General features: G+C 41.1%; 3 protein-coding genes, 1 long non-coding RNA gene, 3 other non-coding genes and 1 pseudogene across 7 annotated transcripts; 5 read left to right on the top strand and 3 right to left on the bottom strand.

The window, feature by feature from the left end:
- Positions 1-4,326: 4,326 nt before the first annotated feature.
- LOC117500379 lies at positions 4,327-5,579 on the top strand. Its single transcript, XM_034153299.1, has 2 exons — positions 4,327-4,801; positions 5,027-5,579. Exons 1-2 carry the CDS (start codon positions 4,361-4,363, stop codon positions 5,405-5,407), a joined length of 822 nt encoding a protein of 273 aa, XP_034009190.1. The 5' UTR covers positions 4,327-4,360; the 3' UTR covers positions 5,408-5,579.
- Positions 5,580-56,310: 50,731 nt separating this feature from the next.
- Positions 56,311-59,577, bottom strand: LOC117500336. The gene is made up of 2 exons (XR_004557778.1): positions 59,135-59,577; positions 56,311-56,933 (listed from the first exon to the last, which is right to left on the bottom strand). It is a non-coding gene; the product is annotated as an uncharacterized LOC117500336 (long non-coding RNA).
- Positions 59,578-102,612: 43,035 nt separating this feature from the next.
- itgb2 (integrin, beta 2) lies at positions 102,613-128,360 on the bottom strand. The gene is made up of 16 exons (XM_034152977.1): positions 128,189-128,360; positions 122,529-122,580; positions 122,124-122,221; positions 117,319-117,526; positions 116,938-117,108; positions 116,444-116,685; positions 114,951-115,109; positions 114,594-114,689; positions 114,396-114,485; positions 114,147-114,284; positions 112,132-112,322; positions 111,145-111,377; positions 110,540-110,759; positions 109,854-110,065; positions 109,068-109,234; positions 102,613-102,900 (listed from the first exon to the last, which is right to left on the bottom strand). The coding sequence occupies exons 2-16, from the start codon at positions 122,575-122,577 to the stop codon at positions 102,835-102,837; spliced, it is 2,340 nt and encodes a 779-aa protein (XP_034008868.1). The 5' UTR covers positions 122,578-122,580; positions 128,189-128,360; the 3' UTR covers positions 102,613-102,834.
- A 23,762-nt stretch (positions 128,361-152,122) lies between these two features.
- Positions 152,123-256,853, bottom strand: LOC117500119 (annotated as a pseudogene).
- LOC117500308 (tripartite motif-containing protein 16-like) lies at positions 162,826-164,630 on the top strand. The gene has a single exon (XM_034153131.1). It carries the CDS (start codon positions 162,864-162,866, stop codon positions 164,532-164,534), a length of 1,671 nt encoding a protein of 556 aa, XP_034009022.1. The 5' UTR covers positions 162,826-162,863; the 3' UTR covers positions 164,535-164,630.
- trnal-uaa lies at positions 203,015-203,097 on the top strand. The gene has a single exon. It is a non-coding gene; the product is annotated as a tRNA-Leu (tRNA).
- Positions 204,346-204,428, top strand: trnal-uaa. Its single transcript has one exon. It is a non-coding gene; the product is annotated as a tRNA-Leu (tRNA).
- On the top strand, positions 206,829-206,911 carry trnal-uaa. Its single transcript has one exon. It is a non-coding gene; the product is annotated as a tRNA-Leu (tRNA).
- Positions 256,854-288,358: the final 31,505 nt, after the last annotated feature.

Genomic DNA, 288,358 nt, shown 5'->3' with positions numbered 1-288,358 from the left:
ATCTTGCTTCGCCCTTAACCCAATAGCGATAGCCTTAGAGGGCGAAGCCATATACGAAATAGAACTGAAGTTACCTACTGTAACTCCAGCTTCTATGAGTATTGGCGTAGCCCTCTAAGTTCTGGGCCCCACTGGCTCCACGAATAGCTGAAGAAAAGGTTTTTGTGTGGGAGCAGGTTGTCGGGTCCCCTTCCTATTTATACCGGAAGGGAGCCCGAGGGTGGTGCCCACCTTGCGGGCGGGCGTGGACTACAAGTGTTTTCAGTGCTGTGCGGGTGCGCAGGGGGATTACCCAATAGCGATAGCCTTAGAGGGCTACGCCAATACTCATAGAAGCTGGAGTTACAGTAGGTAACTTCAGTTGTGTTGTGTTTCCCTCCTCCTGCTCTTTTCTCTTCTCCCCCTTTTTCTCACTGCAGGTAATCAGCTGATCACTTGATGCTGATTGGATCCCCTCACCCTCAGCCGGCCTATCAGCAGCCAGGGCCTGTCATTAAATGAAGCAATCCAGGAAGCCTTCGCTCTCCTGCTGAGTAGTTTTCAGAGCGGATTTCGTAAAGGGCAGTCCACAATAGATGCGTTAGTAAGAGTGAGTAATGATGTGGAAAAAACACTGAAAAGGAAAGAGATAATGGCAATAGTGTACTTTGACATTGAAAAGACGTATGACTCTATGTGGAGGGATGGATTACGGATCAAATTGAGTAGAATGGGTATTGGAGGGAGAATGTACAATTGGGTAAGGGACTTTTTAACAGACAGGACATTTAGAGTAAAGGTTGGAGCAGATATTTCCAATTATTTTTAAATAGAAAATGGTATTCCCCAAGGGAGTGCAGTCAGTCCAATATTATTTAACATCATGATTAATGACATATTTACATGCTCAGACACATGCATCCAATCGGCTCTATACGCAGATGATGGGTCTATTTGGATGAGGGGAAGACATGTCCCATACGTAATGGAGAATATAGGTAGAGCGATTAAAAAAGTGGAGAGGTGGTCAAATAACTGGGGATTCAAAATGTCAGAAAGCAAGTCATGCAAGTTCAAATACCTAGGACTGTGGTTTGATAGCAAATATACATTGAAAAGGCATATTAAACAAGAGGAAACAAAATGCAAAAAAGTATTAAATCTACTACAAGCTTTAGCTGGATGCAACTGGGGCGCAGACAAACAAGCATTAAAAGACATATACAGATCAATTATGAGGTCCACAATAGACTATGGTTGTATAGTGTATGGAGCAGCAGCAAAAACATAACTTTTAAAAATTGATAGAATATAAAGCATTGCGGTTGTGTATTGGAGCAATAAAATCACCCCCTATTAATGCAGTTCTGATAGAAGCAGGAGAGACACCTCTGGAGACCAGAAGAGAGAAACTTGTCATACTGGGTCAGGCTACAAGGAAGTGGAGAGGAAAATATCACAAACAGAATATTACAGGATTGCTGGGAATATACAAAGTTCCAGGGGCGTGGGTTTGGCTGGACAAGTAAGGAGAGAACGAGGGCATATGGAGTGGAGACCATAAAGTTTGCCAAAGCAAGCCCATTTAGCAGTGTTCCCCCATGGCTTTTCCCAGAAGCTAATATAGATGTGAGTATCGTAGAAAGGAAAAAAAGAGTGGCAAATAAATGAAGTGGGAATTAAAACGAGTATGTATCTGAACAAAAAGTATTACAATTACCTCAAAATGTACACAGATGGATCTAAGAAGCAAGAATGCGTGGGGATAGGCATGTATATCAGTTTATACAGCAGAAATACTCGCAGCAATTATTGGGCTACAATGGGTTGAAGAGGTCGGACCTGACAGGGTGGTGATATGCACAGACTCACTATCTGCTTTGGAAAGTATACAGTCGACAATAACAGTTAGAGAAGATTTAATCATTGAACTTAACCACTGCTTCAGAGGAGGGGAATAGATGTGCAGTTATGCTGGGTGCCTGCACATGAGGGGGTTAAAGGGAATGAGCATGCTGATAAGTTAGCAAAAGAGGCGTTACAAAAGGAAATAGCAATACCAGTTTCACTTGGAAAAGGAGAAGGAAAAGCAATAATTGAGAAGAAGGGTATGGAAATATGACAGAAAAGGTGGGAGGAAGATCAGAAAGTGAGGAGATACCACAAGTTACAAAAATCAGTCATAATAAAGATCTATACAGTAAGGAACAGACGGGAGGAGATCATCACCACTAGACTCAGATTGGACCACAGGATTAAACGGCACAATGTTTTTAATGGGGAAAAGTGAAGTTGAAGAATGCAGGGGGTGTGGTGTGAAATAACATGTGGAACACATCATATTACATTGCAACATGTACAAAACAGAGAGGGACAAACTAAGAGACAGGGTCAGAGAGGCAGGAAGGGAGTGGAGCCTGATGGGGATACTGGGAACAGAAGGTGAGGGGGTGAGAGCTACCAGGAAGGCCATTCTTAAGTATTTGAGTGAAACAGGATTGATTGGAAGAATTTAAAACAACGTAAATACAGTGGTATAATTCCACAAGTGGTGATAGGATGATATGGTGATACACACTCTTGTACAGTAGGTGGCGGTATGCACCTTAAAGTTGTTTGCGATCCGCCAAAAACCGAGAGAAGAAGAAGAAGAAGAACCTGGATCGAGGTGGCGTCTCGTCGCTACGGTTCTCTCTCTCTGTGTTCCTGAGAAAATATGTGTGAGCTCCAGCACTACTGATCCATCATCTGTGTGTTTGGATAAACCTCTGAATGGACTGTGTGCTCTTTTTTCTGGAGCGTTTACCTCGGACTATAGGAGCTAGCTTAGCATGCTAGCTGGAAACACGTTAGCAACACTAGTCAGATTGAGCGTTTGATGGAGAGAGAAACGGTGTGTTTAACGGAGTTTGCAGGAAAAGGTGATCTAGTAAACATGAGTAAAGTCCAAATGCTGCTGTCGTTGAAGAAGCAGCGACTCACTGCTGCTGCTGAAGAGATATTTGCTCTGTTTGAAAAAACGATAGCAAAGTACGAGGAGGAGCTGTCTCTTTCCAAAGAGGAGATCAAGAGACTCCAGAAACTACTGGACGCTGTTTTACAGCCTCAGCTTCGGATACACAGAGCAGGTCTGTTCCCTTTACCCTTAATCAACACTTTACACTCTTCAGTAGCACTTTATTACCACATTAATGTTAGACCCTTTATCAGCACTTGCTGCAGGTAGTAGATCCTGAAGTAAAAGCACAAACACCACACTGTGAAAATACTCCTTTACAAGTTAAAGTACTGCATTCATATCTTATCTAAGTAAAAGTATGTAAGTATTATTAGACACATGTACTTCATTATAATAATTAAAATGTATTACGGAAGAGCAAACCTACCAAAATAAATATATTTATAAAAATACATACATTGAATAATATGCCATTTAATTTACTGATTTAAATATTACCCATACATGTAGGCACTAGTTGGTTAAATGTGACATACATTGATACTTTAGTTTTAATGTGCTTCTTTATTCACCTTTTCTTTTTAGATGTGTAAAAACCAAATAAAAACAAACCCTTTGGATTAATTCAAATTGCGCGAGAATAATTCATAAAGAAATCAATGAATAAATATGTTCAATAATAAATCAAACACATCTAAAATGTTACTTGATAAAGAATAGGGGAACTAGTACAAAGTTCATTAAGTAATTAAATTAATTTAAAATCTCATCAATCAATTATTGCCAACATGTATTTATAATATATTCTATATATATATATATATATATATATTAGCCATGCTGGTTAAGGGTGCCTTGAATTCTGAATAAATCACCAACAGTGACACCACCAAATTTTCCGGATCGACTGGCCTTCATTTCTTAAAGTGATGATGGACGGTCGTTTCTCTTTACTGGGTTGAGTCGTTCTTGCTATAATATGGATTACAACAGCAGTCAAATAGGGCTTTCCACTGTGCACTAACTCTACCTCTGCACAACACAACTGATGGTCTCAAACACATTAAGAAGGCAAGTCATTCCACACATTGACTCTTGAAAAGGCACACGTGTTAATTGAAAACCATTCCAGGTGTCTACCTCATGAAGCTGACTGAGGCCCCGCTCACACGAGGCCGTTTGCGTTTTATGCACAGTATTCGTATTCAAAAAAGTCTTCCGTTCACATGCATTTGTTTCATTTAACGTGTCTGTTCAAACGAGGCCGCTGGAAACTCTGTAGTACATATGCTGGGACTGTAAGTGGCGCTGTACTTCCACACGAGACCGCTCGAAAGCTGTAGTACATATGGCGGGACTGTAAGTGGCGCTGTAACTTCCGCCACAAAATACACCAAAAGCAGCGAGTAAGATCCCCCCCGGATGTGTGTGAGGCACAAACAAAACAAACAAACGAAGATGGCTGTTATTCGCGCAAGAAAGGAGCTATTTTCGTGGTCCGACGACAATGTGGAACTTCTTTTAAGTGTAACACTTGAGTATAAGACGACAAAAATACAGGATAATGTAGACTGGGAGTCCTGCAAGCCTAAATATACGGAGATAGCCGACTTATTTCAGGCGCAATATCCGAGGACCCCGACTGAAAAAGATTTCCCTCACGAGAAGAACACAATTTCACAGGGCCAGCTTACAGCGAAACTAAAACAGGTACAAGGGGACTTGTTCGACATGGAAGAGTCGTCGCCCGGACCAAGTTCATCCCCGAGTTTGGAGCATTCCACGGATTTGCCAGAGTCGAGTAGATCCAACGGAACTCTGCCAACTGCTGCGGTTGTGAGTCATCGCAGGGATCTGCTCCAGGTATGTTCATGATTTCAATCTTAAAGGGCTTGCTATATACTATGATGCAGTACCTTCCACTGAAAAACTGAACCGGTTTAAGCTTGGTAAAATTAGAAAGTATTTAGAGCTGTTTTATTTGTAAAATGTATTGAGAGCTATTTCACAACATGCCTTTTGTGTTCTGTTATCTGGTGGCTATGGTCCTATTGTGTATTAATTCAAACTTTCTCTGGTTTATTATAGGCACGGCTGGACGGCCACAGAAGTGACCGCATGAAGAGGAAGCTTCCAGCTGAACATGCGGTGCAGGAAGAGCTGCGATTAAAAAGCCGGATGTTGGACTTAATGGAGGAAGCAACCAGCCGCAGCGCAGCCAGCATGGATCGTATGAACAACACCATGGACAACATTAATGTGACTGTACAGAATGGCCTTTCCCTGATGAGCCAGTTCATGCAAGTTCATACTAACAACAGTGGATATGGACACTTCCAGGTGCCCTCATACCCACCCCGAAGGCCACACACGGCCACACCAAGATTAAACCCCTCTGTACCACACACCCCACAGCAACAATCTCCTCCATATTCATTCAGGCGGTCACTGGATGAGGAGGAGCAGTAAAGCAGTGAGCTTCTTTTTTTTTCACAGCACTTTTTGGTCAAAGGAAGTCTGTAAACATTTTTATTTTTAACTCCACCAGACTTTGTACAAATGGAGAATCACTTTTTTTTTAAGCCTTTTTTTTTTAGCTAGCAAAGGTATTTTTTTCCCTTTTACTGTGTACACATTTATAAATAATGTTATTAATAAAAAACCTTATTAAAATAAAAGAACAGTCTTGTCTTTCATGTAAGGGTCAATGTACTCCGCAAGCACTCTCCTCACTCTCTTTCCTTCTCCCTCATTACAGTCAGTGAGATATCTATATCAGTGTGTGGGAGGCTGTAAGTCCTTTTCACCTTGTAAACCTAATTTTGACTAAATACACCACATTTATGAAAAGTAACCCCCCCCTAGTGTCAAATATCTGAACTGTGATATGTCACATTGGGCCTTAATGGTAAAGCCCAAACTATTGTTAGGCATATATTATAGTCTCAGATATATAAAAAACATGTCTATGAAGTGTTTTGCTCAAAATACCAAAAAAATTACCCATTATAGCCTCATTCCCTTCTATTTCATCTCTGGAATCAATATGATCAGTATTATGCATTTCACAAAGAAAGTTTGCATTATGATTTTTATGAATTGTATAAATTCAACTTTGATTCAACATTTGCTTATATTACTTTTACTGAAAATCCTCATATTGGTTAAAATACTATTTAGAGAAGGGAAGGTAACACAATCTTAACAGGTTAATATAATAGTTTTTTACTACAGTGTATGTACTATGTTTCGCTAGTGGCCAATACAGTCTGAAAATACCATATCAAAATGTACGGTTCTTTTACTATATGTGTAAATAAATACGGTACAAAATATATATGGACAACCTGACTCGGTAGAATGGGCCATATAACTTCATTCATGAGGATGATGACATTTGTTGCACATTAAGTTCAAAGAAAGTCTGGAAGTGGTTGCAGCCAATTTTATTTTTAGTTTCACACTTTTGACATTGGAGAATCACATAGTTATTTGCTTAGTTTCACACATGTGACATGCATTAAAAAGTACTAAAAACAGTTAGGATATAATACAAAAAATCCTGTAACAGTCCTCAGATTTAGCAGCCAGGTACATATACCTAGCCAGGTATATGAATATTGTACAGCAGCCTGTCGCTGAAGGAGCTGCACAGTGAGGACAGGGAATGTAACAAAGAATGTTTATCACATCTTAATAAACACCTTTAAAAAAAATGTACAGTCTATGTACATACATGGTATGGCCTCCTCTTCGTCCACAATCTGTTTTTTCAGAGCAGGGATCTTTCCAGTTTTTAAGTACATGTTTAGCTTGGAATTAGCAAAGACCCGTGCATCATGCACACTCCCAGGCCACTTTACCACGACATCCATGAATCGGTACCTGTAATCACAGACAGCCTGTACATTAAAGGAATATTTTCCTTTCCTGTTGATGTAACTAGTGGAGTCGTTAGATGGCTGCTTGATTTCGATGTGGGTTCCGTCCACTGCTCCTAAACATTGTGGCATGCCATGTGTACAATGGAACCCCTCAACCAGATCCGCGGTCTCGGGCTCAGTAAAAGGCAGCTTGATGTATTTTGGACCCAGGTGGATGGTGATCGCTCTGCATGTCTCCCTAATAATGAGGGACAAAGACGGGCGGGAAACTCCGAAGGCGTTAGCAGTCTTCCGTAGCCTTCCCTCGTCGCTCAGGTAATAAAGAACCGCAGCGACCCTTTTCAGTGGATCAATTGGCGCCCTCATGTTTGTAGTTTTCTTCTCGATATATGGGCGCAGTTCTTCAGTCAGGGCAACGACAGAGGCTTTGGACATGCGGAAGTTCTCCCTCCATTCATCGTCCACGACAACGCCATTGACAAAATTGTCCCACCAACTGCTAGTTCTGCCCGATCTTACCCAAAACTTTCTCCTGGTCGCCCTTCTGGTTGTTCTCCGCGGTGGATTTAGCCACATGTCGTGTATGTGGTTCTTCATGTCCACTAGTTGCTTGTGGTTGTCGTAGAAGCACCGTAGTTGTAGCACTAACATATTAATCATGGTCAGTAGCGTCTGGAGCACAACAGCAACCCTGTGATCCGCCATTCTTGTTGTTGTTGTTGTAGAAACAAATCAGCAATGAGGCGGGGGAGAGGTGGGAAGAGGTGCGAAGAGGCGGGGCTGTCGTTATTTTTTCAGGCAATATTCGTATAGAGGCGATTAAACGGACTCGGTTGACCTCCCAGAGCGTTTCGTTTGCAAATCTATCCACCTTGGGACCCGTTATCGTTTGTGTGGTCAGTTTCTATCGGCCTCGTCTAAATAATAGGGCTATACGCACGCGAAACTATGCAGATACAAGCCGTTTTCTCCTCGTGTAAACGGCGCCTGAGAGAAGCCAAGAGTGTGCAAAGCTGTCATCAAGGCAAAAGGGGGCTACTTTGAAGAATCTAAAATAAAAATCATATTCTTGATTTGTTCACACTTTTTGTTTAACTAGATAATTCCATATGTGTTCTTTCATAGTTTTGATGTCTTCAGTATTAATCTACAAAGTAGAAACAAATTAAAATAAACAAAAAACATTGAATGAGAAGGTGTCCAAACTTTTGACTGGTACTGTATATAAAACACACACATTTTAATATTTAGCAGGTTGCCTCATCCATAATCATTTTTACAAGCGCAACTTTGAACATGTACAGCAGTAAAATGCAACATACGAAATAATCAAACATCATAAATTGAACACTGACAGGGAACATTTTACTGCACCATCATTACTTTTATATGTAGCTGCCACATTTTTGCCGCTCTTGGACTACGGGGATGTTGTGTACATGAACGCCTCAGCTCACTCCCTTCATCTGCTGGACGCTGTCTACCATGGGGCTCTGAGGTTCATAACCAACTGTAAACCCCTCACACACCATTGCACGCTGTACTCTTTAGTCAACTGGACATCATTATCAATGCGCAGATCACTGCACTGGTACAAACTCATCTATACCGCTATGCTTGGACTGCTGCCCCTCTACATATCCACTTACATATCACACAAACAGTACAGCTATAGCCTACGATCTCAAAATTACATCACTCTGTCCGTCCCCTCAGTACGCACGGTGCTTGGGAAAAAAGCCATATCATACTCTGCCCCCTCGACCTGGAACACACTTCAGCAGGAACTTAAGCTGACCAGTTTGATACCCATCACGGATTTTAAACTAATTTTAAAAAAGCTAGAGAAATCATCTGTGGGTGTTTGCACCTGCTATATCTGACTACTGTATATGGATTTCAATGAGTACTTTTTTTACGATGTTGTATTTTAGTGTTGCCTCTGTGTTTAGTGTCCTGTCTGTCTGTAACTTTGTGTGGTAGTGTTACCACTGACAGGTCTCTCTTGAAAATGAGACCTTGTGTCTCAATGAGATTTTACACCTGTATAAATAAAAAAAAATAAAATATAAGGAGGTGCCGTCAAATGTTCTGTTAATACTTGCATACTTTTACTTAAATAAGGTTTGAATGCAGGATTTTAATTTGTAACAGAGTATTTTAATTCTATACTGTAGGCGTCGTGTATCTGTGAACGATCCCAAATACAATTCCTTGTTTACATTGCAGCTAGTGCTACGCCAGAAGAAAAAACTAATTAGGGCTGCAAAATGTCCCCCATTTTAATGGTGATTAGATTTTTAAATGCTAACACTTAACAGTTTGTTCTGACTGTGTGTTTCCCGTTTCCTGCAGATGTCCAGCTGCTGGTGGTGGTTAAAGAAGAGCTTCTCCCTGACCAGCAGGAGTGGAGCACCAGTCTGGACCAGGAGGACCCAGTGCCCCCCCCACACATTAAGCAGGAACAGGAGGAACTCAGGATCAGTCAGGAGGGAGAGCAGCTTCAGGAGCTGGAGGAGGCTGATATCACCATGTCCACTTTCACTCCTGACCCTGTGAAGAGTGAAGATGATGAAGAGAAACCTCAGTCCTCACAGCCTCATCAAAGACAAACTGAACACATGGAAACAGAAGCTGATGGAGATGACTGTCGAGGACCAGAACCAGCCAGGAACTCAGATCCAGAGAGCAGTTTACAACCAAAGACTGAGGACGACACTGGAGACTCTTCTGAACCTGACACTGGAGACTCTTCTGAACCTGACACTGAAGACAGTGCTGATTGGAAAGAGACCAGAGAACCTGCATCAGGCTCAAACTCACTGAAAAATAGACATGAATCTGTCAGTGATCCACGACATAGTGCTGAAAATAAACCATTCAGCTGCTCAGTCTGTATGAAAGCTTTTTCACAGAGGGGACATTTAAAGGGACACATGAGAGTCCACACAGGAGAGAAACCATTCAGCTGCTCAGTCTGTAAAAAACCTTTTTCACGGAGTGATAGTTTAAAGGTACACATGAAAGTCCACACAGGAGAGAAACCATTCAGCTGCTCAGTCTGTAAAAAACCTTTTTCACGGAGTGATAATTTAAAGGTACACATGAGAGTCCACACAGGAGAGGAAAAATAGAGCTGCAATGTTTGTGACAAAGATTTAAATGGCGTAATCGTTTCAAAAGACACAAGTGTGTTGGTTGTCAGCCGCTTCTGTAACTGTAAGGGAATACATTTGTCTATTTTGTATCCGGATTACCTAATGCCGTTACATGTAATACGTTACTCCCTAAGCCTGATTTCACCCACCTGCAATCGATTCGCGAATAATCACAAATGTTCATTTCTTTGACCCCTTGACTCGACTATTTCTTGTTTAATAATGGTTACATCTCCTCAGGACCAAGTTCCCGTGTCCTGCCCTTCACCTGCTGATCACCCACTGCTCATTTAAGGTGGACTCACCTTTACAAGGGACCAGCTAGTCTTAGTGTCTTAATGCAAACGTTTTGTAAAGTGATGCTAGACCAAAAACGTGCTGTTGGGTTGTGTGCTCTCTGCAGGACGGTGTCTGTACTCAAAGATTGTTTATGAAATGAGAGCTTCACTCTGTTTTTGTTGTCTAAACAACGCCAACAGAGTGATACGTCTTCTTTCCAGCAGATGGCATAAATGTTACATCATCCAGTTCAACTGTCATCCACATATTAATGATTCAAAACAGCAATGTGTGAGATATGGCTAGTAATTGACTATTTCAACAGAATGTGAAGCGGTTACAGTCTTGAGGCCATGTCCAATATGTTTATGTTTTGTTTGATTAAATCTACTGAAATGAGCATTCAATTACTAAATGATTCTTAATTACTGTCTTTACATCATGGGTTTGTATTGCAAAATTAGAACGCATAAAACCCAACTTTATTTCTTCCAAGTTGCGGGTGTTCATTGTTTAGAAGTCCGCTGTGTTTCATCCAAGCTTCCACTTCGTGCTCCGATAATGCTGAAAGTATCTGTTGTATGCTTTACCTGCTCCAGTAACACAAGTGTAATTCACTGGAAAGAGACAAGAGATAGTGGATGGATCCAGAGGAGAACCAGAAGATAGTCCGTATAGAGCCTTCAGGTTCTGAAAATTATCAGGGATAGAGCTAGAAAGAAACTCTAAAACCTGAATAGAGCTAGAAGATAGCCAGTATAAAGCCAAGAAATATATAATAATATTCAAGCTCTTCTCTTAAGATATTCGAACTTCCTATCTCAACATGTATCCTTTTATTCCAATTTAAAAAACTCACATTTTTGCTGCCAATTATTGAGATTGTTTCACAGCTTTATCTTAAATATTTAGACTTTTTTTCTTTACATATAGATTACATAGGATGAACAGCACGATCCACTCTGCTGGATTCTGCCCAAATCTGCTCAAAATGCATGCAAACATCGCTTTATCTATACTCCGTTGTATTGTTCTGGATTCATAGTGAAGTGTATTAAATGTTCTGCACTCTTATTGTTATGTATTTAATATAAAGTGAAATACCCATAAAGTCAGAAAAGAAAAGAGCCTCACTTAAGGAATAAGGTTCTGAACCAGTGAGAGTTCTTCATTTGCACATAAACATGGTCAAATATTTAAAGTTGTGACCAGATGGTGTCGCCCTAATCCGTGTATCTACGGTCCATTTGTTTTTCTTTATTACACAAGTAAGCGGAAGAGCTTTTGAGAGGCCTTTTTGTTTTTATTTTTTTACCTTACTAAATGGTCTAATGGTCATTGGAGCGAGGGGCGGGGCGAAACTCGCGGAAGTGATTTCAAAACAAAAGCAATTGGTTGCTTGGAACGGTGATATTATAAACAAGGGGAAACAAGGTGAATTTAGCGATCACAACGAAAACGGCCAAGACACATATTGAGCCCAGAAAATGAATGTTATTAAGGGCTGTAAATATAATAGGCCTATCTTTAAAATGGACAACATTGTTAGGAGATTTAAACTATGCAGCGATTCTGCACTGCGGTCACCTCAGCCGTCTCTCGAGTTTGTTTTTTCATATCAGCTGCTCTTCATTTTTTTCCCTGCTATATTCAATGAGTGATACACAGTGTTTCTGCCAGGGTAGCGTCTTGCCGTAATTTGACGGCCTTATTCAGCTCGGAACGGCCTGAACTCGAGCCAAGGGCGTCCAAAAACAAAATAGTTGTTATTGCTTGAAATGACGAAAAGGAAAAAGGACAAGGACATCCCTCTGTTGAAGGGGGAAAGGAGCCTATTGGGATTTTTTCGGAGTATTGAACCCACGGTGCCTGCCACAGAACAACACGGAACGTGCGCAATTTGGACGCGATGAGCGGTGGAGCACGCGCGTGAACTGTGAGCGCCAGAGCCTCGCAGTGGCGAAACTGAGGGTGTTTCTCAATCGCGAGTAAAGCTGCTTCAGAGCCACTATTTCAAGCATACTACGTCATCGAGTGCCGCCGAAGTACTGTTCCAATCTCCAGCATACTTGGAAATCTACCGAGCCCGGCGTACTCCGTTTGGAGAAATATCGAGGCTGCACATGAGTAGACTCCGCGGTCTTAAAATCCCCACAATGCTTTGCGCACGGACCAATTTCCCCAAATCTGTGGCGGAAGATGTAAGGCGGGGCCTATCATATGACGCACACCTGCACACTTGCTAGCCTGTTCCTGTACGAGCTGCGGCTCGCCTCGAAAGTAGACGAGAATAGCCGATCGCAGCCGGGGGAGGTCTCAAAAAGCTCGTCTGAAGTCGGACAGCTCGGAGTCGGCTTCTTCCTCTTCTTCTTCTTCTCTCGGTTTTTTGGCGGATTGCAAACAACTTTAAGGTGCATACCGCCACCTCCGGAGTCGGCTTGACTCGGTTTGCATTTATAAAGAATGCACAAATGTGTTTAATCGTTAATGTCAGATATGTACTAAGTAAATACATTTGTTCCTGCTCAAGATTAGATTCAACTTTATTGTTATTGCACAGATTACAGGTACTGAGACAACGAAATGCAGTTTAGCTTCTAACCAGGAGTGCATAAAGCAGTAAAGTGAAAAGTAATGTACACAATCTACAGAATAAAATATAGAATGAATTGAATGATGAAAAAACAGTGAGGGGTATGAATACACTAGATATACACAGTAGCCTAGCCTAGTATGAACAGTGTGTTGTATGAATATGCTAAGATATATAAAGTATGACAACGGTAAGCAGTGCAAGTATAGTATAAAATATATAGATATTAATTTAATGATGATAAACATTGTAGAACAATGATGAAAAATGTGAATGGAAGTGGAGACGTAAAACTGACACAGAACAACAACACACTTTTGCCGAGCCAATGGAGAGTTTCATCCCCAGCACGGGGTAAAAACCACCAATGAGCGCTCAGCTCGAGATATCAGCGAGTCGTTTCCCATCAAGCATTTCGCTTCCGCAGCCCGTGGAGAGAAACTGCGCCGCCTCGCCGCGCCTCGCTCTCAAGTCTGCGGGCGTCTTAGTCCCGCGAGATTTCAACGTCTCATGTAGGTGAGCCTCCTAAGCAAGTCGGACAAAATGACTAACCATCATACTATAAGGGACGGTTCAATTCAAAATTAAAGTCACGTGACACGTGTGACACAACGTGTCAACGTGTGACACAACGTGTGACGTCACACCCCCTCATGTTGCCATTAGTTCTTCGTGAGATTGATCCTGTTGGACTCAGTACTAGTGAAACTACCCCCACAAGTACTATGAAGTACTTACTGTGTACTTTTCCAGTAATCCTCTGTCAATGTCCCCTCCTGAGTACAAGAATGCATGTTTTTCTTTTAATAAGCGTTAAAAACCTTTTTTCCTGAGACTGATATTGTTGGACAGAGTATTTTAAGAGGATGCTAGACATGATATCAGCACTACTTCCAGTCAGTACTCCAGCAGCAGCATTTTTACACCTTGGAAAGTCTTTAGAGTCTGGCCTGGATAGCTGGTCCCAACTATCCTTCAGCAAAGTGACACACTCTGTCACATGGTTGCCCTCTTATGATGCTGCTGTCTGTTAATATAATTATTCCTCTGCCGCTAGTTCGTTCGTTAGTCAAAATGACCCCCAAGGATCAAAGGTGTAAAGTAAACTTGAGGATAACAGCAACACAAAAGTAAAGTCTTTGTTCTTTAATGTGAAAGTGAAGCGTCTCTGGCTGTCCGTCACTTTGGATTTGAGTCATTGTGGTACTTGTACTTTACTCGAGTATTTCCATTATATGCTACTTTAGCATAACGTTAGCATAAAGCTAGCATTAAAATAGAGCTAACTAGCAGCTATACCATGAGTGGTAAGAACCAGAGAAGACAACATAAAACGAATATTATTGAAAATGATAATAACCGTTCCAACATCAGTAGCTATCTTTACCTTAGTCCAGTGGTTCTCAAACTTTTTCTGTCAGGCCCCCCCTTTGGAGAAAAAAAAAAGTCGGGCCCCCCCAACACAAAAAGGCTCAGTGGCGGCGCCAGAGATTTTTTTTGGGGGTGCTGTGGGGTAGCTTGACGTTTCATAGAGGGTGCTCAAACATTTAGGGTTTCCCATTAATGTACCGGTCGCTACAGTCAAATTTTCTACTGCAACAATCCCCACGCATATATACAATGTACCCGCGACTGTTACAATGAAGGCTCGATAATCAGCTCATATAGCTTATAGGTGTAAGCAGGGGTAAAGTGCTATTTTTATAAGTGGGGAGTGGACCTAACATAGGGGGGTCCGGGGGCAAGTTCCCCCGGGAAGATTTTTTTTTAAATATTGAAGTTAAATGCATCAATCTGGTGCACTTTGAGAGCAAAATGAAGAGATCTTTGGATACCTCGCTCAACACCCATATGAAACAGAACTGTAAACAGATTTATTTTCTTTATGGATATTTTACAAATCACCCTTTTAAACGTTATTCTTTTTTTACTGTCATGTAATATTTCATACCTGTTTTTCATTTATTCTCTTATTTTTTTAGAACTATAATGATCATATAAACGTGTGCCTCGGAAATAATTGTTTACATTAATGGTGACCAAAACGTTTGAGACCCACTGAGATAACCAACCCGGTATCACGGCAAGACGTGAACATGTGACGATCTACCATGCTGGGAGACGTGAATATGTCACGGTTTCGTCCCTTCAAACGTGACAGTTACACGGTATTGTTAACATGGCCCAACCATGGAGAAATACCCGGAAGTGCCAAGCAAATGGTCTACCGCGCTTATTGGTCGGTTTTTATTGTCATAATGAGATGTTTTTAATTTATTTTTTAATCGTCACACTTGATTTCGCCGATTTTCTTGTTGCCCTAGCTGGTCGACACCTCTTTTAGCAGAAACAAAGGCTACATTAATGTATTAAATCGATGTTAATCCATGTGTGTGGATCATAGACTGGTGTGGATGTGGAATTAACGGACGTGACGAGGTGCGATTGCGTTGCCAGGCAACGCAATTTACAAACTCTTCAACTACAACCCTAATTATATTTAAAAACATTTTAGAAGGCCTCACGAAATACTTTAATGTAAATTCAAATGTAAATGTGAAGGGATGTGTGTAATGTGGTGATTGACATTATTCACCCACGGATCTATGGGTTGGGGGTATTGTTCCGCACGGACATTTTAGTTAACCGGATTTACTGTTGATGTGAAATCCGAAAACATTTTTTAAAAATAAAATAATACTTTATTCCAAGTTTGCTTGCTTTTCTCTTTGGAGGTCATCACATAACGGCATTGTAATACACGGTTCGGCTGCATTAAATATTACATATCTGCCGTAGTTCTGTATTTATAGAGCCCTGATGAGAAGACTTCTGGACAAACAGGAAGCACTGCCGCCAAAACTGAAAACGTGACGTGGATCATAAATATATCAGCAATTAAACAACATCTTACATTTCTTTTCACACAATACGTCTCCTTGCAGTATCAATACTAATTCGGCTGACTTTTATATTTGATCCAATTGGTAGATAGGCTGTATTTACACCATAACGGTGCACAGCTGATAGAAAGGCACATCTAGTGGTTAAAGCACGTTATTGAATTTTATTATTTTATTATTTTTCACAAAAATGAAACCATCAATAGCAAAAACAGAATTAACTGTCATTAGTAAACCACTCAAATAAAAAGATCATAAGTGGTTTTGTTTTACATATATTTTAAGGATAATAATAATAGCAATGTAACACTGTCTATGACACTTACTGTATAACACTGATTTGAAAAACATACAGAAAAAACGAATTCACTGCCCTTAAAGTATTTAAATATACATTTCAGGTGTGCTGTTTTGTTTAGATCATTAACATCTGGAGCTCTTTTAATGTCTTTTTTGATTATTGTTACACCAGGTCTTGTCAAAACCTTTATTCCATATTCAATATCCATTACTAAACAAAACAGCAATTCTACTCCACTACAATTCAGAGGTTAACCTGGTATTTTTAATCCACTACATTTATTTTAGTTACTTTGCAGATTCTGATTAATGATGTGAAATATAAACAACCCTTAAATCAGGCTTTAGTTACACCTGAGTAAAATTCAGGGAAAGGTGATTGTCAAGTGCCAACAATCAGGAGAGATATTTGATAGTTGCTGCTTGAGAAGACTAAACATTTATCTGCAGATCCCTATAAAGTATATTCATTACTCGTTATTCTCTACTAATAGTTAATGAAAGACTGTATATAATGGCTATTTTGCATATCCCTTTCAAGATTTCAAGATTTTCTAAGGTTCATTGACATATCATATACACAACTAATTCAATAACGTGCTTTAACCACTAGGCGGTGCACACAAGGTACACACAGCCATAATAACTTTGTATTATTAGTGTAGGACACTTGTGTATGTATAACATCTGAAGATGTGTAGTTTTATTCATGTTTTCACATAATTGTACAGGATATTGCTATATTATTTCACATGTTTTAGTTCTAATATCTGATTTGTAAAACATCACAGACAGAAAGGTATATCCGTCATTTAACAGTAAGCTATTGCAATTCTGAATCCATAGATGTGTCTCCCATCACCCAAATCCCCTGACTATTCTCTCAACTCAGTATTTACATTCTTATATTCAAAGAAAATCAGTAATATCTTTAAAAACGACAAGTCCTTTTATATCAGCTGTGCACCGTTATGGTGTAAATATAACCTATCTACCAATTGGATCAAATATAAAAGTCAGCCGAATTAGTATTGATACTGCAAGGAGACATATTGTGTGAAAAGAAATGTAAGATGTTGTTTAATTGCTGATATATTTATGATCCACGTCACGTTTTCAGTTTTGGCGGCAGTGCTTCCTGTTTGTCAGACTTGTTATACAGTCTATGATCCACACACATGGATTAACATCGATTTAATACATTAATGTAGCCTTTGTTTCTGCTAAAAGAGGTGTCGACCAGCTAGGGCAACAAGAAAATCGGCGAAATCGAGTGTGACGATTAAAAAATAAATTAAAAACATCTAATTTTGACAATAAAAACCGACCAATAGGCCTGGTAGACCATTTGCTTGGCACTTCCGGGTATTTCTCCACTGGGTGGGCCATGTTAACAATACCGTGTAACTGTCACGTTTCAAGGGACGAAACCGTGACATATTCACGTCTCCCAGCATGGTAGATCGTCACATGTTCACGTCTTGCCGTGATACCGGGTTGGATAGAGGTGTTATGATTCTATCTTGTTATGCACAATGTTGATTATTCTCTCTGAACTAGCTAGATACATGGGTCTGGGGTAGAGTTCTTCAGAATTGTTTGCGGCATCTCAACCGTGTGGTCAACTCGTGGCCAGTGATATGTCTTGTGAATTCTCTGGCCGAAGCTCCACATAAACCGTCAGTGTTTGCCATCAAAGCTTAGAAGTTTCCCCCACAAATGTATTTTTAGTAGTAGGCTAACTAATACAAAGTCAAACAGTATCAATTTCATTAAGAACTAATGGTAAAATTGTATTTTTATCACTCATCAAAGACAGCAGAAAACATGCGTTGTGTACTATGGAGGGGACTCTGACAGAGGATTACTCACAAAGTACACCGTAAAAGTACTTCATTTCATTTCTGGTAGCAGTCAAACTAGTACCGAGTCCAACAGTGTCAGTTGTATTAAGAACTTGTGGTAAAACACATTTCTATCACTCATTGAATATAGCAGGGAAAAAAATGAAGAGCAGCTGATTTGAAAAAACAAACTCGAGAGACGGCTGAGGTGACCGCAGTGCAGAATCGCTGTATAGTTTAAATCTCCTAACAATGTTGTCAATTTTAGGCCTATTATATTTACAGCCCGTAATAACATTCATTTTCTGGGCTCAATATGTGTCTTGGCCGTTTTCGTTGTGATCGCTAAATTCACCTCGTTTCCCCTTGTTTATAATATTATCACCGTTCCAAGCAAACAAGGGCTTTTGTTTTGAAATCACTTCCGCGAGTTTCGTCCCGCCCCTCGCTCCAATGACCATTAGACCATTTAGTCCACTTCTTCTTCTTCTGCTTTGGGTTTACTGGCAGCCCACAAACCACTTCACGGCGAGTACAGTAGGTGGCGGTATGCACCTTAAAGTTGTTTGCAATCCGCTACAAAAACAAGAGAAGAAGAAGAAGAAAAACTTCCCGCGTATACTGCGACGCCCACTCACTCGCTGTACATTAGGCGTCTGTTGTTTACCTTCCGACCTCAGACATGATGGAGATGGAGTCGACTGAAGTTGTGCTGTTTGTGCTCATGTTATACAGCTTTGTAACTGAGTTAATGCAGCCTGAGCAACTTGCGTACAATAACAAAACAAGCCGAGCACGAGTGGTGGTGGAGAACGCTTTTGGCAGACTGAAGGGCAGGTGGCGGTGCTTGATGAAAAGAAACGACTGCAAGATGGACAAGATCAAAATCCAGGTGGCAGCATGTTGCATATTACATAACCTTTGTGAAAGTAATGATGATGAGTACAGGGACGAATGGACTGCCTTACCGGCGACCCAGCTTGATGGGCCAGCGCCAGCCATTGCCGAGGCTGGGGGGCAAGACACACGCACAGCCCTTATGAGGCATCTGAACAGAGTGTAAATTGTACATTGTAAACATTTTGACAATAAAGCTGATCTTTTGTACAGTGCTTTTGTTTCTCTCTTTTATTTTCCAGTCAAGACAGGCAACATTACAATAGTGTACAGTGTGGCAATATAATAACAATAGTTATAGCCAGGTGTGTTGTATGCACAGTAAATAGGCTCAGCAGCAAACCCACCTTTATTATTTATTATATATATATCTTCCTGAGACCCACTGCATCCGTCTGCCATAAACACTATGGAAACCTACATGTTAGTTTTGGCCCATAGTGGACTCCATTTTGTGTTGTGTAAAATGGGGGGGGGGAATTAAAAGTTTGCAAATCCCCATGTCCTCCTCAGAGGATAATCATAAAAACAATTAAATTATCATATTTGTGCCCCTGCCATTCCCCCACAAGGTTGCAACATTGATGATAAATAAATGACAAATAAAGCTTCGCCAGTTTATAACCGATGAAACATGATGGTATCAGAATAATCACTTACATGTGATGTATAGGTCACTAAAGATAAAGTGTCAGGAGAAATAAGCAAGATACAGGATCTGTTTAATCGCCATGTAGGTTCTCTTTATTGCACTCTCAAGACATAACAGTAAATAGAAGTTCACATTTTTTATGTAAATAAAATAGAAGTTGTACATGTAAGTTAAGATTATCAATATAAAATAAAGTGTCAGTTGTATCAAGACTATATAATAACAGTAATAACAATAATATAAAATAAACTGTCCCAGGTGTAAGGATAGGCTCAGCAGCATACACACCTTAGTGCAAAATTGTGTGTCAGTATTAATAAAAACAATACAAAATGAACTGTCCCAGGTGTAGGGATAGGCTCAGCAGCAGACATTGTTAACAGTGGCAACTATAGGCAGGAAGACCTGTTGGCTTTCACTAGCTGGGAAAGCACTTCCAGAAACCCATTCTGAAAAGTGGTTTGTCGCTCCTCCTGCACCGACACTTCATCCTGGTGCTCCTGGCGCTCCATCTGCCGCTTCAACACTTCAGCCTGGCGCTCCATCATCGTGAGCATCTTGTCCTCCGTTTCCTGGGCCTTGGTGAACAGCACCATCTGATCCCCGTGCATCGACTCTTTCACCACGGCACGCCGGTCCTCCAACGCCTCGACGGTGTCAAAGAAATTCACATCCCGTGCCCGTTTTCCTAAGAGGGAAAATAAGCAAGATACAAGATCTGTTTAGTCGCCATGTAGTTTTACAACATACTAGGAATGTGTTTACTAGTCAACATTGGACAGGGTGCAGGCCGGGACAAGACAGTGTACACAATGCAGGTGTATAGTAGAAGATAATATAGAATCAAATAGCATAAAATATATATATATATATACACACACACACTGAGTGTGTGTGTGTGTGTGTAGCTGCCGCTCAAAGTGCCCTTATTTATTGTTTTGTATTTTTGTGCTTCATGTATGCTTGAACTTTGTTTAATGTTGTTGAGGCAAGTTTTCTTACCGGAAGTCATGTGACCTCTAGCCCGGATGTTTACAATGTTTGTGAGAGAGTAAAAACGGCGCGAAAATTCGTAAACGTCGGTCTAGGCCAGGGGTGGGCAATTATTTTTTACAAGGGGCCACTTCAGAAACTCGAGCTGTGTTGGGGGGCCGAATCAAAAATAAGTTGAACTTAATTCTGCTCAATATACCAATACTGAAAAGGTGTTTTACAGTATGTTAAAGATAAGAAATGAATCAGCTTTATACAAAAAGAAATTAGTGCTTTTGATTTTTGTTTTTCAGTTAATTTTACTTGTTCAGTGAGAAAAATCCAGTCTGTCTTGGGCTTGAACAAGTGCACGGAAATCTGGTTCAATGTCTGAGGTGGATATGCGAAGGACAGCTGAGAGGTGATCATCAGTGATAGAGGATCTGTATCTGGATTTGTTGAACTTCATCACTAAGAATGTCTGTTCACATATGTAGGTAGATCCAAAGAGGACCATCATCTTCTGAGCACGTCTCCTGATGTGTGGAAAGTTCTCCTCTTTCAGGGAAGAGTAAAACTCAGGCAGTGAGACTGACCTAAAGTGCTCTGACAGAAGTGTGTCAGACTGCAGGTTAATGAGTTCAAGCTGAACATCACTGGGTGCATCATCCACATGGCATGTAAATGGGGAAAAGATCATGTTCATTTCATTCTCAACTGTTTTGAAGTCTTTAAATCGCCTTGAAAACTCACCATGCAGTGCTTCTAACATGGATGAGTACCTCTGGAGGTGATCAGCTGATGGTGTGGCTTCCTTCAGTGTTGGCAAGTGCGTGAGAATGTTGTCCTCCATCTGGCTTGAGAGAAGCTGCAGCTTTCTCATGAAAGCCTTCACTGCACTGTACATGTCATGCACAAAAAGGCCCTTGCCTTGCAGTTTGACATTTAGTTCACTCATTAGTGCAGTCACATCTACAGCAAAACCAAGGTCTGCCATCCAGTCTGCATCTGAAAGCTGTGGGATGTCGTTTCCTTTCTTCACACAGAAGTCTTGAATCTCTTCTCTCAGGTCCCATACTCTTTTCAGCACTTTGCCCAGGCTGAGCCACCTGACAGCTGCATGGTAGGTTATGTCACGATGTTCAGTCTCACTTTCCTCCAAAAGTGCAACAAACTGTCTGTGATTCAATGCTCTTGCCCTGATGAAGTTAACTATTTTAGTTACAACATCAACAACATGGTTAATTTTTAACACTGACTTACACAACACTTCCTGATGTATAATACAATGCAAAAATACCTATTTCTGCTCAGGGTTAATTTCTGTCACTTTATCCTGCATTCTCTTCAATAGTCCAACATTTTTCCCTGTCAGATTTGGACAACCATCCGTTGTCACGCCTGCCAGCTTGTCCCATTTCAGTCCCAACTTTTCCACACATGCATTTACCTCCGTGAACAAATCACTCCCTGTTGTTGTACCTTTCATTGACTGCATGGCTGCCAGCTCCTCCGTGATTTTGAAGTCTGTAGTTATCCCACGTAGGAAGATGAGTAGCTGGGCAGTGTCACGTACATCGCAGCTCTCATCCAAAGCCAAGGAAAAAAAGTCAAAGTTGACCGCTCTGTTCTGCAGCTGAAGCTCCAGATTTCCCGCGATGTCCTCAATTCTCCTCGTAACAGTGCGTCGGGAGAGCGGCACTTTCTCAAATGCCTCCTTTTTCTCCGGGCATATTAGTGTCCAACAAACACTCCTTAATGAACTCTCCGTCCGAAAACGGTTTACTTTTAAGACATAACTCGTCTTGACAGCTGCATCTCTGGATGTGGAATGTTTTGTGAAAATGTGTTGTTGGCTTTGCAGCTTAGCTAGCAAAGCATCCGACCCCTTTGCCCACTCTTCCTCAGACAGGTTCTTGTATTTATCTGCGTGTTTGGTAGCATAGTGGCGACTCAAATTGTACTCCTTGAACACAGCGACCTGCGCACCACAAACTAAACACACAGCTTTACCTTTCACTTCTGTAAATAAATACTTAGCGGTCCATGTCTTGTTGAAAACGCGGCATTCAGTATCGATCTTTCTTTTTTTGCCCTTAGCGGACATTTCGAGGACTAGCCGGCCAGCATCACTCGTAGCTGTTACGGCATGCGCGTTTACGTAAATAAATTAAAAAAACAGCAGCTTCCTTTTCAAAATAAAAGCAACACAGTTAGAAAAGTATTTACGCCATGCAAGCAATACAGCTGTGTTGCCAACGGGCCGGATGTGGCCCGCGGGCCGTAAAATGCCCACCCCTGCTCTAGGCGAATACGTTTTCACGCTGTTTCATAATTGTACCAAGAAGGAAATAAACGTGATTGTGAACATCAGTTCGATGCGTAACGTTCTTTCAAGACCAAGTTACAGTGTGTGTACCTTTGCGTTTGGTTGCTGGTAAGGGGGACGAGCAAGCGCTGTGATCTGGAAGGGAAAGCTCGCTTGTTTCCAATCCTGAGAGTTGTCCAGCCTCGCCTGAAACACACGATTAGTGCCATGAGTTAGTGAAGCAAATTACAGAAACACTGCACAGTTATTCACAAGTCAAAACGTTTTCATAGCGGCCGAGAATATCTAGCTAGCTAGATGTTCTTAGCCAGCTCGGGGCGGTTCAGCCTAGCATGGCTAGCTCGATCTACTGAGCAAATAAAAGTACATCTGAGACCATTCTTGTGCAGATTAAAACCCCAGTGCATGTAGTTGATTTCACCTTCGTCGTGGTCGTCATCGTTGGCCACTGAATCCGCCGTTTGAGCGGCCTCCCACACCATCGTGCCCGAATCGAAGGTCGATGCTGTCCCGGAGAAAAGGTCTGTGGCCTAGCAGAGCATCCAAGCGCTTGTACCATTCACTGGTCTTCCGGTCGTTACCACTCGTTATAATAGTCTTTAATTTGTTTGTAGTCCTGCCTGAGTTTCTTTATTTTTAGCCGGTATGCCGTGGCGCTGTGCACGATTCCCAGGTCGAGTAACTTTTTCGAACAACACTCGAACATTTTGGAGTTGGGTACTGGCTTCAGTAGCATTCCCTGGGTCGCGTCCTCGGCGTAGATTTCCAGAAGCGCCGACACCTCCTCATCACTCCACCGCTTCGATTATTTATTGATGCTTGCCATAACTGCTTTCAAAACAAACTACGAGCAAATAAAATGGCGGCTCAACAAAACATTTCAGTTTTACGGGGCGCGGTTTGCAATACGCCCAGCCAATCAGAACTGGGGCACTTTTTTCCCCAAGGAAAGTACGATCTCTCAGCAGGCACTAAAAATGGGGGTAAAAGTTCCCGAGATTAAGTACTCTTTTTGGTGTGAACGCGACATAAGGGGTACTAACAGAACTAAACGCGAAAAGTACGGTGAAAAGTACTCCGGTGTGAACGCGGCTAATGAAGAACTCTCACTGGTTCAGAACCTTATTCCTTAAGTGAGTCTCTTTTCTTTTCTGACTTTATGGGTATTTCCCTTTATATTAAATACATAACAATAATAGTGCAGAACATCTAATACACTTCACTATGAATCCAGAACAATACAACTGCAGGAGTATGGATGAAGCGAGATGTTTGCATGCATTTTGAGCAGACTTGGGCAGAATCCAGCAGAGTGGATCGTGCTGTTCATCCTATGTAATCTATATGTAAAGAAAAAAGTCTAAATATTTAAGATAAAGCTGTGAAACAATCTCAATAATTGGCAGCAAAAATGTAAGTTTTTTTTAATTGGCATAAAAGGATACATGTTGAGATAGGAAGTTCGAATATCTTAAGAGAAGAGCTTGAATATTAAAAAATACAAACTCTTTTGGCTCCTTCCTGTCTTTCTACTGGGTCTTTCTTGGCTTTGTACTGGCTATCTTCTAGCTCTATTCAGGTTTTAGAGTTTTTTTCTAGCTCTATCCCTGATAATTTTCAGAACCTGAAGGCTCTATACGGACTATCTTCTGGTTCTCCTCTGGATCCATCCACTATCTCTTGTCTCTGTCCAGTGAATTACACTTGTGTTACTGGAGCAGGTAAAGCATACAACAGATACTTTCAGCATTATTGGAGCACAAAGTGGAAGCTTGGATGAAACACAGCGGACTTCTAAACAATGAACACCCGCAACTTGGAAGAAATAAAGTTGGGTTTTATGCGTTCTGATATTGCAATGCAAACCCATGATGTAATGACAGTAATTAAGAATAATTTAGTAATTGAATGCTCATTTCAGTAGATTTAATCAAACAAAACATAAACATATTGGACATGGCCTCAAGACTGTAACCGCTTCACATTCTGTTGAAATAGTCAATTACTTGCCATATCTTACACATTGCTGTTTTGAATCATTAATATGTGGATGACAGTTGAACTGGATGATGTAACATTTATGCCATCTGCTGGAAAGAAGATATATTGCTCTGTTGGCATTGTTTAGACAACAAAAACAGAGTGAAGCTCTCATTTCATAAACAATCTTTGAGTACAGACACCGTCCTGCAGAGAGCACACAACCCAACAGCACGTTTTTGGTCCAGCATCACTTTACAAAACATTTGCATTAAGACACTAAGACTAGCTGGTCCCTTGTAAAGGTGAGTCCACCTTAAATGAGCAGTAGGTGATCAGCAGGTGAAAGGCAGGACACAGGAACTTGGTCCTGAGGAGATGTAACGATTATTAAACAAGAAATAGTCGAGTCAAGGGGTCAAAGAAATGAACATTTGTGATTATTCGCGAATTGGTTGCAGGTGGGTGAAATCTGGCTTAGGGAGTAACGTATTACATGTAACGGCATTACGTCATCAGGATACAAAATAGACAAATGTATTCCCTTACAGTTACAGAAGCAGCTGACGACCAACACACTTGTGTCTTTTGAAACGATTATGCCATTTAAATCTTTTGTCACAAACATTGCAGCTCTATTTTTCCTCTCCTGTGTGGACTCTCATGTGTACCTTTAAATGATCACTCCGTGAAAATGTTTTTTTACAGACTGAGCAGCTAAAGGGTTTCTCTACTGTGTGGACTATCATGTGTTCCTTTAAATGTCCACTCTGTGAAAAAGCTTTCATACAGACTGTACAGGTGAATGGTTTCTCTCCTGTGTGGATTCTCATGTGTGCCTTTAAATGTCCACTCTGTGAAAAAGCTTTCATACAGACTGTACAGGTGAATGGTTTCTCTACTGTGTGGACTCTCATGTGTCGTTTTACATTTCTTTTCATTGCAAAATATTTCTCACAGACTGAGCAGCTGAATGGTTTCTCTCCTGTGTGGACTATCATGTGATCCTTTAAATGTCCACTCTGTGCAAAAGATTTGGTACAAACTGAGCAGCTAAAGGGTTTCTCTCCTGTGTGGATTCTCATGTGTGCCTTTAAATGTCCACTCCGTGAAAAAGCTTTCTCACAGACTGAGCAGCTGAATGGTTTATTTTCAGCACTATGTCGTGGATCACTGACAGATTCATGTCTATTTTTCAGTGAATTTGAGCCTGATGCAGGTTCTCTGGTCTCTTTCCAATCAGCACTGTCTTCAGTGTCAGGTTCAGAAAAGTCTTCAGTGTGGTCCTCAGTCTTTGGTTGTAAACTGCTCTCTGGAACCGAGTTCCTGGCTGGTTCTGGTCCTCGACAGTCATCTCCATCAGCTTCTGTTTCCATGTGTTCAGTTTGTCTTTGATGAGGCTGCGAGGACTGAGGTTTCTCTTCATCATCTTCACTCTTCACAGGGTCAGGAGTGAAAGTGGACATGGTGATATCAGCCTCCTCCAGCTCCTGAAGCTGCTCTCCCTCCTGACTGATCCTGAGTTCCTCCTGTTCCTGCTTAATGTGTGGGGGGGGCACTGGGTCCTCCTGGTCCAGACTGGTGCTCCACTCCTGCTGGTCAGGGAGAAGCTCTTCTTTAACCACCACCAGCAGCTGGACATCTGCAGGAAACAGCAAACACACAGTCAGAACAAACTGTTAAGTGTTAGCATTTAAAAATCTAATCACCATTAAAATGGGAGACATTTTGCAGCCCTAATTAATGCCTTTGTTTTTATATTTTCACATTATCTTTCTTAGTCCCACCTATTGTGTATTTTTGTTGGCTCAATTCACCTTATGTAGCCCAGCCCCTTTCCACTTCCAGTTAAAAAGGGTTTTTTCTTCTGGCGTAGCACTAGCTGCAATGTAAACAAGGAATTGTATTTGGGATCGTTCACAGATACACTACCCCTACAGTATAGAATTAAAATACTCTGTTACAAATTAAAATCCTGCATTCAAACCTTATTTAAGTAAAAGTATGCAAGTATTAACAGAACATTTTACGGCACCTCCTTATGTAAAAGTAATGATGGTGCAGTAAAATGTTCCCTGTCAGTGTTCAATTTATGATGTTTCTTGATTATTTTGTATGTTGCATTTTACTGCTGTACATGTTCAAAGTTGCGCTTGTATAAATGATTATAGATGAGGGAACCTACTAAATATTAAAATGTGTGTTTTTTTATATACAGTACCAGTCAAAGGTTTGGACACCTTCTCATTCAATGTGTTTTGTCTATTTTAATTTGTTTCTACTTTGTAGATTAATACTGAAGACATCAAAACTATGAAAGAACACATATGGAATTATCTAGTTAACAAAAAAGTGTTAAAAAAATCAAGAATATGATTCTTATTTTAGATTCTCCAAAGTAGCCCCCTTCTGCCTTGATGACAGCTTTGCTCACTCTTGGCTTCTCTCAGTCAGCTTCATGAGGTCGTCACCTGGAATGGTTTTCAATTAACAAGTGTGCCTTGTCAAGAGTCAATGTGTGGAATTACTTGCCTTCTTAATGTGTTTGAGACCATCAGTTGTGTTGTGCAGAGGTAGAGTTAGTGCACAGTGGAAAGCCCTATTTGACTGCTGTTGTAATCCATATTAAACGACTAAACCCAGTAAAGAGAAACGACCGTCCATCATCACTTTAAGAAATGAAGGCCAGTCGATCCGGAAAATGTCAAGAACTTTGAATGTATCCTCAAGTGCAGTCAAAAAAACCATCGAATGCTATGATGAGACTGGCTCTCATGAGGACCCCCCCGGGAAAGGAAGAGCAACAGTTACCTCTGCTGCAGAGGATAAATACATCGAAGTTACCAGCCTCAGAAACCGCAAATTAAAGCACCTCAGATTAGAGCCCACATAGATGATCACAGAGCTCAAGGAGCAGACAATCTTAAAGGTCCCATGACATGGCCATTTCTACTGATCATAATTCCATTGTTGAGGTCTACTAGAATAGATTTACATTGTTCAATGTTCCAAAATCACATTGGTTTTCTCATACAGCATCTCTGTATAGTATGTGTATTCACTTTCTGTCCTACACGCCTTGTTGGAGCTCCTGCCACCCCCCCCCTCCCTGTGAGCCCACTGTGCTCTGATTGGTCAGCTCGCCCACTCTGTTTTGATTAGTCCACCACCGTTACAGCTGAACATCAGTGTTTATGTTTTACAATGGCATTTGTTAGCAACCAGAAAATGACACCAGTAATAACAAACAGATGAGAATGCTGCGTGGGGTCTGGATGCCGTGTTGGCGGGAAGTTGCGGGGCTCGCTGCTCCTCCCTTTGAGGCTCGAGGAGCAGACCGTGTGAGCTGGATTACTGGTGTCGTTTCCTGGTTGCTACGTGGGGTCTGCGAGACACCGCAGAGCTCAGCCTAGGGCTGTGCAATTAATCGTATTTTAATCGCAATTACGATTTTGGCCTGCCACAATTACGAAAACAACATAATCGAAAAAAACAATTATTTTGCTTTGCTAGGTTGTGACAGTGCACTGCAACATATTTGATCTAATTTATTTTGGTCTCATTTATTTGTATTTATCATATTTATATATGTTTAGTAGCTTGTGGAAGTGCGCTCCAAAATATTTGTTGATCTTGTTTATTGGGATTTATTGTTTTGATATTATTTATTTAAATGTATCATTTATTTTTGTATTGGTTTTTCAGTTGAATTATACGTTCAGGGTAATCAACAGTTAAAAAGATACTGTTCAAATTATTATTTGTATTTGTTTTAAAGTTCAATAAATGGATTTTTTCAAAAAGTCAATGAATAATCGTATTTAATAATCGTGATATCAATTATTGACACAAATAATCGTGATTATGATTTTTGCCATAATCGCACAGCCCTAGCTCAGCCTGAGTGTGTTTGTGTACGGAGCTCCGCGCAGCACCACGGCTGAGAAAAGATAAGGTTGAGTGTGTGTGTGTGTGCGGAGCTCCGCGGATTGGTCCATTTGGACTTCGTTACGACAGTATGCCCCAGAAGGAAAATATGGAAAAAGAAAAATCTCCAACGAGGCGTTCTGGGGCAGCATAGATGTTACGTGCTCCCCTCCTTGTTGTCTTTTCTGTCTCCCTGCTGCACCTGGTCTGCCCATGGCTCCGCCTCTGCCCAGGTGTTCCTAATTCCACTCAGCCGTATTATAAGGAGAAACTGGAGGAGAAGGAGGTCTCGCCTATCCTAACGCCGGGAGACACTCGCCTTTAATGATCTCTCTGCTACTTTTGAGCTGTAGACCATATCTGCTGATGTTTTTATGTTTAGCCTGGAGGACCTGGTAGACCAGTTTTCGCGGCTTTATTTTGATTCCCATAGGGTATTTATTTGATTTCTGGTTAGGGGAGGGAAACTCGGGGGCCTAGGGCCCGTGGTGTGGCTGGCTCGGGTTCCCTCCTTCTGTTTGTTTCTTTTGGCCAGTCCTCCGGGCCTCTTTTCATTTGCCGGATTGCTTGTGTGAGTAAACGGCTGTACTTCAATAAATGATCGATATCAAGTACTGGTTTTTGCGTGTATTTTTTTATTTTGCGGGTCTCCCCACGAGCCACTACCACGGAGTAGAGGGCGGGTCGTAACACCGGGTTACGTATTGTAACCCTTGTTATATTAACACAGGCGGAGCCCTCTATTGGACTCTATGGGTACTACCTTATCATGCAAGCATTCACCTACTGAGATTTCTATAGACATAGCCGGCCCCGGGGCGGGCCTACCTGAATGCGTGCGCATCTCACTTCCGTATAAAAGGAGGCCCCGCCTCCTGACCATCATCCTACACCACTCTTCAGCGAGCGGTATAGGACAGACAGTGCCCCAGGGTAGAGGGCTTTGCCTGTGTTAATATAACAAAGGTCATAATACGTAACCCGGCGTTATATCACTCACAGGCTCCCGATGTATGCACACACTGTCGTCCAACACACCGTTCCACCTCACCGTCCCTGACCGGCTTTAGCAGCCGCTGCGCCTCACTCACCTCTCCCTCGGTTGTAACCGTGGAGAAGTCCGGGCTGCGGCCGATAGAGCACACCCTGACGCGCTTGCCACGCAAAAAAGTGTGCTCAAAAATAGTGCTGAGTGCTCCCCTGCGTCCACCTATAGGCAGACGGGGAAAGTCCGCAGCCCTGTATGGGTTCACTATGCACTCTCTCTCCTGAGTTTCTAAAGAGCACGGGGAGAACGCAAGTGCCCCCTATGTCCCCACACTCAGACACTGACCCCGTGCAGAGTGTGTATGGACTATAGTATGGAGGGTTCTCTCCCTCCTGCCCCCAGGCAGGCGAGGGGAGCCCTTCAGCCCTGTAAGGGCCCAGAGCACATTACATCACCCCGCGACCCTCCAGGGGTCCGGAGAAATGTAAGCGCATTTACGCCCGGGGAGGGGGTCAGATGCCCACTGACCCCCCCCTCCTCACCAGTCCTGTGTTGCCCCAGCAAGCACAGACGCTGAGAAAGAGCCAGACAAATCCAAGAGATACAACTTTATGAAGGGACCTGGCGTTGACCAAGACGCCGCCGTGCGTATATCCTCCACACTCACCCCGTTGAATAAAGCTGTTGATGCAGCCACAGCTCGTGTGGAGTGCGCACGGACCCCCGTGGGACAGGCTCTCCCTGCCTGCTCGCAGGCGTGTGCAATGCCTCCACAAAACCAGCCTGCCAGGCATTTCTTGGACAGAGCTTTTCCAGTCTCCCCGCCCCCGAAGCACACAAACAGCTGTTCAGTGCGTCTCAGGGTAGCTGTGAGCTCTACATAACATGCTAACGCGCGCACCGGGCAGAGGAGGTGTAATTTAGCTTCCCTGGCCCCACCATGGGGTGGAAGACTAAAACCCCTCAACTGAATAGCCCTCGACCTGAACGCACTCCTTAGGCTCTTGGGCACAAAGGAGGGGTTCGGTCTGAGTGTCGCCCCGCTTCGGTCACCCTGAATCAGCTCGGGTGCACCGACAGAGCGGTTAACTCGGACACTCTTTTGGCTGACGTTAAGGCAAGTAGCAATGCTGTCCTCCACGACAATGCTATCAGGGAGGAGAGCTCCAGAGGCTCAAACGGTTCTGTGACCAGAGCCTCGAGCACCAGCGGCAGGTCCCACTGCGGGGCAGAGGCGCGCACTACTGGGCGCAGCCTCCTGACCCCCTGTAAAAACCGCAACATCAGTGGATGAGAAAAAGGCTGACCTGCCGTCAAATCCCTCATGGCAGGACGAGATGGCTGCTGCATACACTTTCACTGTGGAATGAGCAAGCCCTCTGTCCACCGGTAACTGTAAGAAGGATCAAATAGAACCCAACTCACAAGATAGGGGCTCTATTCTCCGCTCCTCACACCATCGCTGGAATCCCAGCCACTTCGGCCTGTAACAGGCTGTGGTGGATCCTGCTCTAGCTGCTTGGATAGACTGAATAACGCTGTCAGACAATCCACCCTGTCTCAGCCTGTCCCTCTCAGGAGCCAAGCCTGAAGAGGACGGCCCAGAGTGGGTAACGCCCCGATTGCACCTGCCTCCTGAGACATCGCCCCCCAGAACTGGGGTACTGCCCAGGGCTGGCCCACCTTGATCTGTGTCATCTCTGAGTACCACGGAGCCCCAACGCGATCTGTTGCTACTAGGATGACTACCAGACGTTCTCGCCTCACTCTCCCCAGGCGAGGGAGAATGAGACGCAGCGGTGGAAAGGCGTATAGCAGCTTCCTTGGCCATGGCTTGTGTGCAAACGCGTCCACCCCCAAGGGCGGGTCGCCGCTCAGGGCCATGGAGAACCACAGGGCACAGTGGTTGTTGCGCCGGCTGGCGAACAGATCCACTTCCGCTCTCCCGAACTGGGCCCAGATCTGCTTCACCACCTCCCGGTGAAGCGTCCATTCGCCTGGCAGGGGGCCGCCCCTCGACATCAGGTCGGCCCCCCTGTTCTCCAGTCCCGGGATATGGAGGGCTCTCAGAGATAACACCACCTCTGAAGCCCATAACCACAGCCTCTCCTCTGTGGCCAACAAGGCGGCGGTGCGGACTCCGCCCTGCCTGTTGATATAAGCAGGGGTGCACACAACTTTCTCAGTGAGGTACTCAGATGAGTACCTGGAGTCAGTGTTTGGTACTCCAACTTATGGCTCCCCTCAAAGTTCCCATGAAGCCCTCTGTATCGCGAATGTCAACGGGGGGGGGGGTAGTGGAGTACAGAGCTTCATGACCACAGAGCGTGTGAACGTTGTGATCAGCGGTTTTAGCGCAGTGCTGCTGTACAGACCGACGTTAACAGCAGCCCTGTCTGTGCACACCGGTGATCTAACCGCCTTCTGGAAAAGCTTCACAAGTACGTCGGTACGCAAATGCGCTTTGTGACACAAGTGACGGTACACATTTCAGATTGTTGCCGCACATGCGTACCAGTTATGTGCACCCCTGGATATAAGCCACTGTGGTGTTGTTGTCGCTCCTGACCATTACATGTCTCCCTTGAATTAGGGGCATGAAATGCTGAAGGACTAACACTACCGCCCGTAGCTCTAGGAGGTTGCTGTGTCGTGTCTCTGTTAGAGACCAGCGCCCACCTATAGCCCTCTTCAGGCAGGTCCCTCCCCATCCTGTTCTGGATGCGTCCGTGAACACTGTGATGTAGGAGGTTACCCGTCCCAGTGGAGACCCCAGAACCGGAGGTTGCCCTCCACTGAGGGGGGGATGGTCACCAGCCACCGTTTGTGCCTCTTGGGATCCAAACGCAGGCTGGAGAACCACCTCTGCAGGCGGCGCATATGCAGTAACCCCAGCGGGACCACAACGTGAGCAGCCGCCATGAGACCCAAAGTCTGCATGAAAGTTAAAGCTGTCACTGTCGCCCCCTGTCGCAGCCTGTGAACCGCCCGGAGAAGGGACGCACTTCTGCTCTCTGACAGGGTGGCGCGTAGCGCGCCTGCATCGAGCACCACTCCCAAATACAACGCCTGTTGGTGAGGTATGGGGGTGCTCTTTTTTTCAATTGATCGCAAAGCCTAATTTGGTTAGGTGTGTGATCAATTGTGCTGTGCAAAGCATTGCCTGTTCCCTGGACCCGGCCATGACTATGAGGTCGTCTAGGTAAAAGAAAACTCATGCCGTGGGCGCGCAGCGGTTGAAGCGCAGTGGCCACACATTCTGAACGTGCGTAGGGAGTAGACGAACGGTAATCTGTTGTACTCGTAGGCTATCCCCTGGAAGGCAAAACGCAGATACTTTCTGTGCTCCGGAGCAATTTCCACATGAAAGTATGCATCTTACAGGTCGATGGTGGTCAACCAATCGCCCGGTTTGCACTAGCCCCATTAACTGTTTTATAGTTAACATGCGGAATTTTCTGCAGGCAATGTAGCGATTCAGGCTGCGGAGATGTAGAATAGATCTGAATTCCCCTGTCTTCTAGAAACCAGGAAGTACATGGAATAAAGACCCTACTCTCTGTGCTGAGGGTGCAAAAACAGGCTGTGTCTGAGAGGAAACTCATCTCCTCCTGGGATGACAGATTTACCTCTCGCATGCCTTTGAATGGAGGTGGGATGCTGCAAAACTGGAGTAAATAGCCCCGTTTCAGCGTCCTGTCCATCCACTTTGTTAGTACACAGCTGAGTTTCCATTCCCCATAACATTGTGTTAATGGACAAACCCTCAGCTGTGGGCCCGCAGCTATGAAGTTGTGATACTCTCTGGTGACCCGTTCCGCCGCAAAACTCCACGTGAAGGGAACATTTTCCCATAGAGGGTTGACACAGAAAGGGCCGATTATTTACTGAGGTCCCTGAACACTGCCGCGCGCTCTTGTGCGAGCGCGCGCGCCACCATAATGCTGTTTTCACCACTACGGTAAACAGCATTAATCGGAGTCTTTATAGGCGTAGTGTGATCTCTGACAGCAATACGCTGGCCATAATGCCCCTGTAACCGCATAGCGCTTTCCTTTAGATAGCACTCCCTGCGGTTCATCCCTCTCATCTGCGCATGCCCACTAGTCACCTCCTTTACAGGAGCTACAGCTGGGGCAGCGAATGGGGAATTTGTACGGTTAACATTGTGTGTAAGTGTAGCATTTGTGGAAACAAAAGACACCTAGATTTGGATACAGATCAACCTCATTTTATTTGGAAAACGTAGTGATCTGTGCATTGTACAGGGAGGAGGCGGGATTCGCCCTCTCGTCCCGGGCGGAGAGATTTTCTCCCCCCGCTAGACAGCTCCGTGAAGACGGAGCACCCCACCCGACCGCTCTCTGCTGCTGCGGAGCCTGCCGGGGCTGGGCAGCCCGTCCCCGTGAGTGCCGACACACCGGTTCCACGGGGTGGGCCGAAGAGGTGGAGGGCGCCGCGGGCACGGGATCTCCGTGCCGTCACCTCTCCCTTCATCTCACCGTCGCGCTGCGCTCTCTCGTCTGCAGGAAAGCCTGTGGAGGAGAGCGCGCTGCGGTGACTCTTCTCTCTACTGAGGTCTTTGAACGCACCACGGCGGGGCCGCGCGCGCCGTCACAATGCCCTCTCTTTGAAACGGTCATTATGGGGAAAAGTGGAATTGTGGAGAGAGATGACTCTGGGATAAATGCAATCGTTTTTACTGAATGCATTTTCCCACACACACACACCACTCCAGAACTAGAGTTTACAAATGTAAACCACCGTTCTCCTGCGGAGGTCCCTGAACGCACCGCGGCCACTCTTACGAGGGCCGCGCGCCCACGTATTAACTAGGGATGCCAGCGATTATTCGATTTTTCGAATATTCGTTACAGTCTCCATAATCGAAAATTTGTTTTAAAATTCGATTTTATTTATATATTTTTTTATTATTATTTATGTATATGGGGGCGGGGAATAATCGATTAATATTCGCCAGGGCTGTCCGATTTTCGAATTTGATCATGGTCAGTTTCTGGCATCCCTAGTATTAACGCTGTATTTCCCATTCAACGGCGAAATGCATTAATCGGAGCTATTATACCAGGCAAGGTGTGTTTTCTGACAACAGCACGCCGGCAATAGCGTCTCTTGAACCCGCACAGTGCTTTGACAGCACTCGGTTTATCCCACTCACGTGCACACACCCACCTGCTGGCTCCCTTTACTGGGGTTTACAGCAGGGGCGGGGAGTGTAGGACAGTGTTTCTTCCTCTGGGGATGGGCAAGAAGCAGCCACGCTGCGATTACTCCTTATCCCGTGAGCAAGGAGATCGATCCAAAAAGCCCTTCCGTAAACACGGGGGCTCCCAGGAGATCAACGCGGTCCTCTTTGGAAAGTGCCATGCGGCGTGATATCCCAGGGACATCACACGGCAGGCAGCGGCGGCAGCCTGTGATGAAGTAGGGTCGACCCTATATCATGTGAAGCCACCGAGCAGCGGTCCCCAAGGGAACCGGGACTGGGGCAAGGCCCGTGGACCAAGCTACTTATTCGGCCTTTCGGCCCGATAATCGCTCTGACCTTGTGAGGCGGGGGCATCTCTAGCAATGAGCGAGTAGCCCACACACCCGCCGCCATGATCATCATCCAGGGAGAGTACAGCCCTGGGCGGTGGACTTCCATGGACGCCAGACCCGGAAGGAATGGCGAACGTGAATTGCACCGCCTCGGCCATATCCTGGTCCCCCAAACACGCGAAGCAGAGGTGGTGGGGATCGACGCCCGCTATTTAAGCCAGGGCACGATTAAAAAAAAATACTCGTTTTCTTTCTTCCTTTCTTTCAAATAATACGTCTCGGACTCAGTGCTAGGCTATCACCTCCGCTCGCTGAAGAGTAAAGGATGATGGTCAGGAGGCGGGGCCTTCTTTTATACGGAAGTGAGATGCGCACGCATTCAGATAGGCCCGCCCCGTGGCCGGCTACGTCTATAGAAATCTCAGTAGGTGAATGCTTGCATGATAAGGTAGTACCCATCGAGTCCAGTAGAGGGCGGAGCCTGCGAGTGATATAACAATAGACACGTCTTTTCTGTGTTAGAGTTTTACTCGCTGTGTACTTTGAGGGTTTGTGACTCTGCAGACCGTTTGCAGAAAAAGCTACATAACACACAAGGGGACGGGTAATAAGAGAAAAGCATGACATGGGACCTTTAACATGCACTGTTCAGAGGAGAAAGCGTGAATTAGGCCTTCATGGTCCAATTGCTGCAAAGATCCACTACTGAGGATGAACAACAAGAAGAAGAGAATTGTTTGGGCCAAGAATCACAAGGATTGGATATTAGACCAGTGGAAATCTGTACTTTGGTCTGATCGGTCCAAATTAGAGATTTGTGGTTCCAACCTCTGTGTCTTTGTGAGACGCAGAGAAGGTGAGCGGATGGTTTCTGCATGAGTGGTTCCCACTGTGAAGCATGGTGGAGGAGGTGAGGTGGGGGGGGGGGGCTTTGCTGGTGTCACTGTTGGTGATTTATTCAGAATTCAAGGCACCCTTAACCTGTTAAGCTCTGAGCCTGTTTTTCAGGTCTCAGGCTCGAAAATGCCATTCCCAGAACAAATGACCATATCTTCCCTTCTAAAAGGGTTAAATTAATAATCTTTTTTCTCAAAGTAATGATAAACCTGTCAGTTGGATGTAGAAAAGTCAGAATCAATATAGATGTTTTTTATTTTAAAAAGAAAATTCAGATTTTACATAGTAAAAAACTGTAAATTATAGTGTCCGTCCAAAAATTCTTTTTTACTTATAGTGAAAACTACCCTTGGATGATGGGTTAGTAGACTAAAAGCTTTAGGAATCCAAAGTAGAACATATAATAAGTACCCTGTATCAAGATTGATGCAAAACAAGTGACATTTGACCTTTTTAGAGAGGTTTAGCCAAAACCACTCCACCTCTGAGGTGATTTGGGTGAAAATAGTTTTTTTTTTCATATCTCTGGCCCCCCTTGGTCGATTTTGATGGATGACACCTCTTTCTGACCGTTAGAGCCAATAGAATCGAAGGGGGAGGCCCCCACACACACTCGTTGTGAAAACAAACGGTGGGGGCTTTCCGCATGCAGGTTTGCACCAGAGTGAAGCGATCTCTCGCTCTGACATTTGGAAACGAAAAAGCTGTTTTATTGCTTATGGATTATCAGAAATCATTTCAAAGAGGACACAGACACATTGGATTAACCTATGGATTAACTGCAGCATCGTTTTTTTATCGTTTTAATGCCATTGAAGACCAGTTTTGACCAAGGTAAGCCATGTTAGCGTTTGTAGCTACCTAGCGCCACATGTTTTGATGTACGTTTTCATTTAAAGCGTCGCAAATGTTTATCACTGAGTGTTGAGGTTTTTTACACAGATTCTGTGTCTCCAGGAGATGCTAATCGAGGGGTTGGCTGTGCATCTAGGATAAGTAATAAGGGAGTTATGAGTGAGTTTAGGTGCAGTGATAGGTTACATTTTTTCGCTCGTGGCTAATTCAGAGGCTGAGTGTTAGCATTGTGGGGTTTTTTTGGAAAAAAAAATAAAAAAGATCAGTTAGCTGAGTTTCTTCCCGTTACATGGATATAAAACATTCATAGTTTATTAAATATTAAGATTCCTTAGACGTTGTTTCCTGCAAATGACGCGTTTATCCGCCAGGTACCGGGGGGGCGGTGCGTAACAGGTTAACCAGCATGACTACCACAGCATTCTGCAGTAGCCAGCAGAATGCAATATGATAAATCATATTCTGGATTTTTTAACACTTTTTTGTTTACTAGATAATTCCATATGTGTTCTTTTATAGTTTTGATGTCTTCAGTATACATCTACAAAGTAGAACCAATTTAAATTAAAAAAAATCTACGAATGAGAAGATGTGTCCAAACTTTTGGCTGTGTCTAATACTAGTGTATATGTCTCTCTCTATATATATATATATATATATATATATATATATATATATATATATATATAGGGGGGTGTGTGTGTGCGTGTGTGGCGACTCGCACGAGCGAAGCACACCTTACGTGTTGTTGTTGTTAGCATCCGGTGCTAGCTAGCTGCGCTAACGGATATAAGGAGCTGTTTCAATGACATTTCGCCGACAACTGCGCCGAGCACTTTACTTTATGCAGGTAGGCAGACAGTGGGACATTGTACGAAAAGTCAGCACACTCAGCACGGATACTACGCGCAACATGATTGCAGCTCCCGTTCGAGCATATATGCCTTGAGCTGCACATAGCGCCAACGATCCACACACACACACACACACACACACACACACACACACACACACACACACACACACACACACACACACACACACACACACACACACACACACACACACACACACACACACCACACACACCCACACACACACACACACACACACACACACACACACACACACACACACACACACACACACCACACACACACACACACACACACACACACACACACACACCCACACACACACACACACAACACACACACACACACACACACACACACACACACACACACACACACACACACACACACACACACACACACCACACACACACACACACACACACACACACACACACACACACACACACACACACACATTATTGTATGAGAGGTTCCAGGTTGAATTGAGGCGAATATTTGTAATGTTCAGAGGTTGTTGTGTTTAATATTCATGAGAATATTTGTCATTGTTCAAATGATAATAAACAAACATATAAAGCATATTTGTCCACTCATATGTTGATATGAGTATTAAAAACTTGAAAAATATCCCTCTAAGGTACATTTAGAACAGATAAAAAATGTGCGATTAATTTGCGATTAATCGCGATTAACTATGGACAATCATGCGATTAATCGCGATTAAATATTTTAATCGACTGACAGCCCTAATATATATATATATATATATATATATATATACAGAATATATTATAAATACAGAATATATTATAAATACATGTTGGCAATAATTGATTGATGAGATTTTACATTAATTTATATTAAAGGTAGGGTAGGTAAGTTTGAGAAACCGGCTCGAGATCGCTAGAATTTGAAAATACACAACCGGAGAAAATCTGCCACTTCCTTATAGAGCCCCTCCTCCAACACACACGAACGCGCACATGACCAATGAGGGCACGAGATAAGTTTGTGCACAGATGGACGGCTGACAGGCAGGTAGGCCATCCAAAATGATTGGTCGTGCTTTTTACAGTACTACGGTCGGCTTCCACAGATTACATTTTTTAATGGATTTTTTGTCAAAGCACTTAAGATATTCATTGCTATCGGGATGTTAAGAGCATTCCATGGAATATAACAAAAAGTGTATCTCGAGCCGGTTTCTCAAACTGAACTACCCTACCTTTAATGTTTTAATTACTTAATGACCTTTGTACTAGTTCCCCTATTCTTTATCAAGTAACATTTTAGATGTGTTTAATTTATTATTGAATATGTATTCATTGATTTCTTTATGAATTATTCTCGGGCAATTTGAATTAATCCAAAGTATTTGTTTTATTTGCTTTTACACATTTAAAAAAAAAAAGGTGAATAAAGAAGCACATTAAAACTAAAGTATCAATGTATGTCACATTTAACCAACTAGTATGGGTAATATTTAAATCAGTAAATTAAATGGCATATTATTCAATGTATGTATTTTTATAAATATATTTATTTTGGTAGGTTTGCTCTTCCGTAATACATTTTAATTATTATAATAAAGTACATGTGTCTAATAATACTTACATACTTTTACTTAAATAAGATACGAATGCAGTATTTTCAGTGTGGTGTTTGTACTTTTACTTCAGGATCTACTACCTGCAGCAAGAGCTGATAAAGGGTCTAAAAGTGTTATTAATGTGATAATAAAGTGCTACTGAAGAGTGTAAAGTGTTAATTAAGGGTAAAGGGAACATACCTGCTCTGTGTATCTGAAGCTGAGGCTGTAAAACAGCGTCCAGTAGTTTCTGGAGTCTCTTGATCTCCTCTTTGGAAAGAGACAGCTCCTCCTCGTACTCTGCTCTCGTTTTTTCAAACAGAGCACATATATCTTCAGCAGCAGCAGTGAGTCGCTGCTTCTTCAACGACAGCAGCATTTGGACTTTACTCATGTTTACGAGATCACCTTTTCCTGCAAACTCCGTTAAACACACCGTTTCTCTCTCAATCAAACGCTCAATCTGACAATTGTTGCTAACGTGTTTCCAGCTAGCATGCTAAGCTAGCTCCTATAGTCCGAGCTAAACGCTCCAGAAAAAAATAGCACACAGTCCATTCAGAGGTTTATCCAAACACACAGATGATGGATCAGTAGTGCTGGAGCTCACACACACTTTCTCAGGAACACAGAGAGATAGAACCGTAGCGACGAGACGCCACCTCGATTATGGCAGGTTATTACAGGTTATTCTTCTTCTTCTTCTTCTTCTCTCGGTTTTTGGCGGATCGCAAACAACTTTAAGGTGCATACCGCCACCTACTGTACAAGACTGTGTATCACCATATCATCCTATCACCACTTGTGGAATTATACCACTGTATTTACGTTGTTTTAAATTCTTCCAATCAATCCTGTTTCACTCAAATACTTAAGAATGGCCTTCCTGGTAGCTCTTACCCCCTCACCTTCTGTTCCCAGTATCCCCATCAGGCTCCACTCCTTTCCTGCCTTTGACCCTGTCTCTTAGTTTTTCCCTCTCTGTTTTGTACATGTTGCAGTGTAATATGATGTGTTCCACACTTTCTATCACTCCGCACCCCCTGCATTCTTCAACTTCGCTTTTTTCCATTTAAAAACATTGTGCCGTTTAATCCTGTATGATCCAGTCTGAGTCTAGTGGTGATGATCTCCTCCCGTCTGTTCCTTTCTGTATAGATCTTTATTATGACTGATTTTTGTAACTTGTGGTATCTCCTCCATTTCTGATCTTCCTCCCACCTTTTCTGTCATATTTCCATACCCTTCTTCTTAATTATTGCTTTTCCTTCTCCTTTTCCAAGTGAAACTGGTATTGCTATTTCCTTTTGTAACGCCTCTTTTGCTAACTTATCAGCATGCTCATTCCCTTTAACCCCCTCATGTGCAGGCACCCAGCATAACTGCACATCTATTCCCCTCCTCTGAAGTCTCAGTAAGCAGTGGTTAAGTTCAATGATTACATCTTCTCTAACTGTTATTGTCGACTGTATACTTTCCAAAGCAGATAGTGAGTCTGTGCATATCCCCACCCTGTCAGGTCTGACCTCTTCAACCCATTGTAGCCCAATAATTGCTGCGAGTATTTCTGCTGTATAAACTGGTTATTTGACACTCGTTTTGCGATTGATATTTTGAATTCTGGGATATACACGCCTATCTCCACGCATTCTTGCTTCTTAGATCCATCTGTGTACATTTTGAGGTAATTGTAATACTTTTCGTTCAGATACATACTCGTTTTAATTTCCACTTCATTTATTTGCCACTCTTTTTTTCCTTTCTATGATACTCACATCTATATTAGCTTCTGGGAAAAGCCATGGGGGAACACTGCTAAATGGGCTTGCTTTGGCAAACGTTATGGTCTCCACTCCATATGCCCTCGTTCTCTCCTTACTTGTCCAGCCAAACCCACGCCCCTGGAACTTTGTCTATTCCCAGCAATCCTGTAGTATTCTGTTTGTGATATTTCCCTCTCCACTTCCTTGTAGCCTGACCCAGTATGACAGAGCAAGTTTCTCTCTTCTGATCTCCAGAGGTGTCTCTCCTGCTTCTATCAGAACTGCATTAATAGGGGATGACTTTATCACTCCAATACACAACCACAATGCTTTATATTGTAGTTTATCCATTTTTAAAAGCGATGTTTTTGCTGCTGCTCCACACACTATACAACCATAGTCTATTCTGGACCTCATAATTGATCTGTAAATGTCTATTGATGCTTGTTTGTCTGCGCCCCAGTTGCATCCAGCTGCAGCTCGCAATAAATGTAATACTTTTTTGCATTTTGTTTCCACTTGTTTAATATGCATTTTCAATGTATATTTGCTATCAAACCACAGTCCTAGGTATTTGAACTCATTCACCTTTGTCATTGGACGATCATATAGTGTTAGCTGTTGGCCATCAATCTTGCGTTTATTTGTAAATATCATGTAGCATGACTTGCTTTCTGACATTTTGAATCCCCAGTTATATGACCACCTCTCCACTTTTTTTAATCGCTCTACTTATATTTTCAATTTCTTCCCCTCATCGAAATAGCCCCATCATCTGCGTATAGAGCCGATTGGATGCATGTGTCTAAGCATGTAAATATGTCATTAACCATGATGTTAAACAATAGTGGACTGACTGCACTCCCTTGGGGAATACCGTTTTCTATTTCAAAATAATTGGAAATATCTGCTCCAACCTTTACTCTAAATGTCCTGTCTGTTAAAAAGGCCCTTACCCAATTGTACATTCTCCCTCCAATACCCATTCTACTCAATTTGATCCGTAATCCATCTCTCCACATAGAGTCATACGTCTTTTCAATGTCAAAGTACACTATTGCCCTTATCTCTTTCATTTTCAGTGTTTTTTCCACATCATTACTCACTCTTACTAACGCATCTATTGTGGACCGCCCTTTACGAAATCCGCTCTGAAAACTACTCAGCAGGAGAGCGTAGGCTTCCTGGATTGCCTCATTTAATGACAGGCCCTGGCTGCTGATAGGCCGGCTGAGGGTGAGGGGATCCAATCAGCCGTCAGTCTGAGCTGCACAGGCAGGAAGTGATCAGCTGATTACCTGCAGTGAGAAAAAGGGGGAGAAGAGAAAAGAGCAGGAGGAGGGAAACACAACACAACCAGCAAAGCCCGTCTGGCACGTACCAGAGTTCATCAGCTGTTAAAGGTGGAGCAACTTCTACCTGGTATCTCAACCTATAATTATATATCATTGTTTAGTCATATTCTCTTTTAGCTAATAATCTGAATTTGTAACTAGTACCTACTTTTGTCAAATCATTGTAGTGCAGTAAAAAGTACAATACTGGTTTCCAAATTGTAGTGGAGTTGAAGTATAAAGTAGCATATAATGGAAATACTCAAGTAAAGTACAAGTACCACAATATTGCACAATACTTGAGTAAATGTACTTCACTACATTACACCACTGCATGGTAGTAAAGAGCAGTAATGAAATCATTCATGAGTAGAGTTAATGATTATACTGGGCCAGAATCAGACTAACAGCGGAGCCACAATGACAACTCACAACTTTTGTCTTCCTGTTATCCTCAAGTTTACTTTACACCTTTGATCCTTGGGGGTCAAGAAAATGATCACATTCAAAATTCTTACAAAGATGTGTTTCTGGTGCTTTATGTTTCTTTGTTGACTACCTAAATAACTATTTAAATAAAACATTACCCCCACCCCCCCCCATAATACATCCAGAATCCCTATTATGTGACTATCCAAAGATATATAAATCACCATCAAATTTACATCCACTGAGAGATGTCCGCTAGACAAGCAGAGATGCGTGCGATGACCTGGGTCTCTGAGCGGGGAAAGGACAGAATTAATTGGGTGTCGTCAGCCGTTCATGGTATGAAAAACCATGCGGGCTAATGACAGATCTGAGCAAGTTTGTGTACAGGGAGAAGAGAACAGAGCCCTGAGGGACCCCTGTAGTTAATTGACAAGGGTCGGACTTGGACCCTCTCCAAGTTACCCTGTAGGTATGGTTTTTGAGGTATGAGGTGAGGAGGGAAAGTGCAGAGCCTGAAACTCCAAGTTCTTGGAGAGTGCGAAGGAGGATCTGATGATTCACCATGTCGAATGCAGCAGACAGGTCCAAAAGGATGATGACAGAGGAGAGGGAGGATGCTTTAGCAGTGTGCAGTTCCTCAGAGACAGCGAGGAGGGCAGTTTCTGTTGAGTGACCTGCCTTGAAACCAGACTGGTGCGGATCCAGAAGGTTGTTCTGATGGAGATAACAGGAGAGTTGTTTAAAGACAGCGTGTTCAAGTGTTTTAGAAAGGAACGGGAGGAGAGAGACAGGCCTGTAGTTTATAACATCGGACGGGTTGAGAGTAGGTTTCTTTAGGAGAGGGTTTACTCTTGCCTCCTTGAGAGTGTTTGGAAAGTGACCAGAAGTTAGAGAAGTGTTGATGAAATGGGTGAGAAACGGTAGAATATCAGGAGCGATAGTCTGAAGGAGGTTTGAGGGGATAGGGTCCAGAGGACAAGTGGTAGGACGGGAAGAGGTAATGAGGGTAAGAACCTCACTTGGAGAGAGAGGGGAAAAAGAGGTTAGAGTGTGGGTGAAGGGTCAACACACTCTCACTCCATAAACGTCCAGCAGCGACGCTTGGTCAGGGTCCCGAGGCGTGCAGTTGGGACGCTCCTAGGCTCCTTCAGCTTCATAAATGTATTCCCATCTGCGGCGGGATTTGACGCTCATGGAAGCACGGCATTCGTTTGTGTCGGCGGCTGTTAAAGGCAATGTGAGCGTCCATTCCCATTGGATAGCGGAGAATTGTACACCCGGAAGTAAGTATTCCGCTTACTGTCAATTGATTTGACAGTGATATCTCCACTACTCATCAACTCAAAAACACCAGATTATCCTTGTTAATTAAACGACATTGATAGGTTTTAGTGTACAATGCTTTTGTCACGTTTTCCCCTTCAATTCTGAGAAACAAGTAGTTTTCTATGAGTTGCACATCCTCCTATTAATATCTAATAATACAATTATAAAATGCAATAACGTGCTTTAACCAGTAGGTGTCCCTTTCTATCAGCTGTGCACCGTTATGGCGTAAATACAGCCTATCTACCAATTGGATCAAATATAAAAGTCAGCCGAATTAGTGTTGATACTGCAAGGAGACGTATTGTGTGAAAAGAAATGTAAGATGTTGTTTAATTGCTTATATATTTAAGATCCACGTCAAGTTTTCAGTTTTGGCGGCAGTTGTTCCTGTTTGTCTAGAAGTCTTCTCATCAGGGCTCTATAAATAGACAACTACGGCAAATATGTAATATTTAAAGTGGACCTATCATGCTATATTTAAATGATATATTGTAGGGCCATACCTATATAAGGTATATTTATACGTTTCTGTTTTCAAAATACCAAACAGATCATGCATTTTAGCCATGCCTCATTTCGCTCTATGTGCTGTTTGCTGTCTACGGGGCTGATCTCTGTGAGCTGCAGCTGACGCCCCCCCTGCAGGAGAGGGAAGCCGTTTTATTTATATATACAGTCTATGGTTTTATTATATTATTATTATAGGCCTATAGAGTCGTTATTCATTTGTTTTAAAGCTCAATAAATAACAAAGAAGACCTTTGACCGGCACTTTTCTAATTTTGTCCGGAAGATTTCAACTTTAACGGACATCTTGACCGGCGAAAGAAACTGAAACTGAAACTCTGCCGCACGGTCCCCTCGTTCCTTGGAAGAGGCGGAGAGGTGGGTGTTTGTCATCTGCTGGTGGACTAACCGGAGAGAATTACAGTGCTTGCCTCGACGGGGAGGGATTGCATTGAATTAAAGCAGCAGGAGCAAACGCTTGCCTCGGGGAGGGAGAAAAAAAGCCACAGCGGAGAATAAACAGAAGGGTAACCATGGTAACTATGGGCGGGAAGTCTTCTTCGCTGCTTTTGTGGCAGACTACAGCGCCACTTACAGGCCTGGCATATGTACTACAGCGTCTCCAGCGCTTTCGAGCGGCAATGGCCGACCGTGGCCCAACCCCACATTCTCCTGATAGGTGGAGAGTTGGCCCAATAGCCGTAGCGCCACTTCTGTGACGACATAGAAGTGTTCAAATCTGGATCAGTCTGTATCAGATCCGTTGCAGCCCCTTTTTTAGAGATTTGGGTATGGAGGAAAATAGAGAGGGTTGTGTTTTCTGGCACTTGGTGAGTTCCCTGGAACACCGGGGACACATATTCATGTATAAAAGACGTACAAAAGTGCATTTTGCATGATAGGTCCCCTGTAATGCAGCCAAAACGTGTATTACAATGCCGTTATGTGATGACTTTCAAAGAGAAAAGCAAGCACACTCGGAATAATGTATATTTTAATTTTTAAAACCCACAGTTAATATACACACATTCCTTCACATTTAAATTAAAATGTACATTAAAGTATTTTGTGAGGCCTTCTAACATGTTTTTAAATAGAACTACGGTTGTAGTTGAAGAGTTTGTAAATTAACATGAACCGAAGCTGTTGCCTGTTGCAATATACAGTCTATGGTTGCTACAGAGGATTGTGGGTAATGTAATGTCTTCGGCCATCCAAAACTCATAGAAAACTACTTGTTTCTCAGAATTGAAGGGGAAAACGTGACAAAAGCATTGTACACTAAAACCTATCAATGTCGTTTAATTAACAAGGATAATCTGGTGTTGATGAGTAGTGGAGATATCACTGTCAAATCAATCGACAGTAAGGGGAATACTTACTTCCGGGTGTACAATTCTCCGTTATCCAATGGGAATGGACGCTCACATTGCCTTTAACAGCCGCCTCTCTGACCATTCCTGTGTTTTCTTTGAGAGCTCTATTTCTGTTCACAAAAATGTTAAAAAAAAAGAGGTAACCACAAAGCGATATTTAACTGAAAATACTAGGGAAATGTTTACTCAGAATGTTTCTTCCACACTTGCCCCTGCTAACATCTCAGTAAATGAGCTAGTAGATCATTTTAATTCAAAAATAAAAAATGTTATAGATGCCATTGCTCCAACAAAGGTAAAGGAAGTGTCTGGCAAAAAGATATCTCCATGGAGAAAGGCCATGACCGTGAAAACAGAAAAAAGAGAATGTCGAAAAGCTGAACGCAGGTGGCGAAAAACAAATCTCCAGGTTCACTTTGAAATCTATAAAGAGAGACTTGGCCTTTATAATTTGGAATTGAAAAACGCACGACATTCTTTCTTCTCTGACATCATTACCAAAAACAAAAACAACGCACGTGCCTTGTTTGCTACTGTCGACAGACTAACTAACCCCCCAGTGTCAGTAGCCTCTGAAAAAAAAAGTTGTTTTTCAACAGTTGAGTAACTTCTTGCATTTAAATAACTGTTTCGATGTGTTCCAGTCAGGCTTTCGTCCAAACCACAGCACTGAGACTGCTCTTGTACATCCGAGTTGACAAATATGACATGTGGGGTACCTCAAGGCTCCATCTTGGGGCCTCTTCTCTTTAACATCTACATGCTACCACTGGCTCAGATATTGAAGAACAACAAAATAAGTTACCATAGCTATGCGGATGACACACATATTTACGTAACAATTTCACCAGGAGACTATGCTCCAATTCAAACGTAAGTGCATTGAGCAAATCAATGACTGGATGTGTCAGAACTTTCTCCAATTAAACAAAGATAAAACTGAGGTAATGGTTTTTGGAGCCAAGGCAGAACGTATAAAAGTTAGCGCTGAGCTTCAGTCTGCAATGTTCAAAACAACAGATAAAGCCAGAAATCTAGGTGTAGTCATGGACTCTGACTTGAGTTTCAACAGTCACATTAAAACAGTTACTAAATCTGCCTACTATCAACTAAAGAACATATCTAGGATTAAAAGACTAATGTCACAGCAGGATTTGTCCATGCTTTTATCTTCAGTAGACTCGACTACTGCAATAGTGTCTTCACAGGTCTCACTAAAAAATATATTAGAAAGCTTCAGCTGATTCAGAACGCTGCTGCTCGAGTCCTCACTAACACTAAGAAAGTGGATCACATCACTCCTGTTCTGAAGTCTTTACACTGGCTTCCTGTGTGTCAAATAATTGATTTCAAAATACTGCTGCTGGTTTATAAAGCTTTGAATGGTTTAGGCCCAAAATACATGTCTGACCTACTGCTAAATTATGAACCATCCAGATCTCTCAGGTCTTCAGGGACTGGTCAGCTTTCTGTCCCCAGAGTCAGAACTAAACATGGAGAAGCAGCGTTCAGTTATTATGCTCCAAATATCTGGAACAAACTCCCAGAAACCTGCAGGTCCGCTGCAACTCTTACTACTTTTAAATCCAGGCTGAAGACTTTTCTTTTTGTCACCGCTTTTAATTGAACTATTCACATCTTAAACTGCACTGTAACTTTTATCCATGTATTTTTTCTTTTAATATTTATTTTATTATCTTTTGTTTTTAATGACTGATTTTAAATGCCATTTTCTTAATGTCTTTCATTTTTTTGTAAAGCACTTTGAATTGCCTTGTGTTGAAAGGTGCTATATAAATAAACTTGCCTTGCCTTGCCGACACAAACGAATGCCGTGCTTCCATGAGCGTCAAATCCCACCGCAGATGGGAATACATTGCAATCAGTTGAAAGCTATTTGCGTCTGTTTATGAAGCTGAAGGAGCCTAGGAGCGTCCCAACTGCACGCCTCGGGACCCTGACCAAGCGTCGCTCCTGGACGTTTATGGAGTGAGAGTGTGTTGGAAGGGTGGGTCTGGTGACCCAGCGGTGAGTAAAGGTGAGTCAGAAAAATAAGAGCGAATATCATCAACCTTTTTTTCAAAGTAGTTAACAAAGTCGCTTGACAGAAGGGAGGAGGGGGAAGGGGCTTTGGGGGGTTCTAAGAGGGTGGAAAAGATGGAAAATAGTTTTTTGGGATTGGAATAGGAAGATTGGATCTTATCTTGAAAGAAAGTGCTTTTTGCCTGAAAGATCGAAGCAGAGAAAGAGGAGAGGAGAGCCTGATAGGTTAGGAGGTCATCATGGTGTTTGGATTTCCACCGTTTCCGCTCAGCTGACCTAAGGATGGTTCTGTTAGCACGCAGTGCGTCATTTAGCCAGGGAGCAGGAGGGGACTGACGAGGCTGCCGAGATGTAAGAGGACAGAGAGAGTCCAGAGAGGATGAAAGAGTCGAGAGGAAGGGCAGTAGCATTTGGAGGCAGGAGTTGGAACGAGTCAGAGGAAGGGAGGGCTGAGAGCACCGATGAGGCAAAGGTAGAGGGGGAGAGGGAACGAATGTTACGGCGGACAGGAGCAGAATGAGAAGAGATTAGTTTGTTATGTTTGGAAAGGGGTAGAGAGAATGAAATGAAGAAGTGATCGGATGTGTGAAGAGGAGATTATCTATATCCTCCAAGAAGTCCCCCAAGGCGCCTGGTGGACGGTAGAGATCAACAATGGTTAATTGTATAGGATGGGTTATTGTGACGGCATGGAATTCAAAGGTGGAAGGAGTGAAGTTAGGTAGTTTGAAGAGGGAAAAGCTCCATTTGGGAGAGAGCAGGAGACCAGTGCCACCTCCTCTGCCAGTGGGTCTGGGTGTATGGGAGAAGGAATATGCTGTGGAGAGAGCTGCTGGGGTGGATGTGTTGGATGGTGTAATCCAGGTCTCAGTGAGAGCAAGGAAATCCAGAGACTGCAGGGAAGCGTAGCCAGAGATGAAGTCAGCATTAGGAACAGCTGACTGGCAGTTCCACAGGCCACCTGAAACTAGATGTTGGATCTCAGTGGAGCATGTGGGATAGACGAGAGCTGGCCAGTTATATCGAGTAGGAGATACACGGGGCCAGTGATAATTGCGAGAAGACAAATGAACAGTAATGGAGAAAATACACATGATTATAGCATGAGGGGCTAAAAAAAAAAATAAAATAAAACACCAGCGATACTTAGCTCAATCAAAGTAGGATTTGCCTCCCTCGTGACTCCAATGTCTTCGTCTGTCTGACGCTCCAGAAAAGTGCTACCTAAAATGGACACCTGATTGCTGAGTTCTCACAGCTGTGGGGCCACGCCCCTTTAATTAGTTAACTCTCAGCAGCTGGTGGCCCTCAAAAGGAAATCGAGACTGGCTCACTCCTGATTTGTTATTGTATCTTTTCAGTGGCACAATAGTTTTACAATTACATTAAACCCTAAGTTATGAGTTTAACTCTTAATACAGTTACACCTACTCAATAAAGCTCTTAGTATTCTACAAATGTTTAAATCAAAGTTAACCCTAGCGGTTTCTGTCAAATTAGTTGTCCCAAGTTTCTGCCTGACAGATATTGTAGCGGTTTTGAGATTTAAAATCACAATTTCAATCAGATCAACTACAGAGCATTTATACAGAGTACACACACTGAAACAGAGAAGTCTAAAAACAGAATGTTACTCACACAATTCTAGAAGTCATCAGTTGTTATCCTGTCAAAATCAAGTTGCACACCAATCTTACTGATTGACATTTTAAAGAAACATCTTTTCGCTGTTGTTAAAGGATCTATATTATTTCTTAGTTTTGGCATTTAATAAAAACAATGTATATTATCAAGGAGAGTAACGGACAGCAGCAGCTCAGTCTGTAGGGACTCGGCTTGGGAACCAGAGGGTGGCCGGTTAGAGTCCAGAACAAATTAGGGAGTGTGGACTGGTACTTGGAGATGTCCCAGCTCACCTCCTGGGCCCTGCTGTGGTGCCCTTGAGCAAGGCAGCTGCCAACCGCTCCTAGTGCTAGGAGGGGTTAAATGCAGAGATCAAAGGTCACTGTGTACATGTACATGTGTGACAAATAAAGTCAAAGTCAACTTTAATGTCAATCTTTCAGTTTGTGTGTACAGATATAGATCGAAATGACGAATACAAAAATACAATTATACAATATACAGATATGTATACAAATATGTATAAAATAAGTATATCCTATATACACAATCAACAGACACATTTACACATATGCACACATTTAGATAAAAAACACAACAATCAATATATATAAAATAACAGTCACTTCAATATCAATATCTTTGGGAATTAGTGCAAGATTGTCCATAGCGGTTAAAGAAAGTGTCTGGTGACAAATAAAGAGGGTTACATTCCTCCATTTCTTCTAACATATGTTGTGTTTGGGGTCAATAAGGAAACATTGCCCTTCCAGTGTCAGCAGTCCAAAGGCTTGCTGTTGCCTCTCCTTTTGATTCCTACGCTCAAAATGAGCAACAAAGTGTGGGCTTGCAAGTGGGTCCAACTCCTTCTAACTGTGCCACTATGCCCCCCCTCTAAATCCATCATCTCAAGTATATCCTTCTCATTGATGGTATTATGAAGAGCTCCAATGCTGACTTCATGTCTGACAGCGTATCTTGTGAGGCCTTGAACCATTTTCATGACATTAGACGCACTAAAGCTACTCTGTTGTTCAAGAGAGAGCGGAACCATGATAACTTTACATGTTTTGGAAAGTGTCTGCTTGTGTTTGAGAGACAACAGGAGCATCTGCACTGGGGTCTCATTGTCATCAGAGGAGGAAGCCTCATAATCAGAGTCCTCCTCAACATTATCCTCTGTCTCAGACACTGTCTCTTCTTCGTCACTTTCAATGTCAAAGAGCTGAGAGAAAAACCTTTTCTTCAAAGGTAATTTTCGATTGAGAGAGAGACATAAGAGAAACCAAACAGAGCACCAACAGAAATGGTTCAGAAGGCTGCTATGCAAGCTTTAGTATGTTTGCCCCTCCCCTACGTTGTGTAAACGAAATGTCCTCACAGGAACCAAATGTCCCATGTTGCTGGAAATATCAGAGTTCTCGCAATTTCCCACATTCACCACAACCTCTGCTTTTTGAAATGTGGGACTGCATTTGACAATTTCTCGAGCTTTCTGCGTTCATGATAACTTCAGTTTGACTGTGGTCTTTTTAACTCTTTAATGAATAAGAAAAACCCCTGCAATTGTATGTTTTCCAGACCTGAGGTGGTAAACATCTCTTGAAAGTGAATTTACAATGCAGTAAAAACTGAAAATCCATGGATTTTCCTCATGACTTCTTTCAGTCTGGTAACACAGTATCTGGGATGCATTTTCTTCAAACTGTTAACTCTGTATGTAAGGACTCCACGGTGCAGACACATGGAGAGAAATCAAGTGTAGTGATTGTCTCTGGTGCTCCAATGTATAGTAAATGCTCTTCAGCCCCACCCTTGGACCAAACTCCCAGCAGCTTCACATCTGATAATCACCACCGGACAGGTCAGGAATTCTATTCTATTCTATTTTATATGTATTTACTTGCACTATTTTATCAGTTTTATTGTGTTGCGCTGTTGGAGGAGCTTGGGACCTAAGATTTTCATTGACATAACTACACTGTAGCTATGTACAAATGACAATAAAAGCCTTGAATCTTGAATCAGCTCTCGAAGATCAACGTGAGAAAGGCCAGACAACACCAACCCCCGGGGGCTCAAGGTGTGTGACGGACAGATAGCAGGAGCTTCTCAGCACCTCTTCAGTCTCTCTTTGAAGCTTATGAAGGTGCCTGAGATCTGGAAGAGCTCCTGCATTGTCCCGGTGCCCAAAAAGAGATTGAAGTGACCGTTATTTTGTATATATTGATTGTTGTGCTTTTATTTATGTATTAATGTGTGCATACAAACATGTGTATTTGATTGTGTATATTTAAGCAATAGCTCACAACAGGCCGTGGTATATGGTCATTATATCAGAGCTGAGGGCATTGTTCAACCCCCTTAGCTCTGGTTTCAATGTCATCCCGGTTTTACGGTCTAAAAAGTGTTGCAGCAGTTTTCATCACTCTCTGAAGAACAAGAAGAAACTGTATTTTACTTTTATTACAAAAAGGAGTGAGAAGAAGTATAATTTATTTAATCTCACCCCTTTATCCCTAAATTATTTATTTATAATCTATAAATAATGATCATTATTATTAATTATTATTGTTATTATTATTATTAATCTGCTTTACTTGTTGATTGACATATATACATATACACACACATATATACCCATATACATACACACACATACACATGTATATATATACACATACACATACATACACACACATACACATATGTACATATATACACATACATATACATAGATACAGTCAAACACCTTCCCCATCCCTGTACCTCGAGATAATAATTTCTCTGTATTTCCTCTTGAACTGGTTAATGCCTGGACATCGCTTTAGCTCCACATTCACACTGTTCCATAGTCTCACTCCACAGGCTGAGATACAAAATGTTCTTCTGGTTGTACGGACCCTATGAATTTCGAATTTAAATGGTCTCCTTGAACTATATCCCCCCACTCGTTGAGTGAATACTTTTTGGATGTTTCCTGGTAAAACGTTATTGTTTGCCTTAAACATGATTTGTGCCGTTTGTAATTCTACCAGGTCTGTACATTTTAACTATTTTGACTGCAGGAATAATGTGTTAGTGTGATCAAGATATTTGGCATTGTGAATTATTCGTATGGCTTTCTTTTGTAGAATAGATACTGAATGTATTTAACCTTTGTAGTTATTGCCCCAGATTTCAAGCACAGTAAGTCAGATATGGTAAGACTAGTGAACAGTAGAGAATACGAAGTGATTTCTGATCTAGAACTTGTTTTACTTTGTTTAGTAAGGAAATGCTTCTTGACAGCTTTGATTGTATATGTTTTATGCGTAATTTCCAACTTATTGTGTTATCTATTATTACCCCAAGAAATTTAATTTCATGGACCCTTTCAATTTCAACCCCATCTATTTTTATTTGCATTTGTGTTTTTGTTCTATGTTTTACTCAAGTTTAAAGATAGTTTATTTTTGTCAAACCATGTTTTTAATTTGTGCATTTCATTTTCTATGTTCTCCACTAGCTGTTCTAAATTCTCCCCAGAACAGAATATATTTGTATCGTCAGCAAACAAAACTAGCCTCAGTACATTGGATACTCTACAGATGTCATTGATGTACAGTATACACCATTTAGGACCCAACACTGATCCCTGAGGGACACCACAAGCAATGTCCAAACATGAAGAACAGTCATTTCCCAACTTCACTGTCTATTGCTTAAATAGCTTTTAATCCAGTCTAAAACTATACCCCTGATACCATACCTTTCTAATTTATGTAGTAGGACGTCATGGTTGATTGTGTCAAAAGCTTTTTTTATATCTATACAAATCCCTACTGTATATTTGTTGTGTTCAAGGGCATCTGTGATATCTGGGTTACGTACTGTAACCCAGTTTCTATGAGTATAGGTGCAGCCCTCTAACGGCCCGTCCACACGGCGGCGTTCGTTGAAGCTTTAACGCTTCTGCCCATTCACTTTGAATGAGGTGACCTCACGTTTCGCCGAACTGCATTGTGGGAGCGAAGCGTAGCTTCAGAAGCGTAGCTTCAGAAGCGTTGCTCGCTGCAAAAGTTGAGCAATGTTCAACTTTTGAAGCTTCGGCGGAAGCGTCAGCCAATCGAATCATATGCCAGTACAAGCTCTAGCCAATCAAGCCGCGTGCTTGTGTGTCCGGGGCGGGAGATTCATGTGATTGGTTGTTGGTCGAGTTTCAGCCCCCCCCGCCGGCAAGCTTCAACGCCTCACTACTAACTGTATTTCTCAACCCCGTTAATGAAATGAAAACAAACAAATGTACACAAATAAATGCATATAACACTCAATAATAATACATATCACCTTAATGTGGAAACACATCGCAGGGGTGCCACACATATACAAATATACCTGTTGATTGTGTATATATATGTATATAGGTTTCAAGGCTTTTATTGTCATTTGTACATAGCTACACTGTAGATATGTACATGTATAGACATCTAAGTTTTTTTTTTTGTGGAGGGCGGTGGATGAAGGCGGGCTGAGGACGAGCCCAGGTGAGGGGCTACGGGGGACCAAAGAGGTAAGTGTGAGTTCCCCTCAGTCTCTCCCCCAGGGGAGGGGGGGACTGAGTGCCAGGACGGGGATCAGGAAGCGGGCTGATGCTGAGCAGCGACGTGGGACCACACAGGTAGGTCTGTCTCTCCCTGTGTTTCTGGAGGTGAAGCTGGAGGACCAGCAGATGATGAGGCCCGCAGCAGAGAGAGGACCCCCCCTCTCCACCGGCCCTCAGGAGGAGGGGCTTCTCCCAGAGAGCCAGGTTCCTCCCGAGGTCTCTTCCTGTAAAAGGGAGTTTTTCCTCGCCGCCGTCGCCTCTGAATCTTTACCAGGCCCAGTCAGAACTCATCTCCAACTCCTCGGTCTGATTTGGCAGCGGATCAGACAGTTCATATATATACATATATTTTTAAACTTAGATTTTATTTTCAGACAGTTCATATTTTTAACATCTTATTTGGAGATGAGTCGGTCTTTGTTAACTTGGCTTGCTCTCTGAAGGACTGTAAATAATAATAATGTATATTGACTTGAAACTAATAATGTCAATATTAATGATCATAACAGTAAATATATAAATATGTAATAAATAATAAATTCTATATAAGATTTACATTTTATTTGTTTTCAGTTTCATTTTAAGTTGTAAAGGGGACCTATCATGCAAAATGCACTTTTTGATGTCTTTTATACATAAATACTCACAAAGTGTCAGACAAAGTGTCAGACAATACAACCCTCTCTCTTTTCCTCCGTGCGCAAATCTCTTAAAACGGGGGTACAACGGAGCTGTTCCAGATTTGCTGCCGATATGACGTAATATTGGAAATGTGGACTGGCTTTACACCCACGGCCCTATCAGAAACGTCGCTATCAGAAACAATGCCCGACTGTTTTGGACGCAATATGGTCTTTGTTTACATTAGCAAGCATCGCTAATACTCAGAGCTAACCTGTACTGGAGAGAGTACATGTGTAAAGAAGCAGGAAATAAAAAAAGGAACTCACCTTGTGGTATAACCGGCAAGAGAAAAAGCATTTGAGCTCCATACTGTTTCAGAAATAATCCTTGATGTGGTTTTGAACATGATATTTCAACACGGCTGAGTATCTGCTGGTAGAATCTCCCGCATGAGCAGGCATAAGCTCCGCCCCCTCTTTTTGTTTTTAAAGCTTCATACCAAGAATCAGCACTTTAGTAACAGGGTTGAAATAGAGGGGTATGAGGCATGGCTAGAATGGGTGATCTGCCTTTTTACCTTTCTCTCATCATTCCTTTCCTTTTTCTTGTTCTTCCGCCTTTTTGAAAGAGAACAAGTGTCTACAGTGTTTTGACACAAATTCTCACTCCAAGCTGTACTCAAAGGTTGGCAGCCCTGCCTAAATGGATGAATATATATTTGGATTTTGAATTTATTAGTATTTTCTGCAAAGTCATCTGGATTTTAAATCATGTTTTCCGGCTTTACAAAACGATATCTTTGTGTATACTATAAACATAAAAATGGTGTCAGGCACCCTCATATAACGTCAGGTTGCTTCAAAGAATATTAGCTACTTCCTTCAGAGTTTCAATACTTCAGGAGCCATCAGAGAAAATAAAAAATAGGTCAAAACCATACAGTCTATAAGCTTAACAAATATTTATTTTCAGCATCTGATGGAAAAAAACAACATGCACTTTTTCTTTTGCTTATAATAAAAACATTAACTTTGGCACACTGTTAGAGCATGCCCTAAGGAAGATTTTTGGTTATAGGGCCATCGCATATTTGAACAATGGTTATTATTTTTACCAGTAGCTTAGCATCTAGACCACCTAGGCTAGGATCTTGATTCTGGTGGCTAATCCTACGTGTTCAAGGATGAGGAATGCAGTGGTACTATTTACAACATGCTAGAATGTAGCTAACTACATGTATCTGGTATTGAGGGAACAAAATGCGCAGTAAAATAATTAACATATTTATTTTTGTGAAGTAATACATGTTACATAATATATATGTAATATTACAGGTTTTCAACTAAATGCAGAGTTAGTTCTGAAAAAACAGTCCACCACAGTGGCAAAGGGCAGTGCACTGAATTGCTTCCTTGACACATTTGCACTGTCCACTGCACCCCTTTTTGCATCCACAGTGGAGGAGTTCACAACAGGCCTGGGTCGCTTCTGGTAATGTGGTCCAGTAAACTTCCCAAAATATTGAAATAATAATAATAATAATCCTTAGATCTCACATTTCAAGTATAGGAAAAATAAAAAGTGTGAGTCTTTACACAAATCTTGGCAACATTTATTTTTTTAACAAAAAGGAAAGTCGGGACAAAATTGAGTCCATCATACAGCCTTCCTATTTTCGCTGAATTTGTCTTTTGTATGCTGTGATACGGTTGTGAACATAAAACTTTAAGGTCTGCCAATCCCGATGTTTAAGAGCTATTGGTTCTGCCTTTAAACATTTCTCGCAGTCGCTCTTCCCTGGCACAAGACAAGAAGTAATAAATCGACTCATGTGTTTATCAACTGCCTGGGTCTCTGTCTTTGTCCAGGGCACTCTTTTCTGAGCAGCTTTACCTGTAAGTGAGCAGAAAAAACATTTGTCAATTAAACAAAAAGGCAATGTGTAAGCTATAATTCCTCTGTGCATTCACTTAATTGGGTAGTTGCAGTCACTGATTGGATAGGTGCCCCTTATGACCAATCACAGACTATGGCCTGTATTTTCACAAGATGAGCAAACTATATTATTCAACAAATATAACCTAACAAATATAATCCAGGTTACAAGCAACACACCTGCTGCAGCCAAAGGCAGGAAGGGACGCTGGCCAAAATGGCAGACTATGTGAAGACCTAAATTGCCATGCTCATCACTATTTAATTACCAAGGCATGAGTATAGAAGACAACAGTTACTATTGGGTATTCCCTTTATATTAACAAATGTCATTATTTCAGCTGAAACCACCTGCAGAGTTAAACAGTCGGCAGCAACAAAAGGCAAACTGCTGTATACAGTCTGCAGGACTGTAAACGTACAACTACACTTCGTCGCACCTGCAACATATGAATCATACTTTGTAGTACAGGCCTCTGGAGTCTCCAAAAGTTTGTGGAGCTGGTATAATGAGTACATTATTAATGCTAATAAAAAAAATAAAAAATTGATTTGAGTTAATAACATTGCCATGTGCTGTTTTTTGTGCACCTGTTATAATGGGTGTGATTGAAACTACTGCACTCATAAAAGTGTGTCCACTAACTTCAAGCCACACATATCTATATGCCACCATCTATAGCAGGGGTGCCCACACTTTTTCAGCTTGAGAGCTACTTTTAAAATGACCAAGTCAAAATGAGCTACCTACATTACCTACACATCCCCGGGTCGCCGAGGGTGCTGGCGTTGTTTGTTCGCCGCTCCTCCGCCCCAAATCTTGTTCTTTAGTCCAGATCAGAACCCCTCCTGTCTGGCTCTCTACTTTTTAAACGTCAGTCATCAGCAAAAATAGCAGCATCTCTCTATCGAATCGACACAGATCTTTGTGTTGTCATCTCCTACCTGCTGGCTCTTTCCTGCTCACCGGACCCTAGCCCGCTAGCTAGCTAGCATTATCGGACCTAGCAGGCTGCTACCTAGATGCCCCTCGGCTCCCCGAAGTCTGCCGAGCTAACATTTCTGTCTCCACCCCAACTCCACCATAACTCCACCCTAACTCCGCGGCTCACACACCGCTGCGATCAGCCGGCTTCCCCGCTGACATCGTCTCTCCCTACCGCCTACAGCCAGTGGCTATCAAGCTAGCTAACAAGCTAGTAGGCTGGTCACCCGACTCCCACTCTGCACCAGGCTGTCAGCCCCTCCTACGATTCTCCTTCGATTCTCCTGTGAAGGTGTACACAGGTCTCAGATGGACTTGGTATCACATTAAGAACGATATTCAGTGATAAATTGGGCAACAATAGCTGGTTTTAATGATTTATTGGAGCGGATCACAGTTTACCACAGCTGAGGAGTTCTCCACGCTGCTTTCAAACTGTGAGTAAACAACGTACGCTTCACTTGGAGGCTATCTGAAGGTGTACACAGGTCTCAGATGGACTTGGTATCACATTAAGAACGATAATCAGTAATAACTCTGGCAACAATAGCTGGTTTAAATGATTTATTGGAGCTCGCAATGTTTTGAACAGACATCCCCAGTCAACTCGTTTCTTTTTTTGTAGTCCTCGCTGTTCGCGTCCGGATATCGCCATTGTAACCACAACCTCACACACTGGTACTGAATGTGCATCAAAGTCTTCCTACCGAGCCAAATATACCAAAACATTTATGTAAACGACAGAAGAAGCGATCGAAATGTGTATTTCAGTCGAAGGCCACGCCCCTCACATCTGTGCCCCAGTTGATCGGGGAACCAGTTAATCCGGAACACCGGTCCCTAGCCCGCTAGCTAGCTAGCATTATCGGACCTAGCAGGCTGCTACCTAGATGCCCCTCGGCTCCCCGAAGTCTGCCGAGCTAACATTTCTGTCTCCACCCTAACTCCGCGGCTCGTGTGGGTCTTCACATCCCGCTGCGATCAGCCGGCTTCCCCGCTGACATCGTCTCTCCCTACCGCCTACAGCCGGTGGCTATCAAGCTAGCTAACAAGCTAGTAGGCTGGTCACCCGACTCCCACTCTGCACCAGGCTGTCAGCCCCTCCTACGATTCTCCTTCGGAAACCACTGGAATTATTCTCCTGATATGCTGTGGATTATCCTTCTGATTTTACCTGGACTCACACCGCTCCTTCTTCCACGGTCATCCGGCTCCTGGCCTCTGCTGCCCGGGTCCCCAGCATTAGCTAGCTCCGTGCTAGCGCCACTTCACCTGATCATGCCGCCGCTCTACTCCCGGTCAGATCTCCACTCCTTTAATAACCGCCTGCCTCCGGACTGCATGGACATCCTCGCAGATAATTAAATACTCCGCAAACGCCGTCCTCCACACAGAGGCTCTGGCCGTACGTTTTTATTTCAATCCACGTCTCCACACTCCATCCCGTCCATTCGGTCCTGTCACACGCCCACACCACGCCATCACAACAAACAGCACGTGAATCTGACCAATCTCCTTCCACACCCCGGTCCACACAACCCCTCCCAATGCAACGTCACCTCAGAGCAGCCCTGCTCAACACACGCTCCATCCACAATAAATGCCACATTCTGAATGAATTCATTAAAGACAATAACCTGGACTTTCTGTATCTAACCGAAACGTGGCAAAAACCCCTGGACTATTTTTCTTTAAATCAAATCACCCCAGCAGGATTCACATCCATTGACAAACCTCGCCCACAAGGGCGGGGTGGTGGTATAGCTGCTATTATCAGAAAGGAAATAAAAACTACCATAATCCCCATCCCTGATGTTTCTTCATTTGAACACCTGATCTTCAAACTCTCTGGTCCCACTCCCCTGGTCACAGCCATCATCTACCGTCCCCCGAAGCCAAACCCCTCCTTTCTCTCCGACCTCTCTGACATTCTCACTCAGCTTTCTGCCATATCCCCATCTGTTCTCCTCTTAGGTGATTTTAACATTCATGTTGACGACCCGACCTGCAAATATGCCTCTGAATTTAAGGAAACCCTTCACTGCTGCAACTTCTCTCAACACATCAACTTCCCAACACACAGCCGTGGTCACATCCTGGACTTGGTCTGCTCCACTGGTCTCACCATCCATCATCTGTCCAGCCTCAATCTCCACATCTCTGATCACCTGGCTATCATCATGGACATCAACATCCCCATCCCCGCCCAAAAGCAAAAACGCACAATAACCTACAGAAATCTCAAATCCATCTCACCTTCAGCAATCACTTCCTCCATTACCTGCAAGATGTCTGTTCCCCCCCCTCCCTGCCATCTCCCAACTCATCGCCACCATCATTAACTCCTCCCTCAGATCTGGATCAGTTCCCCCCTCTCTCAAACTGGCTGCTGTCACACCCATTCTCAAAAGACCTGGACTCACACCTGACATCATGTCCAACTTCCGGCCCATCTCAAATCTCCCCTTTCTGTCAAAAATACTTGAACGTGTCATTGCCTCACAACTTAAATCCCACCTCAGCTCCAATGACCTCTTTGAGCCATTTCAATCCGGTCTCCGATCAAAACACAGCACCGAAACAGCTCTTCTGAAAATCACAAACGACCTCCTCCTCTCCTCTGGCTCCGGCAACCTGAACACCCTCATCCTCCTCAACCTCACCCCAGCATTCGACACCATCAACCACACCATCCTGCTGTCTCTCCTCGAATCATCACTCAACATCACCGACACTGCACTCTCCTGGCTGAAATCCTACCTCACCGACAGACATCAGTTTATCAACATCAACAACTGCACCTCCTCCACTGCTCCTCTGTCCCAAGGCGTCCCCCAGGGTTCGGTGCTTGGCCCCCTCCTCTTCATCCTCTACATGCTCCCCCTTGGCAAAAATAATTAGTCGCCACAACCTTCAATTTCACTGCTACGCCGATGACATCCAACTTTATATCTCAACAAAAACCATCACCCCCACAACTCACTCCACTCTCACCAACTGTCTCTCAGAAATAAAAGCATGGATGCAAACAATCTATCTCCAACTGAACAGTGCCAAATCAGACGTCATCGTCATCGGCCCCCCATCCCGTACCAAAGCCATCCAGAATTTCAACTTCACCATTGACAGCCACACTCTATCTCCCCGCCTCACATCCGCAACCTCGGAGTCATCTTCGACAGTCAGCTCAAATTCAATCACCACATCAATCACATCACCAGGACTGCCTTTTTCCACCTCAAAAACATTGCCCGTCTCCGCCCATCACTCTCCTCCTCTGCTGCTGAAACCCTGATTCATGCATTCATCACATCACGACTCGTCTACTGCAATAGCATCCTCTACGGAAGGGGTACTCAAATACAAATCTTAAAGGTCCAAAAAATGTTTTTCAATAAGACAAAGGTCCGTTTTTTTACGGTCATTCAAACTTTTAAACAACTGCAACAAGATTCTTAACACGAGGTTGTAAAAACAAAAATAATCTATGCAGCAGTTTTCATTGTGTCTGTGCTTGATCCCTCAGAGTCGCAGCGTAAGAGCTGCACAGTTATGAATAAAGGCAGCTGCACCCTCTTTCATTCAGCATTCCCATTATTGCTTTATAAATGTCTTGCCCCCTTGTGTGTCCACTGAGGTTCGTCAGGCCCAACACATCTTCAACAAACTCCCCCTTTGCCTCATCATAAAAACTCACAAACACCAGCAACTGAGCATTGTCAGTGGTGTCAGTGGACTCATCCACAGCTAAGGAAATGCACTGTGCATTTTTTATTCCATCACAAAGCTGATTAATCAAATCACCAGCCAGTATTTATGTTCTTCTGGTTGCTGTGGAATATGAGAGGGGAATTTGCTTGATTTGACCTGTTATTTCCTCTTTTTGTTTGCCTTCAAACATGGTCTCCATCACTTCAGTCATGCATTATTTTATACTTCAGTTATTATCCAGTGGAATGTCCTTACCTACTGGCCTAGTTAAATCAAAGTGGTTACTTTTTTTGGCTGGGCAGTGTAGTTTTACACACCGTCTTATTTGACTTTCTCAGGACTTAAAACTGTTTTTTGGGGGCAGACCCCCACAAAGAAAAAAATATATTTACACATGTAAGGTCATCATCTTAACAGTTGTGTATACTCATCCGTGAGCAGAGCATCAAGTTGACATGTCTATTACAGCTGAATGTGGCGATTACCATTTTGTTCAGCAAAACGCCTCACAAAATTAGTAAGATCCAAAGCTTTAGTGCGTTTTGATTAAATGCTGAGTACAGCCAAACTTGACAGTCTCTTCTCTGTCATTGTAGACCGCAAATACCTCATTCCTTCAGTACTTGGGTCCGAATGCTTCTCGTTTTGCGCCGTCCCGTTCAAATGAAATCGCCGCCAATCATAATAATAATAATAATAATAAATTCTATTTCTATAGCGCTTTTCTAAGACCCAAAGACGCTTTACATTTGGGGAAGGGTAGACGGACAAGGACAGGCAACAAAACAACAACAAAACAAAAACAAAACAGAGAAAAAAAAACAAAAAAACAGAAAGCAGTCAGGAGGAAGTGGGGGGTGAGGGGGGGGCTTATGGGTATACAGATTTGAAGAGATGGGTTTTGAGGCGGGACTGGAACAGGGTGAGGGACTCGGACTCACGGAGGTCTTGGGGGAGGGAGTTCCAGAGCTTCGGGGCTGCCACAGAGAAGGCTCTGTCCCCAAAGCTCCGGAGTTTGGCCTTGGGGTTGGAAAGCAAACCGGCTGAGGTGGATCTGAGGGACCGGGGTGGTTGGTAGAGGATGAGGAGGTCAGTGAGGTAGGGGGGGGGCCAGGTGGTGGAGGGCTTTGTAGGTGAGTACCAGGAGTTTGTGTTGGATGCGGTGTGAAACGGGGAGCCAGTGGAGTTCTTTGAGGACCGGGTTGATATGATGCCATGATTTGGTGTGGGTGAGGAGTCTGGCGGCTGCGTTCTGGACACGCTGAAGTCTATTGAGGGATGTAGTGCTGATGCCGTAGAGGAGTGCGTTGCAATAGTCCAGGCGGGAGAAGATGAAGGCGTGAATGAGTCGCTCAGCTGCAGGGCGGGTGAGAGAGGGACGGAGTTTGGCAATATTGCGGAGGTGGAAAAATGAGGTTTTTACAACTTGGCGGATGTGGGGCTCGAGGGAGAGGGTGGGGTCAAATATCACGCCAAGGTTGCGTGCCTGGGTGGAGGGGGAAACAGGGGTGCCATCGATGGTGAGTGTCAGGTTGGGGGTTTTGCTGAGGGTGGATTTGGAGCCGATGAGGAGGAGTTCAGTTTTATTGCTGTTGAGTTTGAGTAAGTTGTGTGCCATCCAGGATTTTATAGCAGTCAGACAGGATTCGATGTGGGTGAGGGGGGGGTTGTGGGGGGATTTGGTGCTGAGGTAAATCTGTGTGTCATCAGCGTAGCAGTGAAAGTCCAGGTTGTAGTAGTGTAGAATCTGACCAAGGGGGAGGATGTAGATGATGAAGAGGAGGGGGCCGAGTACTGAACCTTGGGGAACACCTTGGGTGACTGAAGCTGTGGCAGAGGAGTGGTTGTTGAGGGAGATGAAGTGGGATCTGTCGGAGAGGTAGGACTGGAGCCACCTGAGTGCAGTACCTTCGATACCGATGTCCTGGAGTCGGGTGAGCAGGATGTTGTGGCTCACGGTGTCGAAGGCTGCACTCAGGTCGAGGAGGATGAGGATGTTAAGTGAACCGGTGTCAGCAGAGGTGAGGAGGTCATTGAGGACTTTGGTGAGTGCCGTTTCTGTGCTGTGGTGGGGACGAAAACCAGACTGAAGGGGTTCAAAAAGGTGATTTGTTTGGAGATGGCGGTGGAGTTGTTTGGAGATGATACGTTCTATTGTTTTTGAGAGAAAGGGGAGGTTGGAGATGGGGTGGTAATTACTGAGGGAGGAGGGATCCAGACCGGGTTTCTTGAGGATGGGAGTGACAGCAGCAGTTTTGAAGGCAGAGGGAACGGTTCCTTGGGACAGGGAGGAGTTGAAAAGGTTGACAAGGTAAGGGCAGAGGACGGGGAGGCAGGACTTCAGTAGAGGGGTGGGTAAGGGGTCAAGCGAGCAGGTTGTGGGTTTGGAGGAGCTGATCAGTTTGAGTATTTCAGGGGGGGTAACCAGAGTGAACTGGGAGAGGCGGCCGTGGGGAGGGGGGGCTCGGGAGGTCCAGGGAGATGGAGGGAGAAATTGTGGCGGTGGGTGTTGGGGGAGATGTTTGTGTGTGAGAAGCAGTGGATAGGGAGAGATTAATGGCAGTGATTTTGTCAGAGAAAAACTGGAGGAATGAACTGCATAAGGTGGAAGTGGATGAAGAGAGGGTGTCAGCACGGGGTTTGAGGAGCTTGTTGACGGTGGAGAAGAGGGTCCTGGGGTTACGGGAGGGGTCGGTAAAGATGGTGGAGAAGTAGGCAGATTTTGCGGCAGTGAGGGCGTCTCTGTAGGTAGTGAGATGGAGTTTGTATGATTCATGGTGAACTGTGAGGGATGATTTCATGGATAGGCGTTCAAGCTGGCGGCCGGTTTGCTTCAATTTCATATTTCCACGCTCGCGCCAGGGCCAGGGGAGGGGTTACAAGACGTGCGTCTTGTGCTGTATTCACTTGCACTCGGACATTACTGAGACTTTCTCTCATAAATGTCCGATGAGCCACAACTTTTCTTTCAAAACAAAGCTGCCAACTGGGGTGGCAGCTGGGGTGGCAATGCCTATTTGTAGGGTGGCAGTTGCCGCCCCATGCCACCCCGGTAGGGGAAACTAGGCTACTAGCTACAGTACAGATGCAACTAGATGAGCTGTTAACTCCCGCTCTGACTTTTTTTTAAAAAAAACACACACGCATTTTTCCCACCCGCATTCCGCGAAGACCCGCCCTACTGTGCCTCTGATTCGCAGACTGTTGGTGGGGGAAAAAAACGCTGACGGGATGCTGAATGTGATTGGACCAATGCGTTGACAGACACACAGTGGAACAGTCGTACATGCAGAGTGCTGTTTGCAGTGGACATAGCGGAGAATTTTGACTCGTTGCGTTGTGGCGATGTCTCACAGATAACACAGATAATACAGATAATACAGATAATACATATGAAAAGTATAATTTGCTCAGAGTCCAGAGACAGTTGTGGTTGGAGTCCGGACTTTGAGGATGCCTGCTCTACGGCATACCATCCAACCTCCTAAATAAACTCCAACATATCCAGAACTCTGCTGCCCGCCTCCTCACCCACACCCGCTCCCGAGACCACATCACTCCCGTCCTCCAGAACCTCCACTGGCTCCCTGTCCGTCAAAGAATCGACTTCAAAGTCCTCCTGATTACTTACAAAGCCCTCAACAATCAGACCCCTCCCCTACCTCACAGACCTGCTGCACCACCACACCCCTTTCCGCTGCCTCCGCTCATCAGAAGCCAACCTCCTATCCATCCCCACCCACACCAATCACCGGACCTGGGGGGACAGAGCCTTTTCCGTCGCTGCCCCCTCCCTCTGGAACTCACTCCCACAACCCATCAGAGACTGCACTGACCTCACCACCTTCAAAAAACTCACAAAAACTCACCTCTTCAATCTGGCTTTGAATGTGTGATTGTTTTTTTTGTATTATTTGACTTTAACTTTAACTATATATATTTATTTGTTGTTCTTTTCTTTTCACTATATCTGTAAAGCATCTTTGAGCACCTGTAAAAGCGCTAACAAAATAAATCTATTATTATTATTTCATTAAAAATGCTAAACATATATTTATTTATATATACTGAGTATACCTTATGTTGGTGTACCTTGCATAACTGCATGAACCCGTATGGCACAATACAAATCAGTACATTTTTGGTCTTTACGTCAATTTTATACCCTTTCTTTAGTAGAATTGTATAAATTGGAAGGCTAACTAGCTAATCAGCTCGCCGGTGATTTGCAGCTGGCGCGGTGAACTGCGTGTTCGAAAAGATGAGATCTCAGACTGGCTTACCTGTACGTCAATCAAGTGGTAAGGATGGATGATAGGCTAACTATTTTTTCTTTGCCATGCGATCTACCCACACTACCTTTGCGATCGACGTATTGGGCACCCCTGATCTATAGCATATCAATATCTTCCACTTAAGCTGTTGTCCAGAGCATCAGCAGTTTAAAGAGTGCAAAAGGGAAGATTGATATATTTTGACCAATTTTTGCCAAATGTAAAATAATATAATTAAAAAGAACATTGTAAAATGTACCTTTTGAAGTATGTCTTACAGCATGGACTTCAGGCGATTCCTGTCCCTCTGCTTTTGGCAATCTGGGTCCCTTCAGGTTCTGTGGGATTGTATTCCCCTCAGTAGGTGTAAGAGTCTCCTCTGCTGTTGGCAATCTGGGTCCCTTCAGGTTCTGTGGGATTGTATTCCCCTTAGTAGGTAGAATAGTCTCCTCTGTTGGGTTTATAAAAAATAAAAGCACTTGATTAACTTTACTGTAGAAATACTGACTATAACCAATAATATTGGAGAGGAAATTGATCACACTTGGAAAAGAAAGAACACTTTTTCCCACTTCCATGACTGGTCCTATTGCTGTGACCCTGACCAAAGGTATGTCATAGTGATACTGCAATTGTAGCAAACTAAAGTGCTTATGCAAGACCAAGAGTAAAAGACAGAAAAACAAATCCAAAATAAAACGACTGCTAAACTATTTTTGTGAATACTTTATAAACCGACATTAAATTACTAACAACAAACCATCAACGGCAGAAGCACAGTTTCCTTCCTCTATTTTCCCGTTCCCTTCTTCTTCTTCTTCTTCATCATCATCATCACTACCAAGAACTCTTTCTGTTGGAGATATACAGAGTACAGGTTAAACATGGTGAAGCAATTAGAATAATTGAGAAAAAAAACATACTGAACAAATAACATACCATCTGGCCCTATTGTGATTTCATCCAAGTTCTTTCCATGAAACTCTGCTAATCTCCCTTGCTCAAGTGCCATTAGAATTTTGCTGATCTTGGCAAGTTGAAGCGTCTTCTCCGGTAATCGATAGAATTCACGAGGAATTCTAATATCGTGACCAAGAAAGTTGGCCAGCTGGTCCATTTCTGTGTCTGTCATGTTCAGCACGGGGGAAAGGGTTGCAGCATGCTTTCTGAGTCTGGTCGATGTCAGTGACTTTGGACACTTAGCACCACATGTTTTTGCAAAGCCACGTACGCAGTCTGAACCACGGAAATGTGTCATAGCTGTAGGTCTTGCAAACATATATGCATTGTCTTTTAGAACCCCACAATCCTCTCTATACTTCACTAGGAGTTCTAATGCGCACAGCATTTTCGGAGTCAGAAGAATTGGAACTGGTCTGCCTCGCTTTCCCCTGATGACAATCCTTGAGAAATGTCTGCACAGTTTTTTTTCCACTTCAGAGAGTGCCCAGTCCACATCCTCGTGGGGATCAGAAGTGTCCCTTGACAGAAATGCAGTCAGCGGCATGCTTGCTACTTCTCCTTCCCTGCGTCGATTGAAGAGGATAATCTGTGTTAAACACACCTTTGCCAGTTCCGTCCAGGACTTTGTAGAAGGTGTTCCAGATAGTTTACTGCTGCACTCATCTTGCATCGCACTGAGAAACTGATGCATTTTTTGAACATCCTCAGTGAATGGCATAAGAGTGGGAACATTCCATTTTGATTCAGCAATGTTCCTTAGAGCCGTTGAAGAAATCATCTCGTTCCATTTCTCACTGTGAAGTTGTTGAAATTCTGTGGCCTTTCTCACAAGTTCATGATTGTTAGTTATTAACCCTTGAGCTTTCAACAGTTTGCTGACCTTGACCAGCGCATGACCAAGTTTGTTTGCAAGGGATGGAATCTGAAATGTTCCAGTTCCACAATCATAGCCACAAGTGACTTTAACAGCTCTGACCATCTCCAAGTACTTCTTAGGATTAATGAAATCCTCCAGTTTGTTTAGACTGGTGATGTTTCTGCCATTGTGAATTAACCGTCCCAATTCTCTCATCTTCTCCCTTACATTGTGTTGGTTTTTGGTGGAATTCCCACCTTTGTTCAACAAGTCCTGCCCAAGATCAGTGATGACATGGTCACTTTTAATGATATTTGTGATGGGATCAGCATTCATTGAACAAATCACTCCCCACAATTGTTTTGAAATCTGTGCAGGCACAGGCCCTGTGTATGTACACATTGACTGGACGCGATTCTTTCCAGGTTTCTGGGCAACCGATTTGGGTTTGCGTTTGCATGTGCGTATGTGTCGCCACAAGACCTTTCTGTTGAAAAGGCCTAGGCAATATTTGCAAGGAATAAACTCATTCCCCTTTGCCTGTTGAGTCGGTCTTTTAAACGGTACTAGTTCCCCATTCCCAGACTCCATGACGGCAGCATTGTGAGCATAGTTGCCTCTGTTGCGGATGTAATCCAATTGATGTCTTCTCTCCTTTGACCTCTTTGGAAAGCTAAGGGCTTTAGCTACATCTGCTTTGTCTCCATGGGCTTTTTCTAGATGCCTTGCCATTTTCGCACAAGGCCTACTACAATAAAGGCAATAGTGTCTCTTGTTGTAGACTCTAATACCATCTTTTTTTTGGGAAGCACCAACAACAATGCTCTCATGCGTGTCCTGACTTGAACATTGTTCTTTTTCTTCACTGTCTCCAAATGTCATCTGGTCGGGCACTGTGGAATCGCAGGCTGGGACATTCAATGAATCAGCCGGAGACTGCCGTTTCCTTCCTGTTTGATAGCGAGTATCACCATCACTTTCTGTCATGGGATCTGAAATCTGTGCAGGCACAGGCCCTGTGTATGTACACATTGACTGGACGCGATTCTCTCCAGGTTTCTGGGCAACCGATTTGGGTTTGCGTTTGCATGTGCGTATGTGTCGCCACAAGACCTTTCTGTTGAAAAGGCCTAGGCAATATTCGCAAGGAATAAACTCATTCCCCTTTGCCTGTTGAGTCGGTCTTTTAAACGGTACTAGTTCCCCATTCCCAGACTCCATGACGGCAGCATTGTGAGCATAGTTGCCTCTGTTGCGGATGTAATCCAATTGATGTCTTCTCTCCTTTGACCTCTTTGGAAAGCTAAGGGCTTTAACTACATCTGCTTTGTCTTCATGGACTTTTTCTAGATGCCTTGCCATTTTCGCATAAGGCCTACTACAATAAAGGCAATACTGTCTCTTGTTGTAGACTCTAATACCATATTTTTTTTGGGAAGCAGCAACAACAATGCTGTCATGCGTGTCCTGACTCGAACATTGTTCTTTTTCTCCACTGTCTCCAAATGTCATCTGGTGACAAGACTGCCGTTTCCTTCCTGTTTGATAGCGAATATCACCATCACTTTCTGTCATGGCATCTGTGCAGGGTTCTTCTGCTCCTGGTGGTCCCGAGTCTGGTGGTGTACTATCACTATTAATTGAAAGAAATATATTTTCCAGGGATTTTGTGAGGCTGGAATCACTGTCAAACTCATCCCCACTCCCAGAGATATCACTGCTGGAATCGTACAGTTCATCGGGTTCCTCTAGATGTGTGTCCTTTATCTAAAAATGAACACAGAAACAGATGTTGTTTAAACAGCATTCAAATTGTACTTCTGGAAAACTGTTCCAATCTGTAGATAATGAAAACATATTTTAAGGCATTATACCGTTTGCAATTAACAGTTTATAGTTAAAACACTTTTTTTTTTAAGAGTACGAAACTGAATCTTACTCCCAGAATAAGGCTGTTGTGCTGTCGGGGAGGCGTGTGGCGCAGTGAGTTAGTGCGCTGATCTTCGAACCAGGGGATAGCAAGTTCGAGTCCCACTGCAGTCAGCATGTCGTTGTGTTCCTGGGCAAGACACTTCACCCCAAATTGCTCCTGTGGGGATTGTCCACAGTATTGAGTATGTAAGTCGCTTTGGATAAAAGCGTCTAACAAGTAACATGTAATCTGAAATTATTATGTGAGGTTGGTAATGCTTTATTTGCGATGGAACTCTAAAACCTCTTAAAACGAAACTTTAACATAATCACCAAAATACCAGTAAGAAATAACTGCATTGTTTATGTTTTAATCTTTTGAAAGCTTCAAATTCTGTAAATAATTATTAATGGTACCAAACATTTGTTTTATATTGGTCAGCATTATCATCTTTTGTGATATTCAATATTTACGAGTTATCTTCCCTTATTTTATTTTAATTTTCTAACAATATCATTTTGTTACATTACATCAACATTAAAAACAATCTTAGTTAGTTTAAAGCCCAAAGTTTGAATACAACCAGCTTTGTTGTCTCTAGTTTGTAATACACTTAACACAGTTTCTACTCAAGATTTGATGTAAGGTGGGGACGTCGTAGGTATCTCAGAAAAGTGTGATTTTTAATCAAAAGGAAAGTCAGTTTAAAGCCCAAAGTTTGTCCTAAATATTATATTAACATTGGCCTTATAGAGGAAATTGAGAAAACCGCTCGGCAGTGCTTATTCACAATAGGTTTTCATCATAATATACTTTCATCATTCATTTATCTGCTTGAAGAAAAAGAGGAGTAACAGCTAATGATTCAGAAAGATGCTAAGTATTAAGCTAAATGTACCTCTCTGTTGATGTTGGGTTTGTTAGAGGGCCCAGCATTCCTTGTGTCAACGTTCTCCATTTCAATGGGACCATCAGGGTTGGAGTCTCTTGTCACAGGCGCCTGAAAATATATCACCATAAAAACATTTTAAAATAGAGAATAAAACCATACAATTTCATGTAATCACTACATATTATAAAATAAGACTAATGCATTTTCTAAAAGGAAACATCTAAATCTAAATGCATGTCAAAAAACACCAGACCTCAGAGAGAAAGGCCCCCCACCCATTAAATACTGTACACTAATGCTACCTTAACCTCGTCTTTCTCACACATTGAAAACAACAAGCTTAGTGGGGAAATTGCACTGCGGTCAAGCCAACCTCCACTTCGGAAAACACAGTCAAGCCAGCCCCCACATTGTATTGCGGTGCGCGAATATCCTATGCATTACGGTAGAGGCCTGGAAAAACTGCCTTCAACATAAAAGCGCTTACTCGGTCAATAACAACCTAAAAAACATACCAAACATATTCATAAAAAAGGAAGGTTTGATATTGGCCTATAATTATTCATTACGGTTGCATCTAGGTTATGCTTTTTTAGGAGCGGTTTAATTACTGCAGTTTTCAGCGCCTGTGGAAATACAGCCGAGTGGAGAGACTTGTTTACTATGTGTAGTATATCTGAGGCCATGCAATGAAAAACAGTTTTGAAAAATCCTGTCGGAATAATATCGAGGCTACAGGAGGAGGATTTCAGATGTTGAATAATGTCTTCCAGGTCTTTAGCATTTATCAGATGGAATTGTGTCATGATGTCTGGATTGACTTTAGGTGGACACAGGGACAGAACATTTGCTGCACCTGATGCAGAGGCACTGACTGCTTGTCTAATGTTCTGAATTGTGTCAGTGAAGAAGGAGGCAAATTCATTGCAGGCCCTGGTGGATAGAAATTCCGAGGCTACTGACACTGGGGGGTTTGTAAGTCTGTCAACGCTAGCAAACAAGGCACGTGAGTTGTTTTTGGCAATGATGTCAGAGAAGAAAGACTGTCGTGCATTTTTCAATTCCAAATTATAAAAGCCAAGTCTCTCTTTATAGATTTCAAAATGAACCTGGAGATTTGTTTTTCGCCACCTGCGTTCAGCTTTTCGACACTATCTTTTTTCTGTTTTCACGGTCATGGCCTTTCTCCATGGAGATATTTTCTTGCCAGTCACTTCCTTTACCTTAGTTGGAGCAATGGCATCTATAACATTTTTTATTTTTGAATTAAAATGATCTACTAGCTCATTTACTGAGATGTTAGCAGGGGCAAGTGTGGAAGAAACATTCTGAGTAAACATTTCCCTAGTATTTTCAGTTAAATATCGCTTTGTGGTTACCTCTTTTTGAACATTTTTGTGAACAGAAATAGAGCTCTCAAAGAAAACACAGGAATGATCAGAGAGTGCAACATCAGTCACCACAACCTTAGAGATATTCAGACCCTTTGAGATAATTAAGTCCAGAGTGTGCCCCTTATTGTGCGTGGGCTCCGTCACATGCTGAGTCAGTCCATAGTTATCAAGAACACAAAACAGTTCATTAGCCCCTCTGTCCTGGGGGTTGTCAACATGGATGTTAAAATCACCAACAATGACTAGAAGGTCAAAGTCAATACCAAGCGGCAAACTCTGGGGAAGAGCCGGGACGCCCTACGTCCATTTATATATACAGTCTATGGTCAATACACACTATAGACAGCAGTTCAGTAAAGTCATCAAAAAAGCTTGCACAGTATTTGGGTGCTCTATAGATATTTAGGAACAGAGCTCGAGAGGAGCATTTCAGCTGAAGGGCCACATATTCAAAAGAAGCAAAGATGAGATTATTACAGCAGAAAACACAGAAACACAGAAAACTAACGGCTGTCACAATGAAGTCAAATAATGAACATGATGTTCATTATTTGACTTCATGTTCAGAACATGTGATAATATTATATCAGAGTTTCACACGAACAATGTTTATTCAAACAAAACAAGAACGTCACAAATGTACTTTATCACTTCTCATACCTAACGTGTCTTAGTTTTTAGAAAATCACCTGAAGTAAATACAAAAAAAAGTATCAAAAAAGCAACTCAAATATTTCCATTGAACCAAAATTTGGAATACAAACTATTCAGTGAAGGTTACACACATGAAGCAAATACGATGTTGGGCAACAAACATTCTGAACTCGATGCTCACTAAAATTGCAACTGCAGACATAACAGATAATTGAATAGCAAGTATAATATATACAGACGATATGTGACCCGCTCTATCGAAATCAGTCGGAAGTCGCAACGGCTCATTTAAAAATAAACGTGTATTTGTGTAAAAAGATTTTTTCCGGGGTTCGGGTTTTTTGTTTGATTTTAAATAAACAAAGTCTTGGCTTTCAGAATATGAACATTTTATTTCCAAAATCAAACGATAAATACATGTTTGAAGCTTGAAAAGGGAAGATGACAGCTCTCACTCGCCACTGCTGTTCCCCTCCCTCCCGCTGACATTATGAATGTAAGCCGTATAATAATCATAGATAACACGGCAGGGTCCGTTAGTTGGTTTTCATCTGATTTCAAATAAACAAAGTCTTGGCTTTGAGAATATTAAACTTGTTTCGGCAAATTCAGATGATAAATACAACTTTGAAGCTTGTAACGGCATAATTACAAGCGGAGAACGGAGTGACTTAACGTCACAGCAGGCATAACAACAGCCGGTGTTTCTTGTGAGTGTTTTCCCCGGGAAACAAACACAATACACACAAACACACACACGTATACACACAAACACTCGCGAGCTTCCCCCAGACCAGTAATCCAAACGAAAATATTTTCCCTCCGTACTACTTTGATCATTTGCTAATAATCAATCCGATCGATGGATTCCAGAGAAGAGGAAACTTTGAAGGCCTTTTTCTCAAAATGATGACTCGTGACAGTCATTATATAATGTGACATATTTTGCTTAATATTTGGAGTACAAAAACAATCCTGATATCATTAGAAAGCTAGGAATCTCCTCTTTCCAACAGTGTATACAACTCTAAATGTGTCTTCGGGTCAATGCGACTGATTTCAATAGAGCAAGTCACATATTAAGAAATGTATGTAAAAGATCAAAACTTTTTTTTTAATAAAATGTCTCAACATATGTAGGACTTTTTAGATGTTTCATACAGGAACATTTAAATACATTTCATTTTGAAGGAGTTAACTACATCCCTTCTCTTTTGTAAACTTGCAGAGGGCTGTGGGAGATTTAAAGATGGACTTTATGAAACTACTACCACATTTTTTTATTCAAATTGATAAATGTAGATTTCTAATATTAAATCTAAATGGAAAAATGGAAATTCGCTATTTGAACTAAACTCAAAGAGTGTCAGGATATGAAAAGTAAAACAGTTTGCAACACTGATGAGTTAACTTTATTTATTCTATTGAAAATCAATAACAGCTGGAAAAAAACCTTGATTCATGATTAAGAATTATGAGTCAAAGCATCTCTATGTTGAAAAATGTAATGAAAAAATTCAAAACAAGATACATGTGCACAGCTTCAGATATTAAAGCAGACGGCAAAAATCACGCAGTCATGAGAAAACAATATAAATGAGAACAATTAAATAGAGAATTTAAAATAATTCCCACAAAGGACAAAAACATAGATACTCGTAGAAGAATTAAGTGTCTGCCACATTCATCGGAAGAACAAAAACTAGGCTACTTCATTACACTTAGGGATGCTCCGATCGATCGGTCACCGATCGAGATCGGCCGATACTCACTCTCTACCGATCGATCGGCGCTCTCTAAACATGCCGATCGCGAGTGCCGATCGCATGACGTAAAACACATACACTTTTCTCTGTGCGCGGCAAAACAAGCTGACAAAATGGCTTCACCAGTCTGGCAATATTTCAAGGTGTCCGAAACAGACATTAAAATAGCCGTATGCAAGGAGTGTGAAGCAGAAATCCCCCGTGGTGGAACGCAAAAACGACAATTTAATACCACAAATTTATTTCGACATTTGAGAGTTCATCACCTCAAAGTATACAGCGAGTATGAAAGGCAAGCCAGCGCGTCAGTAAAAACTCCGTCATCCACTCAGTTGACAGTTAGTGAGACATTTAAACGGCAGGAACCCTATAGCAGGGACAGCAAGAAGTCAAAAGAAATAACAGCAAAGGTAATGGAATTCATTGGACTTGATCAGCAGCCTCTTTCTGTAGTGGAGGATAACGGGTTCCGACGACTTATTACCACCTTGGATCCACGCTATATCCTTCCAGGGCGTAAATATTTCACAGACGTATGCCTGCCGCAGTTATACCAAACAGTGTATACACACATAGACAGCATTTTAAAGGACAATGTCACATCAATTAGTTTTACCAGTGACATCTGGAGCTCGAGTGCATGTCCCATGTCCATGTTAAGTTTAACTGCGCACTTCATTGATCAGGACTTCAAACAACACAACGTTGTTCTTCAGTGTCAAGAATTCCCCGGGTCACACACAGCGGAGGCTCTGGCTGCTGCATTCCGTGAGATGTTCCGATCCTGGGGAATCCCGACAGAAAAGGTCCACGTTATTCTAAGGGATAACGCAAAGAACATGGTAAAGGCCATGAAGGATGCGGGTGTACCCAGCCTACCCTGTATGGCGCATACACTCCAGCTCGTTGTGAACGAGGGAGTATTGTCACAGCGAAGCATTTCTGACATAACAGCTGCAGGGAGACGGATCGTCGGTCATTTTAAACATTCTCCATTAGCATACTCACGACTCCAAAGTATTCAGCAACAACTTGGCCAACCTACAAAACGACTACAACAAGATGTAGCCACAAGGTGGAATAGTACTTTGTATATGCTGCAGAGTTTACTTGAACAGAAACGGGCACTATCTGCTTATGCAGCCGACTATGACCTGCCTTCAACGCTCGCCGGCCATCAGTGGAAATTGATTGAAAATATGTCTTCCCTCCTCGCACCATTCGAAGAGCTAACGCAACAGATCAGCTCATCAACTGCATCTGCTGCAGATGTTATACCATCCATTAGAGCTCTTACGCGTCTCCTTGAGACAACAGCTGAGACGGACCATGGCGTGAAAACATCAAAAGCCACCTTGTTGGAAGCAATCCAGAGGCGATTCGGTGACATTTGGTCTCAGCCCCTGTATGCAATTGCCACACTTCTGGATCCGAGGTGAGAAAACGAATAGACCTGGCCTACTTCGTAAATATTTATGTTATGCAGGCCAAATTACATAAAAAACAAGTAGCCTATGCTATTGGTAAAAGGAATGCTATAAGTTCAATTTTCTTAGAATTAATAAAAAAACACTTAAGAGTTGTGCAATGTATATATAGGCTATAAACCCGCAAATAACCTAACCTACGGAAGTACATCAAATAAATAATAATGTTGTTTGCTTTTGTTTTCTGTTTCGTTTTTTGGTTAAAAAGGTACAAAGACCGATATTTCCCAGACGCACTCAAGCCACAGCTACGTGTTCTGCTTTTGGGTATCCTTGCCACCCGTTCAGGCTCCAGCCCAGAACGGCTTGAGAAAAATTCGGAGGCGAGCGGCTCTGAGCCCCCAGAGAAAGTACCCCGAGCTGGCTCTTTGCAGGCCATGTATGAGGAATTACTGGATGAAGATGTGGAACATGGTGCTGGCAGCAACGACAGCAGTCAATACGCATCGCAGATGAATCTCTACTTGTCAGAGCCACTTCTCCCACGAAGCGGACAGCCGCTTGCTTTTTGGCAAGACAATAAAAGCCGCTTCCCCGCACTCGCAGAAGCTGCACGAGCCTACCTCTGCGCGCCGTGCACAAGTGTAGATAGCGAGCGACTTTTCAGCACAGCTGCGAATGTTGTTGATGAAAAGAGGAACAGGCTGACTTCCAAAAATGCGGAGATGCTTATATTCATCAACAAGAACTTGCCGTTGATGCGCATGCAAGCCTAAAGAATAGCCATGGCAGGTTGTAAAAACATGTAGGCCTACATGTTGAGGAGGAATGTTTTATAGTATTTGATTTGGCTATTGCCTTTCTTTGTTTCCATTTAAATATTGTCTACATTTGAAGTAGGCTTATTTTTAGAAAGGCCCTGTATTTTGTTCCGTCTATTGACATGTATTTGTATTGCCTTATATAAGCTATAATGGTTTCTTATGATTTGAAAAATTGCTTTTATTCCATAGGAAGGCTAAAATATTTGCTATACTGCACTTTAGCCGAGCATAGGCTATTATATTGATTTTAGTTTCTTCAAAATCTACATGCCCTAAGAGAATGGAATATGTTGGATGTGTTGCCTTTCGATAAATAAACAGTTGTCAATTTATGCTTTCTCAGGTCTTAATTATATTTCTGCAATGCTGTGTTAAGAATAGTTACTTTTGTTGCTCTAAATAGTAAATAAATATATAATGTACACAACAGAGTTTCCGTTAGAAAGCTCTCCCGGATCTCCGCCCGCGGTGACTGACAGGTGACACACACTTCAAGTTATATTTCTGCAATGCTGTGTTAAGAATAGTTACTTTTATTGCTCTAAATAGTAAATAAATATATAATGTACACAACAGAGTTTCCGTTAGAAAGCTCTCCCGGATCTCCGCCCGCGGTGACTGACAGGTGACACACACTTCAAGTTAGATCCTAACACACTTAGCTATTTTATCTACCTCTGGAACAAGCTAAACTAGTTATAAATATATGTATTCTTCACTGTCGGGTCACTCATTAATATTACTGAATCAGCGAGCTGCATGAGATACTGACAGGCTGTCAGGAGAGAGAGAGAGGGGGAGAGAGGAAACGAGAGCGCTTCCGCTAATTTCTCCGGTGTTATTATATTTATATATACAGTCTATGGTTATTATCCAAAGTTAATGTAAACTTGAATAATGTACTTCATTTGAATGTAATAATTATGTTGGTTGTTGTTTGTGGAAGCGCCAGTGAATGAGCCCCATTAACTGAGTTTTAAGCATTACTTTAAATGGAAGATCCCCTAGGCCCCGCCCCCTCGATCGGATCGGCAATCGGTATCGGCCGATACTGATTCCGGCGATCGGCGATCGGCCCCAAAATTGGCGATCGGAGCATCCCTAATTACACTGATAGGAAAAAGTGGTGCAAAATGCAATACATATAGTAGTAGACAATATATTGAAAACTTCTGATCAAAAGTGTAAGACCATAGCCTTAAAAAGTCAAAATCTGCGCAAAGATGTGGCTTTCATGTCAGGCATTCAAACTGTCATGACATCCTGATGGAAAAAGGCTTTCTGTCTTTGAACGTGGCACGATTGTGGATAATAAAAGTCAAGTGGTAGACCCCAAAAACATTTCAGCTGAGCCGAATGATCCTATGGGCTTTCCGTAAAGACACAGGCCAAAACTCGACCCAAATTAAGGCCATTACAGATGCTGACTGCAGCCCAATAACCAAAATAGTTTTCTATCTGTGTTTTTAATTTTCGCACCACGACACCAAGTCAACATTCCTTGTCCACGTCAACCTACATTGTAATAAACCTGTTTCTGATTCTGATAAGACGGCATCTGGGAGAGAAGGGCTTGAAGAACAAAAAAATTATTTGAATGCTATGTCTCCTAACGCGCCAAAAACTTGCCCGTCTGGACTTTGCAATGGAGCATACAAAATGGGACATTGAACGGTGGAAGGTTTTGTAACCTGGATTGTCCTGATGGCTTCCAACTTTAGGAGAATCCATTATGATCTGGGGTCTTTCTTCTTTCAATGGTGGTGACTGGGTCTTTCAACAGAAAAACAACCCACTGATTAAGGACTTCTTCCAGAAGAATAACGTCACTCTTCTGTACCATCCTGATCTAAATCCGATTGAGAACGTTTGGGGATGGAAGGCAAGGGAAGTTTACAAAAACGGACGTCAGTTCCAGAGCGTGGATGCCCTTCGTGAAGCACCATATGGAGCAACGTTGCCAAAAGCCGCATGGAAACACTCGCATCAAGCTTGCCTAAATTAATTTTTGAAGTTATCACTGGTGGGGTAACTCATTACTGGGTTCATTTTTCACACTTTAATTTCTGTTTTTTTGGCTATTGTCTTACATTATATATGCGCTGGTGATCAGCCTGTTTGAGTTTAAATTCAGGTTTCAATAAATTGCCTACTTTCTCTTTTGGTCTCTTGCTACTGTTTCTTGTTTTTTCATTTTGAAGCTCTACTTACAACCTGGTTATGATCCACCAGTACGAAATGGGAATTCTGGTAATGTCTTTTTTTTATTCAGGAGTGTATAACAATACAGCTATCAGGATATTAGGAGAAGTAACAGCTGGCTTGGCTCTCAAAAGACGATGGACTGTGAGTTTACTTGATGTAGTGAACGTTTTCCCACATTCTTCACAACAGTATGGTTTCTCTCCCATGTGAATACGATGATGGACTTTGAGTTTACTTGATGTAGTGAACATTTTCCCACACTGTTCACACCAGTATGGTTTCTCTCCCGTGTGAATATGATGATGGATTGTGAGTTTACTTGAAGTTGTGAACGTTTTCCCACACTCTTCACAGCTGTGTGGATTCGCTGGTGGGTTTGAAGGTGACCTTTCTCAGAAAAGTGTTTGCCACACTGTTTACAGCTGTAGGGTTTCTCTCCAGTATGAATGCGCTGATGAGATGAAAGGTTGCTTTTCTGAGCAAAGGTTTTCCCACATTGGTCACAGCTGTATGGTTTCTCTCCAGTGTGAATACGATAATGTGACTGAAGTCCACCTGGAGTATTGAAAGTGTTGCCACATTGGTCACAGCTGTACGGTTTCTCTCCAGTGTGAATACGATGATGGACTTTGAGTTTACTTGATGTAGTGAAAGTTTTCCCACACTCTTCACAGCTGTGTCGTTTCTCTCCAGTGTTAATGCATTGATGAATCTTTAAAGTATTCGATGTTGAGAAGGATTTGTTACACTGGTCACAGATGTGAGGTTCAGTTTGCTTTCTTCTTCTCCGTTCCTAAAATATACAGCGAGAGACAAAGAGTTAGTGAGAGGCCGTCGTGCAGAGATCTACAAAAATGAAACAAGCCCATTTGATTTTATATGACCAAATCATACTTAATCAAATTTGATTACGTTTTCTTTCAACTTTTCAGATTTCTGTATTTCTTTCTCAATTTAATTGAAATCAGATTTTTCTCCGAATTTTTTTATCAGATTTGTTACATTTTTCAGAAGTGATTTTTCGTAATATGGACTTTTTTCATAATTACGACATCTTTTTTCAGAATTGTGACTTTTTTTTAATAATATTGTATATTTTTTCATTATACATTTATTTTCATAATAATAATAATAATAAATGGAATTTATAAAGCGCCTTTCACGGGACCCAAGGTCGCTGATATAAAATCTGAATATTTAATTTTTTCTCAGAATTGTATGCATAGTATTTCCATTTTATGCTACTTCTACTCCACTACAGTTCAGAGGTAAATGGTGTACTTTTACTCCACTACTGTATTTAATACCTTTAGTTGCTTTACAGATCTGGATTAATGATGTGATAATCAACTCTTAAAATCAGACTTTAGTTCCACCTGGAGTAAATTCACAAACTACCCTGCAGTATACAAAGTAATTCAAACTAGCTGCACCTTTACCAGCTTTGATAACACTTTAATGATCAATAATTATAAAACATATCATATATATTATTCTGAAATTGTATTTCTCTTTCATAATACATTTATTTTCACAATTCTTACTTTTTCTCAGAATTCTGACTTTTTCTGAATTTGATTATTCTAAACATTTGTAATCTTTTTTATATTTACATTATTTAGAATTACAAATGTTTTCAATATTGAGATTTGTCCAAACTCTTATAAGAATCTAAATGTTTCTGAATTATAATTTTGACTTTAAAAACAAAAAGTCGGCTTCCGGTTTGGCGAATGGCGGAGTAAGCTGCTAGTCGGAAGAGCTCGGTCACAATTTAACATTTACTTGTAATTTGCCCCGTCTTATTTCCCATCTAAACTTGCAAGGCCTGCGGGTGTGTGTCAGTATGTAGTGTCTCTACTTTAAAGGGTCCTCTCATGCTGATGTTCAGGTGTATATCAGTGTGTAGTGTCTCTGCTTTAAGGAGTCCTCTCCTGCTGGTGTTCGGGTTTATATCAGTGTGTAGTGTCTCTTCTTTTAAAAATATTACAGGAGCTGGCAAACAAAAACAGTATTAAGTGCCTGAGCCATTGTTACTGTGGAATGTCCTTGGGGTTTTCGTATTGTGATGACGGGAGGAGAGGCTACCGGCATCTGGAAGAGTGACTTTGACTTGGTGTCGACTGTACACGGTTTGTCATGGGGAAGAAGACCAAGAAAAGCGACAACAATGAGAGCGACGGCGGAGGCGAGGAGGACTGTGGGTTAGCATCGCAAGCTAGCAACAACTCCGCACATGGCGAGGTCGGCAACGCGACGCTGTATCTCTCTGACATACAGAAGCTACTCACCGGCATGGAAGAGCGTATCACCGGAAGCTTGACAGCACAAATAACATCCAAACACGCAGCTATAATCAGGCACAATGAGACAATCCAGGCCATTGAAAATGAACGACTTCCAAGGAAGAATAACTACAGTGGAGTTTACACTGGCTGATATACTGCAGGAGAACAAACAACTGAAGCTGAAAGTTGACGACCTTGAAAACAGATCCAGGAGGTGTAATATTCGTATAACAGGTATACCTGAGCGAGCTGAGGGTGCCCATCCAGCCACTTTTTCTGGCTGAAATATTCGGCCCAACGCGTTTCCTCGCCCCTTGACCGTGGATAGAGCGCACCGGCTGGCCGTCCAGAGGAGACAAGACGGCGCACCGCGTCCCTTCATAGCCAGCATTCACCACTTCCAGATGAAACAAAGAGTAATGCAGCTTGCACGGGAGAAGGGTCCCCTGATGTACAGAGGCGCAGAGATTCACATATATGCGGATTACAGTGCAGAAGTAGCCAGGAAGAGAGCCGCATTTACCCCCCCATCAAGTAATAATAGGACATGCACAAACAACGGCCAAAAAGGGCGCAGAATTATAAAGTACCAACAAAAGGAGGACTCTAAAAAGAAGTCTAATTGCATACAGGGGAATAAACACTATTACACTAAATAAGAAACAAAACAAAACCTCACTTTAAAAGTGGTACAACTAACAAAAAGAGTCTGTACAAAAACACAGCTAAACTAAAGGCAACAGTCACAAAATCCTAAGCTACTCTAAACACTAACTAAGCTACTCTACACTCTAACTAAGCTACTCTACACTCTAACTAAGCTACTCTAGACACTACTAATCACACGAGTTTAACCACAGTTAACAGAATTCTCTAAGGAGCAAGTAGCGAGAGGCGTCTGTCCACATGTCAGAGCCTCCAGAGTGATAATTGTCCCCAGGCTTTGTAGTCATCTCCAGCAGGTGTGCGACGGCTTTGCGCTGCGATTGGAGTGCGTCGGGCCCGGCGTGCTCCAATCACAATCTTCAGGGGGTGGACCAGGAGATGGCAGCCAAAGACGTCAGGGCAACCGCACAGCTCATTTGCATATAACACAGGTTAACACAGTTAAGACGACCAGGAAGGTGGCAGCCGTAACAAGTGTGGCTGTCAATGGTGAAGTTGAAATTCTGGATGGCTTTGGTACAGGATGGGGGGCCGATGATGATGTCTGATTTGGCACTGTTCAGTTGGAGATAGTTTGTTTGCATCCATGCTTTTATTTCTGGGAGACAGTTGGTGAGAGTGGAGTGAGTTGTGGGGGTGATGGTTTTTGTTGAGATATAAAGTTGGATGTCATCGGCGTAGCAGTGAAATTGAAGGTTGTGGCGACTAATTATTTTGCCAAGGGGGAGCATGTAGAGGATGAAGAGGAGGGGGCCAAGCACCGAACCCTGGGGGACACCTTGGGACAGAGGAGCAGTGGAGGAGGTGCAGTTGTTGATGTTGATAAACTGATGTCTGACGGTGAGGTAGGATTTCAGCCAGGAGATCGCAGTGTCGGTGATGTTGAGTGATGATTCGAGGAGGGACAGCAGGATGGTGTGGTTGATGGTGTCGAATGCTGCGGTGAGGTTGAGGAGGATGAGGATGTTCAGGTTGCCGGAGTCAGAGGAGAGGAGGAGGTCGTTTGTGATTTTCAGAAGAGCTGTTTCGGTGCTGTGTTTTGATCGGAAACCGGATTGAAATGGCTCAAAGAGGTCATTGGAGGCGGGATTTAAGTTGTGAGGCAATGACACGTTCAAGTATTTTTGACAGAAAGGGGAGATTTGAGATGGGCCGGAAGTTAGACATGATGTCAGGTGTGAGTCCAGGTCTTTTGAGAATGGGTGTGACAGCAGCCAGTTTGAGAGAGGGGGGAACTGATCCAGATCTGAGGGAGGAGTTAATGATGGTGGCGATGAGTTGGGAGATGGCAGGGAGGCTCTCTTTAACAAATTTGGAGGGCATTGGGTCAAGTGTGCAGGTGGAGTTAATTCCAGTCATGAAGTCGGACAGTTGCATGGGGGTCACAGGGGAGAAGTGGGACAGGGGCTGTGAGGTGAAGGGGGGGGAGCCAGGAGGGGAGGTGGGGGGTGCTGATGAGGGTGTCAGATTGCTGTAAATGTTGCTGATTTTGGTTTGGAAAAACGAGAGGAAGGAGTTGCACTGTTCGGTGGTGAAGGATGAGGTGGCGTTGTCACAGGGTTTGAGAAGTTTGCTGATGGTGGAGAACAGACGCTTGGGGTTGCTGGAGCCAGACTGAATGAGTTGTGAGTAGTAATTAGACCGGGCTGCTTTGAGTGCGTTACTGTACTGCTGGAGATAGTCTTTGTATATTTGTAAATTTAGCAGATATCAGACGTCAGGTAGCAGCAACTCTACCTACCCCAGCTACTGGTCCGCTCCACCGTATCCAACCAGGCGACTTCGTGCTGGTCAAGGACTTCCGAAGGAAGAGCTGGAGATCCAGCCGTTGGCAGGGTCCCTACCAGGTGCTCCTCGTCACCCAGACAGCGGTCAAGGTTGCCGAGAGAGCCACGTGGGTCCACGCCAGCCACTGCAAAGCTGTCATCACCGCCCCGGTCCAGTAGAAGCGACAAGTGAAGTGCCAAGTCACCACCCTACGTTGTAGACCCTAAGGAGACAACACCACCACCACCTCGGACCAAGAACATAAACTTTGTGCCTGATCACTGGCGAGTGATTGAAGATGGAGCATATCATATATATTATTCTGATATTGTATTTCTCTTTCATAATACATTTATTTTCATAATTCTTACTTTTTCTCAGAATTCTGACTTTTTCTGAATTTGATTATTCTAAACATTTGTAATCTTTTTTATATTTACATGATTTAGAATTACAAATGTTTTCAATATTGAGATTTGTCCAAACTCTTATAAGAATCTAAATGTTTCTGAATTATAATTTTGACTTTAAAAACAAAAAGTCGGCTTCCGGTTTGGCGAATGGCGGAGTAAGCTGCTAGTCGGAAGAGCTCGGTCACAATTTAACATTTACTTGTAATTTGCCCCGTCTTATTTCCCATCTAAACTTGCAAGGCCTGCGGGTGTGTGTCAGTATGTAGTGTCTCTACTTTAAAGGGTCCTCTCCTGCTGGTGTTCGGGTTTATATCAGTGTGTAGTGTCTCTTCTTTTAAAAATATTACAGGAGCTGGCAAACAAAAACAGTATTAAGTGCCTGAGCCATTGTTACTGTGGAATGTCCTTGGGGTGTTCGTATTGTGATGACGGGAGGAGAGGCTACCGGCATCTGGAAGAGTGACTTTGACTTGGTGTCGACTGTACACGGTTTGTCATGGGGAAGAAGACCAAGAAAAGCGACAACAATGAGAGCGACAGCGGAGGCGAGGAGGACTGTGGGTTAGCATCGCAAGCTAGCAACAACTCCGCACATGGCGAGGTCGGCAACCCGACGCTGTCTCTCTCTGACATACAGAAGCTACTCACCGGCATGGAAGAGCGTATCACCGATATACTGCAGGAGAACAAACAACTGAAGCTGAAAGTTGACGACCTTGAAAACAGATCCAGGAGGTGTAATATTCATATAACAGGTATACCTGAGCGAACTGAGGGTGCCCATCCAACTACTTTCATTGAATCCTTTCTGGCTGAAATATTCGGCCCAACGCGTTTCCTCGCCCCTTGACCGTGGATAGAGCGCACCGGCTGGCCGTCCAGAGGAGACAAGACGGCGCAGCCTAACAGACGTACAGGTAGAAAAACGAACAATACCGCAGAGTCTGTCCTCCATAAAAACAGCCACTTTCCATGATATGTTTGTGATGTGTTTACTTAAACCAGCGATGGGGCGTATTCATTGATGTGTTATATCAGTCTATCCTGTCATTTGTTTTATTTTCATGATTGATCAAAGTATGATCAAAAGGGGGGAATGTAGTGGCAATTTCTTATATTACTTGATAGGGTAAAACCAAATATACAACGCTTATATGATGAAAAGTGTACTCAGTAACCCAGTTTTCATTGCTCGACTTGTTGTTCACCCAGATGCTTCCTGCCAAGGTCAAATTTGAACAGTACAGTGTATTGTTCCTCAAAAGAGCATTGCAAGATAACAGTCAGAAGAAAGTGTTATCTCTCTTTGTCTGCACAGCAACAGTTACAGGAAGACCGCCAAAGTCCTCTATAAAACACACACACACACATTTTCCTCTGTTTGTTTGTAGCCTTTATTTAACCAGGTGAAAATCCCATTGAGATCAACGATCTCTTTTTCAAGGGAGACCTGCAGCACATTGGTTACACATAAAAACAACAGAAAACAAAAAGGACATCATACAACATAATTACAGGGATATAAATTAGCAACCTATTCACAATGACAGATATCTAATAACATTTCATCCAGGCGAGCTTTAAAATGATGCAAGGGAACCAAAATGCTCAGTTTCAAGCTAGAGGAGCAGCGCACATAAAAGCTTTAGTACCTAAAACAGTCCTAGCACTTGGCACATGTAATCAAAACACATCCTGGGATCTCAGGCAATAGCTACTTGCCACTCTCTGTGAAATCAGAGAGCAGATATAAGTTGGTAGTTTACCCAACATGGCTTTATAGATGAACATGTACCAATGACTGAGCCTCCGTACAGTTAGTGAAGGCAGACCTGCCTTGGCATACAGGGTACAGTGATGAGTAAGTGCTTTACAGTTAGTAACAAATCTCAGAGCACTGTGATAGGCGGCATCTAACTTTTCCAGGCAATGGGCAGGTGCATTCATGTAGATCAAATCACCATAGTCCAGCACAGGTAAAAAGGTCACAGTGACTAGCCTTTTCCTGGCTTCAAATGAGAAACAGGACTTGTTTCTAAAAAAGAAACCTAGTCTAACCCTCAGCTTTTTAAGCAGATTAATGGCCTGAAGTTTAAAAGTAAGAAAATCATCAAGCCAGATACCTAGGTATTTATAACAGGTAACCACTTCGAGTACTTGTCCTTGCATAGTAACAATATCCAAAGCAATCTCTGGAGTCTTTTTAGCTTTTGAAAAAAGCATTACCTTGGTTCTCTCAACATTTAAAAGAAGCTTAAGCTCAGCGAGCTGAGTCTGAATAATGTGAAAAACAGCCTGTAATTTAACAACCGCCTCCTTAATGGAGGGACCTGCACAATACATCACAGTATCATCTGCATAAAAATGTAAAGTAGCTTCATCCACATTTTCACCTAAACTATTGATGTAGATGGAGAATAAAAGTGGACCTAAAACAGAACCTTGAGGAACACCATTAGCAATGTTCAACCACTCAGAAGTGAGCCCATCAAAGTGAACACATTGGGACCTTTCAGAGAGGTAGTTCACAAACCACCCCACTGCATAGCTGGATATGCCAATACTGAGTAGCCTCTGCTTTAAGATGCAATGATCGACGGTATCAAACGCTTTGGAAAGGTCAATAAATAGAGCTGCACAACTCTGCTTATTATCTAAAATACTCGTAATGTCATTCACCACTTTCATTGTGGCAGTGATGGTGCTATGTTTCTTTCTGAAGCCTGACTGATATTTAGACAGGATATCATTTTTACATAAAAACTCCTTTACTTGTTCACTCACTAGGCGTTCGAGCACCTTCGCCAGAACTGACAATTTAGAGATGGGCCTATAGTTATTTAAAACAGTTGCCTCCCCTCCTTTTAGCAAAGGCAAGACATAAGCTGACTTCCATACTTTTGGAATTGCATTTGTGCTGAGGGAGAGGTTAAAAAGAGAAGTAAGAGGTGGAGCAATAAAATCTGCAGCTATCTTTAAAAAGAAAGGTTCTACGTTGTCCGGGCCAGCCGGTTTCTTAGGATCTAACTTAGATAATGCTTCATGAACAACATTAACAGTAAAAGGAGTAAAACTGAAAGTAGTTTTTTGTTTTTGAATATCCATTTGTGAAAAGAAAATCCAATGACCAAAACATACACTGACCGATCTTCTTCCTGCTGTCAGTCAAAATGAATATTAATATGTGGCGTTTCTTTGACTATTTATAGGAAAATATGGGCATTACGTGAAGCCCGCAAAAGCTGCACCGCATTTCGAGTTGATTGTGTTTTATAAATCCGAAAATGTCTGTGCGTATTTATTTGCGTTGTCCTACGTACAGATGTAGCACTCCAGATAGGACTCCAATGGGTGTGTCCCAACCAAAAACCCAGCGGATCCCAGTGACTGGGGGCGTTGCCAAATTTCCCCATTTGTTCAATTACAGGATTTAACCATGAGATGGCGCTTCATTCACAAATACACAAAGACAACTTGGTGTTGTAGAACATAGTCTGTTTGCAATGTTTGCAGCTCTGCAGTTGTGTTTGCTGAATACTGTAGCATTTAATCACTTATTTGTTATGGTTTTCACAGGCTGCTATAACGAAAAAACATCAATATTTTTAGATCAAACAAAGTATATCTAATCTTATTATCTTGATTGTAATTCAATAATATATAGTCTTTATATATTATATAATCATAATAATGTAAATGTATACACTTCTTTATTTTTTATGCTCATACTTTTACAATAGTTTGCTTTATGCAGTATATTTTTTGTAATATTGTTGTAAATCACATTGAAGTAAATCAACTTATACATTAAGATAAGATAAGATAAGATGGACCTTTATTAATCCCCGTGGGGAAATTCAGTAGTTCAAACAGCAACAGGGTGAGAGTGAAAAACAGGACAGCACAGATTCACACAGATTAATAAAAATCAAAAATAAGATCAGCGATAAAAATAAAAATAATAATGAGAAACTATGAAATAAGAAATGAATAAAATTAAAATGTAATTATCATATCATATATTATAATGTATTGTATTATTATGGAATATCATACCCCATTATGCAGATGCCACATTGAATGGATGAACACATTTATGCATCAATAATTACAACAGAGTATTTCTAATAAGTTGTAAAAATACTTATATGTATTTAATACTAATAACATAATGATTAATTTTACTTTCAGATGATAATACTTTTCAGGGTTAGGGTTAGGTCCGGTCTGACAGCGCTTGGCTCTCTGCTGCAGAGAGGAAGAGAAGGTCACTGCTCTAAACAAAGTCAAAAATCGTACATCCAAACGGAATAAATATAATTAATTATTATTAATACATTAAGTCTTGTTCATTGTTTTTCACTTTTATTAAATGTTTGATATTTCTGGCACAGACCCTTTCATACCAGCAATGCGCGATAGAAACAACAGGAAGTACGACAGCTTAAATATGCGAACACAAACCTACAGACTGGGGGTTGGGAGATCACAGGAGGGGGGGGGGGGGGGGGGGGGGGGGGGGAGCTGTGGAATGTGACCATCCCCCTCGGGAGACTTCCTCCACACATTCCGATGGCCAATTAGTTTTAAACAAAGAGTTCGCAACATACAGTAGGCAACATAGGGGGGTGGGGGCTGGTGAACGGTATGGTCATTGTTTGTAAACACTGTGAAATGTTTACTTTATTTGATCATTTCAGTTAAAAACTAACGTTCATATTTCTCTTTTTGAGAAGAGAAATATAAATATGTTAGTGGCTGACCCAGCCCCATGGTCTGTCACAGTAGTGCGGGAAAGGTTTCAAATTGCCTAAGTCACAACAACATGTTCGTAAATTGGCCTAAGTAATCTAATCCTCTTATTTTACACAATTGACAGACAGTGTTATTTGTACGTCAATAGTCATATATTGTCATAACCTTTTTGTGTGAAATAATTAATATTATTATTATTTCCGCCCACTGTTTGGCGAGCTGCATGAGAAACTGACGGGCTGTCAGGAGAGAGAGAGGGAGAGAGGAAAAGAGAGGATCCGTTTCTCCCGTGTTATTATCCAAAGTTAATGTAAACTTTTGAATTAGTAGTTTGTTTGAATGTAATAATTATGTTGTTTGTAATTTGTGGAATCATTTATTGAAAAATGAATCTGAATTTCTGCTGGGTAACAGTATGTTTCCTGACAGTTGTTGACTTCTCAGCTTGTCACTCAGAGGGGGGTGGGGGCTGGTGAACGGTATGGTCAATGTTTTGTAAACACTGTGAAATGTTGACTTTATTTGATCATTTCAGTCAAAACTAACGTTCATATTTCTCTTTTTGATTATTATAGTAATGAACATTAAAAACTAGGGATGTCCCGATCACCTTTTTTGCTCCCGATCCGATTCCGATCATTTGATTTTGACAATCTGCCGATACCGATTTTTCCCGATCCGATCTTTATGCAATGCATTAAGAGAAAAAAAAGGAGAAAAGCATTCAAGTTGTCCCTTAAACCCCACGTTCTCCACCACAGATAACGGCTGGTCATCCAACGCGATGAATTCAGCTATCTTGGCTGTTATTCTTTTGGCCTTTTCACTGTTCTGGGGCAGTTTCTCTTTCCTTTTAAAAGTCTCTGAAAGTGTTGGTTGTTTCAGTGCCGTTACCTGAATGGCCGCTGTGTACTCGTTGTGTTGTTGTTGGTGTTTGTTTCTCAGGTGGCGTATTAGAATGGTCGTGTTGCACCAGCTGAACGTAGCCTCTCGTTAGCTTACTGCTACTATTAGACACTGCGCCCTGCCCACTCTGTTGCCAGATTTGAGAGAAATAAGCAACCAGAGGCCTGTACTACGAAGCTGGATTTTCGCTTAGCCGGCTAAATTCAGGGAAATCTCGGGCTTTCCGGTCCTACGACGCTGGTTCTCTTTTTAGCAGGCTAGATTTCCATGGTAACTTATGCTGAGCGGCAAACCTGCTCCGGAGCAGGTTAGGTGGCAGGCTAAGAGATCAACTCAGTGAAAGCACTGCCTGCTGACCAATCAGAGCTCCGTGTGCGGAGTTTAAAGCGATCAATTCATATTACAGGATAGAGGAAATACAGAAAAACTGCCGTTGCAGGAAAGACTGCCGGCCAAAATCAACTGACTGTGTGAACGTGAAAATTAATAGAATATCCCCTCCCATCTTCAGAGCAATCTGACTATTATAATATTAGCGTTAAGAAAGCTTACTTAAATATCTGCCACGACATAAGTAACCGGATCAGAGTAACATTAAGTACAGTCCGCGGCACTGTGAGTGCAGACGTAGATGTGTCCCATTATCATTCATATCATATCACATCATAATGTGTATCATATATTTCCTTATCCAAGTCAGCTGAGCCGTATCTGGCCGTGCAACACTCACAGTGTCACATACTGTATGCAGAAGTATTATTTTAAGCAACACATTAAGTTGACGAAACACTCGAGTCAAATTCTCCTAATTAAAGTCAGATCCACTCGTGTCTTGGACGGGGCAGTGATTTCATAAACCTGTTAATGTACGCATTCAAACACTTTTTCTTTTACCAGCTGTATTCACCTTGCAGGTGCAGCTATGTGGCTTTTATCCTGGATAAAGTGTTTAAGTCATGGATGTTTAAAGTTTAACTTCTTCATATTTGACTAATATTAAAGTTCACTTTTCATTCAGGAAGTATGACGCTGCGCTGTCAGTACGCTTCTCCGTGTTTGAGATTGGTCGAATGCTCCAAATACCACCCCTTTCATGTGAACGCGCACCTAACTAGATAGGACACGGCTGGCTTGAGCGATCCACTTGATAACCAGCGTCGTAGTACAGTTTAGCGCCAGCGCGTATGTTTTGGCTTAGGCCAACCGGCTAACTCCAACATATCCAGGTTAGGTTGAACCAGCTTCGTAGTACAGGCCTCAGGTCTATGAAAACAAGCCCAAAAGAAGCAACACATACATGATGTTGTGTAATTTTAAACCAAAACTAAGGCCTCAGGATGACTTTAAGACGTGAACATGGTCATATTTGTTTTGTAACATTAAATAAAATAAGAAAAATATTTTATAAAAAAAAAAAAAGATTCCGATCCCCGATTTTTTTCTCCCGATTCCGATCTTTTGAAAATCACGTGATCGGCTCCGATCCCCGATCACGTGATCGGATCGGGACATCTCTATTAAAAACAAAGCACGTTGGCTGATTTTGGACCCCCTCACTATTTTTGTGATTTTTTTTGCAGTTCAGGCTTCGGGAATATATTGCGATATGAAGCAGATACAATAAATCAAAATCCACTACCATTCTGAAATCCCCAGGATGTGTCCTAATCAAACCAAAAGAGAAAATGCAGATATTACACTCATAAAAGAAATGGTAGACATATCAGTACTCTATGGCGCAGTTCCACTACAGCGCGGAGCTCGCTTTAAGCGTGCCGTGTCGTGCCGTACCCGTTTTTGGTTGCGCTTCCACTAGGCCTAGTGACGGCCCGGCCCGGCCCGGGGCCACTTTTTCACCTCTTTTCTGGCCCGACAAAATTGTGGTTCTATCTGGGCCAACAAACAGGGCTGAGTCGGGCTGAGTATGCTAAACTAGAGAGAGGAGCGCTGGCAAGAGGGCTAGAACTACAACAAGATGGACATATTTGACCGTGATTTAATTGTAATACACGTTTCAAAATGATGCCGAAGTAACAACATACTGATACCGGTTAGTAAAAACCATGAATTAATGCTTTGTCAAGTCTGCAGACAGACGGCAGGCGAAAAACCTTTTAAAAATCGTGTTTTTCTAGATGGAGATTGGCTAAGCTAACGCAGTATATGCTCCGACCGTCCACACTCACAACAACGGCCTATACAGACATAAATAAAGCAGCGACTGCATTCATCATGACACAGGCAGTCTGTGGTGTGTACAGCAGTCTGTGGTGTGTACTTGTTTAACTTTTGTCGAGTTTCTGAACATATATATAAGGAGCTGTGAGCTCTGAGTGCTAACAGCTAACGGCTGTGTTGTGTTTTCTGGAGTTCTCTGAAGATGACGTCACGGCTCCGCCTACACTGCGTTACTATAGTAACTACCCCAGTTCCTAAACTGTAATGGAAGCGCAGCATGAAGTGAGTCGGCCCAACGCGGCCAAGCCGTACCGAGCCGTACCGAGCGTGGCCGAGGCCGACCGTGTAGTGGAACTGCGGCATTAGTGCCTAGTTGTCTCAGACATTACATTACATTACATGTTACTTGTTAGACGCTTTTACCCAAAGCGACTTACATACTCAATACTGTGGACAATCCCCACAGGAGCAATTTGGGGTGAAGTGTCTTGCCCAGGTACACAACGACATGCTGACTGCAGTGGGGTTTGAACCTGTGACCACCTGATCTGAAAACCAACACACAACCCACTGCACCACACGCCTCCGTCCTCCAGACAATCTGCATTTCCTAATGTGGGACAGTTCTGTGCAAAATGTGGGACACTGAAAAGTCTATGTTAAAAAGCCTCAGTCACCTTAATTCATGTAATGAAAACATCTCAGGTCAGTAACACTCAAAGCTAAATGTGCAATACCATGTTCAGCTATGTTACTATTTATAATGTTATTGTTGTTTTTCTTTAAATTGAAGTTAAATGCATCAATCTGGTACACTTTGAGGGCAAAATTAAGAGATTTATGGATACAGCTCTCAACACTCATATGAAACAGAACTGTTTTTACAATGTGTGTTGGAAGGATTTATTAAATTACTATGAATATTTTATTTAAACTTGTTTAAAACATATCTAAATAAATATGTGTGTCCCGGGCCAAGGAGCGGATTGAGCAGGAAAAAAGAAGAGATGGAATGATGGAGCAACTGCACTGTCATATGTGTGGGCTGGACCTGTATAGTTTAATTTACAGGAAAGGAGTGAGCAGACAGTAGAGTTGTACTAAAGAGATGCGTTACCATGGAAACCAAACAATGGTGTAGCTGTATTGAAGTCCGAGTGGAAACAGTAATATTTGGAGCGTTATGTTAGAATGAAACAGCCAGGTCGTGACTCACAAAAAAAAAGTGTTACTTCACTAAATGTAAGCTTGTCACTCAGAGTAACCTACAGTTAACTTAACTGCTGGAGGAGAAAGATCAGGGGGGGGGGGGGGGGGGGGGGAAGAGAGCTGTGGCTGATGGGCCATTAGGTGTGTAAACACACAGCTGATCACCTGAGAGCTGCCGTTTCATTCATTTTTTCAAAAAAAAAGGTCTGATTTTAACAACTCAATGTGTGATTGTTATAGCAGTAATATTAAACACTAATAATACAGTAAACTATTAACACTGTACATATTATTGTTTGCCCGTGGGGAGATGACGAGGCTCCATTAAAATATAAACCTATTTTTAGTGAATTACTGAGTTTAGGCACGTTAATAACGTTTTAATTAAGTTGACTACAGTATATTCATATTTGCCAGTGCTTTCATGTCAATTCGGCAAACATAAACATTATTTGATCGTGGTGAAGATGATGATTAAATTAGGATTATCGGTAGTGAGAGCCGTGCTGCATTTTCCTCCGGTCGGATGTGATATAAAAACAAACCGATTATTTTTGTAGTTGTAAACTCACGTGGATTAAACTACATGTATTAGTCCATTCATGTCAATTCAGCGAACATATGATACATTAAATGATCATGAGGATGATGATTAAAAATCGTTTGTATGAGCCGGTCGGCATTTCCTGACAAAAAAACATAGTGATGGTTTTGTACTTACGCCAACGTGGATTAAACAACATTATTTTGTTAAATAAAAACATGGTGATGTTTTGTAAATGATTACATGTCTCTTATTTAGCACAGAATATGATCCTACCCGTGACATATGGATCTTAACAAATATCCGCTATATCAGATACCTCTACTGTACTCAGCTGTTTATTTATTTTTATTTCACAAGAGTTCCACTGTGGCAGCTTTTTAATCACTGCACCCATGGTGGATCCATTGCAGCTGGTTTCATTATAATTACATTTATTTATCAAGGGGGCATATCAAGTCCTGCGGGGGGTTTTCCTTTTCAGCAGGGGCCCGCCCCGTGCAGATCACGGACCCGCACGGGTAGGCGTCTGAAATTAAGTGATACATCTGTAAACAACCGTCCCACGTGAATCCTACGCAAGGCTTTATAAATGAGGCCCCTGAACATCAGCAGGAGAGGACTCTTTAAAGTAGAGACACACTACATACTGATATACACCTGAACATCAGCAGGAGAGGACTCTTTAAATTATTTAAAGTAGAGACACTACATACTGATATACACCTGAACCCATATCTAAATGTAAGAGAATAAACCCGACAATGCTCAAGTTTGTTTTTCTCATTAAATAAAAGTACAGGTTTAAAATCCTTATATAAAATAAATGTACCCCAGTGTAAGGGATAACAGTGTTAGAAATATATTGTGATGAAGTGAACACTGACCTGAGTTCTGGGGGTCTCTTTGTAATCCTCCATGTTGCTCTCAGTGCTCCTTCTCCTGCTGTGTCTCTGAAATAAGTATTAACACTACGGTCAACACAAAACCAATCTACAGCTAAGAAGTAGCTTAACAGCAGAGGTGGGAAGTACATTTACTCAAGTACTGTACTTAAGTACAACTATAGAGGTACTTGTGCTTTACTTGAGTACATTGTATGCTACTTTTACTCCACTTCAAATCAGAGGTAAATGGTGTACTTTTACTCCACTACATGTATTTAATACCTTTAGTTACTTTACATATTTTGATTAATGATGTGAAATATAATCAAGTCTTAAATCAGACTTTAGTTCCACCTGGAGTAAATTCATAAGCTACCCTGCTATGAATTTCAATGAATGCCAGCCTTTGTATACTGCAGGGCCTGCAGTATACACAGTAATTCAAACTCGCTGCACCTTTACCAGCTTTGATAACACTTTAATGATCAATTATAAAACATATCATATATATTATTCTGAAATGGACCAATCTGCACAATCACTACTTTTACTTTTGCTACGTTAACTATATGTTAATGATTATTTTGTTTATTATTACTTTTGGTACTTTGACTATATTTTGATGCTACTTTTACTCAAGTACAAGATCTGGGTAAAGTAGTCAGTATTATTATCAGTAGCAGAAGTACTCGGTATTATAGTAAAAGTAATCAGTATTATCAGTACTAAAAGTACTCAGCATTATCAGTAGTAAAAGTACACAGTATTATAGTAAAAGTACTCAGTATTACCCGGTGTTTCTGCTCCTCGTTGTTCTACGGTTTGTTGATGTACACCGACTAGCATTAGCCACCTAGCATGAAGCAACTAACAGCAGACAAGGACCCGGGTGAAGAGGTGGAATTGACAAAGCTCCTCTCGTTTCTTCTTCTCCTGAGAGAAACGGGTTATATTCTAATATATGATAGATATATATTAATGAAAGCTGATAGAGACTCCGACTGCAGGATGTTTTACCAGAACTGGAGACTGCCTGAGATCATGGTAGAGAGCAGAAGTAACCGGATGTGGGCCCACAGAGCATGCGCAGTAGAGTTTTCTCTTAAGCCCCGCCTCCCATCTCCCGCTCTCTGGATGCATCTCACTTCGGTTAAATGCAATCCTTGCGTCCCTCATTTGCGTCGTCTCCCTGCGTCTGACCCATAGACTGTATATAAAAAGGAGAAATCACAACAGACTTCTCTGACCCCCCTCTCTCTCTCTCTCTCCCTCCCTCCCTCCTCTCCCTCCTCTCCCTCGTCCTTCAGTCGGGTTTGGGGAGATCTCTCTTGGAGCAGGAGAGGAGAGGTTGGCCGTCTCTCTCTTCCAGCAGCTTTTCTGCAGACTCCCGTCGCCTCATCATGGATTTTGGGATTTAAAGAGTTGCTGGGATTATCGCTCAGCTCGCCCTGCTCCTCTGCAGCTCGTCCGGGACAAACGGAGCAGGTGAGCAGGCTGTGCGCTTTCTACTTTCCCTGGGGGAGAGGGAGCGAGTCCGGGCAGCGCGGACTCGGAGGGGAGGCTCTCAGCTGGGGCTTCATGTCTCTGTCATACCGCCTGGAGAAGTACAAGACTCATTGATATTTTGGCTGACGCAGATCATGGTTATCCAATGACATTGTTTAATAGTGTGCCTGTCTGACCATCATAATTTGGCTTCTTGTAGATTTAAAAAGCGCTGTTTTCTTAATTGTTTGATGTGATTGTTGAAAACAGAATCTGTATTCACTGCCAACCACATTGTACATTTTACATTTATATAATCTGTTCAATATTTAATATTCTATCTTTCATATATTTTGTTAATGTATATTTTTTTCTTGTTTATTTCTTTGAATTTGTATTGTACAATGCCATGTCTTTGTATACTGCTGCAAGCAAACATTTCCCAAATTGGGATCAATAAAGTACTTCTTTAGTTTGACATTTTGTTGAAAACATTTTTGGCAATGAGTCAGATTATAGCTTTCTCATGTTGCCAGCATTTACTCAGCATAAGAAAAAGAAAGAAAATAATCCGACTATCATTGTTCAAATTTCAGTTTTTTTAGGATTATTTTGTATTTTATTTGTTATATCTCTCACAGGCTCCGCCCTCTACTGGACTTTATCGATGTGCCCTGAGTAGAGGGCTCCGCCTGTGTTAAAGGTGGGGTAGGTAAGTTTGAGAAACCGGCTCGAGATACACTTAAGCAATAGCTCACGACAGGCCGTGGTATATGGCCATTATATCACAGTTAAGGGGCGTGGTTCGGCCCGACGCGAAGCGGAGGGTCGACAACCCCCTTAACTGTGATATAATGAGCATATATCACGGCCTGAAGTGAGCTATTGCTTTTATAAAACGGTTACCAAGTGTGGCAATATGAATGAAAAATACACACTCTAATTTAAATAGTTGTTATTATTAAATAATGATGTTCAAAATAAAATAGTCCGCCCGTTGCCTTCTGCACAAAACATAGTGCGAGGTGGTTGCTATGCAACAACACTAACAGCTAGCGAACATATTAGACAGAGAGCGTTGATCCATTATTTGGCTATTTATTTACATTAATTTGTATGTTGCCGTTTATTGTGCACCCACTGAAAACCTGTCCAGCATCAGTTGCATGGCTTACGTGGTTACTTGTATAGGCTGAGGTTGTTCTAGGCTGTTGCTTGGCGTGGCGAGAATATTGCTCCACTTTCTCCGGTCCCCGAGATTCGGCTTCCAGTAGCTCTGGAGAGAGCTTTCGCACCTGTGGCCACTAACGGTCATAATTCCTCTGCTTTGTTTCAAGACCCGCATCGGAAAGCTTTTGAATGGTGGTACTTTTCCAGTTGGTCTACCTGCTCTTCACGTAGCTCTGCATGTCGTCGTTTAGGTGCTTTTTGTTCTGGAGATATAGGCACTGCTCAATCCACTCCTCCATAGTAAGACCCCCCCGGAGGTCGAAGTTAATCTTAAATGTTTCCATCTTATGCTCTGTAAGTTTGTTTCGCAACGGAAGAAATGTAAATATATTTATAAAACGGACAAGTCAAATCAAGCAATCTGATTGGTCGATAGCGTTTTTGCGGACCTTTTTGATTACAGATTTGAAAACATCGTTGCTTGCTTTAAAAGTAGCACAATTCATTATGTCAAACCTTGGAAAGTATCTAAATATCCCTGCCCTAATGCCAAAGGAGCTGCACACTGAATATGTTTTTGCCGTTTGATGTCTATGTCTGGACCGCTGCGTAAAAACGAGGGTTTCTGCCCCGTTACTTCTCCGCTGCTTTCTTGTTCCAGTTTGAAAAGCAAACTGCAGGCAGTTTGCTTTTCAGCCCAACTGTATACAGTTTTTCTCAGACGCGGAGGGATACTGACTTGTTGTGAAAAGTAACTTACAATTCTACCCGTGGTATACGCTCAGTATATCACGGCTAAGAACCAATCAGATTGCTTGATTTGGCTTGTCCGTTTTATAATTTTTGTTATATTCCATGGAATGCTCAAAACATCCCGATAGCAAACGAATATAACTGGATGGCCTACCTGCCTGTCAGCCTTCCATCTGTGCACAAACTTATCTCGTGCCCTCATTGGTCATGTGCGCGTTCGTGTGTGTTGGAGGAGGGGCTCTGTAAGGAAGTGGCAGATTTTTTCCGGTTTTTTCAAATTCTAGCGCACTCGAGCTGGTTTCTCCAAAATTACCTCCCCCACCTTTAATATAACAAGGGTTACAATACGTAAGCCGGCGTTTTTCCATTTATTTAGATAAGATAAGATATTACTTTAATGATCCCAATTTGAGACATTTTTTAATCTTAGTAATCTTGACCAGGAGTTTTCATTGCCTTATCTCAGAGAACTTCTGGAACGCTGCGTTTTTCGACAAGGAGACGTCGGCCCAATCCCAAACCACGCTCTACACCCTACCCCTACATACTCCCCCTCCGTGACGGAGTGAACTCCGTGAAGTGACACTCACAGCTCAACGAGGCTCCCTCCTGTCAGATGGAGGGAGTAAATACAGCGGCAAGCTTTGGGACAAACTCCCCTCTCTCTGGCAGAAACAGGAAATGCCGTAACTGTATCAACGGTTTCAAATCAGCATCTCTTTGACAAAACATTTAAATTAATAACTAAAATAAAACTCCAAACATCTTAAATTGTGTTACTTTTTTGTAAAGCTCTTTTAGATTTAAACCAGATTTTTATAAGGTTCTTAGTTTTTGCAACAGTCTGTAAATATACACAACTTTATAATAAAATGCACACATTTACCTTTTTCTAGACTAAACACAGGTATGATCCTAAGTTAAAAACATATGAGGTTATCATGAGGTTGTTAACATCGCAATTTATCAGTGGATGTTTGCTGGAACTATTTGTAAATAGCTTGTTTCCTGACAGACACACACAGCGTTGACTCCGGTCAGGTAGTGACCGGTCTCCAGTCAGCACCGCTGCAGACTCGCTGTTTGAGGGCTTGATAACCCACTCCCCCTCCACTCCGCCTCCACACCTCTCCACACTCGTTGGTTTGGAACAGCACTTAATGTGGCGGACCCTCCGCGCGAACGGAGGGGTAGTGTGTAGGGGTAGGATGTAGGGCGTGGTTTGGGATTGGGCCGTCGTACCTCCCCTCCCGACCTTCCACGGAGAGCTGAGCATGCATATCTCCTTCCTGTTTAAAACCACCGCCTCCTCCGGTGTGTTCCTGGAGAACCTGGGCATCAAATGGCGCATTTCCACTACAGCGCGGAGCGCGGTTTAAGCGTGCCATGCCCGGCCCGTTTTTGGTTAAGTTTCCACTCGGCGTAGTTCCGGCTAGCGGGTACTTTTTCAGTTTTCTGGCTCTCCAAAATCGGTTCTTTCCAGGCCAACAACCGGGCTGAGTATGCTAAACTAGTGAGAGAATCGCTGGCAACTACAACAGAATGAACATATTTTACCGTGATTTAATTGTAATACACGTTTCAAAATGATGCAGGAGTAACAACAGACTGATACCGGTTAGTAAAAACCATGAATTAATGCTTTGACAAGTCAGCAGACAGACGGCAGGCGAAAAACCTTTTATAATGCGTGTTTTCTGAATGGAGATTGGCTAAGCTAACAATGTAAATGCTCCGACCGTCCACACTCACAACAACGGCCTATACAGACATAAATAAACCAGCGACTGTATTCGCCATGACACAGGCAGTCTGTGGTTTGTACTTGTTTAACTTTGGTCTAGTTTCTGTACAGATATGAGGAGCTGTGAGCTCTGAGGGCTAACAGCTAACGGCTGATGTTGGTTTTGTGTTTCGCATTGAAGATGACGTCACGGCTCCGCCTACACTGCGTTACTATAGTTACTACCCCAGTTCCTAAACTGCAATGGAAACGCAGCATAAAGTGAGCCTGGCCTACCAAGGCCTAACCATACCGTACGAGGCCCTGCAGTGGAAATGCGCCAAAAGACTTCATCCGGATCGAACTGAGCTGTGAGTAAGAGCTGGAGAATCAAGAAGGAATCCAAATCAATCACATTTAAAGGGCGAGTGTGAGTCTTTAAAGTCCTTTATGTATGGTGGGATTTATAGTATGGCAGCAAGACTTAAAGAAGCCCTATTAAGCTTTTTGGGGTTCCCTTTCCTGTAGTGTGTAAGAAACATCTACACCAACCTGACGAAACATGTGCAGGGTTTACTGAAAGAGCTGCATTAGCAAAAAGGTAATGTTTTCTTAATCCTAAAAATAAATAAAATATATGAAAATGCAAATATTTTATTTCCGAAAAATAAGTTATAGTTATTTTTATAATAAAAAAATAGAAAGACTTTTGTCCTCTTAACTCTTTTATTAACAAGAAAAACCCAAGCATTACATTTTTTCCGGACATGTAAATATGGCACTGATCTCATATGTTGAAAATAGAAACACAATTTATTACAAACTTAACCTGTTAGCTTTTCTTTTTTATGAGTTTTCTTTTAATGTGTGTTGTTTCATTATTCAAACTTTCATTTATGCATTCAACACATTGAGACTTAGTCAAAAATAAAAGACTTTCAGAGAAAAATATCTAAAATGAAAGAAGCTCTGGTGCTTTCTCTCTAAAGACTCATGCTTTACAAGAGAAACAACAACATACAAATACATCAATAACGATATTCAACAAATATTTAGAGAAAAGTTTACATTTCCATGCAGAGAAATATGAGTTGAGGTTAACAGAAATCCTCCTGAGCAGAGACAGCCTCCATGGCTAAACAGACACAGGAAGGAGCGCCGCCTAAAGAAACTCCAACATCTACAGAACAACTCATGAGAAGATGTTAAAGCACATCCCATAATGTTTGATTGACAGCTGATCTCTGTGCAGTGAAGACATGAACAATCAGCTCTCAGCAACAATGATGGACACACAATGAGTTTAAGAAGTAGAAGAGTTCCTCAAATGACTTCAGCCTATTTCAGTTTACACAACTCAGCTGTGGCTCCTAAACCATAACAAAGCAAAACTCCAGCATGTAGCGGCTGAGTGAATGTGGTCTGGACTCTGTGGAGGAGAGTCATGGTTTCAGAGATGCTGTAGAAGGACAGAATACCTGCTCTGTGATCCAGGTACACTCCTACTCTGGAGGACCGAGGACCTGAGACGGGAGTGTTGATTCTGCTGTAACGAAATGTATAACTGTTTTGGTCGCAATCTACCGCCCAAGACTTGTCATCGAATCCAAATAAACTTTCACCCCCTGCTTTGATGGTATTCTTGTATGCGACTGCTACAAATACTCTTCCCTCTCTCCGCTCCACCTCCCAGTAACAACGTCCTGTCAGACTCTCTCTACTCAGGACCTGAGGATATACAGTGAATCTGTCTGGGTGACTAGAATGAGACTGATGCATGAATGTTGCTTTTCTGCCCCCCTCAGATAATAACAGCTGTGGGAGAGAAACTCCCTCTGGAGGGAACACAGGGATTACATTTATTTAAAATCCATTAGAACAGTGGTTTTCAAAGTGTGAGGCGCGCCTCCCCTGGGGGGCGCCACAGAGCTTCAGGGGAGGCGCAGCGTGAGAGAAAAAAAAGAACGAGAAAAAGATGAGTAAAGTGACACTTGCACACTTTTGGCTGTCCGTGGAGACTGAGTTCCCCCACCTCGCCAAAAAGGCTGTAAAAGTGCTCATTCCCTTCACCTCCACCTACCTGTGTGGGTGCGGGTTTTCCGCATTGACTTTGATCAAAAGCAAGTGCCGGTCAAGGCTGCAGCCAGAGGATGATCTGCGTTTATTCCTGTGTGCATCAAAGACGCAGACTCATTGTTCCCACTAAAGTAGGGGTGAGTGTAATAAGGAGGCAAAGTTGACGTTCAGTGTGTTGCCGGGAGCATATAAGGATTTATCCACGATGTTGAAAATGTTAAAAAATGTTAAAAAAATATGTGTTGAAAACACAGTGTGCGAAAATATACGGGTCGTGCTGCAGCTAGAGTTGCCTGTCCTCTGTAAGAAGGTGTTGGCGACTGACATGCAAGGAAGAATGGCTGTCCACAGGCTGTTCCAACTTTAACAACTTTATTAACTTCCAGGGTAGTGAATTGAACATGCAATTGTAATTGGGTGTGTGGTATATTTTCATGCACGCACACGCATGTTCCACAACACACAAACTGAACAACACTCAATTGTCCGATCGCTACCAGTGTCCTTGCGATCTTGTTATAACAACAAGTGCACGTTACTGATGCAATATGGTTGTTGAGACCATTCAGGCTTATTCTAGAGGGGTGCAAGGAATAGTCCAAGTAGGCTAGTGGGGGAGTTTTATACAATATGTTTAAAACATAAAGATAAAAGGTTTAAAAAAGTTATTGTTTAATGTTTTAAGGAGGTGACGCTACTCAGCCAATCAAATCGGTGCAGTCAGTGAGTCAGCACGATAGATTCAAACACACACACAGAGACGAGACAAGAGGAGAGAAGCAGTCGGAGTAATTTCAAATGGCGGAAGGTCGACAGCGAAAACAGAGCATTTAATGACATTTTCTCTTACTGGATCTCTTTGAAATGCAATTGAATACCCCTGCATTATAGCAACAACAACAATAATAATAATAATAGCAATAATAATTGGGAGGGGGGGCGCGGCTGTTCTTATGTTCTCTGAGGGGAGGCTCACCTTCCCACACTTTGAAAACCCCTGCATTAGAACACACTACAGGAAAGGGAAAAACCCAAAAAGCAGAATAGGGCCTCTTTAAGAACGACAGCGTGTCAACATTAACACAAGTTGATAAATATTTGCGAAGGGCATTACAAATGACCTTGCCCTAAACACACATGGCTGTGTGTTGTGTGAGCGCTGCACCTCTGTGTGTCTCACTCTCCGGTGAAGGTGGGGTTGCTCACCGTGGTGGTGGCCGTCTGGAACAGAGGGTTGTCAGCCTGGCAACACACAAATCAAAATGCTTAGTTTCTTTCATCTATGTTGTTTTTTTAAGTTATTATGTTTTCAGGTATTCTGTGTGTCTCTTATTCACTTCTCAAAAATTCATACGCTAATGAAGATAATTTCACACAAATGATACAATCATTTTTAATACAATAAAATATGAAATAAAGGGATATTTTCTTTAACACTAAAGTTTAAGTTTTAAAATCATATGAAACAAGCAAATACAAATTCCACACAGTCCCATTAGGCGCTTTCACACCGCAGTACTTTTCCCACAAAGGTTCACCAGAACTTAGTTCATGACAACTCTTTAGTTCTCATGAACTAAGTACAGATCGCGTTCACACCGGAATAAGTCCCTGGGGGAGGATTAGGCAAATAAAACCGCTGACGTCACTTCTTCTTCTTCTGCTTTGGGTTTACTGGCAGGCCGCAAACAACTTCACGGCGTATACTGCCACCCGAAGTCCCCGGCCGGAAGTCCCCGGAGTTGGCGACTGGCTTCAGTAGAAGCTGCTGGGACTCCCAGCAGCTTCTACTGTAAATCGCCAGAACGCCGACACCTCCTCATCTCCACCGCTCCCATGTTTTCTTTTGTGTTGCCATGAGTCTCTCTGCGTTTGTGCGCTGGGCTAATGCTAATGCTAATAATGCTAATGCAAGGATAATAAAATGGCGGCTTCACAAAACGTTTTGGGAGTTTTACGGGGCGTGGTTTGCAATCCGCCCAGCCAATCAGACATAGGAACCTTTTTCTCCCACGAAAGTACCTGCTCTCTAGCAGGACGGAAAAGGGGGTAAAAAGGTTCTCATGAACTAATTCAGTGTTTTAGTCAAGTCACCATTTCACGAGTCCAAGTCACTCTCGAGTCACCACTCTTCGAGTCCGAGTCCAAGTCTGAGTCACCAAGGGAGAGTCGTAGTCGAGTCCGAGTCCAAGTCCGAGTCACCCAAGGAATGTCCGAGTCGAGTCAGAGTCCGAGTCATCATTACCTGTGTTCGAGTCCGAGTCCAAGTCCGAGTCACCCAAGGAGTGTCCGAGTCGAGTCCGAGTCCGAGTCATCATTACCTGTGTTCGAGTCCAAGTCCGAGTCACCCAAGGAGTGTCCGAGTCGAGTCTGAGTCCGAGTCATCATTACCTGTGTTCGAGTCCGAGTCCAAGTCCGAGTCACCTAAGAAGAGTCCAAGTCAAGTCCGAGAAGAATTTCATCGACATAACTACTCTGTAGCTATGGTTGTATGACTAATAAAGAACCTTGACCTTGAGTCACAAGTCTTCATGTATTAATCTTCGTGGATATATGTGTTGAAATTAGGGCTGTCAGTCGATTAAAATATTTAATCGCGATTAATCGCATGATTGTCCATAGTTAATCGCGATTAATCGCAAATTAATCGCACATTTTTTATCTGTTCTAAATGTACCTTAGAGGGATATCTTTCAAGTTTTTAATACTCTTATCAACATATGAGTGGACAAATATGCTTTATATGTTTGTTTATTATCATTTGAACAATGACAAATATACTCATGAATATTAAACACAACAACCTCTGAACATTACAAATATTCGCCTCAATTCAACCTGGAACCTCTCTCATGCAATAATACAGTGTGTGTGTGTGTGTGTGTGTGTGTGTGTGTGTGTGTGTGTGTGTGTGTGTGTGTGTGTGTGTGTGTGTGTGTGTGTGTGTGTGTGTGTGTGTGTGTGTGTGTGTGTGTGTGTGTGTGTGTGTGTGGAGAGCGAGAGAGAGACACTGTGATGGATCGTTGGAGCTATGTGCAGCTCAAGGCATATATGTTCGAACGGGAGCTGCCTGGACGCTGCAATCATGCAAACGTGTGCTGACTTTTCGTACAATGTCCCACTGTCTGGCTACCTGCATAAAGTCAAGTGCTCGGCGCAGTTGTCGGCGAAATGTCATTGAAACAGCTCCTTATATCCGTTAGCGCAGCTAGCTAGCACCAGATGCTAACAACAACAACACGTAAGGTGTGCCTCGCTCGCGCGAGTCGCGCCACACATACACACTCCCTCCCGGTCCTCCCGATGGCCAGTCCGGGCCTGCCAGTGAGCGTGGAAGTGTGGTCTGCCACAAGCGGGCGGCAGGAGCGGGGCTGTCAGCATCAGCTTGTAGATGGTATTTTACACTCGATGCGCTCTGAAACTACGGCGGCCGAGGACAAAAAATACACATGCGTTAATCGCGTTAAAATAATTAGTGGCGTTAATTTTTTTTTGCGTTAACGCGTTATTAACGCGTTAACTTGACAGCCCTAGTTGAAATATAGCTATAGCTCCTCTACATTGCTTTTATCCTGTCATGTTATACTAATCTGTCTATTGAACTACTGTGAAGCAAGTTTGGCTACAATTCTTATAATAGGTGCTATACAAATATAAAGCTTATTACTAATATTAATATTAATATTATTATTATTATTTTTATTATTGTAAATTACCTTTAATATGTCTAACTATATTTAAAATTAGTTACCTTTTAGAGAAGTGATTATATTTGTATGCCAATATTTTCCTATGGTAAAGTTTTCGTTTTGCACTTTTATTTTGATAGTAATAAGATCGGGACTCTTATTTTGAAGGAACTTTTACCGGTTACATTTGTTTACCGATAAAGATTAAGCCCCAGAAAGCACATGGCTACTTAGCATGCAAAATGACGTCATTCTGCATGTTAAGTAGCCATGTGCTTTCGTGTTATGGCTGAATCTTTATTTATTGATTAGATCACATTACTCTGATGATAGTGTTCAAGACAGCCTATATGTCTGAACTCGATGTTTAGAGTAATGTGTTACGGAGCCTTCTCTTCACTATTGTTTCCACATAACGAGCATTTTGCGCTGCTCTTTTCCAATGTGGAAGCAGAATGTGTGAAAGCATACAGCACGATGCGGGGTGTGTCTCTAGACATCTTTAGACTGGAATAGCGGGCCCAGTACGTGAACTCGCCTCACAGGTGCACATGCCAGGATAGAGGACATCAGACTCCAGAGAAAACTTGCTCGAGTCCGAGTCCAAGTCGGAGCGTCAATGTACAAGTCGAGTCCGAGTCATCGTGGGGGAAAAAATTCACGAGTCCGAGTCCAAGTCAGCGTACGCGAGAATTCACGAGTCCGAGTCCAAGTCATCATGCGCGAGAATTCACGAGTCCAAGTCCGAGTCGCGTCAATCAGTGCGCGAGTCCGAGTCCCGAAAGATGGCACAATACTCCATCTCTGAACTAATTTTAGTTCCGGCTCTTTTTGGTGTGAACGCGACATTTCGGAACTATATCGGAACTAAAGTGGGAAAAGTACTGCGGTGTGAACGCGCCTAATGATGCTTTTAAACAGCGCACACCACCATACAGAAGGAATACAAATTCCCAAATAACATCTGGTAAATAATAATTGGTGTGCTTTCTAATGTTTTCAGTCTGCTGTTGAGTTTCATTGCATGGCATTAACAAGTTTTGAGTCAGCTCTTAGATTGATATTTCATAAGCATTGAGTGGTAAAATAAATATTTATGTAAACTCATCAATATCCATGCCTTACCTTTTTTTCTGCAACAGCTGTGGGTCAATAGATTTATGATAGCGGCTAATTCTTATTGTTGCCATACGATGAGTGGCCCCTGGCTTTATACAATTAAGAGCAACATGAGCATCGACCCGATGCAGTCCACCATTGTTGTAGTTGTGAGTGGCATTGCCGAGAAAATCATCAACGTAAACGGTGATGTGATGACTTGGGCTCTGTACTAGTTCTAAACAAGCACCAGCACCAGGAGCGGACTGGCCATCGGGACGTTATAAATGACACCCTGCCCACTGTAATTATTCTGTGCGCTGTGTCCTGCTTAGCGGCATGGGACATTTATTGGGAGCAGAATGTATTTTATATTATTCATTTATTAAATATATATTATAGATATATTATATATTATATATAGAATTTTGAATTCAAATCAAGCAATCCAGCATAAGAATAAAGTGTTTTTTGAACACTGAAGGCCCAAGATCAAAAACTAAATTAAAATAATGATAAATTAAAACTTAATATAATAAATGTTTTGGACATTGACCGTTTTGTTTCTTGGTAACAGCCTCTCTCATGCCCCTTTCACACCAACGCAGCTCCCGTTAGCTCCGTGCTTGCGCTCTTCTGCTTCGGAACCGTTTTCTTCTTTTCAGCCCCCGTTTTCTTCACACCGCCCAGAGCCCGACTGGTGCTGCCGCTGCTGCGTCGTGACGTCACCGTTTACGTCCCTGATTTTCTCCTCAACGGCGCTCACTACAACAACAATGGGGGACTGCGTCGGGTCGATGATCGCATACGAAGCCAGATTATTAAATGACTACTTCTCCAACCTTGTACTTTTTTTGTACTGTATTGATTCCATCCGATAGCTCAAAGTAAGGTAGAAATAAACAGAATCACACGAAGCCTGGTTAGTGTTGCCTGACTTTATAAAGTGTGTCACAAGTGTGTGTGGTTGCGTTCTAGTCACTTTGCTCAGCGTTACTGCTTGTTAAAACTTTTATTTGTTGTACTCGCCGTAAACTGTTAGCTCAGGTTGATCTCGCCCCTCTCCGACGTAAGCGTGACGTATGCGGTTCTTGCTTCTAGACCAGGCATGGGCAAACTAAGGGCCGCGGGCCATATACGGCCCGTTGGGCTTTTTAATCCGGCCCGCCGAATATTGGTACAAAATTGTCCAAATTATAGTACCGCATTCATTTTGCCTTTTTCCTGCAATACCCGACATTTCAGTTGATCCCACTAGATGGCGCACTCTAGACACAATTGACCTTTGCTGGAGTCTGGCCCCACTCGGCAACCCGGCAAGATCTAAGAACCAAATACGTCACGCTTACATTGGAGGGGGTCGAGATTAACCTGAGCAATAACAGTTCATGGCGAGTACAGCGAATACAAGTTGTAACAAGCAGTAGCGCTGAGCAAAGTGACTAGAACGCAACCACACACTTATAAAAAACACTTATATAAAGTCAGGCAACACTAACCAGGCTGAGTGTGATTCTGTTTATTTTACCTTACTTTAATGACCATCCGCTCACTGTTATTGAACATTGTGAAGAGGCAGACGTTTTCCTGTTGTTTTGTATTATTGCAGCTATCGGATGGAATCAATACATGGGCTACATGTGGCCATCACAAGTAAAATCATAACGAAAACTACGCCGGTAAAATATGCGTCTAGAAAACGGCTTATGCCACAATATGATAGCAATAAGTAGTCAAGATAGTCTGATTAGCTGCTTGTGTGACAGTCTGACAGTGAATACTTTACAGCGGCTTATTTTTTCAAGCTTGGTAAGAACCGGTTTTCGGGGGGAAAGAGCCGGCTCCGCTGCGGCGTGAACAGCAACAACCGGTGCTTATCAGGCTCTAGCTCCGAACCGGCCCTGGAACCTCGTTGGTGTGAAAGGGGCAATACTCTCACTGAATGTATTTGTATTCATAATCAAAGTTAATGGGAGAAACAATAGATCATGAACATTTAATTGTTTTCATGGATGATGAAAGTTGTATGTGTTCAGATTTATTATCTCATATTTTAACTAGATGATACATCTTTTTTTTTTTTTTAAATGAACAGTAGGAGTGATGCACTTGAGTGTAATCTGTCATATCTGTTCACTTCCCTGAGGGCTAATGATTTTGAAGGATGATCAGGTGGTCGCTCCCCGAGGATTGAGGAATTGTCAAATAAGAGATTTGGGATGCAGCAATAGTCAATGTTCAACTACTGGCAACAGGAAGTCCATCAAAAGATCACAGAAAAACGACATTGTGTGTATGTATATATATATATATATATATATATATATATATATATATATATATATATATATATATATATATATATATATATATATATATATGTATACAATGTTAGCCATAAAGTTGGAATAATTTAGTTTTCAGACACTTTCCTCTTTTTATTCCTATTTAGTTTTCACTTTGATATGTTTGAAAGAGATTGATCAATAATGTTTTGAGAAGATATACACTATCCATCAAGAATAAATCAAATTGTCCAAATCATTAAATAAGAAGCGGTAAAAAATATTTTATTCCAACTTTTTTGGGCAACAATGTATATAAATATATAAATTGTCTCACCTCTGCCCACTTGGATTTCTTCTTTTCATTTTCAAATTTTCTGAATTCTTTTATGTCCTTCATGTAGATGAGTAGCTTGATGAGCATCAGCAGCAGGATGCCAATGAGAGCAACAGATGCAATGGAGCCCCCGATGATAGCTATGACACTGGGGGGCTCCGGACAGTCTGGAGGAACAGGGAGAAATTAGGCTACAGAAAGATTTCCTGATATCGGAAAGGACAGCCTATATCAAAAATTATGAATTGAAGAATAGAGTATGTCTGCTGACATTTTTTAGTGTTTATTTTGGCCGGCTTGTTGGTCAGTCGGCATACCACTTTGGACTATTTGAACTATTTTGTGTTGACATGAATGGTCCCCGGAGAGTGAATCCTAAAAATGATGGTAATCATCTGACTAACTTATATAAAAACTAGTTGCAATGCGATATCTTTAATGATCCTCTGACTTTCCATATTGATTCATATTCATGAACAAATACCTGCAAAACGTCCCATCAGCCTCAGCTGTTTTTGTGTTTAGTGCTTAATAGAAAAATATTAGCATGTAAGAACATCATAAACATTATAGTACACCTGCTGAACAGCATAATCATTTTGAGCATGTTAAAATGCTGTGTCTAGCATTTAGTTAAAAGCACCGCTGTGTCTACAGCCCCACAAACCTGCTAACAGCTTTAGTCTTGTTAAATGTTTCCAAATAGCATACCGACACCAACAATAGTACTTAAATGTAAGAGTTTGATAGCTCTGAAGAATGTTCCACATATTATGAGCTGCTCACCTCTCTGTTTGAGAATTTCAGCCTTGTAGTGATCCTCTCCGACCAACTGATCCAGATTGAACCTGATCCAGCATCCCTCCGTGTCCTTCTGCTGGCACTTCTTGCTTTGTACGGTGAACTGATCAACCATCTCGTGATAAATGCTTTTGCAAGCCGCACTGCAGTTTTTTTTAAAGGGACCGGACTCAAAGCCAAGGCATTCAATGCAGTTCCTGAAAACAAGATTATTTTTAAATTCATAAAATGTTTCCAATTGTTTAAACATGCCATCATTTAAAACATTACTATGAATTTACAAATAATGCATTGACACAAGTATTGTATAAGCATAGGATAATTTTGAGAAATATTACCTATGTTTGCTAAACTTACATTGATTGGATAAGATATAAAATGTTGAAACACAACAGTAAAACAAATGTTCAGATTATCTTTCTGGGTAGATACTGATGATATCAGCGAAGAACTACAAAAAAGTCACATCACAAACATTTATTGTAATAATTACCCGACAAAACGTTAAGCTAATCAATGTTCTTCATGCTGCACCATCTTCCCCCACACACAGTTTAAATCACCCGGGGCATTTTCGCAGCTTTGACATATTATTGGAGTGATTTATTTTTTAAATGTGATAGGTCGACAGTCATTTGAAGTAAAGGTTCAGTAGAAGTTTAAATCCTTACAGTTTGGTCTGGCAGGGGTCTGGGCAGCCGAGGCATTTGTGGCATCGTGGATGCTGGTATCCCTCCTTACACTCGCAGCGGTTACACTTGCAGGTCCCTCTGCCGTAGCACACAGTGTTGTTGAGGGTCCGACAGCCCTCCTCACTCACCATACACTGACAGGCTGAGCCTTCAAAGCCTGTATAGCATTCACATGTGCCACAATTGCATTTACCGTTTCCTACAAGTAGAGAAATGGAGAAAAGAGTTAAAGTACATTTGCAGTATGTAAAATAATAATGACCTGTGTCACTCAGAGCCTAGGTACACAACATTGTGAGTGACAGGGAGATCCCATTGGGCAGAATGTGGGAGGTGTTGGTAGTTCTATAACTATATCTTGTAAAAACATTTCATGAATGTTATGTCTTTAAGTTAAAACAAATATTGGGGTTTTCCTGGTACTTTGCTTTATGCTTTACAAATGATTTATGAGAAAGTAAATGCAATTTACCCATATGTTAGGTCTTAGAGATACAAAGTGTTTTGATGAAAGTACCTATAGGCTATCTGGTAAAACACACAATGAAAAAAGTTATGTTTTTGGAAAATGACTAAAACTCTACCTCCACATAGTTTATTCTGGAACTTCTCACAGTGTTCATCGTCACACTCGCAGAAGTCACCATGGTAACTACTTCCACCCTCTGTGGTGTGGCACTGGCACCTGCCACATACACAATCTCCTCTGCCCTCACACTCTGTGCCGTTGTTCCTCTGACAGGACGCTCGCAGCGTGATCTCGTCTTTTTCCCCAATAGAGCACTCGCAGAACTGACCGATGGAGCCTTCACTGCAGCTGATTGAGGACAAGTTGGAGAGAGCAACACAACCTTAATTACAGGAACTATTGCTACGTTTTGGTATTAGCGGTATGCTATTTGGAAACATTTACCAGGCTCAAGTTTGTGGGGCTGTAGACACAGCTGTGCTTCGAGGTAAATGCTAGAACCAGTATGTTAACATGCTCAAAAATCACAATGATCTTCAGCAGGTGTAATGTTTATGATGTTCACACATGCCAACATTTGCTAATTAGCACTGAACACAAAGACAGCTGAGGTGAATGGGAAGTTTTGCAGGTAACTGGTCATGTAGTTTACAATTTTGAAATAAACACAATCCCTTGAAATGCCACACTGAACGGTTCCTTTAAGTTTCGGTGATTATGAAGGGACACTAATGCATTGTTGGGGACTGCAGTTCAGTGGGTCTTCCCATTGACTCTCACAGTTTGTAGATAGGGTCCCTGCCAATATGTAGTTAATGCCTAGTAGTCTTAAAGTGAAATACATGTCCTCCATCCTCTGCTGTCACTGTGACATCAAATGTAATCTGGAGGGATAAGGTAGGGTTGAAGAGGTGTAGTACAGGCTATTTTATGACATTTACTGAAGTTTGTGGGCATATTTAACATAAACCTCTTCAGTTTTCGATCTGGATAGTACAATTCTTTGATGGATAAATGGTTAATTTCTCAGTACATTCTTTTTAAATTCCAAGTTCCTGTAGCGCATTATGATCATATATACGGTGGGAGTTGTAAAGCTTACCTGCAAATACCACAGCTAACTCTTCCTGTGCCGTTGCAGTGTGGGTGATTGCTGTCCTGTGGGTCTTCACATTTACACTCACAGTTTGAAGATAGGGTCACTGTCAATGTGTCTTTAATTCCCAGTGGTCTTATGGTGAAAGACTTGTCTTCAATACATGTGTCTGCTGTCACTGTGACATTAAAATAAATCTGGAGAGGGAAGGCAGGGTTAAAGAGTCAGAGCTGTAAAGGCAAGGCAAGGCAAGGCAAGGCACGTTTATTTATATAGCACCTTTCAACACAAGGCAATTCAAAGTGCTTTAAAAATATGAAAATATGTATTGTGACACTTTAAATATATAAAAAACACACACTGGTTTTAATGGTAAACTTGTGAAAGCCACATTCTTGATCCCCCCTTGTACTTATATTCATTTCAATGGAACTCTTCCTTCCAGCTTCTTTACTTTTTACAGTAATTTGTCTTATGTCTTAAGTGCCTTTGTACATGCCTCTTTACCAAAGTCTTGTTGGCTGTTGGCTTCAGATGAAAAGTGCCTTTTTACCACTAAAAAACCCAGATATATTTGCAGCACGGACGTATTTCTTTCCTCCTGGAAATTCAGGACTGGCGGTGAAGATATTTCAGGTGAACTGTGCTGCAACAAGTTTCTCAACCCGCTATGCTCACTTCCCCCATAGAGACTGCACTGACAATATGGTTTCATAATTATAGTGACACCTACTGGCAACAAGAAGTCAGCCCTATATGATAGACATCATCCAATTTACATTAAATTACATTGTATGTTCCTCACATGATGTATAGGGCAACATAATGGTTGTTAGGCGTGTGTTATAGCACCACATAATAGAGAGGGGAAATGGTGTAGGATTCATTCATTTTGTAAATTCTTCATTCAATATGTCATGACGAAGACGCTGAAGTAAGAAGAGTGACAGTCAGCGGCGTAGCTGCCTTATAATGTGAGGCCGATACACGCATTCATGTAGTCTCGTCCTGATTGGCGGGCTACGTTTATCAAATGTTAATTCAGTGGGAGAACGCTTGCGTGTTATTATCTCTTGTGTGATTTAGAACTGCCATCCAGCACCCCAGCCACTTGTGTTGCCCCCAGGTTTTCTCTCCTATACATCCTCCCCCTAAAAAACCTCCGCCAAGATGGCATCCGTTTCCACTGCAATGTTGATGATATTTAACCTCACTCCTCCTCCAAGACCGTCACACCTACCACCCTGTCAATTCTAAACGCCTTTAGGTCCTACCCTGCCGATTTTTTCACCATATTGTAATGTTGGGTTTTATTACATTCTGCATTTTGTATTAGTGCGGCAGCAGTTATTACAAAAACGTCTGTCTGCGACCGCATTTTTCTGGGTCCTGCATGTCTGTACAACCACTACTGTCATGTTGGGCATACCGTTTTACAACATCTTATCATGTTTGGAAGTATTACTGTTCAACTTAAAGTTTGAATATGTTAGTGTTGAACTTCAACTGGAAGGAGAGCTTATATGGATGATGTGAGGTATTTAGTATTTAGAAGTGAAGTATTTACCAATCAAATAGTATATGTTTGGTAAACTGTTTATGCTTACTTATTAAAACAGTGACTTGTATTGTCTGTGTTTTTTCATAGTAGTACTCGAGCACATTTTTTAATTTTAAGAAATTATTTTGAATTGTTCAAATTCACTTTCTACTGATAAACTCACATCACCAGTTGAGATCTTTTTATTCCAGTTTAGTTTTTCTTATTAATTTCATTGCATTGTGTTTTTTTTCATTTGTGTATGTGTTTGTTTGGATGTTGGTATGAAATGTTTTTTAAATGTAAATGTGTCATGAGTAATGAGATAAAAGGAGCTATGATACATTTAAATGTGTTTATTAGTTATATCATTATTATTACCCTACTAAATCCAGTGCCACAAGGACCTCAAATGAATATAACAGGAATTTTAAATGAACATCAAATTGAAAAGTTAAAAAATACTACAGAAAGAACTGACCTCCTCTCCCACTGGTACATTATCACAAATCCCTTCGCTCTCCCCTGCTGGTCCTGCACCCTTGCAGTTAGGGGTGTAGACAACGCTCACATGCTCAGGCAGATTGTCATGGGTCACAGTCACTTTGGATGACAACCTCTGCCATGGAGTGCACATTCAAGAGGGTTGGATAAAACAAAAACGTGTGAGGAAAATAACTGACAGATGCACACCCAACAAAAAGGAGAATGTGATAAACGGACAACTTACTTTGTAGGCCTCCTTGATCAATTGAACCACATTTTTGGAATCTGAGGACAGAACTCCCACCTCTGATTTTGGAATCAATTTAGTGAGTTGCTGGGATAAAAAACAAGGTTAAATTAAAAACAATTAGCATAAGAATGAAATGTGTGAACTATGAATAAATGAAATGAGGCACAAAAACAAAAGGTACATTTATTTTACCTTGTACACATCCTCCACATTTTCTGTCACTGCAAATATTGGCTGAATATTGTTTTTTTCCAACTGCATGGCTAGTTGTCCAACAGATGGGTAGTCCTGCACACAACCATCCAAGAAATCAGTGACATTTTGTTAACCTTATGTTACACACCTTAAATAACTATTTAAGGTGCTAAACTCACTACACAAGTTTTTCAACAATGTATTACTATCTTGGTAACCATGCCACTGCAACAAATTAATTCAGAAATCAGAATCAGAAATCCTTTATCAGTCCCACATCGGGGACATTTACATTGTTACAGCAAAAGTGGCATGGCAGGTAAAAAAAAGGCATTTGCTTATGTGATTCCATACCATTTCATTGCTTTTGGTGTACAAGCTGTTTTCTATGTGGCACTGTTCATCATTGGGTTCCAGTATGCCAGCTAATTTTCCATCTCCGGCCATGTGGAATCCGGCATCAGTGGTCAGCACAATCAGCCGAGTGCTGCTGTTCCTCCAACCTATTCTTTCCTAAACAACGATAAATGTGTAAGGGACAATTTAAGTAAGAACACTTTAAAGGCCCATTTAATTGAAATTTGAATTTTTCACTTTAAAGTGGACCTATCATGCTATATTTGAATAATATAGTGTAGGACCATACCTATATAAGGCATATTTATACTTTTTTTTTTTCAAAATACCAAACAGATCATGCATTTTAGCCATGCCTCATTTCGCTCAATTTGAAAAATGTTAGCTCTGTTTTTGCAAGGGTTGATTCTGTGAGCAACAGCACCATCTACAGGCCTGGCATATGTACTACAGCGTCTCCAGCGCTTTCGAACGGCAATGCCGTGGTTGTCTCCTCCTGATTGGTGGAGTTGGCCCAATAGCCGTAGCGCCACCGTCCTGACGTCAGGACAGTGTTCAAATCTGGATCAGTTTTGATCAGATCCGTTGCAGCCCCTTTTTTTAGAGATTTGGGTATGGAGGAAAATAGAGAGGGTTGTGTTTTCTGACACTTGGTGAGTTCCCTGGAACACCGGGGACACATATTCATGTATAAAAGACGTACAAAAGTGCATTTTGCATGATAGGTCCCCTTTAAGAAAACCCTGTGATCTCCCATATCAGCCTCCTACAAAGTACCTTTAAACCCAAGTAAGATGCATTGTGAAAAACATATGGGAGTAACTACAATGAGGATGTTGTAATGCTTCTGGTCCTAGGTTTAGGATGCCAGAACACTTGGTTAAGGCTAGGGAAAGATTGTGTATTTAGTTTGGATAGAAAACGTTTTTTTGACATTGTGATTGTGTTAAAGACAAAATGAAATGATGGGGATGGTAAGCTTTTGTTGAGCTGCATTTTATATCTTGATATATGAACCATCTAGATGATGGGATAAATGTACAAATTATGTGATCTACTCTTCCTACCTCAAAGGGCATTATGTACTGCTCTGATAGGCTCCTCCTTTGTACATAAACAGAATACTTTCTCCTGTCAACTCTCTTTTATGTCTATACTTGCTTCCTCAGATCACAGGCCCTTTGATGTTAGAAAAAATAGCATCAAGCCTAATTTTACATGTCAGGACACATGAAGTATATTTTGAAGTTTTGACAACGTCATTAGGTACTGTATACTTCAGAATTCAGTTGCAATTCATAGTGGGTACGGCTATTTCACTGCTTGAAAGCATAGACCCTGAAACATTCTAAATTTGATATTTTACTTCTACTTGAAACGGCCGAAGAGTTTTTTCTTGTTTACTGTTAATCCTTTTCTAATAATGAACCCGTTCTTGCTCTCCTTGTCTAACTCACAGTTCATAGTTACTTCTTTGGTAGATTCCTTACCCCACACACGGCTGCCTGCATCATGGCGTCCAGACTACCTTCTGGAGAGTCCAAGTTCCCAGAAATGAACTCCTCTGTTACTTTTGTTTTGAACTGTTCTTCTTCTGACGTCATACTAAGCACATGTCTGTAGCCAAAGGCAGCCTGGCACTGTTGGTCATTCTCATCACACGGCTTCAGCAGTTTCTCCTTGTTGGTGTTAGTGTAAGGAAGAACTGTCTTATCAACAAATGCACCAAACCCTGTAGTTAAAGAAAGGGCAATTGGTTTGTAATCTTTTTTTCCTTTTCATTAACTGAAATAAAAGGCAAAGCCAGGGGTGATTTACTTGTTTCTCAAGATGTTTGAATGGTGAAATGCAGTGATATTTGTGCAGACCTAACACGTTATACACAGTGGCAGTTCTAGACCAATTTTACGGGGGTGTTACCAAATAATAGACAATTGTATTTTTTATGATTTAAATTGTCAGATTAACATTTGAATCTTATTACCTATTTGAGCAGAATTTGTGATACTCTTCAGAGCTGCAAAAAGATCTTTTCCCAGTCCTTTGACATTTGCCAAGTCATCTTTCATGGAGTAGGACAGGTCCATCAGGTAGTAGAGATCAACAGGATAACCCTGAACTCTTTTGAAAGAAACCCTGAATGTCTTAGGGAGCCCTGTAAAAACAAAAAATAAACACACAAACAGAAAAGAAAGAAAACTGCTCAAGCATATTTGACGTTTAGTGCCCGTAGTTTTTACAATTCGTCAAATCAAATGTGATGATAGTAGCTATTTAAGAACTTTTTTTTGACCAGCCAACACAGGCAACACATCACTGTAGTTCCTTCCGTTCACAAATGTCCGCATCAACTGATTCCACTCACCAGGTCGCAGTCTCAAACTAATCTTCTGTGGACTCAGCTGAACAGGCTCTTTCAGCTGTTTGTCAAATGACACAGACAGAGGATCTGCCTTCACAATGTCTATAGTGTTCTCCGGGGCGATGATTTCTTCCCTCTTGCAGCCTCTCTTCATCAACTGAGCTTTGGTGTCACAGCGCACTGCTTCCTGCTCACCTGCTTTTGTAAAATTCTGTACGAAGAGGATGAAAAACACACGAAAGATATATTATGTTCACTCATCTGTGTCTGCCTATTATGTTGTTTCTATTACTTCTTGCATATGGTTTTAGCAAACTATAGTCTACTCAGGCTTGGGGAGTGACATAATACATAGAACCGCAGTAAGTCTTTTGAAGGTTACTTTTAAGATCACTATAATTGAGAGTTGAGCAAATTTGTAATGATCTCAAATGCCACAACACTACGGATACTAGTTTTTTGGGGTACCTCTTTAGTTTTGGAAAAAGAGGTTAGGGTTCAAAGTTTTCTTTATTTACAATCAGCAAAGTAGGTCTACCTAAACATTACATTGGAAAAGGAGGGAACTTTTCTGTAATAGTTTAAATATTTCATCTTATTTGTTGCAGGCGCTATATCTAAGCACAATTAACATGACCAATGGGATAAAGGTGTCTGGTTGGAATGTAAGGGGGGTTGAAAACTATGTGAAAATGAAACATATTCAAAATTATTCTATACAACATAATATTGATATAGCCTTTCTGCAGGAGACACATCTGACAGACACAGAGCATGTTAAACTAACACAAGGAAATTATAGCCAGATATTCTTTCATCATAGACAACCCAAACAAGCCAAGTGGCAATATGTCTTCATAGGAACGTCCCATCCCAGCAGCGACGTGCAGTCAGTCTCCACTGATTTGTTTTGTAAATGTGATTTATGTATGATTCCAATCGCTTTTTATAGTCAAAATCAGCAAATTTGCCGAGCTCCGCTACGGGAGCGATGAGAAGTGAGGCAGGGACGAGCTCTGCCTCACGTAACCCTACAGAAACTGACTGGAGCACGGGCACTAATTTAGCGCGAGCACTTATTTTGTGCCCGCGCTCCAGCCAGTTACTGTGGGGTAAGGTGAGGCACAGATTAGATCTGCCTCACCTCAGATGCGTCACCCCACAAAAACTGGCTGGAGCGCGGGCACTAATCGCGTGCCTGTTACCATCTCACTGTAGGTCACAATTGTAATGTTTGTAGATCCCTTTATTACATGTGTCCTTGCCATCCATAGTCTCTAAATTACTTATTTCACGTATATGATATTTAGGCTCGCTAGTCGCATCATACAACGGCAATGAGAAAGCACCGGAGGAGACAGCCATAATCTCTGCAGCACTGAAGGGGGCGCACGTGAGCCCACAGGTTCTTGTTGCTACTTGTTATTCTACGCAGGGACGGTAGACGCAAACAACAAACTAGACTTTTGAAACTAGAGGAAGATAAGGAGGACTTTTACAAAAAAGTAATAGAGATTGTTGTCCAGAAGGATAGCATGGACTTAATCTTCAAGTCAAGGTAAGACCACAACTGTAAGGAAAATGGGATCTTACTAAGAAAGAGCAATCCAATATTTAGATTTTGGGTAACCTTTTGTTGAACGGTCTGTTTAAAATTTATCGAAAAATCAGACTAAAAAAGCTTTTGAAAATAACAGAATATTTCGATTAAAGGTGGGGTAGGTAAGTTTGAGAAACCGGCTCGAGATACACTTTTTGTTATATTCCATGGAATGCTCTTAACATCCCGATAGCAATGAATATCTTAAGTGCTTTGATAACAAATCCATAAAAAAATGTCATCTGTGGAAGCCGTAGTACTGTAAAAAGCCGGCCCGGCTAAAATAACTGGATGGCCTACCTGCCTGTCAGCTTTCCATCTGTGCACAAACTTATCTCGTGCCCTCATTGGTCATGTGCGCGTTTGTGTGTGTTGGAGAAGGGGCTCTGTAAGGAAGTGGCAGATTTTTTCCGGCTGTGTATTTTCAAATTCTAGCGCACTCGAGCTGGTTTCTCCAAAATTACCTACCCCACCTTTAAGGTCAAAATATAATATTTGTAAATCTGACTCTGAAAGAGTCAGTGCCTCACCAGCCATGAACCTCACCGCACGTCACTGCATCCTAGGTAAACTCTGTCACCAACAACACTTTTGGAAGATTTGTGACAGTATAAGAGCTTTTACAATCTGATCCCATGACACTGGTTAATGTATACGGTACAAATACCCAATATTTAGAATCCCCAATTCTTTGAGAAATTATTCTTAAATCTATCGGACCCTCACATGGGAGGAGATTTCAATCAAGTTCCAGACCTGATCCTCGATCGCTCTTCTCAGAAGACCAGCTCTTTAACACAAAGTGCTACACTTCTAAATGAGGAAATGCTGAGAATGGGGCCCATTGATATTTAGTGTACGCTTAATAAGAACACTAGAGAATACTCATTTACTCTCTGTACTCTCTGTACTCTCTGTCCACAATAGTTATACCAGTACAGATTCACTGTTGATACCCTCCCCCAAGGTACATCAGGAGGTTACCTCAAGTGAGTATTTGGCAAGGACCTTATCGGATCATGCTGCCTTGCTAACTTGCGTAACAATTCAGAATTTAGTGATTAAAATTGGCAATGAAATCGACAGAATCTTTTAATATAAATCAAAATACAGCTAATCCTAACACTATATGGGACGCCATAAAAACCTTGTCACAGAGGCCAAATCTTATTTTACACCTTTGGTAAATGTAAATAGTACGTGAATAATTTCCAAACTCTGGAATAAAATATTAAAGAACAAGAAAAACATCACGTATAGTCAAATAACAGTGCTATTTTCAAACAACTTAAGTCAATACAGCTGGAATATAAATTACTTAATAAGCATTAAACAAAAAAGGCAATACAAATAATGAAACACAGATATTACGAACAAGGAGATCAGCCAGGGAAACGATTAGCCTGGCAGATTAAAGAGGAGGAAGCAGGGGTTATGACTGTTACGGCCCGTCCACACAGCAGCGTTAACAAATCTTGGAACGCTTCTGCCCATTCACTTTGAATGGGGTGACGTCACTTTGCCTGACTTTTCGCCAAACTGCATTGTGGGCAGCAGAGCGGAGATTTTCAGGATTTTCAGGATTCAAAGTTGAGCAATGTTCAACTTTTGAAGCTGAGGTGGAAGCGTCAGCCAATCAAATCCCGTGTATGCAAATCTGACAGTTCAAGCGCTAGCCAATCAAACCGTGTGTAAGCTGGGAGAGACATACCGCAGGCCATTTCTTCATATTCCAAAAAATGGAGGAGAAATTAGCGGTAGGGAATCACCCGGTGCTTTATGACCAGTCCCTATTTACCTACCGGGATATAAACCGGAGGAGCCAGGCATGGAGGGAGGTGGCAGAGATGGTGGTAGGTTTTCGCCTGTTTGGGGAGTTTATATCCAGTTTACTTCGGGCTTTTTTGCTTCTTATGTCGCGGGCGGGAGATTCATGTGATTGGTTGTTGGTGCCTTGCTCGCAAAAAATCCCCAAGCTTCAGATACGCCTACCTCCAAGATTTTTTTAACGCTGCTGTGTGGACGAGCCGTTACACTTTAAACAGATTTTATGATCTGGCCCTGAATTCGATTATGTCTTGACCAGGGGCGGCGCCAGGGGGTAGCTTGGAGTTGCTATAGCAACTCCAACAATTGGCCTAGCAACGGCTTAGCAACCCCATTGTTTTGTTATGAAAATGTATCTATATATATTTATACACATTCTCGCGAGATCTACCAGGGGTCATTGTAAGTTAAAGCGCAAACTGTTACTTGGCTAATGTTGTTATAATTCTCAGTATGTGAACACAGATCGAAAATGGAAAGATTTCTCACAAGTCAGCGTAAACGGCCGCGATCTCCAACGGAGCCCTGTGTGTGTGTGTGTGTGTGTGTGTGTGTGTGTGTGTGTGTGTGTGTGTGTGTGTGTGTGTGTGTGTGTGTGAGTGTGTGTGTGTGTGTTTGTGTGTGTGTGTGTCTGTCTGTTTGCGGTGTGGTGATGAGGTTAAATGCCACAGCATGCCAGTTGAAACAGTGAACGATCGCTATTGTGTACGCTTAGGGTGTAATGGTATTATACACAAATATTGTAGGAGCACAGAATCAGTGTTCAAATTCTGCTTTTACAAACTTATTTTGGTTGTGCTTACCTTGCAAAGTAATGTTAGAAGTGTCAAAGGAATGTTTTAATGTAATTATTAATGATAATATTGTAGCGTGTCCAAGTTAATAGTTATTTCAGTTATCAGATGTGCACAGTTGAGTACATTTGTAAAGTTATTTAGGCAATGTTGTTGGTGGGAGTTAGGGAAACCGCCCCTTCCAGGTGTGTGTGTGCGTTTTCCGGTGTGTGTGTGTGTGTAGGGACTGGGAGTACGAGACGGTAGGAGTTGTGTTCGAGTGTGGGGAAAAGTCATAATGAGTGTTATACTATTGATTGGCTCTAGGCGTGGCTGTGGCCGTCAATACCATAAAATAAAGAGAACGTTTTCGACATTGAAGGCTCGTGATCTGTGATCTTGAATAGCGGTGAACGCTACAATATGAACAGGCTCGTGCTTGGCCCACTGGTATTGTTTGTTTATTTATTTTGAAAATTAACTAGCAACGCCGTGCTGTCATATAGCAACTGATGTTGACCATCAGTCAGTGCCCCACCTAAATCAGGAAAATCTAGACATACCTCCTGAGTAGAAAGTTTATAGGTTACATAAATTGTGTTTCTCACCAGCTGTTTGCACCACACACACTCTGGCGCAGATCTCATACAGTCACCACATGAGTTGACCATCGACTTTGAGCAACCTTTCTCCTGTTGACACAATCCTGCAGAGAAAAACACAAACTCTGTGCAACATCAACTCAAGATATTGAACCATGAATTCTTAATTCTAAACATTATTATCATTATTATTTATCAAGATTGTGTGTTTTGTTTTTGGACAATTACATTTATAGCCTCTTACTATGCAATGACAGTGGATAAAATGCTCTGATGAACTGCAGGGCTTGCTCGCACACATGTCTAATTTGGCATTGCAGTCATTTCACTCATTAATATAACAAATATGTTTTAGTTGAGCTTTAAAGATTTTCAATTAAATTAGGTAATGTTAACGTTTTCAAAACTTACCATTTTTACCCATCAGCATGAGCAGAAGAAGCAGCAAATAATTCTCCATTTCCTGTAAACCAATACACATGTTCAATGTAAACCTTAACTGACATTCATTATTCTATTAACTTTACATTGGCATTACTTGTACGAGCCACAGATTGGATCTCATTAATGAATAATTAATGTGTTCCACAATTGGTTTTCGCATTGATTAAGAGTAAAATTCCTTAAAATGAACAAACATCGAACTGATGAAAATACAATCTTAAAAAAAAGGTAACCCATTGGAACAAATAATAAACTGTGACATTTTCCGAGAATGAGGTGTAAATATCAAAAGCTTGGCCTTATAATTAAATGCTTGCATTTCATGCATGCATGCAGAGAAGTAAAGTAAAAGGTTTTCAGGAAAGGGGGCTGTTCTGCCATTGAGTTTGATTTAAATAGTGTGAAATGTTTGTAGTGTATCCCACTCTTAACTCAATCTTCTTTCTGTGTTTCACATGCACCTTACTTTTTCTGTCCGCCCTTTTGTCAATTCCCCAAATATGATCATATAACATCTTAGTTTTATATAACAAACAATAAATCTACTTTTCATTGAAATGTTATTTATCAGGTCAATTACTAACTCTGAATGTGGTAAAGATATGTTCCTTAATGTTTATGTGTATTTTAAGAGAAATGTAGTCATTAGCCGCGTTCTAAGTGCCGGCACTAAGTACGGCAAAGTAGGCCTACTTGGTGTGAACGCGGCTATTAGGTTATTTTTCTTTGCTTTATTTCAAGGTTATCAACCTACACTAAACTATTACTACCACCAATGTAAAATGACCATCTTCATTCAATACAAAATAAGGTTTCCAAAGGCTGTTTCAAGTTTGAAAAGAAAGGCTGGTTGCCAAAGGGTTACATTTGAGCAGTGCAACAATCCCAGGGAATTTGAGACTTGAACTTGGGGGAGCTGGAGTTTTGGGGAGTGTTGTGTGCAATAACATTCCATTTTGTATGGGGAGGAAGCATGAGGGTGTGGCGTCTTGATTTCAGTTTGGCAAATGTGTCAATCACTTTGCCATCATCAAGGCCATGTGTCTAATTGAACCATCACTACATATACGCCTTCCATGTCACTCTTGATTTTCCTCCAACAGTATATGAAGTTATTGAGCTATATTTAATTGTTTTAATGTGATACGCTATAAATAAATGTGTTGTTATTATTGTTGTTATTAATAATAATATTAATTTCCTATTGTGCACACACACATACACACAAACTAATCTGTGTAGTGTCTTCAAATGTCCACTAGATGTCAATAATACACAATGAACAAGGAACATAACATGGTAGGTTACTTTATGGCACACTAATGTGTAACTCTCAAATAATGAGTCGATTTTTTATTTGATAATAATTCAATGGAAGCATGAAATAGCCTGTTGCTAGCTTGGCATGGCTGCTTGCTATATAAAGTGAACTATGGTAGCCTGAGTCAAAATATGTTACATTTTTCAATCAATCACCAAGAGGATGCATATGCTTCAAGTCAAGTGGAGTTTATGTATATAGTAGGCTACATTTCAAAATACAAGCATAGACTCAATGTTAGGTTTAAGAAGGCGACGTGTTTTGTTTTGGTTGGATCCACCGTGTTTCTGACAGTTCCTGGTCATTATTGGTGTTAATCGAGAGATAACAATCTGAAGTACTGGAATATAATGTAAACATAGTGGATTAAAATATTTACGAGTTATTTTATAAGGATATGCAGACATAAAGTCAGCCCAATTGTGAACACACGCACACCCCAGTTTTTCGTGCCAGACACGCAGCTGCTTACTAGCACCTGGCTGTTCCACATTCATATCACAGTGACTGCAGGCTAGCTGGACTAGCCAACATTAACATTAACGTTAGCTAGATAAAGAGCCCTCATCTTCACCAACCTGAGCTTGAAGATGAGGCAGTGGCAACGGGAGATAACTCCTCCACCTCATCTTGCCTGGCCTGCGCCTCGTTGTCTTCATGATCCCTTATATTTGTTTTTAAGTTTCTTATATCCATCATAGCTAGCAAGCTACCACCATGCCAAAGTTACGCAATTTCTCTCTCTAAACAATGAGTTGCTTATCAGAATAATATAAGCATAGGCTAGGTCATTTTAGGCATTTGATCAAACATGAAAATGTGTTTGCCGGTACAGATAGTGCTCGCAGTAGAAATACTACCATTCAAGCATACAGTATGTCCGGTGTATCACACATTATAAAGAGGGGAATAACAGCGGCTCTCTGTGACAGCGGGTTTGTCCATGCTCCAGCGTCTTAAATAGTAACTACTAGTATTTGTATACTTGTAATTGATCATAATTAACAACATTTTATTTTAGTGATTAATACAATTATATTTTCTGATGGATTGACACCACTAAAGATGAAAAATCACCAAAATCATGAGTTTTAAAGGTACACCCTTGCTATGCCAGATTTGCACTTTGAGAGCAAAATGAAGAGATCTATGGATACCTTTCTCAACACCCATATGAAGCAGAACTGTAAACAGATGTACTTTTTCTTTATGGATATTTTACTAATCACTCCCCTTTTAAACTCTATTCTTGTTTTACTGCCATATAGTATTTCATAACTGTTTTTCCTTTATTCTCTTATTTTCTTTATAACTATAATGATCATATGAAGGTGTGCCGCGGAAATAATCTTTTGAATAATTTGTGACCAAACCGTTTGAGACCCACTGAGATAACTTAGGCCCCGCTCACACGGGACCGTTTGCGTTTATGCACAGTATGCGTATTCAAAAAAGTCTTCCGTTCACATGCATTTGTTTCATTTAACGTGTCTGTTCAAACGAGGCCGCTGGAAACGCTGTAGTACATATGCTGGGACTGTAAGTGGCGCTGTAACTTCCGCCAAAATACACCAAAAGCCGCGAAGAAGAGCAACCGATCAGCCCCGCTGCAATGTTGCCATGGCTACCCTTCTGTTTAAGCCCCGAAACTGAAACTGAAACTGAAAGAAACTGAAAGAAACCGAATCTGTGGATATTGCATCCGACAGAAGCACGTCTCCGTGGAGAGGACGGCTCAGAAAGAGAGAGATATTCTCTACAAACACCGGGTGAGATCCTCCTTTGTCAATATAATGGATCAATGCATGAAATCTGACTCTGTTTATTTTGTTTAAGGAGTATATTGGGCGTTAACAATTCTGGTTTGCCTTTTATAATATTATTTCATTCAAGAACCCCTTGTGCGTTTAATTAACACAGCTATTTTTGATAGTTGCTCCAGCAGTGAGCAGGAGAGGTGGGGAGAGGCGGGGCTATCGCTATTTTTTCAGGAAATATTCGTATCGAGGTGATTACACGGACTCGGTTGACCCCCCAGAGCGTTTCGTTTGCAAATCTATCCACCTTGGGACCCGTTATTGTTTGTGGGGTCAGTTTCTATCGGCCTCGTGTAAATAATAGGGCTATACGCACGCGAAACTATGCAGATACAAGCAGTTTTCTCCTCGTGTAAACGGCGCCTTAGACTAAAGTTAAGTATCTAAACACTCAGAGAGTCCTTTAGCTCACCTGAGTCTCTCAGTCTGACGGTACGTCTACACAGCAGCGTTAAAAAAATCTTGGAGGTGGGCGTATCTGAAGCTTGAGGATTTTTTGCGAGCAAGGCACGAACAACCAATCACATGAATCTCCCGCCCGCGAGATACGAAGCAAAAAAGCCCGAAGTAAACTGGATATAAACTCCCCAAACAGGCGAAAACCTACCACTGTCTCTGCCACCTCCCTCCATGCCTGGCTCCTCCGGTTTATATCCCGGTAGGTCTGGTCATAAAGCACCGGGTGATTCGCTACCGCTAATTTCTCCTCCATTTTTTGGAATATGAGGAAATGACCTGCGGTATGTCTCTCCCAGCATACACGCCGTTTGATTGGCTAGAGCTTGAACTGTCAGATTTGCGTACACGGGATTTGATTGGCTGACGCTTCCACCTCAGCCTCAAAAGTTGAACATTGTTCAACTTTGAATCCTGAAAATCCTGAAAATCTCTGCTCGCCTGCCCACAATGCAGTTCGGCGAAAAGTGAGGGAAAGTGACGTCACCCCATTCAAAGTGAATGGGCAGAAGCGTTTCAAGATTTTTTTAACGCTGCTGTGTAGACGTACCGTGAGAGGAGAGGACTCTCCTCCAGCTTGTTGTGGAACAAACAGCTCCTTATGTCCGTTAGTGCAGCTAGCTAACCAGATGCTAACAACACGGTCCCTGCTGGCACCGGTCCCTCCCTCCCCCTCTCTCCCTCTCTCTCTCTCTATCACACTAAATGCGCTATTGCCACACACACACAGAGCCGAGCTTGAATGACACAAGCACACGTTTATTTCCATGCAACTCTCTGATTGGTCTGGTGTCATGCCTCTGTTGCATTCACTGAACACGGGAAATTACAGTGCTGCCGTCCTCTCTTGTGTCATGATGAGGTTCACGTAAAGCACGGTTAATGTATTATATTATTGAGGGAGAATTGTCCGGGGCTACAGAAAAAACAAAGCCCCAGATGCCCAGGCCAGGCGACGCCACTGCCCTCGAGTATTAATTGTCTAACCTGCCAATTTCCCAACAACAGACTGCAGAAATCAGTCATCTTTGTTGACACATTAAATGTAAAAGGGAACAATAAAATGTTCCATAATGGCTTTCCATAATTATTCATGCAAAAACACAAACTAGTTTAATCAAACTAGGGAATTTGCTGCAACAGTTTGTTATGATTTGAAACCTTTTAGCATTGTTTGCATATTGACAATTTAACAACACAACTTTTTCTTTTATGTTTGTTAACCAATTATTAAGTTACTCACTACTTCAACCAAAGAACAGTTGATGTTAAAATATCTTACAGTCCTCGATCAACATGCAATCATTGGACTACATACAGAAATTACTGTCATCTTGTTGAAATGTGAATAATGTATCCTCATAAAGGTTGTATGATATCTTACAAAAAGTAATTCCTCATTGAATTACCACATATGCATACAGTCTTTTTAAAATAAGCACCCTTATTTAGAGCCCTGGTTTTAAAGTTTTAGACTGACATGGTGTCGTGTTCAAAAAGGCTTGTCTCTTTCTCAACACTGTTGACACCATAAAAGGTAATAGAGAACATTAAAGTGTCATCAGTTCACTTCCTCTTTCACCGAGGCTGAAAATGGTCTCAGGACAAAGCAGAATTTGACTTGTATGTTGGAGAAATTAGTAAAAAAAGACCTTACTTATAACTTATCACTCAACTTTATATTACAATTAAGCAGTTTTGGATTCAGAAATCAAATAAGAACTACAATACTACCAATACTTGGTCAGTTATTTCTGTCAGTTCTTAAGTTAGTCAACTTCCTCTTAAAAAACAGGAAGTTTGTTTATGTTGATAATATAAATGTACAAAACAGCGGTGTTGTTACATAGATTTTCTTCTTCATATTTTAGTGTGACAATGTTACAAAATAGATTTGACTCGATGTTTGATGATGTAAAATATAATTAACATCAGATTTGGCTTGAAACACAATATCATCAGGTTGTCATATAAGAATGTGAAAAAAGGGTAATGAGAGTCAAAAAATAATTTTGTTATAAAAGCAAACTCACCAGTAACAGCAGTTAAAGCAGAATTTGACTTGTGTGGTTGATAAACCAGCCTACACCCTCGCACTCCGTGACGGAGGGAACTGTGTCTCAGTAACACTCGAAGCTGTATGAGGCGTCTTTTAAAAGATGTACTGTTTAAATACAGCAGCTAACCCACCCACAAGACAGGAAGTGTGAAGCAACCAGAGAGTATGTTTTAGAGAACAGGAAGGGTGGTGTAAGTGTTCACACATCAAGATATTAACATACATTACACAGCAAGCTTAAAAACTCCACTTACATTAAAGTTGTGCTAAAACACGTATTTTTAAAGCAGGGCTTATTTTCTCAAAACACAATTCACAAAACCACACACAAAGTGCAAAACACCTCATTTACCCTGCAGAAGGGAGCACTGCACTCAAAACTACACTAACACTTACCAAAACCAAACTTTTGCATCTAATGGCACACTTCATTTAAAGTACCAGACTCTTTCTCCAACCAATTACACACTGTGGGGCTCAATCTAAAGCACACTCGTCTTTTATGGCGTATAAAGATTGTTGAAGTCTACAAAAATATGTAGAAACACAAATATACTGCTGTTATACTTTTGTTTTTCTCCAAAACAAATTCAAACATTCATGCAGAACTCATAGTTACAGGTATGTCATCAACAAGGATGCCTTTGTCAAATACAGTAAATTGAAAACTTTGAGGAAAAATAAATACAACTAAATGTTTTTACAAAAAAGCACAGGAAAGGAAAATACTCTGTATTTTACCACCTAGCTGGGTCTGACCACAGCCCCTCATCCACCTGCAGAAGAAGCATCACCTGTAGGCCTCACGGTCATACAGCTCCAACCATTATACTGCAAATAACACCTGGAAAAACAACACCACCGCTCTAGCGAGGAAAGCCCAGCAGCGCCTGTACTTCATCCGGAAGCTCAAGCGAAGCTCAAGCGAGCCGGAGCATCACCCCCCATCATGCTGTCCTTCTACCGAGGCGCCACCGAGAGCATCCTCAGCAGCTGTATCACGCTGTGGTTCGGAAGCTGCACCGCCGCCGACCGCAAGAGCCTGCAGCGCATAGTGAACTCTGCCCAGAGGATCATCGGTGCCTCACTCCCATCACTAGAGGACATATACAACACCCGCCTCACCCGCAAAGCACTCAGCATTGTGGGTGACTCCACCCACCCCTCCAACAGCCTCTTCAGCCTCCTGCCTTCAGGAAGAAGGTTCCTCAGCCTCAGCTCGCGCACCTCCAGGCTGGGCAAGAGCTTCCTCCACCAGGCGGTCAGGATGCTGAACTCTCTCCCCTCCCTCCCTCCCTCTCTCCCCCTCTCTGACATCTCTCCCCTGAACTCTCCACCCTGCCTCCGACCTTTCTCCCCTGCCCCAAATGGTCCTGGACTCTAACCCCCTAACTCACTTTTCTGCCCATCTCCGCTGCTACTGCACTGAAACTGTACTTTGAACACTTAAATTATATTATTAACATTTTAAACTGTATACCCCGGTTATCTAGGCCCTGTGTTTTGTTTAATGTATACCATGTTTATCTAGGCCCTTTTTGTTTTTTGTTTGATGTATATATGTCACACTGTAGGACTGCGGGAAACGATATTTCGATATTTCTGGATGGACAACATGTAGAATTCTTGACAATAAAGCTGACTTTGACTTTGACTTTGAACTCTTCAACTGACTTCATTTCATCCTCCCTCTCTCCCTCATCCCTCTCTCTCATCCTCCCTCTCTCTTATCCTCCCTCTCTCTCATCCTCCCTCTACCTCTCCCTCTTGCTGCTGTCCATATGTCCATTGTTGTTGTTACAGTTTTTTTCAATAGCTAACACACACATTTCACATAAAGCATAATTATTTAAACTCACAGTCAAAAAGCAAAACCTCAACTCAAATCTCCAAAACTCTAAACACATGTTCAGCTCTGAACCCACTATGCAATTCAACTTGGCACTTTTTGTAGGACACAGTAAGACACAGAAATCTGACATATTCACTTGTTTGCCACTTTCAAAAAACTGCCATTAAAAATGCTACAAACATGAACCAATCAACAAATAATACACATGCCTAATGACCATAAACACCAAACTGCTTTATTGTTGACTCATCAATAAGGATGTAAACACCAGAAAAAGGCTTCATGTAAGACATTTATAAAAACAACAATGAAAAACTTTGAGGAAACTGAAGTCAGTATAACAGTTGAAGCTGTTTGACCATCAGGCCTAAAGGGTGCATGTGTCGCCAGTGAGCCCTCCATGTAATGGCCCACTGGCTGGCACCCAGTTCTTTTAATCCCCCAATTAACCCACACACACGGGGAGCAGGCAGATATCAGGTAACACAATAATCTTTATTATAAGTTAAGTTCATGAACAGTAACACATAAGGGACCATGTCAGCCAAACTTCTCACAAGAAACTTCTCAAGTAATGCAGTGCCTTTAGACCACCCTGTCATTCAGGCTGTTACTGCTCTACCCCAGCCCCTGCTGGCCGGAGGGACTACCAATGGTGAACATAACAGCAAAGGTCACATGACCAGGGGTGCACATAACTTTTTTGCCCTGGTTCTCAAAGGAGCACCTGGAGATGTTGCTTGGTGCGCATCCTTAAAATGAAATAAACAGACCTTTTGAGGGGTACTTGACTTTATGAACTGCTATCTTACCAGTTCTTATGCAACTCGCAAATATCTCTCTCTCTCTCTCTTCTCTCTTTTCTATCTCTCTCTTCTCTCTTCTCGCTTCTCTCTTCTCTCTCATCTCTCAATGTTGTAGAGATGGGCGAGTCCTGATTCATCCGGATCATTAACCCGGATCCTAGAAATGTGCTGGTCGTGACGAGTCTCCCCTCTCCATTAACCCGAGTCCTTTGGGTCCCACACTTGGTGTGACGTACAAATTAAAACTATAAATTGTGTCACTCGCTACTCTCTTTTAGGGGTGTAACGGTTCACATAATTCACGGTTCGGTATGTACCTCGGTTTGGGGGTCACGGTTCGGTACGGGTTCGGTACAACAAGAAAAAGCGGAAAAAAAGTCCCAAATGCATAATTCCAGGTTTGTTGTTATTTATTTTTGAACAGTACAAGTTTCCGTATAAAAATAAGGAACTCTAACATTTTGAATAATTAACTGTATAACACAGTGAAAAACAAACCACAAACAGTACCACACACACTCAGATAGCCATATTATCTATAATGGCTGATCTCAAACAAGAAGGTTTCATCAAGCTGTAAAACTAAAAAGAATGTCTTGAAAATATTACAAAATAAATAATAAGAAAGTGTTTCAAGAGCGAACAAAATACTGCAAAGTGAACTGAAGGCTCTCAATAAACAGCACATTGACGAGAAACAGTCCGAAATCAACGAGATTGCGAAATTTGATGATGAGAAACAGTCTGAAATCAACGAGATTGCGAACTTTGATGATAAGACAGAGTCAGAAACCGAAGAGATTCTTGAGTTTGTTGAGGAGGTGGAGGAAGAAATCAAAGAGGACATTCAGGAGTTTGCTGAGGAGGAGGAGGAAGATATTTACGAGCAGACCTCCATCTCCAGCAACAGAGAAAACTACAGCGTCACTTCCTTTGCTGATGTAAGAATTCAATTCAGTGGCACACATGTCTACACTTACACTCATGAAGACTGTAAAAAAGCTAATACTCAACGCTTTAGTTTCTTTACTAAAGTTTTTCAAAAAAATCAATCAAAATAGTAAATCATCTTTAATGCAATTGATCACAGCATACTTGTTCACACCCATTGATGCAGAGTTAACTCCACTTCTGTTTTCTTAATAAAAAACACTGCACATAGACGACACAATAATAATTGTTTTATGTTTCACAGACAGAGGACTCTGAAAGATCTGAGAGATATGACAAATCATCTGGCCTTCAGGAAGCCCTGGATGAGGAGAGAAAAGCCAAAGCAGAGGAGCAAACAAAAAGCAGCTCACTGCAGATGAACAACGAGGCTGCTGTCTCTCAGCAGAAGAAGGAAGCAGAAGAACTGGCCCGTCTGACTCAGGGGAACCAACACCTCACCTATGAGAACAAAAGACTGCAAAGTGAACTGGAGGCTGCTGTCAATAAACAGCACATTGAAGAGAAGAAGCTTCAGGGCGACAGAAGAGCTTCCAGCAGACTGGAGGAGAACCTTAAGAAGGAGGAGGCTTGTTTCTCCAGAGCCTCAAAGAAGATCCAGAGCCAAGAGAAAGAGCTGTCTGAGAAGACCCTGGCTTCTGAGGGACTGCAGAGGGACTACGAGGCTGCTGTCTCTCAGCAGAAGAAGGAAGCAGAAGAACTGGCCCGTCTGACTCAGGGAAACCAACACCTCGCCTATGAGAACAAAATACTGCAAAGTGAACTGAAGGCTCTCAATAAACAGCACATTGACGAGAAACAGTCCGAAATCAACGAGATTGCGAACTTTGATGATAAGACAGAGTCAGAAACCGAAGAGATTCTTGAGTTTGTTGAGGAGGTGGAGGAAGAAATCAAAGAGGACATTCAGGAGTTTGCTGAGGAGGAGGAAGATATTAACGAGCAGACCTCCATCTCCAGCAACAGAGAAAACTACAGCGACACTTCCTTTGCTGAGGTAAGAATTCAATTCAGTGGCACACATGTCTACAATTACACTCATGAAGACTGTAAAAAAGCTAATACTCAACGCTTTACAGTAGTTTCTTTACTAAAGTTTATCCAAAAAATAAATCAAAATAGTAAATCATCTTTAATGCAATTGATCACAGCATACTTGTTCACACCCATTGATGCAGAGTTAACTCAACTTCTGTTTTCTTAATAAAAAACACTGCACATAGACAACACAATAATAATTGTTTTATGTTTCACAGACAGAGGACAACATTAAAGAATTGCCTGACCTAGACCTAGACCCAGAGTCAGAAATGGAAGAGATTTTGGACTTTAACCTGTTCCACTCTGAGCCTGTTTTTCAGGTCTCAGGCTCGAAAATGACATTCCCAGAACAAATGACCATATCTTCCCTTCTAAAAGGGTTAAATTAATAATCTTTGTTCTCAAAGTAATGATAAACCTGTGAGTTGGATGTAGAAGTGTCAGAATCAATATAAATGTTTTTTATTTTAAAGAAAATTCAGATTTTACATAGTAAAAAACTGTAAATTATAGTGTCCGTCCAAAAATTATTTTTTACAGATAGTGAAAACTACCCTTGGATGATGGGTTAGTAGACTAAAAGCTTTAGGAATCCAAAGTACAACATATAATAAGTACCCTGTATCAAGATTGATGCAAAACAAGTGAAATTTGACCTTTTTAGAGAGATTTAGCCAAATCTGGGCCATCTGGGGTCATTTGGGTGGATTTGACCTATCTCTGGCCCCCCTTGCTCGATTTGGTTGGTTGACATACCCTTGTGACCGTTAGAGCCAATAGAATCGAAGGGGGAGGCTCCCACCCAGACAGGTTGTAAAGAAAAAATGTGGTTGCTTCGCGTGTGGAAAACGAAACCAAAGTAGAGGAATGTCTCCTTCTGGAGTTTGGAAACTAAAACGCAGTTGTATTGCTTATGGATTATCAGAAATAATTTCAAAGAAGGCACAGACACATAGGATGAACCTATGGACTAACTGCAGCATCGTTTTTTTATCGTTTTAATGCCATTGAAGACCACTTTTGACCAAGGTAAGCCATATTTACTGTTTAGCTTCTTAGCTCCACATGTGATGATGTACGCTTTCCTTTAGAGCGTCGCGAATGTTTATCACTGAGTGTTGAGGAGGGCACCGTTAGATTCAGTGTCTCCAGGACACCAAAAAAGAGTGTTTGGTTGTGCATCTAGGATAAGTAATAAGGGAGTTCTGAGTGAGTTTATGTGCCTTTGTAGGTTACGTTTTTTCGTCGAGGCTAATTCAGAGGCTGAGTGCTAGCATTGTGGGTTTTTTTTGAAAAAAAAAATTAAAAAGATCAGTTAGCTGAGTTTCTTCCCGTTACATGGATATAACACATTCATAGTTTTATTCAATATTAAGATTCCTTAGACGTTGTTTCCTGCAAATGACGCGTTTATCCGCCCGGTACCGGGGGGAAGGTGTGAAACAGGTTTTAATGATGAGAAACAGTTGGAAGTTGAGGAGGATCAAGAGTTTGTGTACTCGGTGGATGAAGACTTCGAAAATTCATTGGACCTTCATGATGAGGAAGAGTCCGAAATTAAAGAAATGTCTGACCTAGATGAGACAGACTCAGAAATGGAAGAGATTTCAGACTTTGAATCAGACGAAGATATTTTGAACTTTGATGATGAGAAACAGTCTGAAATCAATGAGATTGCGAACTTTGATGATGAGAAACAGTCTGAAATCAACGAGATTGCGAACTTTGATGATGAGAAACAGTCTGAAATCAACGAGATTGCGAACTTTGATGATGAGAAACAGTCTGAAATCAACGAGATTGCGAACTTTGATGAGACAGAGTCAGAAATGGAAGAGATTTTGGACTTTAATGATGAGAAACAGTTGGAAGTTGAGGAGGATCAAGAGTTTGTGTACTCGGTGGATGAAGACTTCGAAGATTCATTGGACCTTCATGATGAGGAAGAGTCTGAAATTAAAGAAATGTCTGACCTAGATGAGACAGAGTCAGAAATGGAAGAGATTTCGGATTTTGCATCAGAGACAGAGTCTGAAAACGAAGAGATTCTGGACTTGATTGATGAGAAACAGTCCGAAATCAATGAGATTGCGAACTTTGATGATGAGAAACAGTCCGAAATCAATGAGATTGCGAACTTTGATGATGAGAAACAGTCTGAAATCAACGAGATTGCGAACTTTGATGATGAGAAACAGTCTGAAATCAACGAGATTGCGAACTTTGATGATAAGACAGAGTCTGAAAACGAAGAGATTTTGGACTTCAATGATGAGAAACAGTCCGAAATCAACGAGATTGCGAACTTCGATGAGACAGAGTCTGAAAACGAAGAGATTTTGGACTTGAATGATGAGAAACAGTCCGAAATCAATGAGATTGCGAACTTTGATGAGACAGAATCTGAAAACGAAGAGATTTTGGACTTTAATGATGAGAAACAGTTGGAAGTTGAGGAGGATCAAGAGTTTGTATACTCGGTGGATGAAGACTTCGAAGATTCATTGGACCTTCATGATGAGGAAGAGTCTGAAATTAAAGAAATGTCTGACCTAGATGAGACAGACTCAGAAATGGAAGAGATTTTGGAATTTGCAGCAGAGAGAGTCTGAAAACGAAGAGATTTTGGACTTTAGTGATGAGAAACAGTCCGAAATCAACGAGATTGCGAAATTTGATGATGAGAAACAGTCCGAAATCAACGAGATTGCGAAATTTGATGATGAGAAACAGTCTGAAATCAACGAGATTGCGAACTTTGATGATAAGACAGAGTCAGAAATGGAAGAGATTTTGGAATTTGCAGCAGAGACAGAGTCAGAAATGGAAGAGATTTTGGACTTTAGTGATGAGAAACAGTCTGAAATCAACGAGATTGCGAACTTTGATGATGAGAAACAGTCCGAAATCAACAAGATTGCGAACTTTGATGATAAGACAGAGTCAGAAATGGAAGAGATTTTGGACTTTAGTGATGAGAAACAGTCCGAAATCAACGAGATTGCAAAATTTGATGATGAGAAACAGTCCGAAATCAACGAGATTGCGAACTTTGATGATGAGAAACAGTCCGAAATCAACAAGATTGCGAACTTTGATGATGAGAAACAGTCCGAAATCAACGAGATTGCGAACTTTGATGATGAGAAACAGTCCGAAATCAACGAGATTGCGAACTTTGATGATAAGACAGAGTCAGAAATGGAAGAGATTTTGGACTTTAGTGATGAGAAACAGTCTGAAATCAACGAGATTGCGAACTTTGATGATGAGAAACAGTCCGAAATCAACGAGATTGCGAAATTTGATGATAAGACAGAGTCAGAAATGGAAGAGATTTTGGAATTTGCAGCAGAGACAGAGTCTGAAAACGAAGAGATTTTGGACTTTAGTGATGAGAAACAGTCTTAAATCAACGAGATTGCGAACTTTGATGTTGAGAAACAGTCCGAAATCAACGAGATTGCGAACTTTGATGATGAGAAACAGTCCGAAATCAACGAGATTGCGAACTTTGATGATGAGAAACAGTCCGAAATCAACGAGATTGCGAACTTTGATGATAAGACAGAGTCAGAAATGGAAGAGATTTTGGACTTTAGTGATGAGAAACAGTCCGAAATCAACGAGATTGCGAAATTTGATGATAAGACAGAGTCAGAAATGGAAGAGATTTTGGAATTTGCAGCAGAGACAGAGTCTGAAAACGAAGAGATTTTGGACTTTAGTGATGAGAAACAGTCTGAAATAAACGAGATTGCGAACTTTGATGTTGAGAAACAGTCTGAAATCAACGAGATTGCGAACTTTGATGATAAGACAGAGTCAGAAACCGAAGAGATTCTTGAGTATGTTGAGGAGGTGGAGGAAGAAATCAAAGAGGAGATTCAGGAGTTTGCTGAGGAGGTGGAGGAAGATATTAAGGAGCAGACCTCCATCTCCAGCAACAGAGAAAACTACAGCTACACTTCCTTTGCTGAGGTAAGAATTCAATTCAGTGGCACACATGTCTACAATTACACTCATGAAAACTGTAAAAAAGCTAATACTCCACTTCTGTTTTCTTAATAAAAAACACTGCACATAGACAACACAATAATACTTTTTTTATGTTTCACAGACAGAGGACTCTGAAAGATCTGAGACATCTGACAAATCATCTGAGAGACCTGATAAATCATCTTCGAGATCTGACAAATCATCTGCAAGATCTGAGAGATATGACAAATCATCTGGCCTTCAGGAAGCCCTGGATGAAGAGAAAAAATACGCTATTGCAAATGCTCTGAAGTATGAGCAAGATGAAAATAATTCCCTTTGTGATAGAATAAAGCTCATAAACGCAGCTCTGAAACAGTCACAAAAAGAGCCGCAGCGTGGCGAAAAAAAGCTAAAAAACAGAATCACTATAATGACTTCTGAGCTTGAAGAAGACAAGAAGGTGATTGAGAAGCTCCAGATAGATCATCATGCATCCTCCAGCCAGCACCAAAGAGACATCTCAGAGCTGATTGTGTTGAATACTGCCTCAGTTACAGCAATAAAGGACCGCCTCACTGAGTTGCAGGAGGAAAGTCAGAAAAAAGACAAAGACATTGAATCCCTGCACTCAAATGTCCTGAATCTCCAAAGCGACATTGTAGCCAAGGTCAGCATTGTTACCTCACTACAGGAGAGAGTGAATAAGTGTGCCTCAGACCTCACAGAGGAGCAAACAAAAAGCAGCTCACTGCAGATGAACAACGAGGCTGCTGTCTCTCAGCGGAAGAAGGATGCAGAAGAACTGGCCCGTCTGACTCAGGGGAACCAACACCTCGCCTATGAGAACAAAAGACTGCAAAGTGAACTGGAGGCTCTCAATAAACAGCACATTGAAGAGAAGAAGCTTCAGGGCGACAGAGAAGCTTCCAGCAGACTGGAGGAGGCCCTTAAGAAGGAGGAGGCTCGTTTCTCCAGAGCCTCACAGAAGATCCAGAGCCAAGAGAAAGAGCTGTCTGAGAAGACCCTGGCTTTGGAAAAGAGCCTGACAGTTGAGAAACTCCTAAAGTCGTCTCTAAAAAGTGAGAAGAAGCGATTTGAGAGGATGGTTGGAAAGCAGGCGTCAGCTGGACCTATTTCAATCCTCACTCAACAACTGAGAGAAGCATCTGCGTACGACATGCAAACATTAAGGAGGGAAAATGCTGACATCAGGGCTAGATTCCTTGTCCTGGAGAGAGAATATGACAGAGAAAGATTTGAACTCCGCTCTCTCTCTGCGGGCCTTGAAGAGATGCTGTTAAGGAAAAATGATAGCATTTCTGACAATCAGTTTACCATCACTAATCTACAGTGCATTGTAAATGAGTTCAAAGCAAAGGAGTCAAAGATCAAGATGAGACAGGCCGATCTCGAAGAAGCCCTTAAACAGGAAAAGACAAGAAACTCTGAGCTGCACCATACTGTTGATCAGATCTCCTCCAGTTTGGAAAAAGAAAGGACCAGGTGTGAGAAGCACTGCGTCGAGCTTCAAGAAGCTTTGAAGAAGCAGATCACAACTCTGGAGGAAAACAACAAATTGACCTTGTCTCTGCAGAAGGCTCAGGAAACCTTCCCCAGGCTTCAGGAAAAACAACGTGCAGAGACAAACTACAACTTTGGAAACATCAGTGACACCAAGTTCAGGCTCAGGGAGCAGAAATATTCCCTGGATGAGAGCAATAAGGCGCTTCACCACCTGCAGCAGGAGTACACCAATCTGGGGAGGAGGCACTGCGACATCAACGCTGAGTATCGTGAGCTGCTCAAGATTCACACTGCCCTCCAAGTCAGACATGAGAGGCTCAGCAATGCTCAAGGAAACCCACGTCTAGACTTCAGTCCATATCTCTTCCAGTCAAATTGTACAGCACACTAGAACATTATCCTCCAAGGAAGTTTTGAGTGTGCGACTGGCACCGACGCAAATATGTTTTTTTGTTATAATTTTGACTATGTATTTTTTTTTAAATGTATTATCTTTTTTTATTTTCACACAACATCTGTTGCACGTCACGACACCAGGAGGTTGTGGGGCAGCAATGGGGCGGAGTAATCGATTTATGGTTGAAAACAGTTTTCTTGGTTGATATTGTTGGTCGTTGATTATGGTTGAATAGTATTGAGCTTTATGCTGTGTATGTGATTTATTATATGTAATTTATTATTTATATCTGGACCCTGAGTCTGTAATAACGTTTTTTTTTATTGATTGATTGTATGTTTTATTTTCACGTTTGTCAATTTTCTTTAATCAATAAATGTTGAGTCATCAACCATTTAAATTTCAAGAATTTGTGATGGATGTTTTTCTGAAAGTGGCATAGTGCAACAACATTTGCTGCCCAGTGTTCAAATTAATATAATTGTGCACCAGACTAAGAAGACATTTTAATAAAAATATCGGTTGAATTCAGCCTTCAGTGAGCAAATCTCTACATCTACATTTCAGAGGAAAATATTTTACTTTTTACTCCACTACATTTACTTAAGGACTCATAGTTACAAGTTACTTTGCACATATAAAAGACCTGATATGCTGATATGGTATATTGCAGTACTGCACCAGTAATCTACACAGTATTTGTAGTATCTACATTTGGTCCACGTTGTCAAACTACAATGCTTGAATGCTCTTACTGTACATTTATAAAAACAGGATAACATAATTGGGTAACACTTTATATTAAGGTACACAAATTAACCATCAACTAGTTGTTAATTAACATGCATATTAGCAGTATATTGGCTCTTTATTAGTCATTATAAAACACTTATTAATGCCTTATTCTGCATGACCATATTCTACAAGTAATACGCCATTAGTTGAGAGTTTTTCCTCAATAACCCTCTAATTAGTGCTTATTTATTGCAAGTAAGGAAGTTGTTGTACATGAGTTTTGGTCTTAATATGCACTGCTCAATATGGGCCTAATAAGGCAGTAGTACCACAAGAATAGTAATTCTCCCATAATAACACTTAACACATATGATCTATTCTTATGTAACAAGCAGTGGCGTTTTTATATGTACAAAAGTGGTGGGGCACAAAAAACTTAGATGTCTATATATAAGCTTCTGCAGTGACGTGCAGTGAGGTTCATGGCTGGTGAGGCACTGGCACTGACTCTTCAGGTTTACAAATATTATATTTTGACCTAAACCAAAATATAATATTATTTTCAAAAGCTTTTTTTGTCTGATGCTTCGATTCATTTTAAACAGACAGTTCAACAAAAGGATACCCAAAAAATGTAATTTTATCATTTAAATATTGAATTGTTCTCTCTTAGTAAGATCCCATTTTCAATAAAATGGCGGTCTTACCTTGACTTGAAGATGAAGTCCATTTGCCTATCCTTCTGGACAAACATTTCTATTACTTTTTTGTAAAAGTCCTCCTTATCTTCTTGTAGTTTCAAAAGTCTAAAAAATTATAAAAGTAGGGTAGACATGTGGATGTTATCCGGCTAATCAAAAAGTGCATTTATCTAACAGGTACGTTTCCCACAGATCTTATTTCGAGCTATTTTCTAAAATCCTCTGGAGAAATCTCATTGCTTTTTTGTGCTTACTTCCTGGTTTTAGGACGCGCCACTGCAGCTCTCTCGTCTCCTCTTCACACAGCACACTTTTCGCGGCACACGTACTTACAGCCAATCAGCTCTGAATGATTTGAGATGACGTATGGTGGGGATGGTAGCTCCGTGCCCCTCTGGTCATTATTTTTTTGCCACACACATTACATAGAAAAATACTCTGAGCATGCGCAGTGTAGTTTTTACAGTCACCGTTCACTTCACAGCGAGAGGAAGGGGCATAATCAGGTTTTGTCCCACATGGCTCTAAACAGCTCAATAGGCACACACTGTGACTGTAGACCAGTGGCGGCGCCAGGGTATGGCTGGGGTAGGCTACAGCCATACCAAGAAATGGCTTAGCCCCACCTTAGCCCCACCATGAAAAATGATGTTAAAGTAAGCTAAATAAAGTCCGTCATCTCGCGCGGAGTAAATTGCACAGACAGCAGTTAGTAAGATTGATTTCAGTAGCCACTTGTCTGGAAATACCGAAGACTAGAAACGGTTTTGAAAACTTTTGTCACGTAGTGATCTTCTTCCCAATGTCTTCTGGCCAATCAGAATCACGATAACGGCGTGCAGGAAGTCCCGACGGAGAATACTTTAGCGGTAGTACATCTCTATATACATCGATACAACATTACGTGAAATAAGACCCCACGGTTTGATGATTGATAGGTGTGTGGGCTGTCTTTCATTTTTGACACACAGAACAATGGGGGCTATCCACCCTTATCCACAATGTAATTCACACAGCCTCTTCCCCTTTCTCTCTGAGGAGCAGCAGGTTCAGCTTTCAGAACAAAGTAACAAAAAACAAAAATGGCATTCATTTTTTTAAATATGTAGTAACAGATTTATTTATTTTTCTTCTCAAGAGAGTACCAGAATGTGTATTTTATGTTAGTATTTCAAAAAATCTCCTGGGGGAGAATCCCCCCAGACCCCCCTGTAGGGGTTGGGTTTTCAGCATGTCAACTCTTTCACCTGTGGGGAAATTGCAGGATTGGCTCCAGGTCGCCCTTTTTATTTACTACAAGACAAATGTGCCTTTTTATTTCATACAGTTCAATTTGGATTGAGACAGGGAAATAATCTAAACCTCACGCGTGGCGTTTCACTGTCAAGGGGGGCGATATAGCGTGTATGTAATTACATTGCAAATACTGACTTGAGCCCCACCACTGTATGGGTTAGCCCTACCATAGAATACCCAACACAAATACTCTGGAGCCGCCACTGCTGTAGACACACTAATTAGAAGAACACAGACTAAAACAGCAATGTACAGACGAATCAGATGATTAAACATGATCTTAAAATATATTTTATATATTTTTTTATTTATTTTTTTGCATTTTTGTAATCATTATTTGTAATACTTTCTGCTGACACTAGGTGGGGCTGTGCCCCACCTGCCCCTAATGACCAGTCGCCACTGGTAACAAGACATGAAACTGTAAGTGTTAATTGTGTCTAAATAACAAAACATTTGGTATTTGGAATATGTTTTGGGGTATTGACAGTTCAGCTACCAATAGCAAGGTGATATTGACCTGTATGTTTCATATATGCACATTTATATTGTTGTCAAATTTGTACTGAAGGTTAGACAGGAAACCGGGTACAGGAAATAGGAGAAAGTGAACTGAATAGCATGGCAGTAGACTGCTACTAATTTTCCCTATGCAACCTGAAGAGTAAAAGGGTCAAGTCCGTCAGAAAGCAATGACTGTAAGTGTAAGTGTAAGCCTTACACTGTATGTTTAGTAGCATATATTGTGTTTATGTGATGTCATTTGGAGATGTTTAAACACAATGAGAAAATGCTTTAACATTCGCGCTAGCATTTGCGTTAGCATTCGCGCTAGCGTTAGCATACATGCTAGCGTTAGCCATACTAGCCTGTATACATGCTTATTGCACAGCTAGCATTAGCTTTATTTACCTTGTTTACACTTAGCGGTCCCATGTGTTAATCTGTGTATGTTACACTTGCATGTATGAGATCATTAAGTGTCTTGTAACTTCTTCTTTTTTATAGTTTCACTCCGTTGTAATGTAAGTGGACTGCAAATAAGTCAATAAAGGAGCATGGCTGCTCATTCCCTGGCTCTCAAAAGACTTTGGCTGGCTGTTTAATCTATGTTCACACACTGAGACAGTACAACACAGAGAGAACAGTACTACACCTATTGTGTAAGTACATACAAGCAGGTCACACAGTATGATCACAAATACATACAATCTGTTAAAAATCTGTTTTTATTTAAAAGTACAGGCTGCATATGTGTTCTCAGCCTTGGAGAAACTTGACATGTTTTGGTATGTGTCTGAACCTCTCTTTAGTGGTTCATTAATAAAACAGATATTTCAATGTCTGCCTACTTTGTTCATGTACTGTTGAGGTTAATTTCAGTAGTTGTGTGCTATAATGTATTTAAAAAGTGTGAAGAGGAGGCAACTTTAGAATAGGGAACCTGTTCAGGTCAATTAGAGTCAAACTACTAGCTTATGGGTTAGGAACAAGACTTCACTTTAAAATAGGGAACATGTTCTTAGATATAAATACCTAATTTTGAGTTATTTAGACACAATTAACACTTATAGTTTCATGGCTTGTTACATAAGAATAGATCATATTTGTTAAAGGTAGGGTAGGTAAGTTTGAGAAACCGGCTCGAGATCGCTAGAATTTGAAAATACACAACCGGAGAAAATCTGCCACTTCCTTACAGAGCCCCTCCTCCAACACACACGAACGGGCACATGACCAATGAGGGCACGAGATAAGTTTGTGCACAGATGGAAGGCTGACAGGCAGGTAGGCCATCCAGTTATTTTAGCCGGCCGGCTAAAATGATTGGTCGTGCTTTTTACAGATGACATTTTTTTATGGATTTTTTGTCAAAGCACTTAAGATATTCATTGCTATCGGGATGTTAAGAGCATTCCATGGAATATAACAAAAAGTGTATCTCGAGCCGGTTTCTCAAACTTACCTACCCTACCTTTAAGTGTTATTATGGGAGAAATACTATTCTTCTTATTAGGCCCATATTGAGCAGCGCATATTAAGACCAAAACTCATGTACAACAACAACTTCCTTACTTGCAATAAATAAGAACTAATTAGAGGGTTATTGAGGAAAAACTCTCAACTAATGGCTTATTTCTTGTAGAATATGGTCATGTAGAATAAGGCATTAATAAGTGTTTTATAATGACTAATAAAGAGCCAATATACTGCTAATATGCATGTTAATTAGCAACTAGTTGATGGTGAATTTGTGTACATTAATATAAAGTGTTACCGATATTAGTTACAACAAATGTTAATACGTTAGGGATAATGCACATAGCCTCTTGACCCTCCTTAGCAACGGTCTCTTCTCCTTAGCAACGCTCTGTTAGCGAGTATTAACAACCTTTGAAATGTCATGACATTACCTTAAATCAGAATCGTTTATTCAACTGCTGTGTACTAAATAGACTTAAATACGTGTATGTCTATACAGTATGTGAGTGGTGAAGTTCAATACAGTTGTAGGATTTGTTTACAGTGTAAATAATAAGGGTCTATAAATAGAGGACATTTGGCCCTGCTTTAAGAGCGCTCACAGGGGCAGCATACATGAAGAACAAAAGCATGAGATTCATGACGAGCGATCAGAGACCTCCAGGAGCACGGCCTGCTGGAAAACATCCCACAATGCACTGGGGGAGAGTCACAGGAGGAAATGTTCAGGGAAATGTTGAATTTCTCCGGGGAAGAAGAAGAAGAGGAAGAAGAAGACTTTGCCTTTTAGGGTGTGTGTGTGTGTGTGTGTGTGTGTGTGTGTGTGTGTTTGTTTGTTTGTCATGCTTAATGAGTTTGCTGGCTGTCATTAAAGCAGGGAGAACCAGTCTGTCAGGAGTCCCTGTGTGACTGAGTTCATCTTTCCCAGAGGCCCACTATCTTCCTTCTCTCCTCTATGTAGAGCGGACTCTCTCTCTGCGGCAGACACCATCTCTACATTTAACTCTAAGTGTCTGAACAACGCTCTTATGCAGAGCAACTTGTCCAAGTGAAACAGTAAAAAAAAGATCTTAAATAAATCTCAAAGCAAGCAACCAAAGATGCAGGGATAGCAAATTAAATTAACTACATATTATCTCTTTATGCCTCACAAGCACAGGGGCTCAGAGGCATGTTCAAAAAGCTCTTTATTTTTCTCATACTGCCTGTGCTGCAGCACCTCTTTTCACCCTCTGTCTGAAACCAGGGCGCAGTCTGCTCTGATTGGTTAACTGGCCGGCTCTGTTATGATTGGTCAATTGGTCAACGCCCCTTAGCCTATCACGTACAATATGTTGTAGCGCTAGCCAATAGATGCGCACGTGTTACATAGTGATGTCGCTATGTTACGGAAGTAAACCAATGGAGGCGTTTCAGGCCGAGGAACTTTTGGATTTAAGCCTTTGCAGACCATTTATACACAAACACCATTAGAACACACTACCACTTACTACAAGATGGTCCCTCTTGAGATGCTAGCCTCTGTGTAAAAGCACCGTGCTGTTTCCGTGTGTGATCCCTGCTCATCGCCCTGGGAGACCCTGTATATTCAACATGTGTCAGTTCACAGCACTGGGATCCTGTGAGGTGAACATATACTGTAAGTAAAACTGATGAAACTTGGAGACCAGTGCAGACTTCACTCTAGATTAAAACAGGAATATGAGAGAGATCTTCTGTGGGTCAAACCTGGAGGAAAAGTAAAAGCCCTCAGAGCTGCTGAAGGTCATTTCAATCGCTTGTTGAGAAGCCTGCAAGTGTCTTGGAGGTTCTGTGGCTTTTCTACGACTCCATCAAACTTTTTTCAGCCTTGGGCTACATCTGTCTTCTGACCTTTACGTCCCGCTCCAGGCGTCGGCCCGGTCCCTCTTCACTCATCAGTGTCAGTGAATCTAGTCCCCGATGTCATCATCCCTTACATGACTGATGGAGAGAAACAAGAGTAAGCCGCTCTCTGAGGAACGCAAAGGAACAGCCTGTGGTGCACAATGACCATGGAACTTTATTCAAGGCTATACGAAATGTAATTTAGCACAATAAACCTCAAGGAATTAAGAGAGTATGATTAGTCAATTTACTTTTTACACACACCTGTGACAGAGGTAACATTTTATTTATGATCTAGGTGTAGTTTGGTGAGAAAATGCACATAAAAAGTAAAGCAAAATCATCTAACCTGCTTTCTAAGTGGTGCAGGTTTCTCAATCACTTGCATAGACGACACATTAAAGGCTTTGGATTATCTTTCTCACGCACATATCCCCAACAGATCTTTTAAACACCATTTCTAAAGGACTCTTCACGAGATGATTTCATTGAAACTCCTCTCAATGACTCACTTTAAGTAGCTTGGGTTCACTGAGAGAAAATAAAACTGGCTGCAGATCCACGCGCTGACCTCCAATCCTGATCCCAGCCCGACCTCGGCAAACAACCGTCTCCCCCGTTTCTCCCCCTCTGCCCGGCCCCCTGAGCTCCGTCTTTTACCCTTAAACTGTCAATCACCTGCAGACCGCTCCCTCTGTTTTCCACCTCGGGCAGCAAAACCAATTAGTGTCTCTGAGAGTCGGCTTCAGAGCTTCTCCTCAACTTCCCAGACTCAGTTTGTATTTCCTCCTCCCTGTGACCACCAACAGCTCGCTCATTGACCCTGTGAGAAAACCTCAGTGTTGTTGTGATCCGTTTGTCCCCAGACTGCTCCAATCAGATCATGATCATCCTTGTTTCTGTTTCCAAATATAAGATAAGATCAGATTCACTTTATTGATCCCAAATTGGGATTTTTCTGTCGTCACAGCAGCATGTTAAAACAAGACATTGCAGAAAAAAAGAGTAGAAAATAAACAAACAAAATAGAAACATCTCAAAAAATAAAATAAAACAGAACTAATAAGTAAAATGTTGACAGTGAAAGATACAAATCTGTAGACTATATGTCAAATAAACACTATCAAGGGCCAAATTACAGCTAATAACATTCAAAAGTATATTATTAATATTAATTGGTCAAGGATTTTAGTCTCTATTGCAGGGGTGTCAAACTCAATTTCATCACGGGCCACATCAGCATTATGGTTGCACTCAAAGGGCCGGTTGTAACTTTAAGACTATATCATTAATTAATATAACTTCATAATTAACTACGTCTGAAAGCAGAAGTCTAGGGCAAATAATTGCAAGTCTCTTCAGTAAGAATGTCACAATATGATTTTAAAAGAAAAGCCACATTCTGGAAAAACATTGATTGTGACATTTTGAAAAAAAAATCTATTTAAAGGCTAATTCTAAGAAAAAAGGGATATTTGGACAAAAAAAGTCAAATTCTGAGAAAAAGTCAAATTTGAGATGCATTGTGGGACATGTTGTTTATGGGCAACGTGCTTCTGTAAAGTAGCATGTAACCGTATAATAAACATATTATATTCTTTGCAAGCTCTTGTGGGGCCACATAAAATGAAGTCGCAGGCCGGATTTGGCCCCCGGGCCTTGAGTTTGACACCCCTGCTCTATTGTGTTTTATCTTCACTCATAAAGCATTTTCTGACTTCATTCTCACACAGAATAAATCCCTGAGAGGATGTTATCTTTGCAATCGCAGCAAAACTACTAGAGTTTGTGAAGCTGTTGATTTCCTTTAGCAGCATGTTTCTCTGTTATCTTAAGTCTGTCAACTCTGTGGCATTTAGAAGTGTATCTAGTGTTCGAGTAGCAAAGCAATGTGTTGTGAGAACAAGCCGACCATGAGTTGAAAGTATGACAGCATCCATTTCTCTTTGAATCATTTCATCAACAATCCTCTCATTGAAGGGAAAGACAGTAATTAAGTTAAATCTCTGCCGGCGCTTTGCTAAATATTTGTTTGATATTTACTTCTTAGAGAGTTTTCATTTAGATAATTAGTTCTATAATGAGTTATCAAGTGTCTGAAATGATTTATGCCGTTAAATGAGGCCTAAATCATCAATATTTTAATACAGTTTTTCAGAGATTTAAAAGATCATTATTTCCATTGACAGCTTCCCTTTCACCTGCTTTCCATGCAGAGTGTTGTCCGTCTGAAGGAGATGTTTTAGACGTCTGAAGACACTCTGATTACATTTCACATCAATGAGTGAAATGAGGAATAGCCAGAAGAAGAAAGACAGGAGAGCAACAAAAGATAAGTGCATGTATGGACTCTTGAACTTGACATTTGATGTCCTTGGGCTTGAAACAAAATGTCCACAAATGGGGAAAGTGGAGGAGAAATGGATGCAGAGATACTTCAGTGAGATTTACGATTGTTTTACCTTGAGTGCCTTTCTCCTGCTCTCTAACACTTTTATTTCTCATCTTTCCTCATCTCTAAAACATTTATTTTCCTCTCGTCTACAAATCCCACTTAGTCGCCTCAGCCTTAATAATGTCTCCTGCTTCTCCCATGCTGAAAACATTAAACAACATTTCGTTAAATCTTCACCACTCTTTCCGGCCATCAGTTAACTTGCCTATTAATATGCATGCTATTATGGGCTAATTATTCACAGGCATTGTGACCCAAACCATTAATATTCATTCATTGTTCCCGTTTTTATAAATATTCATCATTTTTTAAGTCAAAGTAGAAGTACCAGAATGTAGAAATACTCTGTTACTTCTACTTTTACTTAAGTACAAGATCTGAGAACTTCTGTTAGCAAACCGTTTATTCCATGTTGCCAACACACGCATTTTTTTAGTTTAAATAAATGGTATGAATAGCAAGAATGTCGTGGTAGTAATCGGAGAGCGCGCGCATTTGACTAAAAAGTACACAGTATCAATCCATGGAGATATTGAGGGGCAATAGTCCCCACATATACATTTCATGTCATTGTTATGTTATCACATCATTCCAGGATTGAGAATGCTGTCCTAAAGCCTCATATTGAGAGAACAAAATCTACCTGATGTTGAAAATTAAATTCCATCCATCACTTTCACAACCACCTCAACATATTGTGTTTGTGTATCAGCAATATTTCGCCTTGGCTGTGTTTCTGTGAGATTTCTGTCATTAAGAATAAACCACTGACTTAAAGTGACTGACCGTTTTTAATCTGGGGAAAACACGTTCACTCACCTCAACATTTTCTTTACACATGCTATATATATCCTGCAGAGGTGGGAATGCTTTTTTTAAAACCCTCATTTCAACAGGGCCAAATCTGCCCAGTGGGAAAATTAAACCACAGCTGTCAGCTCGGTGTGAACACAAACCAGCAGGAAAAAGCTATCTCTGTTTTAAATGGATCCATTTGCAAAATACATTATTCATGTTTCCCCCGGTAAGCACTAATATATATTTTTGTACCTGCTGCTATGTTTAATTCATTACTCCGAGACATTTCTCTTGCCTCCAAGCTGGGCGAATCGATTGTGAGATGTTGTGTTGTGTTATATTTCTCAGAAGTTGTTGTGTCCACTCCGACTGCATGCCCCGGCTGGCAATAATGATTCCTCCAGAACGAAAATAGACATTACTTTAGCAGCAAATATTTCTCTAGGGGTTACCAAATTGGCACGAATAGTTGGCTGCCTCAAGTGTCAGTTTGTGGTAAAACTTGTTATTTTCTACCTGACAGCCAAGTGTTTTTAGAAATGGCATCAGCCCTAATAAACCGTCAACATTACCCAGACACTCCCTTTTTCCAAGTCTCTCAAAAGTGGGAGGAAAGTAGCTTCTCTAAACTTTTATTTATGCCAAACAATTACACTAATAAAAAGAAAAATGTGCAACATAGTTTCACAGGATTGAAAAGGGAGCGAAGATGGTTACATTTTGTTGAGGTTGATGTGAATTTGGCATCTGGGATTTCTTTGTGTGTGTTTTAATCTGCTTATATATCTGACCTGTTTATGTGACAGATGGATTGTAAAATAAATGGTAAATGGACTGCAATTATATGGCGCTTCATCAGGTCTTTTCAACCCCTCAAAGCACTTTACATACTGCGAGTCATTCACCCTTTCACAACTCATTTATGTAGAGAAGTACCACTTGCTCTAGGGAAGCTAACACACACACACACACACACACACACACACACACACACACACACACACACACACACACACACACACACACACACACACACACACACACACACACACACACACACACACACACACACACACACACACACACACACACACACACACCACACACACACACACACACACACACACACCATTGGCCATCGGGAGCAACTCAAGGTTCAGTATCTTGCCCAAGGACACACTGACATGTTGACGGTACGGGTTGGGATTGAACCCACAACCTTCTAGTTGAACAACGACCACAGTCTGGAATAAATATCATGTTATTAGAATTTAATTTCACACATTCATAGCCATATTCCAACAAAAGCTCTGGCTGTGTGCTATAGTGTTGAACTTAATCATTTATTCCGTTAATTTCCCTTCAAACATATTTTAGAAAGCTGATCTTAATCTTTAAATTACTTTTATTAAACTGTGAATGTGTGAGAGAGCGCATTATTCATCCAAATTATCATCGCAGCAGCAGTAAATGTTTAAAAATCCCTGCAGTGTCACCATGTTCTGCTATATTCATATCATTCATTGTTCTAAATGAATAAAATGAAAGAAGATTAAAATCTTTAAATTACCTTCATCTTTGCATTTAGGTCTCATAAATGAAATGTGTGTGTGCCCGGCGTTTGGTGCAGGTGTGTATCAGTCGTCTGAGGAGCTGCTGATGCTCTGCATCATCTGGAGAGAGAACAGAGTAGAAATTAAAATCCAACCCAGATTCTGAAAAAAACATGTTTTATTTACAAACAGGATTGTGTCTGTTACCAAAAAACAGGATTGAATTGTCTGTTTCATGGCATGTCACTCAAACTCACTTACATTACTGTTATTCACCAAAATAAGTACAATTATGTTATTTTAGTGACACTGAGATCCATTCACTACAAACCTCACCAGCAAAACCTGATTGCTAAAATGAAATGTCCAAAACGTATTGTAGTTGTCCAGGGGCACATTCGCAGATCCAAATAAGCAGACATCATTTTTGTATTTATTGATAATAACAGAAAACTCCTAAAAAAGTCTGTTTTCTGAGTGACCAATGATCCTCTTTCATTTTCTTTTAAGAGGCATGATCTGGTAAATAGTTTGCTCTCTAGAGACACACCCAATAAGTTCACTTTCACATGCTGTCTTCACTTCTATACAAACTGTTATCAGAAGATGTATTTCTTAGTGCAGAAACATGGTATGCAGGAGAGATGGTATCAGCACTTGTTGTTTGGTGGAGAAAAATAAAAGTATACAAGTTTGAAGACACTGTTAGCAACTTTTGTCGTTAAAACCCCATCTGTGCTTTGGGGTCTCAGAGAGAGGTGTGAGTTTGATGAGCAGCTGCTCCGCTTTCTGCTCCTCTTCCTCTCTTTACACATGAGTTAAATTAACACATTTTCAAGTGTAAATATCAGGCTGTTTTCATCGTGTTCAGCCTGACACTGTGTATTGGATTATCTTTGTATCTTTGTCTCCAGTCACAATCCAGCTGTCAGAGCGCAGCAGATTAGCATTTCAGAAACACATAAGCTGCCTCTGTGTGCAGGGAAAGAGGTGACAGAGCGCCACAGAGCTTTATGGCGCGTTTCCACTACAGCGCGGAGCACGGTTTAAGAGGGCTGTGACGTCAGCGGCCCGTCTTTGGTTGCGTTTCCACTTGGCCTAGTACCGGCCGGCGGGTCCTAATTCACAGTTTTTCTGGCCTCATAAAATCGCGGGTCTAGGGCCAGAGACAACGAGGCTGAGTCGGGCTGAGTATGCTAAACTAGAGAGAGCATCGCTGGCAAGGGGGCTACAACTACAACAAGATGGACATATTTGACCGTGATTTAATTGTAATACACGTTTCAAAATGATGCCGAAGTAACAACATACTGATACCGGTTAGTAAAAACCATGAATTAATGCTTTGTCAAGTCTGCAGACAGACGGCAGGGGAAAAACCTTTTAAAATGCGTGTTTTCTAAATGGAGATTGGCTAAGCCAACGCAGTATATGCTCCGACCGTCCACACTCACAACAACGGCCTATACAGACATAAATAAAGCAGCGACTGTATTCTCCATGACACAGGCAGTCTGTGGTTTGTACTTGTTTAACTTTTGTCTAGTTTCTGAACATATATGAGGAGCTGTGAGCTCTGAGTGCTAACAGCTAACGGCTGTGTTGTTTTTCTGGGGTTCTCTGAAGATCACGTCACGGCTCCGCCTACACTGCGTTACTATAGATACTGCCCCAGTTCCTAAACTGTAATGGAAATGCGCCATAAAGTGAGCCAGTCCTAACGAGGCCCAGCCATACCGAGCGGGGCCGAGCGAGGCCGTGTAGTGGAAACGCGCCATTAGAGTCTGTGCTGCTGTCAGCGTTAAAAGCTTCAGAGGCATTTAGAGAGCTGGGAGAGGACGCTCCCAGCAGGCGGCACACAGCAGGGAAGTATTGGGAAAAGCAAAGGGAACCTGATGTAAATCCTTCTGAGGGTCTCACTTCATTTTGTATTTTGTTACTTTGTTTTGTAAAATAAATTGATATTAACCACGTTTAACATTAATATTTTATTTTTTTCAAACTGAAGCACCTTTACTTTAATATTCACTCAAGTTATTTTCCCACCAAAGACCTTACAACGTGAAAGCTTAATCCTTTAAAGAGGGGGAAACAAAAACTGCACGATTGTGGAAAGAAGTCAATTGTTGGAGGTTGAAGGAATTCCTTTGAGGGTTAGTGGATGACCTTTTAAAATGGGAGAAATCATATGATCACAAACAAATAAATACTGTCTGATATAAAACAACATCCTTCCAATTTCAAGACTTTTACATACGAGTACCCATCTCCCTCTAAGGAACACCCAACCACAAGAGGATACTACAGTACTGAGAACTTCATTATTTCATTGTGACATTAGCCAGAGATCGCTACAAATACAAGAAATCAACATTTACATTTTTAAATATTTACAGTTGAAACAAGGGTATCAACACCTCATAAGTCCAACACTGTTGCCTGTTTTTGTTTATCAGTATATTCACAATTTACAGTAAAGCAACAGACGCACAAATCTGTCTCTGAGTGTCTCTGAGTGTCTCTGAGTCTCTCTGATAGTCTCTGAGAGTCTCTGAGAGTCTCTGAGTGTCTCTGAGTGTCTCTGGGTGTCTCTGAGAGTATCTGAGTGTCTCTGAGTGTCTCTGAGTCAGATGAAATACTCCTTTGGGTTTTCAGAGGAGACGTTCTGGGGGTCCCTCTGGTTGTTGAAATGGAAATCCTGGCTGTCTTCCTGTTTGACTCCCTTCACTTCCTGGTTCCGGTACGTCTCTTTTCTCCGGTAGAGGAATCTGGCCGTTATCGCCAGGACGGTCACAATCACGAAGATCACCACCGCTATGACCCCTGCAGGGAAGAGGACATTTTAAAGTGGACCTATCATGCTATATTATAATAATATAGTGTAGGACCATACCTATAAAAGGCATATTTATACTTTTTTTTTTTCAAAATACCAAACAGATCATGCATTTTAGCCATGCCTCATTTTGCTCAATTTGCACTTTTTTACCCCTGTTTTTGCAGCACCACCTACAGGCCTGGCATATGTACTACAGCGTCTCCAGCGCTTTCGAACGGCAATGGCCGTGGCTGTCTCCTCCTGATTGGTGGAGTTGGCCCAATAGCCGTAGCGCCACTGTCCTGACGTCAGGACAGTGTTCAAATCTGGATCAGTTTTGATCAGATCCGTTGCAGCCCCTTTTTTAGAGATTTGGGTATGGAGGAAAATAGAGAGGGTTGTGTTTTCTGACACTTGGTGAGTTCCCTGGAACACCGGGGACACATATTCATGTATAAAAGACGTACAAAAGTGCATTTTGCATGATAGGTCCCCTTTAAGATGTAATAAACTGAGATATCACATTATTCACTTTTTAAATTCCATTATGATTTAAGGTTTATCCCACAGACCATTAGATTGTTTAATTCCTGAGCTCTGTAAAGTGTCTTCATTTGTTTGAGCACACACACATCTGTGTTATGATCACAATAAGTTGTATGTGTGATCCTACTCTATTTTTCACAGCCTGTCCTACAAAAAACGACCAAATAGGTTGATAGTTCAGCAGCTTATTAAGACCCATAGTCACGTTTTAAAGTGTAGCACCTCTGGTAGTCGTGTAAGAAACAACATGCTCCCGTTCATTGCAAACGCTCCGGAGGGACGTTTATTCACAAATAACCCTTTCTGGAAAAGCCCCCCCCCCCCAGAACTACACATGCTGGCTATTGTGTTTCGCAACATGTTCTATGGCACGTCTCTACTGGGAATTGTAGTTTTAAAAGACGTTTTCGTATTTCCCATAATTAGAAGTTGCCAGTATTAAACTGTGTACACCCCTGGAGGTTTAGGGGATACGAAACACATTGGTGTTATCACATTTAAAACATATAATTAATAAATGGGTGAAAATTGCTTGTGTCCATAATGGGCAGCATTAATATAGCCTACCCACATGACAGCTAAGGTCAGAAGAGCTTTATTTAACAGCTGGTCTTATGTCTGTACCCCTCCTGTTGTTTATTGATAAGCCTGAAACATGCACTTGTCAAGATTCAGAGGCACATTTTTCAAATATGGCAGTAGCCATCGATCATCTTAAGATAAGATAAGATAAGATAAGATATACTTTATTGATCCCAAGTTGGGAAATGTTTTTGTTACAGCAGCATGTACTACTTTGTTCTACTCCACTACAATTCAGAGGTTAACCTGGTATTTTTACTCCACTACATTTATTTTAGTTACTTTGCAGATTCTGATTAATGATGTGAAATATAAACAACCCTTAAATCAGACTTTAGTTACACCTGAGTAAAATTCAGGGAAGGTGATTCTCAAGTGCCAAAATAAACTATGCAATATATTAGACGTTAAGTACTTTGTCAGACTTAATATTTATCTGTTGATACCCCCAAAGTTTTTTTCTTATTCAAAAGAAGACCTTAACTTAAAGTATTCTTTAATGTTTGAATAAAGCCTAATTAGTTTGTCTGTTTTGCACATCCTCCTATTAATATCTTTGGACGTCCTCCACTAGCTGTTTTATTGTAGAGATCACTACAGTATCTTCTTGATATTTTCTATTCTATATTTCTATCATTGACCTTCTAGTTTCCCCCTATTTTGTATGTAGGCTACTCTTAATATTTAAATGTTTTCATCAAATATAACATATTCAACAACAAAATTCAATAACGTGCTCACACTTTGAAAACCGCTGGTCTAGTTAATAAAACATAATAATATCAAACATAATATTACTATTAACTTTATTGTGAAATTAAAACACAATATATATATATATATATATCATATATATCATATATATGCTATATGATATATATAATGTAATATATCAGATATGAATGTGTATACACATTAATATCTGATTTGTAAAACATCACAGACAGAAAGGTATATCCGTCATTTAATGGTAAGCTATTGAAATTCTGAATCCATAGATGTGTCTCCCATCACCCAAATCCCCTGACTATTCTCTCAACTCAGTATTTACATTCTTATATTCAAAGAAAATCAGTAATATCTTTAAAAACTACAAGTCCCTTTCTATCAGCTGTGCACCGTTATGGTGTAAATATAACCTATCTACCAATTGGATCAAATATAAAAGTCAGTCAAATTAATGTTGATACTGCAAGGAGACGTATTGTGTGAAAAGAAATGGAAGATGTTGTTTAATTGCTGATATATTTATGATCCATGTCACGTATTCAGTTTCGATGGCAGTTCTTCCAGTTTGTCCAAAGGTCTTCTCATCAGGGCTCTATAAATAAAGAACTACGGCAGATGTGTAATATTTAATGCAGCCGGACCGTGTATTACAATGCCGTTATGTGATGACTTTCAAAAAGAAAAGCAAGCACACTCGGAATGAAGTATTTTTTTAAAATGTTTTCGGATTTCATATCGCATGAACACCATATCCCAACGTGCATTGCGGCTAAAACATCCAATCACCGAGCTTCAACGATATATTCTCGCTAGAAATCTAATGAAAAAGCATTTGAATGGCCAAACTATCCTACAATTTAGGATTTTCCAGAGAGGGTTATTTGTGAATATACGACCCTCCGTAGCGTTTGCATTCAACGGGAGCACTAGAGGTCAAAAACGTTAAAACGTGATTATAGGTCGTAATAAGCGCTTGAGCAATCGACCTATTTGGTCGTATGAGTTGGAGGACTTGTTGATTTTTCATGTACATAGTGTGCTCACTCCATTGTGTCATTTGCACCATTTTCTTGCATTATTTATGCACTTCCTTCTTCCGTCTTCAATATATCGTATGCTGCACTGTTAGAAGAGCCAGGTACTTAAAGGGGCCCTGTTATGCTTTTTAGGGTTTTCCCTCTCCTGTAGTGTGTTATATAGGTTTGTGTGCATGTAAATGGTCTGCAAAGGCTAAAATCCCAAAGTTCCCTCCAGAAGGAGTGAAAAGAGGTGCTGCAGGCAGTATGAGATAAATAAAGAGCTTTTTGAACATTAAAGCACGGAGACACGTCACAGCTGAGGAACAGAATACAAATGTGAACCTGGAAATTAGCAGAATAGGGCCCCTTTAAAAGTTTACTTTGCCACCAACTACGCTGTGGATGTTGTAAATAGGACAATAAAGCCTTTACTTTTGAAACTACCTATTTCCCCCCCCCCCTTCCAATGCCATTTAATTTCCTAATGCCTTGAATCTCTTGCTAATCTCACTCTTGGGTGCATTAAACATCATTTTTTATCTTTTTCAATGTTTCAGGTTCTTCTGCTCCATTGAGCACAATTGGGAATATGAGAGCAGGTTTCATTTAATTGGAATTTGAAAATATGACAGAAATCAATTTAATACGATTATTAAGAGACAATTTGTCTTTCTTTTAAGATAACAGCAGTATAGTTTTCCCATCAGCAAGTCATCCCTGCACTGGTTTAATTAGGTGAGCAGACACAGTCAGGTCAGTTCAATGGACACTTTGAAATGGCTTTTCTCTGGGTATCACCTTTTTTTTTATTTACACGATGATAGATTAAACCTTTTCTATGCTAACTTTGAATCAATCTGTGCTGGCAGAGCAACAACGTTTTAAATAGTTTTGAATGGACTCTTGCTCGTCACTTTACTCTTTCTTGCAGCTCAGCATGTTCACAGTGAAGGAAAGTCTAGGTGTGACTTTGAGTCTTTCTAACTACAGAGAATGTGCATCAAACAAATCGTTGAATATCAATATTTGATAGATTAAAATCAGTATGAATCACTGACTTCAGAGTAACGGCCCGTCCACACAGCAGCGTTAAAAAATCTTGAAACGCTTCTGCCCATTCACTTTGAATGGGGTGACGTCACTTTGCCTCACTTTTCGCCGAACTGCATTGTGGGCAGCAGAGCGGAGATTTTCAGGATTTTCAGGATTCAAAGTTGAGCAATGTTCAACTTTTGAAGCTGAGGTGGAAGCGTCAGCCAATCAAATCCCGTTTATGCAAATCTGACAGTTCAAGCGCTAGCCAATCAAACCGTGTGTATGCTGGGAGAGACATACCGCAGGTCATTTCCTCATATTCCAAAAAATGGAGGAGAAATTAGCGGTAGGGAATCACCCGGTGCTTTATGACCAGTCCCTATTTACCTACCGGGATATAAACCGGAGGAGCCAGGCATGGAGGGAGGTGGCAGAGACAGTGGTAGGTTTTCGCCTGTTTGGGGAGTTTATATCCAGTTTACTTCAAACTTTTTTGCTTCGTATGTCGGGGGCGGGAGATTCATGTGATTGGTTGTTGGTGCCTTGCTCGCAAAAAATCCCCAAGCTTCAGATACGCCCACCTCCAAGATTTTTTTAGCGCTGCTGTGTGGACGGTCCGTGATTGTCAACAACAGGCGCGAGCACAGATAGACCTCAAAGGCTCCTTCCTTTTTAGAGTTACACTTGTTTTTACAAATCAATAAAATGTTCTTACATGAAAGAAAACAATGTCCTGTGTCTAATACACTTTATCTAAAGCATATGTGTTGCTTTGTATCATTGTGTGCTTTGATTATATGATATTTGAATTTTTTTAACACATTTTTGGGGAATTAATAGTAGCATCTTAGCCGTACAATATCAGCATCTTCTTATCGCTGAATCATTGCGCCTGATGTCTTTATGGAGAAGGTGGTAAGAGAAATATGGAGGAGGAGAGGAAGTGCATCTTTGTCAGAGGGCTATAAGAGTGTGGCTAGTTAACATGTGAGAAGAAGTTACTAAACTTAATTCCTTTCCATGTATAATTAATGAAAGAAATTCTATTAAGCTTTTTGGGGTTTCCTTTTCCTATAGTGTGTGTTTTTGTGCATGTGAATGGTCAGCAAAGTCTAAAATAAAGACCTTTTTGAACATTAAAGCATGAAAACATGTCACAGTAGAGACACAGAATACAATTATGAACCCTGAACATTAGCATAATAGGGCCCCTTTAACACCAGTGTTTAAACCAACCCAGGTCATGGGATGGTTTAAACACATACATTTTAATATCCCTTAAATCGGTCACAAAAGAAGTAAATTCCAGGCATATAGTTATTTAAAAGTAACGAAAATCGCCAGCTTGCCCCTCTAACATCCTGTGCATGAGCCTGGTCAATAAAGTACCAAAGAACAAGGATAGTGGTGTTTCAATAAAACAAGGTAGAACCGGTTCCTGTTGCAGTAAAATATGGAAAAAGGTTCAGTACCTCCAATCAGAGCAGAGTCAGTCCGCATGGCATTGACTAAAGGTTGACCTGAACCCACTGACCCAGACTGGTCTACAGCAGAGGAAGAAGACAGAGAAGATATTTTAAAAAAGGACACCAAGAAAGAGAAAAAGAAGATGTCAAAGAGTGAGAAAGAAATGCAGACATGATATGGAGGAGAGTAAAGAGACATGAGGGGAAATTAAAGAAAAATGGATCAGAACAGAAAAAGGAAACAGATAAAGCATCATCATTCAAAGTAGATGACTGGAGGAGAACCAGCCCAGAGGAAACAGTAACCCCAAGAGAAAGCTCTCCCCTCGGAGCAAATAATGAAAGCATTGATCTCTCTGTCATAACTGTGTGATTATTGAGCCTCTTATATTATCTGGAACAGCATGCAGTAATAACACACAGACACGGAGAGACAGCAGGAGATGCCTAACTATATATATAGATAACAATCAAAGCAGAAAGACGGAAACAGAGTTTGAAAACTTCTGACGTAATGTCATCATTAAAGCCTTGAAGAGCAATTAACTACTGTACGGTGGATAACAACGTCAGTGTTAAGATATATATAAGATATATATTCATGTTTTTAATGAATATTTACTGTGGGAGCAGTGTACGACACGGTAGGGACTCAAACTGTTATATTCTTTTATAATTGTCATTGTTCTTGTTTTGTACCTGCTAGGATTACTAGATTTGCAGGATTTTAGATATTAGTAGTTTAGAAGGCTATAAGTAAACATACAAAGCTGATCTTACTTTTGATATATCATGTGACATTAGATTAAGTGCCCTGAAAACTGCGAACAAAAACTCAAACCTCATTAGTATCCAAACCATCACGTTTAAAACATATAGGTTCAAAATGTGATATTGAATGAACCTAACCATGTGGTCCTCTCCTACCTGACAGGTGGTGTGTGTTCTCTGCTGCGTAGGGATTGGCTGCAGCCGAGGAGCCGCAGCTGGACTGCAGTAAAGGTCCGGAGATGGTGACGGGGCTGCTGTCCGGGTGCAGCAGAGCAGCTTTCAGAGGGCTGATGGAGTTAAAGCGGACCACCGAGAGACAGCCGGCGAAACCCAGAGACGCCAACCTGGACAGATCTGGATCCAGATCCTCAGAGTCTGGAGAGGGAAGGACATCAAAGAGAGTCTAATATGTATAAATGTTGTTGTAACAAGTTCTGTACATTAAGAAAAGTATCATGAACTCTTTATGCTCTCCACTTTCATTAAGGGTATCACAGCATGGTACAACCAGTCTGTGTTTTTTGTCCCAATCTGTCTGTTTCGTGTTTTATTTTGATAAGTGTTCACCCCCTGTGTTATATCTGTTTTTACTTCCTGTCCCTCTGTTACCTGATTCTGTTCACTTGGTTCCCTTTAGTTTTTCCTGCTCTCCCCTGCTGTGTCTTGTCCTATAGTGATTCACGTATTTAAGTTCAGGTTTTCTGTTACTGTTAGTCAGATCCTTGTTTCTGTCCATGAGAGAGTTATTTTTTGTTTACCTTACTGCATAACCTAAAATTAAATGTATTTTCTTCGAAGTTATTGTGTCCTGCATTTGTGTCCAACCTGCTCTGCTCTACAGTGTGAACGTTTTGGAATTAAAGACATATTTATGGACGCCAAGAGACTCAACAAACTAATCTGAATAGATTGGCTAGCGCTCCAACACATTGTACGTGATAGGCTAAGGGGCGGGACATCTCTAAGCAGTTGACCAATCACAACAGAGCCGGCCAGCTAACCAATCAGAGCAGACTGGGCTCTGGTTTCAGACAGAGGGTGAAAAGAGGTGCTGCAGCACAGGCAGTATGAGAAAAATAAAGAGCTTTTTGAACATTAAAGCATGGAGACATGTCCCAGTAGAGACACTACATACTGATATACACCTGAACATCAGCAGGAGAGGACTCTTTAAAGTAGAGACACTACATACTGATATACACCTGAACATCAGCATGAGAGGACTCTTTAAAGTAGAGACACTACATACTGATATACACCTGAACATCAGCAGGAGAGGACTCTTTAAAGTAGAGACACTACATACTGATATACACCTGAACATCATCAGGAGAGGACTCTTTAAAGTAGAGACACTACATACTGATATACACCTGAACATCAGCAGGAGAGGACTCTTTAAAGTAGAGACACGACATACTGATATACACCTGAACATCATCAGGAGAGGACTCTTTAAAGTAGATACACTACATACTGATATACACCTGAACATCAGCAGGAGAGGACTCTTTAAAGTAGAGACACTACATACTGATATACACCTGAACATCAGCAGGAGAGGACTCTTTAAAGTAGAGACACTACATACTGATATACACCTGAACATCAGCAGGAGAGGACTCTTTAAAGTATTTCTGACTCTGATACAGTTTTGTTTTCTTTCTAGTACGCTATACTGTATTGTGCATCACTTTGGAAAGGAAAACATCTCAATGCATTTATTTTCTCATTAGGCGCGTTCACACCGCAGTACTTTCCCCACAAAGGTTCATCAGAACTTAGTTCATGAGAACTCTTTAGTTCTCATGAACTAAGTACAGATCGCGTTCACACCGGAATAAGTTCCCTGAGGGAGGATTATGCAAATGAAGCCGCTGACGTCACTTCTTCTTCTTCTGCTTTGGGTTTACTGGCAGGCCGCAAACAACTTCACAGCGTATACTGCCACCCGAAGTCCCCGGCCGGAAGTCCGCCAGAACGCCGACACCTCCTCATCTCCACCGCTCCCATGTTTTCTTTTGTGTTGCCATAAGTTAGTCTCTCTGCGTTTGTGCGCTGGGCTAATGCTAATGCTAATAATGCTAATGCGACGATAATAAAAAGGCGGCTTCACAAAACCTTTTCGGAGTTTTACGGGCCGTGGTTTGCAATCCGCCCAGCCAATCAGACATAGGAACCTTTTTCTCCCACGAAAGTCCCTGCTCTCTAGCAGGGACGGAAAAGGGGGTAAAAAGGTTCTCATGAACTCATTTTAGTTTCGGCTCTTTTTGGTGTGAACGCGACATTTCGGAACTATATCGGAACTAAAGTGGGAAAAGTACTGCGGTGTGAACGCGCCTATTAACAGAATATTGATGCAGTTATTAAATCAGACTTGATAAACATAATTTCTAGATGCTAACAGGCCAGGTGAAAACATTTCTCATTGAATGATAACGTCATTTATCCTGTAGTGCCATCTACAAATGAGAATTAAGAAATGTAGGGTTGCAAAACTGTTTACACTTTCCTTTAAACACGATAAATACCCATGGCTCTGTAGATGAACAGGTTCATTGACTCTGCTGCAGATTCTCCTGTTACTCATTGTGGGAACATTGGAGGCAGTACATTGACCTGACTGATAAAGCACCGGTAAACACGTCATTCATTCATTATGCTGAGGACAGGACTTATGGATTATCTCCACTGAGTGCAGCAGCAGCACCAAACTGACATCCAATCAGGATCCATAATGCTCATCACCGTCCAATCAGAAACAACCTCCTTCCTTACAGCACACACACTGTCAATGCTTCAGCTTCCAGTTTGCATCCATCACTCCTGGAGACAGATGTGCACCTTCTCCTCTATCTGTTCACTTTATTGACTCTGTTCATCATTCACCTCCTCTCTTTCACAGCAGAGTAAACAGCAGCTGTCTGTTCACAAGACTGAGAGGTGCAGGGTTGGGAGGGTTACTTTACAATTACTAGTTACCTGTAAAAAATATGTAATCAGTGAGCTAATCTGTGAATAAATGTAATAGTGATTAAGTCATTTTTTATGTAACTGTACGGGGATATAGTTACCTTTTTTTTATCCTGATTAGGTTAACCTGTAATAATTATAGACTCCACTAATTATTTATTGCATTACTGACTTCCTTTACTAGTAGTTCGGAGCTGTCTGCTACAAAAGTCTGAGGGGACAGGAAATATTTTACAGCTGAAGACTGTTTTCAAATGTAGAGCAAGTTGTAAGCGAGGGTTGAGGTTTGAAAATGAGGAAACAGTTCAGAGTGTCAGCGCTGCTCCTCCTCCTGGAATGAGTCAGAGTTTGATAAGCCCTCCCTCTTGTTCCTGCTCTCAGACAGAGACCGTTTCTCAATGTCGAGTACACCTGCTGCAGAGCCACTATTTCAAGTATACTACGTCATCGAGTGGCGCCGAAGGACTGTTTAAATGCATGTTAAATGCCCAGCATTCGGCGCCACTCGATGATGTAGTATACTTGAAATAGTGGCTCTGCAGCAGGTGTACTCGACATTGAGAAACGGTCACAGCCAGCTCCACTCTGTATTTCCTGGCTCCTCCCCTTTAGATCCACACTGAGGAGGATGGGTGTAACCAACATGTGGGTAAAGCACAAGAGCTGATAGGCCACATTCACTGCACACACCCATGCTGTTCAGATCACAGCTCACATAGTTTCAGCTCTCAGGAAGTGAAACTCAGACACTTGCTGCCACTGAGAGGTGAAATGGCGCAGAAAGGAGTTCAGCTGGACCGGGAAACCTTCTCTTGTCCGATCTGTATGGATCTACTGAAGGATCCGGTGACGACTATCTGTGGACACAGCTACTGCATGAAGTGTATTAAAGCCCACTGGGATGGAGAGGATGAGAAGAAGATCCACAGCTGCCCTCAGTGTAGGCAGAGCTTCACACCGAGGCCTGTCCTGCTGAAAAACACCATGTTAGCAGCTTTAGTGGAGGAGCTGAAGAAGACTGGACTCCAAGCTGCTCCTGCTGATCACTGCTATGCTGGAGCTGAAGATGTGGCCTGTGATGTCTGCACTGGGAGAAAACTGATAGCCTGTAAGTCCTGTCTCGTGTGTCTGGCCTCTTATTGTGACAAACACCTCCAGCCTCATTATGACGCAGCTCCATTAAAAAAACACAAGCTGGTGGAGCCCTCCAAGAAGCTCCAGGAGAACATCTGCTCTCGTCACGACGAGGTGATGAAGATGTTCTGCCGCACTGATCAGCAGTGTATCTGTTATCTCTGCTCTGTGGACGAACACAAAGGCCACGACACAGTGTCAGCTGCAGCAGAAAGGACTGAGAGGCAGAGAGAGCTGGAGGGGAGTCGACTAAACATCCAGCAGAGAATCCAGGACAGAGAGAAGGAGGTGAAGCTGCTTCAGCAGGAGGTGGAGGCCGTCAATGGCTCTGCTGATAAAGCAGTGGAGGACAGTGAGAAGACGTTCACTGAGCTGATCCGTCTCATGGAGAAAAGAGGCTCTGATGTGAAGCAGCAGCTCAGATCCCAGCAGAAGAGTGAAGTGAGTCGAGTCAAAGAGCTTCAGGAGAAGCTGGAGCAGGAGATGGCTGAGCTGAAGAGGAGAGACGCTGAGCTGAAGCTGCTGTCTCACACAGAGGACCACAACCAGTTTCTGCACAGCTACCCCTCACTGCCAGCCCTCAGTGAACCTACACACTCATCCAGCATCAACATCCGTCCTCTGAGCTACTTTGAGGACGTGACGGCGGCCCTGTCAGCAGTCAGAGACAAACTACAGGACGTCCTGAGAGAGGAATGGACAAACGTCTCACCGACTGAAGTGGATGTTTTACTGTCAGCAGCAGAGCCCACCACCAGAGCTGGGTTCTTAAAATATTCACAGGAGATCACACTGGACCCAAACACAGCAAACACACGGCTGTTATTATCTGAGGGGGGCAGAAAAGCAACATTAATGGAACAACAACAGTCTTATTCTAGTCACCCAGACAGATTCACTGATTATCCTCAGGTCCTGAGTAGAGAGAGTCTGACTGGACGTTGTTACTGGGAGGTGGAGTGGGGAGGGGCAGGAGTTTTTGTAGCAGTCGCATACAAGAATATCAGCAGAGCAGGGAGGGGGAGGGAATGTGGATTTGCATACAATGACAAATCCTGGGCGTTAGTTTGTAACCTATTCAGTTATTCATTTCGTTACAATAATATCAACACTCCCGTCTCAGGTCCTCGGTCCTCCAGAGTAGGAGTGTACCTGGATCACAGAGCAGGTATTCTGTCCTTCTACAGCATCTCTGAAACCATGACTCTCCTCCACAGAGTCCAGACCACATTCACTCAGCCGCTACATGCTGGAGTTTGTCTTTATTATCCTCATGGAACCACAGCTGAGTTGTGTAAACTGAAATAGCCTGAAGTCATTTGAGGAACTCTTCTACTTCTTAAACTCATTGTGTGTCCATCATTGTTGCTGAGAGCTGATTGTTCATGTCTTCACTGCACAGAGATCAGCTGTCAATCAAACATTATGGGATGTGCTTTAACATCTTCTCATGAGTTGTTCTGTAGATGTTGGAGTTTCTTTAGGCGGCGCTCCTTCCTGTGTCTGTTTAGCCATGGAGGCTGTCACTGCTCAGGAGGATTTCTGTTAACCTCAACTCATATTTCTCTGCATGGAAATGTAAACTTTGCTCTAAATATGTGTTGAATATCGATATTGATGTATTTGTATGTTGTTGTTTCTCTTGTAAAGCTTGAGTCTTCAGAGAGAAAGCACCAGAGCTTCTTTCATTGGAGATATTTTATTCTAAAACTTTTTTTATTTTTGACTAAGTCTCAATGTGTTGAATGCATAAATGAAAGTTTGAAGAAGGAAATAAAACACATTAAAATAAAAGTGATAAAAAAATAAAAGCTAACAGGTTGAGTTTGTAATAAATTGTGTTTCTATTTTCAAGATGTGAGATGAGTGCCACATTTACATGTCTGGACAAAAATTAAATGTTGGGGTTTTTCTTGTTAATAAAAGAGCTAAGAGGACACACGTGACAATCTCAGTCTTTTGTTTTTTTTAATAATAAAAATATCTCAAAATTATTTTTATGAAACAAGATATTTGAATTTTTTAATAGATATTGTTATCTAGGATTAAAATCAAATGAATTCAGATTTTCTCATTTTTAACAGGAGATTTGAGTTGATGTTGAAATCCTGAAAGAAAGTGTTGCAACTAAAATAAAGAAGTGGGCTGAAGTGTTGAAACTGATGGCAGTTCTGTATAAACAGTGGAAATAGTTCAAACGGAAAATGTTTTCTCTGTTGTTCAAAGATGATGACCTGATGGGGTGAAAGTGTGCAATAAACATATGTACACAGGTTTGGGGATTGACAGATTACATGTACCAGGATTATGTATTTAGATACAAAAAGCTATTATTTGTATTGTTGGTGTATAGCTACTGCCTGAATATGCCTTATGACAGGCAGGGTTTCCTATAAATAAAATACTGAGCAGAGGAAACATTTTTGATCCTCAGTATAATTTTCTCTTTGTTATTTTCATTGCATTTGATATTGGCTTATCCAAAAGTAACGGAAAGTAATCAAGTTACATTACATGTATATGAATGTAACCCTCCCAACCCTGTATAAACATGATAAGATGCTTTATCAAATGCAATGCAAATAAAAAAGAGAAATAAACCTTCGAAAAGAAGATCCAAGATATTGAGTTTATTGTCATTTCAAAAAATGATCTTTGTTGGCAATCAACTCCACTTAGTGGAAATATAGACATGTATTATAGGAAGGAATTCAAATGTCAGTTGAAAGTAGCTGAGCCTTTTTGTCACATTTGAATGACATTACTATGTGTTGTTGATTAATGAAATGAGTCGAAAAATAAATAGAAATAAGAACTTTTTAACTAAGTAACATTTTCTAACTTACAAAATATTGCTTTGTCTTATTCCCCTTCAGGTTTTTGGGTTCCTCAACTTCGTTCTATGGGCAGGGAACATCTGGTTTGTCTTTAAGGAGACCGGTTGGCACAAGGGTGCTTCTGGTCTTGAGGTCATTTTATTCATGTTGGGTCAGAGTTTATGTCGCCAGGTTGTTGATACGAGAATAGTCTTCCACCTTCTTAAAGTATTGCTCAGGAAACAGTTGGCTTACGTTTCATAGCATGCTGTACAAAAGTGTCTGCACCACCATTCAAAACAACAGAAGATAAGATAAGACATTCTTTACAAGCACTCACATATGGAAAAAATAATTACTACCATGGATGTTACTAAAAGAAAAACAATGCGAGATTGTGTTCGATCCAACAAACATTTTCGAAGGTTTTTATTTTATACTTTAGTCTGTTTTATAATAGTGAGTGTGATAGAGATTGTTTTATTGTGTACCTGCCCAAGGACTGCAGTTGGCCATTAGCCATATGTCCTCTGTAAACATGATGTGACTAATTCAATCTTTACCATCTGCTGTTTTAGTTTTCTGTATTCCCTCGTGACCCAGCTCTACTCAGCAGTCAGTACTAAAACCGTGTTTATATTTTCTTCTTAGTACTTATACTTAATTTATTCCTGCAGATTTTCACAAGAAAGCATATGTTGGATGACATTAAAGCTGCTCTCTAACTAAAAAGGCCTCTGCTTTACTGCGCCTCTCTCTTACCGTGCACTCTGCCCAGCACCAGCGACTTCATGCCGTTGAATTCTCCGTCTGATGTCAGGTTGAAGTCTTCTCTGGGGTTCTGGTCGATCTGAAAATGAAAATAATTAAAATCCACTTTTACACACAGGTCTCTAGGGTTAAAATAAAATAAAATAAAAATAAAATCAAGTTTTATTTATAAAGCACATTTAAAAGCGATTTTTGGTCGAGCCAAAGTGCTGTACATGTAATAAAAACACATTACTACAATCTCAATAAAAGACAACAAATTACAACAGATATATGAACAGAATGGATTCTCATAAAAAATATTATAATAATTCATTATTTCAAACCACTCATGTCTGAGATAGGGGGGATCTTAATAAAGACAAAGGAATGTGTAAGCAACTGTATATATCACAAATAGCTAATATTAGAATTGTGTTGAATCATCTAGAAAATGGCAATAACGGGTATGGGGAGTGGTTGCAGTACTTTTCTTTTGATATTGAAAGATAAGCCTCAGGTGAAGGTATTTAGCTTTAAATGGATATGATTTATTTTTGTTTATCTCAGTTTCCACATATGGAGCGTTTCCCCTTTTGTTGTCCGAACAGAGTGCGACTAACAGGAGCATGCAGTGAGTTTCCCTTGGAATAAAACGTGCACTGGCCTCTGTGATAGCGGTATGAAAACAGAGCACACGGTGCATTGGTAGCCCCGAGTGCTTTAGACTTCAGTGAGTGATTTTTCAACGGGACATCTGCTCACGGGAGAGGATATGATAATGTCCACTCGTGAGAACAATATGGAGACTGTTTGCTGCTGGCCATCAGGACACCACACTCTGAAACTGGTAGGTTCTCCTGATGTCCTCGGAGTAAGTTGCAAACGATATAATTATTCAGGGAGACAGAAACTGGCAACATGAGATGACCCTCATATTTCACGAGGGTCACCTTTTATTTCATCTCGGGGTAATTATATAGACATCCAGGCTGCTGAAGTGAACCTCATATATCAAGTCAGGCTGCTGTTAACAAGATAGGAAGTTAAGTAGATCCAGATATGATTAAGACGCATCATATTTCATCTGAAGCTGATTTAGTGTAGTTTGTCCCTGCTGCCCTGCCGTAGCTCTGCGGTCATCACAAGGGCATTATTATCACTAAGAGCTCTTACTCTCCATGTGTTTGTAAAATGAATGAAAAGTGTGTGTGTGTGTGTGTGTGTGCGTGTGCGTGAGCGTGTGTGTGTGTGTGTGTGTGTGTGTGTGTGTGTGTGTGTGTGTGTGTGTGTTACCTGCAGAGACACAGAGTCAGTCAGTCTCCTGATGGTGATGGTGTGTAGTTGTCCGTTGGCCAGACTCTTCACTTTGCTCTTCAACACCTCAGCGTGTCGGCTGCTGTCCAGCTTGTACCTCACCTCCAACTTATCTACACACACACACACACACACACACACACACACACACACACACACACACACACACACACACACACACACACACACACACACACACACACACACACACACACACACACACACACACACACACACACACACACACACACACACACACACACACACACACACACACACACACACACACACACACACACACACACACACTTCAATATGTTTTCTCTTTATGAAACATGCAGGGCTTCATCTCTAATCTTTACTGATCGTTTTTAAGGATGTATTTTTCACTTCCATAATGAATCTGAGCAAGGAGTATCTGACTCAATAAAGCTTATACATATAATGACGTGTTAATCCCATAAAGAAGATTTCATGATTATGATTTACCCAGAAGGAATCCTTGTTTGGTGCATTGACTTCTCCAGTTAGCTCTTTCTGATAACAAATACTGTATTCTGGAAAACTGGTGATTGACAAGGAATTTCCATGAGTGGGAAATTAAATAAAAAATAAAAGCTCTCCGGGATTTAATTTGTCTTTTCAGTTTAAGTGCATTTACCTGAGGACTCCACGGTCAGCAGGAAGCCTTAACGCCATGCTGTCCATCAGCTTTCTCTCATTAACACCAGAACAAATCCATTAACAGCCAATCAGGCAGCAAAGTGCCAGCTCTCTCTCGTCAAATGTAATTTCAAATGAAGTGGCTCCAACTACTCCAAAAAGCCAAACTCACAACATAATTATTGAACACCAAAGTTTGTAAAACAAATCAGCAAGTTTTCTGCCACCCATTAGCAGAGAAGAACACTTTGATGCCTCAGTATGAGAGGAGTTTCAGTTTGAGACAAAGCATCAGCTGCACGGATTAAAAAGAGTCTGACGGGGTGAAACCAGAGAGAGGAAAGATCTGACAGAGCCTGATCTGGTAAAACTGCAGAGGAGGAAGAGGAGAGAGGAAGAAGGAGAGGAGGAAAGGAAGAGAGGTTAGATTAAAGGCTGAGAGGAGATAGGAACAGAGAGAAGTAATTGAAAAAAAGTTAAGGGGGGAAGATGAAGTGGCCGAAAGGAAAATCCGTCTCATCTGGAAAGGGGAATAAGACTTTGAAAAAGATGTAAGAGCTGAAAAGCAGGCAATCAGTAAAGATAAGCTTATGAGAAATAAATAATAGAGGACATTCAACCTGAAGTGAATGATCCGGAGGAGAGGAGACAAAGAAGGGAAATGGAAAAGGCGGAAGTCAATAGTAGGAGAGGTGTTTAAGAGGCTTACAAAGAGTTATGCAATCTAAGCTCATCTAAATTAATTGAAGCTGCAGGAGAGAGAAGTCGAGGCAGATAAGGCGCTCTACTTTAATCTTGTGCAAAACAAGCTCCTTGAAAATGAGAGCGCCCCCTCACCGTGCTTGTTGATGAGCAGGGCCAGGTACTGGGTGTAGTAGGAGCTGACGTAGAGCAGCAGAGCCGGGCTCTGATTGGTCCTGAAGCTCAGCGAGACGTTCTCTCCTCTCAGCGTCAGGTCCGAGTAGATGGAGGACGGCAGGGCACTGCTGTTCCTGCTCAACTCGTACGGCTCCTTGAAGGTGTAGCGCAGCGACGTGCCCGACTTGAAGCTGGCTGACAACTCTGAGGAAGACGGAGAGATCAGTTTATCAGAAATGTAGAGGATTAGTAAAGGCTGATTTAGAAAGATGTATAAACAGTGTTTTGTTTTTTTAAAACTGCCAAAAACATCACAGATATATTTTATTCTGTCAATACGGAGAGGTCAAGAGAGAGGTATATTTTAGTAAATATATGTAAAATATGAATGAAGAACTGACAACACTGAACTTGATTTAAAGGTCACCTATCATGCAAAATGCACTTTTTCATGTCTCTTCTACATCAACATGTGTCCCCTCTGTGGAAAGAGATTCTGAAAGTTTCAGGAACAAAGATTCTCTCTCTTTTTGTCCTGATCCATTTATATAAAAACCTGTCTAAAAATGAGCTGATCAGATTTTGGCCACTTTATGATGTCATAACGATTTCTTGGCTTGTTTAACCATTAGCCAATCACCAACCAAGGTAACCCCCCCCCCCCCCCCACCTTATCACCTGAATCTCCTCCTAGAGCACCATTAGGCGCTTTCACACCGGAGTACTTTTCCCAGGAATAGTTCCGATAGCTCTTGGGATTTTGCGTTCACACCAAAAAGATCTGGAACTAGAACTTAGTTAATGAGAACCTTTTCACCCCTTTTTAGTCCCTGCTAGAGAGCAGGTACTTTCCTGGGGAGGAAAAGGTTCCAATTTCTGATTGGCTGGGCGAATTGCAAACCACGCCCCGTAAAACTCCCAAAAAGTTTTGTGAAGCCGCCATTTTATTTGCTGGCATTAGCATTATTAGCATTAGCCCAGCACACCAACGGAGAGAGACTGACTTATGGCAACACAAAATAAAACGTGGGAGCGGTGGAGTGATGAGGAGGTGTCGGCGCTTCTGGCGATTTACCCGGGACTTCGGGTGGCGACTCCGGGACTTCGGGTGGCAGTATACGCCGTGAAGTTGTTTGCAGGCTGCCAGTAAACCCAGAGCAGAAGAAGAAGTGACGTCAGCGGCTTCATTTGCCTAATCCTCCCTCAGGGACTTATTCCGGTGTGAACGCGATGGACTAGGACAGTACCGGGACTAAAGAGTTCGGCGGGACTAAGTACTGGGAACTAAGTACGGCAAAGTATTTGGTGTGAAAGCGGCTATTGTGTTCTTTTTAACCAAATATCTCTCAGAGGGGCGTGGGGAGGGGCTCCTTATTTTCATCTAAAGTAACAGACAGAGAATCAGCACTTTTGAAACAGGGCTGAAACAGAGGGGATTATGGGATGCTGCAATGATCTGTTTGGTGTTTGGAGGCAAACACTTCAGAGACATGTTTTGTATATATCTGAGACCTATAATATATTGATGAAAAACAGTATAATAGGGGACCTTTAATTTTTCTTCTCGATGGATTTGAAAAACTGTAATGTCATCTCCAAATTGACAACATACTCCAGCCTCAGATACCCTTTTACCACATTATAGACATTGGTTTGTATGATGGTGTATCTTGCTTTAACACCAACAGTGTGTGTACCTGTATGGCAGAAGGCTCCAGTGTGCGCCGACAGGCCGCAGTCGCAGTGGAAGCCGCTGGCTCTCTCCACACAGCGGCCCTGGTTCTGGCAGAGCGAGCCGTAGCTGCTGCAGTGACCCGGGCAGCCGGGCCGGACCCCGGGGGTGATCTCCGCCCGCTCCTCCAGGTCCAGGGGGACGCCGTTCAGCTGCAGGGAGCGGATACAACCCCGGAAGCCCTTCTGCCTGGACGCTGTGCCTCCTGAGAAACACAGAAACACACTGAATAAACATCCATCCAGCCTCCAAAGCATCTGGGAGCTGTCCATCATTGCACAAGGGCAGCCTGAAGCACTCGTATTATAAGGTAGGTGTGGAGATATAAAATGTCTAAAATTACTATGTGACTAATATCATCAGCAATCAGTGTCATAGCATATTAGAATCAAAGCTAGCACTGAGAAACAAACTGAATAAAATCCATCCACCCTCCAAAACATCTATGAGCAGTCCATCATTAGACCAAACATCGTGTCTGATCCCACCCACTCTCTCCAGAAGTTCAGCTCATAGAAGATTCAGCCTGAAGCACTACAAACACTCATTCCTGCCCAAAGGGGGTTTCCCTTTCCTGTAGCGTCTTATATAGATTTGTGTGCATGTAAATGGTCTGCAGAGGCTAAAATCCCAAAGGTCCCACCAGAGGGAGTTTCTCTCCCACACAAGGCATGTTTTGTAAAAAGTTAGTTTCTGGGGTGGCTATTCGAAAGTGTATTGACACACATATGGGCTACCATTAGAAGTATAAACCTCAAAATGCGGAAACTTTAAACAGCTCTACAAAAGGTTCAGGTGTATATGTCTGCTTAGTATTCTGCACATATCAGTTAAACAGTAATCGTAAAACATCAAGTGAATCACTTCTTGGAAGGTGAGATCATTTCTAAAAAGCATATATGAGGGATTTGCTGAGTAAAGATTAAAGCAAAGATCAAAGAGTCCAAATGCAGAGGAACTTCACCTCCGACCAAATGAGACCTTTAAGATCAGTGAGAATTTACAATATTCAACAGCTCTAACAAGACGATTGCAGCATCTCTACAGGAGACCATGCTGTGAGAGCACACTCTGTAAATACAGTATGAGACCACATGAGAGGGAATCTGCAAAAACAATTAGTGAAGTGGAGATCAGACCAAGCATCAAAGGCAAAGTGTGGCTTACAACACAAAGAACCTCGACCTGCAGGCACAGGAAGCAACGTGTCAAAAGAGAGAATTCACTGGAGACTGCAGAGTTAGGATAAGAAACTCTGGAGCAAAGATTCAACCACATGTTCAACAGTGCAGCATCTGCTGTGAGAGGCAATAAAAGCAGGATATCATGCAATAAAACATACATTTGATAGGGCCTTCTGCCACATATTCAGAGCCATTTGTCACATATTTTTTAAGTTGAAATCAAATTATTAAAGGGCCTATATTATGCTAATTTCCAGAATTGTATTCGGTACCTCTACGTGACATGTCTCCATGCTTTAATGTTCAAAAAGCTCTTTATTGTTCTCATACTGCCTGTGCTGCAGCTCCTCTTTTCACCCTCTGTCTGAAACCAGAGCCCAGTCTGCTCTGATTGGTTAGCTGGCCGGCTCTGTTGTGATTGGTCAATAGCTTAGAGATGTCCAGCCCCTTAGTGGACATCACGTACAATGTGTTGGAGTGCTAGTTAATAGAAGTGTGAGTGTAACATAGTGATGTCACTATGTTAAAGAAGTGAACAAAGGAGGCCAATGGATTATTTTGTAATCGCCATTCAAGCTAATGTTTTTCTATATACTAGTTGCAAGGCTATTGGGATGTCAATGTCTGTCTGATTTACAGCTTAACAGTTTGGTCAAAACCCTCATCAGAAAGTACAGAAATAGCATTTCTCAAAGTCTGAGACACAATTTCCAACAAAATACCAACAAACGTCTTTCAGCACATTCTCACTTCCCATGTCTTTAAATGAAGATAAGTGTTTCTGTATCTCAGAAAACACTTATCTTCACAAACCAGCCAACACAGCACCGATAAACAGGTTATCCATTCAAACCAGGCAATACGACAATATATCTGAATTGGTGCTTGCAATGAAAGCAGAAATATGTCACCAGAAACTGCAGCGTGTGGATATTATACGCCGACAAATATGAGGCAATAAAGCAAGAAGAGGAACAGTAATCCAACGGTTTGTAAATCCACACAAGGCAATAACACGGGTTATAAATCTAAACAATGTTATTCACTACCTTATAAATGTCTGCAAGGAATAATTAAGGCTCATAAATACACGGTTTAATTAATCATGGCTTATGAATTCATCGAAAACAACAATGACTTTAAATTAGAAAACTAAGTAGACTGACATAAATCTGTGGAGGTCTTCTAATTGCACTGCATGTAATAGTATCATAGTTTATCTTAAATGCACATCAGGAGTAGAAATCTACATTTTCCCTCATGAATACAGCGATGTTGTGGCTTGTGATTGCATACAAGCTGAGCTGAATGCTTATTTATACATTTCCATGCATAAAATCAATTTTCTAGATAGCTATCTCAAGGATACTTTTACAGAAAATACATTGTATGAATCATCAGTGTTAAATCTAAAGCCCAGCTCATGTCTTTTATTAATTAGCAAAAGTTATTTTATTTTTCCTAAGGCTGTCTCTGTGTATGCACAGAGGGTTTCTGTGTATAATGATAGTTTATATTGCAGCTACGCCTTTCCAGCCTTACACTTCATTGCACTTGATAATTTAGTGTTGATTTGTTAGATTTCTATTGTCTCCTGTTTGTTAAAGGCACCCAGTGAAGTTTTTGACCACTAGTAGCGCTATTGTGCATGTTTTTTAAACTGTGTCCCGGGTCTTTTAGTATCTTATATACACAGGTTACGTAAACACAGTCCTGGTTTAAAGCAGCTCCAATTGTCAACAGCTTTAAGCTTCGCAAATGCTTTATGAGAAAGGAAATGCATTCAACACATGTTTAAATCTTTGGGTGTATTGCGATACACAAAACGCTTTTTATCGGGAAGCAGAGCACGCTAAATTAACTTGTGTTTACAAAAAAGTAAACACAACAGGGTGGGGTTGATTGTCAAGTGTGTCTGAAAGGTTTTCACTTCCCTGTGATATGAATAAGCTGGACTGTTATTCTCTTTGTAGGGAATATACTCACTGGTAAAGTGTAATATGCCTCCCATGTAAATGATCTGTTTTCTACGAAAGCATAACAAGACAAAGCACTGTTTTGTTCTTGCCGGATGTGAACTTGAGAAAGAAGTCGAGCCTAAAAATATTCAACTAAAAGTTATTTTATCAAACTGCTGAAGCTGCAGAGACAGAAAGTGCTCAACTGCTGATTCTCTGGAGAGCGATACGAGAAACAAGGCAAGTCAAGTTAGTGACTGCGAGATGTGCAGAGACAGAAGGAGTCACAGTCCTAGAAGACTTTAGAACGGGCCTTAAAGCCTCCAGCAGTGAGACTAATGAGGCCACAATTCACACAGAAGCTCACACACACATTTGTGCTTTTATAGGATTTGGTTTTATAACCACTAACAGTCTCTTAGAGGACTGGAAGCAACACAATAATCAGACCATGGAGAATAAGAACATTTCTCACCTATGCCTGAATTGCTCGAGCATCAATCACAAACACAGGAATAATGAACAGATGTGCCAAACAGTGGAAAATTGCAGAAGGAAAGACAAAACATCTGTGACGACTGGACACTTTTTAACATGTGAAAAAGCAGAGCGCAAATCCTTGCAGTTTCATCCCACAAGCCATAAGACTGTTAAGCACCTGAACTTTTTAAAAGAACATCCATAACATTCATCTGTTTGCAACTTATCAATATTCCAATTACTTGTATATAGACTATTCTGCACAATTTCTATTATATTCTATTTTATTTACTTGCGCTATTATCTGTTTTAATGTGTTACACTGTTGGAGGAGCCTGTGACCTAAGATTGTCTTCGTCATAACACTGTAGCTATGCACACATGACAATAAAAGCCTTGATCCTTGAACCTAGGTGTGTTCTGAACACATACTCGGCGCTTAAAGCAGATTCTTATTTTGTATAAACGTTATATGAATATCTGTTTGGCCCATGTGTCTCCTCCTCACCTATGAACAGCTGGCTGTTGAGCTGCAGGTGGAGGTGTCCGTCAGCCGGAGCTTCCTGTGTGGCGACAGGAAGTCCGTCCAGCCACAGCGACGCCTCTTTGACGTTCCTCTCCGCTCGGACTCGATGCCACCGGTTGTCGTTCAGCGGCACCATCGACTCCACATGAACCTCCAGAGGCCCGTTACCGACGTCGAAGGAGAAAACCACCCGAGTGGAGGCTGATGGAGGGGGAGAGAGGGGGGAGACATGGGTTATTGATGTGTCAGTCACTGCACGTCTAACTAAATGGAATAAGTACTCAGATGTTTTACTTAAGTAAAACTGCTTCAAATAAAATCCTGCACTTAAAAACATATTCAAATAGAAGTTGAAAAGTATAAATAATCATCAAAATAAACCCTAAGTATCAAAAGTAAAGTAGTCGTTATGTGGTAAGGCCCCATTTCAGAGTTATATATATTATATTATAATCATTGATGTAATATTGTGATCATCACTTCATTCAGCTAGTATAGGTTAGGGTTATTTGATTTACTTTAAGAACTGCTGGGTAGCTTTTACTATAATACTGTATTTTAATTTGTATTTTGTATTAATAACATAACTCTGCAGTAGCTGGTAAGTAATGCTGGAAAAGAAATGTTATGGAGTAAAGAGCACATCGTTTTCCTACAAAATGTACCTGCAAACGTTTTTTTTGTTTTGTTTGCCAAACAAATCGAAACGCTATAAATAACTTGTTGGTGTTTGGTAAAGAGGATGTTTTTTCCCAGTGTAAAGATATTAATTATTCTTAAACGACTTTCCCAAGGACAAAAGGCAAAACAGCACTATAAACAGGGGTGCATTTATAACTTTCTTAGTGAGTTACTCAGATGAGTACCAGGAGACATAGTTTGGATGTCCAGGGTGCTAGTGGAGTTCTCCAGTGTGTGCGCGGGGCACAGAATGTGCTCAGGGGAGTCTCCCTCCGCAGCCGTTTGGCATAGTTTTAGCACAATTCCGTTATACACACCGACGTTAACAGCAGCCCCGTCTGTGCACACGGCGACCGACTCTGTCGCCCAGTGATCTGCGCCTTCGGGAAAAGCTTCACAAGTCCGTCGGTACGCAAAGGCGCTTAGTGACACAAGTGACGTTACGCATTTCAGATGTTTGCCGCGCATGCGTACCAGTTATGTGCACCCTGCCCTGACTATAAAGTAACTTCATTTCGAAATTCCTCTAGAGGTTACGGAGCGATCTTAAGAGGTCGGCACTGACAGTAATTTCCCCGAGGAGAGAGACGTTTGCTGCAGCAGTGTCCCTGAAATTATCTGTGTCTGTCCCTTTAAATCCCACTTCTAATGCAACTTCCTCCAAAACGCAACACTTATGGCGCGTTTCCACTACAGCCCGCAGCCCGGTTTAAGAGGGCTGTGACGTCAGCGGCCCGTTTGTGGTTGCGTTTCCACTTGGCCTAGTACCGGCCGGCGGGTCCTAATTCACAGTTTTTCTGGCCTCATAAAATCGTGGGGCCAGGGCCAGAGACAACGAGGCTGAGTTTGTGACGTCAACGCTCTCGGCTGCTGATTGGTCGGAGAGAATCGTCACAATCTGCGCGCTAGATAATCCATTTTTACAAACAGCATTTTTGTTAACAGAGGAGCTACAACAATGGCAAAGAAAAGCACACCATGGTCGGTCGAGGAAGTGACGACGTCCATTATATTGCAGATGATAAGGTCCAGCGGGTGCTCGACGGGACAACTCGCAATATCAAAGTCTTTCAGGAGGTCTCTACACAGACACTGGCGTTACTGGAGTCTGCATGGTACGTTTTTGCTAACGTTCTGTTATTTGCTTGAAAGCTTTGTGTCCCTATCTGTTCTAAAGCTCACTTCTAACAAATAAGTCTATTTTATCCTTACATTTATGTTCGACAACCCATGATTTTATGGAGCCCCGAAGGCTAGCTAGGCAGATAGCATTAGCGAGAGCTATTGTTTGCTAACACCATATGTGCCATTGTTTACGTTCAGTTTGTCTTTTCTATAGTTGTTGTTGCTATTTATAGTATTGTGCTGCAGTAGTTTGTGGAATTTACAAGTCATGTTTCTGTTCTAGATGATTACATTGGGACTAGCGAGGAGGAACAGTTCCGAACAACGTCCTCTGCATCAACAGCACAAACCGAGGAGGAGACGATCTGGCCCTGCAGGAACGGCAACTGGCCCAGCAGAATCAATGCCATGTCTTATCTTATTGCTTGTTGATAAATAATTGCACCCACCAGCGATCACACAGAAAGATGGCATCATCTAGGCGTCCCTCTGCAGTCAGAAATATCATAAACACCATCGTCCACAAAGCACTGTACAGGGGTTTATGGATTTAAGAGAATATTTATCACAGTGAAACCTTTATCATCTGTTGCAATTAAAGCAAATAAGAGAATAAATACTTGGTTAAATAATACATTTTAACTCTTTAGCAGGACAACTCTGCATACTGTTTGAAATTGAGTTTGCTAGCTTGAGGTCCTCCTCTAAAACATAACATTACATAATGGTATTAAGAATACATGATAAATACATGTAGTAAAAAATTACTCAATTGTAATACCCTCGTTGTGCTAGACTCAAACACATTGCTTATATATTTCAAAGAGAAGAGAACAAAATAAAACACCTATACAAAGAGAGCGGTGCACAGCGCTTAATATTTACTTGCACTATATTTCTGTTGATCTGGGTTATTGTGTTGCACTGTTGGAGGAGCCTGTGACCTAAGATGTTCATTGTCATAACTACACTAGCTATGTTCGTATGACAAAATAAAAAACCTTGAACCTTGAGGCTGTGTCTTTCAGACAAACCATCATAATCATATTATTTTATGCTGTGGATACTTTAGCCTCCATCCATGTTAACAATTTTTTACACTTGCATTTATGAATATAGTTCTGTTGTGTTTTACACTTTTGTATTTATGTTTATAGTTTGCTTTGATATTTGCTTCATTTATTAGATTATTATTATTATGGGGGCAGTACTGGTGCTTGAAATTCAAATATTTACTAAATAGTCAATTCTGATAACATTTTTTTGGTTTAAATAATTTGACAAACACATGTATGTGAAAAAGAAAAGATGTATTTATGTTCAATACAATGAATATTTAGGTATTACATTATACATTCTAGGTATTCAGGTGCGCATCAGACCCAAGTAACATGTAATGTAATGTTGACTAACTTATAACGAGCAAAACATTCCGGTTTTTAACATATATTATACAATAATGTCGCTTTCTCACAATGTCCTCAGTATTTATTGCTTTTATCACTGAATAAACATGTATTACATTTTGCAAACATGAAAAAACACATCAGTTTTACACATTTTTAAACACCTTAATTCCTGAATGACAACTTCGCTGTTTTCTGTTCATAATGCCCTCTTTTGAATTCATGTAATGAACGTAGGTTTTCCTCAGGCATCCTGAAGTTCTCCACCCACTTTGTGTGTGAAAGATGGAACAATCACATTCCACCACTCGGTAGCTCGGTCGGTAACTTCTGAAATACACAAACAAAAGCATACATATTTTAATACGTAAAAGTGGTAGCTACAATTAATTAAATACTTGAAATACTTTGGTCGTATAGGGAGCGTGAGCCTAAACACATTGCTAGTTAGCGAACGTTAGCTTACCAAGTAGCATCGTAGTTAGTAGTGATTCGAGTCGTCCTGTAGTCTCTGCGGCGTAGGAGGACTGCCCGAACTCTCGCGTCAGCTTCTTCTATACGTCGCCTCTTTCGAAACAACTCTTGTCTATTTCTTGTGATAATAAACCACACAGCAAAAAACAAGCAAACGATCGCTTTCACATCTTCACATCCTCCATTGTTGTGTCGCATTGAAGATGACGTCACGGCAGTTTTAAGCAGCGTCGCTCCGCCTATACTGCGTTACTATAGATACTACCCCAGTTCCTAAACTGTAATGGAAACGCGCCATAAAGTGAGCTGGTCCTAACGAGGCCAATCGCGGCCCAGCCATACCGAGCGGGGCCGAGCGAGGCCGTATAGTGGAAACGCGGCAAAAGAGAACCACCAAACAAACTAAAAAAGTGAAGTGAGGTGACAGAGCTTCAAAAGGCAACCTCATATGACTCTAATAACTAAGGCGGATACAAGCCGTTCTGAATGACAAACTGTACAGCTGCCAATAAATGCGAACCTGGTACAACCCGCAGTACGATCACACCCATATAAACACAAGGACACATTGTTGGGTAATACAGCTATGTTTTAAATTACATAATATATGGTAGGCTATAAACACACATCTCACAGCCACACACATTTCCACTGCACCTATAAACTAAATAACACCCTATTGGTTATTGCTGTCGTAATCTGAATGATTCTCTATAGGGCCTATACATGTGTGCATTAGGCAAGAATCAATCAACAGGAATTAATGGAGGGTCACGGCTAAAATGCCCCCTGAGAGTTGATAAACAATCGTCAAATTAAAAACAAGGGTGCAATAAAAAAATGCACTGATTATGAGTTCCTGTTTTACAGATTTCACCTTGGTTACATTTTATTTGCTGTGTTGTGAGAATGCTATGTTGTCCCATGTGGGCAAGCATCCACGGCAGCATATGCAATGCATTCAACTGCAAACTTTGTGGGAAGGAAATTGATCGAAAGACAACAAACAAAGAAACCAAGAGCAGAACAAAATGATGGAAACATGCAAGCAGCGCCAGAAGAAAACACAAACTCAATAAGAACAAGCCTGTCAATTAAAAAATAAAAATAAAAATCTTTATTCAATATCAGAAGTTATGGGATAACTGAGGGAACACCTTTCAATCCATTATTGCAAAACAGTTGAATCCCAGAACAGGGAAACAACTGTAAGTATACAAGAAGTGTGACAAAATTAATTAGACTGCTTCTTCTAAAAGTACCACTTTCAGACCTATAAATACAATTGAAAAACAATTAAGTATATCTTTTAAAGTGGCCCTTTTATTTGCATTTATTGGACAGCTTTTAGTTACTTTTGAGTTTTAGATTATTAGATCATTCAAAATATAAATAAATTATTAGATACACTTTGACATATAGAATAGATAGAATAGATATATGTATAGGTTAAGATATCCAGCTGCAGGACATAAAGTTAAATTAGCTCTACATTTAATAACTGTGATAAAACACATCAATAATCATTATAGTAACCCAGTGAATCAATATATATATATATATATATATATATATATATATATATACGATTCTGAAAAGGGCCATTATGCATGGAGTACTTTTACTTTTGGTACTTTAAGTATATTTTGATACCAATGCTTTTGTACTTTTACTTTACAGCATTCAAGAAGCTATTATTATCTGAGGGGAGCAGAAAAGCAACAAACATGGGACAACAACAGTCTTATTCTAGTCACCAAGACAGATTCACTGTATGGCCTCAGGTCCTGAGTAGAGAGAGTCTGACTGGACGTTGTTACTGGGAGGTGGAGCGGAGAGGGGGAAGATTTGATGTAGCAGTCACATACAAGAATATCAGCAGAGCAGGGTGTGAATGTGCATTTGGATTCAATGACAAATCTTGGTCCTTAGAGTGTTACCAAAACAGTTATTCATTTCGTCACAACAGTATAGTCACTCCCGTCTCAGATCCTCTGTCCTCCAGAGTAGGAGTGTACCTGGATCACAGAGCAGGTATTCTGTCCTTCTACAGCGTCTCTGAAACCATGACTCTCCTCCACAGAGTCCAGACCACATTCACTCAGCCGCTACATGCTGGAGTTTATCTTTATGCTGATGGAACCACAGCTGAGTTGTGTAAACTGAAATAGCCTGAAGTCATTTGAGGAACTCTTCTACTTCTTAAACTCATTGTGTGTCCATCATTGTTGCTGAGAGCTGATTGTTCATGTCTTCACTGCACAGAGATCAGCTGTCAATCAAACATTATGGGATGTACTTTAACATCTTCTCATGAGTTGTTCTGTAGATGTTGGAGTTTCTTTAGGCGGCGCTCCTTCCTGTGTCTGTTTAGCCATGGAGGCTGTCACTGCTCAGGAGGATTTCTGTTCACCTCAACTCATATTTCTCTGCATGGAAATGTAAACTTTGCTCTAAATATGTGTTGAATATTGATATTGATGTATTTGTATGTTGTTGTTGAAAAACATGTGAACACCTTTTTGCTAATGCAGCTCTTTTATTAAACCCTGCACATGTTTCGTCAGGTTGGTGTAGATGTTTCTTACACACTACTGGAAAGGGAACCCCAAAAAGCTTAATAAAGTTTATTTAAGTCTATTTAAGTCTCGCTGCCATACTATAAATCCCACCATACACAAAGGGCTTTAAAGACTCACACTCGCCCTTTAAATGTGATTGATTTGGATTCATTCTTGATTCTCCAGCTCTTACTCACAGCTCAGTTCGATCCGGATGAAGTCTCTGATGCCCAGGTTCTCCAGGAACACACCGGAGGAGGCGGTGGTTTTAAACAGGAAGGAGATATCCGCGCTCAGCTCTCCGTGGAAGGTCGGGAAGTGGAGGTACGACGTCTCCTTGTCGAAAAACGCAGCGTTCCAGAAGTTCTCTGAGAAAAGGAAATGAAAACTCCTGGTCAAGATTACTAAGATTCAAACATTTCCCAAATTCGGATCAATAAAGTCTAAATCTAATCTTATCTTGTCTAAATAAATGGAAAAACAAATAAGATACAAAATAATCCTCATTGCATTTACATTTTAATTTAAAAAACTGAAACTTGAACAACTTGTATAACATTTTGTTTATGTATTTTTTTTTTAAGTGGGTATTTTACAGTGTATGACTTATTCTGTATATTTTAGATTGTGTATTCTATTGATTCTTGTAATATACATATTTACCATTAATGTTTATTGAATTCGTTTTTTTGTATAATATTTGAATTTATATCCAATGCCTTATTAACATGTTGCTGTAAGAAAACAATTTCCTAATTTCCTTAGTATCAATTAAGTATGTCTAATCTAATCTAATAACTAATGCTGCGTTCACACCGGACGCGATGCGATGTTTGGGGGCGGCGCGATTACATGTAAAGTCAATGCAGAGACGTGGACAGACGCAAATTCGCTCCGACGGCAAGCATGAAGCGGTGGACGCGAATTCCGCGGCGCGATTGAGGCGATTGAAGGGGGCCGCAACAAACGCTCGAGTTCAATTTTTTCAACTCGAGCGTCATATTCGTGTGACGCGATTTCGCGGTAGCCAATCAGCGGTGAGGATCTCAGCCTGCCGTCACTGACGTTCAACCAGAAAACATCAGCCGTTAGCTGTTAGCAGTTAGCACACAGAGCTCACAGCTCCTCATATCTGTTCAGAAACTGGACAAAAGTTCAACAAGTACAAACCACAGACTGTCTGTGTCATGGCGAATACAGTCGCTGGTTTATTTATGTCTGTAGGCCGTTGTTGTGAGTGTGGACGGAGCATATACAACGTTAGCTTAGCCAAACTCCATTCAGAAAACACACATTTTAAAAAGGTTTTTCGCCTGCCGTCTTGTCTGCAGACTTGTCAAAGCATTAATTCATGGTTTTTACTAACCGGTATCAGTATGTTGTAAAGTAATCTATAATCACTAATATTGTTAACATGTATTAGGAACAGGCTACAAAAGTAGCAACAATCATACAGCATATATAAGCCACTGCAATGAACACACACACATTTTCCCTAGGCATGTTTAACGCACATACATTGGCCTTCTCTGAACTTCCTCTATCCTCGGTGTCAGCTCACTTTAAATGAATACATCTATTGATAATTCAAAACGACCATTATCTCTCTAACTGTGTGTGACCCAACTCAGTGACATACATCATTTAGCTTAGCATGTGATCTGTAATGAATATCAGAAATACGCTGTATTAAACATTCTGCTATGGAAGGGTGCAGTGTCAAAAGTTCATAATGTGTGTGCTTCTTCATGATTGTGAAACTAGCTAGAGCAGCGGTTTTCAAAGTGTGAGGCGCGCCTCCCCTGGGGGGCGCCAGAGAGCTTCAGGGGAGGCGCAGCGTGAGAAAAAAAACGAGAAAAAGACGAGTAAAGTGACACTTGCACACTTTTGGCTGTCCGTGGAGACCGAGTTCCCCCACCTCGCCAAAAAGGCTGTAAAAGTGCTCATTCCCTTCACCTCCACCTACCTGTGTGAGTGCGGGTTTTCCGCATTGACTTTGATCAAAAGCAAGTGCCGGTCAAGGCTGCAGCCAGAGGATGATCTGCGTTTATTCCTGTGTGCATCAAAGACGCACACTCATTGTTCCCACTAAAGTAGGGGTGAGTGTAATAAGGAGGCAAAGTTGACGTTCAGTGTGTTGCCGGGAGCATATAAGGATTTATCCACGATGTTGAAAATGTTAAAAAAAAAATGTGTTGAGAACACGGCGTGCGAAAATATACGGGTCGTGCCTGCAGCTAGATTTGCCTGTCCTCTGTAAGAAGGTGTCGGCGACTGGCATGCAAGGAAGAACGGCTGTCCACAGGCTGTTCCAACTTTAACAACTTTATTAACTTCCAGGGTAGTGAATTGAACATGCAATTGTAATTGGGTGTGTGGTATATTTTCATGCACGCACACGCATGTTCCACAACACACAAACTGAACAACACTCAATTGTCCGATCGCTACCAGTGTCCTTGCGATGAATGCGATCTTGTTATAACAACAAAGTGCACGTTACTGATGCAATATGGTTGAGACCATTCGGGCTTATTCTAGAGGGGTGCAAGGAATAGTTCAAGTAGTGGGGGAGTTTTATACAATATGTTTAAAACATAAAGATAAAAAGGTTTTAAAAAGTTATTGTTTAATGTTTTAAGGAGGTGACGCTACTCAGCCAATCACATCGGTGCAGTCAGTGAGTCAGCACGACAGATTCAAACACACACACAGAGACGAGACAAGAGGAGAGAAACAGTCTTCATTTTATCTTACTGGACCTCTTTGAAATGCAATTGAATACCCCTGCAACAACAATAATAATAATAATAATAATAGCAATAATAATTGGGAGGGGGGTCGCGGCTGTTCTTATGTTCTCTGAGGAGAGGCTCACCTTCCCACACTTTGAAAACCCCTGAGCTAGAGGAAGTGACATGTACCAAGAGTTCAAGGTGTGTGTGCTGGCAACGTGTTGTTGTGAAATGAAGATTAAAGTAACCTGTAGTCTGTTTCTATATAACATTACAAAGACTGATTCTTATTATTACATTATTTGCTTATTATGCTCATTGTATGTGCTGTGACTAAAGTAACCTGTGTTCCCAGTGTCAAGCTATGAGTTTGCTTAAACATATGTGTGTGCTTAATTACACTGGGTCCTCTTTAGTAGCAGCCTGCATAACAGGAAGCTAGAAATATGAAGAAATTAAATATCACTATTGGGACACAGCGGGTCAAATATTGGACACAGCGGGTCAAACATCGGTTATGTGCAAACTTGAACATGACTCACGCGCAGTGGCGGCCGGTCCATAGGGGCGCTAGGGGCGCCGCCCCACCTCTTCCCATATTGAAAAAAAAAAATAATAATAATAATTAAAATTAAAATTAAAAAAAAAAAATATGTTTAAAAAAATATATATGTTTTTATTTTTATTTTTAATGAACAAGGTAAATATTATATAATTGGTATCAGTAAAATGTATAATCTACAATAAAATCTCGTTTAAAATTGTGTTACGATGTCTAAAGTTACTGATAAGTCACATGTTTCCTGCCTGGCCTTGCCCATGCACCTTCTCTCGTCTGGGCGCTAAGAGAGGAGCCTTCAACCAGTGCAGCAGCAGCCACCAGCAGCTGACTGTTGCTATCTGTAACGTGTAAACTATGCCGCGAAAATATAATTTCAGCCAATCAGCGTCGTCAAAGATGACGGTCACCAGGCGCCAATGTCAGCGCCCAGTGCAGTCTGTGAGTAGTTTGGACAGTGACTCGTATCCGGTTGACGCAGTAGTTGATGAGGATGGCTTCGTGTGCAGGTGGAGTCTCCGGACCTCGGTCCCCGGCTAATTCTGTTCAAGAGCTAATCTCCAATCCTTTCGAAAGGAGAAGTTTGGCAGATAAATTGTTGCTTAAAGACCTTGCACCGGACCAACCCGATTTGAATATATCGCAGCAATCTCGTGAAAAAGACAACATTTATACACGAGGCTTCACAAGTAGCTGGTACACAAGAAAGGCTTGGCTAGCTGGATGCAAACAGGTAAATGCTGTCTTTTGTTTCCCATGCTTGGATATCACTTTATATGTAGAGAGGAGGTTTCCCATGGTTGTTAGAAGTTTATTAATAAGTGGGCATTTATCACAGAAGTGATTGTTCTGTCTCCACGTTTGTTGCATTGTCTGTGATGTATTTTCCAACGGTTATAGCTCCTGTTCTGTCCCAGCAACACTACACGGTTTGCAGCTCCACCACATTTTTGGTTTATCTTCGGTGTCGCTTAAAATCTGCTTCCCATCGGACTAAAACCTCCACGTAATCTGAAGACAGATACTTGAAGTTATTTAAACCTTTTGCAAACTTTATGTTCTTTCTTGCTCTAGCCTTGCCAGTTACATTGTACATAACACATATATTATCATTATGCTAAGTGGTTGTTCGTGTTAGACGATGTAGCTTTTTCATTTCTGAGTTATTGCTATATGTAAATAAGCCTGTTTGTAAATAATCCTCAGAGAAACAAAGAAAAAACACAATTTATGACATTTTGTGCTGTGGTTATTTTTTTTTAAATTGCATTTATTCACAGTTCAGTTTGAAATGCTTGTAGTGACTTGTATTGAACCACTTAAATATTTATAATTAATGCTACTGAAAAGATGCTATTAATTTTATATCTCACATGCAGTTCACTGTAAAGCTACTTGGTGAAGGTGTTGGTTCATAAAACATGAACAGTTTTAAGAAAGAAAAAAACAGACCAGTTCTGAGAACACAAATTCCTGGTAAAGTAGTAGATGTTCAGGTTGATAAATAATATTTTCCACACTGAAGATTATGGAGGTATTGATCAGTCTTCTCATATTTTTAAGCCTCGATTTCTCCTTTCCCCCCCCCCCCTCTAACATCACCAGAAGTCATCATTTAAGGGGTCATTTCTCGAAAAAAGTTTCCGGGGGAAAACCCCCCGGACCCCCCCGGGTAGGTCACTTACGGTACGTCAAGAGCCCCACCAAAAAAAAAGACCACCGGCCGCCACTGCTCACGCGCCAGATGGCGCGAACCAGACGGAGTCAACGGCTGCTGACTCATTGCCTCGGGTCCGCCCAGGATGAGCTACGACCAATCATATTTAGCGGGGAGGAGCAACCGACATAACTCCTCCCTCCCTTATTGTATAAACACTGTATGATTCTTGCAATCGGGGCTCACTCTTAGCTCGCTGTCCTGATAACGGGTATCACACAGGAGCATTAGCTGAGTCCGGAACGTTTCGTGATCTGTACTGTTGCTTTTACCATTAAATTAAATCTTACTATTATAACTGTATCCTTCTCCGGTGTTAAGTTCTTATTCTACTGCAGACTCCTCTCCCATCAACGAACGGCGCGGAGCTCGAGTATACCTTCACACCGCCTGACTCTAGGTGGCGCTCCAACAGTTGTTACTTCGGCATCATTTTGAAACGTGTATTACAATTTAATCACGGTAAAATATGTTCATTTTGTTGTAGTTGTAGCTCCCGAGCCAGCGCGTCTTGTTTGAATGACGCCAGTAAACACAGCTGGCAGCCGCGGTGAAACTCGACCGTTTAGAGCGATGCGATAGGAGCGATTAGAACGTAGCGAATATTCGCTCCTGTGGGGATTGTCCACAGTATTGAGTATGTAAGTCGCTTTGGATAAAAGCGTCTAACAAGTAACATGTAATGTAATGTAATTGAAATGAGAGGCAACGCAAGACCGGTGTGTTGTATGAGGATTGACAACAACAACAAAAAATGTGTTTGTCTGTCAACACCATGCAGTCTGACAGAATAAAGTAAACAAAGGTACATTTCTATGATAGGAAGTTTTTCTTTCATCATGTTGTAGCCAGGCAACTGGACTAGACTTACTGTCTCCATGACAACGGAGCGGTCCCACCCTGTACGCGGCCTCTGACCCCGGCCTCCTGACGTCACCTAGCAACAGAGAACGGACGGGGAGGCTCTCCTTATGGGTGAGCAGCCCAGAGTCCTCAGTCCTGCAGGAGGAAGAGGAGGAGGAAGAGGAAGAGGAGGAGGGGGAGGAGGAGGAGGAGGAAGAGGAAGGAGGAACATAGTGAGGAAGCAGGAAGAGGAAGGAGGAAGAAAATAAAAGATGGCGGATTTCAAAAATCAGCAAATTCACGCAACTCACAAACTCCCATCTAAGACCATTTCCTTGAGAAAAAAATTGGTGTTTGTTTTAAATATTGTAATCCCCTTGTGTATATTAATAATAATAATAATAATAATAATAATAATAATAATAATAAAATTGATTAAAAAGCTTATGTCTCCATGGAAGGCCCTCTCCTTTTTGAATAATACACTGATAAAAACGATTTTGCTCTAGTAAATAATACTATGATTATGTGTTTAAATTATACAAGAAATTACTAATAATTTTCTTTTACTCAAAATCTCTCCTTTTATTTAATGTGTTTCTTGAATTTGCAAGTAATTTTGTATCTTCATTTTGGTAAGTACATTTAAATTATAGCACCAAGTAAATGTTAACTAAAGTAATGTGTTGACCTACAACCTGTGAAAAGCTAGTAAAATATACCTGGGCAATATGAGTAAAGGTGGGCGATGCCCCCGGTGACGTCAGAGGAGTTTGCGCACAGTACAGACATTTGAAAAAAAGCAGACGTTACAGTTGACGAGAGCATGGACCCTCGTCTAATATGAATACTCGTAGATTTTGAATCATGTAGGTATATGTTTGTACTTTATTAACTCTGTACATCCCTGTTAGCTTGTCAGCTTAATGTGGATATCAAACAAACGTTAGCTAACGTCAGTGTTTCAGCTTAGCAATTTAGCTAGTTAGCGTGCTAGCTAATTTAGCCTGCTTTCATGGACGAGGCACACACAATATGTAATACTTAGTGGTTTAGTAGTTGCTTCAAATTACTTAACAGCTTGCGAAATTCACCGTTTTGAATACAAAATGTGGCAGTGGGGCACTAGTAGTTCAGAAGAGGTTTTTTTACTTGGGGGGTGTTCGCTACATTTTCAAATGCTGCTCGGTAGTAAAGCAGTGTGGCGCCAAACTGAGTTTTCCTTTACTGTGGGAGTCAAGTCAATTCACTCACATGCATCCGACTGTCTGTGATGCACATGTGTGCTTTTATTTCCTGTGTACACTGAGACAGATAGCGGCACCAGATTCCTACAAAAAGGTTATGTCACATTCACTGCCATGGACGCTGCTCTGTGGGCCAGTCTGTGATGCGGCCTGTTTCACTGCAGCCTAAAGGAGAGGGGTGATCCAAGACTACAGGGACAAGAGTTACTGTATTAGAAGTTGAACTGTTGGTGTCTCCTTCTGTAGCGCGCTAAATTGAAGTTAAGGCATAATCTTTGTTTCCAATATCTTTCTGTACTTACAGTTATGTGTGTTCGCTACAATAATTGATATGTCTGTTAAACAGCACCACGTTGAAGTTAGACGGAATTCGCCGCCCTCCCGCCTGATGGAGCTTCTGGAAGAGTCTGCAGAGGAGTTGATTCAAGAGAACCAGGTAAATGTTCTGCTTGATTTGTGTTAAAATGTGTCTGCTATTCTGTTTGTACATCTTGCCAGTATGTGAAAAACCTCTTCAGTCTCCAGTTGTTAAGTTAACATTTAGATAAAGTACATTGGAATCTAATTTTACTGTATAATATTTATATATATTTTCAAACTTACTCAATTTCAATGTTTAATATTCTGATTGAAAATGGGGGTTTCAGGAGAATTGATAGTTTGAGCCTGTAGAACCCAATTATTTAATCAGGTTTACTTCCTGTTTGGAACAAAGCAAACATTTAATAAACTGAGCTTCCTTACTTGTAGTCATACTTTGTCCGTAACAAATAAGAGTTAATATAAATTCCCATATCTACACTGTAGCTACTGCATATGATAATAAAGCCCTTTGAACCTTTTGAAGCTCACCCCATCCCCTCTGCTTAAAAAGAACATGTAAAATCAATGGCTACTTAAAAACTAATTTAAATAGCTAATTCAACCCAATCAGTTTTAGTAAAGTCACAGAAAAGTTTACAGTACTGTATGTTAACACTGATTTACATGTTTTGACAGAATGGAGGCAAAGATATCGTGGAAAAAGGACTATGCTGAGTGTCGTGAAGCTCCATGTCCCCCATAAAGTTCAGCAAAAGAAGACGCCACCTCCAACGCGTCCATCTCCATCGAGGGATCGGCGGTGCTTGTTGAGTGTAAATGTTTGGTGAACGCCTGCCTTCTGCTCACGGACATCATCCATGCAATGAACTTAAGTAACAAATCAAAGTTGAAATACGCTTCTGTCGTTTTCCAAAATCTTTCTTGAACTTAATTTCCTCAAGATTTCTCTTGAAAGTCCACATGTTTGCATAAGCAGTGGTGGAATTTTGAGGTACTTGAGAATTTTCTTTTCGTTGCACTTTATACTCCACTACAAATCAAAAGGAAATATTGTACTTTGTGATTCACTATCTTATATAGAGTTTATAAAGTATAAGGTTCTGTTTTTTAATTTACCAAAAAATGTAAATATTGTTAGAAATCCTTGAGCTATTACGTTTTTGTTTGTTAATATTGGATTTTTTACTACAGGGTACTTTTTACATGTAATACTCAAACAGCATTTAGCTAATTATACTTTTACTTAAGTAACATTTTCATTACCAGACTTTCACTTGTAATAGAGTATTCTTACAGTGTGGTATGAATATATTTACTTAAGTAAAGGGCCGGATACTCCTTGGACCTCTGAGTGGCAGTATATCAATGTGTTTCTGTGCCTGCTTTGTTTAATTTAACGGATGTATGTGCAGTATTTGTTAAAATCATTGTAAATTGTATTAATCATGGCTTGTATCAGACAACAGAACAAAAATAAATGTGTTGTTTAAAAGTGTCAACTGTTTCATGTTTTGTAGTAGCCTTAGTGTAAAACAGTTTTATTGAATAAGAATTGCATTTGATGATACTTAATAATTATATTTAAATATTACCTACATATTTATTAAATAAAAGATAAGAATAGCAAGTAAAAACAACCTGAAAAGCCAAATATTTTTTACTGGAGATTTGTAATAAGATGCAAATGTAATCTTAAGTAAAATGTACTGACAAAAACTGAGTGTGACAGTAAAGTTTACTTAAGTGCCTTTAGTAACAAACACTTCTTAAAGGTGGGGTAGGTAAGTTTGAGAAACCGAATCGAGATCGCTAGAATTTGAAACACAACCGGAGAAAATCTGCCACTTCCTTACAGAGCCCCTCCTCCAACACACACGAACGCGCACATGACCAATGAGGGCACGAGATAAGTTTGTGCACAGATGGAAGGCTGACAGGCAGGTAGGCCATCCAGTTATTTTAGCCGGGCCGGCTAAAATGATTGGTCGTGCTTTTTACAGGTATACTTGAAATATACCTTGTTAAATGTACTTTAAGTTTTCTGAGTGCGTTTTCTTACCTCGAATGTCCTAAGTAAATCTTACTCCCCGTTTTTTTCAGTGTAGTTACAATATTAATAACAATAATAATAATAACTATGAAAAAGCAAAATACGTATTACATTCTTCTTCTTCTAATTATTATTATTAATATTCACAAGGGCATTTCATGGAGACTTAAGCTTTTAATAAATGTTGATCCTCAAAGTCCTAAATTCGTTAAATCTGTAGTGTAAGAGTTTGTTAAAGTACATGGTTCATGGTACTCAAAGACTTGACATGTACAGGTAAAAGTTAATAAAAGATAATAAAGAAACACACACAAAACAGACAGTTAATTCCACATTTAAATCACCAGAAACAGGGAATGTTTATCTAAACTTGGACATATGGGTGCAGATGTGTTTGAGTAGAGAGGGTTACGAGTTTGAATAATGTGCCATACACTTTATGGCATAAAGGATGCTATTGCAGTATTCGATTCTGGATGATTGCATGTTTTACTGGCTGCTGTAAACATTGCTGTGTGAAAACATAATAATAGCCTTCCTGGCATTCAATCCTCTGCATTTTCTGGAACAGCTACTCCAAAAACAAGACACTTTCCGTCCATTTACACCCACACGCAGCTTCACACACTCAAGATCACCGCCCGCTTGCCTTGTTGCTGAGGAAAGTTTTGTATAAAAATACACGCAGGGCTGGAAGCGAGGAGAGTTTACAGCACTATGCGATGAAATATTAAAGAGCAGCCGATCCGCTCTGTAAAAATAGATTCAAACTGTTTGTGCTGGGAAATGATATGTGAGGAAAAAGCCAAGATGACATGAGGAGATGTTAAAAGTTGTTTTGATTGTGCTCTGCTCAAATTATCCCAGTCGATTTATTGTTTGCTTTCCTGCAGAATGTTGATGACTGTAAACCTGCAGACGCTTTTAGCACTCATGTTTACTATTCAATACAAATAAATCAATAGGAGGAGTACAATCAGAAATGTCTTGTCCTATATTAAGCAGAAAGTTAGCATGAGCAGAAAATATGGAATCATGCCGTTACAATGACATTTTAAAACCCTAAATGTGTCCGTCTATGCGTTTCCAGCTAGTTTCATTACGTTTCATACAACTAAAATGAAGTCATAGTCTTTCCTGATTTAAATGCCATCTTATCTCTAATTGAAAAACTATGTATCTATTTTCAACAGTGTTTTAATACAAAGACACGAGCAAGGAACAAAAAAGTCATATCAAACTAAAGGTAAGATTCTTTTTTTAATAATTTGTGGAAAAGGCTGGTTTAATGAACACATTGCTTCACTAAGCTGTCCATTGTTTTACAAGTTAGTAATCATCATGTTGTCCCAGCATTTAAGCAGAACATTAGGGAAATTATACCACCACAGATTTAACGTCAACGACTGCATTAATATATACTTTACTATTTGATAAAGCAGTACGTTTATATCAATCAATGTCCTTCTTCCTGAGTTATTTACCATTTTTTTCCATTAATTATGTGATTTATTTTGCAATGTTTTTTGCAACCGTCTAAGGACAGAGGGTGTCGTATGCTGAAGGTCTGTAAAGCCCCCTGAGACAAATGTGTAATATGTAAAACTGGGCTATATAAATACAATGTGATGATTTTAGATATCCAGGACAAGCCTTTTCACGATGCAATGTGTGTTTCAGTACCACTCGGTGCGGCCGGCGTCACAGTTGCAGTAGTGTTGAGGAGGAGGAGGAAGACACAAAGGAGAAGGAAGAAGATGGGGTAGATAAAGAAGAAGAAGAAATAGAAGGGGAGGAGTAGGAACATGTCAGTATTAATAACCACGTCTGTAAGTATTGCTGTGTCTCAGTACCACTCGGTGCGGTCAGCGTCACAGTTGCAGTAGTGCTGAGGGTCCACACAGTCTCCCTGCAGCCCGCACACACACTGCTGGCTGCCCGGCTGAGCCCCCCCCCCAATAAGACTGGACACGACCGGGAGCGGGACCCCCGAGCCACCAGCTGAACGGAGAGCCCTCTGAAACACACACAGTAAACACACAGTGGTGAATAGTACTTAAGTATTTTACTCGAGTACTATTTGACATATATGTACTTTTATTTCCATTTAAAGCTACTTCATACGTCTACTTCTCATGTTTTAGAGATGAATCGTACTTGTTTACTCCACTATATTTATTTTAACACTCACAGTTACTTTGTACATATAAAAACACATGACATGCTGATATCGTATAATACCTTACTGTAGTATTTCAAGTATTGAGTCCACACATCCACTACAGAACTAAAATGCTCTTACATGTTTTAAAAATAGGATAATATGATAACAATAATAAAATAATATTGTAAGAGGTCAATTCTGCATAACGAGTACTTTTACTTTTGATGATTCTAGGTGCATTTAGCTTATTATTCTGTTCTTCATATTATTATTATTATTTATTAAGTTTACACAAATGCATATACCCTACAGGAGAAATAAAGGTTTACACATGTTTTAATCTAGCAAATAACTATTTATCAATTTTTGGCTCGGTGACATGTGAGTCTTTCATTTAAACACAATAATAATAATAATAATAATAATGGGTTCCATTTATAAAGCACTTAATATTCGAATTCAAATCCCGAAGTGCTACAAGCAGTGAGCATGAACAGTATAAATAGACATGACACAATATACCAAATACAATCACATACTGAAACAGCACGTATAAAACTAACTATCAAAGAATACATAACACTTGTGAGGCTGTGAGGTCTGCTATTGTTTTGTGTGTTGTCAGCATCATTAATATAATGTAGAAAACATTGCGAGTAAAGGTAAGCAAATGTCAATGAATTACCTCTTTCCAAATAACTCTACGAAATCTCTCTACATTCATTTTCTATCATCTATTTTCTAACTTCTTTCCTGCAAAACAGGATTGCTATAAAGCTTTTTAAAGAATTACATTTTATTATAAGTCACTCTAAGAGTATCAAATGCCAAGGAGGTAAAACACACCCTCCATCCATCCATTTTAATTTGAATTAATGGCAGTGTTTTCCACAAGTAAACATTGTTCTTCACAGCATGATGGTCAATTAATGACTGTGGAGACACAGAGAACTTAATTTGACTCAATTTAAAAGAAGGAGACATTTCAACTAATCGTACAAAGCCCATTTGTCTGGCTCATTGGTGAAAAGAAAGAAAATGATAGGAGCCTGATTACGTATCCAGCAACGAGCATAAGAATAATTTTGTTTTGTTTAGTAGAGCGGGAAAGATGTGTGAGGCCCCAGGGAGTTCGATTGTTTTCTCCAGAGATTTTGTTTGTACAAAACACCTCATAACTCGCTTTGATAAATGAGAAAGACAGCAAAGAAGAAATGTAAAACAACTATCCATGCGGTTCGGTGATTACAGACTCAGTAAATCAAATCCTAATGGAAAAGACCTTCAACAATGATCATTTATATTGGCCTTGTTTAGTCTGAGTTACGGCTCCTTATTTTCCCACTGAAGGTAAATGGAGAAAGGCTCTCAGTATTCATCACTCCAAATCAACAGAGTAAAAAACGCCAGGTCCCTTAGAAAAAGTGAGGAAAATCTGATTCAGCATGTTAGGGTCAGCTAAAGAAACAGCCCCTTACCTGGAGTGTTGAGGAGGCGGGACTTCCTGCAGTGGTAGGACAGTTCCTGTTCGCAGTACTCTGATTGGCTGATGACGGCCAATAGCTGCTCCTCTTCAGTGGAGTAGTCAAAGTGAACTGAGTGCTGGTTTACCTCTGGAGACGGCCGCACTCTGGTTAGCTCGCTGTTGTTGTGCTGGATCACCATCCATGTGTTCTCCTCTGTGGACAAAAGAAAACACAACCGCTGTTATGAAGAATATTACACTAGATGGTCAAAGGTATTTTAGCTTTCGCTTTAACTCACAAAAAGGACATCATTCAGAGCACTGACAATGTTCTCTATCATCATGATACCAAATGTGTAAAGCATCACGACTTAAAGAGACAGGGAGATGAATGTGGGACAGAGATTAAAGGAGGGAAAGAGAGAGAAGCTTGGAGACAAGAAGGATGGAAGTGGATCAGAGGGGGATGAGTGGAGCATCATCATTTACAATTATGTAAATTGTAATCATAAAAAAATGGAGTGATGATGTGAGAAGAGGTGGAGTATATGTCTGTGTGTGTGTGTGTGTGTGTGTGTGTGTGTGTGTGTGTGTGTGTGTGTGTGTGTGTGTGTGTGTGTGTGTGTGTGTGTGTGTGTGTGTGTGTGTGTGTGTGTGTGTGTGTGAGTCACCTGTCATGTTGCAGTACACCCGTTGCGGTTTGATTGGTCCGCTGCCATCCACGTCGATGTAAAAATGTCCCGACGTGTTGCCGGTGTGTTTGTACGCCTCGCAGGACTGTTCGTACAGAGCTGGAGGAAAATAATGAGATCACATCAAAATGAATCACGTCAACATCAACACATGGACACAGCCTGTCAAATGAGTGAATCCCCCAGGATACTGAAACCATTTAAGGGATTAATAGAGAGAGAGGGAGGGAGATTTGGGTCGTTGGTGGCTGACAGTGCTTTCATGTCTCTTACTTTAGGGTCCCTAAAAGCAGGCTAAACCGTTACAAACACTCCTACCAATGTCCATTAATCTTCTCAACAAACAAAAGTAACGTATAGTTTAAACGTTGGCCTTGGGGTTTGTCCAATAAGGCGTAATTGTCAGTATGTTGTCTGTGTGTACGTGTATGTGCAAACTGTGTACATGTATTGTAAGTCATGTGTGTTGCTTGCTCATAAAGACATGTTTATGAATAATATGCTACCAGAAGGTCTTAAACTATGAAGAGAAGTGAGCTTCATGACAGTGTTAATGGTGAGCAAAACATAAGGAAGGAACTGCATTTCTGCTACTTCATTTAGATTGTGCACTATTGTGAGTTATTCGCTGAGGTTCAGGAGAGGGCGCCGTGCCAGGCACCCAGCAGATCAGAGCTTAGCACGTGACAGGAGAAACAGACAGTCAGTATAGTGTAGGGCCTGGATGACCTTGGGAAGAAGACTGGACCTGTCGGACCTGGACGAAGCCAAGAGGCGTGGGCTCGCCTGTACTCCAATCAGAAATCTACAGCACCTCACTCAGAAATACACATAACCGATCAGAATATGACACCTTTTATCTGTAATAACTATATGAAATGTGTTTTTCCGGTTTTCGGGGCTCTGGAAGGAAGTGTGAGACAGTTAACTGCTTGGAGTGGAAACTGCTCGCGGTCTGTGGATCCCTGATCTCCAGAGACCTCAGCTGAGCAATTATATTCCTTATCACAACTGAAATAAATCAAATTTATTATAACTTTATTTCCTGGTCCGACTCCTTGCTTTTGCAGAGGAATTCTGAAACACAACAAATTGGTGACCCGACGTGATTTCTCTGCAAGGCACAAACAGAAAGGAGCGGTTGATCCCCCTCCGAGGAACTCCCACCTTTTCACTCACACAGGCGCCATAAAATAAAAAACTGTTGTTTATTTAAACCGAATTCTGCATAGTTTAGAGATATACTTTTAGGTGTGAGTGGAGAGTGGAGAACCGAGGAGGTAATAAAATAAAAAGTGTACAGAGATAAAGAGTAAAGTCTATTATAAATATTATAAACAGTTGTGCTGGGGAATACGTGTTTGTGAGTTTGAAAGAGGTCCTCTCGGAGGCACCGGCGCCGTGTGGTGTGAAAGAAAGCCTTTGGAAGGGTACCGGGGGCCAGCCGGTGGTTAAACCGTTAAGATACACTTAGACGAAGTTCCAAGAGGCCAGTATTGCTCAAAGAGTTTAGATACTGTAGGATTACGTAGCTGCAGCGACGGCTCGGCTATTGTCCCCATATTGTCTCCTAGTCGGTGGTGAAACGGAAAAGAGAGGCTGAGCAAAGAAAAAGCTAAAAAAAACAAAAAACATACTAGCTCAGTGGAGAAAAAGCCAAAGAAAATAAAACAGAATGAAAACTGGAAAAGGGTGTTGTTAAATGGAATTAAAAGTGTGTTACTAAATAGAGTTAAAAGTGTAGAAATACCGAGCAAAAGGAGAAGTATATAATAGGGAAAGAGGAACAAGGGAGAAGTAACAGATAAGAAAGGAATGAGGAAGTAGGTAAAAGTACATCTGGTGGCCAAGGGAAGGTGGTGCACCAAATAAGAGCAAAGTGAAATATTTCTAGACCTGGTGGACAGAGTCAGTAATACAAGTAAAGTCAAAACCCACTCAAAACTGTGGCAGATACGATACATTGCATTAATTCTTAAATATAGCATATATATATTGTTTTGTTTCTTCATATATACATTATATAATACATCTCAGTCAGAACTAAAACCTCACACTAGTGTTCAAATGTAGAACTATTACATTTAGCACATATTTGTATACTTAAAGCATTACACATAAATCTTTTTTATCAGAAGTACAAAAGGGATTCGTAATTAATCCATAATAATTTCAAGAATCTTTAGAGTGTAAACAGATAGGGAAAAACACATTTTACACTCAAACAATTTGCATGTCTGGATTATGGACAGGGCATTTAGATAAGACGAATAAGTGTTCACTAAAAGTGATAATATTCATAATTATAAACATAGGCCTACTCTTGAATCAATTTACATTTCTGTGAATGCTCTGCTGGTTTTTACTGATGTTCTAAGTAACAGTGGCATTTGAACGGGGAATATATGGGCACGTTCTTTTTGTAGTGTGTGAAAGATATGGTGCTTGTAACATGTGAGTATTTCAATTTATAGGAGAAAATGGTTTCCTGAAAGAGTTATTTTGGGTAAATATGTTACAATGGTTGAAATAATTTTTAGAAGGAGTTCTTGTAATATGATTAGGGGACATTCATTTTGTTGTTTAGATGGCATTTAAAAACCAAGACAGATAGTATGATTAGAAACAGACAGAGTGGAAAGGGTTGGATTTATTTAACCTCAGTATGCTAGGATTTCTATAGGTAATGTGTGCCGAGACCTGGACTGTCCCTCTGCATCAGACGGCTAAGACCCTGACCCGCCTGACCTAACCCAAGCAGGAGACTGCTCCTTCTCCATCGAATAGACAGAGAACCAGAGCTGAACCAACAACAACAAGGCTGCATCCAGAACTGCAGCCAGAACCATCTCCACCTGTGACAGCCATATCGTATCATGTCCTATCGTATCCTATCGTATCCTATCGTGTCCTATCGTGTCCTATCGTGTCATATCGTGTCCTATCGTGTCCTATCGTATCCTATCGTATCCTATCGTATCCTATCGTGTCCTATCGTATCCTATCGTATCCTATCGTATCCTATTGTATCCTATCGTGTCCTATCCTATCCTATCGTATCCTATCGTATTGTATCCTATCGTGTCCTATCGTGTCCTATCGTATCCTATCGTATCCTATCGTACCGTATCCTATCGTGTCCTATCGTGTCCTATCGTGTCCTATCGTATCCTATCGTGTCCTATCGTGTCATATCTTGTCGTATTGTGTCCTCTCGTGTCCTATCGTGTCATATCGTGTCCTATTGTATCCTATCGTATCCTATCGTATCCTATCGTATCCTATCGTATCCTATTGTATCCTATCGTGTCCTATCCTATCCTATCGTATCCTATCGTATCCTATCGTGTCCTATCGTGTCCTATCGTGTCCTATCGTGTCCTATCGTATCCTATCGTGTCCTATCGTGTCCTATCGTGTCATATCGTGTCCTATCGTGTCCTATCGTATCCTATCGTATCCTATCGTGTCCTATCGTGTCCTATCGTGTCATATCGTGTCCTATCGTGTTCTATCGTATCCTATCGTATCCTATCGTATCCTATCGTGTCCTATCGTATCCTATCGTATCCTATCGTATCCTATTGTATCCTATCGTGTCCTATCCTATCCTATCGTATCCTATCGTATTGTATCCTATCGTGTCCTATCGTGTCCTATCGTATCCTATCGTATCCTATCGTACCGTATCCTATCGTGTCCTATCGTGTCCTATCGTGTCCTATCGTGTCCTATCGTATCCTATCGTGTCCTATCGTGTCATATCTTGTCCTATTGTGTCCTCTCGTGTCCTATCGTGTCCTATCGTGTCATATCGTGTCCTATTGTATCCTATCGTATCCTATCGTGTCATATCGTGTCCTATCGTGTCCTATCGTATCCTATCGTATCCTATCGTGTCCTATCGTGTCCTATCGTGTCATATCGTGTCCTATCGTGTCCTATCGTATCCTATCGTATCCTATCGTATCCTATCGTGTCCTATCGTATCCTATCGTATCCTATCGTATCCTATTGTATCCTATCGTGTCCTATCCTATCCTATCGTATTGTATCCTATCGTGTCCTATCGTGTCCTATCGTATCCTATCGTATCCTATCGTACCGTATCCTATCGTGTCCTATCGTGTCCTATCGTGTCCTATCGTGTCCTATCGTATCCTATCGTGTCCTATCGTGTCATATCTTGTCCTATTGTGTCCTCTCGTGTCCTATCGTGTCCTATCGTGTCATACCGTGTCCTATTGTATCCTATCGTATCCTATCGTATCCTATTGTATCCTATCGTGTCCTATCCTATCCTATCGTATCCTATCGTATCCTATCGTATCCTATCGTGTCCTATCCTATCGTATCCTATCGTATTGTATCCTATCGTGTCCTATCGTGTCCTATCGTATCCTATCGTGTCCTATCGTGTCCTATCGTGTCCTATCGTATCCTATCGTGTCCTATCGTGTCCTCTCGTGTCCTCTCGTGTCCTATCGTGTCCTATCGTAGGTTTTAATCTGGCTCTGCTTCCCAGTGGTTACTATATGTGCTGCTGTTTGACTCACGGCTGTGGCAAATGGCTCCGCTGTAGCCGCTGTCAGAGCAGTTACAGTGGAAGACGGTCCAGGACTGACTGCAGCGGCCCGCCATGTTCACACCGACTGGGAGAACACCTGAGAGAGAGGGACGCAGAGAAAGAGATGTTCACAAATAACAGACTGAGTGCTCATAGCCTGACCATAGAAACAGGTAAAAGAAAGCATGGCTGCCAAAAGAGGAGCAATTAGGCCAAAAGTGTGGAGGACCGAGAGTCTAGGAAGTGAAAGGACATTTTTGTGGTCAAACGGTGGTACTACAGTTCTGTTGTAGTTTGTGATGTAATTTGAGTCCAAAAATACTTTTTCCCATTGACTTACATTGGGAAAGAGACGTTGCTAAATCAGCTTATTGGGCTCCATGAACACCCTCTCTGTGTTCTTTTTCCATTATAACATCCTGCAGAATAATCAATAAGTAAAGGAACGAGGGGTTGGAGGAGCTTGTTATAGATGAATTTGTTGGTTCACGTTCAAAATAAGTATCTTATTCTGTTATTCTGCTTTGTTCAAAATGTATGTGAACACATCAACGTATTCCAATTGTACGTATATGTATAGTGGTTTATTGTAATTGTCCAATGCTTTGGCAACATGTCATTGTGTTCATGCCAATAGAGCTTTAAGAATTTGAGAGAGAGAGACTGGAAAGTGTATCCAAAAGTTTCAGTCCCTAATTCAATCCTGACAGACACTTGAAGGATTTCTCTGCCTTGTCAAGACAGAGAAAAACTTTTTTATTATCTATTCTTTTATATACATATACTGAGACACCAGCTTAAAAATGTTCTTGTGTTGGCACCTTGAACATATCTGCAGACTTTACTGCCAAAAACCTTTCAGGAGGACAAAAGCAGCCGATGCCAAAAAACACCTTTCATCCATTATTGTCAAGAGAAATAAACTTTGTTTGAAAAAGCTGCTGAAGGGTCCCTTGTGTTTTTGTGAGTCATTTATCTCTGAACGAGTCAGCAGGCGTATTGTGTTTGTGGACATGAAACAATATGATAATAGGTTGTGATGATTGTCAAAGAAGTGCCTTCAAACTCTCACTTTCCTCACAAAAACAAAGTGTGCTTGAAATACATTAAAACATTACATAAGGCTTTTCATTTAATGGTCAGAAAGCAATTCAAATTATGTTTACTCGAGCCTATTTGTTTCATGGCTTAATGTGTGTAGGAGGGTCAGGAATATTGGAAATAATAGAAAGAGAATATGTTTCAGCTTTAGTATTTGTAAGAGGTCATATTTTCCATTTAGTTGTGGGAGGTTTTGAAAACATTTCTCTGAAACATTTAGTTTTTGATGGTGACAGGAAAGACAGTTCAACCGAACCATTTCCAACCCTTCTGACAGGGATACAAATAAGCCTGTCCTTTTGAATGAATAAACAATGTTAATCGTGCACAGCCATCTTTACATTATCAAGTTTGGGGAAAATCTTGTCGAGAGGTCAAAATAACTGTATCAGGGTGAGTCGTTTTTTTGTTTTTGATTGACAAACAACTCCCCAAAAGTACAAAGTCCAATGTTACCGGGACCTTTTTTATTATTATTTTTGGTGGTTTTCCCTTTCCTGTAGGTTTTTGTGCATGTAAATGGTCTGCAAAGGCTAAAATCCCAAAGTTCCCTCAGTGTTGTTTGAAACTTGGGTAACAATAGATACCTTGTCTTTTTAATGTAAACCAAATCTACTTAGAGGTACCAAAAAATAACCTGAACTCAACCTGAACACACAAGTACTGTAATAATAATAAAAACCTTGCTCTAATCACATTTAATCATTCCTCACTTTTAGCTTTTATGAGTGTACATTGTGTTGCTTTCTGCGAGGCCGACTCTTTTATTTAGATAAAAGCGCTGTGTCAGCAGCCTGTCAGCCTGCTGGTGTGTGATTTTTACCTCCATTTATCTCCACACCGCTGTTTGAGCTATTTATTTAGTATTCACATTAAATTCACATTCATTTTAACCAAAGCTACGGCTGCCTGCTGCTGTCTGATTCGTTATGCTGACTTTTAGTGTGCTAGTAAGTAGTGACATCTATTTGTTAATATAGATTTTTTTTTTGTGGTGGAATTCATTTTTTTATTGAGCCATGATAATGAAGATGATTGTGATGATAAATAAATGGTATTTTTAAGAAAAATAAGTAAAACATCATACCCCACATACAATAATACGATAAATAAAATCCCCCTCCAACCCTTTTTCCCAATCAACACATATTCCAGGCACAATTACACACTGCCACCCCCAAACATATATCAAGAGAACACAATATTGAAAGCGTCTGAAAACTAGTTTCTCCTGCTGAGACAGTTATACATAGACAAACTCTTTCAGACTTCAAATAGCTCATTTTAAACCACACATCCATTAAAGATTTCATTTCAGAAATGTATTGACAGCACAAAAAATAACTGTCCCGTAATGCCACTGAAATACAATAAAAAACTCCAACAGAACCCCGTTCCCATCTTCATCAACATGCATAGTTGAAAGTCAAAATATATTTTTCTCATGCTGCCTGTGCTACAGCACCTCTTTTCACCCTCTGTCTGAAACCAGAGTCCAGTCTGCTCTGATTGGTTAGCTGGCCGGCTCTGTTGAGATTGGTCAACCGCTTAAAGATTTCCTGCCCCCTTAGCCTATCACGTACAATGTGTTGGAGCACTAGCCAGTAGAAGCGCAAGTGTTACGTAGTGATGTCACTATGTTCTGGAAGTAAACAAAGGAGACGTTTCAGGCAGGAGGGGGAATGTGTGGGAGAGAAACTCTGCAGACAATTACCATGACCAAAAACCTATATAACGCACGACAAGAAAGGGAAAACCACAGAAAATGTGGACTATAAAAGCTAACAGAAGTAACCAGGATGGCCGAGTGGTTAAGGCGTTGGACTTAAGATCCAATGGGCATCAGCCCTCGTGGGTTCGAACCCCACTCCTGGTAAATTAAAGTATTATTGAAATGAATTAGGGCAGATTGCATAATGGCAACATCAGAGGTAGTAGATGAGCAACACTAGTTGGGTTTCTTAAGGAAATTATCAGCAAATTAGCTTAATTCCCTGGTGGTATTTCTACAGGAGAAGTTTGTTCTTTGACAAACCCGACGACATGAATAAGTCTACACATTGATGATTTGAGGAATTTAAACATTGGTTTAAAAACACCAGAATGGATTCATCCCACTCCTGGTACAGTAATGACTTGTCGAGTGTAATTGTGAGGCTGCTTGTGTGTTTGAACTCTAGTTGAGATGTTAATGGAGTGTTTGCATTAGCTAATAACAACCTTTGCTGCTGGCAACGATAACAGAGCACACACATACACATCCTTGCAGAGTAATAACCTGTTCTGAAGTATGGCAGTGAGTCCATTTGCCAACTGATTTTACAGTGCAATATATCTGAGCGGTATTGCAGCGAGAGAGCATAAGGATAATGTTCTATCTATTTTGACTGGAAAACAGGCCTTTTGTGGGTGTGTGTCAGTGAGCAGTCAGATCTGTGCAATGACTGTATAATAATCTAATTAATGCAAAAACAGGGAGGCATTTAATTAAAAGCACTCGAGCAGATTCTCCTTATCTTGCAAGGATGTGTGGTTAGTTCAATATTAATGTGCATGTTAGTGTGAACAATCAAAATGACTGTATATGTGTGTCTGTTTTTCTGTGTGTGTGTTTGTGTGTGTGTGTGTGTGTGTATGTATGTGTGTGTTGCACCCGAGGGAAGGGTTTATAATTGCTGTAATTGTCTCATAATTGTGCTGCTATTTGGCGTGTCACCCAAACAGAAAACCGATTTGTTCTACACTCCCTCCCTAATCTCTCTCTTTTTCTGCTCCTTATGCTGGAGCTATCTCTGCAGTCTTATATTCTCGCTGATGAGACATATATTCATACTATAATTTATCATCATTGAGATTAACACTGTTTAGTCAAATATGCTGCTCTTATTATCCTAAATAAACGTACCTTTGACCTTCCTTTGCATTTCATGTAACTGATTGGTTTGAGGGTTTGAGTCAAATCAACCTACTGTTAGGACACGTGTGATCACAGTTGTGAAATATTCTGTTCATTTTTAGGTTATTTATTATTTATATACATATTTTGTTCCTCTGTGAATGTTTACATGCTTTAAAGTTCAAAAAAGTATTTATTTTTCTCGTTAGATAGAAGACAACAGAAATCACCAGGATGGCCGAGTGGTTAAGGCGTTGGACTTAAGATCCAATGGGCATCAGCCCTCGTGGGTTCGAACCCCACTCCTGGTAAATTAAGTATTAATTAAGCAGATTTCATAATGGCAACACCAGTTGGAGTTTAACTTAATTCCCTGGTGGTCCTTAATAGGAAAAGTCTGTCCTTTGATACTCATGAAAAGCCAGATAACAACATGATTTAATCTACAAATGAATGATTTAAACCACGAGGACTTGTTGTGAGTGGGTTTAAATCCCACTCCTGGTACAGTATGAATTTAAAAACCAAACAGTGGAAAGGATGCCAAACCTATATATTGGATATTGTAACAGAGCTAACAAAAGCTTTCTCAACGTTGGATTCTTTGAGAACTGAAAGCAAGGTTTGGAACTGGTTAGCATTGCATTTTGTCTGCAAACGCTCAAGGCTGATTTGGGAAGTTTGTAGGTGTAATAGCAAAGCACAATATGTGTGTCTTAACAGATATTAATGAACATATTTTGGGAAACTGACCTGTCAATGATTCCACACATATCTATCTGCAGGTTGCTGTAGATTCCCAGCTGCTTTTTCTGCACCATGATCAGATCCACGATTTGGTCGTCCAAAGTTAAGAGACGCATGCATCCCTGGAAGATATTGAAGGGGTTTCTGCACTCCTGCCTATCGTTTTCAGGAGGACAACCTAAAAAGAAAAAAAGAGCTCTTACAAAAGACAGTCATTCTCCAAACATAAACAATTCTGTCAAATAAAACATGTTTTCAGAGGTGACACAAAGATATATCAAAGTCAAAGTCAACTCTATTGTCAATCTTCCAGTTTGTGTGACAGACAGAGAGATCGAAATACCGTTTCCCACAATCCCGATTATAAAAAAAAATGTATATAAAAAATATATTACTTGATTACAACGTGACCTGTGAGTATAATTGTATTTAGCTGCCAAAATCAAAAACTGCATGATAGTTAAACATGTAGTTCTCTGGGGAACACCTCTGTAAAAAAAATCACAATTTACTTTTCTTAACTATTTCTTAACATCTTAAACTCCCACAGAGCTGTTTGATGCTGGACAGGTTGAAATTGCATCATACCACCAAAGAAGAGGTGACTTTCTACAGTGACAGGAAATGAATGAGTGGCGTGAGCGCTGCCTCCTTTCTCTTTATCCACGATGATGCTCAGACGACCTCGTCTGGAGTTCAGATCCACCGAATGCCACTGACCGTCATTCAGAGCAGAACCTACAAAACAATACCAATTAACACACACCCTGCTAAAAATGTGACTTTTTCCCCTTCATATAGTATGTACATGGTTCCATTTAGACCAGGGGTGTCCAAACCTTTTTCACCGAGAGCCACATACAGAAAGATATACGAAGGGCTGGGCCACTCACTAGAGGGGAGGTGTATTGCCTCATACTGTAAGTTCAGTTATAAGTTCAAATCAATCAAATATAGTTAAATGATGCTTGTGAGTGTAGGCAGTTCATTCCTCAAAAGAGAAGCCTCAGATTGATTATAATAAGGAGAAATAGGAAGGGTGTATTTCAAGCTTGTTATTTAAATACTGTAAGTCATTAGCCTTTTCTTATCAACTAAGATATGTTAGAAAATGTTTCCAACTTTAATAAATGAATTTATTTGAAAAGTGGTCCTATTAACACATGAATAATGAATAATGTGTAATATATTTGAACATATATATTTAAGAAGTACAATATAAGACAATAACAAGTTTAATCTGTGGGCCATATTCTATTATACTTTTTTAATTTGCTGAGGGCCGATTCAAAATGGCATGCGGGCCGCATTTAGCCCCAGGGCCGTAGTTTGGACACCCCTTAGACTCTGCAGCAGATGTTGCCAGAGGCTAGACTTAGTACAAATGTATTGAAAAACCATGGGGGAGGTGGGCAGATTGAGTGCAGACCACAAAGGTATCTACTTCCTGCATCCTCTGTGTGATCGATCTGCCAGCAGGCTGTTGCTCTCCTGTGAATCGCTCTGTTGTCAGGAGTTGAGGGAATTAATCAATATCTCATTATCTCCTCTACTTTTCTTACTGGCAATACTCTGCACACCTCAGTCACCGTACAGTGCGATCGGCTGCAGAGGGATTTGGCAATGAGAATAAAACAGTACATCACAAAGTACAAATGGACCTTTTGAACAAAATGCAACTTTAAGAGACTTTGTTAGAGAACTATGTGCTTGTTTGTTCAAACTTTCAAACCAATGTATTAGAGAAACGGTTATAATTGACCTTTTGCATGCATGAGATTTTGACTTTTCACGTCCTACATTTTATTTAATTGATTAATTTGAATGATTATTTTCTTGAAATAAACAACAGATTTTGCTTTGCTATAACCTCTGCTAAAGTCTCCATCTGTTGTATCCAATTAACCCATGCATCAATCAATTCCAAGAGGGGTTCATTTTTACTAGATTATGTCATAAAAGCAACCAGGATGGCCGAGTGGTTAAGGCGTTGGACTTAAGATCCAATGGGCAATCGCCCTCGTGGGTTCGAACCCCACTCCTGGTAGGTATACTGTATTATTAAATCCATTCATGGATTTGGTTCGAGACTACGAGAGAAGTAAAAGCAGAGAAACACCAGTTGCATTTCACTAGACAATGAGCAACAAAAAGAGCAGTCGTTTCAAACCCAGTGAATCATCGAAGCTGTTGGCCAGGCATGTGGCTCTGGTGAGAATGATATAAAGCATTAAAAAAGCAACTTCTGTTATCAACTTCCAAAACCACAAGATTTATTTGTAAAACAAATCTGTCAATTGATACAGGTGTCACCTGCTATTTGAAAAAATCTGATGGCCATACAGGAAAGGTTTGTGAACAGGTTGTCATGTAAGTACAGTGGCTCACTTGTCTCTCTAACACACAGGTTGACATTAACGACTAACTTGTGTGCAACTGTGACTGAAAGAATATTGCTTTTATTTAACTTTTTTTGAAGAAGGGGCAGATAAAATAACATTTTCTTCTCCCTGCTCCTTTTCACCATGCGCTATAAAAATAAACATAAACAACCAGTATAATGGCGCATTTCCACTACACGGCCTCGCTCGGCCTCGCTCGGTATGGCTAGGCCTCGTTAGGACTGGCTCACTTTATGGCGCATTTCCATTACAGTTTAGTAGCTGGGCAGTAACTATAGTAACGCAGTGTAGGCGGAGCCGTGACGTCATCTTCAATGAGAACCCCAGAAAAACAACACAGCCGTTAGCTGTTAGCACTCAGAGCTCACAGCTCCTCATATCTGTTCAGAAACTAGACAAAAGTTAAACAAGTACAAACCACAGACTGCCTGTGTCATGGCGAATACAGTCGCTGCTTTATTTATGTCTGTATAGGCCTTTGTTGTGAGTGTGGACGGTCGGAGCATATACTGCGTTAGCTTAGCCAATCTCCATTTAGAATACACGCATTTTAAAAGGTTTTTCGCCTGCCGTCTGTCTGCAGACTTGACAAAGCATTAATTCATGGTTTTTACTAACCGGTATCAGTATGTTGTTACTTCGGCATCATTTTGAAACGTGTATTACAATTAAATCACGGTCAAATATGTCCATCTTGTTGTAGTTGTAGCCCCCTTGCCAGCGATTCTCTCTCTAGTTTAGCATACTCAGCCCGACTCAGCCTCGTTGTCTCTGGCCCTAGACCCACAATTTTATGAGGCCAGAAAAACTGTGAATTAGGACCCGCCGGCCGGTACTAGGCCAAGTGGAAACGCAACCAAAAACGGGCCGCTGACGTCACAGCCCTCTTAAACCGTGCTCCGCGCTGTAGTGGAAACGCGCCATAAGTGTACATGTTTTTTAGAGTGTACATGTTTTGTTTTAAAATAACTGCCATGTGTGGAATAAACAAATAAATAAAGTGAACTGTTAGCGGTTGGAGGTAGATTTAAAGGTACCTGCACTGAGCTCCAGCAGCGCCCTGCCAGCTTTATGGACCTGCAGCCGGACTCTGGCCTCACTCAGGTAGAGCCAGGCCACGCCCCCTCCCTGAGGCAGGTCAAAGGTCAGCAGAAGCCCCGCCTTGTTCCACGTCCTGAACTGGAACCCGACGGACACGCCCCCTGACGACGACGCCGTGGCCCCCGGCAACTGGAGGAAGCTCTGGGGTCCGGGGAAGGTCACGGCGACGGAAACCGACTCAGCACAAGAAAAGGTGACATTGCCCTGAGAGCGGAGAGAGGACGAGGAGGGAGAGGAAAATGATTACTAGAGAGATAACACAACAGAAACATGAATATTAATCAGTTGCAAAGGGCGTGACTTCTGTCGCAATGATCTCATCAGCAAGTCTCCTTAAGAGGACACCTGTATTACCATAATGATAACAGCAAGGCCGAGAATACGATTAAGAAAGCAAACTCAAAAATAGCAAAGTCACCCAGCGACGAGGGAAAAGACATTAAGTATACAAAAGAAAGAGAACATACAGTAAGCCTAGTGCTACAATATCTCCACATCTCTGTTGCAGTACGTTGTGTTGAGTGGTGGTAATGTCACCAGGCTGCAGCAGAAATATATTACATCTCAAGCTCTCAGCTGGGAGTATCCGCAGCCTGCTATCTTTACAATGCTCAGGAAACACAGATGACATCTAAAAGCCCTTTGTGGTGTACTTGTACGCGATGACCTATAACTCATGCTGGGAGTGGGCACAACAAGTAAAAAGTGAACTTGTAAATCCACAAACGCCTACAGCTCCACAGCACTGACACACCAATCTTCCTTCACCCACACTCTTCGTGTTAATGCCACCTCACAGAGCCATATGAAGCACCATTTAGTCCCTGCATTAAATTGGATCATAACTTTGTGGCTAGTACCTTAACACATAAAATAAAATTGCCTCTATTAGATCTTTAGCCATGCAATTCTTCACTAAGAATTCATGTTTTTCTTGCTGCCTGGGCCTTTCCTGTAATGAGAGAGCACTTATTACTTCCTGTAGGAACGCTTCACAGCCTCTCCCTGATGAGCCTGCGCCACTCATCACGGATGTGGAAACATCTGAAGGTACTAATGGTGTGAGATGAGGGGGCATTAGTAAGAGTCTAACCACCTTCTACACTCTTTTATCCTGGCTTCATTACCCAGGCATCCACAGGACCCTGCACACTGCAGGGCCTGAATGGTAAAGCCAATATGTCACCACTTCGATTCAATCAATTAATCAATTCAATGTCATTCATACAGCCCAAAATCACAAAATATTAATGTCTCCAAGAGGGCTTAACAATCTATAACACATTGATTGAATCCCAGTAGAGACAAAAGGATTCTTATCAAAACACAAATGCACGTTGGCAATTGTTTCGCACAAAATTACCAATAAAAAAACACTTAAATAAAACAACCTTATTACTTTAAACTAAATAAAAATTCACAAAGTGAAAAATTAACATGCTGGTCTTTGGTCATGTTTGTATTTAAGATATTTGTGTTATGGTCATATGTACAGTATATGTTGCACTGTACAATGAAATGTGTACGCTCAGCTCTCCACACCTAAATATGAAAAAAATATACAAACAGCATAAAAATATTCTCAGAATAAAAGTGCATGATAAAACAGAAATGAAATAGGATGTTTAATAATCAGTTAGAAGTCACAAGAGTCACCAAAACACACAACGCAGAATATTTAATACGTGTTTTGAAAGAGTAACTTTCTGAAGGACCACGTTCAGAGGTGGATTTGTGTTAAAGTGCCCAGTGATTGATGCTGTGCCCCCTCAGTGCATGTGGTTGTGTTTAACTAAATGAACTTACCATGAGGGTAACTTGGTGGTCTTTGTGTTTGGCTAGATCTATCAAGTTGAGGCCGTTGAACAACACGTTTTCAAGGCAGCCATGAAAACCCCTCGCTGGTTTCTGAGAGCCGAGGCGCTGGGCTGTCCCCACACTCAGCTGGATGAAGACACAGAGAAACAGAGATATTGAGAGGGTTGCATGCACAATAAATAATAAAAATACAAAACCTACACATGTCTGGCTCTAATATGAGCGTTTAGGGCGTGTATACTGTTGTTTTCCAATTGCATCAAAGTGTGGATGCATGTGTTCTCCTGTGTGTCCTCCCACCTGCTGGATGTGCCAGTGGCTGAACTCTGCAGGGATCTGAATCCTCTCCGTGTGTTTGTCCACAGTGAGGTTGAGGTGAGCGCTGCGCCGCTCCACCGCTAAATGATGCCAATGCTGATCATCCAGCAGACTGCCGAGGGAGGAGAGACGCCGGGGCTCAGAGGAAGAAGTCCTGCCTGGAAGAGAAGAGAAGAGAAGAGGAGAGGTGGAAAGAGTAATGAGGTGAAAAAGGCTGTAGAAAATTGAGATTTTACAAACTTAGAATAAAGTAGTTTTTTTCCATTGTCTGACAATATGTAAAAATAACTTGGCACCAGGCCAATAACATATTATTTACTTTGATGAATAGTTTAATTTCCCCTGTATACAGCATATGTTATGTTTGTATCCATTTTCTTTTACATTTGACTTAAGCATTTTGTTTTACATAAATATTGTTTAATTTTAAATTAATAATGAAGAAAGAATTCACACAAAAAATATAAAGAATAAAAAATAAATGTAAAAGAAAATAGAAGGAGATAGAACAACACACCACACACCCAACGACCCCTTTTTTTTAAACCTACGCACACATATTTAAATGTATTTTATATTTTTCTTGCACATTTATACTTTAACATATTTAATAAATATATGTATTAATTTGTAATAATTTCTATTTTTTTATTTAATAAAAAACTGTCACAAAAAAATGTTCCCCTGGGATGAATAAAATAGTCAGATTCTGAGCTGCGTCGTAGACTCTGTGAACCAAAGCGAAATATGTCATAATGCAGAATATGAGAAACTGCAGCGGAAACATGGCGAGACATCGTTAATGATTGATGAGCAAAGTCCAAATTGGTGGATTCATTTCTGCATCCCCTGCAGTACTGTGGGAGAAACACTGTGTTTCTGCTGAAGAGCTGATGCAGTCACCATTAACAATGCATTAGATCATCTTTAGGGAGACTCAGTTCCAACTTCAAAGAGAGACACAGAGTCACTTTAATGATGATGGACATTTTCTGATATTGCAGTCCATTTTATGAGGTTTATTTGTCTGCAGCTTATATAAAGAAAACAAATTCATCTATATTGAAGAAGAGAAGACATCACAGTGAAATCAATATGAGAATAGCAAGACTTTAAAACAAATAAGATGTTGTTGGATGTAGAAGGAGAGGATCTTATGGTTGTTTCTTTGAATATTTGATTTCATTACTGACTTCATGACTGGAAAGACAACGGTGGAATACATAGGAGAAGTCCATGAATTAATGTTAATATACAGAGATCAAATGTGACTTTTTCTTTGTCGTTCTCTCTTTATTTTCCTCTTACTTTGTGGATGAAGTATCAATTACTTTATAAGTAGAGTTTTCTACTCTTAAGACACACTTCTCCTCCCTGGCCTTCTAGTCAGAGCGGAGCACGACTCCTGACTTTTCCCTGTGTTTTTTATATATCTGCTGTAATTTATTGTCTTTTATTGTGATTGTAGTAATGTGTTTTTATTACATGTACAGCACTTTGGCTCGACCAAAAATCGCTTTTAAATGTGCTTTATAAATAAAACTTGATTTGATTTGATTTGATCAAGGTCAACAGGGATTAAAAATACATTTATCTTGTTTCAAGAAGTGACAGCAATGGTCGCACATGTAGGTTTATGACATGGCAGTAAGTCGTTTGCTTGGTGTGGAATATAAAAAATGCACCGCTGTCTTCTGTGTAAGACCTCCTGTCAGTGAGTCCTTGAGTGAGATTTGTATATGAGTGTTGATGTGGGTCAGCAGAAATCAATAGGTGACTTCCTGATGGGAGCCTCAACGTGCCAGGAAAATATAAAAAAGCGACTGGTCACCATAAAGGAAACATTAAGTCGGATGGCAACACAGAAGAGGGGTCATGGGGTCGAAGAAATAAAGTATATTTACAGAATGAATGTGCACATTAATATCATGGAGATAATATGTTGTTATTAGCTTATTTGATAAGATAAGGGGCGGGACATCTCTAAGCGGTAGACCAATCACAACAGAGCCGGCCAGATGTCACAGGAGAGACACTGAATACTAATATGAACCTGAAAATGAGGGCCCCTCTAAAGATGGATAAAAGAAAGATAAGTATGTATGTATAAAAAAAACACAGGACTGAAAGTTCGACAGAGGAAAAGACAAATATAATGATGCAGGGGTAACAAAAGGTTTTGGGAGTTGTAAAATGCAAAAGAAAGAGGGTGAAGGAGGCAAAGAAAAAGGAAAGGAGTGATGGAGGTAGAGAGATAATGAGGGGAGGGGATGGGTGAATGGATGGATGGAGAAAGTATTTCAGCAGCCAGATGAGAGGTGAGCCATATGGTGATGATTCAGCCAGGCGGCCTCTAGTTTAACCCACACACACACACACACACACACACACACACACACACACACACACACACACACACACACACACACCACACACACACACACACAACACACACACACACACACACACACACCACACACACACACACACACACACACACACACACACAACACACACACACCACACACACCACACACACACACCCACACACACACACACACACACACACACACACACAACACACCACACACACACACACACACACACACACACACACAACACACCCCTATACAGTCTGTAAGCCATGCATCAAGTCCTACAGAGTCCGGCCCTAACACATGCTACAGTGAACGGATACCATCCATCACGGCTGCAACTAGACAGAGACGCAGCAGCGGAGCGAGAGCCGAGGTTTAAACCAATCAGGCGGCAGCGTGCGTGTCGTCCATATCACCCAACCACAACCAATCAGAAGTTATCTCAGGGGGGTTTATATTGTCCTCCACCTTATAGAGAAGTTCTCCACCAGTACGCCCACAGAGAGGCCCACAGATTACATGTCAAGACACTAAATCTCTTCGTGCTGATCAAGTTGTTTCAGCTATGTTTCAATTTTTACCAACAATGTCAACAATATACTGCAAGCTTCTGAAGCCTACCACTTCTCTTGTTTGCCATATCCGTATACCTCCCAATATTTCTGCAGATAAACCTGGTATTCATAGAGATTGTTGTGTTATTCTCCAATGTACAAGACATCTAGCGTTTGAGGCCGTGGCTCCTAAACTATGGAACGCTCTGCCCGCTCACCCACGGTCCGCTGACTCTGTAGACGCTTTGAAATGTCATCTAAAGACATTCCTGTTAGGGCAGGCGTTTGGGTAACTTGTGTGCTTTTATTCTATTGTATTCTATGTTTGTATTCTGTTTTTATTGTGTATTGTGTTTTTCACAATGTATTGTGTTTTTAGCACTTCTTAACACGTGGCTTGTGTGGTCATTTAATATTTTATGATTCGTATGATGTTTTAATGCTTTGTCAAGCACTTTGTGACTATGTCTGGGAAAAGCGCTTTATAAATAAATGTTACTTACTTACTTACATACATAATATATGTCAGTATTGTTCAGTTGTGTAGATATCAGTATATTGTGTGAGGTACCTTGTCTGAGCAGCAGCTGCAGCCTTCCTCTCTCTAACTCCAGACTGAGTCCTCTCCCTCTCTCTCCCTCTGCATGCAGCAGCGTCCCAGAATTCCTCAGGGTTTTAAACTTCAGAGAGACGACCTCTCTGGACGTCTGCCTCGGGTCGGGGGTCAACCTGAACACCAGACTGCTGCTGCCGTCCAAACTCACCACATCAGAGGCTGGAAGACAGAAAGGGAGACAGAGGGGGTCAGGGCTTTGAGTTATATCAGTATTTCATATTGTGCTGTCATATAGTAGGGAAGCATTCAATACTAACTTGGGGTCCTTTAACCAAACCACATCTGGATTAATGGGTAATATACCTTTTCTTTAAAAACTAAATTAGACTGTAACTATTTGTTTGCCTACATGGGTCACATGTAGCTATAAGATATCATTTTTTAAGATGTTAGTATTTTTATTTATTGATGCAGAAAATCTCCAAGCTAAAAAAAAACAGAAAAATAGACAGACCCTTCTCGAACGAAATCGTCTCAATGTTTCTGGAGGGGGATGAAGAGGAGTAAATCACTAAGGGTTTAATGTGTGTGAGATATACTTACCTCACATGTTTTCAGAAAGGCAAATTAGGAGGAGGACCTTTACGTAAATTACGGTTATGTAACTAATTTGCAACAGCAATTATGTTTAAAGGAAATCGCCTAATACCAGGCCAATTGTGTTGTGTTGCAACAGACTTTGATTTATTGTGTTTTGCAGTAAATGTTTAATGTATTTGTGTTCATTTAATTTGAAAAACACTTTAGATAAAGATAATTTCAATCGACTGTCAACAAATTAAACAGCATAACAGCATATGTTATTCTTTATGACTAAAGTAATGAAAGCTGGATATGGATGGATGGATGCAATTAAGAAATGTTCCCATGGGATTAGCAGATGTAATGTGGAACTTTTGTGAAACATGAATTATGAGTTAACATATGTTAACGTGGGTAAAAACACAGAACATTGTGAGTTTGTTCTTTTGTGCTGATGCAGAACTCTTAATGCAAATCATAATCCAAACAGAATCCATGAAACTGCTGTTAACACCATATGGTTTCAGGTTTTCAGCAGAAAAGTGTGAAACATGATGGTTGTCAATGTTTAAACAGGAAATAATTAAAACATGAAATAGGGACAATAGTTGGCATGAAGCCTAATTATCTCTTGCTGCATGAAAGCTGAAAAACATACCAATATAAGACAAAATAAGGCACTATAAGCTATTATTAAGTATTCAAATGATAAGGTAGATGATCATTATGTGTTAAAGCAGGGGGAAAAGTCAAAGTCTCACACATACTGTACATAACACATCTCCCAGAGACCCTAGCTTCAACATTATACGGTATTTTGGTAATTTTACAAATTAACATTTCTGCTGCAGAACAGGTAAGGTGTGCATTATGCGCTGCCTTAATGATATAGACTGTCCTAAAGTGAGCCAGCCTTTAAATAACTGTGCTGAAAACTTCAGATTGCTCTCTTTGTAAAAGCCCTCTTCCTAATCTGCCTTTCTGAAAACATGTAAGGTAAGTATATCTCACAAGAATGAAACCCTCAGTGATTTACTCCCCTTGATCCCCTTTTAAAAACATTGGGTATATTTCGTTGGGTCTCTGGAGAGTCCAGTCAGGACGGTAGAGGAAGAGAAGTCTCACTGTAAGGACACCCGTAGGTCTCCAGAGGGTCCATGCGGTTTAATAACAATAAAGAAGACAAGTCTCACTGTAAGGACACCCGTAGGTCTCCAGAGGGTCCATGCGGTTTAATAACAATAAAGAAGATAAGTCTCACTGTAAGGACACCCGTAGGTCTCCAGAGGGTCCATGCGGTTTAATAACAATAAAGAAGATAAGTCTTACTGTAAGGACACCCGTAGGTCTCCAGCCGGAGTCCGATCCTCCCGCTGGGGTTCCAGTCCAGAGGGAGGAGGCGGAGGAAGCGAGCGACGGCCGGCTGCTGCAGTTTGTACTGAACCACACTGTCTGCATTACTGTTACCTGGGAAAGACTGGAAACACACACAAGAAACTGTTTATCCGTCTGTGATTTATAAGAAATTGGCCTGGATGTAAGTGGGAGATTAATTGATTGGACACATTTCACCTAAATTACTTGGCAAATTTGCACAAACATTAAACTGAAAGGTTGACATCTACACTTTGTACATGTTGGGGAAAATATTTCCCTGGGCCCATAACTTTGACCCAGTTGATCAGTTTGTACGGCCCTCGCTGAGCACAGGCCTGCAACCTTGGGCTGCTGTGCTCTCAGAGTTTTGTCTCCCTGTTCCAGCCTGTTGGCGTCAGCTCATAGAGGTGTTATGGTTTTATCTTGTTATGCACAATGTTGATTCTTCTCTCAGAACCAGCTACATACATGGGTCTGGGGTAGAGATCTTCAGAATTGGTTTGGCATCTTCTGTGTCAACTCGTGGCACAGTACGTCTTGTGAATTCTCCGGCCGAAGCTCCAAATAAACCATCAGTGTTTGCCATCAAAGTTCCTGCTCTCCTCGTGTCTCTCTGAGTCTCCATTGCTTCAGAAGTTTCCATCACAGTACAGATTAAACAAACCAGATGCAACTGTTGCACTAAGCAATATGTCAAACTATTCCTGTGACTCTTCCTATTTATACCTTTTAATAACACTCAACATGCTATAAAAAGCATCTGGCACAACATCCTGTTTGCTTCTGTTATCTTCCCTGCACACTACTAAGACACCACTTCAATTCACCCATATGTCTTCTTTAATGTCACTTGCCACTCAAAAACATGTGCATAACAGCACCGCAGCATGTGCATAAAAGTGTCACAGTTCTGACAGTTTTCCCTCGTTGGTTTCAGTACGTGGCTGTGCTCCAGGCTGCGTGGTCTCAGCCAGGAAAGTGCCTCTCCGCTCCGCTCCGTGTCCATCAACAGCAGCTTAAGTGTTTTGGCAACAGGTACGCACTGTCAGCAGAGCTCTTTCATTGCTCATCCATTATTAATGAAGAGTCAAAGGCTTCTGATGACTGTGATTATCTCCTCAGGATGGACTGATCCCCGCAGACCAGCCCTGCTCAACATCATACCGCTGTAAATACAGTGTGGTAGTGCTGGGAAATGAGCTGTAATGACTGTGGTTGATTTTCAGAACCATCTATTATGATACTGAACCTACAGTACTGCTTGTGCTCATACAAGAGTTTAACAGTAAGATGGCAAAGTCTCACACTTTGGAAATAAATGCACATTTAAGCCGCTTTTCCTCTTGACAAAAATAAATCCAATGACACCTGCTAATATATGTCTTTTGTCTTTAATTGTTTTCAAATCACCATTAACTGTTGGATCTGTGCAGTAGACACAGGTATTGATCAGCAGCTCCAAACAGCGGCTGGGCTGACACAAGTTTTCCCCCTTTTCTGCTTCTTAAGATGTATAAGTATTCATTCAAATAAAGACGGATTTGGAATGATTTGGTGTACAAAACACACATTTAATATGCTCTCCTCAAAGCCACCAGACTCCATTGAATGAAAAAGTCATTTTATGTTGCTAATTATTGCAAAACTCCTAAAAAAACGCTTTTTAGTTTAGTTTTCCACAGTTCCAACAACTAAGATCTCTAGTTTTAAAAGATATGAAATGTTTTGCTACCCAGCCTGAGGAGGCTACAAGGTCCTCAATGGTGGGCAAGGCATGGTGGCCCCAGACTTTGTCTAATTCCTCTAAAGAAATCAAGTTCAATCTTCTTCTTTGTGTCGATTTGAGGAAAAGATTAACCATTCAAATGGTAGAAAAAACTGGCTGAACTTGACGATCCGTTAAAATTAGTAAAAAATCAACTCTTTGACTTCCGACTTTATCACATCACTACAGACATTTATATCTGATATTTATTTTTCTTTTGTAGTTTGCTATTTGCTACACCACCATTAACACAATTATTAAATAGACTATTTGACTATGTGGCGTATTAATAGAAGCACAAATAACAGTCAGTGAAAATGACCAAATCAACAACATCTACAATCAGTCAGACAGACTGTTCCACTTCTGAATGAAAACGAACCATTGTTATATGCTGTGCCCTATTGTTAAATACATGCAAAATGTCTCCTTGAGGAAACAGTGCCCTTTGCACTCACCCCGATGCTGTCCTCCTGTCTGTACTGCTTCCAGTTGTTTTCCGTGTCGCTGAACATCAGCAGGTACGACGTCAGCCAATCAGAGCTGCCGTAGCGTCCCTGCGTTGCCACGGCGCTGATCGTGGTCCGCTCTCCGAGGTCGACCTCCAGCCACTGATAGCCGTCTGAGGAGAGAGGAGACCACCCTCCAGCTCCTAAAGGGGAGAGGTTGATACATCACATTTCTCTCCTCATCAGTCCAGTTCTGGAGTCTTTACACTGGCTTCCTGTCTGTCAAAGAATTGATTTCAAAATACTGTTGCTGGTCTATAAAGCTTTGAATGGTTAAGGCCCAAAATACATTTCTGACCTCCTGCTAAATTATGAACCATCCAGATCTCTCAGGTCTTCTGGTCAGCTTTCTGTCCCCAGAGTCAGAACTAAACATGAAGAAGTTCAGTTATCATGCTCCAAACATCTGGAACAAACTCCCAGAAACCTGCCGGTCCGCTGCAACTCTGACTACTTTTAAATCCAGGCTGAAGACTTTTCTTTTTGCCACTGCTTTGAATTGCCTTGTGTTGAAAGGCGCTATATAAATAAACTTGCCTTACTGTATGTGCATTAGGGATGAATTGCTTGCCCTTTAAGTGTTACCTTACCACACATTTGTTGTGGAATAAAACCCATTTGTGTGCCATAATTGAGCATAGAGTATTTCACTTACGGTGCTGAAACAGATGGTTAGTTTTACTCCAAGATACTGCAGGTGTTTTGAATTAGAAAAATAACATCCTGATATTTACTTCAAACACAGTTCATGTATTGAATTTTTATATATCCGTTTGTCTTTGTAAATTAAATGTAGAAATCAGGCAATTCTAAGCAAGTTATTGACGCTAAAAACCTGCACGACATTACTGTACCTTTTTTACTGGATTAGATTCGTGACAATCAAGTTTACTCTCTAGATTCGTTGTGTATTGAATTTCCATAACATCATCAATAAGAGATTGTGTTGCTGGTCAATGATTCTTTGCACAAATGCTAGACCATTAGCGTCCTTTCTCCAAATATAGCATTGCTAAGAGGCTGTGGCGTGATGTATTGATTAGTTGTACAGTTTGCTTGCCTGTCTGGATCCTTAGCTATATAGAATATCATCAATAAAAGGTTGCGTTGCCAAGCATTGATTGTTTCTACAGTCCTGCATGTCTGCATCCTTCCCGTATGACATATCACAATTAAAGAGCATTGTTGCTGCTTATTGATGGGTTGTGTTCTAGGTTCATATGTCGAATAAGAGGGTTTGGTGAGAGAAACGCTGAGTCGTTTAAAAAAAGTGCAGTTTCTTCAATAGGTGTGTAGCGTAGTGTGTGTGTGTGTGTGTGTGTGTGTGTGTGTGTGTGTGTGTGTGTGTGTGTGTGTGTGTGTGTGTGTGTGTGTGTGTGTGTGTGTGTGTGTGTGTGTGTGTGTGTGTGTGTGTGTGTGCATGCTTTCTGCTTTTTGTTTCTGCACCAGGAAGCTAACACACATCATGTATCCTAAACCTCCAGGGGACAGTACTGAGCTGTTCAAGTTAGTAAATGTGTTGCCTGTGAGACTACAAAGACTCTCTGCCATAAAAATCCATCACAAAAAGTGGGCTGTAAGATATTTTTGTTTTATTTGTGGGGTCAAGCAGTCTGCCAAACGGCGAGTGTGATATGGGCTCAGCAATCAGGGAGTATACATATTTTCTCAGAGTATCCACAGGACATATTATATAAGCTTGAGAGCTCACCTTCAAACTCAGCCTCCTTTTCACCACGGTTTTCTCTGACGCTCAATTTGACCCTACTTAATCACTAAAGTATTTCACCTCCCTCATGTCCTCAAGAGGAGCAAACCACCATCCTACAGCACTGTGTTATTGCAAAGGATGAAAGGATGTAACTTTAATTATGTGTTAAATGAATACTAGTTCTAACCACTATGACTGCGGGCGGTGGGGTTGCAAAATAAATAGCGTCCGTATTCCCTTACTTTGTCTCTGAACTAAGCTAAGCAGTGAAAAGGAATCAGTGTCGGTCTGATTGCTGGTGGATCTAAAGGCCAAAGCTAATTAGCGCTTGACTAGCAGACGTGTCCAGTGACAGGAGAACAGAACAGAGCAGACACTCTGACCTTTCCTCATGAAGAGTTGACAGAGGGAAAAGAAAAGAGAAAGAGGTCGGAGGGAAAGAGCTCCAAGACTCAGAAGGGCGTTACCAAGACTTACCGTGTGGTCCACCCTGATGGGTACAGCTGGAACAGAAGTGGCTGCCAAGGCTGTCACTTTAAATCAAACAGTTTCTTTCTGCCCTGATTGTCCATCAAGGAACCAACTCTAACCAGCCACTTAGAAATGTGGTTATGGTTAATGACAGTCACTCCTCTGCAGGCCAAAAAGAACTACAAACTCTCTGATGTTATGGCTTTACCCATCAGGGAACAAAAGGAGCTTTATTATACTTTTTGTGGTTATCTCTTTCCTGTAGTGTGTTATAAATGTTCTGATGCATGTAAATGATCTGCAAAGGCTAAAATCACTTCAATTGGCTAGTGCTTCAACACATTGTACGCGATTGTACGGCTAAGGGGTGGGTTATCGCTAAACGGTTGACCAATCAGAGCAGACTGGGCTCTGGTTTCAGACAGAGGGTGAAAAGAGGTGCTGCAGCACAGAGCCAACTTGTTTGACTGTACAACAGTTTAAGAGCAATGCAGTGTATTTCTCCTTTGTGTTGAATTACTTTGTTTGCATGATAACTTGTCCAAACAGTTCCTATTCAACGTTTTATATTTTTGTATATTTCTACTTTAAGTATAGCACAAATGAAAGGAAGCCCTTTGACCATTTGGATACCTGAGCCTGGTATAAACATATTGTAATCAGGCTTGTGTCATTGCATATTACTGTACCCTTCACATATAACTCATGGCTGTTGTCATGATTGATTTCTCCCATATTCATGCACAGGATCCTCCTCTCCTCTGTCCAGCTACTGCATCCATTATTGATCCTTCTAGATGTTTTCATTCCCACATGATCACTAGGTTTCCTCAGAGTTTCCTATATCTGCCAGTCACCTGCACACCTGTCACTCATTTCCACGTAAACCACCCCTGTGCCTAACTCCGTCATTAAGTCTTGGTACTTAAACCAGGTATATTTTGATACTCTGATAAGGTTACTGATACAAATGTTTACAGGTAACTAGTAATTGTAACAAAATACATTTTTTAAAGTATCCCTCCCAACCCTGACTATATGAATGGACTAAAATAGAACAAGCACAAAAAGGGCGAAGTTGGAGAGCAGTGAGAGACATCCACGGCGCTAAGTATACTTAATAAGTATACTTAATAAGTATATTTGAGGTGGGTTTGCGGCTCCCTTCTTCCCTGAGCCTTCAGTAATCCGCCTCACATGTAAGGGCTCTGACACCTGAAACCAACTCAATTTGTCTCCCTGTTGTTATTAGAGCAGTACAGGTAGTGTATGTAACAGCTGAGGAGAAGGCTTCACTGTTGAAGGGAAACAGAGCTTGACGAGAGTCCGCTCTGGACGTTAGCTTCACTATAAAGAAAAGATGGATGGACAAGTAAAGAAAGGACTCTTGAATCATTAATAATGCACCGCTATTCCACCTGACAGGTACAGAGGACATACAAAGAGAGAGACATGCAGCAAAATGAAAAGTCAAGCAGAATGGAACAGGCAAGGAGGAGGTGAGCCGTCACAGTGAGGTAGGAAAGAGAGCAGGAAGGCAGGTAGCTGAAAGGAAAAGAAGACGGACACATGGCAGGCAGAATGTTTTATATACAGGCCTGGAGAGAGAGCTCATAATTTGCATGAGAATACAGAGCCGGGATGGTAATTCCAGCAGCCTGATAACATGTCAGATGGACAGAGAGAGCCTAATAACGCAGGAGCCCGGGGAACATTGAGTGTCTCCTGCAGGCAAAGTACAACACATAACCCGAGTCGAATTTCAAGTGTAATCATTAAAACTTTACAATTACAATGCACAAACACATGTACTGTAAATCAATACTGTGCAATCCATACACAACCAGAACAGGTTCAACTTAAATGGGACCCTATTCTGCTCATTCTCAGGTTCATATCAGTATGTAATGTCTCTACTGGGATATGTTTACATGTGTAAATGTTCACAAAGCTCTTTATTTTTCTCAGACTGTGCTGCAGCACCTCTTTTCACCCTCTGTCCGAAACCAGAGCCCAGTCTGCTCTGATTGGTTAGCTGGCCGGCTCTGTTGTGATTGGTCAACCGCTTAGAGATCTCCTGGCCCCTTAGCGTATCACGCACAATGTGTAAAAGCGCTAGAAGTTTGAGTGCTACATAGTGATGTCACCATGTTCCAGGAAAAAAAGCATTTCTTGTGGAGAAATGAAAGATAAAAACTGAATATGGGAAATCAAATTGATGAATAAGACAGACTGAGGAGCAGGCACGTGCACACATAGACATCAAAGTGGGCTTGAGCCCCTGCCCTTTTTCTTCCTCCAGAGAAAGTGCCCTTTTTATGGGGTGCTTTTTTCCCATTTTCTTTTCTCCAATAAATGAATATATATCTACTGCTGTTTGCGCTGTTTCCCTTTCCAAAAATATATTGATTGAATACAAAATAAAAATATCAGTCACTTCAGACAGACAGGTAGCAGCACCTCCCACCTTAAAGTCCCATGTTATGCCGGCTTTTCTTGGCTTGTTTGAAGGTGAGTGGAGATGAACAAATGACTAAACTGCCAGTGCCTCGAGTTTACAGTATAGTTAAGGGAGGGTACAGCTAATGGATAAGTTAGCTCAAGGTTTAGCTAAGGCAATTTATCATGGGCATACAGGCTAATGTAGGCCTACTGTACTTAAAGGGAGACACTACAGGTGAATACAGTACAATGTGTATCTAATAACGTCCTCACAATCGCCACATTGATATACAAATGAGGCGTTAACTAGGCCTAATTAAAATGCGCACATTTGCATGCAGTTACCAAGGCATTGCAGGTGAAAAGGATAAAAAACATAGCACCTCACAGCTTCCCCAGATAGTTACTTACGTCAAGTGAGTATTTTCCCCGGAAATGTTATGTTTAAATGCAGATTAGCTTTAAATCTATAGATGAATTCAGATATGATGATCTTTTTGCCTGTAATGTCCTTAAACAGTAACTTCATAAATTTGATTGTTTGCTGCTCATTTAATAACTATTAATTGTACTAGTTTGTTGTCTGCTCTTGTGCTTAGTGAATACTAAAGAAGACCATTGTCTCTGTGTAACTGATTATTTTTGTAGAATTCTGTTGAGTATTAAACAATTGCGTGCAGGTATTAAAATAAATTGGTCAGTAAGTCAGAGATGTGCAACTATTTTTTACTTTTTGTTTTAAAACATTTTTTTATAAATTATTATGGGAAGTGCCCTTTTTCTCACTTGAGCACCCGCCCCCCAACATTTCTGTGCACGTCCCTGCTGAGGAGCCAAACAGAGCGTAAAATAGTGCTTCATCCTGCAGGGTCCTGGTGAAAGAGACATTTATCTCTGCCATTCATCAGCTTCCTGCTGGAGCGTTTCAGACTATTCCTGGCCCAGATGTAAAAATATTGAGTATGCCATCTTTTGAAAGAAAATGCTGTGTATAAAAGGGACAATGTGTGAGGTTTTACGCGTGCTTTATGGCAGACACAAACACATCCATCACTGCTGAGCCGTGTGTGAACAATGTGGCAGAAAGATTATCTCAAAGTGGGAATGTGTGCACTTCTCAGCTGAAGCTTTGTTTGTTCGGCATACTTATGATCTGTTTAACACAATATACTGAGGGTAGCAAATAAGACTGTGTCTACTGCCTGCAATTACACAAGACTGGAGCCAGGTGACGGAAACACACACTCTCATTTATGGGGAAAAGGTTAAGTAATAGACAACGCCGTGAAACATATCTGCTTATACTTTAGTCGTTGAAATGATTTGTTTTAATCGGAGCCTTTTATCTGTTATCTCTAACAGCACCATCCTGATGATTTATATCACACCTGTGAAATACACTGTGATGCTGCAGATAATGCATACAACTACAAATCTAATCAACCTCAAACGACACTATTATGCTCACGATCAGACTCGTTTTATAACACTTCTGAGGTGAAATTGTAAACAACAAAATCAGTTACCAAGAGACCTATTCCCTGGATGTGCACAAACCTCTACAGTGAAGTCAATGTTTTTAATTACAGCGCATTGTTATTTAAAAAAACCTCTTTAATGATAGAGCCCATGTGAAAAACATGCGTATTAATCATAGACTGTATATATAAATGGACGTAGGGTCCGTGACGTCACCCATAGGATTCTGCAGAGTTGCAGAGAAGCCCTTAGTAGGCGGAGTCGGCCACTAACGGCTCGACAGTGGCGTCAGAGTTCCACTCCCGCCTGCTAGAGATGGGCGAGTCCTGATTCATCCGGATCATTAACCCGGATCCTAGAAATGAGCTGGTCGTGACGAGTCTCCCCTCTCCATTAACCCGAGTCCTTGAGTCCCACACTTGGTGTGACGTACAAATTAAAACTATAAATTGCGTCACTCGCTACTCTCTTTATAACATGTAAAATCACATTACAACGTACCCCAGTCCATCTGCCTACCCTTTAGCAAGTATACAAGATAGCTGCCTGCCAGAAGTTATCGTTTGGCTCAGGGGAGGGGACGCGGATCAGTGAAACTTCCTGCAGACTCGTGGGGACTCAGAGGTATATATGTATATATAAATGGACGTAGGGTCCGTGACGTCACCCATAGGATTCTGCAGAGTTGCCGAGAAGCCCTTAGTAGGCGGAGTCGGCCACTAACGGCTCGACAGTGACGTCTGAGTCTAACTCCCGCCTGCACCAGCCTGCTCCAAATAAGGGCAAAGAGGCGGAGCCGAGGCGGGACCTTCTGCCTCCAGCTGGGAAGTAACAGAGCTAGCTCAAGCTAAGAAGCTAAGCTAACATGCTTCCCCATCTGCAGACTGCCGTCACATTTTACGTTTCTAAGGTAAGCGGACATGAAACTATTCAGCAAAACTATAAATAATAATCTAAGTTATTGAGTTTTTAGCATAATACTTCAGAATCTTAAAATCCCTTAACGTTTGTATGCAATGTGCTAAATGCAACCTCCGTGTGATGGACGTCCAGTCTGTTGGTTTGGAGAGGACTGAGAGTCTTTCCTCAGCGAGGAGGACCAGGCCTGATGGAGGAGCCCATGCTGGGCATAGCTGATACCAACTGCACAGGCCTAGTCTGTCACTTTATTTGACTAAATGTGTTTACTTATACATTTAATAGGTTTACACCTTCTGTCCATATGTGCTTTTTTATTTAAAACATGTTTGATTAACTTTTGGTTCAGATTTCAATAAATTGAATTTGTATTTGCACTCCTTTTGTCCATTATTCTTACTGAAAATGTTAGATTACACATTCACATCTGACTGAAGATTGGCCCCATTTATTTGTGACGTTGCAAACTCTGCGGTACAAGGTACAGGTGTTGTGAAGCTCATAAAGTGAGGCAAATAGAATTAATCAGCTGATGGAGTGTAGATGTGGAAATAGGTGCATTCGATCAGCTGACTTCACAATAAAAGTAGTTTCTTAGTGAATGTCCTGTACTGGTCTTAACATCTCATAACATCAGCTTTTAATTTTCCTCTTGGATGTTCTTCTTGACCCTCAGAGAAAGAGGAGATGCTGAGTCGTGTCTTTCAGGCATGTCCTTTCCTAACAAAAATTACAGGAAACATAAAACATATTATTGCAGAACAAGTGTGTTATTTATGAAAGAGGTGTGCTTGTGTTTAGGGGCTGTAGATATAATTATTTTGTAATTGTAATGTTTTATTTTATTTCAACAGTGAGCTACAAAGACAATCAGATTATGAATGAACAGTATGACATTCATCAACATTGAAATATATTTTATTATCAAAATAATATTTAACTGTTATCAAAACTTAGTGCAACTGTAGAAGCTTGCTCTGTTCTCTCACTGAAATCATAACTTTTACCACGTTTTTACAGACAATATTGAGAGATAAATAGCAGTTGTCACTAATATCTTTGCCTTCAATACCTTAAATTAGAAAGCTGACAGTCATATTGCTTGTTAACATCTAAATGTAACCCTTTGCATGGAAAAAACCCTCAACTTCACTGATGTGTAGGTGATCTAGTATTTAGTATTGTTTAATGGAATGTATATCAGTATATTAAAGTCAATACTTCATTTATTTAAACCAATATCTTTCTTGATTCTTTGTACAGTATGAAAAAAGAGTATTTGTACCTGTGCTGAAGTTCACTGCTGTGAGGAGTCCAGTTCTGTCTCTCACTCTCTGGTCCAGCCTGTCTGCATCACCTGGAAACTTTAAACAAACAGATATATATGTAAAGAACCATGTGTACAAACAATATAACTTATTCTCTTCTGTTGAACATGTTGGATTGTGTATTGTCCGAGTCAGGGTCCTTTTTATTTTACTGTAACTTTGGAAGTTGCGTTACCAATGCTGTTGTGTTACTGTTTATTTGATACCAATTTGGTAATGCAATTAATAAAAACAACAACGTTTGGGTTCGTTCTTCAGATGACTGTGACGTTAACGTGTAAACTCAATAATGAACTCCAGCTCAACCAACCATATTGTAATATCTAAGTAATTATCTTGAAATATGACATTAATAATTGTAATATACACACATCTTATTGTGAGGTTGATTTCACATACACTACTTCGACGTTAGCTTGTCTACATACTTGAGCATAGCCAATTTAAATTAACCTTAGCGATGCATACAGTTCCTACCTACATAATAAAATATCTCTCTAAGTTACAATGATGACCTTATTTTATCAACCTCAAACAGAAGCCTTTTGTTCTACAGTACTATCTCACTTAACGCTTAACACTTGTCTATTTCGTTTTAACCTTTATATATACGGTCTATGGTTTTAAGTTAACTTGGAGGATACGATTAGCATCGTTAGCACCGATGTAGCTACCACTCGCTTACACGCTAACCCAAGCCTTAACATTCATTACGTAGCTGATTAAAATCATAAACACATAAATAAAGTACTCGAATTTCACTTACCGCAAAACGGCATTCATGCACCGTCTGTTTTAACCGCAGAGCGAGTCACAATAGTCCCATATATAAGCATGAAGAACAAACAAACACGGCCGGGGTCAAGTTGTGTTCCCTGAATGAACTGAGCAGGCAGAGTCGCTGTAGCTTCACGGACGGAGCAGCTAGCAGAGAGACAAGAAGCTAACAGCAGCAGTCACTTGACAGAGCTGTCACTCAATGTGACCACGCCCTAATTTATGCAAAAACTTTAAGACCTAATATAAATAAAAGGGTCATGTTAGAAAACAATTCACTCACAGATCCATAATCATGAAGGTGGAATCTAACTATATTCATAATAAAATGTATTGCAGCCAGGGCTAGAAACGTTTTTTTTCTGCTGTGAAAATGGGCATTTTAACATGGGGGTCTATGGAAATTGCTCCTTTCTGCAGTCATCGCCTATCGGCCAATATATGAACTGCAGTTTGTGGCACTTCCGTATTGGCGTCCCGGCTCTTCCCCAGAGTTTGCCGCTTGGTATTAATCCTTTAGGCGGTGTTGCAGGGCTCTGATAATCTGTTCATTTAGTGAGTAAATGAACTGGAAGCAGAGCTGCTCCTCTGAGAGCGGAGGCAGAGAGTGAGCAGCAGGAAATAGAAACCAGACGTTCATTTATTCATCGATTTCCTCAGCAAACAGCTGGAACTGTGTGAGCTCTGCACCGTTAATACAGCTGGGGAGGAAATGTGACACAAACAGCCCTCCTTATCTCCTAACAGCTATTTAACTCATTCATTACAGCCCCACTCCTAATCCCTGCATTTTCTCACATTCAAGAAAGTTTTGGGCAATTAATACACCAACTACTATGTGTAGAAATATCCTCAGCCATTTTATTGAGGCAGCATTACATGAATTATTTGGCCTTTTGGCGGCAGATAACTCAGTCATTATTATAATATGAAGTTGATACAATGAACAAAAAGTTGGTTTTAATTGCACAGCATAGTGGATAAGAAGCTACATTTATAATTGATGCATGGGTTTCCTTTTGATGACTTTCTTACTGGCTTATTATGAGACAGTCTGTTTATTCTTCAGTTTTATTTTTAAATGTATCACCTCTTTGTGTCTTGTCTAGTTTTTCTTCCTGTCTTTCGTTTCCCAGTGATTGTCTGATTGTGTTCACCTGTTGCCCCCCCCCAGCTGTGTCTTGTCTTGTGATGAGTCTTGTGTCTATAGAGTTTTGTCTTCCCATGTGCCTGTTGGTTTTCCCTGGGCTCCTATACCTCGTGTTCCTGTTTGTGCATAATCCGTTTTTCCTCGTTTTCTTGGTTATCGGCTTTTTTGTGGATTAAAGCTTGGTTCTTGTTCAAACTACTTGACTTCTTGTTTTGTACTGGGTTTGGGTCCTGCCTTCCTACCAAACCCTGACATATGATCTGTTAAATGCCCCACTGTGTTCACCGGCTAACTGCTACCTTTGTTGGTCTGATGTTTAGAAATGGGCAAGTATCATATAGAGTGATTTAATTTTACATTTGTCACAGTGAAAACAGCTGACACAGATGGCAATGTGTCCGAGAGTGAATCAAAATAGTGAATGTACATGTCGTAAAACAAAGACATTTGATGCTAAAACTTGGGGGAAAAGGCTGCGGGGAGCTACTGTGTGGGGAAAGCAAGACTTTTGAAATAACACACAAATTATAATACAATAAAACTCAACAGGAATATGTTCAGTAAAAATAAATAAACGTATTTGGTAGTGATGTTACGTATTGCGCCGAGGCTTCGGAGCGTGTGTCGAGTAATCCCCGAAGCTTTTTGTGAAGCATGTATCGAGGCTTGTATCGTTTTGGGCCAGTGACGTCATCGATGACAAACGAAGCCTCGCTGCCTGTCGATACCACGTGACTGCTTCAGGAAGCGATTCAGATCGGTTGAACCACAACGCTCATAATACCCATGGATGTATAATAAGAACCATATTACCCTTCCTGTACCCGGGCCCGGTGACACGATGGAATTAAAAGAGCTCAGACCCTCACTTATATAGAGGTCGGAACATGTCATAAGTATAAATAAATACAAGCATAAATAAATGTAGGAATAAAAACATGAATAAATAAATGAATAAATATGCTGCAGTGTTTTCAGGGAGTTTCAGTGTGTGCTGTGGCTCAGCTGGAAAGCAGTTGAGTCATGACCGCAGGGTCCCTGGTTCAACGACTGAACAATACATATTTTTTGTTGTTTATAAAAGCTACAGCTAAATGAGATAATGTAGTTAATAAATGTATTCTTTGATATGGTTTAGCCTTTCTCAGGCTACAACATGGTTACGTTTATGAATATTATTAAGGAATACAAATCCCTCTTTGCAATGTTTACCAGCCTCCTTAGGCTTTTCAATCACAATCATTCAACTGGAATAAATACAATATTGTTAACATGAAAATATGATTTTATGTTCGTTGTTTAGAGTTATTCTAAGGCTTTACTCATTGGGAACTCTGTATGAGATACAGCACACTGTTGAGATGTCCAATCTGCCCGTTTTACACACTTTGACCAACAGGGGGTTTGTGTTCAGATGAAGCCCATGATGAAGCCTCATGAGATGAACCCTTTTGCGAACCAATTGGCTGGAAAGCTTCAAAGCTTCATAAGGCTTCATCTCGCCATCACTAGTATTTGGGCTATTTTAAAGTCTCACTTGTAGTCTCATTCTGCCAAATCATGCTGTAAATTGCAGTGATTAGTTCCCACTTAGTAAACATCATCCAGTCATTCATAATAATTCACTCAGTCACTCTCAGCAGCAGAAAAATCTTTCTTACCGTCTCTCCTGTTGAGTTTGGCGAAGCCCGGCGCGTGGCTGCTGGACAGCTGGGAGGAGCTTCTGAAGGACGATGGAGGCAGATTGGAAACCAATGAGCTGTCACACACTTCTGTCAACCAATCACAGAGCAGAAAAAAGCATTAAAGTTAGGGCTTTCGCATTCTTTTTTGAAAATTATTTGAGATTTAAACTTTTCAAAACTCTTTGGCTCAACAAGTACAAGTGAACTGACAGGGAAACTGTAATCTTTTAAGTAAACACGTTTTTATAAGGTGTGCATGATAATCAATACATATTCTTTCATATCTGCTCATTTACACGGTTGAGGGTATCTCAAAGCACTTTAACAAAACTGTGGCTCTTAATTTTGCACATTTTCCATAAGATGATTTTTAAACTGCTCAGTAATCTTTTTCTTGTCCAAAGCAATCGACAGCATTAAAACAAACAAACAGATATTTTGCGTTGTAATAAATATTCAGAAAATAAGAAATCCATCCGTTCAAAGGTTTAAAATAGCACAAATCGTAACTGCAGGTTAAATGTCAGCGAAGTGAAAGCAGGCCTTTGACATTACACTGCAGTCTGTCAGTAGTTTAACACAGGAACGTCTCCTCTCTCAGCATGAGTGTAAACATTATTAAGGGTCAAAATCATAAAAGGAGATGTGTCCAAACTCTTCTTCAGAGTGGAAAACACAGCTGAGGGGTCGACAGTCAAAACCACGCTGAGGATATCACAATATCACACGCAGCTGGAGATAGATTATCATTTTCCATCTGTTCGTCTGGGAGAAAAAGTGTTGAGTTGTTAAAAACAGAAGGACGAGAGCTCACAGAGGCTGAGAGGGGGAAATAATCAGCAATAAAGAAATACATGATGTCGTTGAATAAGTTAATACACAAAGAAACAGATGCCTTTAAATCAAACGTTTGTCACAGCTTCATCATCATTCCTTTTGGTCTGTGGGTATGATCACGAGTGGCACTAATCACAGAGAGGCATGCTTTATGTCCCCAGGTGGAAACAGGTCTTTCAGCTGTAATGGCACCATAGGAGATGAATGAACAGTGTAATAATGTGGATGAATGGATGCTGTAATCATGTGGTGTTGTTAAGATGAATGGCTCATTACAGGCTGATCCTGATGGAGACTGATCAGCGATGTCAGAAGAAACCTTCATGTGTCATTCTTTAATGCTTTATAGATGACTGAAGGCAATACAAACGTCATATTTTATACCTAATGATATTATTATCATTTTAATTGGCTTCTCTTTGCAATCAAACCCCATTTAACATACTGTATTATATATAGAACAATATGCAATTGTGAAGTTGTACAAATTCAATTGCGTTGTCTTGCTTTGAGATATTGTAGGAAGGGGGTTGCAATTTAAACGTAATAAAGGAGAATGAGTTAATAATGTTAAGCTAGTCCCCGTCTCCATCCCACTAATGTTCAAACACTCTCCTAATTCTCTTTAACTAAAAACACAGTTAAATCAAAATGATTTAGGCAAGTATTTAATTGTTTGTGGGGCCCTGCGGCTGTACACATCTTTATCATTCATCATTTGGATAAACTGTATACTTAACGGTAATGAAACACACTGGAGAATTGCAGCCCGTAGTGTAATTGAACCCCACACACATATAAACAAACAGATTCATGAACTCAAATCAGCTCAAATAAGTATTCACAGCTTCCCCCTCTGTAATCTAGCTCTGCCTCCATCTAAAGCTGTTAATGGATGTTGTTCTCCACCGCTGAGATAAGAGCCAATTACTATGACTCACGCTCGGTCCGATCCCTGCACACAACTCTGACAACAACGCTTTAGCTTCCATTACTCCGTCAACATTAGTGTGCTTCATCTCAACAGCACAAGGCCTTCATCTGCCTCTCAGTATCCACCACGGACCCATGATTTCACTGTTTAAAGAGGACATATTATGCTCCATTTTGGTATGTTGTGCCTCTACTGTGACATGTTTCAATGGTTTCAAAAGCCCCTTAGCCTATCACGTACAATGTGTTGGAGCGTTAGCCAATAAAAGCTCAGGTGTTACAAGTAGGGATGTCCCGATCACCTTTTTTTGCTCCCGATCCGATTCCGATCATTTGATTTTGACAATCTGCCGATACCGATTTTTCCCGATCCGATCTTTATGCAATGCATTAAGAGAAAAAAAGGGAAAAAAGCATTCAAGTTGTCCCTTAAACCCCACGTTCTCCACCACAGATAACGGCTGGTCATCCAACGCGATTAATTCAGCTATCTTGGCTGTTATTTTTTTGGCCTTTTCACTGTTCTGGGGCAGTTTCTCTTTCCTTTTAAAAGTCTCTGAAAGTGTCGGTTGTTTCAGTGCCGTTACCTGAGTGGCCGCTGTGTACTCGTCGTGTTGTTGGTGTTTGTTTCTCAGGTGGCGTATTAGATTGGTCGTGTTGAACGTAGCTCTGTTCTTTCCACCACGCGGAACCTCCGCCTTGCAAACATTGCATCTGGCTGTTACACTGCCTTCGCTTTCAATTTTATAATACTTCCAAACTCCTGACATTTTCTCTGTCCCGACTCCCGAGGCACCAGCTGAACGTAGCCTCTCGTTAGCTTACTGCTACTATTAGACACTGCACCCTGCCCACTCTGTTGCCAGATTTGAGAGAAATAAGCAACCAGGTCTATGAAAACAAGCCCAAAAGAAGCAACACATACATGATGTTGTGTAATTTTAAACCAAAACTAAGGCCTCAGGATGACTTTAAGACGTGAACATGGTCATTTTTGTTTTGTAACATTAAATAAAATAATAAAAATATTTTATAAAAAAAAAAAAAAAAATTCCCGATCCCCGATTCTTTTCTCCCGATTCCGATCTTTTGAAAATCACGTGATCGGCTCCGATCCCCGATCACGTGATCGGATCGGGACATCTCTAGTTACAAGGTGATGTCACTATTACAAAAGTAAACAAACTCCAATAGAGGTGTTTCATGAGGCGCGTTCACACCGCAGTACTTTTCCCACTTTAGTTCCGATATGTCGCGTTCACACCAAAAAGAGCCGGAACTAAAATGAGTTCATGAGAACCTTTTTACCCCCTTTCCCGTCCCTGCTAGAGAGCAGGTACTTTCGTGGGAGAAAAAGGTTCCTATGTCTGATTGGCTGGGCGGATTGCAAACCACGCCCCGTAAAACTCCAAAAAAGTTTTGTGAAGCCGCCATTTTATTATCCTCGCATTAGCATTGTTAGCATTAGCATTAGCCCAGCGCAGAAACGCAGAGAGACTAACTTATGGCAACACAAAAGAAAACATGGGAGCGGTGGAGATGAGGAGGTGTCGGCGTTCTGGCGATTTACTCGGAAGGCTTCAGTAGAAGCTGCTGGGAGTCCCAGCAGCTTCTACTGAAGCCAGTCCCCAACACCGGGGACTTCCGGCCGGGGGCTTCAGGTGGCAGTATACGCTGTGAAGTTGTTTGCGGCCTGCCAGTAAACCCAAAGCAGAAGAAGAAGAAGTGACGTCAGCGGCTTCATTTGACTAATCCTCCCCCAGGGACTTATTCCGGTGTGAACGCGATCTGTACTTAGTTCATGAAAACTAAAGAGTTCTCATGAACTAAGTTCTCATGAACCTTTGTGGGAAAAGTACTGCGGTGTGAACGCGCCTAATGAGTGTGTGGGAGAGACTCCCTCTGGAGGGAACACAAGGATTTTAGCCTTTGCAAACCATTTACATGCACACAAACCCATAGAACACAAAACAGGAAAGGGAAAACCCCCCAAAAGCATAATAGGGCCCCTTTAAAAAAGGAATGATGCTCAATTTAAAAAGACACTTATTATGATTATGTCTTGAGTTTGTATTGTGACAAAAGGCGCTTTTATAACTGCCTTTATCACATCAGTGGCATTCTGAAAAAGTAAGACTATACTGCCCAAAATATCTCACAGGTCACAGATTTGTTGACCTTTCACAGATCCTGAAAAGGATAAACATATGTTTTAATGATGATTAATCCTGAATTCACCCTTTTTTGGGGCTACTTGAGGGGAGTTAACAACTTGTAGCACAACAAATTATAACTTCAATAAAAACGTCATCTGACTTCCTCCTTCTTTGTGTCAACATTGCTACGAATGCAAACCAGTTCCCTCTAGTATTTGTCAGATGAAATGACATATTTTCCAGTTTTAAATGGCAACGACTATGTTGTACTGTATTTTGGTAGGACAATAATATGATATTTGTGACGAAACACTTCTCAATTCAATTTCATTGGATTTATCATGGGGGAAAAAGACCAAGTTTGCAAACAAGCCCCATTTAAGGCGGGCAGGGAAACAAATGTACAGTATGTAGTTCTGGAGCGATGCCACCTACTGTACAATCCTCTGCTCCCAAACTACCTGCATGTTTCTGACAGGAAGTGCAGAATCTAGTGTAGAAATTGGCTGCACAATTGGAAAAAATAACTAATTGTGATTGATCATTTTTGCAACCCTATTAATTACATGATGTCCAAATGTGCCAGTGTAGTTGTAATGCTTTATTGATGTTAAATGTTACAATTAGCCTTTAAAAGTTTCATTTATGCATTTGGAGAGTTTTGAAGTCGATGAATATTCAATCCAGCCTCCAGCTTGGCCTCAGCGGCTCTGAGCAGTTTCTCTCTGATGGTGAAATGATCTGGTAACCGAGTCTGAAGTCAATTTAGGACACTTTGTTACGGCAGATATCATTAAGAATCCTGACGTACAGCCGCATTACACCGACTGAGCTTCACAGTGGCTCTTTAGTTGGTATTTGATATCATTAGCAATAGAGTAGTTTGAGCCTCATACATATTTAATGTGACTCTTTTAAATGTGCTGTAGCTGCTCCACATTCATCAGAGGGCCTGCTGCTCTTTGTTCCCCTGGAGCTCCTCCTGATAGTCGTTATCCCTGCAGCCGTTGACCTGACAGACACTTGTTACTGTGGGGGGGGGGGGGGGGGCTCAGCGTGAAAAGCAGAGGAATTACAGTCGTCTGAAGAGGGGAAATGAGAGGGAAGGCTCTCCAAGGCAGAGTGCATTAATCCCTGAGGAGATAATGTGTGGTGAGGTAACTCTCAACAGAGAGAGGGAGCGGAGCAGTTTGAAAACATCGGGCAGGTTTTCCTCCGCTTTGGCATTTAAGAGCCGACGTCCCTGACACTGTGGCCGGTGGAGCACTAACACAGAGGGCTCAGAGGAAAATGGAGCTAAATGTTGAATACCTGCTGGACTCTGCAGCCACTGAACCTCGACACTGACCCTGCGTCGGACAGAGAGTTTCCTGAATACTAAATCACTCCACCTTCATCCTTTACACAAAACCAAACGCACCTCCTTTCTACTTCTGTCAGCTTTGACATCCAATGGAGGGTAAACTCACAAAAAATAGTCTCTCCTGGCATTTACATTTCATGCACTACAAGAAAAAAAGTTAAAATGTTTGAAGATGTCAGAGCCTAAGTACACTTACAGCAAACAATACAAAACATTTAACTTGAGAGCTGTTTCTCTTCAGGATAAAAGCACTTAAGATGCGATTACAGGAGGTCAAACAGGAGGAGAAGAGGGCATTTGGGACACAGAGGCCACTGTTTTTCTTGAAGACTTCTCAGCTGATATCATATGGAAGAAAATGACAGCATTAACTGAATCTCCCTTCTTCCTCTGGTGAACAAATACAAAAAAGTGTAATGCAGAATTTCTCCGATAAGAGCCGGAGAACATTATATTGGCATTTGAGTGATGGAATATGGCTTTTCATCTCAATAAAATATCCTCCCATCAAATGAATGTTTAATCGTTTCTGGTACCTGAGATGGATTTAGAGGCAGAGCGTAGTCTAACCTCTCTCCTGGAGCCCATCTATCCGTCCACAGTGTCACTTTTATCATTCGCGGCGTATAAACTGGGAATCTGATGGCAGTTAAAAGTCTCAAAAGATATTTGTTTTTCCAAATCGTTGAAGGGCCGAGGCCTTGGCAGTGTCAAGCCCAATTACTCACCACTGACAAGATGGGCGGACTTCTACTTGGCACAGGAGTGACAGAGAGGAGGCCATAGCTCTTTCACCTGCATTGTCCACTTTTGTACTGTTTTACTGAATAACAAAGTGCCCACAGAGTCCGGGACAGAGACCCTGAATAGCGATGAGCTCCATCCATCACTCAGCACACAGTGAACAGAAGGTCCTGCTCTTCAGAGCTCTGTAAGCCCCAAACACCCAGAGTTCAGTGCTGCTCAGTGTGAGCCCTGTCCTTCAGCCATTCAGAGCATGCAGCAGTAAGCAGGATAATGAGGCTTTCCGGTGGTTGTTTTTGCTCCACAGCACTGACAATCATCCTCCAGTAGAAAACGTTCCTTCTTAGTAATCCACAAAATGTCTACCTCCAGTTTGACCCGAAGAGATAAGGCTAGGAAGTATTGAAGGAATATAAATATAGTGGTCTGCGTTTGTGTAACTTGTGTTAATAATACATAAGTCTGTGCAGAGACTAAAAACATCCACCACCGTAATAAAGATCACCAATTAAAACGTTATGTCTGTTTGATCAATTTCATTTGACCTGTCGGATACAAAAGGACAACTGGGAAAACGTCTTTTTAGTAAACAACAACTTGGCGAATTACTAATGTGTGTATAATTATTATTAGATTGATTGTTTGGTCTATAACTAGTGGGAAATAGTGACAAATAGAAGCTTAGTGACTATTACTAAGGCTTGTTGATGATCTGCTGCAGCTGGTGAGCTAACCGCTAACATGCTATTAACCGGAAACATGTTAGCGCTAGTCAGTCTAATGTTTCCCTGTTTCTTTCTATTGTCTCTGTATTGTGTCATTACTTTTCTATCTTGTTCATTTCATTGTGAAGTTTCATTTTGTGCATAAAACTTAAACAAAGTAGTTGGACTACTGTGAAACTGGAAGTCGCATCATCACAACCTACAAGGAGGATACACATCTTTGTCCTTGCTCTTTTGGAGTCTTAATTGTTGGTGATCCCTTAGAAGTGTCTGTTTTGCTCTGATCAAATATAAATGATAAATAGTGATTGCCACAGAGTGCTAATGGTTCACCTGCAGTCACTCATTGACAGTTCTTCCCCACTGTGTTAACTAGACTGAAACAAATGAGAAAGACAGAAATAATGACCTTATTAAAGCATCCGTGACAGCATGCATCAGCTATACAAATGAACAGTGAATCCAAATGACACTTACATGTTGTTTTTGCATTTAAATCATACACCATGTTCGATGTATAGAACAAGCTGATTAAAGCTGCTGAATGATTCACCAGCAGCCAGTATCTGTTCTGGAGCTGCCTGTGGCCCGACTTGTTAATTGATTCATTGAAATGCAGAGCAGCGCACTGTGCTAACTAATACCCTGAAGGTAAGGACATGGCAGGAGCTCTCCTCCGCTAGTTTAATTAGCATTGCTTTGACACATAATTAATAGCACAGGGTGAGAGAATCTGATCATGTCTCACACTTTTAACTCGATTTTTAAAACCCCCACATTATGCCATGCCGGCATACACTGCTTTTATTATGTTGTTTTAATTGTTTTTATTGCTTTTGTTGTTTTGTTTCACCCTTTTTAATTTTGTAGCACTTTGAGTTTTGTAAATGAAAAGTGCGCTTATAAATAAAATGTATTATTATTATTACCACAGCTCAGTACAAACATTGTTGAAGCCCAAAACATTCGCTGTCAATCATAGTCTCTGTCACAATGATGCAGATTTACAGGGAAGGCTGCAGGCTGCGTCTCTATACTAATGGCTCCAGAGGGATGTATCGTAAAATATCACCTGCTGCAGTAAGTAAGTGATTTGAATATATTTGCCTCTTAATTGAAAACATCTGTAGGAATAAAAGTAATTTTCTTCCATCAATCAGGCAAAAAGCACCCAAAAAAAAGAACTCACATCATCCAGGCAGCTCAGCATGATTCATTTCTTTCAGAAGTGCAACATTAAAATAAATGGGATACTCAGGGGGGAAAGGAGACACCACTGCTTCAGTTCAAGTTGTTACAATGTGGAAAATACTGAAGCCAGAACAGAAACATATTTTGTCATGTGCAATACACTGGAAGGTAATGGTTTCTTTAGACAAATAATTCACTCAGTCAAAAGTGCAGACAGTCAACGTGACTGAGGGTTACTGGGATGTGTGAAATGGTAGCCCCTGACACTTTAAAAGTAGTCACATGGGCACAGATAGAGAGTGTGTGTGTGTGTGTGTGTGTGTGTGTGTGTGTGTGTGTGTGTGTGTGTGTGTGTGTGTGTGTGTGTGTGTGTGTGTGTGTGTGTGTGTGTGTGTGTGTGGCCTCCTTCACTAAACCACAACCGGAGCAGCAGACACAACATGAATTGGTTTCCTTACAGCTCGGGAGACATCAGAAGTTTAATGCTCTTCATAAAACTTCTCTGCAGATAATGTCATGTTTCCTTCATGTTTCCTGCCACTCAGGAAACACAAAGCCTCCTCCTGACACTTCTTTCACTTTCAGAAGTTGGGAAGAGAAGCTTTAATTCAGCACTTTTACTCTGAACTACTGAACCTCCACTTCACAGTTTAATAAAGGAAGGCAGGGGGAAAAGTCAAGAGAGACCCCAATTAGGGCACCGGTCAGAAACGGTGGCAAATCTTTCCTGCCACAGCATGGTGTTCATAGATTGTTCTTCAAAAGATCTGATGGAATAGTAACTTCAGTAAAAACCGTTAGAGATCTGGTGTACAAATGATCAAACTTTAGCAATTTGAAAATCCTGAATCGACCTAAGACAAAGGAGGCGTTTCCGAAAACAACATCTATACCAGGTAGCACCCAAACTGACAAAGTAATTGACACTAGGGCTGCACAATTGTTATCAAAATTGCAATATGTATTAATTAGTGCAATGTTCAAATCTCAAGGGCACAATATGTATTAAAGGCTGAATTAGTGTTATAATACCATTTGAGCTGCAAAGTAACCACACCCTACAAATTGTGTTTTACAGACTTAACAAAGCACATTGTTAGGTAACATCTCACCATGATCATAATGATATATTTTTCAATGATGATGAGAATCATGACGCGGAAATGATCAATCGCAATTAGTTATTTTTTCCAATTGTGCAGCCAATTGTTTACACTAGATTCTGCACTTGCTGTCAGAAGCATGCAGGTAGTTTGGGAGCAGAGGATAGGTGGCATCGCTCCAGAACTACATACTGTACATTTGTTTCCCTGCCCGCCTTAAATGTAATCTTTTGCAGGAGCTTGGAGCGTTTTATCTCTGTGTTGTTCATGCACTTTACAGAATCCAATTGTTTTGTTGCGCTGGGATATAATACATCACGCTGTTGGGATATGACCGGTCAACACCTGAAAGCTACACTCTGCTCCCTGAGGAGTTACACTACATCTGTTCGCATGCGTTTGATAAAGACTGGAACAGTATAAATCCGTATTGGAACCTTATCTTTTTTTCTTGCCGTGACTAACAAAAGGTTAAATGTTAAGTGCAGAACGTAGTGGTCGGGGATTTAGTCATAGCATTATACACTAATCCCTTAACTATTGCCCCCTGTGGCAACATTATGTACAGATTGTCATCTCAAAGTCTGAGCATCAGTAGCAGATGATATGATATAACTCACTCCTGAGTCTATCGCAGATTATTTCTACATTTAACAGCTAGCATAAGAAGGTGTGTGGTTCTTTAGGTCGTCAGGCATGCAAGCTTTGATGTATCATAATATTTCATATCTTATTCAGTGGTTAAATGTTATGTTGACAGTAATCAATTTATGAAAAAATGTATGTACAACAATGCTTATATATAATGGATCACTGCAAATTAAGTTATAAAGTACAAATATCCGACATTAAATCCACTGCAGGCTTTATTTCAATAATCTGATTCAGTCTTTGTTTCATCCCAAGATCCCAGTTTAAAAGAGGCTGATATTTCACAGATCAAATATCACTAGAATTGCTGTCTTATGGGTGAGGCATTAATATTGATACCAGTGCAGTCTTTCAAAAACCCACAACTTGCCATGCTCGGCAAACTCAGCGCTGAACATAAAAACACACACATGTGCGTACATATATGCACACACTGAAGTCAGCAGGGGGTGAAATTGTAAAGGCAGTTGAGAATGTCACTGCAGGGAAACAGACAGAAGGAAACGGCTAAATTCTCTGAATGAACATCTCTTAATTCCTCCAGGACAGTATCAACTTTGTTTCTTACTACACTCCTTATCTCCTTATATGAACTCCTCATTCCTTCTCTAACTTTCCTCACCTGCTGTCCTCCCATCATCCTCCTCTGGAAACAATCTCAAAGATGTGAGGCTGTGCCTCCAGAAAGCAGATGGCGGCACAAACACACACTGCAGAGTCATTGAGGGATAAAATGGGAAGGCAGTAGAAATGTCAGTGCAGTTGTGAGGAGCGGAGAGGGAATACTACGAGCAGACAGCCTGCAGACTCTGACCCCTACACTCTCATACTTTATATTCCTCTACCTCCTCTTCTCCCCTTCTCTCCTTCAATTCTCCTCATCCTCATTTCCTCCATTCCCCTGTAGTCAGTGTTGGAAGAAGTAATCAGAAATGGTACTTAAGTAAAATACAAATTTGTTAAAAAAAAACCCTCTGTTGAAGGAGCCCCATTATGCCAATGTTCAGGTTTCATATATGTATTGTGTGTCTCTCCTGTGACATGTCTCCATGCTTTCATGTTCAAAAAGGTCTTTATTTTTCTCATACTGCCTGCAGCACCTCTTTTCACCCTCTGTCTGAAACTAGAGCCCAGTCTGCTCTGATTGGATAGCTCTTTAGCCTATATATATATATATATATATACTTAAAGGTGGGGTAGGTAAGTTTGAGAAACCAGCTCGAGATCGCTAGAATTTGAAAATACACAGCCGGAACAAATCTGCCACTTCCTTACAGAGCCCCTCCTCCAACACACACGAACGCGCACATGACCAATGAGGGCACGAGATAAGTTTGTGCACAGATGGAAGGCTGACAGGCAGGTAGGCCATCCAGTTATTTTAGCCGGCCGGCTAAAATGATTGGTCGTGCTTTTTACAGTATTACGGCTTCCACAGATGACTTTTTTTAATGGATTTTTTGTCAAAGCACTTAAGATATTCATTGCTATCGGGATGTTAAGAGCATTCCATGGAATATAACAACAAGTGTATCTCGAGCCGGTTTCTCAAACTTACCTACCCCACCTTTAAAGCACCAACATAAAAAATACTTGATATTACCTTACCGTATTATCAATATTGATGCATTTATGTGTTTCTTACAGCTGATAAAGGTGGAGCTCATTTTGATTACTTTATATATACTGCTTCTGGATATCTTTACCTATAATGATGATATGTTAATGTATACTTTTTCTATTATCTGAATCTGTGACACAAGTAACCAAAGCTGTCAGATCAATTTAGTGTAGTAAAAAGTACAATATTGGCTTCCACAATGTACTAGATAGAGTCATATACCTCAAATACTCAGGTACGATAAGATTAAGATTGTAAAGTACAGTTTTTAAGTAAATGTAGTTTGTTACTTTTGTACTACTGCCTCCTCCTCCCCCCTGAACATGCTTAGCTCGGTCAAACTCTGTCTTGTTGAGTAGAAATTCAGCCGTACACTTTCTTTTTTAATGGCCACTGACTCAGCTGTGTCCTCCTCTCTAATGCAAAGTGAGCGGCTCTGCTTCTTCTCATCAGCAGCCGTCTGCAGAGATGTGGCCACGCAGTACTGACTTCATAAACCACACACAGCAGTGACAGCATTAAGCTGCGATCAGCATCTATCGGAGAGGAGCGTAGACTGCGAGGTATAAAGTTATGGAGATGCACTGATGCAGAAGACAGATATTAGACAATTACACAAACGTTGAATAATGCAGAGTTCCACAGTCACATCATTAAAGGGGCAACTTTTCAGATTTTGAAGGTGAAACTTATTATTCTAATGTGGAGGACATATGAAAATGTGACATTAAAATTCCTGCAGCAGTCTGTGTCTCCAGAGCTCAGCGACACCACCAGTCTCTCTCTGTTGCACAATGTGGGGGTAATGCCAAAGTTGCAACAGTGGCTTGCTAGTTGTTGCTAACAGGACTTAAAACCACAGCTAAACACCTGAGCTCTAAGTGCCCCGATAAACATTCCTGTTGTCATCTTGCAATCTACTCATTTATATAAATAATTGTCACCGCAGTAAACTGTATTTCAATTTGTCTTAATTTCCTATTCTGTTCTTGTACATATCCCATATGCTATTGACATGTATATAGAGTAGTCTTTTTGCACAACTTTTTATTTTGTATTTTTGTGTTTTATTATATGTTGCATTGTTAGAGGAGCTCAGGGGCCTCATTCATAACGCCTTGCGTAGGATTGACGTAGGAAGGTTGCTTACGTAGTACAAAGCACAAAAATAGGTACATACATTTTCCGTCATTTTCCGATTCACAAAACATTGCGTACCGGCGAGGGAAGTGCGTACGGCACTCCCTACGCCTGTTTCCCTTTATAAATCACAATCGACTCGTAACGCCCATATTTGCCTATACATAGTCAAAGAAACGCCCATTCATTCATTCATTTTGACTGACTGCATGAAGAAGATCGCAGGAAATGACGATAGAACAGCTAAAAAAGACATCTCACACCGTGTCAGATTTTGGTTATTGTGGGGAGGTCGAGATAAATCATATTGTTTGGTGGATGCAGTTTGAACCAGAGTAGCAGCATGGAGGTCGGATCGTCACCAAAATAAATAAATAAGTGGTCCGAAAAAAGTTAATGACAAAAAAAATACACATAACCTTCCTCAGGCAGTGTGTTTGTCCCGGGGACAGGAGACCCCCCCTTGATGAGAAACTGTAAGAAATGATCGGGGAATCCCTCCGGAGTGGAGTCATGACGACTGGATCTGAATTATTTTTGTTGTATTTGGTGGTTTCGTGTTCCAGCTGTCGATCAGCAACTATATATCCATAATCCACCAGTTAAAGGAAATACAACTAATGGATTGTGTTATATTAGCTGTACAATTTACCACATATGGTGTTCTTAGTTTCCATACCTCCTGTGTTTTACGAGCGACTTATCAAGTCTTGGCAAACGGCATAAAACACGATTAAACGTGATAGTATATAAAACCATGCTCGTATCTACAACCTATAGAAATGCAAAACGGCGTCAGTTTAGACGTAATTCTGTCCTCCTGCTTACCGCATCATTTATGAGAAAACATTTCATAACATTAACACAACATATTCGAGGTGGTTTTAAATAGCATATCCGTATTTATTTATTTCTCCAAGTTATGTTTTTGTGTGCACTGAGGAGTCTCAAACAGGCGTTTGTTTAATCATTTAAAGATTGGCTTTAATCAATGTTTGAAAATGAATTCTTCATATTTGATAAATGAGAGGTAACATTTTATTTATGGTATTATTTCCACATATTTCTCTCCATTCTTCCTTCTGCCAACGGTGTCGCAGTTTCTCGTCTCTCCCGTTTGTGTGCTTAGTGCGTACGCATGGGTTAGAGTTTGCGTGGAGGACCGCACATTTTCCCGTCAAGTTAGTATTTTATAAATCGCAAACATTGCGTAGAAACTGGCGTACGCCATTTTTTGAGCGTATATCCCTTTATAAATGAGGCCCCAGGTCAGAAGAATTTCATTGCCATTTCTACACTGTAGCGTTGTGCATACAGTATGGCAATAACACCTTTGAATCTAAATCAGCTTATAACTAAACATATAAGATATGAATGCATCTTTCCTTTCCTGTAAACAGACACAACAGTCAAAATCACACCTGAAACTGGGAAAACAACTGTTTAGAAAAAGATAGATGCAGACCCTGAGCATCTCTGACGGAGCATCATGTTCCCTGCAGATGGAAACAGATCTAAAATCCTGAAGTCATCAAAAGTGATTTCAGTCTCCCATTAGAAATTGCTAAAAGAGGCCGTATGCAGAATACGGCCTCATGTTCAGGTTCATATCAGTATGTAGTGTCTCTACTTTAAAGAGTCCTCTCCTGCTGATGTTCAGGTGTATATCAGTATGTAGTGTCTCTACTTTAAAGAGTCCTCTCCTGCTGATGTTCAGGTTCATATCAGTATGTAGTGTCTCTACTTTAAAGAGTCCTCTCCTGCTGATGTTCAGGTGTATATCAGTATGGAGTGTCTCTACTTTAAAGAGTCCTCTCCTGCTGATGTTCAGGTGTATATCAGTATGGAGTGTCTCTACTTTAAAGAGTCCTCTCCTGCTGATTTTCAGGTGTATATCAGTATGTAGTGTCTCTACTTTAAAGAGTCCTCTCCTGCTGATGTTCAGGTGTATATCAGTATGTAGTGTCTCTACTTTAAAGAGTCCTCTCCTGCTGATGTTCAGGTGTATATCAGTATGGAGTGTCTCTACTTTAAAGAGTCCTCTCCTGCTGATTTTCAGGTGTATATCAGTATGTAGTGTCTCTACTTTAAAGAGTCCTCTCCTGCTGATGTTCAGGTGTATATCAGTATGTAGTGTCTCTACTTTAAAGAGTCCTCTCCTGCTGATGTTCAGGTGTATATCAGTATGTAGTGTCTCTACTTTAAAGAGTCCTCTCCTGCTGATGTTCAGGTGTATATCAGTATGTAGTGTCTCTACTTTAAAGAGTCCTCTCCTGCTGATGTTCAGGTGTATATCAGTATGGAGTGTCTCTACTTTAAAGAGTCCTCTCCTGCTGATTTTCAGGTGTATATCAGTATGTAGTGTCTCTACTTTAAAGAGTCCTCTCCTGCTGATGTTCAGGTGTATATCAGTATGTAGTGTCTCTACTTTAAAGAGTCCTCTCCTGCTGATGTTCAGGTGTATATCAGTATGTAGTGTCTCTACTTTAAAGAGTCCTCTCCTGATGATGTTCAGGTGTATATCAGTATGTAGTGTCTCTACTTTAAAGAGTCCTCTCCTGCTGATGTTCAGGTGTATATCAGTATGTAGTGTCTCTACTTTAAAGAGTCCTCTCCTGCTGATGTTCAGGTGTATATCAGTATGTAGTGTCTCTACTTTAAAGAGTCCTCTCCTGCTGATGTTCAGGTGTATATCAGTATGTAGTGTCTCTACTGGGACATGTCTCCATGCTTTAATGTTCAAAAAGCTCTTTATGTTTCTCATACTGCCTGTGCTGCAGCACCTCTTTTCACCCTCTGTCTGAAACCAGAGCCCAGTCTGCTCTGATTGGTTAGCTGGCCGGCTCTGTGGTGATTGGTCAACCGCGTAGAGATGTCCCGCCCCTTAGCGTATAATGTACAATGTGTTGGAGCACTAGCCAATAGAAACGTGAGTGTTACGTAGTGATGTCATTATGTTAAAGGAGTAAACAAAGGAGGCCAATGGATTCTTTTGTAATCGCCATTCAAGCTAACGGACGTAAACAAAAGAGTCCAAAGGAGGCGTTTCAGGCGGGGGTGGGGGGGGGGGAGTGTGTGGAAGAGAACCACCCTCTGGAGGGAACACAGAGATCTTAGCCTTTGCAGACCATTCACATGCACACAATCCTATATGACACACTACAGGAAAGGGAACACCCACGCAGCGTAATAGGGCCACATCATTTATTTTAGTGAGCCACCCTTCCTCTGGGGAAGTCCATTGAAGACAAACAGTAATCAGGCAGGTCCAGATATCAAATGGATGGACTGCTCCTCACTTAACTCCCTGTTTCTGGGCTGATGCAGTAAATATAGATTCATGACTGGTGGCTCTGTATCCTTGACTTCATCTGCTCCCAGTCATGGCTCCACTTTGCCTGCACACATTTCCATAAATGACACTAAAGAAGAAATATGAAGTGGATTTATCCTCAGCTACTTTCCCTATTCTCATGTTTGCCCTCACTGATGCTGCCCTCTCATGAATCATAGAGGACCGGGAGGCTTACCGGGAATTTCAATCGTTTATATCCACAGGTTTGACGTTCTTCTCGGTGCAAACAATGAGCTCACTGGAAAGCAATACATTCACGGGGGCAATGCGGGAGATTGGCTGAATTGTCGCCCTCTTTAGAGTTTTCTTTACCAGATTAATCCTGGAACAGATGAGGGGTATTTCCTGAGCTCAGGAGTTTAATCAAGCACCCCTGGATATAACCCTCCACAGTCCAAATAAAAAGAGCCCTAACCCAGCCTTCATTGGGCGGGGAATAACACCGCTGAATTTGCCACTTAGCCTCCAGCAACTCATTGAATCCCTTCATCTGCAAATATGTTAATAACTAAATCATTAGTGGAAACACTATTGACAAGATTAAGGATTCAAAATGAATGATCACCTGCCTCTCATGTCTACGGCTTTGTGTCGTGATCGCAGGGAAATTAGAGGACAGGAAGCAAATAAATGAAAACCTGTCTGAATATAAATTAATTTAATTTTGACCTGACAAAATATCTCACTTCCCGAGGAACTTCAAACTCAGCATCTGACTTTGAGGCATGACAGGACGCCGTTTAATACCAGATTTAAAATGTCTTTCCTTGAGGAGGTTTGGGACTCCTGTGAGTAACCAGTGAGCCGCGATCATCTTAACACCCAGGAGTGAGGGGGAAAGAAATGTTAATCCGCACACACGCACGGTAGGAGTTTTATCTGTCATTAGGCTAGGATTAAAAGCAATTTAGAGTTATTGATATTATCTGCCATTAGGCTATGATTAGCACTCACTCCAGTGGCTCTAAATCAGCTCAGGCGGGAAATAAACACTTCAAGGGAGACTGAGAGAGAAGAAGATGGAAAGACTGAGAGAGAGAGCAGCCTAGCATTATATATGAGCCATGTATTGTTCATAACTTGACCTTGTTTTGTACAAACTTGAAGTCAACTTTAGACAGATAAGACAGACAGACCATCTATTCAAAGTGAAGTGATTGCGTTTTTTTGTAGGTTTGAGCGGAATTTAGCTTATCAAGGGCTCACTCGAATAAAAGCAATGTGATGTTTCCATTTGATTTTGGAATAGTGCAGAAATGTGTCTCTGTGGCAAACACACGATTATGATACTAACAGGTTTTGTTCAGCAACATAATGTCCACATATTAACACCATGTTTTAAGCGTAATTTCTATCACCAGATGTAAAAAGCTAACGTTAGGCTATAAGGGAACGACAGCACGGTCACATCACCACCACTAAGCTAAAGACGGCTAATGTTGTAGTCTCCTTTTGTCACATGTTGGCAACCACCATTATTAAGACACGTATAAGCTTAGCACATTCATGAGTGGGGTATTTACTGATGTGTTTTATGTCATAAAACAAAACGTGTTTAAGACCTAGTTAAGGCATTTAACCAACAACACACAAAAAAACTGTTGACTTCAAAACAAGGTATCCCGGAAGTGGTAAAATGCTAACTGATTTCTGGCTTTTAGGACTCATTCCGGGCTTCCTTTTAGGCTAAATGCCCTTCTTAATTGCTTTAATAGCAAGCTTTTGGAACAACACTGCCCCATTGCTTCCACACAGATGCTAAAGTATTGTGAAGGAAGAAACACAAACCTCATTACCTCTCAGGATTTGTTTTAGCTCCTTCATTTCACTGTGATAAACGGCTTCAGCCAGACCTTGCCCGTGGCACTTGCAGAACACCGAAACAAAAACCGTACAGAGAGAATTCATGCACGATTATTAAAGATGATCAATGGGAGGGCTTTTTTGCGGAATAAACAAAAACTCAAATCCCTTGAGCCAGTTCACCGTGTGATCTTATATCATGTTTGACAGAAACATGCTAGAAAACATTTGTAATATGTCTTCATAGGAATACTAATATGCACATATGTATTGCATCTAAATATATGCAACTATATGCATTCATTGTGTTTTGCTCTGTTACTTTACCTACCATTTTATATCTGTTCTCAATTTTTTGTATGATAACTTTAGCCCATTCATTTAATTGTACCGGAATTTGTGTCAGTAAGGTTTTCTCATCTTTTTGTAATTCCCTTTCCAAACAGCCAGCCTCATCTTCTTTGCCATTTTAATCGTCCTCTAATCTTGTAAACACACACTGAGGAGCTTTAATGTGCATTACGTCCTCTGCTTGCTGACCACTATACTACACTTAAGCAAGAATTTCACACTGGGAATACTTTCTAATTTGCAGCCTCAGCCTGAAGGAGTACTGCGGACGGAGGAGTGTTGTCTCTCTGCAGAGAAATATTAGTGTGTTAAACCGCAGGTCAGACGTGACTCTTTCACTCCAGGCAGCTAAATCTTCATATTAATGTGCTTACATACACTTTAACCTCATGTTTGCATATAGCGCCCAGGGCAAATCCAATTAATTTCAACCTACAGTGGGAAGTTTAACCTACACACACCTACACACACCTACACACACCTACACACACCTACACACACCTACACACACCTACACACACACACACACACACACACACACACACACACACACACACACACACACACACACACACACACACACACACACACACACACACACACACACACACACACACACACACACACACACACACCAGTTTGCCTTTTTAGCAGTTTCAACACAGAGGTAATGTCATCCTTCTTCATATTTACAGTTACAGTTTTGGATTAGATCTTAGATTTTGAACGGACAACGTGTGTTACAAATCTAAGGTGTGGTGTTATTGGCTGTCGGATATCCCTCTTTTGTGTGTGTGTGTGTGTGTGTGTGTTTCTCCTAATGAAAGTGTTTTGGGCCTCTGTAACACGTTTGCCACCGTAGTATTGTGATGCTTTAAGGTTTATAAAACACATTGATTTGGCCAATTTAACAGGATAGTACAAAAACATTATATGGAACAAGTTCGGATTCGATCTCTAGGGATTGACATGTAACATCCTGGAAATTGAAGTAAACAAAGAGAAGAACAAAACAAGTTCATTATGAAACAGTTTAAGATAACAACTTCTGGAATCGATTGGATATTGCATCTCAAAAAGGGAATCCAATTCTTTAATTAGAGTTAGCTTGTACTCAAATCCACTGCAGTTTTTCGAAGTGCACAACAGCCATGGGGAATTTAGGCCTCGTCAGTCCATAACAGAGTGTATCTCCGCTGTATATTTGTTGGTCTGTTTGTGACCCAAAGCTAAAATGTAACATATGAGCCGTCACGTACAGTTACATGGTACTATTAAAAATAAGAGAAATGACATAACCAAGCTTGACATGTTTTGAACCACCTAATTAATGCTTTAGAAACAGTAGTCTTTTCCAGAAGCAGAACTACATACCCAGTGGGAGGATTTCTGAAAGCAGCAGAGAAAACCACAGCATAACAACACAGCAAAGGATCCACTAATGAATGTAGGACGGCATTAGAGACACTGTTGTGCGTACTCAAATTATGCTTTGAGAGAACAAAACAACTCGCAATAGATCGAAACTTTCTGAGGGCACAATTATAGACCCAGCAGGAGATCAGTAAAAGTGTGGTTCTCTGTGAGGAGAAAACAGCAGGCGTTTTAGTCTTGGATATCAATGTTTTACAGGGACATTTGGCAACAAAAAGTGCTTAAATGTAGCAACAGACTGAAATATCTGAACAACTTTTTTGACATGCCGATATTATATTCTAGTTGCTACCCAGAAAGAGTTTTGATATGTTCAAATCACAAATCAAAACGCATCATTGAAATATATTAAGTGTTTTTGTGAATTTGTACTCTGTAAAGAGCCTTTGAGTTACTTGAAAAGTGCTCTAACATGTATATTCATTATCACTATTATGGTTATTTCAAATGATTGAAAGTGCTTTATTTTAGTGTCCTACACTCAACATGTTAACTTAAAGTGGACCTATCATGCTATATTTGAATAATATAGTATAGGACCATACCTATATAAGGCATATTTATACTTTTTTTTTTTTTTAAATACCAAACAGATCATGCATTTTAGCCATGCCTCATTTTGCTCAATTTGACTGAATTTTTTAGCTCTGTTTTTGCAAGGGCAGATTCTGTGAGAACTACAGCGTCTCCAGCGCTTTCGAACGGCAATGGCCGTGGCTGTCTCCTCCTGATTGGTGGAGTTGGCCCAATAGCCGTAGCGCCACCGTCCTGACGTCAGGACAGTGTTCAAATCTGGATCAGTTTTTATCAGATCCGTTGCAGCCCCTTTTTTAGAGATTTGGGTATGGAGGAAAATAGAGAGGGTTGTGTTTTCTGACACTTGGTGAGTTCCCTGGAACACCGGGGACACATATTCATGTAGAAAAGACGTACAAAAGTGCATTTTGCATGATAGGTCTCCTTTAATGAATGAATGAATATATGTTTATGATCGCCGACAGTAGAGAGCTGCAGGAACGAGTGCTACAATCTGGAAATCGAGTCAGCATTTTTTCACATTGTGTAAAAGAATCAATGGGTTTTCAAAATATGATTTTGGTTAGATGCTGGGAATAAGGTCTGTGGTTAAGTTACCTTGAGACTTTTCATCTAATGCCATTGTCAGGACAACATTTTAGTTAGATCAATACTTTGTTTGATAACCAAATACCTACAAAACCAATGGTATCCAATCTGTTTCAGTTGTACTAATTCAGCACTAGAAAGTAGGGCTGCATGACGCTTGAAAAGACATTGCAATAATATATTTTCTTCTGCAATATGAAAAAATACAACTTTCAAGAGATGACAACAAAGTACCTTTTTTGGTCCTCTCTGAAGCTGAAATAGTTCAGTGTAATATAGATTTGAATCTTTGATCGTTGCAATTCTTCTTCTATCTTTTTGATGTTTAGTACTCTTCCTAGCCTACTTTCTTAAATCAGAGTAAATCATGTTCAATCACACAGACTTGTCATGTAGATAAGTCATTGGAAATAATAACCATGCAAGTTTTCCCTTAGCGTCAAGCAGGAAACAAATGCTGTTTACGGTGCAGCCTTAAGGAAAAATGTAATGCAAATGTAAGCATACTAATATAAGATGATGATGTCTTCTCAGCATCAGCAAGTTAGCATTTTTTTTGTCAGTATTTTAGTTAGCCATAAGCTCAGAGAAATACAGCATCACACAGCCGCTAGCATGGCAGGAGACTCTCACTTTTTTAACACAGATTTGTTTTTACTGCCAACATCTTAGAAACTCAAACATTTCTTTACAAAACATTCTGACTTGGAGTGATGCACTTTTGTTTTCAATGGAAGCTGAATGTATGAGCACACAAACAAGGCTAGGCTGTATTATTGTGGACCCGATCTATAACGACAGCCAACATGTTTAATTCAAAGCACAACATGCCCCGAGGCAGCGATGGATTATTTTCTGTTTTCTGCAGCTCTGACGGGAAAGATTGGTCTTTCTTGCTCTTTACGATGGATTTCTCACTGTATGACTTTTGAGCGAAAGTGCAAAAATTGTTACAGAAGCAGTTGGTCTTTTTCACTGAGGGACTGACACACAGTTTTGATTTTATTATTGATGCTTACAAGTGCGAAGGAGTTTTCTGCTCTCATTTGAGATTCTGGACTTGATCTTTGCAAGTATCCCCACTGATCTGTAGAGTAAAACAAACAAAAAATGGAACTAAAATGTGGGGTCAGGTTTGATATAAAACTACACCACTCAATATTCTGTAACTGTACAAACTCAGGTCAGTTTTCTTGGTAAGTGCAGTTCCCTTGGTTGGTGTGAAAGCTGTCAATCGAACCCTCGTGGGGACCAAACAATGAAAAGGTGGTCCAAGCAGACTTTAATGAGTTGTTTTTTGTAGTGTAAAAGAAAATGAACAAACCAAAGGAATTTATAATAGCAGATATGTGATTTTAGCATGATTTCAAAAGCTTAATGTATGTTAAATCAGGCTACAATCTATTCATTAATCTGCATGAATAGCCTGTATCCTGTTTATCGTGCTTCCCCTTAGGAAAGGAGCCACATAGCACATCCTCTGGGGTCCACTTCCACACTGGGCCTTTCCAAGCGACCTTGAGCTGCTTCCTTGCGGCACACTGCCATGGGGGTATTATTATTTTCTGACTCAATGTACTTTTTCAGTTCATTAAGTCCATTAAAAAGTGTATAAAAACAGCACAGCAAGCCTCAAATCCAGCTCCTGTCTCCCTTCAGCACAAAAAGGCTTGTGTACCTATACCAGTCATTCTGCATAACATGTGCTTGATTCAGTCTAATCATACTAATAATGCCTAATAAAGAATATATTTTTCATGAGCTTTGCATGACCCCAAACAAACACATCACAAGCAAAACAAAAGGGCTGCATCGACAAAACTGTCCAATCAATGACTTACCTGTCAGTCTGCTTAACTTCATCTTTACTGCTCTTAGTTTGTTTGTGGAAAACTATAGTAAGTGTGACCAGGAACAGACCAGAACTAAAATGCAACAATGCATAATATAATTCCCTTGGTCCGGACCAAATTAACTTCGGTCGCATTCACACCTAATAGTCCGCTTCTCTCATTTCATTTTTCAGAAGGTTCGGTTTGCGTTCACACGGGTCATGTGCTCGGAAATGCTGTTCAACCATTGGACAGACATTAAAGGGGTAAAAACGCAAATCCAGGCAATTTCTACCGGAGCCTCCACCATGGAGCATCGTAGGGCTGTGCGATTATGGCAAAAATCATAATCACGATTATTTGGGTCAATAATTGATATCACGATTATTAAATACGATTATTCATTGACTTTGAAAAAATCCATTTATTGAACTTTAAAACAAATACAAATAATAATTTGAACAGTATCTTTTTAACTGTTGATTACCCTGAACGTATAATTCAACTGAAAAACCAATACAAAAATAAATGATACATTTAAATAAATAATATCAAAATAATAAATACCAATAAACAAGATCAACAAATATTTTGGAGCACACTTCCCCAAGCTACTAAACATATATAAATATGATAAATACAAATAAACGAGACCAAAATGAATTAGATCAAATATGTTGCAGTGCACTGTCACAACCTAGCAAAGCTAAATAATAGTTTTTTTCGATTATGTTGTTTTCGTAATTGTGGCAGGCCAAAATCGTAATTGCGATTAAAATACGATTAATTGCACAGCCTTAGAGCATCGGCAGGTTATTTTCATGCTGCTGTTAATCTGGAGTCATCAGACTCTAGCAGACGACGCATATGATTATATAATCAGACAACGTGCGATAAAAAATATTATAACACATATAATGAGAGACTTTCTGCAGTAAGGAGGGCGTTTCACCGACAGGCAGGTGGCTCTGACTTTTATGTATAGTTTTTAGTGATCACTGTTTACCACTGTTATCATAATTCACTCATGGAACTACAGGTTGGGGGTATTGTTTCCGCACGGACATATATGTTGTTGACTGTACTTATTGTGTGCCCTCCTTGCTTCTTCCTCTTGGCTTCCCGGGCTTCAAGCCGGCAACATGTGGTTTTCTGCTGCTTAATAAAGCTAACTTTGCACCTTCGATGCACCGCCTCTGACTCCCTTCTCTCGGCACTACAAGTTTTTAGTTTGATAGTTGTTTTTACTTTACACGACACTGTTCAACACTTCATTCTGCTTCACTCTTTCGCTAACGATTTTGAAGACATCCGCGTTCTTGTGACCAGAAAATACTACGCTTCCTATGTTTTGGTGCGGACTGCGTTCACACCAGAGATGAACCGCGAGTTCACTAGCAAGCGGTCCGAGACCACCTGTGTGAAAGCACCCTTAGTGTTTTGGTTTTAGGGTCCAGACTGTTTTGGATCAGTGTCACTACTTTCAAGAAACATGACTCCAAATCGAATCAAATTATATTTTGGGGTTAATGCTTACAGCTTGTTCTGCTGCCCCCAGGTTGCCCGAAAAATCACTTGAACTATAACCTTCATTTCTCTTCAGAGGCAACACCTCCTTTCTGTTTATACCGATCGTACCTTTCAGTTACATAATGGTCTCTGAGCACCATTCTGCTTTAATTTCACTATCTTTATGCAAGAAAACATTTCAAAACCGACAGTGACAGTACCCTGCTGTTAATATCAGAAGGCGATTAAACGCACTGTGACTTTACTGTCCTGTGGGTATCTGTTTCATGCGCTGACTTCCTTGAATCTCATCACATAAACCCCAGCATTCCCTCCTCCGGCTAACAAGTGATGGGAGCGCCATCTGTGGCATTTAAAATATATATTTGCACTTTCTTGTCATTTACCACCACCTCCATAATGAACAGTGAGCTGTCTGCAGGGGGGGGGGAGCGAGATGTGAAGCTCAGTCTGAAAACCTGCGGCTGGGATGTCTCCACATCTGCAGTCTTAACTGCAAAACTGTGGTTTATGGTCCGTGCATGATGGGTGCGCTGCTGGGTCAGGCTGAGATTAACAGAGAGATAGACAGAGCAGAGAGAGAAAGGGAAGACAAATGGACATGGCGGAGAAAGAGAAAACAAAACCAAACAGGAACAATTACAGAAAAAATGATGCAACTAACGCAGAAAGAATAGAAAACCAAGCTAATGTCAGCCTTAAATTAAATATTCAAGTCAGTGTTACCCACCTCTAATATAATAGACGTTTCTTTATGACCAAAACTATAGGAAAAGACATGCACATAAATCACTGAATATGTGTGGCAGCAGGTATACCTTTGAAAAGCTGCAAACAATGTCAATGTCAGTCTGACTCGTAGTGGAGCGCTTTAGTGCCCCATTGTGGTCTAAATGCTGTTTCAGAGGCTTCTACATCGTGACAGGGATAAAAGGAGAGGGGAAAGGGAAGTGTTTGGGCATTGCTTTGGGTCTTGAAATCCACTTATGTGTGAACACAGACTCTGACACCTACACAGAAGGAGGTGATGACAAAAATCACAAGACGATAGAAAGGAAAAGAGCAGGAGACGAAGCCAAGAAACAGGAGGAAAACATGCAGGAGAGGGGGGGGGGGGGAGGTAGAGAGGAAGACTGAGGGAGGAAAGAGCCAGCGACACAGCAGCAGCTCTCTGATTCAGCGGGAGGGCAGAGATCCAGGTGGAGGTGAGAGGGGAAGAGGCAGCAGGCATGGGAACGGAAACAGAAAGAGAAGAAGAGGAATTGTTGGCAAGACAGAAGGCCAGGAAAAGAACACAGAAAGCAAAAGATGTGCCAGGAAGGAGAGGACAGCAGGAGGAGAAGAGATGAAGAGATGTGGATACTTTGGTGAAGCTGTCGATGTTTCTTTCAGGGAGAAAGGATATGAATCTGTTTTTAAATTCATTCTCCTCCTCTCCTTTCTTACAGCCGACTGCCTTTCCAGCTCACCTTAATGATCGCTACTGATTTTAGGACTTTTCATAATGATGTGTAGGAGACAGAGTGTCAGAGAGAGGTCTACATGGATGGTATGAGGCAGAGTTAAACTCAAAGGAAGGCAGAAAGGGGTTTGTTGAAAAGGCAGGAAAGCTAATACAAAACACAAAATATATTCATTCAAATACAGAACAGATGAATCAAAGAGAGGATCAGGTGGCAATGTGTTGTAAAAGAGGAGAACATAAGCATAGAGGTTATAAAAGGGTTTCACAGCCACCTGCTTTAATCTCATTCAGATATCAGGTCTCATCACTGAGATTCATCTCCATCATATCCTCCTTTCGGGTTTCTCTCCATCTCTTTGTTTGGAAGTAATAAGCAGAATAAACTTCCTTTTTACTAATTTAATTAACGCAGGGAGGGCAAACAAGACGTTTCTCATGAATATTTTCCTTCACAGATACTCAAACCAGCAGACCTTTAAATCTTATTCTAAACTCTCCAACCACCTGCAAAGGCGGCAGCTCTCTGGAGTGTATGAACACAACCATGGCTCAGTCCCAGGATTCCCACCATGCTGCTCTGAGCACCAAATGAACCAGAAAACAAAGCGACACTGATGTTTTACGCACACCAACACGCTGGGTGAACTGGCTTCTGACACATTTGGGTGACAAATGGCAAATGGCATATGATCATTGTAACCATGGGAGTAAATGAACAGCTAATTAAAATGCGGCAAAAAGGAGTGAGTAAGGGGGACACCAAAATCCTAAATCACAAAGCAAGTCCACAGATCACTGATACAACTCATTACTTTCTCGTAAATGACTGAAAATTAAGCAGTCATTATTCAAATTAGACTTTCCTTTTGTCTCCTTCTTTTAACCGAGTACTGACGCGTAACCGCGACTCACACCATCTCAAAACCTAGAGAATCAAATCCACGTACTTTACCCAAATTAACATTACGAGACAATCAGCCGAAATATCAATGAGTCTTGTACTTCTCCAGGCGGTATGACAGAGACATGAAGCCCCAGTTGAGAGCCTCCCCTCCGGGTCCGCGCTGCCCGGACTCGCTCCCTCTCCCCTGGGGAAAGTAGAAAGCGCACAGCCTGCTCACCTGCTCCGTTTGTCCCGGACGAGCTGCATAGGAGCAGGGCGAGCTGAGCGATAATCCCAGCGACTCTTTTAGTCCCAAAATCCATGATGAGGCGACTGGAGGCTGCAGACAAACTGCTGGAGGAGAGAGACGGGCAACCTCTCCTCTCAAACTCCAAGAGAGATCTCCCCAAACCCGACTGAGGGACGAGGGAGAGAGGGGGGGTGAGAGAGAGAGAGGGGGGGGGGGGGGGGGTGTCGTCAGTGTAGTCTGTTTTCTCAGCTTTTGCAGCTCTGTGGTTGGCTGGAGCCAAACTGAAATGCGCGCTCGCACACAAGCGTGCGCTCAGGTGCAAATGGTCTTTCACCAGTTAAAATGAAACACCAACAAACAGCTGCATGACATATGCGGGTGACATAATCATAGCATAGGCTTCTTTTGCTCTAGGGACATGTCCCCAGCACTTTTTGAAATGGCCAATTGTGTCCCCACCACTTTTTAAAGTATAACTTGCACATGTTCTGAAAAATAGCGTGCACAGAGAAATGTAATAAACAAGAACACTGGTTTAGTGTCAATCTGTGCACTTTGGACTTGTTAGTCAACGTCTCAGAGAAAACCATTTAATGCACTGCTCTATTTTATTTACATGTATTATTTTTATATATATATTTTTTTTAATTATTATTTATTATTTTTGCACAATTTATTTTCACGTCCCTCGGAGGTAGAGTGGCGTCTACCTAAGGCTGGCCAGCCCGGTCTCCAGTAAAACAAAATGTACTCTGTTGTCGTATACACAGAATACAAGGCTACCAAGCAGAACAACATTGTGTAAAACACGCAGACACAGAAATTAATAAATATATTAATGTTAGTAAAAAATAAATGTAGAAATACATTAAAGATATGTGTGTTCTGTTTTATTCTCAACTTATATTTTTTTATTTAAACATTTATTTTTATTTTCTGGTGTTTATTTCCACATTTATATATTTAGTGGGAATGCTGATACAGCATTCCGTTATTCGACGCACGAAATTCTTTATTATTCAGCCGGGTTATTTTGCGCTTCTTCTTCTCCCACATTCCACATCGCAGAAACTCCGTTCAAACATCAAAACGTTCAGCTCGGTCGGGAATCAATGGCTATTACTTTTCTCATTCATAACTTTCATAATTCCAGAGATACATCCCATAATTCATCAAATGTTTAACATGGAAGTCAATGGAGAAACTCTTCAGACTTCAACAATCTTCATGCAACTTCAACTGCAAACTGCCCCTTCATACTTTCACTCAGAGACCTCATTCCAACTTTAAAATGTTACACATCTTTCTGACATTATTCGTGTTAAACAACTTTTAAATCTTATTCATACTTTTAGAAATATTAAACATTGTTCAGACCTTGGTAAAGAGGCCTTCTTCAGGTTTTAACATTAGTGTGTATTGAGCAGCTCGTTAAGGTGTGTGATCTCATAGCTAGAGTGGAGGACAGCTTGAAATTCGCCTTCATATTTTTTTTTAAAACCTGCCATAATTCCCAAACCCTACACTCCTGAAACATAATTTGTCATGACAAATGTAGGAAAACATCTCGTAGCTAGAAAAATGAAAAAAATTTGAAGTGACAAAAACTTTCAACATGTCTCCATTAAAGCCAATTGTAAATTCAAGCTGATCTTTACTCACAGCATTAGCCGCACACCTTTAGTTAATCTGCCAAAAAGGCCACATTATTAACCCGAAAGTACACAAAAAGCACACTTCAGATGCTCAACTTCCTTCAAATGCTTCACGTGTTGAAATTTCACCGATATCTGTTACGGTTCTTCAACAAAACGTTCACATGTAAGAGGTTTATCTCTCATTCAGAACAATGAAAAGGCTCTCCTCTCACTGATCACCATGGAAACCTTCGATCTCTGGACACGTCGTTAGCTCAAATATAAACACCTGTGTCATGGAACACGATGACATCATAACTCCAACTGACATGCTCAAAGCAGCAGACTTCAGATAATGGTTAATGGTCCTGGGTGTCATCATATGCCGTTTCCATGGAAACGCATCCCTCGCCATAAAACACAATGTCGCTGTAACTCCAATGGACACGGTCCGATCGTCCCCCATACTTCGCTTGTATATCACCGGTCCATGCCTCAACAGCTTTACGCCAAATTTGAGATCTCACCATAGGCTGTTGCCATGGAAATGCATCCCTCACCATAAAACACGATGTCGCTGTAGCTCCAATGGACACGGTCCGGTCGCCCCACAATCTTCACCTGTATATCACCGGTCCATGCCTCAACAGCTCTACGTCAAATCCGACATCTCACCATATGCCGTTTCCATGGAAACGCATCACTCGCCATAAAACACGATGTTGTTGTAACGCCTATGAAAAGGGTCAAAACAGCACCACACTTCAGGTAATGGTTAACGGTCCAGCCCTCAACAGCTCTACGTCAATTATGGGGTTTCATCATATGCTAGTGATTTATCCAACCGGCCCACATCGTCCGGCCCACTTCAGTACCGGCCCATCGGGATTCGTCCCGAACATCCCGATGGCCAGTCCGCCCCTGCCAACTGCGGTCAGCATATTGTTGTGTCCTTTCGTAAGACACTTAAAATTGCTCCTTTGGGGACTGCCCACAAAAACTTAAAGGTCACCTATTATGCAATATCCACTTTTTCATGTCTCTTCTACATCAACATGTGTCCCCTCTGTGTGAAGAGATTCTGAAAGTTTCAGGATAAAAGATTCTCTCTCTTCTTGTCCTGATCCATTTATATAAAAACCTGTCTGAAAACGAGCTGATCAGATTTTGATGTCATAATGTTTTTTCGGCTTGTGTAACCATTAGCCAATCACCAACCAAGGGGGGGGGTATCTGTGACCCCCACATGGGAGAAAAGCTCTTTGTATTTGTTGGTTAAAAGAAAGAGGAGAGAGGGAAGGGAAGACGTGCAGAGAGAGTCTGCGGGGGAATCTGATAATGAAACCTACTGAGAGCAAACACAGCAGGGAATCAGATAACACTGCAGCCAGAGTCAGCGAGAAACACAGGATCACAGGATCACAGGATCACACACACACACACACACACACATCGGTGGCCTGCAGACACACCACACACTGAGAAACCAGCTGGCTGTTTGATGTTCAAATCAGACGGGTGAGAGATTTTAAGAAAAAGGGAAATGCTAGTTAATGTAGGTTTTTCTGTCGGCTTTGATATCAGTTTAGTAAAATACTTCATAGTGAGGTACAAAGCAATGCCACCCTTTGATTTGTGGATTTCATTGTTGCAAAAATCATCTCAACATCTTCAGCTTTACCTCCTGAGGAAAGTAGAATGGAGCTTTTTCTATTTTGTTAGAGGAAGATAACCTGTTCCTTAAAGAGGACATATCATACTCATTTTTAAATGATTAATGTAGATTTGTATGTCTGCTTTGTTGTCAAAGCTTCCCCTTACTTCCCAAACAAACCTTCAGTTTAATGAAATACTTCGTAGTAGGGTACAAAACAATGCCCCTTCTTGATATGTGCATTTTTTAATATTGGGGAAACCATCTCAACATCTTCAGCTTGACCTCCTGAGAGAAAGCAGGAGGTGCTTTTTCTGTTTTGTTAGAGGATGATAACGTGCCGCTGCCTCTCAAAGGTTTGATCAAATCTCCAGGCAGACATGAGCTACAGTGGAGTTAACAATAGTTTCATTTCAAAGAGAAAACAGTTTTAGCTCGTCGCTAAATGAACTGTGCTTTGATACGATATTTGTCTCAATAGGACAACTTTATCAAGAGTGAAGCCATGAGAAAATGCATCAGTGGCAAGGTATACGTTTGACAGGTGGATAAATGAGAGCCTACCTGAGGGGGAAGCTTTGATTTACAAAGTACTGGTTAAGGTCATGAGATTTGATACGTTACAGAAAAGATTAGATCACAGAAACAAGCAGTGGAAATACATTTAATTCACAGTGTCTGCGCACTGGGCTTGGATATCAAGAAAGAGTAAACAGAGCTTGTTGGGGAGATTCTAGCGTCTGATCATTGAGTGAGTTGTGGTCATATGATCACTTGATAGTACATTTGTATTGCCCGATACCTCTTGGTAAGAAATGCAGTTTAATGCTTACTGATTTCTGGAATTACTATCTTTTAGACCTTGTTTTACGGAGGACATGTCGACGTGTCACAGCTCAGGTTCTCCTCCTATAAATCCATCCGCGACATTATTAGACACTCAGAACAAGTGGTGGTTATGAAGAGCGTGAGAGTCAACAGTTGGAGGAAATGGCATTGCATACTGTAGGTCAAACAAACATCCAGACTTTATAAAGATATATAGTTTGTGTTACTTACTACATATTTATGTGACACTGTTTGTTACAAACTTGGATTCACAAGGGAAAAAGGACTCTCATGCACGACCCGGGAGCCAGAGGTAAAGTATAAGCAATATACTTTATTTTGCAAAAAAAGGATATACAAAAAGAAAACGACACTCTTTGCGAGGTGACAAAAATAAAGAGCTTCAATAAGGCACAACAAAAAACGCTCACAACGTGAGGAACAAAACTTACAAAAGGTTTTCAGGAGCATGGATCAGGCATGTTACAAGATAAGCAAATGCTGATGAGCAGAGTTCTGGCATGAGGACAGGACAAGACGAACTGATAACAAACAGAGGGAAACTGGGGAATATAAACAGGAGATAACTGGGAACAGGTGAAAACAATCAGGGGCGGGGCTGGTGCTGACGAGCGCGGGAGAAACACACTAGGGAAAAGAGTCAAGGAACCTGAAATGAGACGTAACAAGTGAGTGACAAAACAAATCAGGAAGTGAAAGACAATACAAGAATGACCAATAACAACATGAAACATGACTGACTTTAGCACTTTTGACGGTGCACAGCACTGTTTTGTTCACTATGTACACCAACCAGAAGATGTTTGCTCTCACTGTTTGTAATAATTAGCTTCACTGCTCAATCTGAAAGCTGTAGAGCAAGGAGGACGATCCACGTCCAGAGATAAAAGTCACACACTCACTGGCAGCCTCACTCAGTGTGTGCAGGTTGTTCTGCCTAAACAAATGCAGCTTTCAGTCTTTGTTATAAGAGTTACAGCCTCCCAGTACTTATCCGATCTGCTCAGTCTATTGAAATCACAGCCAAAAAAACGCACCTCTTTGCACCATACTAGTTGAGCATGACATTTTGATATTTGTATGTGTTTTTATATGTCTCGAGTTATAGTGCTTTTTATCTTGTTTTTAATTATTGTTTTATTATTTTACTCCTATTGTGTTATTATGTATGTGTTCCCTGTACAGCGCTTGGGTCAACCGAGGTTGTTTTAAATGTGCTATATTAATAAATAAAGATTGAGATTGGGATTGAGTTACCATCTGACAAACACGGCCAAAAACAAGCTTCTCTTGCAATTACAGTCACGTCATTGGCACTTTTCTGAAAAGTTCATTTATTTTCAGCACTAAAAAGACGGGGCGCTCGGAAAAAGCACGCCGAGTGTCTAACCTTGTTTGCTAAGCTGTCTCTGGATTTAGTTCTCAACCTTTAAACCCACCTGCAGTTCTCTGAGAAGAGGAAATTAACTTTGAAAGTGTTTCTGTTTCGTAATCAGTAGCACCACAGTCTAAATGACTTTACTCTCACTTTACCAAATGAACCTCACTAAATGAGCAAAAGCAGTTTACTCCTTACAGTTAAATAAACATGCCTTTTTAAGAAGGGAAAGCAGCTTACTCTGATATGATGAGAGTGATATCTGGACAACACATAATTATGATTGCATCGTTCATCTGTAGACGGAGCATCTCCCTGATTTTCAAACACATCTGTGTGATACATTACAATTTGGCAATATTCATAATGAGAAAGAGCTGAATATTTTAACAAACAGATGTCTGAGGAAACCAATTGACTGCAGATGTGTTAGATATTCGGTTTAAGTTGGATAATCATTGATAAGAAACTGAATTTTTTTCGTTGGTCTGAATCCTTTAGTGTCATCTTTAATATTCTGTATGTCATTAATCATATCAGAATCTTCCCTGAGTATTGAGGAGGACATTTGTACATGTAATCTTTATTCTTTTCTTTATTTACAGTGTCAAGTTGTGTTCGATTGAGCACATATTGTTTAGGATTTGACTATAAAGGGATAAATGACTCATCAGTTTATAGTTATTATAGATAATGGAGTAAACTGAAGCTTTTCAAATTGAATTATTTAATTTATTTAAACAAAGGTTTCTTGATGTTTATGTGGGCCATCTATGAGTTGAAGAAAATGTATGAGAATGAAGTTAATAATTCATAAAAAAGTTGAAGATCTAATGTGTGATAGCTGTTTATTTTGATGACAGATATACAACAAATATTCAAATTAGGCATAAAAAAAGTAAATAATCGCTTTGCTGTGGCTAACGTGTTTTTAATTGTCTACTTAAGGCAAGAACTCTTCAAAAGACTTAACTAAATAAAAAGGAAATTAGTTGTGTGATGTGTCCTCGGCCATTGAGAGAAAGCCAAAAAAGAAATGGGCTCAAATGTGTGTTTTCCTTGCTCTGTGTTCCCGCAGCAGCTGCAGGCTGTGTGAGGCCGGCCAGTTGGCTGAAACAGAAAAGACTCTCAGAGTTTCAGAGGTCAAGCTGCTGGCAGCCAGAAAAGAGGTGCAGAAATCAAACATTTTCAAAGAGAAATCAACTCTTCCACGTGCTGTATTTCCATTTTTAGGAGGTCCACTGTAACTGTATGTGGAGGAAAAGGTTGTGAAGTAGCAGTGCTGTAGATAGGATCTGAAGAAATATGTTTTTGTTTGGTTGAGATCAGTCCAGCAGTAGGCCTCCCTCTAGGCTGCCAATATAAAGGGCTGACATCCTGAACTGCTTTTCAAACTACCCTCTGTTCCATTAGCCTCCTCCTGCTCTCACTTCATGGGTCGTGAATCCGTTACCTCCGCACTCAGGAACATAACACAATAGAAACACAGAAAAAGCTGATTGAAGTTTATATTGTTGTAAGAAACAAAATAACTGCGACAAATCAGTCTGGAGTTTGTGTCTGAAGACTGAGAGAATCTGACAGCTTTCATACTCTTATCTAAAGGACAGTTGGAAGAATCAATGGTTACATAGGATTCTCATGTGACAAATAACCCAATTCAATAACATTTAGCCTTCATTAGGAGACACACTAATATGGAAATCCAGACATTCACGGTGTGCAATTTTGATAAAATTGTGTAAAAAGTTCCCACTTTTTTCCCACAAAACACATGATAAAACACTATTAAATCACTTTATGCCCAGGATGAATTGTGTCCTGTTTGTGTGCTGGTTTGCTTTCTAACCCTGTGATTCCTCCACACTTTCTAAACTGTTGTAACACACAGAAGTGTTGAAGTCACACTGGCTTTTATGTCCTTTGCAGAGAAACATTAACAGTCAGGGGAGCTCTTAAAACACACATTGGATTGCCAGAGTGGTTTTCACACCACCTTAAATGCAGCAGGTGCAAAGTGATACTAACTACAGGCTGCCAAACATACAGTGACATGTTAGAGCTCCCAGGGAGAGAAGGAACAGTGGGAGGCTGACAGTCAGAGGGGAGGATGATGGCACACAGGTTTTAAGGCAATCTAAGTGGAGTCTGACAGGCACTCAATCACGATGTTAGCCGTTATGGCCGGACACAAAGCACTGTTCCTGCATTATTTGAGATATACAAGAAGAAATATTTCAAGAGTGTCTTTAAGTATAAATATGTTGTTTTATTTTTTTTAATTAATTAGCTCTTGCTACACTCAGTTGTTTTGTTTTTTTGGAACAAAGTCTTCAACACTAAAATGTTCATTTAAAAATATTTTAATACTTAAAGGTGGGGTAGGTCATTTTGGAGAAACCAGCTCGAGTGTGCTAGAATTTGAAAATACACAACCGGAAACAATCTGCCACTTCCTCACAGAGCCCCTCCTCCAACACACACGAACGCGCAGATGACCAATGAGGGCACGAGATAAGTTTGTGCACAGATGGAAGGCTGACAGGCAGGTAGGCCATCCAGTTATTTTAGCCGGGCCGGCTCAAATGATTGGTCGTGCTTTTTACAGCACTACGGCTTCCACAGATGCCATTTTTTGATGGATTTTTTGTCAAAGCACTTAAGATATTCATTGCTATCGGGATGTTAAGAGCATTCCATGGAATATAACAAAAAGTGTATCTCGAGCCGGTTTCTCAAACTTACCTACCCCACCTTTAACTAAAAGTAGCAAATCAAAATTGTAATATTTGTTTTTTAAAGAGGACATAATATTATGCTCATTTTCAGGCTATTTCTCTTATGTAGTGTCTCTACTGGGACATGTCTCCATGCTTTAATGTTCACAAAGCTCTTTATTTTTCTCATACTGCCTGTGCTGCAGCACCTCTTTTCACCCTCTGTCTGAAACCAGAGCCCAGTCTGCTGTGATTGGTTAGCTGGCCGGCTCTGTTGTGATTGCTCAACTGCTTGAAGATTGTCCCGCCCCTTAGCCTGTCACGTACAATGTGTTGGAACGCTAGCCAATAGAAGTTGTACGTAGTGATGTCACTATGTTACGGAATTAAACAAAGGAGTCCAATGGTGGGCGTTTTCAGTGTGTTTGAAGGAAACTCCCTCTGGAGGGAACTTTGGGATTTTACCCTTTGCAGACCATTTACATGCACAAAAACCTATATCACACACGACCCAAAATCATAACAGGGCCTATTTAAATCTTTCTTTTTCTGTTTGCATACAAGAAAAGTGATATATGTTGGTGAAAATTACCAAATCTCTGGGTGCGTCTGAGTTATGTTATGTTATGTTATAAATATGAATGTTTCTGTCAGGGTTTTTTACACACCTGGTTCAATAACGGCCTGAGGGTGTTTTTATAATCCTGGATTTATGAAACCAAGCCAGAAGAGAAATGAGATCTGAATGGCATTAAAAGTGAACTTATTCTTTAAACTCTGATGTCAGAGAAACACAGAGAGCAGCTGCACTGATCCTAGCTGTTCGCGCGTTCACACCAGCAGACGGCAGCTTTCACATCCACACGAGTAAAGACTATTCACCACAATCTCATCAAAGGAAGATCTCACAATGTAATCCTCACACCATCGAGAACGAGAACAAACCAAACAGAAATAACTCTCTTTGATTATGACATTTAACGGTGTAATTAGGAACGTTTCAAAGAAGATATCGCTAATCCATCTTATTTCAATATTTAGCAGAGGAAATTAGTTTTCCACTACTTTACTTTTTTCATTTTTCTCAGAAACCCTCACTGTGCTTTCTCTAAACTCCCTTTTTAATTACCATGAGCCAAATGTTTCTAATGCATCAGTGTTTAATTTTGTCTTTGAAGTGCTTTCATGAGAAATGATTAAGGATTAGGATCTCACATGTCATGTTACTAGCATAAAGGGGGATTTCATGCATTTTTTTTATAGGTACCTACACTGCAACACGCAATATTTGAAAATATAATTTAGAATTGAAATTGTGAAGCAACGTAATCAAATCATTGCTTAGTACCAGTTATTTGTACATTGTTTGCACCTGAACTCCGCTTTTTTTTATCCATTTATGACCTCATTTTAGGACTAGAGGGAAATAGGCTTTCATTAAACCTGGAAATAGCATTTCAACCTTCATTAACGGTGTAACAGGGAGGAAATTCATCAGACCCAAAATCATCCGTTGTTGGAGAGCAGCAGCTCGACTGGTGAGGAAATGATCATCATGCAGATCATAATTACTACTGTGACTATTGGCTGGATGCGAGTCCAACCTTCAGTCCAGAGAGAGACAGTGGAATGGTTATTACTAATGACACATGCGTTTAATTTGGATTAACTTGGATGTTTTTTTATCTCATTTGATGTTATTGAAGGTAGATGGGTTTGGTTGTTACTGGGCCAGAAGAAAAATATGAAATTCGGAATAGAAGACGAAGAAATTCGGAATATGAGGTGAAGAGCTTTTCTCCAAATTGCTCAATTACCCAGAGTATTGGCAGCTAAACATGGTGTGCAGACGGCAGGATGAACAGTCAGAGTCACTCAGAGGAAGATGAAATTATTCTGGAGGAAAACCCTTCCTGACAAGAATCTGATCATTAGTTGACACTGGCAGACAAAGAGGCAGCCATCTACACACACACACACACACACACACACCACACACACACACACACACACACACCACACACACACACACACACACACACACACACACACACATTCCATGTATACATCACTTCAGGGGACATTACATTGACTTACATGCATTTCCTGGAGACTTATCCTAACCTTAACCATAACCAACACATGCCTAACCCTAACCCTTACCCTTAACGTTACCCTTACCCTAACCTTAACCAAGTCTGCACCCTAAAATTAATGATTCCCCTCATGGGGACCTCCATTATGTCCCCATAAGGGTGGCGAGTCCCCACACGTGACTGTGTAAACAGATTTAGGTCCCCACAAGAATAGTAATGCTAGGCCACACACACAGACACACACACACACACACACACACACACACACACACACACACACACACACACACACACACACACACACACACACACACACACACACACACACACACACACACAGTCAGACTCATGTCAAACGTTATACAAAATAAAGTAAATTATAGTGCTGGAAATTATTGTAGTAGACTGAGCTCTTTCGCCTCTGTGTGTGGAGGGTTGCCTGTTTCCGATATATGTACAATATTTCATTTGTACATCATTTAAACATCCTTTAGACAAAAAATAGATAGTCAGTTTTTCGTGATGGAGCTGACGATAAGGGCAGAGAAAGGTACTTTGAGACAAAAGTAAACTGCACAACCAGGCATTTTGCATTACTCTCAAAGGACTATTTATAACTTGAATTTATTCAGACCGCCTTTTTTAGGAAAAACGTCTGAATAAAGCATGAAATATTCTCGCTTCTAGAGGTGAATCTGATTTAAATTGAAAAGCTTCAGAAATGGAAATGTTCTTGCTTTCTTTGTAAAAGTTTTGCTTCAGATCTCAGATGAGATTTGTTCACGCAATGTCAGACAGCAGCAAAAAATATACATGAAAATAGTGTGATTCATCTGAGCTGTGTTTGGTTTATCTCCCTGACACACTCACAGCCTCAGAAGTGGAACGACTTTAAGATAAGAGACATCAGAGCTGCTTAAGCTTCTCAAATATATAAAGGATTTACAATAACTGTTTATCTCAGATCAGACGTGGTGACAGAGACTCCGGTAAATACCTTTTGGTTGAAATGTCATGTTGATCTTAAGGCTTATCTCTGTTTGATTTCTTCCCTTTTATCGTGGCGTTAAAGGAAATGGTATACTGAATTGAGTCTTAAACGAGACAAAGTGTGTGTCTGCAAACAAAACAGAAAGTCCAACAGCTCCTTCTTCCTCATCGTCACTATTTAGGTATATTATAAGTTTTTTGTGTGTGTTTTGGACCAGAGAATAAACTTTGACTTAATCGGGGTTTGTGTTGAGTAGCTCTCTCTTTCAGAATGATTAAAGATTCAAACAAACATCTTGTTTATTGACAGATGCTCTGAAACTGAGGCAAGGTAATCCAACACTTCACAGAATAAAAACATGTTTCTCAATGTTAGGATGAAACCTTACCAAACACAAAGACACCATTTGACTTAAGTGGAAGTTCCATTAAAGTGGACCTATCATGCTATATTTTAATAATATAGTGTAGGACCATACCTATATAAGGCATATTTATACTTTTTTTTTTTCAAAATACCAAACAGATCATGCATTTTAGCCATGCCTCATTTTGCTCAATTTGACATTTTTTAGCTCTGTTTTTGCAAGGGCAGATTCAGTGAGAACAGCACCATCTACTGGCCTGGCATATGTACTACAGCGTCTCCAGCGCTTTCGAACGGCAATGGCCGTAGCTGTCTCCTCCTGATTGGTGGAGTTGGCCCAATAGCCGTAGCGCCACCGTCCTGACGTCAGGACAGTGTTCAAATCTGGATCAGTTTTTATCAGATCCGTTGCAGCCCCTTTTTTAGAGATTTGGGTATGGAGGAAAATAGAGAGGGTTGTGTTTTCTGACACTTGGTGAGTTCCCTGGAACACCGGGGACACATATTCATGTATAAAAGACGTACAAAAGTGCATTTTGCATGATAGGACCCCTTTAAATGAAATGAAGATGTGTTCATCACTGTAAGGCTGCAGCTGGTAAAGGTTGAACTAACTATAATTACTCTATATTCTAGTGGGAAACTTACCATGCAACATATTTCTCATTTATCTTCATCATAGATATTACATATTCATTTCTGTGTTCAATCTAAAAAAATAAAACTAAAGACATCAAATAAAAAAAACACAGTACTCGTGTCTTGTATTGGAGTAGAAGTATAGGATAACGTGTAAATGCTCCAGTAAGTACAAGTACCTTAAAATGTGCTGCATCATTTATTATAATGTAAAATGTGTTTGCCCTTTCTTATTGTGTTTGTTGTGTAGTATTAAAGTCCAGTACGACCTGAACACTCTGGAGGTTTCCCTCGTTAGTATTTTAGCTATTTGTATTAACTCAAACTGATTAATGTTGTGAAAATTAAAACCAGAAGTTATACTGCCTGGTTTGTTAGCTGGCTGGCTCTGTTGTGATTGGTCAACCACTTAGAGATGTCCCGCCTCTTAGCCTATCACGTACAATGTGTTGGAGCTCTAGCCGATAGAAGCGCGAGAGTTACATAGTGATGTCACTGGAAGTAAACAAAGAAGTCCAATGGAGGTGTGTCAGTCGAACACAGGGATGTTAGCCTTTGCAGACCATTTACATGCACTAAAACCTAAATAACACACAACAGGAAAGGGCTAATAGAACCTCTTTAACATAACTGCTCTGTGCTCTCAAAGCATTGTCAACATGCGGTTATAAACAATCCTAAGAGAGTATGTTTTAGTTGGCTAGCTTCGCACTGTAGCCCTGCCTTATGTGAAACAGAGCGACTTGTCTTGACGTTGGTATGATGTCATTGTTCTCCTGACTGATGAACTGGCTCTCAGTGTTTATGGCTGCGGGCAGTGAGGGCGTTTTGGTGCATGACATCAGCCCTGAGTTTCGCCGCAGGAGCGAATAAACGACTGAGCGGGTAAGCAGCTGTTTGACTGACTGATTTTCTGGGTTTGTGTCCAGCTGGGGATCCCTGCGGAGTGTTATGGAGCGTGATATTAGACCCTGAGCTTCACAATGGGGGGCTTCAGAGTGCTAACAACCTCTCAGCATCTCTGACCGTCAGCTGTGACTGACAGCTGCTCTCATCTGGAACAAAACTCTGCTGAAAGAGAGAAATGGTGAGGAGAATAAACCCACTATTAGGAGAGGGACTGTCTACAGATTACTGAGAACACTTGATGGATTTGGACATGAACAAGAAGTGAAGCTGCTAAAGGGAAAGAGAACTGACCACAGATCAGTGGACAACATGTGAGCCATGTCTCATACTCCGTACTGTTCAAATCTGTCATTTTTCAAAGTAGTTTATCATATTCTTACTGTACTTCTTTTTTTGTTTATTGATATTTCTTGTAAACATTTCTTTAAAAAAAATGTTTTAATTGTTTTTATAATAGTTTTATATCTGTTCCTTTATTGCTCCCGACTGACCGGTCTAAGGGTTTTATATAATAGTGTGGTTGAAGTCCTTTCATAAAACACTGCAGCAATACTGTCCTATGAAAAAGGAAATTGCCCACATATACATTTGGTCAATGATTCATTTTTAATAACCTGCTTCACATACTTGGTAATCATATAATTTCCTGCTCTTCACTAACTCTTTATGCATTTAGTTCTGCCTCAGGCCACGTTCTCCATTCAAAGCTAGTTTCTCCTTCATGTCATTTCCTCCTCTGCTTCTTTCCCTCTCTGTGTCTATACTGTCCTCCTCCTGTCTGTCTCTCTCCACCTGTCTGTCTCTCACTTCTTTCTGTCTTTCAGTGTCGCTCATGTTCTCTTTCCTGTCCCCACTGACTCTTGTTTCTCCTCCTCCAATCTCCTGCTGACAGGGCGGGCTGATCTGAGCAAACTATTCCTCCTCACATGTAAACATCGATTACTGACCAGCGGGAAGAAGAGGGACAGAGAGACAGAGAGACAGAGAGACAGAGAGACAGAGAGACAGAGAGACAGAGAGATAGAGAGACAGAGAGACAGAGAGATAGAGAGACAGAGAGACAGAGAGACAGAGAGACAGAGAGATAGAGAGACAGAGACAGAGAGACAGAGAGACAGAGAGATAGAGAGACAGAGAGATAGAGAGACAGAGAGACAGAGAGACAGAGAGATAGAGAGACAGAGAGACAGAGAGATAGAGAGACAGAGAGACAGAGAGATAGAGAGACAGAGAGACAGAGAGACAGAGAGACAGAGAGACAGAGAGACAGAGAGATAGAGAGACAGAGAGACAGAGAGACAGAGAGACAGAGAGATAGAGAGACAGAGAGACAGAGAGACAGAGAGACAGAGAGACAGAGAGACAGAGAGACAGAGAGATAGAGAGACAGAGAGACAGAGACAGAGAGACAGAGAGACAGAGAGACAGAGAGACAGAGAGATAGAGAGACAGAGACAGAGAGACAGAGAGATAGAGAGACAGAGAGACAGAGAGACAGAGAGACAGAGAGACAGAGAGACAGAGACAGAGACAGAGAGACAGAGAGACAGAGAGACAGAGAGACAGAGAGATAGAGAGACAGAGAGCAGAGAGATAGAGAGACAGAGAACAGAGAGACAGAGAGACAGAGAGACAGAGAGATAGAGAGACAGAGAGACAGAGAGACAGAGAGACAGAGAGATAGAGAGACAGAGAGACAGAGAGACAGAGAGACAGAGAGAGACAGAGAGACAGAGAGACAGAGAGACAGAGAGACAGAGAGATAGAGAGACAGAGAGACAGAGAGACAGAGAGACAGAGATAGAGAGACAGAGAGACAGAGAGACAGAGAGACAGAGAGACAGAGAGACAGAGACAGAGAGATAGAGAGACAGAGAGATAGAGAGACAGAGACAGAGAGACAGAGAGATAGAGAGACAGAGAGAGACACAGAGAGACAGAGAGATAGAGAGACAGAGAGAGAGAGAGACAGAGAGAGAGAGAGACAGAGAGAGACAGAGAGAGACAGAGAGACAGAGAGACAGAGAGATAGAGAGACAGAGAGACAGAGAGACAGAGAGATAGAGAGACAGAGAGACAGAGAGACAGAGAGAGACAGAGAGACAGAGAGACAGAGAGACAGAGAGAAGTGAGATGCTACTGGGAGTTGTTGCATCCACCAACAAAACAAGCCTTGTGAAAGCTTTGACCTCAATTCCACAACAGGTGAGGACATGTCCATGCAGCACTCTGCTTCTAGAACAAAAACTCTGAGCATCATTTGTTTCCAGCAGCAGCTCACTACAGGAGAATACATCAGCTGCTGCACACGTTGGCAAGCAAGGCGACTAGAAAAAGCAAAATGTGATCAGTACAAATCACAGCTGAACCAAACACCTTTGTTACTTCAGTACACAAACAGGCACAGCTTATTGCGCATTATGTTAGGTTAGTTCCATCACATCTTCAACCGGCATTATTCATCGAATGATTTATATAATACGCTTGCTAATAAATAGTTCCCTCAATTAAAAAATTATATAGTCAAATGTTCTGTAGAGCTGCAGAGCTTCATATTACTAAAGTAATTTGATGAAATGTTACCCAATATTGATAAAAAAAGTGAATTAAAATGGTGATAGTGGAGTACTGTATCATGCAACAACAGAAATAAGAGTTGCACTTACAGTAGACAATTACTGCAAACATGACTACACAATATTGAATATTTAAAGGGGACCTATCATGAAAATGCACTTTTGTACGTCTTTTCTACATGAATATGTGTCCCCGGTGTTCCAGGGAACTCACCAAGTGTCAGAAAACACAACCCTCTCTATTTTCCTCCATACCCAAATCTCTAAAAAAGGGGCTGCAACGGATCTGATCAAAACTGATCCAGATTTGAACACTGTCCTGACGTCAGGACGGTGGCGCTACGGCTATTGGGCCAACTCCACCAATCAGTAGGAGACAGCCACGGACATTGCCGTTCGAAAGCGCTGGAGACGCTGTAGTACATATGCCAGGCCTGTAGGTGGTGCTGTTCTCACTGAATCAACCTTGCAAAAACAGAGCTAACATTTTTCAAATTGAGCAAAATGAGGCATGGCTAAAATGCATGATCTGTTTGGTATTTTGGGAAAAAAAAAGTATAAATATGCCTTATATAGGTATGGTCCTATACTATATTATTCAAATATAGCATGATAGGTCCACTTTAAATAACACAGTAACCCTTATTCTCCGCAACTAAGGTTAATTTACTGACGTATTATACATCCATCATAATCAACGCATCGTTAAACTGAACAAGATTTAATAAAGCCTTGGATAATGAAACCTTGTATGGCGGTTTCCTTGAAGAAGTACATGGTGCTCATAAAAGACCTGTACTTTTTTACCTCATGAGATTTCTGCGGACAGGATCCACACCAACACTAATGCTCAGTCCGACACCGAGTAGGTTAAGCACCTCATTTCCCACCAGCACTTTGCAACGAAAGGTCAAGCAATCATACGACAATTTGTCATTTTTATCTGTGAGCTGAAACCTTTCTCAGAGCTCAGGTCCGTCTCTGTGCCATCAAAATGTCACCAATCATCTGTCGGTTCAGGCTCGTCATGTTTGACCTGCACAGCTGTGTTTGAATTGTGACTTCCTCTGTGAGCCGAGCGTTAGGAGGAAGTGATTCGCTCTGCTGTAATGAACTGCTTCTCAGTAATTGAAGACATGCCTGTTTAGTCTACGGGCTTTTTGAATTGCTGAGTGTGGAGAATTAATGGAGAGGCTAATGACTCTCCTGAATCAGAGTGGAGCTTCAGTGGCTGCAGGTTCAAAGGTTAATGGACTATTTCGGTTTTAGGGCAAAAAGGTTGTAATATGATAACCAGAGGAGAGGCCAGATTTAAGAAGGTGTTGAACTTTCTCTTATATCCTCCATTCACGTAATCCCTCTTTCTTTGTCTCTAAAGTCGCCACCTGCAAACACAGTTAAATGTTCCTCAAAGGTGTTAAATAGCAGCTGTGATTAAGCAGGTCATTTATTCACACTCATGTATGTTCTGCCAACACTAATGAGATGCTTCATATTCTATTTCTGTCACGGTCAAATTTATTAAAACCCTGAGCCGACTAAAGAGAAGAAATCTCACACTACATCCTGAGTTTCTTTATGTAATGTATAAATACTGAAATGAAAGCTGACACTGTTGACATGCAGGAGTTCAACGTCTTAATCGTGATTAAATAAATGTGGTTTTCTGTCATTAAAAACCCATTTGGTGATCTTTAAATGAACCTCCGTCTCTTGGAGAAATACATTGTGCCAAGTTGCTGAGCATGTGGCTGTAAAACTCTGACGAACACTGTCGCTCTGCCTGGGGAGCTTTTTTATTCTGGCATGTTTTAAGTAAGTGTTACTTGAAGTAAACGGTTATTTTGTGTTTTTTTTGTAAATTATTGAGTGTTCTTGCATTTTAATGTGTGAGTTTTTTTTATACCTCGGGACTGTGGGAAACAGTATTTCGATCTTTATGTGTGTACAAACATATTTTGAGGTTGACAATAAAGTTGACTTTGACTTTGACTTAATAAAAGTGCAACCTGATTCAGTCATTTTCCAACAATGATTATTTCAGACAAAGGAATACATTAGCAGGCAGGGCCGAGGGGTTTTAACTGATCAAATGTGATATTGTGTTTACATTCAAAATGTATATCATTTTTATGCTGGACCTTGTGGTTGATGATAGCAGTTATTCACAAAGGACGATGGCATCATTCATAGGAACAACCCTGCTCCAAGAAAAGTCCAACTAACAACCATTAAAATCACAAATTGTGTTTCGTATCTACCTCATTTTGTGAACATCAGCTACTCATCAAGGAAGGCTAGCGGCAAAACCCCCTGACTGTTAGGACTTGAGTAATGGTGAGTTTTATTCCTTATTCATTCAAATGATGTTCATGTTTAAGAGGAACAATGTGATCTATAGACTCACATGAATCCAGTTAAGAGCAGAACACAGTTTCAGAGCAGGACCCCTCAAAAACTGAAGCTAGCTAATGACCTGGTATCCTTTGGAAGCGCTACTTTAGCTCGGCATGCTAATGTTAGCATCATTATATCACATTGAGGGCAGACGAACACAAAAATCCACTCTATAAACTTTGTCACCTTTTTCCATTATCTTGTTGAGAATTTCAAAAGCTTGAGGGGGCTGCCGTGCCTAGTTACGGTTGCTTTGCTGTGATTGGATGATGGGCTCTGCAATTCATCTTCATCAACACAAAATAACAAGTGATTCCCACATTATAGCTCACAGCTTCATCTGACATCAGCCAACAGTAGACTGTGATGAAACAGAGCAGAGGATTGTGGGCCGTTAGTGTCCATTCCTCCAATCAGCAGAGCTGGACTGGGTCACATGACACTGGCTGTGTGAGTGAGTCTCTCAGCTCTGTGTAATTATCACCCATTGACACAGTGTGAGCATCTCGTCTGGAATATGAATGAGGAAGATAAAAATACTGAGATCACAGCGACCCGAAGCCTCGTACCTGAAGGAATTATCAACGCCTCGACTCCCATCAACGTCCTCTCTGAGCCCTCGCTAACACACAACAATTATCTGGACGCTTTGCCTCCTCACTTCTTCAGGCTGCTCATTTCCTTCCTATTAGAGGAGAATTCCTGCTGCTAATCCTAAACCCATCAGTGTGTCGCAGGTTAACAGAGACGGTATGGCACAAAGCCAGACCTGCTATTGATGTGTAGCTTTTAGCCATGCAGCTAATAAGAGCTTAACGATGTGTTCCTAATCTCATGGGAAGCCTCGTCCCTGATAGCAGAGGTCCAGGCGTGTTGTCATCACATCCTGTTTACAAAGTAGAAATTCAGCTTCTTAAACTTCCTGTTTAGCCTTGACCTCGCAAAAATATGCTAATCCAAAACACACAGAGACATCCTGGTAAACGAAATCCAATCCTTTCGTTTCAGCTCCATCCAAAGGCTGATATGTGACAAAAGAAGCTGAATCTCCTTTGAGGTGATTGAAGGAAAGCGTGTTAATTGCTGAGGCTGTTTTGGCGCTGAAGTTTGAAAGACGTATCTTGTATTCCTGGTATTTCGAGAGAGACATTGAGTCATTTCCTCCGCATATCGTGAGGGAAGGGGCTCTTTTAAACAGTGTTTTTTATACAAAGACCCCTTTATAAATGAGATGATTTGTGAGCTATGACCGTTAATCTTTTAAAGAAATAAATCGTCTGCATGGTTTCCCATGTCAGTTAAGCTGCCCTTGGCTCTGACAAGCCTCATTACGCCCTGCAGAGAAAAACCAGCCGAAGGCCCCCGCTGACTCGCCTCGTCGAGCCCTGACTGGCAGGCTAATGGCCCGCTGGATAATTATACCTCATAAACTCCTTCTCCAAGGATTGAAAATTATAACACCATCATCATGTCACGCATTCAAGTGTACTTGCAATTGACACAAGATGAAACGTTAAAATGCACACATTTTGTAGCTGTTTTTAGTTATCATGGTAGCAGCGGTGGTAGAAAGAAGTTGAGACATGAAATAATAAAATGACAAATTACAAGATGTGGTTTTATTGAAGTTTACTTTCTAGCCAATAGAGTGACTTCTTGTAGTCTCACTGATTCATCCTGTTTCCAGTATTATGCAAAGCTAAGCTAATTTATTGATGTTTTCAACGTCAAGACGAGAAACATATTTTTCCTCGAATTGTAAAACTACTTCTTTAAAGCTTTCAAGCTGTGACATACAAAAAAAGGAAAGTAAAAAGGTGAAAACAAGTCATTTAGAGTGTGCTCTGGTGGTAGATAGAAGTTACTTCGACGCCACACGATAAATGCAGCTTACAGTTACATTAAAACAAACATTCATGTGTAAATGTGTACTTTCACAGAGACAGGCGTGAAGTGGATAACACTGAACTGAAACTATACAGACAGTAAATACATCCAGCTGATGGAGACATAATGCATTGCACTGAGCTATCCGGTATGAGTTTGTTTTCTAAAACCTAAAGAATATATGGTAATTTAACGTTCATCATTTAAACTGACAAGTAAAACTGATTTGACACAAACAGGAAACAGATTATACTGATTTGTACAGGATTGCAAACTTTGAGACAGATAAAAGCTTTTGTTTCTTTAATTAAGCCTCTGAAGAGTTTTCTGTAACACTGACAAGACAGACAACTTCCTCTGTGTGAGGAATTGAAATAAAATAATTATCCGACAAGCATAATGTGATACAGAAGCAAAACAAAATCATTAATGCTTCATATCAACCGTGACCTTTATCCACCACCTGCAGCCCACACAGTCTGTGTCTGTCTCTATCTGCTTTCTGTCTGCAGGGAGAAGAGATTAAAGCAGACACATGTTTTCAACGTGCCAGTCAAGATAAAGAAGAGCTGAACATCATGGAGCAGAGAATCAATTTAAAGTCAAGTCAGATTTAATGATGGTATTCTGTCTCGTCTGCAGCCTCTAAAATAATGCGCTATATTGTTTCAGGATGCAGCTTTTATACCTTCAGATCATTTAAAATGTGTGCATTGTGTTAAGCTGCCTCTACTTTGTGTACGAAGTGAGTACTCTCACTAGAAATACCTCACAATTGTTCGTCATATACTTATAATGAGCTATATGTTTACACCTTCCTGACAAGCAATCTCTTACTTGTTGTACCAATTATAAACCAAAAGCATTAAAGAGTCCTCTCCTGCTGATGTTCAGGTGTATATCAGTATGTAGTGTCTCTACTTTAAAGAGTCCTCTCCTGCTGATGTTCAGGTGTATATCAGTATGTAGTGTCTCTACTTTAAAGAGTCCTCTCCTGCTGATGTTCAGGTGTATATCAGTATGTAGTGTCTCTACTTTAAAGAGTCATCTCCTGCTGATGTTCAGGTGTATATCAGTATGTAGTGTTTCTACTTTAAAGAGTCCTCTCCTGCTGATGTTCAGGTGTATATCAGTATGTAGTGTCTCTACTTTAAAGAGTCCTCTCCTGCTGATGTTCAGGTGTATATCAGTATGTAGTGTCTCTACTTTAAAGAGTCCTCTCCTGCTGATGTTCAGGGGCCTCATTTATAAAGGGATATACGCTCAAAAAATGGCGTACGCCAGTTTCTACGCAATGTTTGCGATTTATAAAATACTAACTTGACGGGAAAATGTGCTGTCCTCCACGCAAACTCTAACCCATGCGTACGCACTAAGCACACAAACGGGAGAGACGAGAAACTGCGACACCGTTGGCAGAAGGAAGAATGGAGAGAAATATGTGGAAATAATACCATAAATAAAATGTTACCTCTCATTTATCAAATATGAAGAATTCATTTTCAAACATTGATTAAAGCCAATCTTAAAATGATTAAACAAACGCCTGTTTGAGACTCCTGAGTGCACACAAAAACATAACTTGGAGAAATAAATAAATACGGATATGCTATTTAAAACCACCTCGAATATGTTGTGTTAATGTAATGAAATGTTTTCTCATAAATGATGCGGTAAGCAGGAGGACAGAATTACGTCTAAACTGACGCCGTTTTGCATTTCTATAGGTTGTAGATACGAGCATGGTTTTATATACTATCACGTTTAATCGTGTTTTATGCCGTTTGCCAAGACTTGATAAGTCGCTCGTAAAACACAGGAGGTATGGAAACTAAGAACACCATATGTGGTAAATTGTACAGCTAATATAACACAATCCATTAGTTGTATTTCCTTTAACTGGTGGATTATGGATATATAGTTGCTGATCGACAGCTGGAACACAAACCACCAAATACAACAAAAATAATTCAGATCCAGTCGTCATGACTCCACTCCGGAGGGATTCCCCGATCATTTCTTACAGTTTCTCATCAAGGGGGTGTCTCCTGTCCCCGGGACAAACACACTGCCTGAGGAAGGTTATGTGTATTTGTTTTGTCATTAACTTTTTTCGGACCACTTATTTATTTATTTTGGTGACGATCCGACCTCCATGCTGCTACTCTGGTTCAAACTGCATCCACCAAACAATATGATTTATCTCGACCTCCCCACAATAACCAAAATCTGACACGGTGTGAGATGTCTTTTTTAGCTGTTCTATCGTAATTTCCTGCGATCTTCTTCATGCAGTCAGTCAAAATGAATGAATGAATGGGCGTTTCTTTGACTATGTATAGGCAAATATGGGCGTTACGAGTCGATTGTGATTTATCAAGGGAAACAGGCGTAGGGAGTGCCGTACGCACTTCCCTCGCCGGTACGTAATGTTTTGTGAATCGGAAAATGGCGGAAAATTGATGTACCTATTTTTGTGCTTTGTACTACGTAAGCAACCTTCCTACGTCAATCATACGCAAGGCGTTATAAATGAGGCCCCAGGTGTATATCAGTATGTAGTGTCTCTACTTTAAAGAGTCCTCTCCTGCTGATGTTCAGGCTTGTATCAGTATTTAGTGTCTCTACTTTAAAGAGTCCTCTCCTGATGTTCAGGTGTATATCAGTATGTAGTGTCTCTACTTTAAAGAGTCCTCTCCTGCTGATGTTCAGGTGTATATCAGTATGTAGTGTCTCTACTTTAAAGAGTCCTCTCCTGCTGATGTTCAGGTTCATATCAGTATGTATTGTTTCTACTTTAAAGAGTCCTCTCCTGCTGATGTTCAGGTTCATATCAGTATAGTGTCTCTACTTTAAAGAGTCCTCTCCTGCTGATGTTCAGGTGTATATCAGTATGTAGTGTCTCTACTTTAAAGAGTCCTCTCCTGCTGATGTTCAGGTGTATATCAGTATGTAGTGTCTCTACTTTAAAGAGTCCTCTCCTGCTGATGTTCAGGTGTATATCAGTATGTAGTGTCTCTACTTTAAAGAGTCCTCTCCTGCTGATGTTCAGGCTTGTATCAGTATTTAGTGTCTCTACTTTAAAGAGTCCTCTCCTGATGTGCAGGTGTATATCAGTATGTAGTGTCTCTACTTTAAAGAGTCCTCTCCTGCTGATGTTCAGGTTCATATCAGTATAGTGTCTCTACTTTAAAGAGTCCTCTCCTGCTGATGTTCAGGTGTATATCAGTATGTAGTGTCTCTACTTTAAAGAGTCCTCTCCTGCTGATGTTCAGGTGTATATCAGTATGTAGTGTCTCTACTTTAAAGAGTCCTCTCCTGCTGATGTTCAGGTGTATATCAGTATGTAGTGTCTCTACTTTAAAGAGTCCTCTCCTGCTGATGTTCAGGTGTATATCAGTATGTAGTGTCTCTACTTTAAAGAGTCCTCTCCTGCTGATGTTCAGGTGTATATCAGTATGTAGTGTCTCCATGCTTTAATGTTCAAAAAGCTCTTTATTTTTCTCATACTGCCTGTGCTGCAGCACCTCTTTTCACCCTCTGTCTGAAACCAGAGCCCAGTCTGCTCTGATTGGTTAGCTGGCTGGCTCTGTTGTGATTGGTCAACCGCCTAGAGATGTCCCGCCCCTTAGCGTATAATGTACAATGAGTTGGAGAACTAGCCAATAGAAGTGTGACTGTTACATATGCCATTATGTTACAGAAGTAAACAAATTAGTCCAATGGAGGCGTTTCAGGCAGGGGGGGAGAGAAACTCCCTCTAGAGCAGGGGTGTCAAACTCAATTTCATCGCGGGCCACATTCGCATAAAGGTTGCACTCAAAGGGCCGGTTGTAACTATATAAATATATAATATATATATAAAATAATGTATTATATTACATCATTGCCTCTGAATTTGATTATTATCGGATAATAACTAAGTAATTAACTACGTTTGAAAGCAGAAGTCCAGGGCAAATAATTGCAAGTCTCTTCAGTGCGCATGTCACAAAACGAGATGCATTGTGGGACATGTAGTTTATGGGCAACCTGCTTCTGTAAAGTAGCATGTAACCGTATAATAAACGTATTATATTCTTTGCAAGCTCTTGCGGGGCCACATAAAATGAAGGCGCATGCCGGATTTGGCCCCCGGGCCTTGAGTTTGAGAGCCCTGATCTAGAGGGAACTTTGGGATTTTAGCCTTTGCAGACCATTTACATGCACAAAAACCTAGATAACACACTATATGAAAACCATAATAGGGCCTCTTTAAGTACATAGCATGAGTAAAAGTACTTTCCATCGCTGGTTTCAACCAAGAGAAGAGAAGGTGAGACAAAGGTAAACTAAAAGAAAAGAGATGTTTGGATCCGACAACTTTCATGTAACGTATTCCAGCAAGGACTGAATGAAAGAACGACAGAGAAAGAGAGGAGACAGAAAGAAATAAAGGAAATAAAAGAGCGAGCAGACGGACACTGAGTGTTCAGACGCTGAATGGAGCTCTTCGGGGGGATCACTTACACACATTCACACAAATCCTTCTCTCTCATGTTTATCAAGGTCACATCTTGGTTATCTAATCCTTTGCTTTGAAGAGCCGCTGATGAACCTGGGAGCGGGGCGGACATTGTGTCTGTGTGAAGTTTTAAACTCACCAAATACATCACAACAATATACAATTCTCAACAATACAGAAATTACAAATCTGTAAATACTATAACTCTAGAACTGAACAATTAAAAAAAAAAAAAAAAAGTGCTTGGTTTCACATTATTGCCCTGAATTGTAAATGCTGCCGATGCACTCAGTGAACACACGCATAAAAGAGTTACATCTGGAATAAAAAGCTATAATTGGACCATTTATGTCCATTTCCTCACTAATAGGATGTGGTGGCAAAGCCCTCACAGATTACAGAGGAGCATTTTGTCACAGCCACACTGCTAACAGCCTGTTAATGGGCTTCTCCTTTGTAAATGGCCATCTCATTGCACACAAGATGATAAGGACACTAAAAGTAAAGAAAGGCTTGAATCTGTTTCCTGTTTTCTTTTTGGCATTTCAACATCCAGTGTCTGTCTTCAGAGGGAGCTTTAAACAGAACTTTGATAACATTTTAGAAACAGAAATCTGCCTTTTTTCCAAATGAGCGATACTCAGACGCTCTGTGAAACTGCTTCAGATTCTTTGTGTATTTAATTAGTTTTTGGATTCTAACTTCTTAAAGGTAGGGTAGGTAAGTTTGAGAAACCGGCTCGAGATCGCTAGAATTTGAAAATACACAACGGGAGAAAATCTGCCACTTCCTTACAGAGCCCCTCCTCCAACACACACGAACGCGCACATGACCAATGAGGGCACGAGATAAGTTTGTGCACAGATGGAAGGCTGACAGGCAGGTAGGCCATCCAGTTATTTTAGCCGGGCCAGCTCAGATGATTGGTCGTGCTTTTTACAGTACCACGGCTTCCACAGATGACATTTTTTAATGGATTTTTTGTCAAAGCACTTAAGATATTCATTGCTATCGGGATGTTCAGAGCATTCCATGGAATATAACAAAAAGTGTATCTCGAGCCGGTTTCTCAAACTTACATACCCCACCTTTAAATGTCTGATTATGAAACGTTTCAAACCTGTTCCTCATAGAACAGGGGCCTCTTTGTTTGTGTTTTCTTGTGAAATCTGCTAAAAGATGAGCATAAACGAAGAGCAGTTTCATGACATACAGGGTGTTTCTCAATCTCGAGGATGCTGGCTTGGTAGCACATGTCTTCCGAGCGTCTTGCTTCAGAAGCTAGGCAAGAATCCTTCCTAGCATTCGGAAAACGAAGTGTGGAACAGGCTAGCAAGTGTGCAGGTGTGCGTCATATGAGAGGCCCCGCCTTACATTTTCCGCCACAGATTTGGGGAAATTGGTCCGTGCGCAAAGCATTGTGGGGATTTTAAGACCGCGGAGTGTACACATGTGCTGGCTCGAAATTTCTCCAAACGAAGTACGCCGGGCTCGGTAGATTTCCAAGTATGCTGGAGATTGGAACAGTCCTTCGGCGGCACTCGATGACGTAGTATGCTTGAAATAGTGGCTCTGAAGCAGCTTTACTCGCGATTGAGAAACACACACAGTAAGTATTTTTCTCTTGGTGGAAATCGAACACTAGACTCCTCATATGGCCACGATGGCGTATATGAAGATGTCAGCAGCTGGAGACTTTATGTATGCATTATTACACCAAAGCCTGTTATTATCGTCCATTTGCGCTGCTTGCTCAACACATTAACCAGTCAGAGATGACACTGCAACGTGCTGAAGGTGTGATGACAACGTTTTTTTGTTGTGCTCTGGTTAAATGTCACGTTGGCAGTGTGGGTGGTGTGTTGAAGGACAGCACTTTCTACAAGCAGCCAGCTGTAATGATGCCAAATGTTCACATTAACACATGGCTTGTCCTGCGTTTTCCTCTCAAGTTAATTATCATGCAGGCAGACGACTGCTAGAGCTATTTGGAAATGTGGACTTAGTCAGGCAGTTTGCTTTATAATTAACTGCACTTCACAGTTGACTTCTGTCAAGGCTTGTAAATAAAAAGTGTTTGATTGGTTTGAAGTTTAAAGTCCAACCTCCCTCAAACAATGTAAATATATTTATATATAAGAAGATTAATTTCCTTAGGCTAAAATTACGGTGGCTGACAGGTGCAAACGCATTTCAACGGCATTTCCATTAGGAGAAACACGCTGCAGTTTCAGAATCTGACAAAGACAAATGTGCCAAAACCCACGCAAATGAAGAAACATCTTCACCAACTTGACAACACATGCGCAGCGTTTAGAAAACATTCACCAACTTGAAGAACCATGCGCGGCGTTTACTAAAAGCACAGCTTTTACGAAACGCAACGGGGACCTGTTTCCAGGGGACACTAAAAAGTGATGCACACAGCTGGGACCGGAGCGCTTGTTGACGTTCGGGGATTTTAAAGTTGGCCAACTGTCACTGGGAAACTACCTTAAATGTGAGTTTTATCAACTTATTTTAGCATCTGATCGCATGATTCCTTCCTATATTATTGCAGAGTTAGCTGTACGCTAGCTAGCTAATGTGGCTCACCTATCATTTCAAAAATACTGACAAAACACAATTCTAAAACCGACTTACTCTGCCAACAGTGACAGTGTGCTAACTTCATAATCCCCGAACGTCCATAAGCGCTCCGGTCCCAGCTCTGTGCGTCACCTTTTAGTTTCTCCGCTTGGTGAAGTAGGTGAATGTTTTCTAAAAGCTGCACACGTGTTGTCAAGTTGGTGAAGATGTTTCTTCATTTGCATGCGTTTTGGCACATTAGTGTTTTTATAATACATCGTTTCTGAAGCTCCAGCGCCTCTCTTCTAACGGAGTGTTTTGCACCTGTCGGCCGCCATATGCTAGAGGATTTTTATTGCAGACAATTTACAGAATAACACAGATGTAACCTATGACGTTAATAATGGAGACATTCAAATAATTCTCTGTGGGCCATACTGGGAAGTGTGCACAGTGGCAGGGAATAATATAGATGGTGTATGAAGTGATTTAATGCAATGTAAGCTTGCATTACTTGTTAATTTCATCAACCTGGTGGCAAGTTTGACTCCCTCTCTCATCCAGCAGCCCACCTGACTCAGTTTGAGTTTTAATCTCTCCTCTCGGCAGTGTGCATTACGTGTAATTGTCCTGTTTCTTTAGTGGCTGACTTTGCCTTCAGCCGGTGTTAATGACAGCAGAGAAGATCCGCCGAGTCTGAATGTCACTGACACACTAACTGTTCACCTGCCTCACTGGTTTAATCAACCGTAATAGACCGCGGTGGAAACAGATGTTTAAGTACGCTGTTTCATGTTGCCTCACTGGATGCATGAGCACCGCTGCCTACACTTATATTACACTAAGAAAATCCATTCTGCTGCAACCAAAGCTGGGGACAATGTTTTTGCAAAAAACACTCACAATTAGCAAAGCCAGGGTCATTATGCTGTATCTACAAGCTGTTGGTAATTATTTATTTTTATGGCATTACCAACAGAATTTGATCATACCGTGGTAAGAGTCTTTTTTACTGGTATCAGTAAAACCATAATAATTTTACTCTTTCTGTTTCTTTGTTTCTTTGGTTTCCTCCAGTTAGTATTTTTCCTTGAGTTTAGTGTTATTTGGAGTTTCGTAAATGTCAATTCATTTATCCAAAGCAACTTACAATAAGTAAAATAGATAAAAGATACAAACTTGAAAACAGCAAGAATCCTCTTTAACTCTCAATAAGCAAAAACACAGTGAGTGCTACTGCATTGTTTTTGTATTCGCCGTCAGGTTCTCCCTTGCTGTTTCAAAGGTTGGGTGTTAAGAAGCCCTGTAATACTAACACCGTGTTTAATGACTGTTAAAATAATCCTGACTTGATGAGAACAGGGCGAGGAGCAGCATGTGTTGCAGCACGTGGGGAGAAAGCCGTCACATCGTATTAGCAGCAGCTCTGCTCTCACTCCTCTTCTGGGAATCTCTCCTTCCCTCTTCTGTTTAACGCCTCGACAGTTATCAAATCATTAATCAAGCCTGCATCAAATCTACTCCCACAGAGCTGTGTGTGTGTGTGTGTGTGTGTGTGTGTGTGTGTGTGTGTGTGTGTGTGTGTGTGTGTGTGTGTGTGTGTGTGTGTGTGTGTGTGTGTGTGTGTGTGTGTGTGTGTGTGTGTGTGTGTGTGTGTGTGTGTGTGTGTGTGTGAAGAATTCTTCGTGGTGAAAATGTTGTTTAATTATTTTACAGTACACGCTGAATTAAATATTACAGAAGTGTTCCCATTTCTGAGTACACAACAACAACAATAACAATATCACCAACAACAATAACAATAACAACAACAATAACGGCTTAATTATTTGCAAGATTTGTATTAATTATAAGATAATAACATTTAGTTTTGTGTTATTAAATTGATTGTGCAGCTCTATTAGTGTTACGTTGTGTTGGCTGCAGTGAGAGAGCTGCCTCTCTGATGACCTTATTGTCTCTAAACTATCATTCAGAGGTCTTGAGTTAAGTAGCCTTTTAATCTAAATGATGTCATTAATCAGAGGAGGGGAAACACTAATGACCTTTATAATGAGAGGGCTGCAGTCAACGTGCCTCTTTTTCTGAGCTCTCTCACCTCCTGCCGCGCCCTCTTTTGTGTGTTTTAGTCTCCCCTCCTCCATAACAATTGTATTTTACCTTTTGTTTACTCACTGGCTCCCAGGTCAGATCATTTTATTTCACATCTCACCTGCAGAACAATTAGCAATACTCTCCTTATGAACTGTGATTCCCTGTTTGCCTCCTGGCGTCACATGACCCACCTGTTCTCCATAGCCACAGCATAAATAGCAGCCATCGTGTTGCCTTTAATTGTGAAGAAAACTCAATTTAATTCAGGAATTAAGAGGAAAAGTACTTTTCGCAAGTCTCCTTTTAAGCTCTTGTTTGAACAGGAGAATAATCCTCTTCAATATTTGTATTTTTATACTGCAGTTTTCCATCTGATTGAACAGCCAAAACTTAATAGCAAACACTTAAACGGTTGTAAAACAAAGACACATTTGTTTTCAGTCTTTACCTTACAAAAGGAAATAAGCTGACTCCAATTCAGTGTGTGAGATGAGGTCTTAGCCTCTGATCTACTATTTTGCTCATATAATGAATTTGCATTGTATGTACAGTCCTTTGTGCTCTGCTTCTGGTGGATTCCTACAGTCCTGCATCCTCTGAGGGACTACAGGTTTAACACACAAATCCATATGTGGGCGTTAAAATCGTCCTTGAGAAAAAGATTTGTATATAGATCTAAGTCATTCACATGCATAGAAACACAGACATAGTAGTATGCGTTTTTCTCTGGATTTAAAGTCAGAGTATAGACCAGAAGGAAGAAAAGGTTAGATATTGATTCAAAACAAATGACAAAAAGCTATTTATTAATCAATGGGGCTGTCTTCTTTTGGCTTTTCTCCACATATAATATTCCATAAAAGTCAACATCACAGAAAAGGAGAAGCAGAGGTCATGGGTCTCATGTTTCTGTCCCGACATGGTTTTGATGGAAATCGAGTGGGCCAATAGATAAAAGATCAGAGAGGTTCAGCCAAATCTCCCAGCAGGAAACAGTAGATACGATGAAACATCAAGCGATCACTGTGAGGGGAAATTGAAATAAGATTTTGAGTATTTTTAGGGGTTGAAGCGACCTCACCCATCCCAGGAACATGATTGTATCTCGCTGTCAGGAGCCATGTTAGAACCAGCAAACATCCAGCAGGCAGGCGGGAAAAAGAGCTTCATCACACAGGACGGTGTGGTTTGATTCAAAATCTTGATTTGAATTTTGAGGATGAGGAATACAGTGAAGCTGGCCAGACGTTGAGCAATCTTCAGCGATCTTGTATCTTGTGTTAAATCGCAGAGCACATTTCAATCTGCCTTTCTGCCAGTGGAAGAATGGTTTAAGTACCATTTTGCCATTGTAAGCTGGATATACTTCTGCCTTTAGGAGGCACATATTGTACTTTTTACTACATTTGTTTAAAGGGGCCCTATTCGTTTTTTGGGGGTTTTGGCTAGCGCTCCAACACATTGTACGTGATAGGCTAAGGGGCGGGACATCTCTAAGCGGTTGACCAATCACAACAGAACCGACCAGCTAACCAATCAGAGCAGACTGGCCTCTGGTTTCAGACAGAGGGTGAAAAGAGGTGCTGCAGCACAGGCAGTATGAGAAAAATAAAGAGCTTTTTGAACATTAAAGAAAGGAGACATGTCACAGTAGAGACACTACATACACATATTCAACCTGAAAATGAACATAATAGGGCCCCTTTAAAATATACCTGCATAGTGTATGTAGTACATATAAGGGGATCACCTGGATTCATCATTTGTGGACAATGTCTGGACCAAATTTCTTGGCAATCCATCTCAGAGTTATTGAGATCTAATAGTTCAAGGAGGCCTTTCCAACCTGTTTTTGCTGCAGCTCCTCCATCCCCATCCCCCTCTAATGTTGAAGCTTTTAGGTTTGTTGATTTTAAAAACTAATGTTCATGTATTTTGTAAAAGGGGGAGTAGTTCTCCTGAGCCTTTTTTCACCTAACTTCGCCTTAAATAATGGAAGAGTCTGACTGTGTTGTTTTATTCAGCTTTGAAACTGCAGAACTTCATGTTTGTAATCTCACAAGGGTAGCTCTTTTTAAGAGACACAGTTTTACACATGAACTAATTATGAGTTAATGGCTTTCCCTGTGGTAAACAGCAACATGCCTCTGGCTTCCTTCAGGCAGACAGCAGGTCTGGGATCTGTTTCCGTCCTCCTTCTGTTCTCCAGAGCTGCCGGCTTCATTTTATTTCGTTGTAGCTCATAAAGGATTTACAGCTTTGCAATATAACCAAAGTTTCCAGAATGCATTGAATATTGATTGAAGTGATATTTTGTTCTGAGTCATTTTCTTTTAATCCAGAGGTTCAGGGAGACAGAGCCTCTATGACAAGGGCATTGGCTTCACTTCAGGTTGAGAAAGAGTGGTAAAAAAATAAT

The sequence above is a fragment of the Trematomus bernacchii genome, unplaced genomic scaffold (assembly GCF_902827165.1).
Source record: "Trematomus bernacchii unplaced genomic scaffold, fTreBer1.1, whole genome shotgun sequence".
Lineage (NCBI taxonomy): Eukaryota > Metazoa > Chordata > Actinopteri > Perciformes > Nototheniidae > Trematomus > Trematomus bernacchii.
This window is presented reverse-complemented; position numbering and strand designations above follow the sequence as displayed.

What these genes read in the sequence shown, in the direction of transcription:
- LOC117500379 (XM_034153299.1), top strand. Translation starts at nt 4,361, where the DNA reads ATGTGTGTGAGGCACAAACAAAACAAACAAACGAAGATGGCTGTTATT. An exon ending in ATCGCAGGGATCTGCTCCAG is followed by an intron (nt 4,802 to 5,026) that starts GTATGTTCATGA and finishes GGTTTATTATAG; the next exon opens with GCACGGCTGGACGGCCACAG.
- itgb2 (XM_034152977.1), bottom strand. Translation starts at nt 122,577, where the DNA reads ATGGAGAATTATTTGCTGCTTCTTCTGCTCATGCTGATGGGTAAAAAT. An exon ending in CATGCTGATGGGTAAAAATG is followed by an intron (nt 122,222 to 122,528) that starts GTAAGTTTTGAA and finishes TTTTCTCTGCAG; the next exon opens with GATTGTGTCAACAGGAGAAA. An exon ending in CACAAATTCTGCTCAAATAG is followed by an intron (nt 116,686 to 116,937) that starts GTAATAAGATTC and finishes CTTTAACTACAG; the next exon opens with GGTTTGGTGCATTTGTTGAT.
- LOC117500308 (XM_034153131.1), top strand. Translation starts at nt 162,864, where the DNA reads ATGGCGCAGAAAGGAGTTCAGCTGGACCGGGAAACCTTCTCTTGTCCG.